Source organism: Emydura macquarii, unplaced genomic scaffold, assembly GCF_026122565.2.
Source record: "Emydura macquarii macquarii isolate MOO-44397 ecotype Brisbane River unplaced genomic scaffold, CSIRO-AGI_Emac_v2 contig_3080, whole genome shotgun sequence".
NCBI lineage: Eukaryota > Metazoa > Chordata > Testudines > Chelidae > Emydura > Emydura macquarii.
In genome coordinates, this window is record NW_027133217.1 from 765,641 (window position 1) to 1,053,998 (window position 288,358).

The 288,358-nt window shown below is 43.9% G+C and overlaps 1 protein-coding gene across 1 annotated transcript; it reads right to left on the bottom strand.

Annotated features, from left to right (window-relative positions):
• Positions 1-5,156: 5,156 nt before the first annotated feature.
• CRHR2 (corticotropin releasing hormone receptor 2) lies at positions 5,157-242,165 on the bottom strand. Its single transcript, XM_067530389.1, has 13 exons — positions 242,008-242,165; positions 222,524-222,617; positions 180,068-180,187; positions 98,686-98,771; positions 91,777-91,883; positions 68,949-69,066; positions 60,856-61,009; positions 57,890-57,950; positions 53,006-53,078; positions 32,563-32,648; positions 27,522-27,657; positions 25,491-25,532; positions 5,157-6,301 (listed from the first exon to the last, which is right to left on the bottom strand). Exons 1-13 carry the CDS (start codon positions 242,071-242,073, stop codon positions 6,161-6,163), a joined length of 1,284 nt encoding a protein of 427 aa, XP_067386490.1. The 5' UTR covers positions 242,074-242,165; the 3' UTR covers positions 5,157-6,160.
• Positions 242,166-288,358: the final 46,193 nt, after the last annotated feature.

Sequence of the window (288,358 nt, forward strand, 5' to 3'; positions counted from 1 at the left end):
TCACTGACGAAGTGAAAGAACACATCCCACTTAAAGCTACTGCCGGAATTGTCATACAGTGCAGTTATTGGTCCCCCTGGCATGTCAACATGACAGGGCATTCCCAGCCTCCGAGAACTGGCTTCTGTGCTAGATTATTACCATTAAAGAGCTGTGTTATGGCAGTGTCTGCAGACCTCAACAGGGCCTCATTGTGCTAGGTGCTGTAAGAGCTGGTCCCTGCTCCAAAAGGTATGCACTCTAAATAGGCAAGGCGGACAAAAGGTGGGGGAAAGGCAGTACTGGCTCTTTCTGAAGAAAGCTGCTCTTTTTACAGGGAACGATACAATTCTAGAGTTGATTTCTAGAAAGGAAAAAGCAAAATAAATAAAATTAGTTCTAACTAGGGTGTGGGTCAAACTCCCCATTTAACACAGCCACCTTGCTGCTTCACCCCAGCACCATCCAAGCCCTCGAGGTACCACTGTTCCAGGCAATGCACGCCAGGATTGTGGGACCAGCCTACCATGGTTCCACAGGGGGGTGGGGGAGAGTCACGTCCATACGCACCACACTGCTTCAGCTGTAGTTCATTTGGGACCCACTGAGTACGTCTACACTGCAGTTAAACACCCACGAGTGGCCGTTCCCAGCTGACTTGGCCTTGGGCTGTTTAATTGCAGTGTAGACGGTCAGGCTCGGGCTGGATCCCAGGCTGTGAGCCCCTGTGAGAGGGGAGGGTCCCAGAGCCACCACAGTTCAACAGTTTCCTAGCCCCAGCCCCGCGAGCCTGAGTCAGCGGGGGTTGAATTGCAGTGTAGACACACCCATTGCTGCCAATGGATCTTCCCGGATCCAAAGCCCATTGAAGTCAATGGAAGGAGTCTTAGTCAATTGACTTCACGGTGGGTTAACAATTGCTTTTCCTTTCTGTCTCAGCTGATGTGATGGATTCGTAGACGACGACGTATTTGCTCTGTAAAAAAGGCAGCATTTCAAATGACCCTGGCCTGCTTGTTTATCTTTCCAATCCCTTCATAGTAAAAAGGCGACAGCTATATGCACTATTTAGACCAGTTCATAACAAGGAGAGGGCAGGCCAGGACAGAAATGGCCCCATGGTCACTGGCACCAACTGAATGCCTTGGATTGCAGAGTATTATCGTTATCGATCAATGGTTTTCTGGCAAGGACGGTAAATGAAAGCTATACGGGGCCCTGGGAAGGGAACTCCTCTTGTTGAATTGCATTGCTGTGCCAGAGATTTTCATTCATTTCTAAGGATGGTTGCGACATAGATGGTCACATGGAGGAACAGCTCCCCTGACATCGTTACTTGGATTCATTTCTTCCTCCCCATGGCAACTGGTGGGGGTGGGCGGAGCCTTGGCTCCTCCACCCCACTTGTTGTCCAGAGTAGCTGAGCCAGTGCTGCAGGGAGTGACTAATAAAGGTAGCATAGGTGCATGCTGGCAGTGAGTTACTCTCTCTTCTGGGATCAAGGGGGAAGCAGGGGAGGAACTGGGCCTGAAAGGTGTGTTTCTGAGGCACGAGGCTTCTCAGTGCTACACACCACCCCTTGCTCAAGCTGTGCCTAAAGTCACCGTCTAACCCTAATTAAATAACAAGCTAAGGTGGGAATGGCTGTCTCCCTTTAACAAGTGGAGAAACTGAGGCACAGAGCAGTCAGGTGATTTGCCCACAGTCACAGGGCGAGACTGTGGCAGAGTTGGGAATAGAAGCCAGGTCTGCTAACTCCCCGTGCTCTGCATTAGCCCTAGATAATGACCCCTGACACATTACACTAGCTTTCGTTTTAGGGACAATAAATTCCTTGTTCCTACAACTACATATTGATTTAGGAGAAACCTCAATTTCAGACAGACTCAGGCACTGACAGCAACCGCACAGTCTGCAAAAGACACTCTCAGTTTGTCAACATGGCAACCAGCTCATTAAGCTAACAAATCACAGCTCAGCTACCAGGGGTCAACGCAAGTATTGTCTTGCCTCCTCCTGAACCACCTCGCTACATTCCTGTTCACTCTCTCGCCGCACAAAACACATGCGGGTTTGATTGGTATTTGTTATCTGTACACCACACCTACTAAGGCACAGAGACACACTTCCCTAGGGTCACCCAGGAAGCTGGAAACTGAACTGAGATTTGTCATGTCCCAGTCCAGCGTCTCAATCTACAAGACCATCCCTTCCTCTCCGACCACACCACCAGCCATATCGTTATCAATTATTTGTATTGCCAAAGTGCCTGGAGACCCCAGCCATGGACCAGGAGCCCACTGCGCTAGGTGCCGGACAAACAGAATAAAGAGATGGTCCCTGCCCCAAGGAGCTTACAATCTAAGCCAGACAACAGGTGGATACAGATAGACCAATGGGGGAGCACAAGGAAACAATATTAATCAGCATACTTTTCTATAGCTACTGTATCCCACTCCCTATTTCTACGTCAGCTGGGATCTTGTTAATCAAAGTGAGCCATGCTAACTGCACAGTTTATGTACTAATTGTTCTTAGTTTCTGGTGCTTGCAAGGAGTTCAGATGTTTTATCTTCTGTGATGTCAGTGATTACAAAACCATTCAGGGCCTCATCCAATGCCCATTGAACTCGATGGGAGTCTTTCTTTGCATTGACTTTAACAGGGTTTGCATCAAGCCCTTCATACCAAATATCTTTTAGCAGATGGGCCAGGTGCAGGTTCTCAGCTGATGTAAGTTCCATTGACTTCAATAGAGCTGTGCTGATTTAAATCAGCTGAGACTCTTCCTGGGATGACAGAAATCTTGCCTTTATCCGCTTTTGTCAAATTATTGGCGTTTCATGCTCATGAAGATGTTTGCAGAGCTGTGCTCCTCTGTGCCTTCAGCATACGCGACTCTCACGCCACCCACACTGGTGAAATGCCACAATCGACACTTCTCTTCCTGCTCTTTCAGGGGCTTTCCAAACTCTTGCTTTTAAAAAGGCAGCTGGCAGAGAAGCAAGATTTAGTCATGTGGCATCACTCTGGATAAATGTAACGCTGCCTTCAGGCCTCAGTGGGTGGGAATGGCTGACAGGTACAGAAATCTTTCCTGGGAAATCAAACCAATGAACGAGGTTTTTGCATTTGCATGATGAACCCAAAATAAATACGAATAAATAAACCTTCTCCCAGTTCAGATTTCCTGCATGTGCACAGCTTTGACTCGAAACAATTCTATGCTGAAGATTTGAAAATCCATGCTCTGCTCAAGTATTGGGACTAGCAATTATTTTGGTTTGCAAACACACTCCTTGCACTTCATCCCAATAAAACCTCCCTGGGTGTAACAGGCTCCCCCACCTGGCAGGCCCCTTGACGCTGTCAGTGTGGTTGAAAGGGAGCTGATGTAAATGAAAATCAAGCCCCTAATTACTAGTCTGTGGCGATGTATTTCAATCCCCCTAGATAATTACTCATGAGGCTAGGCTGTGCTGAAACACACGCTACAGTCGCTTTGCTACAGTGGGATCCCACTTAGCTAGATTAAAGCAGGTTTGGCTCTGTCTGTATGAGCTCAATCACAGCGTCTGCTTGCAACATAGGCGCACCCAGAGAGCAGAACTGGCCTTGCAGAGAGAAACCTGAAAACCCATGAACCCTTTCTCAATGGCAAGCCCATGTTCCTTCTGCTGTCACAGCACAAAGAGAAACAAATCAGCTTTGATCTTTTTGGTAGCTCCCCGTCTGCAGAAAAATAACGCAAACTATTTCCCCCCTTGAGAGGTTACCTTGAAAGGCAGCTGTGTGCTGTCATAATCTCAACCCAGGAAATCAGATCAACCAGGTAACCCTCAGAATGGGAACTGCTACAGTGCATTGGACCGGATACTGCAGCCTTTACTCCGGGTGAGTAGCAGTTATGGCTAGTAATTCGACCTGTCCCACTGGACTCTATGGGATTATTACAAAAGTATGACCAAGAGGGCCAAATATTCTGCCAGTGTAAGTGGGCAAAGCTCTGTTGAAGTCAATGGACCTGCATCCATTTGCTCCTGAAGATAATTTGGCCCAACACGAGTACGAACTGCGGAAAGGGGCATATACTGATCAAGATACAAACCCTGTATGAGAAGGGAGTATTTCTAGCGTTTTGTGTCACTGGTAACAATACACTAGAACTACTAGCAGTAACTCTGCATTAAACTCATCTAACCGAGACCAGGATTCGGCTCCCAATGTTAAAACCCTTTTGAAGGTCACATGGGTGGTTTTTGATGAATACACACTCAGAATTGTCGGGCAAACCTCTAATAGTTCAGCTCATATAAGCACCCAGGAGACTTTCAGCTCAGATTTAGAGACCCTTGAAGTTCAGAGAGTTTGGACAATCATCCATACTTCCCGGTGCTTCTCTGAGCTGAACAGTTAGAGGTTTGCCTGGTCTCAGTTCCGTGGGGAGCCAGAGTGCTTGAAATGAAACCTCTCAAAGCAGGTGAGGCTTCTTTCCAATCAGACACTCCCCGGAAGCAGCACAATTTCTTCTTGGCACACCCAGCTCATTCCCTGCAACGAATCTAAAAATCCAGGGTGGGGGCAAGTCACACAATTTGAATTGGCTAAAACAGTTCCAGCCCTTACCGTCCCCCCATGTTAGAACTTTAAAGGAGTCCTGCTCGCTCCAGAGGACATGCCAGTTTGAAGAGAGCTAGTTCGTGGCCTTAGAGACAGAATGTAGCAGGAAAGTTTTCTGAGCTGCACAAACCTGAGAAGGAAAGACACAGCTTCCCTCCATGACAGCTCCGTTGCCAGTAACTCGAATGGAACAATTCACCCATATGCTAGTGAGATTCTTTTTTCTAGGGCAAGAGAGGCTATTTTATAGCCTGCTTTCTTCTTGCGCTGTTGAAACTGAGCGTGATGAGAGATAATGTGCATGGCAACGGGGAGCCCTCTAGGCACAGCTCTGTAGGGATCTGATATAATGGGAATAGCCTGAGAACGGGGGGATTTCCTGTACTTTTGCGAAGCCCTTTTACAGTATGTTGTTTTCAAGAGGGTTTTTATTAGCAAAGATTTTTTGTTGTTTTCCATTTCCTGTGCTTAGTTATCAAACACTCACACTAACACCTAGACCCCATTTCCTCTTCCCCACAACCTAAAAAGACATCTTGATCAATAGAAACCAACCCAGAATAGTGTTTATTATTGAAAATATACAGTATTTCTGAACATCACATAAAAAGCCTACTAGATGCGTCTGCTCTAGTTCAAAATGCAAAATAGATACTCTTTGTGCAGCACTTTGCACAATCCTCGTAACTCAAATATCACCATCACCATCATCATCATCAACAGTATTATTATTTTTACAGAGTTTCCCTTTTTTTTTTTATTTTGAAACCCAAGCAATACACCTAAGAAAATCCTCAGTTGTCCTTTTCTCGCCACCAGGTAAAATAAAGATGTCTGGTGGCTGCTTACACAGTTTCAAATCTATTCGGCTAAGCAGAGATGAAACACAGTAATTTATAGAGAGATTCAGAGATACCATTGAGTTTGTCAGTTTCAAAACCTTGTAAGTGAACAGGGCTGTCCGACAGCAAGACAAATAGCCTGCTATTAAATAGCCCAGTGATTCTCTGTCCAACCCCCCCTCCAGCAGAGGAAGCAGTGGGGAAGGTACACACATCCCGATTCTCCCAAACACCAGCCAGATCCCTTTTTACATGCTGCCTTGCTCACTAGGAGAGACTTTTACCACGCGCAAAGGAGGGGACAGACAATTTACAGAGCAAAACCGTTGAAATCAGTGAGAGCTGAAGTGTGGAATGAGATGGGCAGTTTGTGAAAATAGTCTTTTTAACCACAATCCTTAAAGAAAAAAAAATTCGATGTTTCCTTCCGCCCGGTTGTTTTCCATTTTGTTGTTAGATGCTGAAACTGTCGGAATGGTGCTACCCGTTTTAAATCCTTTTCTTCCTTAAACCTGTTCCCCACCCCCACCTCCGTGCTCCCTCCTTTGTTATATTTTTGGCCGGGTGCCTCAAAGCAGCACCATATATAAATGGGCAAATGTCCACAGAGACACCTGGGGGCATCTTGCTGTAAAAAGAGCACAGTGCACAGAACAGGAGGAAAGAAAGACGAAAAGGGGAAAGGGAAAAACTCGGAAGGTGGCTGGATGGCTGCATGGTCAAACTGCCGCCGTCTGTTTGATGCTGTGAAAGCTGATTCTCGTTGGGGAGGTGGGGATCGACATGGCGCGGGCCACGCGGACGCGCAGAGCGTGGTGGTCCTGCCAACGATGCCAGCGTTTTCTTGTGGCGGAGCGGACCTGAGGGGAGAGAGGGCAGGATGTGAGTATTAGGAAGGAACCCGGCTTTTCCAGTTCAAGGGATGCTGTCAACTTGAAACTAGTCTCCTTTGCCAATGTCGGGGGCTTTACAGTCTAACGTGCATGTGTCTACAACCCCCATCCCTGAAGTACCTGAGCACCTCATAATCTCAGATGTGTTTATCCCCAGAAATCTCCCGGGCAGTGCTGTTATCCCCACTGTACCGATGGGGGCCTCAGGCCTGGAGAGGGTAAGTGGCTCGCCCCAGCTCATACAAAAAGTCTGGCTTTCCTATTTTTTAAAAATGTTTTTCTGTCTGCTGTCACTGTGTGGGAAGCTGACATGCATTACAAAGAGCAACAGAGTGACTCTCTGACTGTACAGCAGATGGGCCAGGGGGACGCGTGGCGCAGAAGGGCTCTCAAATACACAGAGCAGGAAAACATACGATAGGGATGTTTCTCCCTTCCAGACCCTCTCAGCTGTAGTCACCTCAGGTGAAGTGGAAAGATGGTCGTGTGGTTACGGCACTGGGCTGGCACTGAAGAGACCTGGGGTGAGATCCTAAGCTGTGCTTCTCTGAGACCTTGCAGTGCCGGGCAGGGGGCTTTAAAGCCAACCTTGTGCCCACCCATCCTTAGCTTCTCTGCAGCTCCTGGCGTAATTTAGATAGCCCTAGGAACCCCCCAGGGTGGCTGCCTTATGGACTGCAGTGAGAGCTGGAAAAATCGCAGCAGTGTGGCCCTTTTCCTGACACAGCCCTCCCACCACCAGCTCGGCCCCAGTGCCCCCCGCACACTCGGGCTTACGAGTGGGTGTATGGAAGGCTGTTTTTCAGCTGTCTTCCACAGCGCTTTAACTGGGGAATGCTCCTGCAGCCAGAACTGGGGCTTAGAGGTTATGTCTGCACTGCACTGCACTGCAATGACTCGTGCTGCGGGGCTGGTTCATTGCACTGTAGGGGTCCAGGCTCGGGATGGAGCCCAGGCGGTAGGACCCTGTGAGTGGGAGGGCCCGGGAGCCTGGGCTCCAGTCGAAGCCAGAACATCTCTACAGCATCGAAACAACCCCACAGGCCGAGATGGCTGGCGCAGGCCAGCTGCAGGCCTGGACATGCCCTTAGAGCCTTTTTATGCCACTCTAGTCCTTTTAGCAGGTGTAAAGCGGCTGGGGCGGCAGCGAGGGTCTCATCCTTGAGTTCAGTTCCTGACTCTACCACAGACTTCTTGTGTGACCTGGGGCAATCCCGGTGCATCTCTGAGACTCAGCTCCCCTTCTGGAAAAGGGATGATAATACTTCCCCCCTTTTCCCCACCCTTTGTCTGTCTGTCTATTTGGAGTGTGAACGCTTCACCACAAGGCCTGTCTCTTACTATGTGTGTGTACAGAGCCTAGGACAATGTGGTCCTCGATTTTTTTGGTAAGAGTTTAGGTGCCACTCTATTACTAAATAACAATACGTGTGTGTGACAAGCAACAGCCAAACATCTTCAGCCAGCCGTGTGATTGCGAAGTTGATGCGTCCCTTTCAGTTGCTGCTCACTCAGAAACTTGCACATAATATAAATTGGGTGCTATCTACAGTCCCTGGTTTCTTAGGGCAGTCTACACTACTGCTTAAGTCAATCCAACTTACATCACTCAGGGATGTGAAAAAGAGCCCCCGAGCAACTCACGTTACAGCAACCTAAACACTGCCCACACCGGCACTGTGCTGGTGGGAGACGCTCTTCCGCTGACATAGCTTCTGTTTCTCGCAGAGTAATTATGCAAGCAGGACAGCGCTCTCCTGTCGGCGTAGAACGTCCTCGCCAGACGCGCTGCAGCTGTACTGATGTAGCGCTTCCAGGGTAGACCTGCCCCTAGTCTCATTTCCATACCATCATAAAAAGGCTTGACTTATGAAATGATGATTTTTAACCAATAATAAATAGACTATTGAACCTTTCATCCGGGTGGAATGCGTCCTCTGCAGTTATGTCAGAAGCAGGCCGATAAGGCTCAGTTGTTAGGTGATTCGTCTTTTCTTTATAGTGAACATACCTCGTACAAAAAGAAACCACTGGCCAATGGGAGTGGCAGAAAGACAGATGCTGATGTGTGCAACAGAGATGCAGAATGGTGAAGTCAAGTCACAGCCTGGGGGCTTGTTATGTGCTGTATACCTCAGGCAGCCCATCGTGGTTCATTATGGAGCAGTGAAGGGATATTTCCCCCCCTTCTGTTTGTAGGTGAACACGCACAAGGATATGAGCATCCCTTTTTTTAAGAACAGGTAGGACAAACACCCGGCAGGGATGGTCTAGGTTTACTTGGTTCTGCCTCAGTGCAGGGAGCAAGACTTGATGACCCTTCCAGCTCTACATTAATATGATAAGACAAGGATGGCATACAAACATGCTCGGGGTCATGCAGACACTAAGGAGTAAAGGGGAGGGTGGAACTATCCCGTACTGAATGCGGGCTTTCTCCTGTCTTCCTTTTGCAGCACATTCTAGACCTCCCTTTGCACATTCTGTACTCACACATAAACAACATTGCACCAGATGTCGAGGTTTTGTTAGGCCAGAGTGAAATCCACCCCTGGGTACAAAACCTATGTTCCACTTAAGCCCATCCAATCAGTGAATTTCACCTTCCGTGATACAAAAGGATGCTCGTGTGGCTGTACTGTGTAGCCCAGATAATTATCTTGCAGACAGCGTGACAGTCCTGACATAACTAATGCATCTCAAGTGCTCTAGGAACAACACTCTGCTGGGGCGTGGAGATGATGAGTTATTTAATGACCCCTGTATGCTTCTGAGCAATTTGGTTTGACCAGATACTTACTTGGATAATGAAGCCAGATTAGATTTATCGATTGAGCTTCAAGCCAATCAAGTCAAACAGAATGACTTGGAGATAAAGATGGGAATCTAAACAAGCAGTTGTGTGCATGCTTTCATGAGACCGTTCTTTGCTTTAGAAGTTGGAGAAAGGGCAACATGAGCTGTGCCTGGCTATACAGATGAAGCTGTCGTTGTGGGCCGTACATGTGACAATAAGCCAGCACACACTTGGTAATGCCAAACTGCATCTGACAATGTCAAGCATGGGTTAGATTCGCAAAGAAAAACAGACGTGGTGACGCCGAGAGTCCCCAGGCTTAACCTTTAGGCATCTGGAAAATCACTGGGATTCACAACACCTGAGTTCAGCACCCTGGGCTCCCTATACGATGAATGGGGAAAGACAGGCACCTCAGCTAGCCAATGGGAGATGCCAAGAGGAGGGGTACGTGCTAAGCCACACCCCTCTCTCAGAGATAGGTGCCTGAGGTGCTGGGAAGCACCTCCCTGAGCTAGGGATTCTCAGCTGCAAACTCTTGGCATTAGGCACCTATGTCATTGTAGCAGGAGGAGATGGTGCTGCTGCCCACCTTGTCACTTTTAGCCCAGTGCTGGGATGTGGGAGACCCTAGTTCAAGTCCCCTCTCCACCGAGCGGAAACGGGGATGTGAGCTGGGATCTTCCACCTCTCAGATGAGCGCCCTCGCCATGGGGCCATGGGAAATTCTGATGTGGGGCACCCTCAGTGTCTCCTCTTGAAGCTGTTCCACCATGGATTATTAAAACAAAGTCATTGGAGCAGGGGGCATGGATCCTGGGCCCCCCACCTCCCAGGGGAAATGCTCTAACCAGCAGCATATGGAAACGCTCTCACACTCACCCCTCCTTCGTCATTTATACAGTGCTGGAGAGCTTCAGCAGGAGGGACTGAGGGGCATCCCATCTCAGAATACCCCACTGAGAGAGGTGACAGATCCCTGTTCAGACCCCTTCTCCTCAGGCAATGCTGGGACTTGTAGTGGGGACTCCTACAACCCAGGTGAGTGCTGTAACCACTGGGCTAAAAGTGGGTGCCATCATTACCTCCTCCCCCAGTTTGCATAAGTTCACCTCATAGGGGCCTGATCCAGGAAGTGAGGTCTGAGCACATTTATGGGATCAGCTCCCACAGGTGAGTGAGGAGAGGAACATCTCTCTTCCCCTAGCTTGTGCATTGTCCTGGGGCTTAGGCACCCAGATGCCTGGTGTGGGATGGCCGTGTGCACAGCCTCAGAGGTGAGACGCAGGCACCGAGGGAACTTTTACAGCAAAAAAATCTAGGTGCCACACAAGTTTAGTCACCTACGGCATTTGGGGGCAGCTGAGTGGGGGCTTTGTGAATCCCAGTGGGGCCTGATGCTGGGATTTAGGCACCTAACGTGGCAGTTAGGTGCCTAAATCCTATTGTGACTCTAGCCCCATGCTGAGAAAACAATAGAAAAAAAAATAACATTAACATTTAAAAATAATCTGCTCAAAGTCTGGGCTGATCTCTTTACGATAGATGTTGTGCCTATCCATTAAGCATTTCTGGAGTCAATCACCAGCTCCTAGCCACAGCATTAGTATATCAATGACCTGAAATTCACAACACGTGCCTGTAATAAGCACATGGAAGCATAAAGACACAGACGCCAGCATCAATTGTCGAAGCGCGCACAAACAGCCCGAGAAATGGAAATTATCACCTTTGTCTTTATAAGCGACAATCACTTGAGACAACAGAGGTTGTCCGTGCTACTGAATCACATAGTGCAGTTCTCTAAACTGCAACTGTTTGGTCAAAACAACGAGAGTTCTGTGGCACCTTTAAGACCCAGTCTGATAGTGTCAAGTTTGCATATGAGTTCCAGCGCTGCAGTTTCGTGCTGAAGTTTGTTTTTGAAGTTTTTTTGGTGAAGTATGGCAACTTTCAAGTCAGTTACTGAGTGTCCAGGGAGACTCAAGTGCTTTCCTACTGGTTTTTGGATGTTACCATTCTTGATGTCTGATTTGTGTCCATTTATTCTTTTGCACAGAGACAGTCTGGTTTGGCCAATGTACATGGCAGAGGGGCATTGCTGGCACATATTACATTAGTAGATGTACAGGTGAACGAACTCCTGATGGTGTGGCGGATGTGGTTAGGACCGATGATGGTGTCACTTGCTGAAAACAGACTAACACGGCTACCCCTCTGGGACTTGTCAACATGCTTGGACAAACTATTTGTTGAAAGCAATTTATTCATGTGATTTGACCCTTTCTTCCCTTTGCAAATTGAGAACTGATCATGCCCTTCATGAATTTGTTCATTACTTGGAATTATCAAATAGTGTTTACCAGCACATTTGGGCCTATGGGTTATCATGGATTGTTCTTTTGATTACTCCTCCTACTATTCAGTTTGTAAAATTTGGGCGGTGGGATTGGTCAGGGAAGTCACCTGGTTATGGTTTCTGATTCCTGATTGGATAACCTAACCCAGGTATTCTCAAATCTTTGCATACTATGGATCACATCTTATTAGGGAGACTCCTGTGGACAACTCCATTCTCACCATCAGCCATAGGGACCATCAAGGAAGGAAAAGAGAGAGATATAAAACTTCTGCCACTCTTCCTAGACCATTAATAGTTGGCTAATTTCTTGCACCTATAAAGAAGAAGTGTGTGCTAAGAAAGAAGTTGAAGCAGAAGAGCAAAGTGGCTTTACAGATCTGTTTTAGGAGGATGCTTCAAGTGCTGTAGGCAGAATGAAAGAAGTCTAGATATGTTTGTAACATGCTTGGTACAGTGTGGACCCAATCAGTAGGCGTCTCTAGATGCTGTAGCAATACACATACATAATAATAAAGTAGGCAAAGGGGCAGGAATGGGAAGGGCCTCAGGGTTGAAGACATGAAGCTGGAACATGAGCTGGTGGAAAAGAGGGAGCAAATGAATGCATTCAAAGAGGGAGCGACTTGGATCGAATACTGGTAAATGATGATCTTGAGAGCTGCATTTCATACGAATTGGAGGGAGGTGAGGTAGGTGTTGGATAGATGAGAGAGGTACAGGCTGTAGTAGTTAAGCGGGGATGAGCACATTAAGATCATGGTACATAACTTTATATGGTCCCGGACCGTTCAACACCCTTTTGCTTTGCTATTGTGTAGGTGGATACAGCTTCTAGACCCAGACTGCCTAGTCCAAAGGTCACTGAAATAAATGAAAAGGCTCACACTGATTATAATGGATCTGGCCAAGAGTTACCGTTATGTTTCCATAAAAACAAGTCCAAGTAGTGAATTCACTAACAAGTTCAATCTGCCTTCTGCCTGGAATGAGTTCATGCTATGTTTCAATTCCCAGCACTATGCTATTATTTGAGGTAACTGAATTTACTACTTGAATTTTAGACACCTTTGGTTACAGATGGATTTTGGGAACCACTCATGGAGAAGTTGGGTGAAAGCGCCATTACATTCACACTATAATCTAGGTGAGAGGACAAGGTGCGCAGCACCAACTCTCTGACTTTTTCCATTGCTCTCTCTATGCACCAAAAAGATTCAGAAGAGAGTCTGACAGTTATACAGGAAGATCCTTTAAGTTAGAATCAAGGCTATTAATTAAATCTTCAGTTAATGTCTCTTTCATCTCCTCAGGCACCTGACCTCCTATATTTGTAATGACTGCAGTTGCAATAGTCTGGGGTTTTTTTGCTATTACTCTGTCTATCTATCTGTCTAAGCCCCTCACCACGGTATCTGAGGACCCACAGGAATTAGAAAAACAAGCAGATCTTTGATTCTGGATTCTTAGTTTAGGCTCAACATTTAAAGTATGTCTTTAAAAAATCTATTAAAATTATAATTATTTTAAATATTCCCCTGCAGCATTAGAATCCCAAACAAGCACCATCTGCAGTAAATGAAACTCACTGTCAACTGACCAGTCATGTTCAATTGTTTCAAACCGAGTAAAGGGCAAAAAGAACACAAACAAGGAAAAGTACAATTAGATTTGAAACACTCAGTAGCTCTTGTCGATGAGCATAGACCTCCATTTCTTCCCCAGAATCAGTTGTCTGGGAGGCTACCCAAGTCTTCTGTTTGATAGTGCATGTCATCACTGTTATGATGAAAGACAATCTTACATGTCATCAAACCAAATGGGGGGGGGGGGGGCGGGTGAGCACGTTCATTCAGCGCAACTGCAGGAGCAATTAAATCCATTCATGTGGTAAAGACACTTTGCTGTAAACGATGGAGGACTAATGCCCAAGGCAATAGGTCACGGGGCAGGTCAGAGCGAAGTGGACTGCAGGGATTCATTGGTTACAAATTCTGCGGCTAGGATATTGATTTGCAGGCTGTGTGTGTGTTGGCTGAGAAAGCCAGGAGACACAGGTGTGAGCATGACCCTGAAAGGAAGCAGACACACCAAGCTCAGTGGAGTGGCAGGCTTGGGGTTTTGGAGCAAGGAAACTGTCTGCTGCTGTTTGTTTCTACTGTGTTCAGGGAAACAGGACTTTCGGTGCATTCTTCGTAAATAAGTAAGATGACACCAAGAATAGATTGGACTCATAATATTGATTTTTCACCTTATGGAAACAACCCTGCAAGACCATGGATATGGGCTAACCACTCAAGCCAATGGGAAAGTGTTATATACCATTCCAGTTGACAACAAAAGGGGAACTAAAGATGAGCCAAATATAATTATCCAGTATGGAATTAGAATGCTTGAAAAAAGCTGCCATTTGATCATTAATGACCAGAAATTACTCTAATGGAGTAGTTTTGTTTTCTACTTTTCATTTGTTTCAATGCACAGTTGCGGTAATTTGTGCTCATATTTTCAAGCATACAATACTGTGATGTTCTGACTGAAGTTCCCCACTGGTTAATCATGACTATTTGGGGAATCTGGCTGTCAAGTTTATGAATTCTGAACTCTCTGTACGTAGCTTTCCCAACCCACAAATTCCATTTTGATTGTAAGGCTGGTCTTTCCCTCCCTGCTGATTTTCCACTCCCATCTTGAATTAGAATTCCAGAGGGGGGCTAGCACAGGGCTAACAACAAAGGGGCACTAAACGTTGACAATCAGCCACCCAAATGACAAAGGGATGGCTGCTGCCCAGGGCAAAATAGTTTCTCACGTCTGCACTTAGTATGGAGGTCACCTTGGCAATGAGGTCACCTGGCAAAGAATCTGTGATCACCTGAGGAAGCTGAGCAGGATGTCACCTGACAAACAGGGCTGAAAGTTATCAGGGCAGGGACTGCTCTCCCCGGAAGACTGTTCATCTTCAGCTCAAGGTGAAGGAGAAGCAACCCAGCATGAAGAAGCCTGGTGAGGCCGGAAATCCTGCCTCGTTCCCTGAACATTGATAGTCTTCCAAGGGAAGGGGGAGCTAATGAGATTCACTTCACTTGGGATGTTTGTTTTCTGTATGATCTGTACTTCCTGTATGTTTCTCGTATTATTAATGAGCAATAAACTTTTAGACTCTGGGCAAAGTGGCTGTGTGTGCAGTTACCCTGGACCTCCCAAGATAATTAAACTGTCACCCAGAAGGCTCACACTGTCTAGGAGAGTAAAGTTTAAGATACTGGGGTGTCTTGGGGGGTCACCACTGGTCCTGGGGGGCCTGGGACAGGTGGGTGAGGAGCTCCATTTCCATGAAGGGTAACAGACAGAATTGGTGCCCAGGAAATATGCCAAGAGATGAAACAGCATTGCAGCCTGCTGAGATCCAGGGAAGTTTAAAATACCTGGGGACCCAGTCATGGGTTCCCGGAAAGGAGTCGAGTGAGTGGCCAAGATGGGGCGCTCAAATGGGCCCTGTGACAGTAATTATATTCTCAGTAATCTGAGTTCTTGTGTATTGCCATTTGGAAAGGTATTCTTCACATCCTGACCTATGCTATTGGGTAGTGCTGCTGTTATCACCTGCTGTGCTACTTTCCAGAGATGGCTGCATTGCAGCACTGGGTAAAGTGATTCTTGGCTCTGTAAAATAGGTAACATGGGTATATTTTACTCACATACCCGCTACCTACTTTACATACTAACATATATTTAGGTAGCGTTCTGATAATACATGGCAAAACTGTGTATTTGTCAGACACCTTATCTCTATAAACACACAACATAATGCGGGCATTTGCATGTAACATATGCAGCATAGGCAGCGTGTCAACATTTTTCAAATTTTGGCCAAATTATAATGCTGACATTTGAAATTTGGGGGTAGGGGACGGAGAAATGGTGCAACCAGTGAAAATTTCGTCCTGATTTTTGAGCAACTGGAGAGCTTGTCAAAATGTTTATTTCTGAAAAAATTGGGGAAAATGTTGATTTTTAAAACAATGTGTCCCTCCGTTTTTTGACCAGCTCTAAGGGTAAATGCACACACACCCATGCCTCACTTCTCTCTTCTTTCAGACAAACACGTTATAGAGTTTGGCCGCTAAATCCTGCACCATCTAACAATTCTCTACTGTGCACATGCTAACTGAGATTACTCATAGGCATATAACTGTGCCAAATTTAGGCAGATTTTCACCAAGACAGCATATGGCACATCCTTGACACCAGGGTGCTCCCTTTGTCAAATTTCAAGATCCTGTTCCAAAACATGGAGGCTCTAGAGCTTCTGAATTAGACAACAGCAAGAATTTTTTTTTAAAATAGGGGCAAAACAAATCCTTGGAAATGCCTGATCCGTTTTTGCTGAATCTTTCCTAAGAAATTCAACCTGAGGCAGACACCTAGCATGGAAAATGTTAGTCTGAATAGATAAAATTTGACAAAATTATAAGCCACTGAAAACAGGGCCTTATAATGGAAAGTGTCAGGCAAATCTAAGTATAGACAGCACTACCAATGCTGCTTATAACACATCCATACCCAACTATAACTATGTCCAGAGATGTAGGGAAATGGTGGATTCTCCATCTCTTCTTCTTCTTCACCTTCACCTCATCTCTGATTAGGGTTGGCAGGCCTGGTTCTTCATCTCCAAGCTTTCTTGGAATGTGCATCTTCCAAGTTGACAGCCAACCTCCTTTGGCATCTTGTACCGCCTTTTTCTAGGTCTTCATTGTGGTCTTTGTCCTGTGGCTACTAGGGCTATGGCTACAGTGACGGTGGCAAAGTCACCACCATCAGATCGATTTCTCTGGATTGACTGAGCGGTCAGTGAAGACCCGCTCAATCGATCCAGAAATCGACGTACTAACCACCTTCACAAGTGGCGTAGTGCTGCATCGATGGGAATGTGGTTCCCGTCGGCGCAGTGCAGTGAAGACGGTGTGCAGAAGAGGAGCAGAGAAGTCGACGGGAGTTACGCAAGTTTTTGCATAGCTTGCGTAACTCCCATCGACTGCCGCCAAATCTCGGAGGTAAGTGTAGACAGGGTCTAGCTCTTGTGCTCTGAGGCCAACTTATCTCACATCTCTTTGCCTCACGTGACCCTGGGATTTCAGTCGATACTCCTTCAGCTTTTCCATGATGGGAGCTACTTGCATCATGGCTCGTACCATTTTGTGGTGTAGCCTATCAGCTCTCGTCTTACTCTGCATCCACATGAACATGCTTGTTTCAGCAGTGTGATGTAGTTGTTCTTCTCTCTCCTTCATTGGCTAGCATTGCAACCCAGAAATCATGGCCAGCCTGATTATGATCTTATACACTTTGCTCTTCAGTCTACTTGGCTTATTCTTATTGCAGAGAATTCCTGTCAACTCAGACCACTTATAGCAAGAGCTCTCCATGTGGCTTTTAACATCTGCATCTATATTCCCATCATGACTCAATGCTGAACCTAGGTATTAAAATTGTTGCAGTTTAACGCTTCATTTCTTGAGATCTTCCTTTCTGGAAGTTATGTTTTAGTCGAACACCAGTTTTGGGTTCAACATTGGAGTAATCGGGTGAAATTCAATGGCCTGTGTTAAACAGGGGATCATACTAGATAATTTAATGGCCCTGTCTGATTTTAAAATCTATGAATCTCTATATACATATGTACACACACTCCATAAGTATGTGTTATAGTGGAAGCATGCAGCTGACAATATGCAGTCTTGCTATACATTAACACCAAATTACATAGATATATAGAAGTTGAACACATCCCTGAGAAGTACAAGATAACCCCTGGACACAGCTCCATCCATTAAAAAAATCAGAAATAATAAAGCTCTTTTAATCAAAGTACACTTAAATCTACCCAGTAAAAGTAAGCAGTTCTCTCCAGCACAACCTGCTGCTAATCCACCTACACACGCTGCACTAATTAAACAAACATGTTACATAAAATTAAATGTGCTGCTGTGACCTGTCAGTCAATTTAGAAGAGTCTTTTTGGAACATCTTGATCCATGTTGTGATTGACAAATATAAAAGTTTGCAATCAAGGTTTATTGTTGCTAAGTGGTTTGTAACAGAAGTGTAGGCATCCGTGTATGCTGTGTCATTTTCCATAAATTCATAACTTCTCAAAAAATAAATCAAATCTGCCTATCAGATTAAAAACTAATTTAAACAGGGCTGAATCCAATTCACAGTTATGCAAGTACTGTTTGCATTGAAGTCTACTGATAGAATTCAGCTCTATGCACCACTTAAAATCCTCAATAAGTCCCGTTTTCAGGATTTAAGTGGTATTTAGGCCTTGTGCCAGGGGCAAATTTGCTCGTACATATCTGAAAGCAGCCTGCTAATTGAAGGTTGAAATAGCAGGCTTGAAGTCCTACAAAAATAGGTTGTTTTAGGGGCCCCGTTCCTGTGCCATCCAATTTTGGTCAGGTTTGAAACATCACAGGGTCATCTTTTCTCATGCCCTTTCTGTCCCAGGAGAGGCCAGGATATGCAGGAAGTTACAAAAATATATGTTAAAAATACATTACCCAAACACTTGTGAACCACAACATGCTTTGGAGTCAATTGGCCTAGTATTTTGGGTAAAGGTCTGGGTCAGAGCTTGCTTTGTTTGAACTGCTTTAGCCATCCCTTAGCACCGACGCATAGACACTAAACAATCCAACTGAACCGCAATCCATGTCAAGACCATTGCAAAAGGAGGTTCTCATCTTACAAACTGTAACCAGCGGAGAATTGAAGGGTACAGGCCCACTAGGTGGGGCATGCTTCTAAGACTTAAGAGACCCAAGTTCAATTCCCAGGGCTGCCACAGATAACTTGTGCAATCTTGGGAAAGTTACTTTGTTTCTTTGGCCCAGCACTTCAGAGGTATCTAAGGGCTTAAATCCCACTGAAATGCATATGTGCGCCTCTGTAAATGAAGGGTAAGAGCTCTTCCTTATCTGCAGATACGTTATTGGGATAAGTACATTAAAGACTGTAAGGTGCTTGAGTACTACAGTAAAGGGACCCAGATAAATATAGAAGATAATTAGCTGGAACCATATTTCTTGCCCTCAAATGCGTGGGGCCATATCCTTATTAATGGAGCTATGCTAATTTACACCAGCTGGGGACCTGGCCCATGGACTCAATTCTCACTGTAGTCAATGAAGCTACACCTGCCACAACTGGCCCTATGGTTGGATGTGCAATGGTAATTTTGTCCATGGGGCACAGTCCCACGCCAAAACGTGAGGCAACAGAGAAGTAAAAATAGACTTCTTTCTTCTAACGCTATGTGCTAGTTGCAGATAGTAATTTAATAGCCTCGCTTTTCCATAGGAAGGATCTATATACACTACTGCCTACCCCAAGTACTGACAAATCATGAGTCAACCCACCCCCTCTGTGAACCATGAGTTTTTAGAAAAATAAGATAGATGGAGTTCTTTTTATAGGCTTTTCTGCTTTCTGAGCCAGTAGGCTATGCTTTCTCACATTTTCACATTTTTCTCCACAACAACAAGGGCTGGGATTTTTTTTTTTTTTTTTTTGCTTTAAAAAGAAAACTGAGAGTCTCTTGTATTCCCAAGACTCCAGAAGCTGGGGCTTTAAGAAAACCACCAAATAGTGCAAGAATGATCAACATTGCATATGAAGCTGCTGCTGTAGTGCCCTGGCTGGTGTAATGAATGTTTCTCTGTGGAGCACTACAGCGCAGTATGACGGTGACAGAAGACGACTTTAAAGGGACCAGGGAAAAAGTTATCTTCCTAGTGACATGGCTTAGCTGCTGAACCTGCACCAAACATGGGCAAAGGGGGACAAAAAAGTGCTGAAAATGGGGTGGGGGAGGATGGAAAGGGGAAGCAGTGACTGTGTGTCAAGCAGCCCCTCTCCTACCCATTCTGTGCAAACATTTGGGGGATGTGGCACGTGGGAAGGAGGGTGGAGTCAGGGAGCTTTCTCAAGAATGAAGTGATAATAAAGACAGGTCCTACTTGTGATGCTCTAAGTACTGTCCAAGAGACACTAAACTCTAAGATGTAAGGACATACTTGCTTAAACCAACTGTAACTACAAGATTTTAGCCTACCTGGTGAAGGCTGTTATCCAGGCATTAGGCTAGAGATGATTTCCTGCCAGTTGCCTTTGCTTTTGTAACTTTCAGTAGAACTCGCTTTTCTTAAGAAGCTTTTGGATTCTGGCTGTTACTTGGGCAACCCTGGCAGACTCTCCTTGGAGACAAGGGAAATTCACTTCTGGCTTCTGCCTAGAGGGAGCAGTGGGGCATAAGGTACCGGATCACTCAGTCAAGAGGCAACCTGCAATGAGCAAGGTGCACAAGAAAACCTCATGGCCTCGAGGAGTGGCCGGATGGGTCACCCCCGGCTGCATTTTATTTTCCATCAGGATTTATGGTTGGCCCACTTGTTATAGTTTGCATTGGAGCAGTGACATTGTGTTAGGTGCTGTACAGATACATAGTAAGAGACCATCAGTACTACCCCATAGAGCTGGTGGTTTAACAGACAAAGCAGACAGAGAAAGGAAGCATTATTAGTATGCATGGTTTCCCAACATTATGCCTTTTAAGTTTAATATCTATAAATATAGCAAAACAAACAGAAGGCTGAATTAAAATGTCATTTTAACCGGCCCTTTTTAAAATTAAATTTGAACAAAGACTGTGTTTGGAGAGAAGAGAGGAGCAAAACTAAATGTTAATTAAACTTCCTTTTCTAGCAAACCTTTGCTAACCTACCCACAGGATTATCAGGGCAGAAGATTGCCACAAATCGAACAAAACCCACAAAGGTTCCACTCTGAGAAACAAAGATCCCCTAATCCACCCTTGATGACACTAGTGTAAATATGCAGTAATTTGACTAAAGTCAACAGCATTGTTCCAGATTGACTACAGAATAACAAAGGCAGAATTTGTCCCCAAATGAATAAGGGCACTAAAAGATGTGCTTTTCTTTGAAAGCAGAGGGACGACAATCCTCCAAACAGGCAGGAAAGGACCCTTTTTCTCAAAACATCCCCAAACACACTCTGATTTCAGAAACATTGCAAGCCGATGTTTGAAAGGAGGGAGTGGAGTGACTGCGCTCTCTCAGCCCTTTCTCTATGATCTTTCCAGAAACAGCTGGAGGAGGTGTGCAAATGATGTGAGAAAGCCGACAGCAGGGAGAGAGGTAGATAATACAGTAATTGCATGAAGTGCTCCTGGTGAGGAAGGAGCACCTGCAAGCACTCTGGAGAGTGCTACAGGAGCAAAGCAATATACAGTGCTTGTAAAGCAGACAAGATTTGGGAGTGATTAAACTGGGGATGAAATGTTTAACTTGACACATTTTCAAGCGAAGAGTCTAAGATCCAATGCTCCATACATGAAAGAGATCAATGGACATCATCATATCCACTTCAACCTTCAACGTTGTATTCAAACACGTAACACACCTATCCTGATAATAGACCAAAAGAACAATCCCTTTTCGGCTTGCAAGTTTCACAGATGACAGATTGGCACCAAGCCAGGAACTTCAATCATTTTCATCTACAATCCCTGTTGCTTGACAATTGTTACAGACTGTCACTAGTACATCAGTGCCCAGCGGTGACAGAGGAACAGACAGAGGAGCAGAGCAGATCACACTGTTGCAAGAGCTTTAAAGCAATGATTTTTCTATGCTTGTGTCATTGCTAAAAGTGGGCTTGGCCGTCTAAGGGAAGGAATGCTTGTTGGCTACAATAAGGCTCCCAATACCATCATATCTGGGCAAGTATGGGTACATACAACCTTTTGAGATGTGGTACTGTAAATTCCTTCTGTCACAGAAAGAAAAAACAGAGCAGCCAAGTGGCTGGCAATCCAATAGGGCACAAGTGACATTGAAAAAGGCTTAGGGCTTGTCTATCCAGGGAAATTGACTGCATTAGTTATTCTGGAATACCTTTCCGCATGGATGCACAATTCTGGGGAAAAAAGTGATTTTATTCCAGAATAATTAATCCACTTTGGATATGCATTAATTATTCCAGAATTAAGTGACTTTTATTCCGGAATTGAATGTCCACATGGGGAGATATTCCAGAATAGCTATTGCAGAATAGCTTCTTTCACAATAATTATCCTGGTCATTTCCCCTATGTAAACAAGTTTAGATACAGCAATTGAGAATGAGGCTGTAAAGCAGAGGTTCCCTAAAAGAGAGGTGGGTGGAGCAACATCACAAGATTAATGAAGGATGTAATTAATATCAATCAAACGAGCAAACTGGGAGGGTATGATTTTGGTCTCATTTAACTGGTGTAACTCCATTAGTTTGAATGGAGTTCCTCTGATCTACACTTGCGTAAATATGATACACTAAATATGTGGATGATGTCAGAAGAAAGCAAATAATATTTCTGTATTTCCATGATGTCATTATTTCTGTGCGCTTTTCTATAGTAGATACGTGAAGAATGTTATTAAATTTTTGCCAATACAATATAGCACTATGTGATATTATTTTCTCTCGCTAGTTAGACATGGAAGGAGTTAATTATAAGGAAATATACACAGCCAAAAAATGCATCACAGAGGGACCAGTCTACAATATGAAAAATTAGCATACTTTTGAATAGCTGACTATCATTTAGCAATGATGAGGCCAATCTGATAAGGCATTGAGATTCAAATTGTCCCAACTGCAGTGCAGATTTTGAAAGCCTAAACCCATAAAAAAGCTTTACCAATTATGCTTTTCTTGATCTGGATTTAAATAATGGACAATACAAATTCAGAAAGCAGGTATAATAGCTATTGTTTAAAAGAAGCATTCTTAAGGAGATTTCAAAGAACTGAAGCATACGCACTATGGCAAGATGGATACTTGTTGAGTTCCAAACACGACTGGAATGAAATCTACCGGACCGGATTATGGAACAATAAATAACATGTCCGGTTTTATATTATATATTCTTTCATTCTTTCCTTTCTCTCATCCTCTTAGCTATACTTACAATATATAGGGCCAAATTATGCTCTCAGATCTATACACAAGATTCCCCTTGATCCAAAATCAACAGGAGCCTGGCTCATGTATACCCTCGGGCACATTTCTACCCATAGCAGGAGATGCTGTGGGGTGTTTTACAATTCTTAAAGGATGGATGCAGTATCCACAAGTGTCAACAAGCACCTAACATGCTTCAGTTTCCTAAAAAAGGACTGTGGTTTCCCGAAACATGGGAAGGTTGCAGGGATGCCTACTGGAGTGAAGTCTTCTCAGGATAGGGTTTGCCTGCCCTGTATTAAAACAGATACAGTATGATCTTCACTGGCTCATAGCAGACACCTGCAGGTCAGCTTTGCCTGCCCACTTTCAGAGTCACCAAGCGCCACTGAGCTCCACCCTTTCACATATTTTCCATGAGAAAAAACGGCACCTGTGATTCTTTTTCAGAGCACACGTTTTTTCAAGGACAGGCCGGAATAAACAAGGTGCAGAGAAATGCTTTTGAATTCCTTTTCAATAGGGGAGCTCTTTGCCTATCTGTGATTGTACATATTCCTCAGCTAACTTTGGAACGTGAACGTAAAACTGCATTCACTTGCCTTTGCAGTGCCTGTCGCCATATCTTTGGGCTCTTTCTCACCATTTAAAAAACCAAAAAAAACAAACTAAAATAAAGCTGAACCAATGGCTCAGAGCAGCAGCCCCTTGGGTAAGGAAAAATGATTATCTAAAAGAGGAGATAAAAAAGGATCAAGGATGAGTGGACTTGACCAGAATAAAATAATTTAATAGGATGGAAGAGAATCAGCACTGGCAGGTGGATTGAAAGTGCAGGGCATCAAGTGGATTTGCGGTCCCACCTGAAGGACAGTGGGTCCATTAAGCAATGAATAGATTTCACTCTGCCGTACGATGAATGTTATTTTTTTTTCCCATCCGTGACATTCTTTTAATAGATCAAGTGGAATTCAATTCACATTAACTGAAGCTTGAACTAGTCTTCATTTTACTGGGTAATGCCAAAGATGAGAAAGCACAAATGAAGGGAGAATGCTTACACAAACAGAAACAAGGGGTGTGAGAAGATCTGATGTGTGGCATGCCTGCCAATGCAGGGGAAGCATATCACACACTGGTTCGACAACTCAGGCACCCCACAGTCTCGCTGTCACGGCACAGCTGACAAGCTAGCTTTCTGAGAAGCCTTTCTCTTCACAGAGAGGCATGCTGCATCCCTACTGCAAAATGTTGCAACTGATCCTGCGTGCTCTAGTATTTCTGAGCAATATAATCGCAAAGAGGCTCTTGAGAACTAGTGGCAAATATGAATACTTATTGTAGTTCCTGCTCATATCAAGGTTGTTTATTCTGCCTGGAACCTTTTGTTTCAAATGAAAATTTTGCATGTGTCACATAATAATAATAATAATAATAGCAACGACAACACATAGCCCTTATGTAGCACTTTTCATCTTTAGATCTCACAGCACTTTACAGTGTGGAAGTTAGTATCATTATCTAACCTGATCTATGTTACATCTCATAAAGAAATAGCTAGGAAGTGCACTGAGGATTAGTCAGTCAAAAACAAGACACATGGTAGACATAAAAACACACAGAAACCCAGATACGGACCCCATTACTAGTATGATATAGTTGGAAGAAACACAGATCTGGAAAGCATGACAGGTCTGCCGTTACACAAATATTAAGATATACAGAGAAGTATAGGGATCTTTTCTAGGGGCCAGGTCATCTCTGGTGTAAACCCACTGAAATAAATGGAGTTATAGGAGGAGTGAATTTGGCTCATCGTCTGGAAAAAGATCTTGGAACCCTGCTATCGCAAAGATACATATTTGTCCATGTGCTTTTGCTCCCACCCCAAGAAAACTGAAATATCCCCAGAATAACCTGTTGAAACAAACTACAGCAAGGACTGCCTATCTGCTCCTGCTCAAGTCCGTAGAGGGGAAAGCTATTCGGATATGCAAAGTAATGGTAACATAGTGCACCAATCAATGAGAGTCTGGTCTGTTTAATAAAATCAGTGGGTCAGATTCCAGCCCCTGTTCATTACTGTGGTGATGAGAAAAGGCCATAGTGCCCCCCTGGAGAATTTCCCCTGTGCAGTACCAGCATAAAGTTAGCATATGTGGCCCTATAATGACAGAAGGATATACTCTTATACACAATGCATAATTAACTTGTGGAACTCATTGCCACAGGACGTCACTGAGGCCGAGAACTTAGCTGGATTCAATAAAGGACTATACATTAACATGAATAATGAGACATCCACAGTCAGAGGAAGCAGGCTAAGAAAAATGGAGAAAGAATATAAACCTTCATATTTCAGGACCTTAGTCAATCACTAACTGATAGGAGTTAGTAAGAAACTTCCTGTATAGGTAGCTTATTCCACAATTGTTTATTATGGGTTGTCCCTTTGCTCCCCATGCTACATCTCTCCCCCATCTCTCTCTGAAGCATCTGATACTGACCACTCTGAGGCAGAATACTGGATAAGAAAGACCATTAGACCAGTTCAGTAGGGCAATTCCTATGTGAAATGTATTGTCGTGTGCTGTGGATTCTTAATAAGTGCCTGGCACAAAAGATATTGAATCACAATTGAATAAACGAACAATACTGAACAAGCTTAGAAGTCATACATTGAATTAAATTCAATGAATTATTCAAGTGAAGAACAAAAATCATCATCTGTAGGTCCGTCAGCTTTGCATTAAGGTGTCAACTTCTGTTTGATAAAGGCATTGTTAGCAAAGGGTAAACATGTCATAGGCTGTAAAGTTCAGAAGCACATCAATGGAAGTGTCTTCAAGAGCACCGAAGGTGAGGTGAATGCAACACAGTGCAAATGCATTTCATTTCCCTAAAGTTAGACACTCAAGCAGCTTACACTTTAAGATAATCACACTAACAGCATAGGATGCTACTTACCTCGCCATTCAAGAAGCAGTAAAATACTGACACAAAGAAACCCTGGAAAAAAATGGAAGGGAATCATCATTAGATCATTATTGTAACAGAGCATGGTGAAGCATGCAGAAAAGTGGGTTTAGATGTGCCCAGGGTTTTACTGCCACAGCGTCCACTATAACCACACCATCCCTCCCTGTTTTCTGTTACTGTTCCTAGAGGAAGACTGCTGAGCTTCATTAGACGTCCTGGGGGTCTGCTTCAACAGCCACAGTCATGTCAAAGAGCAATTACCGGTCTAGCCCCGTTGCTACCAAATAGAGTATGGGGCCCAGAGAGTAAAAGATGTAAAGCTGCAGACTTCACCCGCCAGGGCATGTCTCTACTGCAAATAAAGATATGATTCTAGCATGGATCGGCACAAACTAGCAACCTATGGTCACAGTTGGGCTTGTACTGGGGTGGGGAGCTGTGCTGCTGCTCATGGCGCTATGTTTTCACTACTATTATTGCCCATGCTAGCTGGATGAAAGCTAGCACAGGTGTGCCTACCTGCGTTCCAATCACACCTTCATTTGCTATGTAAACATACCCACAGCCATGTTCAGTGGCACTTTACTCTGCAAGTCGACCCATTGATTTTGGCGGGATTATTCAGGGAACAATGAACTACTCTATAAAGTCAGGGTGGTAAAATATCACCCTCAATAAATCAGAATGCACTGGAGATAGCTGATCTCAATACACAGGGTGTATTTCTGGCCCAGCTGAAGTCAATGGCAAAGCTTCCATTGGCTACAGTGGGCCCCGGGTTTCACCCGTAAATTCTGTAGCTGTTGGAATGGAAACACTGAAGTTATAAATGGAAAACACCTATTAGACCCCCTGCAATTGCAGGATAAAATCCCCTGATGCAGGACACAGCAGATAATATACATTTTCTAAAGGAGTGTTTTAAATCCCTTTTACTGTCTCAGCTACTATTGTTATTATTTATTGGTATTGAGGTAGAATGTCGGAGTCCCACCCATGGTCCAGGACTCCACTTCACTAGGCACTGTACAAACACAGGACAAAAAGTCGGTTGCCAGCCCAAAGAGCCGATGATGGTTGCTCTCTTTCCGTGAGAGCTGTCACGTTGCTAAGAGTCCCATTCTAAGAGTCCCATTCTGACCACAAAGGAAATGCTATGCCCAAGTGATCGTCGGGCAGAGGGTTAACTCCCCTTGAACCCATTGCCTTCAGTGAGCAAAGAATCAGATCCTTGCTCTACAAAGTGATAGAGAGAAATAAATTGTCTATTGCAACGCTGGGGTTTTACTTTGAGCCATGGGCATTAGCAACACAGATCTACTTCCTGTTGTGATATTTTAACACAGATCTATTTCCCAGCTGCTCTCTCTTTCACATGCCCCTTATAATAAACCAAGCACTTCTTTTGCAGGCAGCGAGCATGACCAGGTAAAATATGCAATTTATTTGGCATCACGATGGCTTTATAGGGGCTGTTTTTCTTCTTTGCTTTTGTGCTTCTGTTCCTGGAGTGACGCTTTGGGTTTCTGATCCAAATATGAAATAACTATCCATATCAACCCACAGTCACAGCCCTTCAGCACAAGTTCCCAAACACTGATACACGTATCAACACTACTATTCTCGGCTCTATCCCTACTTTAAGGACTGATCTTGCTCCCTTGGAAGTTACTGGCAACACTGATCATGGTTACCAGACAGGGGGTCTCTGCCATATGTGACACGCTACATACAACCTTACGATATTCAAAATAAACTAGCATTAAAAGAAAATTATGAATTGTTTGTATTTCAATGGCACCTAGCAGCCCCAGGCATGGATCAGGACCCCAATGCGCTAGGTGCTGTACAAACACAGATGTAAAAGACATCCCCTGCACCAAAGAGCTGACAGGCTAAGCCGAGCTGTTTAAATAACTATTTTTATTAAGGTTTCTCACTGCCCCAAGCTTCACAGCCAAGAGCACTGAGGATCCCCTTAGCAGTGCCCAATACTTGCCGCTAAGCGTTATCTCCTACCTGAAAAGACTGCAGGAAGGAATTGAAGTAGATAAAGACTATCTGGGAAATGTCGTCTTCTCCGGGGTTGACAAAGAAAAGCATGTAGGTAATGCCCAGAAGAGGCAGAAGGACTAACGTAGCCTTTACTGCCTTCCTGCAGGGTGGAAGCAGAGAGGAAGAGTTACCAGGAGACAAAAACCGGGTTCTGTTATGTAACCCTCGGAGAGCCGCAGTCCCTCAGGGAATGACAATGAGAAGCTGAAGAGAGGAGGCCTGACATCAGCGTAAACCAGGTGTGACTCCACACTGCTCACTGGAGTCAGATTGGTGCTAAGCTAGTATAAAATCAGGATCGCGCCCCTTCTATCTTTTCTAAACAGACACTCCTCCCCCTCCTAGTAGTTACTCCATCTTCTCCAAACATCCCAAATTCCCCCCTCGCCCCAAAATCACTTCTCCCTGCCTCTACTCTGCCACCAGTCCACATCCATGTTTTTCTTCCTCACCCGTTCCCTCTAGGACCCGCCTTAGACACGAGCGCTAGGCTGATCTCCCATCTGGTTTCCCACCAGGGAGAACAATGGGTGAAGGTCAGTGAGGTGTTTTGGCAGCTGAGAAGTGGTTTGTGTTGGGACAATCTCCACACCTGCTTTTCCTGTGGTGGTGAGAAACCCTCATTGATACTGGTGCTTCTACTTACCTTCTCAATGCTGGAAAATAAATTGCAAGGGCCAACAGACCAGTACATGCTACTCTACAGTGTGTTTCACATCCACTACATTTACCATATACGCACTGCACTTTCAATGGGGTTCAACACTGCTAGGGAGTAAAGATGGGCCTGGATTGACAGCTGGATTGAAACTACTTCGAAGTGCAGATGAGTGGGTGGGAGGAGAGGTTTGGATCCAGTCCCAGATTTTTAGGGATGTGTAGTTTTAGGAGAGGTTCCGAAGCAGAATGGACTGGAATATACCACTGTGATATTTAAGAAAGTTGACATTGAGCTCTGAAATGATTTGGGGTGGTGTGATTTTGTGACATCATCAAATTACAGTAAATCTATTTCAGCAACTTTGCACTGTGATTAGTGTCATTTCCAATCTACTAGCTAATCAAGCAACAAGAAATCACTGATTTATAATTATAACATTAAGGGAGATTAAAGAGCGTAAATTTAACAGCCAGATTGGATTTGCACTGCTGATAGGAATTTGAAAACAATATGCGACTTTTCCTAGCAGCCATCAGGAGTAAGATGCTGTATTGGTGACTGCTGGCCATGTCTTGAAACAGGCCCTCTGATTGATTATGGGACTGCTAAACCACTCAAATAAAATGCAAGTTTCACTCTGTCGTTTGGGAGGTGCTGCTCTCATAAAGATGAAAATAACTGGCAGTCCTCACTTTATGTGGTTGGCAGCATGCACTAGGTTTGGGAAGTGTACCCTGTCCACCGCTGGAAAGGTACGACTGGAACACAAATGGCAAAGTCCAATCCTGGTATATGCAGGCACAACTTCATCACAGTCAAAAGAGCTGCACCTGGCTCCACTATCTCACACAGCTCCTGTCAGCACAGTATGCGAGCACCTCATAGTCATTAATGTATTTATCGTCAGGTGCTAAAGAACAGGGGTTATCTCCCTTACATTGGGGGACTGAGGCCCCGTGAGATTAAGTGACTTGTCCACTTGCCTAGCACAGCCAGGAAGCCCCAGTCTTGCATCTTAATTACAAGACCACTTTTCCTCTCACCTCCTCTATGCCAGGGAGGAATTTGGCCCCTATATTCCTAAAATAAGGATCAGAATCATCCTTCTCCTCTTTGATTTAAGGAACATTTGGGCTAAGATGGGAAAAGATAGATAACAATGGGTTAGAAATGTGGGTTAATGTCTAATCTTGCCTGGGGATTCCAATTAATATGGACAGATGATGGATTATTGTCTGCCAGGAGACAGGTAAAATCCTTCCGTTTGCTGCTGCAAATGAAACTGACACTTAACCAGCCTGGCATTCCTATGTGTCTGTAAGGCCCTTGTACGTGAACTGAAGAAAAACAGAAGGCAGGAGAGTAATATTGTAAGAGGAGGACAGGCAGATGAATGCTCCTTCACCTCAAAGCAATGCTGGTCCCTATGTAGAAGCAAAAAAGACTGAGAAGAAAATAAGAATAACCCATGGCCATTTCTCAGTGAAAAGGAAGAGAAACCATAGAAATCCCTGCATGTGACAGGGTGCCGAGCCCTTACTCTGATCTGGCAAGCAAGGAGTTAACTGTCTATCCCAATTTCTGGCCCTGCAGTGTGAACAGAGGTTAGCAGGGGTAGGGGGAATGGGAAACAACAGCTGCCACCTCACCAGGTTATGAAGTACCATGTGGCTTTTCTGTCTGCTGCTGCTGCTGCTGCTAAGGGATATGACTTAAACTCCTGGCAATAAACACCTGAGAGAGGCGCTTTGTGAAAGGCTTTTGATCATGTGGGCCACCCCCGGCAGCTAGCACTGCATTCTGAAACCAGCCCAGCGCTACGGTGACAGATGGGTTAGCTGGAAACATTCATTACCTCCATTGCTCTCTCTCTAGACAGTCTCTGACCCACTTTCTCATTTGCACTAGCAAGAAGCCTGAGCGTGGCTAACGCCTTGAGATTCTTTTCTGGTCTAGTGAGAGATTTCCTTCCACTCTAGCCAGCGTGTGAGCTGAACCACTACCCAGCGTACCAGTATCGTCACACTGGTGCCTTGTGGTCCTGCCTCTCTGTTGTGTCCATTTGTTGTTTGCCATCTTATACTTAGATTGTAAGCTCTTTGGGACAGAGGCAGCATCTCTGGTGTATGTTTGTACAGCGCCTAGGACAATAGGACAGGCTGGGACCACTAAGAGCTCCCACAAAACAAATAAATAATAAGAATATGGTGTATTCTCAAGCTTAAGTGATTATTAATGGGGCAATACTATTAGTTATTATATGCATTGCAGTAGGAACTCCAGTCATGTCTCAGGATCCCACTGTGCTAGGTGCTGTACAAACAGAATAAAAAGACAGTCCCTGCCCCCAAAGTTCCAAGTGTAAGAAAAGAGACAACAGGGATATATAATAATAATAGTACCTAGCTCTTACATCATCAGTAGATCTCAATGAGCTTTACAAAGGAGGTCAGTATCATTCTCTCTATTTTACAGATGGGGAAACCGAGGCACAGAGAATCAAGGTGACTTGTCTAAGGTCACCCAGCAGGCCAGTGACTGAGTCAGGGATAGCACCCAAGTCTCTTGAGTCTCAGTCCAGTTCTTTATCTACAGACAGACAGGGAGCACAAGGAAACTATACTGGTCAGCATGATAGGCGGTGGTCTCAACGTACAGCTGCCTAACCATTTAATAAGGGCAGTTTTTGACGTGACATTACCACTGTTAGGTTTAAGACGCTAGCTGAAACACGAGGGACCCCCAATGCACCGCATGAGACTTGCATGACATCTAAATGGCTTTTTATTCTCCGTGTGCAGGAGCATCTTTGTAGCTTCATGAAAACAATTTGTGACAAAAATCAGACCACCACCACTTGTCCAGGGACAAAGCCAACTACTCTTATTCAAGTTGTTTGGGAATGTTTTCAAGTGCCCCAGCATTCACCAGAGAGAGAGCAAGAAGCTGAGATCTTAATCTTTCCCCCTTTTGGTTCGAGAATCACTGCATGAGGTTTGAGAGCAGGAAGAACGGAATTCTTTTCCACCACGCAGGCTTCCTTTCTCAGTGACTGTGCAGAGGGGAATTGAAGCAGGAGCACCAGGCCCCTGCATTAATCTCACAGCTTACCCTGAAACTGTGTTCAACAGACAGAAGCACAAGGACAGCAGTGGACCGAACACCAAAGCCATGTTACTCAGGCGAAGCTCTCCCCTTGAAGCCAAGAGCAGGCCGGCTTACAGACTTCAGGGTACAGCCCACAGCTTGGAAACCTGAGATTTCACACAGTAGTGATAGATGTGTTGGTGAGTCTCAGTTGTGCCACCCCCAAAGCCCCTGCAGAGCTTGGGAGACCTGCATAGCCATAAAGGGTCTCACTCTGTACTCTAACAGCCCAGTCTTGCAAGGTGTTGAAGTCATTGGGAGTGGAGGGCACTCAGCATTTCCTGCAAGGTGCTTAGAGCCTCTCCATTTCTCCATGTATCTGGATGTACCGTAATCTGTGGGCACAAACAGTAACATTTCTGTGTCTATCTCCTTGATCTGTAGGTGCAAGAATATGATTCAATTCTGTACTATTCCTCGTTTCCCTCAAACTCTCACTGCCTTTGCTGGGAATTGAGGAATGCAGAATAGGGACTCGAAGTTGTGCCCACACATACATCAACTCTTTATTTGGAAGTTAAAGTACTATTATATGCACCCACAAAATTGTGGGCCTAGGCAGAGAGGCAATTTGGTACAGACTCTGTATTTCTACACTCATCAGCCAACTAAATTCAATAAATATTCCAGTCATCAGTGCAGTGGATTACAGAAAAATGTTATATGTATAGCTATTGTAGTATATTTTGAAAAAGATAGTTAAATGCTCTCCTCCCATGAACCAATCATATTTTACTGTAGAGGAAAAAGTTACCTTCTCGGCGTATCACATTTTACACCAGGCCAAACTAGCTAGTGACATTGGGCCAAATTCCCCCTGAAGCATATAAACAGTTAAGAGTTTCAGCAGCACGGATTTATCTGCATGTAAATCCCAACAGTCTGCATCTCATTTCATCTATGGTGCAAAAATGCATGCAAATTTCTTCAGATGTGCTTTAAAAAAACTCAACAAAGCAACCTGCCCCATGGACAGTGATACTGTGACCTAACAGGGTATCCCTAAAGAATAAGGAGGATACAGTTACCAAGACCAGGTGTACAATTCCCAAATAAAAAGGCAGAACAATGTCCGGGCAAGTGGTGGCGTATGCAGTGTGTTAGGTATCTAATTAATAAAACCCCACAGTGTGCATGCTGCATAGGGGAGGTCAGAACATTTCTGTAAACAACTGTGAAAAACGCAGTCCAACTTACCTGTATTGTATTGTTTCTGAAGTGGTTGAAGCTCTCAGTTTTGTCATTAAAATCCTAACTATGTTAAATAGAAATACAAAATTTATCTGGAAAAAGGGGAGGAAAAAGAAAGAGATCAGTGAGCTAAAATAGGAGATATACTGAGAAGAGACATCAGTAGTCATGTACAGTGATCCTGATCCCACTGAAATCAAGTAGAGTTTAGCCACTGACTTCAGTGGTGCTGGGCTTTCCCCCAGGATATCAGTGTACATCATGGAATCTAGTGACTTTTGGACAGCAGAAGAAGGTGCCATCTGAAAAGAGGTTTGCGAAACCAACTATGAGGCCATGCTGGTTTAGCCCTCCCACCCTGAGGCAAATAGAACTCTTCCAGCCAGGCGGGATGCCAAGGACTAGTAAAGAATCTGGATGAGAGGCTCCAGAACTATTTTCTAAGCCTGTAAACTCATCATTCCCTTCCCAAGCCTGCTTTCTGCTGGAGGGTCATGTCTGAGCTTGATGCAGATTTGGAAACACCTACTAATCAGCCCTGATATTCACTGTCATGAATGGAAGCATTGTAGTATTTTACTCAGAGTAAAAAAGCAAGGACAATCCTGCAGTGACATTATAAAGGATGTACCTGAAAAATAAAATATTAAACAACGAATCTTCCCAAAATATCAATGTAAATGTAAAGCATTCATAGTGATCCACTTTAGAAAGGTTTCAGCCAGACACAAAATACAGTTTGTGTCACTTACACAAGCTTTACACTGGTTCAAGACAGCAGCTTAGCTAAGGAAGCCCAAAGGAGGGAAGTCCTATCGTGAAGGTGTCTAGGCAGATGTCCCATTGGTTTCAGGTGGGTACATACTTGGCACAGCTAAGCCGTACCTCTGCTGCCACTACCTGTGCTGCCAAGGCGGCCCTGCTGTTAATGCTCTTGCTAGCTCGATGAGAGCAGGGCAAGCATTTGTATGCAGGCACGGACATTGCCCCCTTAGCGCGTAGTGAAGACATGGCCTTTGTTTCACCACAGTAGAAGCTGGGTAAAATGTCTGTAACCGAATACTATTTTGTGGAATGATGCCCGGTCCTGAGTCTGCGGTGACATTGGATCAATGGGACGAAATTTAGAAGTTATTTAATAAAGTGTTGTGCCAATAATTGTTCACTATCCAGGTGTTTGTTGAAAAATGCCAAGAGTGGTTTTCACGCACACAAAAATAAAATTGCTTTTCTGAAGGTCAAAATCCGATTCTGATGGGGCATTGCTGTGTGACATTGACCATGGCACTTGACTCTTTTCTGAGCCTCAACACTGCCATCTGTAAAACTGAGTCAATGCTTTTCCTCCCAAACTGCTAAAATCTCAAAATAGGCAGGATTTCAGATGTGCACAGACACAATATATGGATAGATAAATAGTACAGATGAGGAAACTAAAACAGATTAAGTGATTTCTGTGGATTGATATGTGACTGGGAGGTAGGAAAATTTAGTTTTAATCCCATTCTGATGCCAATTTAAAAGCCACCTTGGGCACATTCCTCAACTTTTGTGGACCTCCATTTCTCCCACTGTGAAATGTACTTGTGGCCTCAGACATACAGATACCACCCTCACCAGTGGAGATAGAACCCTGGAGTGTTAGCTCAGCCCACTGCCATTTGAACTACAGGAATAACTCCCTCAGCTCTGGGTATATAGTGGGCTTTTATCCAGCCCGTAGGAGCCTTGACAATACATTCAAAACCAACATATTACATTTGCAACTTGTCTGTCTCTTGTAACACACCGGATACCCCTATGGCCCTATGTAAATAATAATAGTGACAGAGGTTTCAACATCTCTAAGATAAAAAGTGAATTATTGTAAGATTTCTGAAGCAAAATTATTTCCCTGCAGTGCCTACATTCCAGTAACATTATAATTGCATGGGTTTCCCCCCTAGCCTCCCGTTCTTGATAGTCTACTTAGTGTAGATATCCATTCTGGTGCATTGTCATTTATTCATTTATGCCTCAAAACCCCCAAGCGCTTTTCTTTCAAGGAATAATTATTATGAATAGCTTAATTTCAAAACTGTTTTCTTGAGACCCTTTGGGGTGAAATCAATATTTGGATATTATGCACACAGTTTAATATCTGGACTTTCTTGCTTGCTTTGATAGCAGGTTCTCCAGCTGTTTCTCTGTCCCAGGAGTATTGGTGTCGTGTGTTTTAATACAAAACTTGTTTGGGGACTTGTCACCAATTTGCTGCTTTGTAATAAGTTGTATTGGCGATAAATGTATGTTTTATTTATTGTTGCAAAGTAGCAATTACCAGGCAGCACTTGGAGATTATTGAGGGGAGGCACAGTAGAAGTTTAATAAAAAATGACCATTTCTTTGCAAATGGTCTTGCCAAAAAATTTAGGGAAAAGAGAGGGAGAAGGACAGAGGAGCTTTAAAGACTTGAAGCAGATGCCATGGATCAGAGAGAAAAAAAACCCCAGTGTTTCAAGTGATGCAGAGTTGCACCCCATGGCTATGTAAGGTTCTGTTCTGCACAACATTTGCTTCTCCAAACTTTGTGGCCTGCTGCATGTGGTGCCAAACAACTAAGCAAGCTGTGTGTTAAAGCAAGTGACTGTGGAGCTCCAGGAACAGAGTGGCAGCTGAGGATCCCACTGTGGACCTGTGAAAGAGTCTAGGTATTCGGCCGTGTGTGAAATGCACGGGTTCATTAAAGTCAGATGGGTCTCCAGTACATACTCAGGTTTAGGCAGCCACAAGTCTAGGAACTTCCCCATTTTTTCATTTTAACGGAACTGACAGGAGTAAGGCCTGGGCCCTAAATTAAGGCAAGACATAGCAAAGGTTACCAGCCAATACCAGTGGTGGGGGCCATGGGGTTAGGAGGACAATGGTTAACAGTAACCTCCGGCAGTTGCTTGGGTTAATGGTGCTCAAGTGTTGCACCTGGAAAGGAAGGGAGGGTTGGGGCACCTCTTGGGATGCTGAACAGAACTTATTGCAGTAAGACTCAATCTGTATCTTACAGTAACTTCTCCGGGTCCAGCATTAACTCTGCTGCCCCGGGCTCTCCTTTCTGCACAGCATTCTTCTTATCCTTGATTTGTCCTGAACTCCCTCGGGATGGGTTTTTTTTAGACTGAGCATCAGCTGAGCCAATCAAAGGGAAGAGTCTCTCATAGTCATGCTAAATCCTTATCCTCACTAACTCCTACATCTCACTGTATTTTTTCCATGAGGGCCGGCTTTTCTGTCCACATCCACTCATATTTCCCAGGCTGATGATGTTAAATTGCCTGAGGGGACAATAGCTCCCCACTTCTGACAGCTCCCCCAGTGGTCTGGTCTGGAACTCTACCTCCCTATTCAACTTTCCCTTTTGAACAAGACAGCGTAATATTATTTTAAACATGCTTCTAGGATAGGTAGAGTAGAAAATACGGCCTCGTTTTTTCAGAGCCCTGACATCTACTGCCTGCAAATTACTCATGCGTTTTGTTTCCTTTTTTAAATTATACACAGTCAATTTGAGGAGAAGATTATGAGTCATGATCTTCTTGGAAGAATTGTTCTTTTGGGACTGACTTGAAAACACTTAAGCACACACTTAGTTTTAAGCATGTATCTAAGTCCCATTGTCTTTAAAGTGTTCCCCTGCATAAGGATGCTTTTCTTGAGTCAGGGTCTAACTCAAGAGTGGATGTCTTTCTAAAAGATATGCTTTAGTTCAACCAAAATGACAGGACTGGATGCAGGAATCACTGGCCGAAATTGTATGGCCTGTGTTATGCTGGAGGTCAGAGTAGATGATCACAATTGTCACTTCTGGCCTCAAAATTTATAGGTGAAATCCTGATCCATTGAAATCAATTTTGTTACTGACTTTAGTTGGGCTGGGATTTCCATCTGTGTTTCTGTGAAGATGGTACATCAGGTCAAGAAGGAGGGTTGAATGTCTTATGTGGAAGAATGCCCTGGGGATGAATTGGATGAGGGTTAAATGCAGAAGACCCAACAAAGTGGCATAAAAAGCAGGGGAGATGTATGCATTTGTTCAAGGCATGGCAGGGCTTGGCTTTCTTTGATTCCTTCTCACCCCTTTGTACAGTTCAGCTACTTAGACCTCATAATTTTATCTGACCTGCTGGAGAAATTAGGAATTTAAATGATCTCTGAGATCATTTTGCCTGCTCCCTGCCAAACCAGTCCTGGCAGCCGGATGGACTAAATGGCCTCAAACACATCTTTTCCCATCTATAATTTGTATAATTGTGTCTCTAATAAAAACAGCCCCATACTTGCTATCTCTTCATTTGCAGAAAATGTAAATATTAATCCATTTGCTGCTCTTTGCAGCTTTCTGAAATGCTGTAAAATCCACCCTATGATTTAGTAACCCAAACTGAATGCAAAGCAGCTATCTCATTGAAGCATTATATACTGTTATCTTGACCTAAGTGCACTAATATTCTGCCAGTTTCTTAATTCCCTTTTTAATTGCCCTGCCACGTTGCCTTGACATTAGAATCAGATGGAGCTCTTTCATTACAAAAGTCCCCCCTTTCAAAGCTTACAAGCATCACAGTAACTCCTTTTGGCTTATAGCAGGATGTGGAATAGTCTCCCATGGGAAACAATGGAAGAAGCCCCAGTGCTTAAATTATTGAAAACTGGATTAGATCAATTCCTGGAGAACAGAGAGGAAAAAGTCACCGGTATGGGCCAAGAGATAGAATAAAAGGAACAAAGAGGCATTCACCCGCCCTAACTTTTATATCTGCTTCAGCACATACACACTTGTCTCTGCCCATGAAAAATCCTGGCCTGGAATGTCCAGGATGCTTCACGTTGGGATTGAGGCGCATCTGTAGAGCTGTGCGTGGGACAGCATTCACGGTACCTGCCTGGGTCATGCTACAGCTTAGAGTGCAGGGGCTTATCAGATGCCCATGGTCAGCGTCAAAGGGTAAGAAATCTCATTCAGATCCGACTCTTCCATGATGCAACAGACACCACCACTTCCAACTATTCAGCCTAAATTCTCATCCTCTTCATTTCATTCCATAATTCACAGTTATATGGTATTTCCTATTACCACCCTCCAGCGCTGCCTTGTCTCGAGCAGCGAAAATACATCCCCAAAGAACTACTTATTTGCAGTATTTCCACCTAGAAACCCCAGAGCCATCAGTTTCATGCATCAAAATTTTTTTTTTAGTTTTTCATTTTGCCAGTCTGCCTCGTCTTCCAGTCTCAAGAAAGAAGTGGGCTGCTAATTGAGCTGAGCCCTTAATGCACAATAATAGAGAGGGAATGACTCAGAGCAATGCTATATAACACTATGGTGTTGGCTGAAATGCAGATAGTGACCTGCCTATAAAATACGTAACAGGAGACTTCAGCAGCCCTTCACAGTCCATATGTAGCAGTGACAGTCCTATACGAAGGTTAATAAAGAATTACCAATAGATAACATAATATGATTTTTACTTGCTAATGTCTTTTGTTCAAGGATTGCAGAGCCTTAGACTATATAATGCAACTGACTTCTATGCAGATGATGGGGCGGGATGAAGACCAATATTTTTGTGGGGGAGAATCAAGTGTCAAGTGGCCATTCTTTGGCAGAGAAGGAGGATAGGAACAGATTGAGCTACATTTTAACAAGCAGCATGGAGCCTCTTTCACTACAAGATCCCATGAGTCCAACCTCATAGTGGGAATGAATTTTATCTAGGTGTAATCCTCAGGAAAAAGCATTTCAAAGGTGACTGGACTATAAAAGTGAGGGGCAAACACACCCCAAGGTCTCTCTCTTTTTCCCTTTCACCCAAGATGATAAAAGAAGAAGCCATTTGACTTTGGGAGAGATCCTGACCTGAAATTTGGTTAGCCCTGTGGCTGGGAGCATCTGCTAAGGATTTTGATGTTGAGCCAAGTCTACTTTGTTAAGTTTTAGCACTAGAAAGCGTTTTATCTTTATTTCTCTTGTATTCATTTCTGACTTTAATACATTGCACTTCTACTCATTTAAAACCTCTCTATGTGTAGTTAAATAAACTTGTTTATTCTTTAATCAAACTAATCTGGTGTCGGTTTTAAACTGAAATTTTGGGTAACTCCAACTAAAGTAGCAAACTGTTGTATAGTGACCTCTTACTGGGGAAAAGGACTTGTGATATTTGAACTGTCCCGGAAAGGCTGGACAATGTAGCTTACATATTTTGGGGGGAAATTTGGACCTGAGTGTGTGTTGTGGTCACCCAGCAGGTAGAACCCAGGCTGCTGGAGTCAGTGTTGCTAGCAGGCTGTAGCTATACACAGATACTCAGGTGTGACCTGACTGATATTTGGCTGTTTGTGAGGAGCACAGGTTAGGAGGTGAGGAGGTGAGGTGAGGTGAGGAGGAGCACAGGTGGTGACGCAGCCCATCACTGGTCCAGACTGCACCCCACATTGTGACACTAAGTCAGTGGTGTCCAACCTTTGTGTCCTTCAGTAGACTAAAACTGTAAACTGTGGCCCTCAAGGGTTATTGTGTTAGCATTGTGTTTTTCTATAGCCCTTTTCATCCATAGATCTCAAACACACTTCAACGTTATTATGCACTGAAACTGTGCTTGCTAACCAGGCCCTACCATTTTAAAACTGAACTGTCTGAATCAGTCTCCTTGCTACAGAAAGCAATAGGGGGCACTGCTTCTCCACCTGCCTCGCTCTACCTCCCCAACAGCCACAGGGGAGCTCTGGTGTGAATCTGGAATATGTCAAGTCTCAGCTGTGTAGTTTTCTGCAGTAGTTGCTCTGCAGCTTCCCCAGAGGAATCTTACCAAAGTGCAAGGTTGGGAGGACAGAGCAATTCTGCATGTTTCAGCACCAGGCTGGGAGATCCCCAGAGAACAGAATATGTGCTCAACAGGCTTCCTTAAGCCTAGGAAATAATTAAAGTATTGATTATGGACCTTTGAACTTTCCTGAAATAATACTGTATGGCCCTCAGGTGAGACATTGCTCCTCTGGAAAGTTACACAAAGAGCTGGTTGGAAATTTTCAGATGTGACATTTTTCCATCAGAAAATGCCAATTTACTGAAACTGAAAGTTAGCCCCGGAAAGAGTCAGATTTGATAAATCTCCCGATTGGAAAAATGTTTGGGCAGGGGAGTTGAAATTGTCAAAATGTCCCATTTAGACATTTTCTATACAAAAAGTTTCAGCTTTTGATTGTTTTTACTTTTTTTTTCCCAGTACAAATTCATTTAAAAAGGTCAATGTAAAGGAAATATTTCAATTGACTTGATTTGAATTTTTTTTTTTTTTTTTTGAATTATCGGTTGATGACATTTTTGAAGATTTCAACTTTTCATCCTGATTTGGGATGGGAAAATTTTTTGGGAGATCAAATATTCTCATAGGATTTGAAAACCACTCCCCCTTCCACATCTCCCTACACGGTCCATTCTACCACAGTCTCTGAGTGGTTAAGGAAGAGAACTGGGTTCTATTCTACCTCATACACCATCAACAGAATTAAGTTCCAACTATGGAGCCAGTCAGCTATACCTGTCCAACCGCAATGAAATCAAAGGGGTCACTGAAGCCAGAAGACAATGGGGCTATCCAGGTGTATATTAACTGAAGCCTAACTCTGGCTAGCAGAACCTGGGCTGCTGCTGAGGGAGGCACGCAAAGGAAAGGTAACCAAACATTTTCAGTCTTCAAACTGGTTTGCTGTGAGGTTTGGCTGAAAGCTGGAGTTGGCTGGTACTAGAATTTGGGCTCCAACTCAAGCCTGAACATCTACACTGCAATTAAACAGCCCCTTAGCCCAAACCCTGCGAGCCTGAGTCAGCTGACACAGACCAGCTGCCACTGTTTAATTGCAGGGTAGACAAACCCTACGAGACCTCCATGGAACACCTACCACGGAGCAGACACTTGAGGAAGTGTTACTTATGGTCCAGTAGATGGCACTCTTCCCTTTGAGTTAGAATCAAAGCTTTGCTTGAGAGATTTAGGAACAGTCTTTGGGGGAAATTCACATGGAGGGTATGTCTTCACTGCACAGTTAACCTGAGTGATTGGTACCTGGCTCTGAGCACGCTGGATAGCCTAACCCAGTTGTGAGCATCCTCATAGCAAGGGCCCACAGTCCTCACCATTTCTGCACTTACCCATGGGTGTCCGGGGCGTATCCCAGGGTTCTTTGTGCTGAGACACGCTAGAATTCTTTCTCGATCAATTGTGTCTGATGCGTGCGAACTTGTCTGTCCTTCGGGGAGAATTGTGGGAAGGGATTGGAGGACTATCCGCACTCGAGTGATTTTTGCCTGTGTCCTTACTGCAAGTGGGTGTGCTCCCGCCTGCGTTAAACTGGCGCTCAGACGCTAACCTATTCTCCCAGCTGGGTCAGCTAGTTTAGCTGAAAGTAGCTCAGAAGGTTTTCTGTGGAGGTGCTACAGGAACTTGGGGCAAGAACCTGGCTTAGATGTGCAGTGAAGACATACCCGTAGGCTTGGCTAACTCTGCCTCTTCTTCCTATGGCGTGGCTGTGACCAGCCTTTAAAGTACAAAACTTGCCAGCTCTGACTTGCTATTCTATCTGCCTTAATGATTCCATGTGTACTTGGCATAGATGCTACATCTAAAACGGAGGGGGGCCTATAAAATGCAGGTGCTAGAACATCAAGATCTCTAGAATGGGTAGAGGATGGGGCACATCAGAATGCCAGCTGTGAGGTGTTGCGATGTTCAAAACCATCTCCAGGAGAAGCAAACAAGGTTCCCACTAAGAACTAATTTAGAAAACTGCGGTTGAGGGCTTATGTGATACAGATTCTTGTCTACATCTGAGGATCCCTTCCCTGAAGACATTTGGTTATTCCTGCCTCAGTATCTCTGGCAAGAGGAGATGGGAGAACCAGGTTTTTTTAAAACGACTCTCCCACTCCCTCCTGGAACCTTTGTCCATTTTTAGAATCAACATTGAACTAAAACTTTTGGAGGGTCTGAAATTTTTTTTTTTTTTAAATTCACTTCCTGATTCCATCCAGGATCAGACAGAAAGTACTAAAATAGCATGCTCTTTTAGCAGGAGGCTATTTGGTGAGATTTATTGATGGGGCAGAAGCTTCAGAAATTTCACAAAGAAGCTTATTTGCATGAGAAATTCGAGCTCATTGTAGCAATCTCAAAAAACAAAACAAAAAAACCCCAAACAAGTTTGGGTAAATTGCTGACCTTCTGGGATGACTATCTGAACTGAACACATATTCCAAACTTTTAAAACATGCTTTTCCCTCTTTTCTTAATTTTAACATTTTCGTTTTTAAAAATTCAATCAAACCTGCCTCTGCGGCTTCACCCAGAAATATGCATAGCATCTACTCTCAGGCTCCAACATCAAGGAAAACATCCAACCTCTCTTATCTGTTTCTGATACTTCTATGACCCATATTACACCTGACAATCTGTGAGGTAGAGAAGTGTGATTACCTCCATTTTACAGATAGGAACTGAGGCAGAGAGAAGCTAAATGACATACCAAAGATCACACAGGAAATCTGTGGCAGAACTGGGTTCTGCTTGTCAAACAATGATAACTGGTTACATGAATTCAAAACTACTTCAAATCTTTTGATGGTTCACAATTTCTTAGTGTGTAGCCAGAATTTAAAGCTTCCTTTCTGCAAGTCTGTTAATGCCACACTGATTTGTAATTTAATCCCATTAGACATATAGAAGAATATTCCTTGGTATTACAAACATCAGCCCTGCTTTGCTTACTTGGCTCTAGCTCTGTCTTCAGTCAGGATTTTTCTAACCTGATTAATCAAAGAGGTTTTGTTGTATTTTGTGGTCTCTCCTACAAACACTGGCCTGTTGGCAGTCTCCATTAAACAGTGCTGTACTAAGCCTAAAAACAAGGAGAGAAATAAGCTTATTGGATTGCTATTTTTCACAGTGATAAAATTGTATAGATTTTGTGGCCAAAAGGGACTGCTATGATCTACTCAGATCTGCATAACAGACCACAGTATTTCACTCAGTGGTTCCTGCATCAAACCCAGTAACTTCGGCTATGTCTACACTGATGGCGGCAAATTCACTGCTGTCAGATTGATTTTTCCGGTTTGACTGAGACACACTCAATCGATCCGGAAGCTGATCTAATAAAACCACCTCCGCAAAGAGCATAGCGCTGCATCGACGGGTACGCATTTCCTGTTGGCGCAGCACAGTGGAGATGGTGCGCTGAACAGAAGTTACGAAGTTGACGGGAGTTACGCAAGCTACGTGGAGCTCCTGTTAACTGCCGCCGAATTTTGCTGGCAGTGTAGACCAGGCCTTAGGGTTCAGCTACAGTCTCTCTTTTAGAAAGACATCCAGGCTCAATTTAAAGATGCCAAGTGATGGAGGATTTGCTACATCCCTTTGTCCATCTATTAAACAGCCTGCTTAATGTTGCTCTTGTCTTCTTATGTTATGATAAAGTGAAACTCCACACATAGTAATTGATAGCAGATCAGTAAGTCATTATCTCAAGCGAACCACAGAGAAAAAGGGTCAAATTCCACATTGTTGTAAGCAAACCTGCCTCCATTAATGTAATAACACTTAGCTCTTCTTAGAGCTTGACACGCACAGATCTCAAAGCCCTTTACAAAGGAAGTCCAAAGCATTAACTCCATTTTACAGATGGGGAAACTGAGGCACAGAGCAGCGCTGTAACTTGCCCGATGCCAAACAGTGGCATAGCTGGGAATAGAATCCTGGTCCCCCTACCCACTTACACCAGTGGTGAATTTATCTCTGTGAATTATTTTCATTCAGGTCCAAAATGCACAGGTCAGAAAATGGCTTATTTCTCAATCATAAAAATAACCCTCAATGACTGTTAAAGCTAAAGCAAATTTTGAACTGTCTAAATGTTATAAACCAGTCAGCAGAGGAGTCCTGAGGTCTAGTGGTTTAAATACTGAATGTTAACAAACTTTTAGCTCCCAGAAATATCGCAGAGTGATTCAGATTCAGTGCCAGGGGTTAGTTAATACCATCGGATGCTGAGCAGAGGAGGTTCAATCAACTGAATCAACTGCTCATTTACTGATGGTTGGCCATGTGTGTATTACAATATTCTCGTAACCTTCTGATGGCTTGCCTCGGAGATGGATAGCGTGGCAGGCACTATATCAAATAAAGTCTTATTACTTCTCAGGAAATTCATGTTGAAATTTAATGCGTTGGCATGGATTCTCAACTCTTCGCCTCCTGTGCCATCCCCCCAGACGGAGAGATTAAATTAAAACCAGACTATGCTAGTCTGAGCAGAGATAATGGGATTAGCATGACACATTCCAACAGAAAACATTTAACTGCACCCTATTTTGCAACACCACAAGAAATTGAATTTCAGAATATCAAACACATTTGCAAGGCTGCATCTCCTTTGGCACTTTGCCAAGACCGGAATGCATCAAGGGACAAAAAAGAAATATAAAATACTTATGAGTTACATTTTCTCTCTCATAATTTTCTAGCTAAAGAGATAGGCTATGGGGCACAGAATGTAGGATACACATTTTATATATTATATTCATGGGTTCCTTTGGCTCTGATAATAAAGAAAAAGCTGCTGACAAAAGAGTAATCTGGGCCCTATCTTCCAATTTTCAATTTATGAAAACATTTCTATTGCTTCCAAAACTACAAAGAAAGCAATTAAGCAAGCATGCTTCCTGCACCATTCAGAACGATGGTGCCTTGAGACTCAAGCATCAAACATTATGGTCTCAGGATAGATCTGGGGATGAGTAAGAAGACACTGAAACCTTTATTCTCTATTGCCCTGTAGTAAAGGTAAGTACAAAATCAGAATGGTGACAATTTGCACACCCCCTTTGCATTAATTTTGCACTGGTAGAATTGATTGCACGTGGTGCAGGGCAATGGTGGATCAGGTTCAATGGGTAAACATTTTCCAGAACGCTGAAGGGGATGTCTACACTGCAGTAAAAACACCCGGTACCAAGTCTCAAAGCCCAGGTCAATTGACTCAGGCTCACAGGGTTCAGGCTGCAAGACTAAAAAGTGCAGTGTAGATGTTCAGGCTCAGGCTGAAGCCTGGTCTGAGGCTCTGTCACTCCACAGGCTTGTTGAGCTCATGCTGCAACCCAAGCCTGAATGTCTACACTGCAATTTATAGCCCCACAGCCTGAGCCCCATGAGCCCGCATCAGCTGATCATGCTGCAGGTCTTTTATTGCAGTGTAGACGTACCCTAGGTGATGTAGGAGCCTAAATCCCCGTTGACTTTTAACAAGACCTTGGCCGAGTCTACACTTAAAAATTAGCTCAATCCAGCTCCGTCACTTGGGGCTGTGAAACGTTTCATACTGAGTGCCGCAGTTAGGTCAATCTGATCCCCAGTGGAGATGCAGCAAAGTTGCTGGAAGAATTCTTCTGTCAGCCTAGCAACAGCCTCTCAGAGATGGATTAGCTACATCAATGGAAAAGCCCCTTCCACCGCTGATGTCGGAAGCGTCCACCCTATGGCACTACAGCAGAACCCATTGCAGCTCCATAGGGTTACTGGTGTAGCGGCTGTAGTACAGATATGCCCTTAGCAGCCTATGTCTCTTGTGAAAATGGGTTTTAGGCCTTATCTACACAGGGAAATGTACCAGCAGAACTGAACCTGTATAATCATATCATTATAGTTACACCAGTGTATGCCCTACATGGACACTATTCTTTGGGAATAAGAGTGCGTTTTCCTGGTATAGCTTATGTCATTTTACACCAATACAATAATAGCAGTGTAGTTATACTGGTATAGTTCTGCTGGTAAATTCCCCCATGTAGACAAGCTCTTCAGCTTTTAAGTCACTTAGGAAAATTTTTCCCAAAGTTTTTAACTCATCATTGTTTGAAATCCACCTCCGATCAGTAGAGACTGAAAGCTGTCACACAGGTTAATGGTGGTCTATGCACAACTTGATTTCCATTCTGAGTGGCCAGGTGTCCACATCACACACAAAGACAAGACTGAATAGGCGTGGAGACTGAGGCACGCTTTCATCCCTATCTATATCAGGGCAGAGGAATACCGGCACATTGGTGAGGAAACTCGGCCTACCATTGCCTGCACTTCACCTACTTAGATAGAGGACTTCAATCTTCAGTGTGATCAAGCCAGCGCTTCTCGGCCCTTTAAAGATACAGTCATGAATGATGTTTGAGTCGTGATTCGTTTGAGGTGACGTCAATATACCTCATAGAATGAGATTATATTTAGTTGCTTTAGCACAATTTATGGCTACACTTTTAAAGGGAAACGTAAGGCTCAATTGGAAATAGAAACAAAAATCTCAGTTTTGCCATTCGAGGACTATTTTAGCAAAAATGTTCAGAAATATACTTTAAACTGGGTTCCAAGACAACACGCCCTCGTCTCCTGAGCAAACAAGAGTGCAGCTGTGCCCTCTTATGTAATTAACAAAGATGGCGCGTTTTTCTTGCCTAGTATCCTAAAATGTATCAAACTTTCTCAGCTATACAATGCAAATACTTTGTACTTCACCTGGACCTGAATTAGAACTCTAATGCAGGCTAATGAGAAAAGGCCCAATTTGCAGGTACATCTGAACTCTATTTAGGGTGTTACTCTCCAGATACATGGTCTGTATGGTGGCCAGGCTGGCATCTCCCTCATTTTAGAGCAGTCTCAGGGCTGTTCTAAATTTCAGCCAGCTGCAATGGCCACCAAGGGACTGTTATGGCAACCAAGAGTAGGCAGTCTAGCTCCCTAGCATGCTGAGGGAAGCGAGGGGCTATTCCACTGGCTCTGTGCCACGCAGGGCATTCCCCAGGCAATTTACAGCCCTTTTAAACTTAGGGTGACTGCCTTTGTTGGATGGAATTCACGGAAAACCACATGAAAAACAAGGAACAATGCTTTATTTTAAGGGACATTTTAGGGGAATACCATTTCCCTTAGCATATCATGTATTTTTCTCTGACGTGAACATTTGTACTGCCTTCAAGTATACAATGCAATTATTATAAGCTTCAATTTAATGTTTAAAATGGTCAAGGGACATCTCTGAATGTAAGGGACAAGTGGTCACCCTAAGAGAAATCAATGAGATAAGGGATAGGTGGTCACCCCATTTACACTGCCAGAGAAGTGTAAAGGGGCCGTAACAGACCCCTGATTCAGGACTCAAGGTGACGCTGTACAAAATGCAAATACTGGATAGTCTGTCAAACTTTCTAACTACTGATGTCTGAATAGGACTTGCTTGTGACTCTATAGGGATGAGTCAGCTGGAATACGGCAATTTGCTTTAGGAGCTACCAGTGCCTACTGGTAAATGGGTTACTGAGAGACCATTTACGCTGGCTCTCTCGGCGATATCTATCTGTTCTCTCGGTTTGTTTGGCTAAGAACATTTGCAAGAAAATGGGTGCAGCGTTATTGAGAGTTTATCCGCTCCTGCTGCTTTTTTACTCTCCTGCACACACAATGCTCTGTTTGTGGTATCTTCATAATTAACACAGCAATTAACTCTGCTGATTACGGGTGAGAAAGCGGTAACCGCAACAGCGGAACTCCTAGGCAATGGAGAGGATGGTTTCGTGTAAAATGAAATGAAAACCAGAAGATATACAGGGCTAGGTTCTCCACTGAGCTCGCTGTCTGCTGAGCTCCAAAGAGCTGGTTCCAGCTCATACATCCTGGGTCCGGTTCTGTGCCAGCCATGCACCATCCAGATCCCCCAACATGCCACTTACTCTTACCCCTTAGCCTGAGGGAGTGTGCAGACCGCAGTGTGTAGGACCCAGCTACGTCCATTCTACGCCAGTGGAGGCTCCCCCAAGCTAAGGGAATACTCAGATGTGGGGATCTCCTTGTTTCCTGACCCTATGTGCCACGGGGGTGTTGCAAAGGACGAAGAAGAGAACCTGCCCCCAATCCTTTGGCACCCTTCTTTCTAAAGAGAACATTTTCCTGAAGTTTCCCCATGAGGCATCAGTGGATGTCAACTAAACATGGGGCTTCTCAGCCAGCACCCTGCTATTCTGCTCTCTACTTCCCCATCCCAGGTTTCGTGTTTGCGGCAGAGTGCAGTGTATGTGGGTGAGACTTGTTAATGGTCAAATGATCATGAAAAAGCCAGGTATGTAATGTTAAATAATAAGAGCCATATCCTTAGTTTTCATGGCACTTTTCCTTGGTCAACTGCGAAGCGCTTTACGAAGGAGGGCAAGGGTCACCACAGAAGAAGAAACTGAGGCACAGAGGAAGTGACTTGCCTAAAGTCAGCAAAAGAGGTAGGAACTTGGGTCTCACTCCAGAGTCCCAGAGCAGGGTGCTAGTCACACGAACACCCCACCCCCAAACACCTACTGATTTGTTTTTATATCAAGCACGTAATTATGCCAAAAAGCGCCAGGGAGATGGTATAAAAATCCATTGTGCTGGAGGGGTTTGTACTCAATTAAGATGGAGACCGAGTCAACGTTTAAGGCCAGAAGGGACCACTAGGTCGTCTAGTCTGCCCTCCTGTATGTCACAGGCCACCAACAGCATCCAGCACCCTCACACTAACCCCAACAACCTCAATTAAACCAAACTAGACTGTGGTGTGTCACAGGCAGAGAATAGGGGACACTGGTGCATCAGTGCCCAAAGCCACCGCAATGACAGGGAAATGATTAAGTGATTAGACCTGGATAATCCTGGCAAGTGACTGGCACCGATAAGATGCAGAGGAAGGCAAAAAAGCCCAAACAAACAAAACAAAACAAAAAAAACCCACCCTAGAGTCACTGCCGATCTGACCTGGGAGAATATTCCTTCCTGAGCCCACATATGTTGATCAGTTTGATATGTGAGCAGGAACCAGACAGCCTGAGAGAGAAAATGTTCAGTATCACCTCAGAGCACCAGCCCACCTCATTCAGTATCCCACCTCCAGCTATGGCCATCCCTGATGCTTCAGAGGAAGGAGATTAAAAAACAACAACAAAAAGAATAAATGGAGCAGGAGAATTATTCCTGACCCCTGCAGGTGGCCAACTGAAACCCTGAAGCATGGGCTTTTAGGAACACAAGACATAAACCTGAAATTAACCCTTGGGCTGTTGAGCCCTGCCCCTACCACCACAAGCAACCCCATCATACAATTGCACTCACAAATTTGTCCAGCTCCCTCAAAACTAATTCAGTTGTTTGCCCACACAGCTCCTATTGGGAGGCTGTTCCAAAAGCTCCATCCTCTGATGGTTAGAAACCTTCCAGTTTCCAGCCTGACTTTGTTCATGGCCAGTTTATCCCCATTTGTTCTTCTGCCAACATTGTCTTTTAACATAAACAGCTCTTCACCCTCCCTGGTATTTAACCCATTGATGTATTTAGAGAGAGCGATCATATCTTCCCTCAGCCGTCTTGTTTGCTAGACTAAACAAGCCAAGCTCTTCCGCTCTCCTTTCATATGACAGGCCCTCCATTCCCCTGATCCTCCTTCTTGTTCTTCTCTGAACCTGTTCCACTTTGAATTCATCTGTTTTGAACATGGGTGAGCACAGTTCTACACAGTATTCCATATGAGGTCTTACCACAATGCCTTCTACAATGGCATTAATACTTCCCTATCTCTGCTTGCCTGATACATCCTAGGATTGGATTTGCCTTTTTCACAGCCTCACTACATGCATGGCTTAGCCATCTTGTGGCCAGTCCACACACCCAGGTCTGTCTCCTCCTTTGTGACTTCCAACAGATAAGCCCCCCACTTAGAAGCAGAAACTCTTATTATGACTGCACTTTGTACTACTGAATTTCATCCAGCTTCTGTCACTTCAGTCTTCAAGGTCATCCAGCCCTTCCTGTAGAACATTTATCTTCCTCTGTATTGATGATATCTCCCAACTAAGTATCATCAGCGGGATGCCTACTTTTTGTTCCAAGGTCATTAATACAAATATTGAATAACATTGGTCTCAAGACTGATCCTTAAGGAATTCACTAGTAACCTCCATCCAGTACAACAATTCATCTTTCAGCACAACCTGTTGCCTTCTCTCCTTTAGCCAGTTCCTTATCCTCCTTACAGTTCTTGTACTGCCCTGCATCTTCTCTAATTTAACTAATCATTTCCCTTGTGGTATTGTGTCAGATGTTTAACTGAAACCCAAGTATATTAGATCTGCTGTGCTCCCTTATCTAAAAAACAAACAAACAAATAACCCACTCTTGCGAGCTTTGGTTATCACTTGATTAGTCTCCTGCAAATGCAGCAGAATAACTAACGGCTTAATTACTTAATTACCAGCTGAAAACTCAATTTTAACTTCCTATTAAATTTCTGCCTTTTTATAATTATCTGCCCATGGCTATTAAACAAACAAACACAACAGCAGCAAAACAGACTGTACTTATGTAGCTGCTTTCATCAGAGGATCTCAGAGAGCTTTACAAATGGTAAGTAAGTATATTTTATATAGGGGATGGAGACAAGAGGCGTCAATCTTCCAATTGTCACAAGCCCAAGACATTGATCCTACATTTGTCTACATGTGGACAAATTTCAGAAAAGCTCTGCACAGACTCAGAGGTGCATCCACACATAGTCAGCTGCCAGATCATGACCCATCTGTAAAAGTAAAGATAATAAATAGTCATTGTCTCATTTGTTTGCGGGTTCCCAATTTAAGGCACTTTGTCCAGTGCCGTGCTTCAGCTACAAAGATTCATCAGCTTAGTCCGCATTGCCTGAATGATACTAATAAGAGCAGGTGGACATTTTTCAAACAAAACTTTTTGTTGTTGAAAAATGGACTTTTCTCTAAATGGAAATTATTTGCCAAAAAAAAAAAAAAAGAAAAGAAAAGAAAAAGTGACATTACAGAAGCTCGATTTTATGAACACCAAGCTGACAAATGAAAAAATAGTGAAAATAAAAATGACATAGTGAAAGTGAAGTTAATGAAGAACAAATTGACATTCCTTCACAGTCTGATGCCTTTGCATTGGAAATCACTTGGCAGTGGTTTGAAGGACAATAAGAAAGCAATGCAGTGTACCAGACAGCAACTTAAGCACTGTATCTACAATAACTTTGCAATGTTCAATTTTATGACTTTCTCAATGTTACAAACACCTCAATCCCCACTTAGTTTGTAAAAAGGGGCTCCAATGTATAGAAGTTTGTCAAGTTTTTGTGACTTTTTTGGTGTTATTTTTCCAGTAAAAATTTTTATCAAAATTGTTCATTAACCAAAAAGCTGTTTTTCAGTAAAGGAAAAATGTGAACATTTCGAAAAAGTTCTCAAAATTGCTCACCATCTAGCAGCTCCCATTGTGACATCTACTGCCAGATTTCGAAAATTGTGTGCTCATGGGGGAGGGGTGCTCGGGGGGGGGGGGGAGGAGAGAGGAGAGGGTGTTATGGGGTTATTTCCCATATTGGATGGGAAAATACGGTCATAAGTATTGCAGTGACAGCTCCTTGGTGCTGAGTTCTTGTAGGAAGTTCCCTGTTTTGAAATTTTCCATTCACCAAATACCAGAGCTTTTGTAACTAAAAATGTCAATAAACATTTCTATTAAAAGCAGAAAAAAGTAATGAAAAATTAAAAATGTCAGTAAATTTGGATGGGGGTGGAGGACTTTGGGTTTTTTTAAAAGGCCATTTTCCAAAAGAACTTAGCCACTTATTTTGGTCTCTCCAGGGGAGCTGAATAGATGTGTGCAGGAACTAGATTTTCACAGAAAATGCCACAATTTTGAATTTTTTCCATCCCAGAATGGAACAAAAACAAAAAAGTTTCATTATTTTACACAAAATAAAATTCTGAAAAACGTAGTTGTCGGTTAACTAAAACATTCTGTTTTGATAAAACTAAAACATTTAGTTCCTTATTTTGACTTTAAAAAACCCAACTTTTTATATAAAGACAATGAATTTTGTTTCAAAACAGAAAATCAAAAAGTTCCATACTGCAAACGTTGCAATTGGATGCTTTCACTTTATTGAAGTGCTTCATTTCCGTTTTTTAAAACAAAACTTTGTCTAAACGGACACGATTTTCAAAGTGTCGATTTCAGCAAAATGGCATCATTTTGTCAAAACCCATTTAAATGAAAAATTCCAGCCAGCTCTAAAGTGAAGCTCCTTTGAAACTCTGGTCCTGTGTGTCCTGGTGCCCCAGTTCTAACTAAATGGCAAAGATAATGAGCACAGTTTGTATAAAGAATGTGAGGAAACCTGGAAAGGACATGGACAGCCAGCTGAATTAGAGGAAGTTTCAGGGAGATAAATTGATACTTCAGTATTCTCGGGACATCCATTGATATGTTTTTATACTAGAGACAGAATTTCTGATATCCTCTGTTCCCCAGGGTCTGTCTACACTGCAATCAAGGGAGTAATAGGGGGAGGGGCGGTAACTGCAGCTCATGTACAGGTAGCAGCGAAGCCATGGCAGCATGAAGTTCAGCGTGAGTTGTGCAAGCCTGCCTGGGACCCGGGGTAATTACTCGGACAGCTAACCCATGCTGAAACCCAGATTGCTGCGGTTCACTACTATTGGAACCCGAGCTAGCTAGATCAAAGCCAGCTCAGGTATGTCTACACGAGCTGCAGTCACACTCTCTGACTGCAGCATAGACATGCCGACAATCTTAACAGCCAGATCCCGAGCTTCATCGCCTACACTGCAGTGTGGCTTCTTAAGCAGCGCACAGCTCGCACACATGACCAGTCACTTGGTTCTAAGTGCATCTTCCAGCTCAAAGGGGATAGGTCGACACACTTGCCACCAGCTTGAAACTGCAATAACTCAGCACTTAACCGATGGACACAGATGAGGGGCTAGATTCATCCTAGCTGGCACAGGCATGGAACCATCCAGGCTCAGGTGCATAAAGAGGAATTTTCTCCCCGCACAGAGCAGGTGGAATGGACACTGAGCACTCCACGCAAGCCCCAGCCAGGGATGTGATGAACCTGCACATCACTGCTGCCCTGGCTATGCCCCATTTCCAGCCAGTGCCACCTAGCCCCATGCGTATGCGGAGGAGGAGAAGAGAGATCGTTCCATTTTTGTTGCGCAAGACTCAACTCGGGTTTGCACCAGCGGCTGCATAAACCAAGGCTAACCACAGCTGAAGATTTGTGAGTGGGAAGTACTGTAAGACAGTAACAAACTGGCGTGTGGGCTTTTCAGTAACCACAGTCAGGTGCAAGCTCACAGCACGTTATCTAATGCAACTGCCTAAGGAGAGAGATCTGAAAACACTCAGATCATTTCCCTGGGTTTTGTTCACGTATTGTTTTGTTACAGTCAATTACACATGTAATACAACAGGTGCCTATATGATCATTTCGCTATTGCCGATGGCCATCGTCTTAATCCCACACACAGTCTTACCAGAAGAACGAGAATCACTGGGCCTTGATATATGTAATCTATGTACTTCCCTGGCTCCTTTCCAAACCAGCATCTGTAAGAGAAAACTATTGTTTACAAATATTAATGCATATCCCACATTCAGATTATGTACACCTCGGGGAGTTACGCACTTGTACCCCTGAAATGTTTTTCTGTTTAATTACATCTGCAACATACAATTGAGCCACTTTTCTCCTCTCAAAGCTTTTTTGTACACAGATCCGAGCCCCAATTTTTGCTGAATGCAGCCAAGTCATGTTCCCACTCAACCCTAGAAACATTTCCTGGAAACATGAGAAGGTTGCATGAGATCAGCGATAAAGGAGGGACCATCCTTACTGCAGATGCAGAACTTATGCTGCAAATTGTAACCCACTGTGTCAGAAAGAGGGCTCTTCCTTTGAATGAACCCTCCTCCCCATGTCCTCTCCCCATGTCCATGTCAGAGAGGACAAGCCATTGAAGTAGATCTCGTTAGGATGAAAGAAATATGAACACCTGCCCTCTGAATAATGCTAGTTAATATTCTCCCATGCATCCCTGATAGGACTTTACATAACTCAGATATCACTATTCTTTCATCATTGTTAATGAGACTTTTATTACTGCTCTTATCCTTACAGGCTGTCCATCACTGAAATTGCTATAGAAGTAGTTCTTCTCTTGTGGGTTGTTTCCACATGGTGCGTATAGTTCATCTCTTCTGGAAAGTAGCCAGATTCTACCACAGAGCTAACCACTGGATAAGATGTTTTCAATAATCCTAAATTAGATTTTTCCCTATATTGATCAAAGGCTTTAATGCAGGTGAAATAAGGAGCTTTTAATTTGGTTTTATGGAGTCATTCATTTTTTAAGCCTATCCATTCTTCCGTGCGGACTGCACAAATATCGATTTTATTATCTTTAGAGCTACACTGTTTCAACCACAAAAGTACTTCCAATCTGCCTTGGTTACATTTCAGATTGCTTCCCCAAACCAACACTGATGTGCTGACATTTTGTCCTTGACTATGAACAGTCCATAGGAACTTTTGGAGATATTTCCCCCTAGTTATCTGAATATTTTTGGAGGCTGCTGTTTGTTGGGTATTTCACATTCTGAATTTGGTTTGTTAGATTAGATCCTATAAGAGAAGTCCCATGTTATTTCTCCAGGTCTGGATAGGCTGAGAATATCTCATGTGATTGTAAGAGTTTGTCTGTCTTGGCAGAGCTGATTCCATTTAATTTCTCAGAAACAAGAATCAAGGTTTACTTTGACCCTTACATTTGCACAGATTTATATAGTTCAAATTTCAGCCATTATTTCTGTATGTTTTCAGCATATGGAAAGACTTTCTGGAACAGTCACGGACAGAATTTAGTCTGAACATTTGGGCTGACTCATTCAGAAGGAGTTAGAGTTAAGCAGACTTTTGATTTAAAAATGTTTTGATCTGTGCTTAAATTTTTCCATTTAGTAGGCGGTATTAGATGTACCATCTGATTAAACAAATTTAATGTCCTAGAAAATTCTTTCATATTTATAGCAATCAGCAAAGCACTGACAAACCATTCATCTCTTGCTTTTCTTTCAGTTCATTAAATTATGCTAAGTCTCACCCTGTATATAACATGAATATAAATGTACAGAACATATTTCATTTAACAGCTTTATTCCTTTATCAGCTATTCATTTATATGCATTTTATTGTGTCTGTATGATTGTATGGGTAAGATCTCCTGGATAACAGCACCCTTGGTGCACCCAATGTCTCAGTCACTGATAGAATGCACAAGTACACACATCTTCAGCTTCTCTGATAAGTGACAGCTCTGAAGAGCTGACATTACAAAAGTTTCATGCTGCAGCTCATAGGCATTTCTGGATACTAGTAACGTGGGCAGATGACTGGATGCTTTGTGGTCTTGTCCAATATAAAATCATTTGAAGTAATGGCATTGATCTCAAAAGTCTGTTCATGGGGCATAGCAGTGTGCGCAAAGTTGTTGTACTGCAGTGCAAATGTGATTGGAGGCCAGGTACATAGGGGTGCAAGAAAGGCTAAGCACTAGACTTCATCCTCCATATCAAGTGATCCCCTGTGTGTAATCCCCTAATGTAATCCCCTGTGTGGCCACTGCCTTATTTGCAAGCATATAAACTTATAAAGTTTGCAGATCATACCAAACTGGGAGAGGTTGCACATGCTTTGGAAGATTGGATTAAAATTTGAAATGATCTGGACAAACTGAAGAAATGGTCTGAAATAAATAGGATGAAATTCAATAAGGACAAATGCAAAGTACTCCACTTAGGAAGGAACGGTCAGTTGTACACACACAAAATGGGAAATGATTGCCTAGGAAAGAGTACTGCAGAAAGGGATCTGGGGGTCATAGTGGATCACAAGCTAAATATGAGTCAACAGTGTAACACTGTTGCTAAAAAGGCAAACATCATTCTGGGATGTATTGGCAGAAGTATTGTAAGAAAGACACGAGAAGTAATTCTTCCGCTGTACTCTACACTGATAAGGCCTCAACTGGAGTACTGCGTCCAGTTTAGAGCGCTACATTTCAGGAAAGATGTGGACAAACTGGAGAAAGTCCAAAGAGCAACAAAAACGATGAAAAGTCTAGAAAACATGACCTATGGGGGAAGATGGAAAAAACTGAGTACGTTCAGTCTGGAGAAGACAAGACTGAGAGGGGACACGAAAACAGTTTTCAAGTACATAAAAGGTTGTTACAAGGAGGAGGGAGAAAAATTGTTCTCATTAACCTCTGAGGACAGGACAAGAGGCAATGCTCTTAAACTGCAGCAAAAGTGGTTTAGGTTGAACATCAGGAAAAGTTTCCTAACTATCATGGTAGTTAAGAACTGGAATAAATTTCCTGAAGATATAGGCCCCAGCACGATGATATAGGCCTGAACCAGAGCAGGCTTGGACCCTGGACACATATTTGAAGCTTAAGGGTTAATCCTCACACTGAGAAAGAATAAAATTAGGCATTATAGATAGGAATGTTCCGGACACATTGATTGTTTGTTTATGCCACCCCAGGCTCCACTATCATAACTGACTGCTTGAACATATGAGTGAGAACATCCTGCCTAAACATTTTGTGATTTAACATTTATGACACATTAGGGCCCTGTTTCTGAAAATCTACGTATGAATGTTTGGGAACATCCTGAAATCTAATTGTGATAATTTACAAGTGAAGTAAAGGGCCCAATGAGTATCAGGAATGTGGTTGATGTGTAAATCATGGGGCAATGAGACGGCAAATAAGATTTCTTTTATTTCCTTTTAGTAAAATTGGTATTAATAGAATTGGTGTAGATATAAGGATTTTATTATGTTAGTAAGTAAGTAGAAGATAATGTACCAATGTAATGGGACAAGACTGTAATGATTTTTAGTAAGCATGAATGAGGAGTGAATGCAGTTTGAGTCTGCTGAGATAAGACGGCAAGGAAGTAATTGCTGAGGTAATGGTTCTCAGCCTCCAAGGGCAGGAGGGAGAGAAGATGCTTTTGTTTAAGGAACTTTTACAACCCGGATGGCCGAAGATCAAGATAACCCCGGAAAACTGGGGAGTTAACACTCAAGGACAGGAACAAGACAAAGTGTGAAACAGGAATGAAAGAATAATGGGAAAGCTGTCACTTGCGATATCAAACGTAATTGACAATTACTACAAACAAGGAGATGATCTGACATGACAAAATCCGTAGACCCGAATGGGGATGGATAAGTATAAAAATGGGGTGAAGAAACCTGGACTTTGGGTTCGTTCTGCAAACCCCAAGGAGCATTGTGTCGCGACCGACAGAGCTTGGCTCCGTCCTCGTGTCTGATTCACCTGGCCAGTGATTCAGCTCGAGCAACACAGAGGCTGGTAATTATATCCCTCCTGCAGAACTGTGTGTGTGTGTGTGTGTGTGTGTGTGTTTTAGGCAATTGCTTTTTCAAATATTTTCTGTATTCTGTATAATAAACATGGCATACTGCGTTGTCCCCTGAATAAGATCCTGCTGTTTATTTCATAAGTGTAACAGAAAGAGATTGTGGAATCTCCATCATCGGAGATTTTTAAGAGAGGTTGGACAGACACCTGTCAGGGATGGTCTAGATAATGTTTGGTCCAGCCTTGAGTGCAGCTGATGGACTAGAAGACCTCTCAAGGTCCCTTCCAGTTCTACTATACTCTGATTCTATATGGGGCAAAAAGGAATGGAGCATGGGCAAAGAATGGGCGTGTCTGTGAGGAGAAGGAGCTTAAGCATGACCCCTATTTGTTCATGCAGCAGAATTATTACTGTTACTAGGCAGGGAGAACTTGGCAGCCCTGTACAATTGCTCTCAGTGTAAGATCAGATTGCCTTGTACTTCCTGCCCTGCCAGTCACATTTTACCTTGTCCTTATATGTATAGCACCTGCACTGCCCAGGATTCTGGCCAGTATGTGGGCACTATGTTTAATATGATTAAGTTGTAATCCATCGAAGACTGATCTTGGAAGCTTTACTACCCAGTTATGTGAATTCAAGAAGCCAAACCCTTAACACAGTAGTTTTTAACCCAGTCACACTGAAGGAGTTTTGACTGTTCAGGAAGGATTTCTGGATTTGGCCCAGGAGTTTTAGACAAGCCTCTAAACTTCTGGGCGTTCATTCAAATTGAGCACTGAACTTTTTGAAGCTCTGAGTTCTGCAGATCAATGGGAATGAGACAGCCCCAAATCTGTTCACTTTCATCTCCATAGTCTATGCCACTTTTAGCACAATTTGTTCTGGCACTGGGTATGTTTAAGCTGTCTGGTAACTTATTTATGTAGAACCACATAAATACAACCGTTAGCATCACTTACTGTTCATTTTCATAATACAGCTTGCCAATGGCCCAGGCAATAATGATTGGGCAAGGAATACCTAAAAAAAGAAAAAAGAGTAAATCATAATCCACACACATATAGAGATCTATCAGTATGTATGTGTGTAGGGGGGAGGAGAGACGGGGGGAGGGGGGGGGGCATAAGGAGTGATATTGACACCTGCCTTTGGTCATGGACTATAGCAACTGCAGATGAATCAGGTCTCACTAGTCTTATGTAAAAGAAATAGAAATCCTAACAAGACAAGAGCTTTACATAGCTTTAGTGCCATTGTTCTAGAAAAGGCAGATTATTAAAACTACAACAACAACAAAAAAGGCTATTTAAGAAATAACAGGAGATTCTGGATGAATCATAAAATGTTTTCTTCATTCCGCAAAATACCTTAAAGGCAGGTTCAGTTTGCTGGGGGATTTATTATCTCAGTTGTATTACCAGGCTGCAACCTGCTTATGGTTCTACTGCACCTTGTGGATTGTGTGGGAATCTCTGAAATTAGCCTTCCCGAGGTAGAGGGCAGCGTGGAGGAATTCTCTCGAGGTTTAGATCTTGCCCCATTTGGATGTTATTCTGGCAGTCTCTGAAGAATGCAATTTCTCCCAGCTGCACTGGTATGTTCCATGATCTCCAACACACCATGTGTCCTGTCGTTGACTTTTTTAAAATAAATGATTCGGAAATCTCATTATGCCCATGTGTTTGCTTTATATGTCTTTCTCCCACTAACCTGGAATGCACTAAGGCAGATGCACCATTGCTCACTGGGAATTTAATCTCCTTGCATGTGACTGAGTACATCTGTAAGTTTCCTGTCCCTGTGCCGCTGTTGCCTCTGCTTTCACTCCTGCTGCTTTATCTTGTACTTCATGCCCAGATTTAGTGGGCCAGACCCTCGCCCCCATTATGTTTAGTTTGTGCCAGTCCCTTGGCATGAAGCTGATGTGAAGTTGACTGATGGAGAATTCCCATCACACAGAGGGAATCCCAAGGTGGCATAGAGTCAGTGTAGTCAGCTCTGTGCCACTCCAGTGACCCCTGGTCCGTGGAGGAGCTGGCACAGTTTACAGCAGTACTACAACTCCTCTGACTTATGTGAAACAGGGAGGGAACAAAACCAGCTGCAGTATCAGAGGAGCAAACAGCTTATTTGTGATCCTGCTTCTCCTTAGCTGAACTGAGCAGTTAGTTGGAGCAGCTGAGAACGTGGCCCAGTAAAATGGTTGGAACACAGTAAAGTCATCCTGGGACTAACCTCTCACTCACACCTGAGTCTTTGCCCCCCTGGAATTCCAGAGGGTGAACTCTGGATTCACACCCATGTAAGTGAGAGAAGAATCAGGAGACTTTTCCAACCTTATTCATACAGTGCTTTCAAATCGGCCTCTTCAGTGTTGTCAAACATCCCTCATAAATCAGGCAAAAAGGCATCTCCAGGGCCGCCCAGTGTGCTGGCTACCAGGTCAGCATTGCATTGCACGTCAGCCGCTCCAACGTTTGTGCCCAGGCATAGTCCCCAATGCAGTGAGCCACATAAGCATGTCCTTAATTCCCATTCAAGTCAATGGGATTCAGGTACATGCTTATGTGCGTTGCTGAATGCTGGTCTAGAGCTGCGCATTAACCTGCAAAATGCTGACATTTCCGTAGAATGTGGCCAAGTTACAGAGACAGCGTGGCCCAGAACTGCAGTGGAAGCCATCAGGCATGGGGGTAAGGTGCACATTTTTCAACTTAACGCTCAGGTGTGATTGGGACAGTGATTCTGATCTGACCTACCCCCCTGAGAAGACGGATTCTCCTTGTTCAGTGACTCAAGAAGGCAGTGCGCTTTCCGTTCTCACAGGCCATTGCTAGGGGTTGGGAACGGCTGAGGAAGCGTCCATGCCCTTGTTGCTAGATAAGAACGTTTTGCTCTTCCTGGCCAAAGCCTTGGTGGAGTGGAGATCAGAGACCTGGGTGGGGGCTTCGCAAGAGGTGAAGCAGAAAGCAGGGCAGAGTGAGTGAATCGGGAAATGATCTAAAAGGGCAAGAGGAAGCGTGTGCTCAATATGTGGCACTGGTGCAGGGGCAATCAGAGACCTGTATGTCTCAGGACTAGTGTCAAGGACTAGGCAAGCTATCTGGACCTTGGATGGGGCCACATAGGTTCGGGGCACTGCTTACTCAGAGATGGGGGTGGGGTAGGAATATTGGCAACGGCGAGGTCCCCTCACACTTTGCCCAGTACAGCTGATCTGCGGGTCGTAATTTAAATAGGACACCAGTGGATTATTAATTCCTGGGAAGCAGTTTTCCCAGGGACCTACAGTTCCCTTCCTGTGCATCTCCTGAGGTTGCACAGCCACGTGCTACCTTTTATTAAAGACTGTGTCTTCGGAAGACACTGGCCCCTACTGACCTCACAGGCAGCTGCAATGTTCTGTCTGCACAGAAAGAGGCCCAATTAATGCCATCCTGAAATGTTTTCCCTTCTGTCTGATTTGTTTTGTCTGTCTCGAGGCTGTAAGAGCCTGTAAGGTCAGAGACAACGTCTTCTGTTTCCTGCTGTGCTGAGTGCATGATGATGTTAAACAAATGCATAACAAAGGGACAACGTAGGCGCTGTTGATCACCCTGAAGTAACGGCACCTTGAAATGGCTGAACCTTGCACACAACCCCGATGCTCCCACCTTATCCCCAGCTATGGTTGGGAATAAAATCAAAGTGATCTGAGAGAATGATGCAGACCTTAGTCATAATCTTTCACTCATTGGCCCGTGTTGAGCTGTGTCATTAAAGTATATTTAAATATCAACATTTAACTCAATTTACTAAATGGGGTGGGATTTGAATGACAACAATATCACCTCTCTTTGATTTCTTTTTTGTCTGTCTTGGTTATATTGCTTCTTTAACACAGACAGCCAAATAATACAGTAGCGGTAAAGCACGCAGCACTTACACCATCCTATGAAGAGGAAGACCCATTTCCTCAGCTTATCTGTGGAGTAAGTCATCACTATTGCGGTGTGTAAGTAGCAGCCTTCCACAAACATCCAGAAGAAGTTGGTCACCACAAAATAATTGTAGATCATTGTGATACACCGACACCAGGGCTGGAACAGAAATATCCAAGAGCATGTTAAATCACAGGTGGGTTGTTTTTTTTTAATTGCGCAGCATTGGACTAACACTACTCCTATGAAAGTCAATGGCAAAACTCAGATTCCAAGGTCACAAAGGTCCATTGTGATCACCTAGTCTGACCTCCTGTATAACACAAGCCGGAGAATAATTCCTAGGAAAATAATAATTCCTAGGAAAATAATAATAAAATAAAAAATAAAATAAAAAATAAAAAAAAATAAAAATAATAATTCCTAGGAAAACATCCAATCTTGATTGAAAAATTGTCAGTGATAGTTTCCACCACGACTGTTGGTAAGTTGTTCCAATGGTTAATTACTCTCACTTAAAATGTTACGCCTTAGTTCTAACCTGAATTTGTCTAGCTTTAACTTCCAGACATTGGTTTGTATTATACCTTTCTCTGCTAGATTGAAGAGTTTATTATTAAATATTTGTTTCCCATGTAGGTACTTACAGACTGAAATCAACTCACCCTTTAATCCTTTGTTAAACTAAATAGATTGTACTCCTTGAGTCCATCACTACAAGGCAGGTTTTCTAATCCTTAATCATTCTTGTGACTCTTCTTTGAATGCTGTCCAATTTTATCAACATCCTTCTTGAATTGTGGGCCCCAAAATTGGACACAGTATTCCACCAGCAGACCCACCTCTTTATGAATCCAGGGATTGCATCAGGCTTTTGGCCACACCATTGCACTGGGAACTCATATTCAGCTGATTATTCACCACTGCCCCCAAATCTTTTTCACTGTCACTGTTTCCAAGGATAGAGTCCCTCATCCAATAAGTACAGCCTACATTCTTTCTTCCTACGTGTATACATTTACCCATATTAAAACACATTGTTTGTTTGAGCCCATCTTATCAAGCAATCCAGATTGATCTCTATCAGTGACCTTCATTATTTACCATTCTCCCAATTTTTATGTCAAATGCAAACTTTATTTTACGTTTTATTCCAGATCATTCAAAAAAATTTTAAATAGCAAAGAGCCAAGAACTGATCCCTGCAGCATGACATTAGAAACACACCTGTTTGGTGATGATTCCCCATTTACAATTACGTTTTGAGGCCTATCATTTAGCCAGTTTTTAATCCATTTAATGTGTGCCATGTTAAATTGTATATCTTTCTAGTTTTTTAATCAAAATGTCAGAAGTATCAAGTCAAATGCCTTACAGCAGTGTAAGTATAGTACACGAACACAGTTGTGTTTATTAATCAGACTTAAAGTCTCATCAGACGTTGTTGACATTAATAATATTACACTCCTTTAATTCTATATTAATTGAGTCCCGTATCAGCTACTCCATTATCTTGTCCGTGATCACCATCAGATTGACAGGCCTATAATTACCTTGCTCATCCTATTTATTCTTTTAAAATATTGGTGCATTAGCTTTCTTCCAGGCTTCTGGAAATTCCTCAGTGTTCAAAAACTTATTGAAAATTAACATTAACAGTCCAGCAAGCACCTCAGCCAGCTCTTTTAAAACTCTTGGATGCAAGTTATCTGGACCTACTGATTTAAAAATGTAACTTTAGTAGCTGCTGTTTAACATCCTCCTAAGATACTAGTGGAATGGAAAGAGTGTTTTCATATGATATGACGGCATCATCCATTTTTCTCCCAGAGGACTTCAAAGGGAGTAAAGTTAGGAGTAAAGTGCTGAGTGCTTTCGAATAGCTCACTCAATATATATATATATATATATATAGAAAATGGGCATTCTGCGTGCATACTGGTCTGGGACTCCCAGCACCAGATTCAAAGGTGATGTGGCAGGGCGACTGATTTAAGTCTTAGATGGTGTAACCTACAAACTAAAAGCTGGAAGAAAGTGTAAAAAAGGCAGGAGTTAATTTCTAATGCTTACTTTATTTACACTGAAGGCAGGGAACTCCACTAGCACGTAATAAGAGATGGTCTATTTTAATTTCCACCTTTTATCCTCTCCTGTTAGTTGCTTTTCTTATTATAGCCCTGACACTGGCTCCTCAGCCAGTCAGTCACATCACTTCTGAATTCAGACTCTGAACTGATCATACCATGGGTCCCTGGAAAGACAGTTTCCCCCCCAGATTTGCAGTAAAGTCACAGCTAGAGGAACAAAGGATTTGCCACATTCAAGGTAGTGGTTAGTCAGTCATTCCCAGCCTCCTGCAATGCTCGTTCAAGCTCTCATCATCTTGTGTCTCAGTTACTGCAGCATCCGTTTCTGTCATTTGACAAATGCAATGTTGCTCCACTCATCTGCGTTCCAAATGCTGCTGCAGAGATCATTTACCTAGCCTGTCACTTCAACCATGTCACCCCCCTCGCTCTATCCCTCCATTGCTCCCCCTTCTCCATTGCATCAGACATAAGCTATTTGGTTTCATTAAGGCCCTTCATGGCCCGTCGCCACCTGACCTATCATCTCTCTCTCACTATCAAGAGGTTGACTCTAGCCTGTGGTCAGCCAGTCATACCAGCCTCCATCACCCACTCATTACATTTTCAATCACGTATCTTTGTGCTTTCTCCCATGTGGCCCCTCACACCTGGCCAGAGTGCTCCATCAACCTGCATAAAGACACCTCATTGCTCTCCCTCAAATCCTGCCTTAAATCTCTCCTCTGCCGTGATGCCTACAAAAAAGCTTGACGGTGGCTAGGAGACCATTGCCTAGCAAGCGGGCCAATGTCTCTCTCATTGTTTCCTTGTACACCCACCTGCCTGTATCTGTTGTCTCTTGTCTTATACTTAGACTGTCAGCTCTTTGGGTCAGTGTTTTTGTTCTGTGTTGGTACAGCACCTAGCACGATGGGGTCCGGGTCCCGAACTAGGGCTTCTAAGTGCTGCTGCTGCAAGAAGATGACAATGATGCTTCAGAGGAAGATAACCCTTCCTCACGCATAGAATATCATGATGGTGGCTGTTTCGGCAGTGCTATATATGTAGGGCTGGGAGAATTCCTTCCTGCCCCAGTAGACAATCGGCATATCCCCAGAAGCATGAGATTTGATTACCTATATCTAGTATTCTGCGTTTTCAGTTTTTATCGATTTTGACTGATCAATTACTGCTTTTTTTTTTAATTAAAGGAGTACCGTTTTTATTGGTTTATGCCTGTTTGTCAATCCACACGGTATTTTTGGGGTACTTATTTTTGCTAAATGCTAATTGTTGTGTCCTGCAGCTCTGAGACTGAAGCAGTTCCACAGTGTAAAACACAGAACACACGCGCGGTGGAGGTTGGAAAATCAAGCAACGTTAATATCACGCTGTGATTGACTGCTTGTCTATTTCTTTGTGTCCATTTAGCGTGGTGCTGAATTTAAACAAATCAGTCCTCTACAGATAAAGATATGTAATGCCCCCTATCCACCTGGTTACCTCCTTTAGCACCAATCTCCTTATGGGTTTGGATGGATAAGCCTGGGTTCCTCTGGATACCCACACAACCAATCCTGCCCTTTCCCCTCCCTCCCCCGCCCCAGGACTCCCAGGCATCTGACCGCCTTTTGGTCAGACTAGCTCGTCTTCCTGGGCTTTGCCTTGTTAATAATTTGACTCTGCCCCTTCCTCTGAGCAGGCATGCCTGCAATCCTTCCCGAAACCCACAGGGGCCCCTGCTGTTCTACTTAATGTTTTTCCTCTTTCCCTCTGGGTTGCCTAGCAGACTGAGTCTGCCCTTGGTTTCTCCTTCCTACTAGAGACAATGTGCCTCTCCCTGAATTATCAGCACACACAGTCTCAGGAACCTAGGTCTGCTCCTTGGGGGTTACAGATAGATAAGATAGAAAGGTAAACACAGGGCGAAGATGCAAATGTATGCTTGAATACCAACAAGAAAATCACGGCTCAGAAATTTTCCAGAAAAAGTAAAAACAGGAGTGAAGAGGATGCACTGCACTGCAAGTACTGCAACATTAAACAAAGGAGCACGCTGAAAGCAAGAGACACAAGAAGTTTCAAGAAGAAAGTGAGCTTCAGGATAAACCGTCAATATCAGGCACTTTCCCCAGGGCTCTTATGAAGGAGAGGACACAGCATGATTGAGTCAATGTATTTGTGCTTGCTCTTTTTTTGCTGGATAGCTGTTGTTAATAGCAGAGGGGCCTACTGGTGACATTGTGTAATGATACTGGCCTGCAGCAAAAACCCTTCCTAAAGCAGCCAACCTCACTTGTAAGTATCTGAAAGAAGATGGTGATGCTTTAGTTTCTAAACTGATGGAACAAACTGATGGAAATGTGGTGTCTAGTCTGATTTTTGACGAGTCTCTTGATGCTTTGGACTGTCTGATTTCGTTTTCATTTTATGATTTCAAAGCGAATAAACCCATGCTGATTCATTCCCTCTGCTGACAGAAGTTTTGTCAATGCAGCAATAACTGACATATTTGAGATATACCAACAAACTTGGGAAAATGTGGCCATAACTAACACAGATTCTGCTTCCTACATGGCTAAATTTACACAGATTAAACTCAAGCAGAAACCGAAACTGCTAGATATTACCTGTCCCGCACGTCTGATTAACATTGCACTGTCAGCAGCTACTGCTACAGAAATGAAAGACGTGAAATCTTGTATCATTGGATTCAGGGCCGTTTTCAAGCACTCAAACAAGTTGAAGGTTGAACAAGTTGAACAGTGCGAGATGAATGTTGAACTAACTGCTGATTCCCTACCCGTTCTGCACATCTGTGGATGAGCTTGTATTTCACTGCCTGTCATGTAAATAACGTGTGGACTCTGCTAATGAGTCTCCTAGAGCATCTTTATTTGTTGGTTCTAAAATAGAAATGCTGAAGAGATGGGCAAATAACCAAAATGACCGCCAGCTTCTGCGCACCAACATAAAGTTCATTGTTGAAAATTTGGAATCACTCTGTGACACACAGAAAACACTGGAGTTTTCTCCAACTCCTGCCAACACCTTTACCAAAACAGTCATGTATGGGATCCTGACCATCAAAATCTCAGCTCAACTGAGCACAAAAGCTGCGAGAGAAACATACAGCGAGAAAACCCAGCTGTTTCTGGAAATCCTTCCCACCCTGGAACAGAAGAAAAGCAAAAAAGCGTTCAAAACCTTCAACACAATGATCATTGAGAAATGGGAGATGACCACAGTCCGTAATCTGAACCCCGAAGTGTTTGGCGCTGAAGATTCTTTTTGGAATGTCTTCCAGGTTTTGCACCCCTTCCTCAAGGTGAATTTTGCAGCAAATTATGACCGTTATGCCTGAGTGTTTCAAACATTGGCCACTAAAGATGAAATTTCAAATCTGAAATGGGAATTTGCAATTTACAGGAATTTCCCTAAACTTGACAATGCAAAACTGGATGTGCTGGCTTTTTGGAACAGTCATCAAGACACACTTCCCAACTTCAGGAAAGTGGCACAATTAACTTTGAGTGTACCCCCAGGATCTATTAATGCAGAGTGCATAGTTTCAAAGTTGGATTATATCCAAGACAGTAAGAGGCTCAACATGAATGAGGATACTCTGAAGAAATTTATGTGAGCGTAGGCAAACCAGGATTTCTGGAAAAACTACTAGCTCTGAGAGAGACAAAACATACCTTTGTACATTTAAAAGTTTCAATTATACTGTAGTAAAATGTGTATATGACAAAAGCTTTTTGTTTCTCTTTTCCCCCATGATTTTTCAATTTTTAACCTGATTTCATCCCAGTTTTTATGTTTGGAAAATAAATATTGAAAAAAAAACAGATTTTTTTTTTTATGAATAAAAAATGAAAATGTGGAACACTACTTATATCTTAGCAGGCATCATTACAGTTATTACTGGTCATAAAATTATTACACAGTTAAAGTATTTGATTGATTGCTTAACGACTTTGATTCTTGATTTCATTTTCATGAAATATTGATGTTTGCCATACGGGTAACACACAAGCAAAACAGACTGATGTTACCTTGTGAAATGGCGTTTCTTCAGTAGATTTCAAAGTGCTCTACAGAGGAAGTCAAAATCACTCTCCCTATTTTACAGATGGGAAAACTGAGGCAGTGGAAGATCTGACCTTAGGTTTTCAGGTTTATACTTTCTTAAGTACTGTGTTTTACCGTATAATCGCTAGAGGAAATAAAGTGGTATATATATCTTTAGTAATAGAGATTATGCACTTAAAGCATGGGTCTGCACTCTCTCTAAAAAAGCAGAAATATAGCTAAAGTTATCAACATTTTTATTGCAGCAATACAAGAATTATCCATAGGTTTAATTTCATCCTGTGTTGTTTTTTTAAACATAGCTCCATAGATCTTTTCCTTTCTAAAAGCCAGAGGTCTTTTTTTTTTGTTTGACCAGAATAGATTAAACTACCAAAATAGGCTGACATTTGAAAAGTTCCCTAGGCAATGTAGATGCCCAATTCATATTAGAATTGATGAATAATGAGTGTCCAAATCCTATGCAGATTTGAAAATCTAAGGCATAAGGCCCAGATACTCAGCAGGCATATATTGGCATATATTGGAGCTACACTCATTTATACCAGCGGAGGATTCAGATTATATTTTATGGGTATTTTATGTCATCTTCTTCCCTACAACACGGGGGGTGGAATCTATTGAATATTTCTTGGGTTTTATTGCACAGGTGGCTTTGTTCAGTTCAAGACCCCCAGTAGTAGAATGATCATTGCTATTATTTAATATTGCATTGGGATGAAAGCGATTGACATGAAAGGCATCCCTTTCCAAAAGGATTACTGAACTGATTTCTTTCTTCCCGAGGCAGCAGAGAGACCTGGCAAAGAATGGCACTGTAAATTCTTGCAGAGTTCTTGCATAACTATGGCTGTCAGGTGAGTGGAGATGGAATGCCTTATGAGAGAAGCAATTACGAATACACATATGAGGCCTGATCCAGCAATTCTTACTCAATCTAGTAGCTGAATTCAGTGGGACTACTTGGGCAAGTGAAACGCCATGCAATCGCAGCCATGTACTGCATATCTCAATAACAGCACCTTGAGGAAAGAATTAGGGTGGAATTTTCTAAAAGTGCTTAAGGGAATTTAGGAGCATGAATCCTACTAAAGGCTTTTGCAACTCCCATTTTCTGACTCAGGAGACCTGGATTATATTCCTGGCTCTGCCATTGGCCTACTGTGTGACCTTGGACAGGTAACTTCACCTCTCTGTGTCTCAGTTTCCTCATCTGTAAAATGGGGATATGATACTGACCTTGTTTACAAAGTACTTTGATATCTGCCATGAAAATCCCCATATAAGAGCTAGGCATTATTATTATTCAAGGGGCCCAATAATCCTACTCTTTTACACATTGAATAACTCCTTCCTCTGCAACTGTCCCATTGATTCCAATGGGAAAAGTCCTTCTCATCTTCAATCATGATAGGAGAATCATTCCTTGAATGACAAAGTTGATAAATGACATGACAATGTCTGAATTTAATGCAGTTTTTGCATGAGCCAGAATATCAGATAATTTGCTAAAGACACAGGAGTAAATACAAAACCACTTTACTTATTAGCCGCATCAATGCTTTGATATAATGGGATAGACAGATGGACAGGAAATACTGCTTTCCTTAATCCGTTTTCAATGCATTAGATGCATTTACATTCCTTTAGACCATAATGAAGTATATGAAATTACTGAACATGCAAGGGAATCTTTTTTGTTTTATATATATATATACACACACACACCTCATTTTATGAATATTCAGTGGAGTGGAAAGATATGAATATTTATCTAATCAACACACATTTGATTATGCACTCAATCTTTTTAAAGTTATGTGCAGCAAGCATATGGATAATGCCCTTTGTAGCATTTTTATACATCTAAATAAATAATTCAGGGTCCACCCCAACACAAGACAAGTGGATCCCGTAGCCACATCACATACCTCATTGCTCTCATGTATGTTATGATCAATCATCTGAAGCAGGAACCACATTACATTCCTCAGAATGAACGTGGTGATCAGGTTCCAGTGGATAATATTTCGCAGACATCTGATGCTCCTAATGGGAGGAAAATATGAATCATTAAACAATGCCGCCCACTAATCTTCCCTGTTTGAGGCATGTATCAGTAACACGTTGTACCTTGGTGAGAGGGGGCAGACTAGATGACCTCTCGAGATCCTCTCCAGCCCAACATTTCTAGGATTCTATAGGAAAACGACTGAGGGGAGTACAGAATGCAAAGCCATTTGAATAGCTGGCCAACAGAAATAATTTAAACAAATGAAAGAATTAACTGGACAAACACAAGCTGCTTGCCTTTATTTTCATGGATCTCCACATCATACCCCAAGCTACCTAACACTTCTGACATGCCACTGAAATGTTGATTCCTCTTCTGACCAGCCATCAATGCCAGCCATCAATTATTAAACTTCCAAAGAAGCACCTTTGTGCTTTCTCCCACGCTGTGCCCAGTGGTTGGGAGGAGCTCCCCATAACTATCCGCAAAGCCACCTCATTGTCTGCCTTCAAATCCTCCTTAAAACCCCATTCCCATGATGCCAACAACAAAATACTTGACAACGATTAGACAGCTGGAATGCTCACCAGTATCATCTTGGTTTCCTTGTGGTCCTCTGTGTGCCTGCCTGTATCCCCCTGTTGACTGTCTGGTCTACACTGGAACTTACATTAGCAAAACTACGTGTCTCAGGGATGTGAAAAAAATCCACACCGGTGAGAGACGCAACTATGTTGACCTAACCCTCCGAGTAAACAGTGCTAGGTCGACGGAAGAATTCTTCCACTGACCAATCCACCACCTCTCAGGGATGTGGATTACCTACCTTGATAGGAGAACCCCTCCCAGCCGCGCAGGTAGTGTCTCCACCGAATTGCTACAGTTGCGCGGTGGAGCTGTTGTAGCATTTTAAGCGTAGACATACACTTATAGTTAGATGGTAAGCTCTTCTGGTCAGGGAATGTCTTTTTGTTCTGTTTATACAGCGCCTCACATAGTGGGGCCCTGGCCCACGACTGGGCTGTTAAGTGCTACCACAAAAACATAAAATAAGGAGGCTTCTCCCCTCTCCATTTTCAAAACTCATCCTATTAAGCATGGCTGCGTACCGAATGAGAGGTTGGTGTGGGGATGTGTAGAGAGAGAAAGCATGAGTGGGCATGCCTGGAATTGTGGCAGGGTGGGGAGGGTGGAAAAAGAGAGAAAGAAAGACAGCACCGGCGTGAGCACAAGATAAAGGCTGTGACAAGACTTCCATATGTCTGGTAAACCCTTCACCGTTACCTCATCCACCCCACCTGCCTGTCTGCTCTGTCCACCTGCTGCCTCCTGTCGGACTCTCAGACCGTAAAGGCTCTGGGGCAAAGACTGTCCTGGGGCATCGCACATTGAAGCCTTGATCCTTCCCTGGGGCTCCCGGGGTGCTAGCCCAGGGCAAAATCGGAATGAACTAACTGAACAACATCAGAGCGAGAGCGAGAGCGCATGGGTGGGACTGAGGCCCTGAGCCTGCAAACGCTCACTCCCATTCTTAACTTTAACCATGCTGAGTAGCTCCACTAGCATCAAAGGCGCCGCTCACATGCTTTAAGTTAGAGGTCTTTGAAATGTGGGGCACGCCCCCCGGGGGGGCATGGAGGAACATTGAGGGGGGCGCGGGAGCCCCTGCTGTCCCGAGCTCCCCAGGGCTGAGAGCCGGGAAGCCCCCCCTCAGCCTCAGGGCTGAGAGCCGGGAGGCCCTGTCATCTAAGGGCTTCCAGTGGAGAACCCCAGGGCTGAGAGAGGGGAGGCCCCCGCTGCTCTGGGGGTCCAAGCAGGAACCCCTGGCTGAGAGCAGAGAAGCCCTGCGGCCGGGATCTCAGCAGGAGCCCCTGCCATCCCTGGGCTGAGACTGGGAAGCCATGCCATCCCACGCTCAGAGCTGGAGCCCCTTCCCTCAGCAGGGCTCACAGCGGGTGCCTCTTCATTAACAGCTAACTGTGGGGCTGAGAGCAGCAAGCCCCACAGTCAGCTGCCTGGGGCTGACAGGGGAAGCGCCACCACCAGGGGCTGACAAAGGGAGTGCTCTCCGCCAGCCAATCCTTTCTCCAGCAACAACCACCTTTCCCTCTCCTGTTCAGTGTCACGTGCTGCCCTTACGACAAGCGGTTGTGCAGTGCTTATTCCGCTGGTGAGTCTGATATTTTTTCCCACCATCGTGTGGTGAACCAGGGATCGGCGCTCATTGCCAAAAGATGGCAGTGTTCCAAAACGAAAGCCAGCAGCTGAAATGGCTAACGTTGGCACAGAGGAAAAAATCTACAAAAACAAGGAAATAGGATGACGCACATTTGGATTTTGGTTTCGCTTCCGTTGCGGTTAATGGAGAAATTAGGCCTCAATGCGTAGTGCGTGCAGTAACTTGAGCAAACGATAGCCTGATGCCAATAAAATGAAGCCGCCATTTAGAAACAAAACATGGCGACCTGGTAGGAAAGAACAGAGGTTTTTCGCGTGAAAGCAACAAGAAATTATTAAAGAAAAAAACACCATGAAAAATGTGGTATTCACCTCTGCCAGTGCTTTAAAAGCATCCTATGAAGTTGCGTACCGCATTGCCAAGAATAAAACACAACTGGGGAAAAATGATTCTCCCAGCTGCAATTGACATTTGCAGGACAATGTCAGAAAAGTTAAAAATGATCCCGGTGTCAGATACCACAGTCGGCCGCCAAATCTCTGACATGTCAGAAAATATCAAGGCCCAGCTGATCTCTCAATTGCAATCCAATTTATTTGCAATCCAGTTGGATGAAAAAACAGATATATCAAAAGAAGCTCATTTAATTACTTATGTTCGGTACTGTCAGGAAACATCAATATTGAAGATTTCTTGTTCTGCAAGCCAATTAAGATGTGCGTAACTGGATCTGAACTGATTAACATTTTAAACGACTTCCTAACTTCTCATGAGTTGAAATGGGAAGCCTGAGGCAGAATCTGCATGGATGGAGCTACTTCTGTGTCTGGAGGTAGGGCAGGCTTGAAAGCCAAAGTGTTTGAAATTGCTCCACATATACTGTGGACTCGTATGATACACTGCGAAGCCCTTGCAACTGGAAACATGGATCGGGAACTTACAAATGTTCTGAGTTCTGCTATTAAAATCATGAATTTTATCAAGACACAGCTCACGAAAGCATGTCTCTCTGCAATGCTTTGTGCAGAAATGGGAGCAGAGCACGATTCTTTATTATTTCACATGGAAGTCAGGTGGCTATCCAGGGGGAAAGTGTTGCAACATGTTTATGAACTGAGAAATGAAGTTTGACTTTTTCTATTGGATTTTGTTTTCAGCAATGCATACACACTGTGTGATCTCTGCTGGCTTGTGCTTTTGGTTTACCTTGCTGATATTTTTGACAAGCTGAATTCTCTAAATGTCTCATTGCAAGGAGCGGAAAGTACTATTTTTGACCTGCACAACAAGATATCAGCATTCAAGAGAAAGCTAGGTCTTTGGAAAACAAAGCATTTCATTCCCGTTGTTAACTGGCGCTATTAAGGAAACAGAATCTGAACTATTGAGTGTTGTGGAGCCAATCAAGAATCACTTAACTTCTCTCAGAGCCTGTTTGGATCAATATTTTCCCAAGGGAAATGCACCCCTGAATGACTGGACTATCCAATCTTTTGTAGCTGTGGCAGTGACCTTGTCTCACCTCTCAAATGACATGCAGGGAAACTGATTGAACTTCAGAGTGATGGCACATTAGAAATTCAATTTAAAAAAAAATCTTTGGGGAATTTTTGGTTGAAAGTTGGCTCAGAATATTCAGCTTTGTCAAAGTGTGCAATCGAAGCTTTTTTACAGCTTGGTTCATCTTATTTGTGTGAGATCAGATTCTTTGTGCTGGCTGTGCTAAAGACAAAGTACAGTTCAAGACTGGAAGTGGAGGACAACCTCAGAGTGTCTGTTTCAAAAATCTCCTCACAAATTGATAAACTATTTGCAGAGAAACAGCCACATTTACAGGTGTAGGCAATTTAATTAAAGTTATAAGGTCTCTCTTAGGTTTCTGAGTAGGCTATCAACCATACTTTTGCATGTGTCTATTTCTTTCTGGGGGGGGGGGGGGAGGGGAGGGTGCAACAAAAATTGTAACTCAAAGGGGGGGCTCAGTTCAAAAGGTTTGAAAGCCACGGCTTTAAGCTGAGCCTGTGCGCAAGCTGAGCCTTAACAAGACTGAGACTGCAGTTCAGGAAGTGAGGTTTTGGCAGGAGATGTTGCAGAGTTGCATACTGCTGGAGTACATCATGTTTACGATCTTTACGGAGCCCACTGTGTCTTTAGAGAGAGAAACATTTTTAAAGGCAGAGCAGACTTTTCAAATATATTTTATGGCGAGACATGACCTTGGGCATGGAATATTTTTATTCCAGTTATTTTAATAAAATGCTTTTCCTGGAGGCGTGATGTTTGTGCCCCCAGAGATTCAGAAGCACTGGCATTTTTAAAAATCTAAATACTGCTCAGTTGAAAGTCACAGGAGTGGTAACGTGCATAGCCAGGGGCAGAAAATGATGAGAAAAGACAGAGACAAATTAGTATGAGATAGAGAGAAACAGAGGAATAAATATATTGTTTAGAGACAGCAGGGCAGAACAATGGAAAATTAATGAAGTAAAGTCAAACACAGGAATGCAGAGGGAATTCTGTTCCCAGATACATGCAACGGGCCTTCTTGTTTACTGCAATTGCATCTGAATATGATTGTTATTGATAGTACAGTAGCACTTGGAGGGCCCAAATGAGAGCAGGGCCACAGTATGCTAGGTGCGGTACACAGACATGACAGAAAAACCCTGCCCTGCCGAACTGTCTATGGAGACAAGACTGCCAAAGGAAGAATTATCATCACCATTTTATAGATGGGGGACTAAGGCTTACAGAGATTAAACAACCTGCTCAAGAAATCTTTGGCACAGCCAGGAATTGAATCTAGATTTCCTGAGTCTCAGTCCACAAGAATGACCAGGCTTGATCAGACCCCTGCTCCATCTAGTCCAACACTCTGTCGCGAGCAATGGCCGGCAACAGATGCTTTTAGGGTTGCCAACATTGTATTTCAAAAATAAGGGACTGTTTTCTTAGCACCACCGCCCCATCCCTCCTCCTGATGTTATCATCATCATCGTCAAGGATAAGATTTTGTCAGGGTTATTTTTAGTAAAAGTCACAGACTGGTCATGGGCAACAAACCAAAATTCACAGGAGAACCGTGACTGATCTGTGACTTTTCCTAAAAATAACCAAGGGAGTAGAGGGAGAAGACAGCTGGAGCCCTGCCATGGGGGGGCCCTGCCAGTCAGAACCTCACCGCCAAAGAGGGGCGCGCAGTCCCAGCTCCAGCCTCATCTCAAGCCAAAAGCACATGCGGGGGAGGGACACACATGGTCCTGGCCGAAGCTGCAGGGGGTGCACTGCTCTGGCCCCAGCTGCAGCCGCTGGCGGGGGAGCATCGCCCCAGCTCCAGCTGCTAACAGCTAAAGCCAAAGAAGTCACGGAAATTGGGTGAAATCATGGAATCCTTGACTTCCCTGGACTCCAAGACTAAATCAAATCCTTAATCATCGTCATCATCAATAATAAAATAATAATAATAATAAGCAGCATTCACTTATATTCACCAAGGTCCTTTCTTGCTGCTTTTTGCAGCACTCAGCAATTCCCAACGTTGTCGTATAGAGATGAAAAAATAAGGGACATCCCTTGTAAAGAGGGACTGTTGGCAACCCTAGATGCTTCAGAGGAAGGTGCAACATAACTCACAGTAATGGGATTTGGGATAATCTGACCCCATGGAAGTCTTAACCACACAACCATCTTTCCCCTCCCTGTTCCTATGAGAAAGGGGTGAGAACATTCTGGACCTGCTCCTGTGGCAATGAGTTCCACAGTTCCTCTGGCCCTGCTCTGCCCAACCATCGTCTCCCCATTCAGATATCCTCTTCTGTTGGGCCCAAAGGTAAAGAAGGCTGGGCCAGGCAGATATTCCTCCTCATCCCACAGGGTGTTCCTGCACAGAGGATCCCCTGAGATCTGTACACGGAGGACAGCATCTGCAGTCCGGCCCAAAATAGTAAAGTTAAATTAAAAAAAAAAAAGAAGAAGCATGGAGTCAAAATGGGTTGAGCCAGCAAGAGGCGGTAGATCACAAAACCCTGTGCATAAATGACATGAAAATATACCTCGCACAGAAGTGGCATGGCAAGCTAAGCCTCCCTGTGTCAATAGGAAGCCCGGCAAGTTGAGCAGCCAATAGCAGTTGTGCAGGATTTAGCTAAACTTGCAGATATGTGGGAAAACAGGATAGAAGCACAGGGGAAATACCGTCTCAGGATGACAATGGATGTGTCAAAAGGAGGCGTAAGAAGAAAAGGGAGATCAGGGGCTCGTAGCTGAAATGCCCTCTCAGCTACAACTGCAGCATCACTAGCTCGACGCTATGATTTGCTGATGCATAATTAATCCACGGAGCCTAACATAAGGATTAAGAGGAAAGCTGCTTCTGTTACGTCACGGTGGAATCTCCTGTTCCAAGCGCTAATGTCGTGGCTGTTCTCTCCACTCCTGTTACCAGCCGGGATATGTATCCACAGGCCAGTGTCTGGAATAGGAGCTGTAAGACCTTGTCACTGACATGGAAAGGAACTGAAGCACAATTTTAAAACCAGAGAAGCCTGAAATGTGATTACATCTCACCTTCCTCTTCACTAGGGGCAACCCAGTGATCTAAGTGACTGCTTTCTTCTGTCTAAATCTGCTCTTATATCCTTGTGCTTTACTGATCCTTCTCAACCAAGGAAAGTTAAGTCAAAGGTTTAGATGGACTCTTCTCCCTTGATGTTTCCCGGCTCCTAAGAACAGGAGGAATCAGAAAGGAGGTGTTTGTTTCACAGATTTCACGAGATGTTTCAGGAGGTTTCAGCAGAACAGACTATTGAGGCGCTAGAGAAAAAGTCTATTGTCACAACAGACGATGTGCGCGGACCAGACCAGGTGATCCAGTCGTCCTTCTGGCCTCAGAACCTGATCAGGTTGGTATCTCGGAGACAAGTGACTTTGCAGAAGCACTTCAGAACAGTCCACGGTGGTCAGCGGAATGGTGGGAGGGGCAGGAGCCCCCCAAGAAATCGCTCCCAGGGCAGGCGTCCTCCACCCGGCAGAGACACCACCACAGCAGCTGCTGGACCCAGCACCTCCCCTGCCGCCTCCATACCCTGCTCAGCCCTGGCCTTCCCACCCGGCCTTCCCAGGTGTGGTCACTCCCCATCCGTGAGAGGGGACACGAGCTGCAGGAAGTGGTGCGAAGCTGGGTAGGTCCCAGGTGCACAGCCTAGTTTGCCCACTAAGATTTGGCCTGGCAGCCCCTCCGTTGTGCTGGGGAGGGGGAGGCATGCAAATTGAGTGAGTGGCATCACAACCTGGTGCATAGAGGCACGGGGCCGCTCTGGAGCAGCACAGCCCTGACGCCCTCCTTAACAAGGTCGTGACACCACTCACTCAGTTTTGGCCCTGTTGTCCCCCCGGTCATGACAGAGAGCTGGCCTGGCGAAACCTGAGCAGGAAAGCGGTGACTCCTCAGCAGAGCCAATTGTACACACCATATATTGAGAGCACTCAGCTGCAAGCACCAGTAGGGCTGGGAAGAGAACCCAGGACCAAAAGCACAAGCTTCTACAACTTGTGTTATTGGAAGAACCCTGTTAGCGGGTGGCAGTGCTCGTCTTACCCTATAGGAGCAAGAGCCACTTGAGAGACGCAGACCAGCAGCAAGTCACTAACACTTGGATCCAGGAGGAAGCGGGGGAGGAATTGCAACTCAGAGATGCCTTGCTAGCTACACTGCCTGCTGGGGCTACTTGTGGCGTGTGGCAATTTATGCCTCCACCCTTGCTCAGAGCTGTGCCGAAAGGCATAATCCAGCCCTGGGCTACCCCAGGAAACACAAATATTTGGCAGGGCACTCAACAATCGCAGGTGAGCACGGTTAGGTAGCATACAAATGGATAACGCAGGGCCCTCAATCGGTGACTACAAACAAGTCAGAGAGATGGCAGTTCCAGGCAATGTTATGCTGAGAAGAAATCTTAAGAGAAGGGAGGAAAAAAGTTCCCTAACGTTAGCCACCAAGTGTGTCTGGCTAGCAGAGAGCGACACCCCCCTCACTGCAGCACAGAGACACCGGCATCTCTTTTAGAACTATTATTTAAGCATCACTTATGTCTCATGGGCATCAATGGCCTTGATTATGGAGCAACATGCAGAGTGCACTAGGGGAGGGTATCCTGGGATCGCTTTCTAGTGATGAATACCTGAGTGGTGTCCTCTCTAGTAGCAGAAGGGTCTCCTTGTGTTTACTGGAACTTGGGGTGAAATTCACCCTTTTGTAAATGGCTAGCACTATGCTTATTTGGGACTTAGGGGATTTATAGACCTTGTGTTGGACCTCTGCACATGCAAAAATTTCTGATGTAGCGATCAAGTTAACAAGACTAAGTCTGTCTTGCTAAGGTTCTGGCTTATGTGCTAATGAAGCTCTAGTGATAATGGGCCCAATTCTTCTCTTCCTTACACAGACTAATACAATTATGCAGAGAAAAGGATCACGTTAATCAACCAAAGGCCTGGAAAATCAGAGATTTTCCCCCTCATATGACTTGGAGAAAAGTGGTGGGCTCGAATCTTGGGGCATCATTCTGATAATTTATATTTCAGTAGTGGCAAAAGACCCCAATGAGGGGGAGCAGCCCTTGATGCTTGGAGCTGTACGAACACACAGGAACGTGTGGTCCCTGCCCCCAAAAAGGTCCCCAATCCTGCAACTGGATCTGAGCAGGCAGACCCATGTGTCTACGCAGAAATCAGCTGATGTCAATGTGTCTACATGCACGAACGGGAACTAAATAGACAAGACAGGGAAGAGAAGGATACTACATACAGGCAAAGTATGGTGAAAGCAGGCATATATAGGAACTGATGGACAGGATCCTACCCAAGGTCCATCTAGCCCAGTATCCTGTCTCACAGTGGCCAGGGCCTGATTTTTCAAAAGAAAGGTCAAAGAAACCCTAGAGTAGGCAGATGTGGGATACTCTGTCCCCCCATGTTGGGGCTCTGCGTGGTCTAGAGATTGACTTAAGCATTGAAGCAGGAGATGTACCTCAGGGAATGTCTGTACAGCAAGAGCTGTGCACCAGCTTACCTAGCTAGCTTGTACCCAGCGAGAGCAGGTGACAATAGCAGTGATGACAGAGCAAAGCGGGTGACACAAGGCCAGCACGGAGCATGAATCGTATTCAGCTCACTAGTTTGCGCTGACGCTCACGCGGCCTATTGTTACCCACTTTCGCTGGATTCAGGCTAGCTCAAACAGGCTGGCCCGGTACACACACCCGTAAAGGCAAAATGATTGAGGTGAAGGCAGGCTCGTGTCTAATGCTAGTCCCAGTAATTATATATTATTTCCCTCTTTGTTAAAATACTAATGACTGTTTTTATTCCATTCAAAATTTCCTGCTTATTTTTTGTGCTCCCACCCAGCTCCTGTCTTTTCAATCTGTACCATACATATTATATTCTGGGTACTGAGCGCTTTGACTAGAATCCCGTTTTCAGGGCCCGCAAAACTCTGGCTGCAAATAAACGCAAGCATAACGCACCCACAATTATTCCAGTCCGCCTTCAAGGCAGGTAGGTGGCAGAATATCTGACTGGGTGATGCAAAGCCAGTCAGGCACTTAAGACATCGGTTTGATCTAAATTTTATGGGCAAAAAGTGAAGCCGGGGTTGACAAACCCGCTGTTTTTTGGCACACCCTATGGGGTGGGCATGAATGGGGGCAAAATGACAATGTTACTTCTGTACAGGTGGGGGGTGGGGGTTTATCCTGCAGCTGTTGAAGTCACTGGCAAAGCTCCCATTAAGTTCAGTGGCTCAGCAGACCCCTTAAAAGGATTTATATAATAATATTCGTATCACAAAAGTCCCCTTTTAATTCATTCCCTGTTCCTTCCATCACTGCACCCATACATTTGTGGGTTTAATATGGAGCCCACAAAACCCTTGTTTTCAAATGAGTCCGATTCAGTGAGCAGACACACAATTAAAATTAGCAATCATACTAATGTGCCAGTGATGTAGAAAGCTAGTTGAATTAGTAGAATCATCTGCATGGAATTAATTGAAAACCATGACTTTACTGAAGGCGCCCGGTGGCCTCCTTTTAATTCATGTACCATTCCATTAATAATGATGTCCAATTAAAGCATCTGTTGAAATGCCTGCCATGAAAAATTTGGCAGGAGAAACCGAACAGAGCTTTGCTGGACTTTCTCGTTCACTGACTGTTACGAGCTGCTGGTGGGAGTCTTAGACAATATTTAAAAAGCCACTTTGCAGATGGTACTCTGGTCTCTTTTGCTTTTTCTAGGATATGCAAAGCTAATGGGCAAACCATAAATGGCTCAGATTGGAAGGCTGCCTTTAATCTATTCCTTTCCCAGGCTCAGCACCTGCTTTGGTCCGCTACTTTCTTTAGCCTACGTCCAGGCATCCTAGAGAACACTGTGGCTTCCCCAGGCTACATACGTTCTGATCAGTCTGTTTATTCTGGTACTCCTAATGGCTCACAGATGGGGAAAACATCTGGGTGGTTTGACAGGAAAATAGTCACCGTGGTGGCAGTTGTGTAGGAGAACAGAAATATTCCCAAATATAGGGTTAGGGGAGACAAGGGGGAAGCACTGCGGACGCTCAATCTGGACTGTTTATCTATTCCAGAAGAATAATGGTCCAGTTACTGAGGTTAATTTGCAGGAGGAAGGGAGAGGGAGCCAGTTAAATCAAGGGTTAATATGTAAATAGAGCCTAATAATAAACAAGGCTCAGGTTTAGTCCTGACGGACTCACAGGCCAGGGTTTAACATACTTCCTATGTACAGTATTTTAAACCACTCCTCGTGAACAATCAGACCACGGCAGGCAGCTGAGCTGTACCGCCTCTTCAGACGCTTCTTGCTTCTGCATTCCAGCTGACCCTTAATGGCCACAGGCAGCGCTCGTGCTCTGGTTTGCAGTTCTCACGCTAAGACAGAAACGCTGTGAGTACCAGTTTGGAAAGGTCAGTGTAAACAATGCAACACAAAGGACAACTGTAGCCCTGGATGGCTGTAAGTGCTCATTATTAGCAATAGTATGGAGCATTGTAGGGCTGGGGAGCACTGCACATAGCAGTACCACCCAGAGCAAGGGATGACATGTGAAATGGGTCCACCCCAGGAGTAGCCCGAGGAGTTAGCTAGTTTCTTCCTTGCCTTCTCCTTGCCCTGGAGGGTAAGGGGGGAGCATGTGTATATAGGAGAAGAGTAATATACCATCATTAAATTATGCCATCCCCTGCACCAGTTCAGCTATGGTGTCTGGAATATTGGGAAGGGGAAAGGGGGCAACTGTTCACTCATTTTCCCATCCCGGTTGGCCACCTGCTGTTGGAAGAAGGAGCACAATGCGTCAAGAAGCAAGGTGCTGATGCCTGGAAACGGGTAAAGAAGTACTTACTTTCTGGAGAAGTGTGAGCCTCACTCACAATCCAGCATACAACAAATCAAGACGCGGTCCCTGTTTTAGAGATCTGATCATCTGAAGTGATCACGACAAGGACACTGGAGGAGAAAGGCGAAGAAGGAGGAATACACAGGAGAAGACTATAGAGTTGCCAGTAGGCTAGTGCAACATTTGTTTGAGGATTGGGAAGGCAGTGTTGCATAATGGATCAGTCCCAAAGTAGGCTGACAGGGACCTGGGTTCTATGCCTGGCTCTGCTGTTGGATGAGTGTGTGGAAGACACATCATCCCTTCAGTTTCCCCATTCATACAATGGGGATAATGATCCCTATCATGCTTTGAGATGTACTGAGGAAAAGCGCTACGTAAGAGCTTGGTATTATGCTGTTCGTTCTTTCATTCTGCTTTAGTTTTGTTTGGTTATTTAATCATGAGTTTAAGTCTTACCCTTTCAAGATTGTTACCTTTATTGGGAGATCCCTCCCCCCGCCCTGTATATTTGTGAGAAAAGAATTAGCGTTTTGGATTTTAGCAAATGCAGGAAACAGAACAAGAAAATTAACTTACAAAATAGCTGGAATGCTCAGTAAAGTATAAAATGAATCTGAAGAAAGGGAGGGAAGAAAGCACAGAATTTTAGAAAGGGAAGGATCCAGGGATTTGAAAAAAATATATAGGCTCCAGTCCTCAGTACATGATGGGAAATGTCTTCATGTGCAATTGCTCCATGGTATAGTATCTTGGAGTTTACGAAATTCTCACATAAAGCTGGCTCGCTTCATGGTCTGATCCACGGATCAGTTTCTGGTGTTTCTGATTCCCAGTGTCTCAAAGTGTGGCTCTGGGATGATCAGGCTTGCACTTATTCAGATGAACCCTTTCATTTTTTCTTTTCTTTTCCAGGCCTAAGGTAGGGAGGCCTTCACTAGCAGGAGAAGTGGAGGAAAGAAGGAACAGGAGCAGCTGGCTGGGGGAAAGGAGGTAGAGAACTGGCACACTGAAGCGTGTGCGGAGGAATGGGTCGGGTGCTAAGAAGGGACGCAAGGAGACTCAGGAGAGCTGGGGGTTCACCAAGCCAGTCAGTGTATGCAGTAGGACAGTGGTTCCCAACTTGTGGCCTGGGCTTTCAAAGTGGCCCGTGGCTCCCCTCCCGCTGGCTGCAGAAGGGAGTCGCTGACCAAGGACCCAGGCAGAGTGCGTTTCCGCGGGGCTAAAAGACTGGTCCAGGCTCCTTGTGCAGCCGAGGGGACGGGAGATCAGTGCTTCTCTTCCGCTGGCTGTAGCAGGGAGCACGGCAAAGTGCTCTTCCTGGGTCCCAAAGTGCTGGGGTCCCTGCTGGAGCCAGAGGGATGGAAGATCAGCGCTCCCTTCCCCCGGCTTCAGTATAGAGCAAAGTGCTCTGCCTGGGTCCCAAAGTGCTGGGGTCCCTGCTGGAGCCAGAGGGAGGGGAGCACTGATCTCCTGTCCCCCTGGCTGTGACTTGGGGACCTGGTGGAGCGCATGGGGCTACAGGATGCATGTGATTACCCTGCTGCAGCCAAGGGGATGGGAGATCAGCAAAGAGGCAGCCTCCTCGCTGAACTCCTTCCATCTGGCTGCAGGTGGGGTGGGGCTGCTGGTGGAGACTGGTGGCCCTTCAGGGTTGTAAAAATGATATCTGTGGTCCTCAAGCCAAAAAGGTTGGAAAGCACTGCAATAGGAAGAAGGTGTGCGCCAACAGCCAGGAGGACAATGAAGGATGGTGAATAATGAAGAAGTCAGCAGGCCAGAGAGCTGGGGATGGCTATACATTGGGGGTTTTCTCTCTCTGGAAACTAAAGAGTTAAATTGCCATTAAATTATCCCCAGAGTTCAGGCACATTGTGCAATAGTCCAACAGAGGAATACGGCTCCAGTAGCAATTCCCAAACAGATGGCTTTTTATGATGTGAAATTCTAAAAATAACCAAGCCACATTTACAGTCTCCATCTGAGCAACCAGAGTGGGAACCTAGTTCCTGCCTCAACAAAGCACGTTAGCGTGTGCCTGAGTGGTTTGCTGAGAAAGACTCAAGCAGCTGCTTATGTGCATTGCTGAACCAGGGTTGTAATCTATTCAAAGAAAAGCAACACTATTGACATGGAGACCAGCAGAGTCTATGTAACTACAAATAACCCAGCCCACACCCCTGGCCTCGGATTTTATGGTCACGAAGCATGTAAGGAGTTTTAACATTGCTGGGTCAGATAAACAGCATTAATGGATGTACCCCAACAGATTTACCTAAACACAAACTCAGAGAATCATAGAAGATGAGGATTGGAAGGGACCTCAGGAGGTCATCTAATCCAACCCCCTTGCTCAAAGCAGGACTAACCCCAACTACATCATCCCAGCCAGGGCTTTGTCAACAGAGCCCTGTGGGGATACAAATATGTGGATCTGCATCAGATCTGCATCCACTGGAATAAACTTTTACCGACCACAATCTGCCCTCCCTCTTTGAGATTGAACCATGAGCACCCGCACATCAGCTGTTTTGGAGACAGCCGCCTCCCATCAGCTGTTGAGCCCCTGCCATCCCAAACAGCTGATGAGCCCCGCCCACCTAACAGCTGATGAACTGTTGAGCCCTGTCAACAGCCTAAACAGCTGATCAGTTATTCCACCTGCACCCCTGGCTGGCAGCTGCTCCAGCCCTACCCCAGAAGTCACAGAAGTCCTGACCTCCGTGACCGTCCCATCTGGGATCCGCAAGAAATGGTCCACGGATATAAAGTGGATTGCAGGGCTCTATTTGTCAAGCCGGGCCTTAAAAACCTCTAAGAATGGAGATTCCCCCACCTCCCTCGGTAACCCATTCCAGTGCTTCACCACCCTCCTGGTGAAAACATTTTTCTAATATCCAACCTAGACCGCCCCCACTGCTACTTGAGACCATTGCTCCTAGTTCTGTCATCTGCCACCACTGAGAACAGCCTAGCTCCATCCTCCCTGGAACCCCCCTTCAGGTAGCTCAAGGCTGCTATCAAATCCCCCCTCATTCTTCTTTTTGCAGACTAAAGAAGCCTAGTTCCCTCAGCCTCTCCTCATAAGTCATGTGCTCCAGCCCCCTAATCATTTTTGTTGTCCTCCAATTGACTCTCCTCAAATTGTCCACATCCTTTCTATAGTGGGGGGCCCAAAACTGGACACCGTTCTCCAGATGTGTGTGGGCGCGGGCACAAAGGATGTCAGCACTGGGCCACATTCCTGGGGGGCCGGGAATTGGGCCCAGACTTTGGGCACGAATTGTTCTCCACGGGACCTCTGGCTTGGGCTAAAAAGGCCATGTACTACACAAGCAATAGTCATGCGCTGCTCTCACAGCAGCTTCCTGGCTTGGAGTTAGGGAGGGGTACCATGGTAATGGGGTTATACTGCCCCCCTTCTATTCCTCCCCTCACCATCTGGAGAAAGAAGGTGATAAGAAGTGCTGTCTCAGACAGCATGCCTGGTAGAGAAAGCTTGGGATAGCTTCCCCCTTGTTCTTCCCTTGCAGTTGGTTCGTTAAGAAGATTTACGGTCATTCCTGCTGCCAAGATAGCCAAATTCATGGCGAAACCTGCGTGGCATGTGCATTTTAAGTGGTAAATAACAAACGGGCAGGTATAATTATATGCCTCCCATAGGCATTATTATTCATTTTACAACCATTTATATCACCAAATAGGGGTTTTATGGGGCGCTGTAGACATGTGTGTATTTACATATTATTTTAAATACAAAGTTGTAGTTAACTCGGGGCTCACTTTGTTGGTCTCGTGGCAAAGGGGAACGAGTGGTTTAGAGGCTGTAACCAAATAAACGCTCCTTACCACTCCACCCCGCTCAGTCTTTCTTCAATCGACCCTGCAACACTGTGGCCTCACCAGTACCGAATAGAGGGGGATAATGCATTACACTGTTGCTGTACACGGTAGTCACCAGTCCAAATAGCTACCATTACCATACCTCTTTAGAAAGTATGATGTATAAAGACAGACCAGATAAACTGTAGAGCTGGGAATTCAGAACCACACACTGTACGCTAACACTGAGGCTGGTTTGTCCCCAGGCTAACTTAACGCGCAGCATTTGAGTGCACAACATGGCACTGCTTCATTATCCTTTCATCGTGCTATGCAGAAGTGGATCAGAATAATTTAATTTCATACTCAAGAAATGATTGCAGAGATTACAGTTTTGCTCTCAATAAGTACATCATTATATCATCTCATATTTTTATATACACACACATCAGAAAATTCTTGCATGTGTCATCATCCGTCTTATGATTTCTACTAAAAATATAGCACGATTTTAAGTGATGGCAGAAGAAAATTGTATAAGGTAATTCTTCACATTGATATCCCCAGCTACCCAAACACCCCCTGCAAAATAAAATTTAAAGAATTTAAACATGCTAACACAAATAAATCAGCCAAATAAAACAAGCAATTAATACCCGAAGTAGATTTTCTTTTTACCCCGTTAAGGGAGAAGTTCTAGAGATGCTACAGAGTCCACCAAGGACTTTGCAATTGCTCTTGATTTCATGTGGAAGGCATCCAGATACCATGGTGATGGGCGGCAGGATAAACTCTTAAGATTAGATTAGATAAAATAAAACACTGTGCGTGCGCGTACACTGAACATCTACATTTACACCGAAATCAATGAGAGTGGCAAGTGCTTAACCTCTCTGGAAAAAAAAATCATGACTTTTCTTCTTACGTGTCTAATGTTAGGGACTCGGGTTTGAAAATATTCACTCTGGTTCCTCTTTTGAGAAATGCCTTATGTCAGTGGCTTCTGTAAAGTAAACTATGCTCTGGTCTTGATTTACACTTACCACCATCATGGGTAAAAACTGAAATTTCGACTTTGTCTATGATAAGGAAATATTGCAGAAACTTTCCTAGCATTCCCAAGACTAGTTTAGCTCTACAGGTATCAGCAGCAGAGGGTGGACTGGTGTAGATGGGCCTCTAGCATTTTAAGTAATGTGTCATCTAATCCTGCGCAGAGCAGACCTATTCAATATGGTGCTTAAAGGCTGGTACCCCTGTCTAGACTCCCAGTGTTGCTAACATCAGTAAAGCTGAACCAGTATTAACAATAATGGGGAACTTTAGAAAAATCTCATTGTTTGAGACTTGGCTTATAAGACCTTGTAGTCCATTAACGCAGCCCTGCTATACATACGCTATTAATGATTTGTGTTACGGTAGGACCTAGATGCCCCAAATCTGATTGGAACTTCACTGTGCTAAGTGCTATACATGATAAGAGACAGCTTCTGCCTGGAGGAACTTAACAGTCTAGCAAGAGAAACAGTGAATGGAAGGGGAAAGAGGAAGACAAAGTGACTTGCCCAAGGTCACAGAGTAGGTATGTGGCAGAGCAAGTACTAACACTCAGGTTTTCCAGACCACTGCCCTTTCTACTACACCACACTGCATCTTACATACTCTGGGAACTTCAGCCCTTTTGTTCCCTAACAAAAAAGTGTATCACAACACCTCTCTAGTATCTAATTAGGTAGTGTTTCTTTGAAGAGATCCATTAATCTTTCCTTCAGTCTTGTAGCAGGAGAGGAACCTTCAACATAAAACACATAATGGACTGTGCAGAACTCCGCATTCCTAAGCCTACAGTCTGGGTGCTCTGCCTCAGTCTGTCCCAGAGCATCTTTTTAATGTTTGTCTTGGCACTGCCAGCTTTTGCAACAAGAGTCTCAGATATGCCACTTGTTTAAGTTACCATTAAAAAGCATCTCCATTTTTCATACCCTGCTGTGATAACTGGCAGCCAGAAGTGAACTAAATGAGATTAGAGAGAGAGTGAAATAATGCACACACCTGCTACTTCGCATCCATTACAGGGAATTGCTCTTTTTCCTTGCTACCGAACGGAAAGATACATGCAGATGTATAAAATGTCTGAGCCTATATTGCTAGGATCTCATCAAATGGGGTGTTCTTTTAAGTCTCAGTTGATGCTAATTGTGCAACGTCTCCACGCGTTTGGAAAATTCCTCAGTGTTCAGCATTTGCTACTGCAATATCCTAGTACTCAATGTTATTAAGCCATCTTTGCAAGGATGCTCTCCCTCTCCCTTGACTGGTTTCTGTATGCCATTTAATCATCCTCTTTCATGCTTTCCAGCGAAACTGCAGCAGCTGTCACAGTTTTCTCAGCAGCCTATGGATCCAGAGACAGTCAAAGGGACTCATGTCACTTGGGGGCATGGAGATCAGGACCTTCTGATCCAAAAAGTTTGAAAGATAGAAAAAAAATGAGACCAGCTCATTAAAGCTGATCATTGCAGCTACGAGACAACCTTGCTGAACTTGCACCGGCCTTGGAAAATTCTCCTTGCCCAGGTCAGTAACTTTTTTGTCAGACAAGCAAACCTGCCCCCTCACCACAGGTCTGCCTCTCATCTCCACAACATTAAAGGTGATCTCAAGGGTGGAGCTAGGCTGTTGTCAGTGGTGGCAGATGACAGAACTAGGAGCAACGGTCTCAAGTTGCAGGGCAGGAGGTCTAGGTTGGATATTAGAAAAATCTTTTTCTCTAGGAGGATGGTTAAGCACTGGAATGGGTTATCTAGGGAGGTGGTGGAATCTCCATCCTTAGAGGTTTTTAAGGTGCAGCTTGACAAAGCCCTGGCTGGGATGATTTAGTTGGGGTTGGTCCTGCTTTGAGCAGGGGGTTGGACTAGATGACCTGGTGAGGTCCCATCCAACCCTAATCTTCTATGACTCAAGATTTTTGTGCCTGGGCTGATAACTGTTCATGATAATGTTGCACGGCTGCACTTATTCAGCAATGGGTGCACTAAGCCTTTCCTCACTTTCATGTGCCAATCTGTAGCCTGACTCATTCAAACACGAGCTCACCTTTTCCCTTTTCCACGCAGAGTTCTTAGAATTCACAGATTTTTGCCATCCAAGCTTGGCACAGCAACAATTCGGGCTTTCCCCGGAGCAAAAGTTATAGCAACGTTGGTTTCTTGCCTTTGGGAGCCTGTGACTTTATTTTAATGACGGGGGGGAAAACACAAGGTCTGATTATGGGAATGGCTTCCATCAGTGCTATGAATTGCCACTGACAGCTGTCTAGCTACAAGCTTTCACAGCACCCTTGCATTACAGGAAGGCATGCGTTTTACAAGAGCATTAAACTCCTTCGTAATGATTGCCAAACGAGTGTGTCAGCAGTGTCCCAGGCGTACCACCACTTGAAGACAAAGTAGGTGCTCACCCTGCTGGGTCCCCAAAATCACTCAGACACCTGGCTAAGGGAAAGGGCATTTTACCAGGGCTGCTAGGAAAGGGAAGGTTGCAAATACACTGGTACGGAGGCGTAAACAGTTACAGCTCCAGGTGAGCCATAGCAGCTCTGGTTTGGGCCCTGGGGGCAGTCCGGTGGAGAGTCAGGACTCTCCAGGACTAGTGCCTGGGGTGCCCTCTCCAGCCCAGTCTCTATTCAATCAAATAGGAGTTAGCAGGTTTCCCAGCCAGGCTCGGTTAGCGCCTCTCATTGGGAGCCCTGGCTCCCTGCCCAGCCACTGCTGCTCTCCCACCAGTCCCATGCAGGCCTGCACCCGGCTGCAGCGTCTGGCAGTCAGAGGCTGCTCTCCGCACGGCTCTGCATATGGTTCCTGGCTGAGGATTCTGCTCAGAATTCAGCTTTTCTCCAGCTGGCCACATGGCTGCTGTTTCTCTGCAGCTCCTGGCTACGCCGGCAGCTACTGCTGTTCTCAGGACCTGGCCACTTCCTGGTTCAGGATCTTTCCCCTTACCTAGCCAGGAGGAAAGGGAGGTGCAGTGGGGTGCTGATGGCAGTTGTAGTCTCCCTGCCCAGCACAGCCATCACACCATGGTTCAGGGTACTATTAACCACATATTAATAAGTGGAAATTAGGGGATTTTCCCATCTGATCAACAATAAAGGGATATGCACGAACCAATTCTATTTCTTTTTGCACAAATGGTGTATTCTAAAAGGATTCCTCTCGTGGAAAAATTCTGCCTTAATGGCTTCTAAACTTGGTCGTGCATGGGCAGAAACTGTGTCAGCAGAGGGGTGACTTAGGCCTTTAATATTCGTGTACAGAATATGCAGCCTTTGAGCTGAAAAGGGAGCGAGACACCATGCAATCGGCAGTGAATAAGACTCCAAAGAACTCTGCCAAAGACGAGCATCAGGGAGCAAACACACCTGGCCTCTGCAGTGAGAGCCCATAGCTTCTTTTAAATGGCTACTATTCCTCGTGGAAAGGAGTCAGGCCGGCAGCGCCAGAGAATTAGGTCCTCTGCTCCGTCCAAAAAGCTTGGCGCTGCCTCAACCTGGACCTTGAGGGATGAGACAGTAGTTTAGCATCTTTGCTAATTAGAGCATTGGCTTCTCTGATAGGGGCATCTGGTTCATTAGGTACTCAAATGACAACCCACAGGCCTATTTCACACAGGCCAGTCAAGAGTCATTAGGTGGTAATGACTAGGAATCACGACTAGCTTTGGTCCTGGCGCTCCCTTCTACCTGCCCTGCCAGAGCAAAGGAAAAGCTGACAGACCAGGGGTGAGAAGCAGAGAAGATGGAGCAGCAGATCCACAATACACTCTCCATCCTTGGGAGCCTCCCTTCCATGACAGCTGTGGCTTGGGAGCAGGCATGCCAGGGTAAGGAGGGTCACAGAGCCAAGGACATGGTTACTTTATCCTTGGGGGAGATGGGGAGAAGAGGAAAATAGTTAGAAATTATCAGGTCTGGTTCCGGCAGTGGGTTCTACTGCTGTTTGTTGTGTTTAGTCCTGCTTATTTTATGAAAGAATATTCTGAATCCCCTTATTTTTCCTACCTAATCAGTGCCCTTGTACATCCAGAATAAAAACCAAAATAAAAAGAAAATAGGAAAAAAGCCACCGCTGTTTTACTCGTAGAATAATTTTTCAGGGAAAAGATGCAAAATGTTCTGGGGGAAAAAAAGAATCTGGATCATGGACAATGGATCAGATCCTCAGGTGCTGTAAGTGAGTGAGTGCAGCTCCACTGAGATCAATGGCACTTACGCTGATTTACACCGGCTGAGGATCTGGTGCAATGTTCTTAGGTACTTTCAATACTCAAGTGACCCAGATTTGTACTGTCTGGTAAATGGATGATCATTTTAAATCACTTTAGTATTTGGTAATATATTAATTTATGGCAACCGTAAGGTAGCAGATACTATGGTGATGAGCATAGTATAAGAGCCCATGTAGAATAGAAACCACTAAAATACTGCAGTCATTTTTAATGCAAAACTCTGAAGTTGACTGCTGGGTTTAAGGCTTGAATTCAAGGTTTACAAGGCAGAAAACTAATTTAGAGGAGAGTGGCTAGGTTACTTCTATTTTAGAAGCTGGGCACATTATACATTTATAAAGAATGATCTAATTGCTGCTTCCTTATTTACTTAGGCGTTTATAAAAGATTCAGATTCAGAGAGGGAAATGTAGTTAAAATGAATTATTTGCATCTTTTATTAGATATAAATTAACCAAGGTGCCCAGACATGGGTGATTAGTGATGTATAAACAGTAAAGAGAGTCTGGAAAGTTGAAATGTCAGATCCTTTCTGGAGAGCTCTCAGATGTCTGAGAGGTTAAAGAGCTCCCTTGGCATGGATGTTTAATTAAAGAACTTTGGGGGGAAGATGATGGATCAGATGTTGATAAATTCATGACTTTTTGTAGGATGGCCCAAGAGCGAAGCCCCATGCATGATGGACCAAATTCTGCAGTAATGCTAATTCATGCCATCTCCACGAAAAACACCCTTCATTCCCATCAGGTAGTCCCTACAAAAAACACACACGCAACTATGGCTCACAGTTGAAAATAGCCATTACTGTAAAATTAGTGGTAATTTTCAACCATTTCTCCCCCTGCACCCATGTTCTCCCAGCAGCCCTGTATCCTCTCCACAGGCCTTGCTCTCACAATGCTATCCTCTCCTGCTCCCACCGTAGAGGTGAGCTTGTATCTAGTTTCAGTGACTCACCTCCCCTTAGTCCTGGGCTCTGGCTGCCCGGGTGCTTAGATACCCCAGTGATGATGGTGGTATATGAACCTATACAGAATAGAAATCCTTAGGTCCTTATGAAGTTTCCATGCAGTCCCTCTTTAGGTGAACTCCTAAGGATTTCAATGGGAGGAGGATAATTTGTGAGCACCATAGTTGCCAAGATGGAAACAATGGACATGATCCACTGAAGTCAATGGAAAAGCTCCCACTGAGTTCATTGGCTCACGCCCAGTTCGCACATGCATCTCCTGGGCTGCATCCAGATGATTATGCGTGCACACAGTCAGAGAGCTGGCTAGACTGGTGGGGGGACTTTGACGAAAACCCTTGCTGGCATCATCTGTGTTAATTTCTGCTAAGGACAATGCGTGTAACCAAAACAGAGATTTAGCCCAGTTCCTGGACTCTGAGTGGGAGGCCCTCTTCCTTCCCACGGGTAGGCTCCTGCATCTCTCTCTCAAGCATCCATGTATAGTGCTTCCTCTGACAGCCAGTACAAGAGCAGGGAAAGCTGCAATTAGGATCAAGGTTTATTCTTTGCAGGCTGCCTCTGGGGGTGATATACTCACAAACACTTTGTGAGTTTCATCCCAGCTAACAGGGGGCAAGGGAACAGTTCATTCCTGTTCCAAAACCCAATGGAGTCAATGGAATCACTCCCACCAACCCCAGGGGGCTTTGGATCAGGCCCTTACTCATCAGCTGGCTTGTAACACGTCTCATTCCCATGCGCATGCATAACAATTTGCAAGCTGACCCATTCAAATACCAGCTCATGTATCAAATGTTCTTTTCATTCACAGGTTCTCTGCCGTAGCATTAAATCATTCAGTTTCACTTCTGAACAAATAGGGATCTTAGCCCTCAGAGCAGTAGCACATCATTGATGTACTGTATGTACACTAAATCAGTGGAAACCGTATACACAGTGAGAAGAATTAGATTCATATGGTTTTTCAAGACCATACACAATCCGAAGACTGTGATCATGGGGACTGAGTAACGTGATATGAAGTCTCATACCCCCAAAAAGTAACAGAACATGAATAGATTACTCACCTCAAGCACAAGAAAAGCACGAAGGCAACAATAAGAGCTCCTATAGATATGCAGTGTCCCAGGTAGTTTATGATGAGAGCAATCTTGTAATGGAGTGCATACTTCCTCTGGAGGTAGAGAGATAACACGATTAGATCAGCACCAATCTCGGAGCACTGGCATTAAGGAGCAGTTAATCAGTTTAGGAAACTGTAATTACTTTTCCTGATTTTAAGATGATGTTATTATAATAACCCAAGGGCTACAGATTATAGATTAGCCAAGCATATTGTCCGGACAGAAAAATGCAGTTCTTCTAATCACAAAGGTACGTTTCAGTTTAGAATTATTTCCATACAGATCTGGCCAAAGAGTATTTTTCTGTGGAATTTCAATAGGATTCAGTATTACCTGGCTTAAAGCCAACCACATTGCCAAAGGCATAGGACACTCTAGAAAGACAAACTTCTCACAATTCCAACAGGAAATGAGATGGCAAAATTAATTTTCTTTGTTAGATGTCCAGATATTTTTTGTTTAGTAGCCAGTGTTAAGATCAGGTGGGTTTCCCTTATATTAACCCTTCTGGTTAAGTTTTCTCATGAAAATAAATAATAAATAATATTCTGTATCATTGAAGCACAGTGCAAACTAAGGACGTGACCCTTCAAACTCGTATTTGAATTGATAAAGATTTGAACGACCTGGAATCTGGTGATTTTAGCACAGGACTGGGAGACCCCAAATTCTAAGCACAGTTTTGATAGTGACTTGCTCTGTGTCGACCTTTAATGTACATTTCTCTCTGTCACATGATATTGTCAAAATAAATCAGTTAGGCCCTGATCTTGCAGACACGGGCCAAGTTTTAAGCACATGAAAATACCCATGGAAATCAGTGGGATTAGTTTTGTGTTTAACTGCTTAAGTCTCACAACAAATACATAAAAGATTGCCTATCTGTGAGCTGCAGTCAGAAAGAAGGCGAAGCCGCACACTTCATGCTAGTGGGTGCTGGGAATGCAGTATTAAAATGAACACTAGTGCTGGTAGAAAGCCAGCAAGGATTTTCCATTGAAAATCTCAAATGCAGAGAAAAATTTTCCTTTTGTCTCATTTTTCATTGAATTTTTAAGTTTTTTTACTAAAATGGAAAAAATTCAGTTTGGAATATTTCTCCCCCTTTTCTGTAATGTTTTTCCTCCCCACACTTATTCTCCCTGGAAGGCATAAATAAATAAATATATAAATAAAAAGGAAAGGGAGGAGGAGCTTCAGAAAATGAAAACCAATTTTTTTTTTTTCAGTTATCGAAACCCAACAGTTTCAGTTTTCCACCAAAAAATCCCTTTGGCCAAAATGAAAATTCTTACCAAAAATCCTCATTTCAGTTGAAAATCATTTGTCGTTGCATAAGAGGTTTCGATGAAGGATTTTCCCACCAGCTGAAGTAAATCACTTCGTCCATGCAAGTGACACCCTCTAGCATCTCTGTAGCAAGCCAGCCCTGCTGGCATAATTTTTATTACCATATTCTACCCAAGTCTTCGGCAAACAGCCTAATATGCGGCCCTTTGAAACAACTAAGTTATAGGGATTTTTTTTTAAAGTGTATTCTGAAATCCCCTAGACTCTCACCTTCACCTGCCCATTTCGGAATAGCCCTTGAGGAGGAAGAGAAACAAACGTAACATGACCTTTATTATACCTATGTCACTAGATAACTGACCCTAACTCGTCAAATATCAGTTTACATGAGTCATGTAAAATATATTGACCTGATGCATTACAATGTTTATTTTTTGCTTAAATGCCATTTGAGTGCTAGGCACTACATGGCTGTTTTTTTCCCCTAAAATGCCATTTTAGAATACTGGGCAATTTCTGGAAATAATATAATAATATTTCCTCCTGTCCAGAAGAGCTTACATTGTAAATGAGATATTACTCATCTCATTTGCGTCACGACTGTTATTTTAACTTTGCACATATTGTACAGTGTTACAGTTTTGAAGACAAACTTTAAAAAAAAAGTGAACTTCCTTTTCAAACACTGGCACTAGCGTGTAATAAGGAGCACTTTTGCTGTCGCTAATACTAGACTGAGGTTTTTCCCAGGAAAAACTTAGACTCCATGGAGAAGCATGGTATTAGCGCCTGTACAATGCTGGGATGATATGGCGGTAAAGCCACCCACCTTCAGCCTGTGCTAGCATTCACATCACATATATAACTGGATCAACAGCCCCTATGCTGCAAAACACTTACATTTTTTCCTACTGCCAACATACCCCCACGGTTAATGGTTTTGGATGTGGCCAAAGTTCTGCTAATGTAACACATTTGAAATCTGTGTGTTGCAGCCCTCACCCTTCTTTCCCAATGTCTTGTTCACACAGAGAATAACAACCTACTGCTGCTGCCAGATAGAGTTATTCCTTTAGTTCAAGTAGTTGAGGTCAGTTTTGCGCTGCTGAAGGTATTGGGGTCAAATCCGGCTGATGGTTCATGAGGCAGCTCCTAACACTACCAAGTGGATAAAGGCAGTCACATGCTATGCAGAATAACTCGGTCATGTCATTTCGGCCATGTCTTCCAGACAGGCACAACTCATGCCACACGCACTAGAATGGGACCTACTGGCTGATGACAATCACACTCATTACTGATAATGTAGCCACGCTGCACATACAGCAACATCCTTCTGAGTCAGCTCTCTATCAGTTAAACTGGGCCAAGTGCAGGAAAACTGACCCAAGGGCTGGTCCAAATGGTCTCTTTACATCCAGAGTTCAAACAAATACAAGATGCCTTTCTTCCTTCAGGTGACTCTCCAGGTCCCAACTGGGGTTGGATTCCCTAGTCTCTCCGAGCCATTACCGTCAATGACTCAACATCTGAGTGTAGTCATAGCTCCTCTTAACCAAGCAAATCTCCCCAGCGTGAGTTGGATTTCATTTTCTGCTGACCGAGTCCCTGGACAGTTCCTGCAGAAAGGGCAGGTATCTATAGCAGCAGGCTTTGCAGTGTCTGGTCAGTCTAGATTTCATCCCATACACTGTACTGAACGATAATGTCTAGGAGCCCTGACAATTAGTGCTGGCCCTGTTAACCACCTTGGTCTTACAGCACATAAGAGACAAGTTCTCTAGAGCCCCTTGAAGGGTTGGTTTGAATTGACCTGTGAAATAAAGGAAAACCATTTTACTTGCTAGGAGCCCAGTTGTCTGTGCTAACCCAAGCCTTCTGTATTTTCTCCTCTAAGCTTCTGGGTTTGACATCTGATGTACCATTTTGATACACAACCGCATTTGTTGGCTCCTGCTATTTCTCCTCATGCAACTGATTTCCGTCCTTTCTCTCTTAGCAGTGTCAAAACATGGACCGCAACTGAGCTTACAAAGAGCAGAACTAGACTAGCCCCGTGCTAAGGTGCTGCTGTGCCATGCCCAGCTTTTCAGCTCCTTATGCGCTCCCACACCGCCGGCTAACGAGAGTGTTACTTTGTGCCAGCTCTGGGGAAAGTTTCCATGAGGTGGAAACCTGCTGAGCTGAAACCATAAATTCATTTCCCAGGTTGCTACCAAAACAGTCATCCGAGCATAATGACCCTTGGTCACCCGAAAGTGCCGGGGAAGGGACACTACCCATCACCTAGTGGGAATTTGGAAGTTGAGTAGCCAGAGTTTGGTGATGTGCTAGCCATCCCGCTTTACATAAGGCGCCCCACTTCAGTGCGCCCATTCGTGAGAGTACAGTTAAGCATGGGTGTTTGTGGAACCCCTTTGTGAGTGTGTGTTAAAGGCCCCACTTCTGCCCCTGCTCTGTAAAGGATGTGAGTCTCTTACAGCGCCAGGTAGGGAGCTCGCTTTAGCAAAAGCTTTAGTGGCTTGTGCTTTTAGCTCTGCAGGTTTCCAGTTCTGCTCCGCTTGCGGCAGCCACGTTTGAAGAATCAGGGCCTTGCCTGCTTTGAAGATAAGGATTTAGGAGCTTATTTAGGCCCCTGAGCATAAGCTGCCATGCCCGAAAATGGCACCTTTTTATATGAAAAACAGATTGATGGATGTGGTCACTCAGCACCAGCTTGCTGATCTGTGGCATCTGTTAAGATTATTCAGTGACAATAGCACATGCATGTGGGTGCATCTTACTTTTAATCCAAGAAGGGACTACAAGGAATCTTTGGGGAACCTGTTTGATCACAAATCAACCCAAGTTTCATTTGGACATCTATCTGACCACTGGCCAGGCATTTCAGGAATATTCATAAACCTTAATACTTGTAGAGTTTGTCATAACCCATGCAGGATCTACTAAATGAGTTTTTAAGCCTTTGCAAACACAGGAGGATCTGGGAGGAGGGGAGGAATCACAGCTTTCATATGCTTAAGGAATAGGTGGTTTAAGAAGTTTTATGGTATTATCATAGCTGCAAGATAGTAAAGCAAATAGAGCCAAGGGGAAAATCCTCTACTGTAGTGGCAACAACTATCCAAGCCCTGCAAACAAAACTCATCTGCATTTGCCTTTACAGTGATGTTAACTGTTCAAAGTCATGTAAGAAAAAGAAGTGGCTTTCGAATGCAATCGTATTTTCCTCGACAGGAAAAGCAAATGATATAATTTGGCCTTGAGTCCTGCACTCCTGCCTGACCTAAGTTAAAGGAAATGTATGTCTTGCACTAACCCTCATCACCTTCAAGGCTTTGCACACCACTGCTCCCACCTCCAGCTGAACATTTGTTCCCACCTTCCCTCTCTCTCTCTGTGCACTAGGCTCTACTAACTCCTTCCATCTTAACAAGTCCCTTGTCTCCTCTCACTGTTGACAGATTTTTCCTCATCCCGCCCACTGGGCCTCTAACGGTCTCCCACTCCAGTGTGCCAGTCAATCTCAGGAGAGGTCTACAGAGTCATGGGTTGTGAATGAAGCTTAGACATCCCCAAGGTAGATTTAATTTAGCTAGCCTGGGTACCAGAGCCGTGAAGCTGGGACAGCACAGACTTCGGTGCAGACTAACCACATGAGTAATTACACAGAGTTCTGGGTGGGCTTGTGCCGCCTGTCCTGACACCTGTACTGCCACAGAGTGCTCTGGTACCTGGGCTAGCTAGGTCATGTCTACATGCATTGCAATCACTTCCCATGAGAGCACTCTAGACCTACTCTCTTGCGCCATCTCCAGTTTCTCCCTTAAATCTCACCTCTTTTGACTACCTCACCATCGCTAACCACCTCTGCTGCTGTGCAGTCTCACAATATTTGATGCTTTTCTTCAGGCCCCAACTCCTGGAGTCATGTGAATGTGACGGAATCTCAGGTTCATTTTTAAAACAAATGTACATTTCTAGCCCTCATGGTTGCAGGGAAGAGCTTGAAAACATGACCTGAGTGCACCTTAAGGGCTCGGAAACCAAAAGGCAAATAAAAATAGCCCAGTATTTTATTTATTTATTTTTTAATTCATGATTTTTAAAGGCAAGCTCAGGATTTTGGGGATTCTGACTCATGACTGGTGAATATGTGGGGTTGTCAATATGGCTCCTGTGCCATCTATTCCTGATTTCAACCCTGCCCTTATCAACCTTACAATGTTACTCACATTAAACTAAAGTGAAAAGTTGGAATGAACAAGATGAATTCTGAACACGAACCAGCAATTTTTGCTGCATCCCTCCCCTTCCCCTCTTCTTTGCTAGTATGAGGGCTTATTTAGATTATAAACTCCTCTGGGAAGGTGGGACTTCATCTTCACATAAGGTTGTAAAGTGCCTAGCACTTCTCTAGCAAAGGAGAGAAAAAAGAAATAAATATCAATAAATCCCTGTGTTTCTAGAGTGAAATTCTCCCCTGGACAGAGAGCTAGCATAAAGCCTAGGTACCACTTTCAAACTATAAATAGGAGATAAAGAGGAAGGATTAAACCGGCACAGGGACATTGAACCTGCACTCTGTGCAAGGGTGAATTTTCCTTACATCTACAAGTCTAGACTGCCAAGCTGAGAAGACAGGATTTCACACAAAGCTTTGAGCCTTTTTGAAAGAATCTGTAGAATTTAACAAAGAGAAATAACCTTTCCATAAGGCCTTGTGTATTACAGGGTGCTCTGGCTCTTCTAAAGGCTGGCACGGTCCAACTCTTCTGTGACTACATTTCTATGTTGTTGCCAGTTCTCCCTGTGTCTGCTGAAGATAAAGCGAGGTTGAGGATTGGGAATGCTTTGGACCGAAAGCTGCCATGTACCTTGCAGGACCAGGTGATAAGAACATGAAAGGCAGCAATGAATATATTATTATTAGTAGTAATAGTAATATGGTAGCAGGTATTGGCCACAAACTACATTGAGTCCTCATTGTGCTAGGTACTGTACAAACACATAGTAAGAGGCAGTCCCTGCCCCAAAGAGCTTCCAGTCTAAATAGACCAGACAGACTGAGGCTATGTCTTTGCCACAATCTGAGGTGCGACTGTAGCATATGCAGACATACATCCGAGCTAATTTTGGTGTAGTTGTCTTGGGCAACAACAGCTGGGACGCCACGGCAGCACAGGCTGTACAAACCCACCCAGGACTCAGATATGTCCTCTTGTGGCAAAGTCTGTGGCTTCAGTGCTGTTATTCCAGCGAGCGAGATCAAAGCTGGCGTGGGTACGCCCACATGTGCTGCAGTTACACTTCTGAATGCAGTGTGGACATAACCAAAGAATGTGAGTGTGACTATCCCCAATTTTTCTTCATGGACGCATAGTATAAGCGACTTGCCCGAGATCCCACGGGGACCTGTGGAAGAGCAAGAAACAGAATCCCAATTTCCTAAGACCCAAACCAGCACCTCAACCCCAAGACCCTCCTTCCTCTCCAGTATGCTGAGAAAAATTGACATCTATAAAAATGGAGAGAGAGAAAGAGAGAGAGAGAGATACAGACCTTGTCATCCAGAATAGGTTCGCACTGAGAGTAGTTGATCTTGGAAGCCCATGTCCCATTTCCCATGCATTCTCTGTAGGCGTTTCCTAATAGGGACCAAAATAAATAAATAAATAAATGCCCAAGTTAACAAAAAACAAAACAAACAAACCAGAAAAATTCCAGCGTGGCAGCTTCAAAGGCCTACACCTTAAATGAGAGCTTCTACTCTGGGTGAATAATGAATCCTGCCTCTGTGGGCTTTGCAGAATAGATAACCTTCCGGGGAAGGAAGGAGAGGAGAAATAAAAGGCATCCATAAATACTAAGACAGCATGTTTTTAAGATGCTTGCTGACTGTGATTAAGGTACAGCACAACCAGAGACGTACTCAGTAAGACAGGACAGGACTGTGAAGAGCACAGGAAGAAGCTTGATAATAAGGTGCATTTTTGCATGTGCCAGTATCTCCCATCTGCGGTCCCTCGAGGGCACCCACCCTAGGCTTCTGGCTCTGAAGCTGTCATCTCTTTTGAGCAGAGAGCCCTGTCTCTCTCCCTCCTGACTGGGATTTCTCCAGGCTGCACAATTCCCTGCCTACACTGCGATAATCCCAGTAAGCCAGACAGCATAAACAGGGCAGCGTTTGTGCTTTGCTTTCTCTCCCATGAGCACGGACAGCTGTAATTGCCAGCAGTGACAAGTTACCACACAGTTCTTCCTAAGCAAGCACATTTATTCTTGGGGTGAAAGCATTAGAGAACACATTAAAAACAATAAAAGACCCTACATGCACACTAACAAGCTTATCAGAGATCACCCCCCAGCTCCAACAAGGGAGGGAGCAGTCCTCCAAATGCCACCGACAGGTTTTTCTGTGGTTACAAGCTCATAAACTGCCTTAGCTCAGAATTATCACCTCTGCAAAGGTTCGTCTGTCCTTCATACAACTTGGGCCTTTGCTATTGAGACTCTGGGAACAGACAATGGTCCCCTCCCTCCCCAGGGCATAGCTTCAAAAGGTTTGCATAATTGGGAGGTGAGGAATTTGCGTTCACCTCTCCCCAGAGACTCCCTAGGCAAATGGGTCGATGCTGTTTGTCCCCAGAGTCCATTCCCATCTGGTGCATTGTACAGAACAGTCCTTTGAAGTTCATAACACTCCCCAAGGTTCACATCACATCTCCGCTCTGCAGACTTTACATGCAATCCCACCTATCAGAATACGCAAGCCGTTCATTTAGTACAACGGATCCCAAACATACTTAACCTTAATTCAGTAGGGTCTCCCCAGGATATTGCAGGGAACTGCCGTATCTGTCACAGCCTTACGAAAAGCAGGTTAAATAAATTGTGCAAAAAGGTGAGTGAAGGTTCGGGTCCCTTAATGCCACAACTTGGAGTGTGTTACATAGTTTACAAAATTATTACTGTACTTACTAGGGCCTGATCCCCTCTCCCTTTACAGTGGTGGAAAATAGGGGTGAGGCCAGGTCTACACTGCAAAGTTTTGATGGCATAGCTGTGTCACTCAGGAGTGTGAAAAAAACAAACAAATCACAACTCCTAGCTGACACAGCTGGGTTGACAAAACTCCCGGCATAGATGCAGCTATTCTGACCGAAGAGCGCTTCTGTCAACATGGCTAACGTCATTCAGGGACGTGTAGTTCCTACGTCGGCTGAAAAACTCCTTCTGTTGGTGTAAGTCCTGTTTGCAGTATGGAGCACTGCCGGCTTAGCTATACCAGCAAAGCACATGCAGGGTAGACAAGGCTTATCTCCCTGGGAGCCACTCACTCTTTATATGTATTGCCTTCCTGTACTGTAGCATTTATGGTAAACTACTTGACAATTCAGGATTTGAATGAAGCTTTGTAGTCTTTCTAACAAACCAATCAAAACAGCCATACAGGCTGAATTCAGGCCAGCTGGCATTTCCATTGGCTATTAAGATTCTCACAGTTAGCTGCATGAGATGCCACAAGCGGGGACAAGTCAGCATTTCAGTGAGGCTGGGAAAGCAACACAAGAACTTTGTCTGAATTGATTTCAGTTTGAATTGGGGTGCAGCCATCCGTCCTTTAAAGAAAAGCCCAACCACACAAAGGGTCTGATTCTCCTCCTTTGCACCAAGAGGAGTAACTGCACGGAAGTCAGTGGAGTTACGCCAGCACAAAACTGGCCTGATAGAGATCAGAATGAGGCCCAAGCTGCTTCTGCCTTTTTGCCCAAACGTTCTGTGCATCTCAAAGGCCGTCATTTGGTTAATGAGATTTAACACAATGCAGACTCCAGTCACTCCGTTTTCTCTTCCCGCCGCTGATATAATTGCTTTTCCCTCACTGATTTCTCTGAAAGCAGGTTAATAATATCATCTAGCCCCTTTCAGAGATCCACTGAATTACTTGCCAATTCTTCCTGTCTCCTTATTTTAAAAACATCATATCACCAACAGAAACTACAGCGCCCACTCAGCACGTCATCGGACTGGAAACCATTTTGTGCTGTGAAAGTTAACACTCGCTCTCTCTCTCTCTTTCACACATGCACCCCTCTGCTCCCAAAGGGGTACTCGTAACCTAAATGTTTGAAGTCCTTCCAGAGAAATGAGTTCCTAAATTCAATTTCATGTTCATTTGAAATGTACCCTTGAGGCATGCATGGGCAGTGCAAAGCAGTGTATGTCTATTCCATCTTTGGGAAACTCTCTAGATAATTCTGCGGTATCTCGAGAGGAAACTGCGGGGCTTTGAAGTACAAATTACTTTATTTTATATAAAGTCAACCATCTCCCCACCCCACACAAAAGTTTTGTGCGACTACATCAATGTTTTTTTCCTTTGTCTGTTGCAGGCTATATCCTATTTGAGGGACACTGACAATTAAATAGAGTAGAACCCCAGAGTTACAAACACCTTGGGAATGGAGGTTGTTGGTAACTCTGAACAAAATATTATGGTTGTTCTTTCAAAACTTTTACAGCTGAACATTGACTTAATACAACTTTGAAACTTGACTATGCTTATTGTTTTCGTAGTTTACATTTAACACAGTACTGTACTGTATTGGCTTTTTTTTTTTTTTTTTTGCCTCTGCTGCTGCCTGATTGCGTACTTCCAGTTCCAAATGAGGTGCGTGGCTGACTGGTCACAGAGTTCGTAATTCTGGTGATCGTAACTCTGAGGTTCTACTGTAAACATAAAATAAAGAATAGAAAAGTCATTAATATGCACCCAGGACAAATCTAAGCAACTGCATCATCTCCTCATGTTACATTCATCCTCCCTTTAACCCACCCTTCCTTTTGTCCATTTGCCCTCACCACCTGCCAAGAGCAATAAGGGTGACGTCGTGGTGGGTGTCTGTTATAGACCACCAGACCAGGAGAACGAGGTAGATGAGGCTTTCTTCAGTCAACTAGGTAAAGTTTCCAGTTCACAGGACCTGGTTCTCATGGGGAACTTCAATCACCCTGACATCTGCTGAAAGAGCAATACAGCAGAGCTCAAACAATCCAGGGAGGTTTTGGAGAGTGTTGTGGACAACTTCCTGGTGCAAGTGCTGGAGCAAAAAACTAGGGGTCGTGCTCCTCTTGACATGCTGCTCACAAACAGAGAAGATTTGGTAGGGGAAGTGGAAGTAGGTGGCAACCTACGCAGCAGTGACCATGAGATGGTCGAATTCAGGATCCTGACAAAAGAAAGAAAGGAGAACAGCAGGATACGGACCATGGACTTCAGAAAAGCAGACTTTGACTCCCTCAGGGAGCTGATGGGCATATCCCCTGAGAGGCTAATATGAGGGGGAAAGGAATCCAAGAGAGCTGGCTGTATTTTAAAGAAACCTATTGAGGGCACAGGAACAAACCATCCCAATGTGCAGAAAGAATAGCAAATATGGTAGGCGTCCAGCTTGGCTTAACAAAGAAGTCTTTGGTGAACTTAAACATAAAAAAAAAGCTTACAAGAAGTGGAAGCCTTGTCAGATGACTAGGGAGGAGTATAAAAATACTGCTTGAACATGCAGGAATGAAATCAGGAAGGCCAAAGCACAATTAGAGTTGCAACTAGCAAGGGACGTGAAGGGGAACAAGAAGGGTTTCTACAGGTATTTTACCAACAAGTGGAAGATTAGGGAAAGTGTGGGCCGCTTAGAGAATGATGGAGGCAACCTAGTGATAGAAGATGTGGAGAAAGTTGAGGTACTCAATGCCTTTTTTGCCTCTGTCTTCACAGACAAGGTCAGCTCTCAGACTACTGCACTGGGCAGCACAGAATGGGGAGGAGGTAAACATCCCTCAGTGCTGAAGGAACAGGTCCAAGACTATTTAGAAAGATTGGACATACACAAGTCCATGGGGCCGGATGCAATGCACCCGAGGGTGCTGAGGGAGTTGGCTGATGTGATTTCAGAGCCATTGGCTATTATCTTTGAAAGCTCATGGCAATTGGGGGAGGTCCCTGAGGACTGGAAAAAGGCAAATCTAGTGCCCATCTTCAAAAAAGGGAAGAAAGAGGATCCAGGGAACTACAGACCAGTCAGCCTAACCTCAATCTCCGGAAAAATCATAGAGCAGGTCCTCAAGGAATTTTGAGGCACTTGGAAGAAAGGAAGGTGATCAGGAACAGTTAACATGGATTCACCAAGGGTAAGTCATGCCTGACCAACCTGATTGCCTTCTATGAAGAGGTGACTGGCTCTGTGGATGTGGGGAAAGCTGTGGACGTGATATACCTTGACTTTAGCAAAGCTTTTGATGCAGTCTCTCTCAGTATTCTTATCAGCAAGTTAAAGAAGTATGAGTTGGATGAATGGACTATAAAAATGGATAGAGAACTGTCTAGAGCATCAGGCTCAACGTGTAGTGATCAATGGCTTGATGTCTAGCTGGCATCTGGTGACAAGCGGAGTGCCCCAGGGGTTGGTCCTGAGGTCGGTTTTGTTCAACAACTTCATTAATGATCTGGAGGATGGGGTAGACTGCACCCTCAGCACGTTTGCAGATGACACTCATCTAGGGGAGTGGTAGATACCCTGAAAGATAGGAATAGGATACAGAGTGACCTAGACAAATTGGAGGATTGGGTCAAAAGAAATGTGATGAGGTTCAACAAGGAAAAGTGCAGAGCCCTGCACTTAGGACGGAAGAATCCCATGCACAGCTACATACTGGGGACTGATGGGGTAGGCAGCAGTTCTGCAGAAAAGGACCTGGGGCTAACAGTGGATAAGAAGCTGGATGTGAGTCAGCAGTGTGCCCTGGTTGTCAAGAAGGCTAATGGCATATTGGGCTGCATTAGTAGGAGCATTGCCAGCAGATCGAGGGAAGTGATTATTCCCCTCTATTCAGCATTGGTGAGGCCACATTTGGAGTACTGTGTCCAGTTTTGGGCCCCCCACTACAAAAAAGATGTGGAGAAGTTGGAGACAGTCCAGCAGAGGGCAACAAAAATGATCCAGGGGCCGAAGCACAAAACCTATGAGGAGAGGCTGAGGGAACTAGGCTTGTTTAGTCTGCAAAAGAGAATAATGAGGAGAGATTTGATAGTAGCCTTTAACTACCTGAAAGGGGGTTCCAGGGAGGATGGAGCTAGGCTGTTCTCAATGGTGGTAGATGATAGAACAAGGAGCAATGGTCTCAAGTTGCAGTGGGGAGGTCTAGGTTGGATATTAGGAAACACTTTGTCACTAGGAGGGTGGTGAAGCACTGGAATGGGTTATCTAGGGAGGTGGAGGAATCTCCATCTTTAGAGGTTTTTAAGGCCTGGCTTGACAAAGCCCTGGCTGGGATGGTTTAGCTGAGGTTTGTCCTGCCTGAGGTTCCTTCCAACTCTAATAGTCTATGATTCTATGATTGGGTCAGTCCAGCCATTACACAGCCGTGCAGTGTGGATGAGGGGGAGTATGGAGCAAACGAAGAGCCCAGATGCTTACATGCTGCTTTGAATGCTTAACTATTATTTTGTTAATCACTGAAGAAGTTCCAGAGAGGTAGCCATGTTAATCTGTATACAGCAAAAACAACGAGAGTTCTGTAGCACTTTAAAGAGTAACAAATTTAATTTCAGCAGGCATAAGCTTTCGTGGGTTGCACCCCACTTCCTCAGATGCAGTTGGTAGAAATAATATAGCAAATATAGGTAACATATGTATGGTAGGCAACATATACATATCCAAAGGCATAGACAACAATGGGGTAGGTGGATGAAAGCCGGGTACTTGAGGCCTAATTACAACCATTGAGTAGGAGGTTGCAACCCACGAAAGCTTATGCCTACTGAAATTAAATTTGTTAGTCTTTAAAGTGCTACAGAACTCTCGTTGTTTTTACTGAAGGGGTTGCTAGCGTTGGGTCCTTTTGGTATTTTTAAATGATGGAAGTTTATGCCACAAGAGTCTCTTTAAACATACCAGTGCGTAAGTTAACAAGAGGATAGTTCACAAAAGGCAACACACGTGACTTAGAATCCCCATGTATTCGTTAGAAGACATTTATGATCAGCTGAAATGTGATGCAGGAGGAATCTCAGTGAGGGCTACTGACATCTACTGCTGGCCCTGCCAACTTTCATGGTGTTCGACAGAGCTGGAAGAAATGAGACCGAGAGACAAAAGAGTTACAAATCTTCAGCAAAAGCTGGCTGTGACGTGGCAAACCATGGATCACCTTGTTGCTGGTAGCACATGCTACGTCTGCAGGAGAACGTTCGATTGCACACAGTGTGGTTTGCAGCTGAAACTTGGCTCCCGACTTGTGCTGATTCACTGCTTTCTCCCATAGCAGCAGGGCTGGATACAGTGGGAACGCAACATTGCTTGTGCATTGAGCCAATGAGCCAGGATGATTCGATAGCTCGCGTCTCAACTCTCAGCATAAATGTTGTGTTATCATTCTCCATTCCAGGATGCACGTACTCCACGAAGTGGCCTTACTATACAAGTCAATGGGCGTTAATTTAATCCTTCTGTTAGCTGTATCTGACTCTGGCTGGGAACCCCTGAGGGATTGAGCCATCACTATAGCAGGCAGTGGTAGAGAAGACACCTACCCACTGTTTTCACACACCCAAGTACTGAAAACATTCACTTTGAGGGCTGAAATTTTCCATGCTTATTTTCTGACCAAAGGAGTTTGGCCTTTGTTGAAATCTATGTTAAAACGTACGAGCTATCACATTAAGTGTAAGGGGTTTACAGGTCCTGCTTGCAATCTAGGCTTGCAATCTAGGGCTTTAGGCAATCAGTCTGCAAAGATCCCGCCTAGAGCAAGGTGGATTGAGGCCTGACCCCCTGCCTCGGGGAGCAGCTGGTTTTGTGTGTCGAGGGTGGGGAATTGTGTGTTATTGTAATGTGAAGGGAAAACAAGATGGGGTTTCTGTTTTTGCTGAGAACTGATTTTAGAATTCACTGTAAAAAGTTTGAGATAGAAAATGTTTTGTTAGCAGTTGTTTAATTTTAAAATGTTTTGTTGTAATAATATAGTTAAGAGGTCTAGACACAAGTAGAGAAGGAATGCAGAGAAAGACCTTGTAAATTAGATAAGGAAAGTTGTTAGTATTTAGTTAGAAAATTCCTAGATAATATTTTTTAGTATGTATGACCATGGAAACTGTGACGTGTTAAAACTTGTTTATACCATTCTATAAATACGGTCTGTTTTTTGGAAGCAGGGTCATTCCTTATATTTGAAGGGATCACCTTCTTTACGTAAAGAATAAACTTTGATTTTGCTAATCTGTTGTTGGCTAATTCTGAACCCCTGCCTAGGCAACGGACATATCAGTAAGGACCCCCGAGTTTGGGTTCTTCCACAAATTGGCGACCCAGATGGGACAGGCCCAGAGCGCATCCTCCTCGTCTCGGCTCCACTGAACCTACCCAGCCGGCACCAGGTGAATTCACCTATTGGGATAACTTCTGGGGAGCTGAGGCGGTGGGGAGGCGATAAGGTAAAGTCCCTTGTTTATTTTATTAGCAAAGTCTACGGGTATAATTCCAATCTGTAATTCCCTGTGTGGGTGAGAGTTGGTGAGGAATTCTATAATTCCAATCTGTAATGCCCTGTGTGGGTGAGAGTTGGTGAGCAATTTTATAATTTCATTCTGTAATGCCCTGGTGTGGGTGAGAGTTGGTGTGTAATGTTATAATTTCATTCTGTAATGCCCTGGTGTGGGTGAGAGTTGGTGAGCAATTTCTGATCAGAAAACCCAGTTATGGGTGCGGGGCAATTTTCTCCCATCCCTGGGAGTCCTTTGGACTATATGGTTAAAAATTTTAAGTCTATTCCAGGTTCTAAGGGTTTGTCTGTAAAGTGTTTAATTTTGTTATGTAAAATGATATGGCCAGGTTGTTTTTCTGGAGATTCCAGTAAACAATGGCCAGAGGAAGGTACCTTTGATCAAGATAAATTGCAATGTTTGAAGGGGTTAATAGAAGATTCACACCCTAAGCAAATGGAATATTGGTATTTATGGGATAATGTAGCCTTTAAACGCCGTACGGAGAGTCAGCTAGCTAGCTATAAATCAACTGTGAAGAATTTAGAAAGGAAATTGGCAACTGTTGCGCCGTCATCTGCACCGCCGATTTCTAACACTGGTGAATTTATTTAAAAAATTTACCCTTCTCTTACTAATCCTCTGCCTTACAATGAAAAGAATTTACAAGCAGGGAAAGCAGAGGAGGAGGATTGGCCACCCCTCCTTGCTGTGTGTTTGAGGGAGAGGGAGAGTATAGGACTGGACAGGAATCTTCATTTTCCCCTACCGCACCCCCTGCTACTACTTCCAGACTGTCAGATAAGCCTGTCAGTAAGGGAACTAGAGCTCAGGTTCGTCGTAGACTAAATGAAGAGCCTTCCTCTTCTGATTTATATCCTAATTCTTCTATTCCTATTGTTCAAGCTCCATTAAGAATTTATCCTGTCCCTATTGGAGATGGAAGTATTCAGGAATCTTTTGTTCACATTCCCTTTGCTCCACATGATCTGCTTTTATGGCAACAGAGTATGCCACGTTTACGTGATGATCCAGAGACAGTGTATAAAAAGTTTAAAATTATTTTTTCTATATATAATCCATCATGGGCAGATGTTACTCAGTTATTAGATGCTCTTTTGACAGAGGAGGAAAAATTGAAAATTATTCAGGAAACTACTAAGCAAGAGGGAGGACAGGTTACTCGCCCATGGCCTATGGAAGATCCCTTATGGAATTATAATAGTGATGCAGGAAGGAATAATTTAATCAATCATCGTTTGGCTTTATTGGAAGCAATTAGAAGAGCAGCAAAAACCGGAGTTAATTGGACTAAGGTAGAATTCTGTACACAGGGTCCTGATGAACATCCAGGAGATTTTTTTGAGCGATTGAAGAAAGTCCTCAGACAGCATGGAGGATTAAATCCTGATTTACAGGAAAATCAATCTATGGTTGCAGGTTTTTTTGTGAGACAATCAGCTGGGGATATTAGATCATATTTTTATCGCAATGCTCCAGGTTGGCAAGGGAAATCATTGTCTGAGGTTATTTCCATTGCTACATATGTGTTTAATGGGAGGGAAAAGAAAAAGCAGAAAGAAACTGCCAGCTTACTAGCTCTTTCTCGGTATCCTAATAGGGGAGCCCCCCCTCAAGAACGCCGCCTGCAAGGTATAAGACAGACTGACCGGAGACAGCCTAATGTAATTTATCAAAGGCAAGGGAGAAAAAATGTAGATACTTGTAATTATTGTGGGGAATTTGGTCACTGGAAACGTGAATGTCCAGTAAGATTTAGAGGGTTTCAACCGCGTTTAAATCAACGACCCCAAAGTGAAAATGTTCCAGCCATTCGAAGGGAGAATGATTTAGAAGATATAGACTAGGATGAAGAAGGAGACTTTACTCTGTTAGCTTCGCTTGCTGTTTCATTTCATTTAGATTCTTCTGATCCACAATTAAAAATTCAAGTAGGAGAACAAATTTATAGTTGTTTAGTTGATTCTGGAGCGGAATCAAGTTTACTAAAAAATTCTGAGGTCCCTCTCGACCCTAAGCATTCTATTCCAGTTGTGGGAGTGTCAGGAAAAATACACCGTGTTTCCCAGACTAAACCTACACTTGTTCGTTATCTTACAGAACAACATGCTTTTTTGATTTCTCCAGATTGTCCTCATCATTTGTTTGGGAGAGACTTGTTATGTAAATTGAATGCCATTATGATTTTTACACCAGAAGGAATTTCTTTATCTTTTCCTGGTTCACTGGTTCCTTTATTTCAATAATTACTGAAGATGTAGTTGAACCTTCTCTTCCTCATCCTGCATTAAGTGAAGTACCTGAAGGGTTGTGGGCTCATACTTCTACTGAAGTGGGATTATTAAAATCTGTAGACCCAGTTAAAATTACTGTTCGTCCAGGTTTGCCTCAGTATCCTTTATCTCAGGAAGCAATAGAAGGAATTCGCCCAGTGATTCAAGAGGTATTTTAGTATCTTGTCAATCTCCTTGTAATACTCCTATATTACTTGTTAAGAAACCTAGACCAGGTCCAGATGGAAAACCTGTGTATAGATTTGTACAAGATCTTCGTATTATTAATTCTTATGTGGCGACATTCAGTGGTTCCAAACCCAGCAACTATTCTAACTTCAATTCCACCTTTTTCCACTTATTTTACATGTATTGATCTTTGTGCTGCGTTTTTTTTACCTATTCATAAAGATTCTCAATATTTGTTTAGTTTTACATGGGAAGGGGCCCAATTCTGTTGGAAACGTTTGCCACAAGGTTTTGTGGACAGCGCTACGATTTTTTCTCAAGCTCTTACTAAAGATTTACAGTCTATAACATTTTCTGAAGGTTCTGTTTTGATTCAATATATTGATGATTTGCTTTTGTGTTCTTATTCTGAAAAAGCATGCATTGCTGATTCTGTGTTTCTGTTGAAAGCACTATATGAGAAAGGGGTGTTTCTTTGATCAAATTGCAGTTTTGTAAATTCAATAAGGGTATCTTATTTCTTATCAAACAGCTTACTTTCACCAGAGCGTATAGAAGCTGTTTTTTGTCATTTTTGGGAATGGTTGGTTATTGCAGGCAGTGGATTCCTAATTTTGCTGCTATGGCTAAGCCTCTGGTTGCACTTACTAAAATTTCTGAGACTAATCCACCTCTTTGGTCAGAAGAAGCTGAGGCTTCTTTTAAAAGCAAGCCTTGTCAATAGCCCCAGCATTAGGGCTCCCAGATTATAAGAAACAGTTTAATCTTTTTTGTCATGAGTATAAAGGTACTGCATCTGGAGTGCCAATGGGAGGTTCTCAAAGGCCAATTGCTTATTTTTCATGTCAGCTTGATTCTGTGATATAGGGTTATCCAGCCTGTCTTAGAGCTGTGGCAGCAGCTGCTTTAGTAGTTCAAAAGGTACAAGATTTGGTGCTTGGACATTCTTTAACTCTTTATGTGCCACATGCTGTAGAAGCCCTGTTAATTAAAGGAAAAACTCAGCATATTTCAGCACAACGCCTTACTCAATATGAAATTGTGCTTTTAGCAGCTGATAATATTATTATTAAATGTTGTGCATCTTTAAACCCAGCTACATTGTTACCGATTCCCACTGAAGGGGAACCTCATAATTGTGATTATGTTATTTCACAGAGCACTACACCTCGCCCTGATCTTCAAGATACTCCTTTGATTAATCCAGATTATATTCTGTATATTGATGGTTCTTGCTTTGTTGATGAGACAGGAATGCGTAGAGCAGGGTATGCGGTGTGTACATCACATGAGGTTTGGGAAGCTCATTCTTTACCTAATGTATATTCTGCTCAATTGGCTGAATTGATTGCTCTTACACGTGCTTGTTGTTTAAGTGTAAATTGTTCTGTTAATATTTATACTGATTCTCGCTATGCATTTGGAGTTTGTCATGCTTCAGGACAAATTTGGAAACAAAGGGGTTTTCTTACTTCTTCAGGACAGCCCATAGCACATGCTCAGGCTGTGAATAATTTGCTTGTTTCTATTATGTTACCTTCTTCTATTGCTGTTATTTTTTGTAAAGCTCATACTTCTGCTTTGGATGAAGTCTCCCGTGGAAATGCATTTGCAGATAAAGCTGCAAGGGCTGCAGCCAGGAATGCCTTTCCTCCTCCGGATGTACAGGCAGTCTGTGCTTCCTGGCCAGCTCAATTTTCTGTCTCTCCTTCGGAGATTTATGATTCAGTTCCATCTTCGGAGTTGGACAATTGGAAGACAATTGGGGCAAATTTTTCTGACAATATATGGTGGTCACCTGATGGCCGCCCAATGGCTCCGAAAAATCTTTTGTTTAAACTTGCCCGCTATGTTCATCAAGGTGGCCATGCGTGCAAAGGGGGGATAGCTGATCAGGTTTTGCGATTTTGGTGTGCTCCAGGCATTCATCAAGTGGCTAAACAAGTATCTCAAGGTTGTGTTATTTGTCAAAAGTATAACGTGGGACGTCATCAGCCACAACAACTGGGGGCACCAGAATGGGTTTATGGCCCATTCCAGCGTTTGCAGATAGATTATATGGACTTGCCTCCTTGTAAGGGTTTTAAACATGTGCTAGTAATAGTATGTGTGTTTTCAAAATGGATTGAAGCTTTTCCAACTAGAAAAGCTGACACAGAAGCTGTTGTTAAGGCATTAGTGAAAGAAGTAATTCCAAGATTTGGCTGCCCTTTAGTGATAGAATCTGATAGAGGAAGTCATTTTGCTAATCAAGTTATGCAGTCTTTAATGAAAGCATTGGGTATAATTCAAAAATTACACACTCCATATAGACCTCAGTCATCAGGAATAGTTGAAAGATCAAATGCAAAATTGAAGAATCAACTATCTAAAGTTATGGATGATACCGGATTACATTGGGTGGATGCGTTACCATTAGCTTTAATGCATCTAAGAACTATGCCTATTAGAAAGACGAATTTATCTCCCTATGAAGTTCTTTTTGGGAGACCATTTCAACTGGGGGAAGCCTGACACCTGCACATGCCAGTCTTATGGGTGGAGATGAGGAGTTGGTTGCATACGTTATAAAATTACAAAAGACACTTACTGCTATTTTTAAGTTTTCCAGAGACGCTCAGAGAATTCCTTTAGATGTGGCCGTGCATGACATCCAGCCGGGAGATTGGGTACTGCTAAAGAAGTTTTCACGCAAGAATTGCTTAGAACCAAGGTGGGATGGTCCTTACCAGGTGTTGTTAACAACATACACTGCTGCAAAGCTACAGGGAAAAGAAGCTTGGTACCACTGCACCCATCTAAAGAAAGTACGATCACCTGATGCTGATTCTTAGAAGGAGAAGATTTCTAAGTGCAACGAGGGAGCTTCGCTGGACCGAGGTCCCAGAAGCAGACGTGGAAGGTGAAGAACTACGGGCAATCCCCTTGTGGTTGCTCTGAAGTAGACGTGGAAGGTGAAGAACTACGGGCAATCCCCTTGTGATTGCTCTGAAGTAGACGTAGAAAGGTGAAGAACCACAGGCAATCCCCTTGTGGTTGCTTTGAAGTAGACGATCAACGGAGTCAAAAGTGCAGCAGGAAAGAAAAGATTAATGGACTATATTATTTATTTATTATTTGGTGTGTTTGTTATATTAAGGGGATAAATTGTTTTAGAATTAGTGTGGAAGATGGATATATTGTTTTTGATGATGTTTTTAATTAATTTAAATATAGATAATGCAGATTTTAAAGCCAATTCATTTTATACATTGATAAAGAATTTAACTGCATCTTGGGAGGTAAAAGATTGTTGGGTGTGCTCTTTTATGGCAACCCATCATCGGGAAGGAATACCTCTAATACCTATTCCTGTGCCAGTTAATGAATGGGAAAGTTTGGCCTGGACTAATCCCATGGGAACAGTAATAGGGAAAGAACATCGGTTGGGAATGAGAGTTGATCCTAGAGACTTAATTCTCTCTGGAAGGAAGCCAGCTGCACCATTATGTGTGCAACAGACACATTCTGTACCGGTAACAGATTCAGATAAACCCTGGTTAAATGTTTCTTGTGAGGTAAAGAATGTAGGGAAATATTCAAAATGCAAATACATTGTCTATCTACCTACAAAGGAAGGAAAAAAAATCAGTAAAACTTTGATACAGAAACGAGGATCCAATGCTACTAATTTGAACCAGAAGAGAGTTTATAATTGTACGTTAGATGCTACCCGAGGAATTAAGTGTAACAATACCCATAAATGGTGGAAGAAGTTAGAGAATATGAATTTATATAAAAATAACCAGTTTAGAGAAGAGGTTTGGAAAATTCACAAGACTACTACCATTAATCAATATGTAAATGATACCTGGTTTGAAATGGGCTAACATCATGTTACATGTGCTATACCAAGCCCATTCCAATAGTTGCAGAGGAGTTACTTCAATCGAAGAAGGTGTGTGGTGGGCATGTGGAAATTGGGCAGGAAAAACTTTACCACCAAGGTGGAAAGGAAGATGTACCTTAGTATATCTCTGGCCTGGAGGTGTGCATCCAGTTCCTTTACATGACGTTGTGTATAATCACCGACCAAAAAGAAGTTTTATGCCCACCCTGGATGCTCACCATTATAACCCATTAACTGAACACTCTTCAGCATTCTGGAGAGGATGGAGAATGTTTTTGCCCTGGCAAGGAGTGGGTGATTTGGAGTATGCACTAAGAAATTTTTCAGCAGAATTTGAGATATTTGCCAATGTCACTGGAGATGCTATTTTAAAATTACAGGCTGAAATTGAATCGTTGGCACAAATGAGTATTCAAAATAGATTAGCCCTAGACCAATTGTTAGCTCAGCAAGGAGGAGTTTGTGTAATGTTGAATCAAACCTGTTGTTTTTATAAAAATGAATCAGGTCAAATTGAGATGGATGTACACAAAATTTGGAATGTCAGTAGATTTTTCCATGAATTTGCTAACCCTCCAATGCCACCGTTTGGCATTGATATTTCATGGTCATCCATCTGGAATGCTTTGACTTTTTGGTTACCAGACTTATTGTGGCTTAAAAAATTGTTTGTGATTATAATAGTATTTATGATAATATTACTGTTAATAATTTGTTTTAGACAGTGTTGTTGTTCATTTTTCCAGCAAAAAAGGTTTAAGCCCCCTAAGAAACAGATGGTGGAAAGGTCAATACGGTATTGGTATAATGGCAACGAAAATGAATGAATATATCATAATTGTGATTCTAGTAGTAAATCTATTAGAATCAAAGGGGGAACTGTGAAGGGAAAACAAGATGGGGTTTCTGTTTTTGCTGAGAACTGATTTTAGAATTCACTGTAAAAAGTTTGAGATAGAAAATGTTTTGTTAGCAGTTGTTTAATTTTAAAATGTTTTGTTGTAATAATATAGTTAAGAGGTCTAGACACTAGTAGAGAAGGAATGCAGAGAAAGACCTTGTAACTTAGATAAGGAAAGTTGTTAGTATTTAGTTAGAAAATTCCTAGATAATATTTTTTAGTATGTATCACCATGGAAACTGTGACGTGTTAAAACTTGTTTATACGATTCTATAAATACGGTCTGTTTTTTGGAAGCAAGGGGGATTCCTTATGTTTGAAGGGATCACCTTCTTTACGTAAAGAATAAACTTTGATTTTGCTAATCTGTTGTTGGCTAATTCTGAACCCCTGCCTAGGCAACGGACATATCAGTAAGGACCCCCGAGTTTGGGTTCTTCCACAGTAAATAATTCCAACCACACCTCTTGAACAGGGCTACAGCAAAAGACTACTTGAGCTTGGAATCTGAAACTTGGGATGTTCATATCCTCACTGAGGACTTCTACTTTGCGCAGTGTGAAGAAAAAAAAACTGGCTTTGGATTTAATAATTATATGTCGTTTGGACAATTGTGTCCTGAACATAGTGCAGTTGGCCATATTCTTAAGTCTTCTGGGAAGCACTTAAATGGTTTGAATTTCAATTCCAGGGTTCTGCTTGTGAATACACAGAATTGCACATGCCCAGGTCTGCGCCTGCACGTTGTAGATGCAAGGACTTAACAGTTCTCATACCGGTGCATATGCAACTGAGAGACTTTCCAACTACAAAACCCACTTTGCCCAATGGGCTTGATAAGTGCAAATTCTCATCTTTGCTTGTGTTCGGGTGTTGGAATATTTAAAACGCAGATGGCAGGTGTCCATATCTGCAACAAGCAAGTGCATGCACATTCTGGGTACGAACAATGAAGTCTACATAGAAGCTCAGTTGAAAGTCTGGCCTCAAGTGCCATATCCATCTTGCACTGCTGCAGGGAGAGAGAGTCAAAGAGGAGCATTTGCCCCTGAGGACAGTGAACTCCCACGCATGGCAACTTTAAGTTGTCCATGGGATCCATAAGAATTCTGCCAGCAGAGGCTGCACCAGGGATATGGTGCAGCATTTCCCAGCTGCCGTAGGCCTGCTCCCCTCCAGCCAGCACCACAGCACCGCTCGTTTTTTGGTTGCCCATGTTAAAGTTTCACAAAACTCCAGGAGCAATTTTAACTCGGCCTCATGGCACAGATGTACCATTAAACATAGAGCCGAATAGGTTTGTTTGTACCATATAGGACGGGCAGTGCAGCCAAGTTAACTTTCCTTATGGAATCCGAACTTCCCACCATCAGCCCACAGAGATGAAGCCTGAAGCCACTGCTGCAGTGGCCCTATATATCACCCTGCTGTAAAGTACTTCTGGGAAACCCTTTAGGATTGCACGTCTACCACTGGCTTCAAGGGTTGCCATGCCCATGCATCCAAGAGGCAAAATGTTACATTTCAGCAGATTATCAAGAGAGCGTCACCCTTGAGATCTCACCCCTTCATCCTTATATCTTGGAAGGCCAACTCACTCACAGGTGTCAGGTGCGGGGATCAAACCTGGAACTTCAATGCATGAGTTTCTACTACAAGCGCTAAAAGACACACTGCACTTGGCTGGCTCATCATTTTCCAGGGGGTCTAGCCACCACTCAAAGGGGACAAAGTGCCATGCCAACCAAGCGGGGGTTAGATATCTATTGCTCCATTACCACAGTATCTCCAAAGTAGCCAATATATCTATTGGGGAAAAAGCAATAATTTGTAAAAAAATGCAGAGACAGCAGGCATGAAATCATGGCTCCACTGACAGCGGTGGGAGTTTCACCACTGATTTCAAGGGAGGTAGGATGGCCCAGTGGTTAGAGTGCTGGACTGGGAGAGACTCAATTCAATTCCCTGCTCTATCAGAATGACCTTGGGCAAGACGCTTTGCTTTTCCTCCAGTCCCCAACTGTAAAACTGGAGATAATGGCACTGCTCTGCCTCACAGGGGATGAATCCAGCAAAGACTGCAAAGCACTCAAACACTATGGTAATTGGGGCCATATTAGTATTCAAAAGAGAAGTGGACTAGGAGTTACACACTCGTTCAAAGGCCTGATTGAACAATCACTACTCACACATCTTCCTCCGTCACATACAAACTTCCAGTTAATGCTCACAAAAATACTTCAGCTATTTGACCCTCAGTGTGAATCCACTTGTATCTATCAGCCACAAGACCCATTCACAGGGTTTCTTGCCCGTTGGCGGGTAGCTCCAGAGGAGACTGGCGTGTGGGGTGAAGGCTATTTCAAAGATTTGAACCTCCCCCTAGGAGACGTCATTTCATTTCGCACATGCAGTTCTCAGAGAGAGAGAGAGAAATTTATTTTATTTAAGTCAGCGGGTCAAAGCTCAGCTAACAAAGCTGAAAATCAGTCTTGGCTCAACAAGTAACGAACCTTGTAATCAAGGCCCTTAAAGTGGGAAATGATCCTTTAAGAAACAAGTGATTTTTTTCATCTTCTTCACAGAGGGGTTCCTGTGATGAGGATAAATAAAACTCTTTTAGGAAACGGAAGTGATCCCCCTCTGCAAGTGGGATAAGCAGTAACAAGTGAAAGCACTCCAAAAGCCACAGTAATGGAACAGCTGCTTCGTTGTACAACACCTTCCATTTTGAAGGACCTCAAAACCCAAGCCGGTCCAAGCATTTTTTACTGACCTGTTTCAGGGCAACATTCCAGATCTGGGGTGACAATTCGTAGGGGGGTTAGGCACCTGCAACCCATGCAATTGCAGGAGGCCCCCAAGGCACTGAGAAGTAGATCCGGTCCGCGAGGCCCATCCAGGTGTCAGCTGCTCCATCCCGGTTCCCACCTGGGCTCCTGGCAACTCTAGCATCTGTGCTCCCCTGCCCGGCCCTTGCTGCAGCGTTTCCATGCTGACCTGCCTGAGTGCCCCCCCCCCGCCCCGCCCCGCTCCGCTCCTGCCAGCTCCAATGATACTCTGCAGCTGGGAGGGAAGGGAGCGACCTGGCATCCACAGAGTGCAAGGGTCAGACCTACAAGGAGCCTGGGTAGGGGGGCTGCCTTTACAGTAGAGCCCCTCATGGGGACCAGGAAGGAACAGGCTCCTGTTTATCTTGCCAGGCACTCCCTTTCACTCCTCCGCAGAGCACCCTCCAAGCTGGCCGGTGCCGGTCTGGGAGAAGGGGGCGCTCAGAGGCAAGTCGGGACAGGAACGCTGCAAAACCCAGGACCCGGCCGGAGCGTGCAGGGGACAGAGCAGCTGAAAGCCCAGAGTGGACCCAGAGCGGAGTGATGGCAGAATTACTTTTTGCAGAGGCTGGATTGAGGCATTCTGTACCTGAGAAACACTGACCCACATCTCTGAAAGATTATACAGTATCATAGTGATTGAATGCATTTTTGTTTATTGTATTAGTTGCAATTTGAAATGCATTACAAATGATAATTGTTGGTTTTGTAAGTTGTGTAGTAAACACTTAAGAGGGGTGAAATGTTATGTGTACAATAAACCAGCCCCTGGAGGAGTGGGTAGATAATTAAACAAGGAAATGCTTGGCTGTCTTGATTTAGGTTTATTCAGTGAGGGCAACTGCAGGAAGTGAGTAAGCTGCAGAACCTTACAGACATGTGTGTGTTGCCTGAATAAAGACTGCTAATACCCAAGAAGCTGCCATCCATGTGGATTTACAATACAACACTTCCATTGTGTGTTCCCATGTTATCCTTGATCTAACTCATGGCCTCTTGCCCTGGGGTTTCCAGTCCAACCCCTGCTTTACTATTATGTTTTTCGGGTCTTTCCTCCACGTACGTCCTAGGCATCTCCCTTTTTGTGCCATAGCTTCCTGTCCTATCAGCTGGTTTCGTTCTCCTTCAGAGGACTTTGTGATTTTTTTCTGGCCATCTGATATTGAAGATTTGTCTAACGAGGCTGTTTATGAACACTTGGAGTTGACATATTAAGGTCTTAATTCTCCAAGTTTCAGCAACATACATTAAGCTGGATTTTACAATGGGGGTTAATGATTCAAAGTTTAGCTTGGAGGGCAAGATTTCCTTCCTCAAAGACTACGCCTTGACATGGTGGGAAAGCTTGTGTGCTCCCATGACTCCGAGAGCTACGTTGGCAGGCGTATAATTCCTGGTTCAGTCACCCGTGACCGACAGGTCACAGGGTAGGAGTCAGACTAAACACAGTCCACCAGTTCTCCTGGCAGGGAGTTGGGATCCGGCTAATGGCTCTCGCTCCTGTAAAAAACAAAGTCCTTACTGAAACCTACGCCTCTGCTCAGCTCGTCAAACTGTCGTTTTTTATACATATAATAAAAGTAAAAAGTAGATCCCATTCAAACAAGAATTTTGGAAAGTCCCTGGAAAAAAACAATCCTTTCATTATGGAAAGAAGAAGAAAGCCCTGGGGAAAAACATTTTTTTTTTTTGGACGTTACATAGAACTCAAAAATTGCTAAAAATAAACCCTGAAAAATGAAGTTAATAAATCCGCCAAAACAGAAGCCCTTAGGTCAGTTCCTCAATCCTGGAGCAACATACAACCACAGTCTCAGAGGTGCCCTAAAGTTTCACCCAGTTGCCTATGACCGAAATGGACTGCTTTAGCATCTTGGGATTGCTGATAAAGGAGTGAGAACAGTTAGTGATAACAGGCAGGGAATGTGAGAAAGAGCAAAGGAGAACAGGAAGGGGGGAGGGAAAGGAGATGGATGTAGGAGAAAGGGATTTGAGCAGGACTGAGAGCCAGGGAAGGCCAAAAGAAGACAGAAGATGACGAGAAGAGTCATTGGTCACCAAAGCTCCCTTAAAAATGTATTTGATTTGATTTGAATTAGCCCCTATCTGTACTCAGGCTCCCAGCTCAGGGCCCAGCCCTTCCAGGCTTCTCTCAGCCTAAGGGAGAAAACTCCCAGATACCTCTTGTCTGGTTCTCTTCCCTGGACCCTCCTTTAGACTCTGGGGTAGCTGCCCTTTGCAAGCCCTTCTTTGCAATGCTTCTGCTCCATTATTCAGGATCTCCCAAGATAGGCCTCTCCTCCAGACAATTCAATACGGAATGGAAGTCTTCTTTCTGTTGTCTTCCCCTCTGTGCTGCTGCTTCTACTTCTGCAGTCTTCTCATGGCCCCAAGTGTTTCTATCTTGCCTGCATCTCTCCTTTATTTCTCTGTCCCTCTACATATTCCTCGAAGAGCTCCGCCTGTGTCTTCCACGGTTCTTTTTTTCCCCCTTCAGAGCTCTCCACTCAATCCCTGTCTGAATTCCAGGTTTAATTTATGCCTCTTTCTTCCACCCTCTTTGGTGGTCCACTACTTCATCTGCTGCCTAGACTGCTGTCCTCTTCCAGTTGGACCATCAGCCTGGTCCTGTAAAACACTGGAACAATTGCTACGTGCAATCTGATCTTCGTTTCTTGGTCACTGAACTTCTTTGTTGCTGTAACACTCGTGTTTTCAGTCTTCATGATCTGTTTGAGTTTAAGCTGTAACTTGGCCACTAAAAGATAATGATCTGATCCAACATCTGCTCCTCTGCTGACTCTGACCTCCCTCAAAGAAGATGCACATATCTTAGATACACACACGATCTACCTGGTCAACAGTCACGTTGGCAATATCCAGGCCAGCTTGTGAATCCTCCTGTGCTGGAAGAAACTGCCTCCTTTGAACTGGTGATTTGGCTAAACCAGAGATTCTCAACCTATTTACAATAGTTATGTGGGTTGCATCCCATACTCCCTGTATGGCCCTGAGGATGTCACATGGGCAACAGAGGCCCAATCAGCATGCAGGTTGAGAACCATTGGGCTAAACCCTTTTGATGGGCTAGGAATGCATGACTCTCTGTGGAGACCTGCAAAGAAATGCCCATATGGAAGTCGCCCCAGGCAGTTATGTGGGGAGTTATGAAAAGGAAATTATATATGCAAGGCTGGAATTTTAAGACAGTGGAACGGGGCACCATTAATGAGCCAGAGGTGTGTGGTCTAGTAGTTAAAACACAGGGCAGGGGTCTATCTCTAGCTCTACAATCATGGACAAGTCACACTCCCTTGCATGTTGAGTTGGAATCCTCCTCTGAGATAGCCTGGGTGTGGGCTGTGGTGGAAAAGACTCCCTAAATTCACATCCCCCTTAAGAGTAACTTGGCAGCACAGTAGAATCTGGCTTTTCGCTCTGACAGCAACAGGTCCCAGAAGAGACTGAATTAAATGTGCATGTTCCTGAAGGATTTTCATATTAAAAAAAGCAGGTGCAAGGGAGAACTCCATCATGAAAAAGAGAGAGTGTTTGGAAAGGTAAGAGTAGATGTATGTGTTCTCTAGGGCGGTGATAGCTACCGGCAGCTATTAATGTGGTTTCCTTCCAGTGAAAGAGACTCCTAGTAATTTTCATTTACTTACAGTGTTGAAGTACAAGATACATTACTTCTGTAATATATTTTCCTTCCTGTATGCCTTTCCTTTGTGGCTTGCTTTATACTAAGGGATAGATACAGATTTTTTTTTTTCAAAAGAGATTGGTGGTGTACATTGAAACATGCATGTACCTACATTTGTGCACATATAGTTATTGCAGCTGATCATGCACTTCTGTCCCTTGTGAGTTGAGGACTTAAGTAACTCAGCCAGAGCTGAGGAGTCTATTACAGGAATGGGTGGGTGAGGTTCTGAGGCCTGCGTTGTGCAGGAGGTTCGACTAGATGATCATGATGGTCCTTTCTGACCTTAAAGGCTATGAATAAATGGATATTTGGATGTCTAAGCTCTTGGACAGACAATTGCTCAACTCTACATGCAACTGCAACAATTATGCACACAAATGCAGACAAGCAACCACACGTGCATTTCCTTCTATGGCCTTTAATTTCGTAAGTCTGGCCCTACATGTCTCTTTTTGTCAATCAACAGAGGTGAGGCAGAAATGATCAAATGCTGCAAACATCACTCAGGCAGGTAGCAGTGAGGTGCAAGTGACCCCCGACACTATTAATATTAATAAATTGTGAATACAAGTCCATTTTCAGTAACATCCAAACTCCAACTGAAGGTTGTTCATTAGCTTTCCATAGAAGAAGGGTTTTTCTCCTCTCCAGGCTGGCTACTAGAGCATGCGTATCACCATAGTCACTCTAAGGGCGATCACTCATGCTGAGCAGTGCCCTATTCCATTAGTAGTCTTACTGGCTGCAATGGGATTACACCCAGGGTAAAGTTATTAGCATGAATAAAGGTGACCAGTACATTACAATATCCCACTCTCAGTTATACCTAGAGCCAGAGTATTCACAGGAGTTCCATTTCCGGCAGCTGGGCACAAAGCCATGATGCTATATATATTTACATACACACTGGAAAAAGTTTCAAACCCAGCTGTCTAAACTTAGGTTTCTAAATGTATATTTAGGCACCTATAAAAAGGTAGCAAGAAGGGCTGAGCTTTTCAAGTCCCCACTGGGATCTGTAGGCGTTAAGAAGTTCTGAACAGAGAGCTGAGACCACTCATACTTAGGTACCCAGATCTGAACATGGTAGTGATGAGTCTTCATCAGGGACAGAACCTAGAACCTCATGATCTCTACGACAGGCCACCTAGACTTGAACTAAAGCAAATCTCTATTAGGTGCAGCAGTATTAGGAGTGATCCTTGCTGGACCAGCTTCTCAAGGGTGACATGATCACACACACCAAACCAGTCCATTAACCTATCACTCTTAGGGAGGTGTCTCAAGTGGCTCCTATTTTAAGGGCCAAAAGATGCATTTCCATTCAGTTTCCTCTTCTGTGAAGTGTGGGTCCATGCCGTGGAGGAGGAAGAACTAACCGATCAAATGCTTCAGGAGCGTCATGTGGAGCTTGCTGTCATTAAGCTTCCAGAGATAAATAATGAGAGGAGCATAATGCAGGAAATAGGAAAGCTCCAGTCCGTTTGCAGTTTTAGTATTTATGAGGATGCTCTGGCCAACACAAGACAGTGTTTTATGGCTCTTCCGTGAATTAAGTTAGCGAAACAACCAGGTAATAATAGAACTTGCCTCATAAAAAATTATACAACTGTACAAAACCTTCCAGTTTGTTCGATGGAACATAGTCATTTAAGGTGCAGCAAGATATTTCAAAAGATAGATCAAAGACATCTTGAATGGCAAAAATCTTTTATTTGAATTGTGCTTGTTATGTACAGTGTGGTCATATGATCCTCAATCATATATATGGCAACAGAAAACTAAAGGGTTTTCAATTGATTTTTTTTTTAAATAGACCAAGGCTATTAGTTCTTGAAATACAGAGAAGTTGGTTAACCCTGAAATAAGAAAGCTATGCAAATAGTGTCCTGGTATCCAAAGTAGACAGCTTGCCATGCAATTCTGATCTGATGTAGAAGGATATCTGAAAAGGGCTTGACACCTTCTTTTTCCAGTTGCTCTGCAAAACCTGGAAAGCTTGCAATCAAGGTACTGGAGTAGAGATCTGGATTCAAGGAAGACTTACTGAATGACCTTGGTCTAAAGTTCCCACTATGATGTGGGCCATATAAGTAATTGAACAAATAGTGGAGTTTCTGTCTATGAGGTCTCACACCGTAGTTACCAACTGCCACACAAGCAAAACTGGATGAAAAATGACTCACTTCCTGGCAACACAGCAAATCCTAAACTGATCTTCAAGGACCCCTGTGTCTTCTCCTACGGGCAAATGGGGAAAAAAATTTGCAACTCTTCTAGCTTCTGCTAGTCTAGGATGTGATAGGTTAAGTCTTATGGTCAGTCCTACTCTCAAAATGTGTCCTCCTTATGGCTGGTGATTTATGTAAAGACCGTCCACTGTATGTAATAGCAGATTGAGAAGATGCATCAGCGTAATTGCACTGTGTTTTGCAACAGTTACCAGATGGAAAACATTGGTATCCACCCAACGGAAGCTCAATAGCCACTGGAAATGATTTTTAAGTCTGGCAAATTTACATCAACTTTACAGGCAGAGACTTTTAATCTTTATTTTGTTGGCTGCAACTGGAATATACAAGGAATAATATTTGATGAGCATTCTTTACATTTGGCTGCACCTTAAAAGAGCAATAAGCCTTTTAGCTAGAAATAATCCAGTATGTATTCATTGGTGGGTTTTTTGCTTACATTTATTCAGTGAAACCCCATCAAAGTCATGAAACCAACACAAAACTGGCTCAAGGCCATTATTTGTATGTATGTAAATTCTTGACGTTCAGGTATGCACATTTTTCCAATCATTAGCAAGAGATAGAGAAGTCAAGACAATGTGCACTAGTGTTACCGCCATAGATCTTATATTGTTGACAAGTGGGACAAAGCTGATTTCAAAAAGAGTTTAGTCATCTTGCTATGTTTTACACAGATGATTTCCTGACAGGGTTTCTACTGCAGGTCATCATAATTAAAATGAAAAACATCTTTCCCCGACCATACACATCCTTTATCGTGGATTCCACACACATGGAGACCAGTACTCTGCAAATACTGGGGCAGATTCATCCCAGCGTAATCAGCAGTTTCTCCAGGCATAAAATGTAGTGTATTAAATAAGAGCTTTGCACGTATAAAAAGACAACCATATGGTTTGACATCTGGATGACAATGGGATTAGGAAAGCTGAAGATAAAAAAAAAATCCAGCTATTGAAAATGGAAAGTTTTGGACAGTAGAGTTAACTGTGGCTATGGCAATCTCAGAGAGTCAGATGTTACAGATGGAAGAGACGGCACTGGGTTATTTAATCGACTCTCCTGACAACCTGATCTGTTCAGTCCAGATTCCCTTGGCTTTCAGAATTTCACCTTCCAACAGTACCTTTGTGAGATCATTTCAGAATCTAATGGCTTTCACTGTCAGGAAGATTTCCTGTATAGTCCAAATGAGTTCTTCCTTTTAAAACAAATATTCTACCTCAGACCAGGCTAAATAATTCATCTTTCTTCTTGGCGGTTACTCCGTTTGTAGAGAGTTATCAAGTTCCACTCAACCAAGTTAATCTCTCCTCATAAATCAACCCCTGCCACCTATAACTTTGAAAGTCAATGACAATTTTTACAATGGGACCTAGGTTCTTTTGCAAATTTTACCCCCTTGTCAAAAAAAAATGTTCACAACCTTGATTACCTTTGTAAACCCAAATATAATATGGGACAGTCCGATGAATTCCATTAGTTTAATCCATGCTAATCCTGACATATTCTGTTGCCACTATGGGCCTGATCCAAAGCCCACTGATGACAATGGGAGTCCGGATCAGACTCTACATGAACCAATTTCTTATTGGAAGAACAGGATATTGATGTCACCTGATGCAAAGATTTGAGTGGAGAATTTTGCCCTGCAAGAAGCAGCCCTAAGATATTGCAGAACTAAAACTGAAAAAGGGTCCAATCTAGACTGAAGCATCCAGTGTCAATGCTACACATGAATCACCAACCCAGGAAAACTAGACTGAGACCAGCTTACTTATAAACCCATAATAGGGGAAATTAAAGCAGAACAGAAAAGATGGGGCAATTAATTCACTTTCTTTTGGCATGCTCAGTGTGATATGAGAATCTTCTCTCTCAAACTGGGTCTGCGTTTGCAGTGTCAGGGCATCAGTCCATCTCTGGCAGCTTGAATGTGATGAAGCAGAAAAGCAAAAAATCAGAATACAGCTGGGACGAGTTTTCGATTTGGAAAACTGACAGATCAGCTCCCTCCCCTTGGCTTTAATGTTTCCGACTGAAGATAAAGGAATCATTCTGTGTTGAAATTTCTGTCACATGAACAACCACAGGTGTGCCTGGTTTTCATTAACACTAAGGCTCCTTTAAGTCTCTCAGCTAGCGTTATTGGGCTTTAAAATCAGGTATAAATTCATTTTACTGCCCAAGTGGTGTAAAGAGACTGTAATGTAAATGAGAATCAAGCCTCATAGGCCTAGAGTAGCAGCACTCTGCATTTACACAGCACTTTTCACCCAAGTTTCACAAAATACTTTACAACCATTAATTAATTCATTCGTTTAATATCATCATCCAGAAGGGTTAATGTTATTTTACAGATGGGGATGCGGAGACAAAGAGGTTAAAGTTCCTCTAGTCCTAGTTTTGAAAGCATTGAACAGGTTGGGATCAAGCTACTTCAAAGACCACCCATCCCATCACAACCTTCCAAGACAGCTATTATCCACAGGCACCGTTTCCCTGCAGCAGCTAAGATAAGATGCTCAAGGTATGTCTACACTGCATTGGAAACCTGAGTCTATGGGACCCAGGCTTGTGGACATGGTGTTTCCAAGCCCGCATTTGAGTGTGCACACTGCATTGTAAGCCCAGGTTTATAACTGCTGGACCCAGGTCTCACTACTGGGCTAACACACCCACACTCAGTACTCAGACCTTCTGACTTGGGTTGGTGGCTTGAGTTGCATCCACATTAAAGAGAGACAGGGCTTGGACCTGACTCTCATGGAACCTGAGCTCTGACCCCCCTCTCTCCTACCTCCCCAGCAGGGTAGGAGAACCTGGGTCCTGAGTGCTTGTTGATCCAAGTCAGACTGATTTGTACGTGGACAGAAGGAGGGCCTGGGCTCAAACCTGCATCAGAGCCTTGGCTTAGTGAGCAGTGTGGACAGACCCTCAGGTGCAAAGGGCATTTTTAATGGCAGGATCTCAGATGACTCCCTTCCAGACTCTCAATAAATCAGGCAGAGTTTGAACCCGACCAGAGGAACATAGGACTGAAAGGGACACTCTGCATCACCGAGTCCAATGCCCTGCTACCACAGGCGCCCCTGTCATACAATCCCAGTCACAAAACTTACCGAGTTCATCAAACTACATCTGCATCTTATTACCATGTTCATGTCTAAATGCAAAACATCTGCCCCATCTTCGGTGAGGCCTTCAAACCGTAATGGCATCTTCCCAAGACCAATGCACAATTGGTCCCTGGAGTTCTCGGCTCCAGCCGCCTTACAATGTCAGATCTTTAACCTGCTACTACTTCTATTCAGCACACATTTCTATGTTGCCAGAGCGCGCCAACTTACTGCAGCACATGGGGGGCCGAATACACCAATCTATTACCTCTGCTTCCCCCCCATATTACTGAAGTGGATTGAGTTGTTGCACCACTATAAACCTGTTGTAACTGAATAGAAAGTCAGTCCCATGATATAGAACACTGTTCACTTCTCTTCTGCCTAGCAAGGGGCAGTGAGACCAGATAAGGACGCAAGAGAAGATTCAGGGGTCTAGTCTCCTGTGAATGCTGTCATAACTCTCATTTGTGACAAAGGGCCCAATCTTGCAAAATGCTCAGCAAACTCTAATTCCAAATGAAGGCGATGGGGCTTGAGGGTTACATGCACCTCACAAGGTGCACCTTAGACGGATCAGGCCCCACGGGAGACTGAAATAGGAAATTGCATCCCAGAGAGGATGCAATGTACTCCCCACTGTATACTATTTTTGGCAGGTTTTTAGAAGCCTTGGAAAAACTCTAAAAATAGGAACCAAATCACATTCTTTCAATGGTTTACACAGGTGCCATCAGCCTCCGCATGATGTATTCAGTTGGGTTCTTTTTATTTTTGGAACAATTGTGAATATTCAAATAGTATCCATGGCTCCAGTCTCTGACTTGCCGTTCCAGGAGACAGAAGGTGAGGGCAGCAGCATCTTGCCATAATTGGAACAGCCGGAAGAACTGTTTTGAGATTTGATTAGTTCTTACAAGAGGTGAGGGGTCTGGACTTAAAGGACCTTTTGAAAAAAATGTTATGGGGGGAAAAAACCCCAGCAGTTCTGCAAAGTAATCATATCAACAATGCACATTAACAGCTTTTAAGCTGCTGCTACCCAGAACCCAGGTTCCGCGCAAAGGAAGGGATGTATTAAATATATTATTATTTTATTTTACAATGAAGTTAAAAGGAAGTAATCAGCTTGCAGAAAAGAACCATTTAGACGGCAAAGAAATAATGTAAGCAACACATGATCCCCTGGAATAATATTTCCAACCACAACATTGCTTTATGCTTTCAAACATGTACACACATGCAGATTTTCTAAAAATCCAAGAAAAAAATAAATACTTGATCTTTCTTTAGTGCTCTTCCTCTGTGGATCCCAAATTCTTTACCAAAGGTAGAGCAGCATCCTTATTCCCATTTTAGAGATTAGGAACTGAGGCACAAAGAGTTAATTCACGCCACATCACACGACACATCAGTAGCAAAGTTAAGAATAGAACCCAATTCTTCTGGTTCTCAGCCCTACGCTTATTCTTTGAAGTAAATTACTGAAAAACCTGATCTTGCAAACACTTATGCACATACTTCCTTGTGGTCACTTGAGCAGTCCTATTGAACTCAATGGGACTACCCTCACCAGTAAAGTTTAGCAGGTGCATAAGTGTTTGCAGGATCAGTGCCAAAGATCATGGAAGCCAAATTTCCAAAGGACTATAAAAATGGACCCACAGTATTTGCAATCCTTACATTCTGCACAGAAAAACCTCCCACCCAAAACAAGTGCTCTACTGCAAGAATGCTCATAACAACACTCAGAACTATTGTAGGTGCATTTTTAAGGGTCCTTCAAAAACACGGCCTTTAAATAGGTCACAGAAATCAGAAGAGCTGGTCAAAATGTTTTGAGTTTAGATTTTTCAACTAATTTTCATAAAAATTTCAAGTTTTAGCTACCCCTCCTCCAAAGAAAATGAAACAAAACCAAACAAACCATTTTAATGAAAATTACCCAAATAGTTTTGGGTTTTTGATCGGCTCTAATAACCTGGGGCTTCTACAGTCATGTGGCAAAGGTAAAGAATCAAAGAAAGAGTTGCTTTCTTCTACCACTGAACCAGTCAGTGGTGGCTGGGGAACTTTGGGGCAAGTGGGGCATAGCAGAAACTCCTGGGGTTCCCCCATACCAGAACTCTCCACTTAGCCCCAGACCTCCGCAACCTCTTCCCCCTAATTCCTAGACAACTTAGCCCTGGCCCTGAGGTCTCCATCCTCCCTTCACCCTAATTCCTCCCTTCTCCCAGACCCTGGGGTTTATTCCCTGCCCCTCCCCACCCCCCAAAGGCTTCTTCACCCCCCAGGTCCCTAGGGTTCCTCCTGCCCTCCTCTGGACCAGGAGTGACCGATTTACCAGCACAGCTGGGTGGCTTTTCTCCTGTCCGTCTGGCCTTTCTTCTTGCTTCCCAGGGTACCCCGCAGCACCTCGTCAACTTGTCCTCCAGCTTTTTCTCCCTCACAGACTCTGCTGCCAAGGTCTGATGGGAGGCAAACTGCAGGGATGTAGAGTGGAGTCTGGGGCACTCCACTACAGTGTTACAGTCTAACTACTTTGAGAAGCTGGAGAATCTATTCTGTGTTCACAGTTCATATCCTTCCCCCCCACACACACACAAACACTCATGTGTGCTTTTGCAGGTTTTGGTGGGGATGGAGCCCTGACATTCTCCACACAAGAACTACCACTGCACGGAACAAGGGACATTTGAACAAGGAAAACAGATTTATCACTAAAGCGATTCTGTCTCTCTCCTCTCTATACAGCTTCCTCCGAGAACCTTTTCCCAGCCCCATTCTGTCTAGCTTTCTGTTACAGATTTAAAGACACCATATTCCTATCTTTACACACTCTCAGTTGCCTTGAGAGACTATTCCATGGCATGGTCAAGAAGGCTCTAATGCTTAAAATTTCAGAGCCGCTGTTTCAATGGATAAACGCCCTTTGGGTGACACCCATATAGGCAAAGTCACAGTAATGCCATCAAAATTAGGTAAATGCACACATCTGTACTAGTTAGATATGCTGTTAAACTACCTGATCACAGCAGCCATGCAAACACGCCCCATTTTTTGTGTGTGTTCGGATCCATAAAGCGAAGATGTCTGAAGCATTAAGGAGATGTTTAAATAGTATTTCAGACAAATGCTTCCTCATTCTGGCAGAAAACTGCCATCATTTAAGATGCTGGAGTGCTCTCCTGAAAAATATAGTCAACAATGCCTTGCAAGACTCATCTTCCGTTAATGAATGAACATTGCCTGTCTTGCTATTGTGCTAAAGATACAAATATACAGAGGAACCATGCCACTTACTCTAGTTATTACCACACCTCACAATAATTCATATCTTCCCATTGCATTAGCGCCTCTTCAGCACACACAAGTGCATCCTATTATTTTTGTTAGAAACAGACTCCAGAGCTTTCAAATCAAACCCACAGTTATTTTAAACTGAAAACAGGGAAAAGGAAAGTAGTCAGCAACTTGCTTTGGCAGGTATATTCCTCATGCAATTACCTTTTCCCATTGCCTTACGGTAAACAGCTGAAAGTCAAAGAACCATTCCCTGCACTGTTTGCTTTAACTGAAGATCTCTCCGAATCCATTTAATGCCCCAACAGAGCTCTAACCCAACAGTAGGTTTGATCGTCAAGACTCCCACACATGCCTGCTCAAATCAAGTCCACTTTCTTTGTCAATACAGGTCAGGCACAAAGAGAGCCAGCTATTTGGCCGCTGCCATAAGGCATTGGCAACATTTCCTGAATTCTTTTGGTTTTGTTGTTGTTCCATGATTATTAGGCAAGGTGACAGTTTTGAAGTAGGAAGGTCTGCTGTGGGAACGTGCTGAATTAATCTGCTCCCTAGTCACTCTGGCTCTGCTGCTTCCCCAGTCAGCTCTGCCCTCAGATACCCGTATAGGAGGGCTAAGTGGCCTTCTGCTGCCAAAATCTCCCTCCCCCTATCATGGGCTTTTGCTGCTAGAGATCCTCCACTCCCACCAAACTGCTATCCCATCTTGACCCCATCTATGCAGGTCCACACGGACGTTCCCAAGATTCATTCTGACTAAAGTTCATTTGACTTATTTCAATTTGAACAAAAAACCTCCAACATCCCACCTTTCTTGGCTTCATTAATGTAGAGAAAAATTCCTTCCCCCAGGAGCTGGACTCCCCCACAAACAGTCAAATTCCTGAGCCCCCCCAAAAAAAGATTCTGACAGACATATGTGTAGAACGATATCGAGCCTTGATTTAACCATGCCATCGCTTGAAGACGGGATGGCTGTCTAAAAAGATATGCTGTAGCTCAAACAGAAGTTATGGGTTTGATGCAGAAGTTACCAGTCATGGGAGCTCCTTCACTGGAGGTTTTCAAAAGGAGGCTGGGTAGCCATCTGTCTTGGATGGTTTAGACACAACAAATCCTGCACCTTGGCAGAGGGTTAGACCAGACGATCCCATGTGGTCCCTTCTAACCCTATGGTTCTATGATTACTGGGTGAGGTTTTCTGGTCTGTGTTGTGAGAGAGGTCAGGCTAGATAATCACAATGACCCCTGCTGGCCTTAACAATCGACAAGTTTCTGTCTCACAACTTTTCAAATCTTAATCCTGGGAAGACCGTTGTACCCCAGCTAGCTGCACAAAGGTCCTCCCTCTTCAATTATACTGATCAATGGGCATTTCCTCCAGGTTAATATACTGTAGGTGCCACTGACATAGCAATGTGGTTATAGGCTGACAGTTGAGGTCCTGAGGTCCACCATGACTGTAAGTTGCAGACAGCTCCCCTTTCCTTTCCATGAACAAGGTACACATCAAAACGAAAACTGGAAAGATTAAAACCAAAGTAAACAGTTTTCCCATTGGCCCAGTATCTCATTAACCTTCAAAATCTTCAATGAATGGGGTTGGGCAACTACGAGCATTAAAGCGGGGAGAGAAAAATTCATTCCCCAGGTTTGGAGTGCAGTTCAGAATCCCAGTTCTTGCTCCGAAAGCACACAAGAGCCACGGAGATGTCTACTTTAGTGACTAAGCCCCTGCCTGGTAATGATGCTGGATCCTGATAGGATTTGCCTCTTCACTGAAATTCAGAATTCAATTAGTCGTCTGCTGCAATTGCTGAATGCAGAGAGATGAGTGGGAACAACGGCAGGCGTAGCTGTTCTTTATTGCCTGGAGATGAAGTATACAGAGGTCAGGCACTGCGCACTGGTTCACACAGCAGCAGGGAGAAAGGGGTGTGTGCTGGAATTCTAGGAAGGGAGCTTGAAAACATTCACACTGTCAAGCCTGAAGGGAATGGGTCAGATACTGAAGCCTCTACTCAGAGAAACTTCTACTGAGGTCACTAGCAACATGACCATGTCGGGACTTGAGCAAAGCACGGGTGGCTCAGTGGAAATAAACCCTCTAGGCTCAGCGGGCAGCTGTGCAAAACTCGGCTGTATCGAAAGGAATAAACAGAGGCAAGAGATGAGAGAATAACTTAGGCCGGGCTCTGGGCTGACTTTTTCTCTGGTATTGCTCAGTAGGTGGCACATGCAAGGAGAAAGCCATGGCTGGGGATTAGACAGTGAAGGGAAAGAGAGAAGCAAAGGACCCAAGTGTGGGATTTTCAAAAGCACCTGAAGCCTAGATCCTCAAAGCTATTTAAGCATCTAACTTGGGGAATTAAGCACCTAAATACTTATCAGGAGATGGGCCTGAGTGACTTAAGAACCCAAGAGCGCATTTACCAAGTCACAAAGAGCAGCTCGGGGCTAAACCCAGTGAAAGCCAAGGCAAGCTCGGTGCTGCTGCAATATTTGTACCTTTCAGCATCTCCCACCGAAGTCCCATGAACTTTCCTTGGTTTGTGTTTTCCTGACTCACACAGATGCTCTTTGAAATTCCCATTCCAAAAGCAGGAGAGAGGGAAGGGCTGAAAGGTGCAAACCCATTGTCTGAAATGAAATGGAGTTAGTCCCGATTTACATAAAGGCAAGATCACCACTGGGTCCTGGGCATTGGCTGCAAGAAGCAAAAAAGAAGAATAAAGATTCTGATCTGAGCTACACCGGTGTGACTCCAGAGCAGCTTAACTGAGATCAACGGCATTAGCCATTTGCACTGGATGTGTTGAAATCAAAACCTTGCCTGTGACACTTTCCAGAAGCCCCTGAAAGCTGCTGCCTTTTAGAAATGTATGTCCTTCCTGGGTGTCATTCACATCACAAACAGTTCCTGCAGCCTAAACTCTCCTGTCATGTTTACAAACACTGGGATGTCAGCTTCGGGACAAAACTGGGCATGCATTTCAGTCAATCCAGTGCTGAATTTAGCAGGCAAACGTCATCATGGGTACAGTTTTGCCATCCAGACGTCTGCCTGACCCAATTTGTGAGTTCAGCCAGGTAGCTTGCTGTCTAAATGACAAAACTGCAGGCACAAAACAGAGTCACTTGTCAAAAATCATGCCTCCAGAGTGAAGAGTTAAACATTCAGGGCTCTTCTTCTCCTACACCTGCTTTAAACCAGTCTGATATCCTGATTCACACTTCTGTTTTCAAAATATAAGCTTAAAGAAGGTTTTAGGTAAGGAAAGGGGTATTCTTCCTTCCACCACTCCCAGTTTCTGTCAAGTCAAGTCTATTTTCCTATTATAAAATCCCCCATGTTATTATACCATAGGCTGAACAAAATATTCAATAACTGTGCAAGAGCACAGGGTATTATATATCTGCTGATTCAAAGATGGATGGAGTGATCTTGGATATAAGCAACTACTTTAAATGGTCACAGAGGATACTCATGGTTTGTAGAGAGAAAAAAGAAAAAAACCTACGGATACAGGGAAATGCAGTAATGTAATTCTAAACCTTAAATCCTATTAAGCATAATACAATACAAAACTTTCTGTGGATAGTTTCTATTTTTAAATACCGTTTAACTCCATTACGTGCTTTCAAGAATTATAGAAAGCCAGATCAGTTTTTATTTACAAGGACAAGATATGGCAACACAGACTGGCGGCTTGAATGGTTTTTTGTTTTTTATAAAAGCCACGTAGGTGGATGGTGAGCAAGTCCTTAAATGTACCTTTTTAGGAATGACTCTGCATTGAGGCAGTGCAGCTGGGCCCGACCTCTCGTGTGGGGTCCTTGGAGACTGTACCCCACTATCGGTCTGGAATGGTGCTATACCCCCACCACTTCCACATCCCCATCACTTCCATCCCGCCTCCTCACAGAGACAATTGCGCGAAGTGTGCAAGTGGAGAGAAAAAGAGGAAGTGTGTGTGTGTTGGGGGGGGGGGGGAGGGAGTCTCCCTTAGCTTATATTTGTTCCTACACACCCACAAAGAGGAACAGGAAAGAACACATCTACTCTTACAGATGGACAGACCAACAAAAAGGCCTTGATATGGTACAAAACTTGAATTCCAGCTTTGTCTCCCTTCTTTACCAAGGATCACGCCCTGCCTCTGCAGCACATAATGGCCTCAGGTGGATACATAATATACTGCAAGGAAATAAAGCATCACAACCAGGGACAATCTACCCCAACTGTTCTAACACCAAAATGGGGTGTATATTATAGCTACATCTATAAAATCATACTGCAAATAAGTCATTCTCTCTCTTTGTGCCCCATGGAGTGGTTATTTTTTAAGATATATATTTCTTGGCTTTATTAAAATTCATAGCAAATATAGATCGTATGAGGGGGTTGTTTGTATTTTTCCATTGGTAGGTGCTTTCTTATAACTTGGCCATAAATAGTGTCTGTTTTGTGGGTTGTGAAGCACTGAAGGGCTGCGAAGATTTTAAGTTCTTCCAAATTAGAGGTCTAATTGTACAGGACAAAAGGGAGGTTGTCAGCACATTTCCTGTCAGGCTTAGAAAAGCCGTTAACCGGCTTCATTTCTGAGCTGAGTTTTGTCGTGTACATTGTTCAAGTGAATGAGCAAATTCCGGCAAAAAAGTATTCCTTTGATGGGCCGGGGCATCTGTAAATCCAAGTTCCAAGGCTTCAGTTTTACTGTGGTAATGGCTCTGATGACTTGCTTCCCAAAGAGCAGGTTTTCTTTCCAAGGATTGGCTTGTTTCTGACCCTAGCACGGATATGGGGAAAATGCACAGAGAAAAAGCATCCTTCCTTTTGCACACTCCATGCATAAGGTTGAAACAACAGTAAAGCCTGCTCTCCTCCAATCATACCTTAGCAACCCACCTCAAAAGGGGCAAGAAGGGAGGTGCGGACCATGGCACCCTCACCACCCCACAGACCTAATCAGGTACCCTGAAGGAAATGAGCTGCAGCATGCTAAGAGATAGGCATATGCAGACTGCATTCACTCTCTCCCTTCTCCCCTGCCCATGCACCAATGTAACTTAGAGCTGCCTCCTAGCAGGGGCGCCATTTCAGATTTTGGTGGAGGGACAGGGGGACAACTTTAATTGTGATTCCAGGGGCTAGTAGGCACCTGAAAGCTCTACTTTTTTTTTTTTTTTTTTTTTGCGCTCTGCAGATAACAACTTAGACATTCGCTGCCAGGAGCGCCGTACCTAATTCCTATATAAAGAAAGAAAAATATATATACAATCACCAATTAAAGCCCTATTTTCAAGTTTACATGTACATTTAGAACAATCAGGAGATAATACAGCAAGATACTGTATTCCCAATTCCGACCCTTGAAGTATCAGTTCTGGAGCCTTAACACAGATATCAGAAACACAAGTTTGATACTTTGCACACGATCTTACTTTGCAAAGTATCAAACTTGTGTAAGATCTTACTTTGCAGTAGAGATAAATAAAAAATAAATAAAATCTGCTTACTTTCTCTAACAGACACACTTCTGTGCTACTGCCATTATCTACTCTATTTTTGTCAATTATTTTTCACTCCCCTAAAAACATATTTACTTAATTTTAACGTATGTGATCAAGCTTTTTTCTTTTTTATTGAGAATGGGAATTTTTCTAATTATTTTGACATTTATGTTTACCAATCACAGTCATGTACATGACCCACTAACATGTAGCTCCATCATTACTATTCGTATCAGACCTGGAACCCCACTTATTTGTGTACCAATTTGAAGTTATTTTACAGATATAATTAAAAATACAATTTGAAAAAAAGTGACCTTCATCTGCACATTAGCTAAACTTATGTATTTAGCTAATTTTTTTTCAGCTAAATTAGCTAAATTTACAGTCTAAAAGGATTCTTTGATTGTACCACTTTAAATAACGCATGACAAGGCACGATATGGTAATGACAATAATGATGATATTTACTCCAGTCAGGATAGGTTAGGCATTTTAGAAGTCACTACCCAAAGAATTAAATTTACGCATCAGAGAAATAAAATTATGAAATGCACAGAGCAGTCAAAAAAAGCTAAAGTAACAGTACTGTAATCCTTAACAAACTCGGAAAGAATACAATTACAGAGAATGTTTGGGCGTTTCGACAGGAAGTACCAAGTCGTAACAACAGCAACAATCATAATACTACAAGTGTGTGAGAGTGTGTGTTGGAGGGAGTCTGCGTGTGGGAGACTGTGTGTGTTTGAGTGAGTGTGTCAGTGCACGGTCTCTTTAAGGCGAGACTTCTGGCGCCTGAATGCTTGTTCAGTACAACAGCAGCTGCAGCTCTCACTCCTAAGCCAGTGGCACCAGCCCAGACAGGCTCCCTGTTCCCTCAGCCCAGCTCCGCGGAAGCCCACTTGGGCATGGCCAGCTCTAGCATCAGGCAAGCTCCCCTAGTGCCCCGCCAGCCATGGATCAGCTTCCCGAAGAAGGGCAGACTGCCATGACAGCGGCCAGAGAGCAGCAGCTGCTGGCTGGGCACCCAGCTCTGGGAGGGGTGGCTATAGGAGGAGGACTAAGGAAATTTTTGGGGTATAGCCCACCCCCCTAGCACCGCCTCTGTTCATTACATTATAATGTGGTATGAAACTCGGGGGAGGCTCCCTAAATGGCATCCTTGCCTCCTAGTGTAATCCCAGTCCAAGAAAGCACTGGGATCCACCTGTGTCCTGCAGAGGGGTGAATCTCTCCTCCAGTGCAATGGGCCTAGTTGGTGCTGACAGGTGCCTGTCTTACCCCTCCCTTTGCCAGTGTTAAATCTGATCCAGCGCTGGCAGAGTGGTCAGAGAAATGAGAGAGACATGAGAGCACATTTACTCATTATTATTTAGCTTGTAAGCCCTTTGGGGCAGGGACTGGCTACTTCTTTGTGTTTGTACAGCTCCTAGCATAGTTGGGCCCCATTCTTGGCTGGCCCTTAGGCCTAGCGTGACCATATTTCCCTAAACAGAAAATGGGACATGTGCAGCTGGACTGAGATTCACCCTGCTCACATGTTCCTCTCCCCCCATGGAGTCAAGCAGCAGAGAGAGCGAAGAGGAATAGGGCTGGGCTGGGATGTGGGCAGCAAAGCAGGGGGTGAGTATTTTTGATCCCGGCGCCAGGAGGTGAGGCTCTTGGACTATTGGCAATGCAGCCCAGGGTCCCATGGTAGGAGCACCACAATCCCTCTGACACTGCAAGCCAGGGGGCAGAGAGGCAGCAGGGGTATTAGCTTCTCCATCCATTGCTCTCACTGGAGGGTTTTTGCCTCAAATCAGGGCCTCAAAAAAGGAGGAAATCCTTCCCTAATTCACTTTATTTCACAATCCTTGTCACTTTCTGTTGCCAGGGAGGGGGCAGGAAACTGACAGACTCCAGCTCTGAACCCTCAATTACTGAGGGGCTTTGGAAGAAGGATCCCCTTTCTCCCCCCTGTAATAGAGGCATCGGAAAGCTGAGAAACCACAAAAACCATCCCACACCCAGCCTCCTTTTCCCCTCACTAATAATATGACCCACAGCCTCAGCAAGGCAACCCCAAGCTGAAGAGATGCTGGAGGCTGAATTCCCCTCTCCCCCAAGAGCTCCTGGGTGTCTCTTGCTCCCATTAGCAGGAGCTGAGACAGCTACAGAAAAAATGCCGCCCTGGGAATGGGTAGATTTGGGAGCTGGGAATCTCTCTCCCCAGTTATTTCCCCTGCTGGCCTTTTTCGGTGTGTCTCGCTCCTCCTTCCCGGTCTAAGCCCTTCTCCCCTTGCTGGGAGACTTGATCCCTGTCCCATTCCCAGGGCAGCATTGTTTCTGTAGCTGTATCGCCTCCTGCTAATAGGAGCGAGAGCATGCATGTGCCAGTGAGGGCAGGATCCCTGGGAGTCACAGACGCAGGGGGAGCAGAGATGGGCTGAGGAGGGGTCGTTTGTGCAGAGTCACTTTCCTTCCCATCTGCAGCACTTTCCCCAAGCTCTCTCTCGATTACTGGGAGTCCCTGGCCCAGCAGATGGTGTCAGCAGAACCCACGGCCGCCCTGGCAGAGCCGATCCTCTGGGCAGCAGCAGCTGCTGCTCTCCGCTCTGCCTGCCAGCAGGGGTCAGTTCTGCTAGGGCAGCAAATTTCTCCACTGCTACTTTTTATTTCCCCCCCCTTCTCAACAGAACTTTATTGAATAAAGAAACTGATGGCTGATGTACACCGCTCTCTCCTCCCCCTGCCCACCCCCCAAAACGAGTCTGGGGTGAAAACAACACACCCACCTGAAAGGCTGCAACAATAATCCAACAGGAAACATCCCCATTTACGCCGTGGTGACAAACTCTTAAGACAAAAGGCAGCCTCCACTGAAGTACAGCAAGAGCCTCCCAAAGCCACTTTGGATAAAGGCATAAAGTTTTGGCCAATTCCCAGCCAGCAGCTTTCCGTTAGCCAGCTGGGTTCTCTGCAGCCAGCAGCAGGCTAAATACACTTGGCCCGCACTTTTCCTTTACGCAGCACAGGAGACAAGAGGAGGCAGAGATTTGCATAGCGCACGGCCCTGGCTTATCTCTGCTCCTGTCATCTTCTAGGGAGAAAGCAACGGTCAATACAGAGTGCTCTAGAAACCGGCAGGCAGCATGACCTGCACAAGTCAGGGACAAATGCCCAGTTTTGGCAAAAAAGTCAAAGTCATAATATAATATTAATAGTATAATTATTATTATTCCAATTAATATAGTGTAATAATATTTTGGCAAAAAGTCATAATATAATACTATGTACGTCATATTGCTGGGAGAACGCTAGCAGTAAGTAGAACCTCAGAAGTTATGAGCACCAGAGTTACAAACTGATCGGTCAACCACACAGCTTATTTGGAATCAGAAGCATGCAATCAGGCAGCAGCACAGACCAAAAAGAAAGAGCAAATACAGTACAGTAGTGGTTTAAACCTAACCTACTAAAAAATAAAGGGAAAGCAGCATTTTGCTTCTGCATAGTAAAGTTTCAAAGCTGTATTAAGTCAATATTCAGCTGTAAACTTTAGAAAGAATCATAATATTTTGTCCCGAGGTGTTCGTAACTCTGAAGTTCTACTGTATCATTGTTTAAACGGGACTGATAAAGCAAAAAGAGAGAGCACTAGCAAAGAGCCCGCTTAGGACAGTTTCCCCTATACCAGCCCCCCCAAGTGTTCCTCAACCTTGAACAGGAAGGAGTACGTGCTGGGATGAGAACGTTGTTCGTTCTCCATGCCAAAATCTTTCTGCTGCTGAGGATGGCAACACGATCCAGTGAGTGTGGTGCTTTCTGTCATATGGCTTCTTATTCTCTGGAAACTAGATTGAAACCACTAACTCATTTTGCCCTAGACAGAGAGGACTGCACAGCTTTTGCTTTACCCACAATTTCATTTCTCAATCTCTTTCTGTAAGAGGCTGTACCCAGATCTATAAATACAGGGCTTGATTTTGATGCCAGGTAAATGGTGAATAGATTTGAAGACCAGAAGGAACCACCGCGATGATCTTGTAGTCTGACCTCCTGCATAACATAGGCCACAGAACCTCCCCGAAATAATTCCTCTGAACTGCAGCATAACTCCACTCAAACACCACTAGTGAAATAAGAAGAGAATCAGCCTCAACATCCTATTGGCTTCTTGAAATGTTCTGGGTCTGTTTCAATCACTTCACTTCTGTTCAGGTTTCCCACTGCTCACCACTTCAGTTCAAAGCACGTTCCCTCCCCCCCACACACTTGATTTTCAATTAGAAGCTTTTGTTAGGTTCTGCCTTCAGATCATTTTATTATGATTGGTAATTCTGCATCTGGCTTAGCTTTAACTTTTCCTTTTAATCTTACTTCTGGTTGCAGAAATTCACTGTAGTTTTCCCATGCTAGCAAACAAGGAAAATATGGAGGTTATTTCAAAACCTTTCAAGTTGAATGATCATTTTTAGCTGTCTTCATGTCCCAAATGGCTAATGCAGACCTTTCCCTTAATTTCTGGGAGAAAGATTTTTAGTCAGAAGGGAACATCCATTTTTAGAAATTATTTGTCCCATACACAGCTTAGAAATTTGGCATTTTTCCTCAGGGACCTGACTCCAGAACTTTAGGTTTTTGGGGGTTTTTTGTTTTTCTTTCCTGAATTGGTGTTTTTCACTCAAATTTTCTGGTTATTTAATTTTAATGGTTCCAAAAAAGTGCCAGGCATTTCAAAATCAGTAAAATGACAGTGTCCATGCCCCGATGAGATATCTACCCATGAAAGACAGAGGATAGGACACAATAGAAAGGCAAAGTAACTAAGGCCAGGTCTACATTACAAACTTATATTGGTATAACTGCATCACTCAGGGGTGTGAAAAATCTAGTTATGCCAACCTAACCCCAATGTAGACAGTGCTATGTCAAGAAGAGGGTTTCCACTTTCAACAGAGCTACCACCTCTCGCAGAGATGGATTAACTACACCAATGGGAGAAGCTCTCCTGTTGGCATAGTAGCATCTTCACTGAAGTGCGACAGTACCACTGGTGTAGCTGTGCCTCTCCAGCACTGTAGGTGTATACCAGTCTTAACAGTTTAACATGTATCTGTTTAAGTAACTGCAGACTGTCTGCCACATTTCACTGTAACAAAACAAGGATGAGCACAAAGGGAGCGCCTGTTTATGTTGAGGTTGCAAAAAGAGATGGGCTTTACAGAAGAAATAAAAAAAAAAACAGTTATGCAGATTTACATTTTCCTGTGACAAAAAGACAGAGGATTTCTGTGCATAAGATGAATCAAGATGCACCTCACAGTATCTCTAAGTAATATAGGTAGTCAGTTCTGAATGCGGTGTTCACAGTTTTGGGGACAGTATTAAAAGCTTGGCATTCACTCCCAGTCAGCCTAGAGCCTACAGTTCAGACACTTCTCACCCTGATTGATAGCAGGTGGTGTCTTAGAAATATTCAGTGACTTTTTTTCTTACAAGTCTCATGTGTTACATTGGGCCAGATTCATCCACTCCTGGTATCACTCCAAATCCATCCCTCAGATAAATCCAATGAAGCCAGTTGAGTTGCACTAAGGATGACTTTGGAGTGCAGTATTGAACTGATGAATGTACAAATTAAGACCATTCAATACGCGTGCAGTTTGATACAGAACAAAATTGTAAAGACAAAGCGCCCATAACTACTATGCAGTAAAAGAGAAAAATCAAAGTGTGCACTGCCAGATTAACTGCATTGAAGAGAAGTGTATCTAAAATAAAAAGGGATCATTGGTTGGTGAGATTTCTCAAGGAACACACCTGTGATTTAAATCTGCTGTACAAGACCAAGCAGCTAGGATAAACTAAAAATGCTGAAATGAGCCGATCAGCCTCATTTTCTTTGACATGTGCACAGAAGTGATCTTCTTGGGTATCGGGTCAACAGCAGCCTTACACCTAGGGTGTCCCACTCCTGCCTGGATGCAATGCTGCAGGGACCTTGCCTCTCACACGCCTCTGGTAGCCACTTTCTCAGCTGCGATAACCAGTCCTTCTTCTCCGGACTCTCTCACTGGGTCTTCCGTGGTTGCGGCTCAGCCCTCTGGCCAAGTCACTCAACAGTTCAGTCGCTTACGGGGCTCAACTCTAAATCAAAGGCTCTTTGGCCCTCCTGGGTTCCCCTTCAATTCCTCTCCAGTGGCCCTTTCTTGCTGGGAGCACAAGTCCCACTTAGACTAGCCTTCAGCCCCTCTGGTGCTTCTGTCTCATTGCCTGGTCTTCATGGACCTTAGCTAAGGGCTTCATCACAGGAATGAACCTGCTTCTGCAGCTCTGCTTTCGGGCCACAGCCAGTCCCAACTACTAGCCCTTCCTCCAAGCCCTTCCCAGGGAGAGGGAAACTCTCTCTAGCTCCTCCCTCCTGGGTGTCTGCACCCTCTACTGAGCCCTTCAGCTCCATATACAGCCTAACTCCACCTTTTCTGGCCAGGAAGCCATTAATCCCCCCCTAGTACAGAGCTTAACTGACTAGGTCCTTCCTGAGGTTAAAGTTCCATCACATACTGGGTTTCGAGAGTGTTACAGGGTGGTACCCTGCGGGTTCTTTCCAGCCTCAGTCACTCACCACAACAACTGCAGGTCTTCTTAGTCACCATCATGCTTTATTATAGTCTTGCAGTCCCTACCCAGCTTTCCCCACTTACCTCTGGGGCGGGGCGGGGCGGGACGGGACGGGACGGGACAGGACAGGGCACCAGATAGTGCTAGCAGTAGCAGTAGCAGCAGCAAGCCCTGTCTACGTGTTTTCCTTTAGATTCCCTGTGCTTCCCAATCTGTTTATAACCCAGCTGCTGTGGTGGCTTCCCCCCGCCACACACAATTAGTCTCTGAGCTGTAGCTCTGCTTAGTCAATTGGTCTCCTCTACCAGCTGCCTGTCTTTTAATCAGCGCCCAGTTGATATAAACTGGTGGGAAGTTAGTTCCTGAGTCCACACACCCAGTGACGGGGAGGTAGCTCTGATTGGTTTTATAAAGCAGTAGAACATTTTTATGGTAACACAACCCTACGGCCTGTGAGACAATCAGGGCTGTATGAAAATCACATTTTTGTGAAACATTGTGGCTGCTGCCACAGTCACATGGAGTTTTGTTCTTCTCCAGTTGATTTATACAGGGAGGAAGATTAGTTCTTCTCTGCAAATTCACCCTCTTGCCCACAGACACCCCATTTTACATTACAGATACAGTGACAGCCACATCCAAACAAACGACCAGATCTTGAAGCCTTCGCTTAGCCCACACTCCTGTGTAAGGACAGTGTGCAGGACTTGACCTCACCCAATGGGAAGCAGTCACTGCTTCTCCACATCTCGATCTGTTTTCATCAGAAGTGCGCATACAAGCCCTGATCTTTAGCTGAGGTGAAGCGCTGCAGCTCCACCGAGGATAAGGCAGTTCAGATCTCCTCACGGAAATGTTTAATGTTCTCAAGGGTCAGACTTCCCTTATGGAAAAGTCTTATAGAATTAACAGAGAACAGCAGCTTCTCAGATTAGCCAGGGTGTAGGCGCTGGGCTGGGATGCAGCTGTTCTCAGTTTTGTTCCCAGCTCTACCACTGACCTGCTGTATGACCTGGGACAAGTCATTTCCCCTCTCCATGACTTTGTGTCATCCCATATTTAGTAAATCTTGTCTACTTGGATTGTAAACACTTCAGGGCAGAGTCTGTCTCTTACTGTGCTTTTATATAGTATCTAAAAGAAGGGGGTTGTGATCTCAGATGGGGCCTGGACACATCACTGCAATAAAAATAATAAATCATAATACCACAGACAGAGGAAAAAACCCTACCTTTAAATAGTGTTAAGGTCGCAAAGTCAAGCTCTCAAAAGTTAGGATATCCCAGTGTTAAAGTTGTGTGTGCATCCTTAATTCAGCCCTCTTCTGCATGCACGTTATGATAAAGGCTAAGTAAATGATCACACTATTTTTTCTTTAGGGCCCGCACCTCATTCAGTGCAGTAACTGTGTTGCTTCTAATAGAACATTTGTATCATGCTATAGAATTTAAGTTTTATATCCTTTCTATGTAATTCTAAAGGTAGTTAAAGAAAATTGCCTTTTTCTAGGTTAACTCCCTGTTAAATTCTATAGGCTTTTAGAAAATCATCTTCACACTAATGGTCCCATCACTTAAAATTCTATAGGATTTTTCCAGATGGCTATAGTAAAACCCAGCTCACTTTAACATGGCTTTGGTTTTCGGTGCAAATATTGTGCACATCCCTCAATAAAACTCCCTCCAAAAATGCTGATGGCAGCTCTCTGCTTTTCTATCCTATATAGGCTTTTATACTGCGTTCATTGCCATAATATCCAAGTGCCTTCCAGTAGCGCATTAAGCAACATGACTACACATCTGTCACAACTACAGATCTGTTCTTTGCTCAAAAGATCTATTATGGAGACTACAGTTGACGTGAAATAGAAAGAAAATGCTAACAGAAAAGGACCAGTGAAACAGGTTTGTTTTGTCTCAGCTCCTGTTGCGAGTTACCTGCCCTACAGAAGTTTGTAAGCAGACAAAGAGAAAGGCCGTTAATGGGGAGTCCAGGCAATGTGTTTCAAGATAATTATGTCTTGCTCTGTTGATACCTGACAGCCTTTTTTTACTCAGCAGCACTTGGTGGGGGCTGGTGTTCTATTTATTGCAGCTCTCATTGTTTAGCTGTATGCAGAAGCTGGGGACCATTATCTTGGCGAGCCATAGATAACCTTCTCTTTCATGCTCCTTGTGGAAATTGTGGTGACTGTTTTCATTACTGCCCGTCTCCTCCCTCTGCTTTAGACCTGCTATTGGCAGCAGGGAGGCTCTTGGCTTTAAGACTGACTATTCAGCATGTTCCTATTAGTCTCATCCAAGTGGAGTGTGTTTTGGATAAAACTAACGACAACACTGAGCACTGCTGGCCAATGTCAAATGCTGTCTAGGAGAGATGTTATGCAGATAAATGGATTAGGAGGGAGCCAATGGTTTGGTACAGGTACCACTACAAGTCAAGTTAAGAGCACGCAAAGCAAAGGGTCCAATCCCATAAGGGGTCGAGCACCTATGTGGTACTTCACCCTGAAGAATTTACACAGAAGCCAGTACTCCTGTAAGCATGACTCAGAGGAGAATCTGGCTCTTGGTTCCCAAAGCATGCAAAGTTTTTCAAGACCCTCTGCTGAAAGGTGCTATACAGGTGCCAGCTGTTACTAAAGGGCATGTGACTCCAGTAAGTGACATTCATTGATTGCGGAATCAGGTGCTAATTAAGCCTCCCACTACCCCTGCTGAGTAGATAAATAATAATATACCAATTTTACAGTTGAGCAAATGGAGTCATTATGGCTGGTATGTAATTTGCCAGAAAGTGAGAGAGCTGGGAATAGAACCAACTTTTAAATATTAGATCATAATTTCTTCTCACCAGCATAATAGTTTATGGAGAAAGATGGGTTTTATTAAGGTATTGGACTAGAACTCAGGAGATCTAGATTCAATGTCTGGCTCTGCCGCAGACATTTTGTGTGACCTTGGGCAGGTCCCCTCATCTCCCTATGCACCAGATCCCCATCTTCTACTTTCACATTGTATTCCTTTCTCTCAACTTTTGCTGTTTAAAGTGTAAGTTCGTTAGGGCACAGAGTGTCATTACTATGAGTTTATACAGTGCGTAGCACACGGGGCCCTGATCACAATCAGGGCCTGTAGACATGAACAAAATGCTATTGTTATTAAAAGCTACAAATGTCTCTAAGGCACAGAGCTGGAGACCTATAAAAATTTGAGTTAATGTAACCCTTCTGTCAGGTGGAGCTGGCAGCAACAAGGACCGGGTTCAATATCTAGGGGTTCCTCTTAACAGTACAAAACAGACCCGGCTTGAGCCCCCACCCAATAATCTAGGAAAATTTAACACCACCCCGAGGCACCTCTAACAGGCAATTCTTCCCCACTCACAAACCCTGAGTTTGTATATAACAAAAGTGTGTGTATAACAAAAGAGTTCTGCACTTAGGACGGAAGAATCCCATGCACAGCTACAGACTGGGAACTGACTGGCTAAGCAGCAGTTCTGCAGAAAAGGACCTGGGGGTTACAGTGGATAAGAAGCTGGACGTGAGTCAATAGTGTGCCCTTATTGCCAAGAAGGCTAATGGCATATTGGGCTGCATTAGTAGGAGCATTGCCAGCAGATTGAGGGAGGTGATTATTCCCCTCTATTCAGCATTGGTGAGGTCCCATTTGGAGTATTGTGTCCAGTTTTGGGCCCCCCCAATACAGGAAGGATGTGGACAAATTGGAGAGAGTCCAGCAGAGGAGTCCATCCAGGGGGCTGGAGCCCATGACTTCAGGAGAGGCTGAGGGAACTAGTCTTGTTTAGTCTGCAGAAGAGAAGAGTGAGGGAGGATTGGATAGCAGCCTTTAACTACATGAAGGGGGGGTTCCAGGGAGGATGTAGCTAGGATGTTGTCAGTGGTGGCACATGACAGAACAAGGAGCAATGGTCTCAAGTTGCAGTGGGGGAGGTCTAGTTTGGATATTAGGAAACACTTTGTCACTAGTGAAGCACTAGAAGGGGTTACCTAGGGAGGTGGTGGAATCTCCATCCTTAGAGGTTTTTAAGGCCCAGCTTGACAAAGCCCTGGCTGGGATGATTTAGTTGGGGTTGGTCCTGCTTTGAGCAGGGGGTTTGGACTAGATACCTCCTGAGGTCCCTTCCAGCCCTCATCTTCTATGATTCTATGAAAAGACAACTTTTAATGAAAAGGGTAAAGGAACCTGGCATTAAATTGGGAAAATGCCACAACCGCAATTCCAAAGCATGTGACCATGAGCACACCTCCCCTCCACCCAATACGACATGCAGCGTTCTGTGCCAGCTTCCACCCTGAGGTGTGAAAGTCCAACAAATATTCCTTTAACCTGCCATTGCCCTCTCCCTCCACCGCAGCCCACTCACAGCTGGCTGCCTTTGGCCAGCGAAGGCCCAGACTTCAGAGGCGTGTTCACATGAGTTCATTGATCATCTGGGGGCAGGGGGCAGGGCATTGATCAGTGCTTCATCTGCTGCCGCTACCTCTGCAACAGACTCACAATCGCTGCCATTCACTCTGCCGCTGCTGGCTCACTGCTGCTGTCGCGCACTTTGGTGACACCGGCTGCGACCGCTGCTCTTTGCGCGGTCACATTCTGAGGTTCCACCATTTAAGCCAGCTCTCAGTGATTTCAGCAGGTCATGGGGAACCTCACTGCAGGCAGGGAAGTTTCTTTCATGGCAACACTGTGAACCCACATCAGGTCTACAGCCCAGCAGCTAGGCCTGCTTAGCAGTCATTTCCCCTCTAGTGATCACTTAACAAAACAAAGAGTCTCAATTCAGTCTAATCAGCTCTGTCATTAAGCAGTGGAGAGGGGAGAGTCAAATGCTGTTTAGTTCTCTTCAGGCAACACCTACACCACTAGGTACAAATGTCTATCTCCACTCTTTGTCTCCTTCACTAGGATTTGGCATCCCTATGCCCTGCTTAGTGAAGGAGGTTCAACTGAGAGTGACCCTCAATCAGCGATGGCTAAATACAGTTCTGCTGCCCTTAACTCAGACAATCAGAATAACAACACTTCATTACCCCTACATTCAAATACGAGAGTGACTTGTAACTCAACACCAGCCAAAATCGATCATTTTGGCACAGCAACTCAATCTGCAGCTCACCTAGGCAGAGAGGGCGTGTCTATGCAAATACAGTCTGCTCCTGAAGTCTTTTCTCTAGATGTCAGGGGAGAGCTCATTCAGAGTTACATTAACAAAGTGCTAAGAACCTTTTAGTAAATGGTTGTGACTGAAAAGCAAAGATCCAGCGTACAAAAGAGTAACAGTTTGAGAAGTGCTGACGCGTTTTCATACATGGATAAAACAGTTAAACCAAGAATGGGTCATTATGTAAAATCACAGAGCTTACAACTGTGAGAGATTGAACACAAGTGACCTGGGGTGGTCTTTACACACCAGAAGCTTCCTGGACAAACGTTATCGATGGTATGGTATTTTCGGAGAAAGTTGATGGGGCTACAATAACTAAGCATTGGCAATCAAGACAGATGATATTTTCTGCAGGATTAATGACTGCTTGGAAGGAACTGATGGGGAGAGGCTTAGGAAAAGGGGCCGTTAACCATCAGCTATCTATTAATCCCTCAGAAATGCTTTTCACTGAGGTCACTACTGCTGTAATAAAAAGAAAGATATCAGAAGTATTAATATTTCCCCCTGCCCCCCAATAGATGATATCACTTCAGAATTGATACCCAGAGGATATTTCTTTGTAACCAATACCCATAACATTAGCCAGCAATCATATTTCTTGTTGTCTCAGCATTCCATCCAGCTTAGCATTATGTTTAGACTGGAAGTTGCTACTTTTTATGTGTCTACAAACCACAGAAAGAAAGCAGCTTGCATACACTATCAGCTTGCATACACTTGCATACACTATACCTGGCAGTGTGTTGAACTGGGGGCTCCACTAAAATAAGGACATGTACTAGGTGATGTTTAGTTGGAGTCTGAGCCTCCAAGATGCAGAGAATCTCCTGCATGTGGTATCTACGGTATTCCTTGGTGTCCAAAGGCTGGACTCAAACTTCACTGAAGTCAATGAAGAGGTTTCCACTGACTTGGACAGCCTTTGAATAAGCCTTTAAATACAGAACTGGGCAGAATTTCAGAGAACTAAACCCAACTCTGACGTGCTCCAGGAAATGGACCTTGTGAAAATTCTACTGGGGCATGCATGACTAGCAACAAATCTTGCCTCCAGGATAAAAGGTGGGCAAGAACACTTACCAATCAAGTCACTGATCCCTTGCTAACTTTGGCAAGAGTTGTGGGGGCTCAATAGCTGAAAGGGAACAATCTGCATCTTTCAGGATCAGATCCTTTCCTCTAAGCAATTATTTGGAGATGCTAAGTGGCACTGACTGTATCTATTATAACTATTAACAGTTTATTTGTATGATAGTAGCTCCTAGAGTCCCCATTCAGAGATCCTGGATCTGTTGTGCTAGGCACTGTACATACACATAATTTAAAAGAAGTCGCTTATAATTTATATCTGTAATGGGAGACAACACATAGAAATAACTGAGCAATTTATTTTTTGTGGGGAGGGATTCACACAAGCTAACAGTGAGAGAATCCATAGTAAGCTGGAGCCACTGAATATTGCTAGTAAAGATCCCTGAAATTCCAGGATAGATGTCACTAATGTATTTCTCATTAATTGCTATCAAACTCGGCACATCATCAATGTATTCTCCAAAAGAATGTCAACTCAGAAAAGAAGTTCTGCAGCCACAAACTGCCTACTTTGGAACACTGTCCATCTTCGTTATAGTATTGCACATAGCAACAACAACAACAAACTTAGTGGGGTCAGGATTGCTATAATAAGCTCCTATTTTCATGGCATTTTAACTTCAGCGTAAAAATTCTCCCCAGGCTGACGTGCCATATCACAGGTCTTTACTCATGGGGATTTTTTTCTTTCATGTGGATGACAATGGTTGTTGGGATTTTGATTTACATACAGTAATATTGCATGGGATTTTCAAATGGGTCAAAAAAAGCTGGGTGACTAACTCTCTAAATCCCATCCAGTGCCTTGAAAATATATAGCATCTTCACCTCAGCTTCACTCCACACCTCTCTTTTACACCCCTGTCCCCTGCCCTGTCTTCCTCATCCTCTTGAATTCCCTTCTCCACCCCCTATTTAAGTGATGTCTGTCTAACTAAACCCTCTACCCACTCCCCAAAATCGTGGTTACACTAACATGCTGTTTGCTGCCACTGTGTTGTACACTCTGTTTCAGTGTTAAATCCCTTTCCCCACCCTGTGCCTGGCTGGTCTATTTAGATTAAGCTATTGGGGGCAAGCTCTGCCATTTTGCTCTGTGTTTGTCATCACCTAGCATGATGGGATCCTGCTTCATGACTAGGGCTTTTGGGTGCTTGATAATACAAACAATATATAGTAATAATAATAACCTCCTAACCCAAAGAATTTTTTCATACAGACTATGGGCTCCATTCTCCTCTATGCAGGAACAGACCATCCTGGTCATAGGAAACTCTAAAACATTTAAACAACAGGATGATCTGAAACATTTCTTGTGTGCAAGATCAGCAGATTCAACAACATGCTGCCCCTCTGCTTCAACAGATCAAGTTTGCATTCAGTGGCACATTGGGTCTTTGAAGAAAGCAAAGAAATTTTCTGCACTGTCTAAGATGACCACAGGGCCTTCACCCAGAACACACCATCGGGTCCTTGCATGTGCCCCTTCAACCTCTTTAAGAACAAACCTCAGTCTGGCCCTACATAAAGATAAGAGATTTCAGAGTTTATAGCTGAACCTGAATTTCATCTGCTGAAGGTGAAAGGACTGCAAATTCCACATCACTTTCCAGATAATTGGATAAGAGACACACCTTTATGATCATTTACACAGGTACAATATTCTTGAGTGGTTCCCATTAAAGATTTTTTTCTTGAAAAAAAAAAAAGAAAATCATTGCCAAGAATTTTGGCCTTCCTACCTGTCTGGTCTTAACTGTTTCAAGTACAGCTAAATCATTTGAGTTGACAGCCCTTTTAGTTTGCTCTTTTTAAAAATAAAGATGTGAAATCAATGCAGCTAAACTGTTTTTCTTCTAATTACACGTGAAACATTATGGATCAGATATTGTTTTCCTTTTCACTTCAGAGAAGAATTAATCTTTGAATCAAATCAACAGAAAAAGGGTAACGGAATTTTTAATAAAAATACAAATAGGATTTGAAGTCAATATTTTTAAAAAACAAAGCGGACATCACATACATTAGTTAACACAGTCTTTCGTTAGCATCCATGGAATTCAGAAATATTGCATTAAATTCTTCTTTTGGATGCCTCTTGTAAACCCAGAATGTCATAATGGCTTCATCGGAGTTACTCTGGATTTACACTGCTCTAACCAAGGGTAGAATTTGGCTCATTATAACGATGTAGGATTTTATAATATCACAACCCAGCAGAATGTTGTTTAGGGATGCTTAAATTTTCAATCCACTGAATAATGAAACTCCATTATAAAAATTACATACTTTATATTATTGTTTGCAGACAATCGATCAGACATGATCAGAAATGCTAACATGTCAGTTCACAAATTTCCCAGTTAAAAACAAAAAATTCCCAATTTCTCAGTTTTACCATTTACATCTAAAGCAAAAATAGTCTAAATCATATTTTTAATTTAGATACTGTCTCCATGTATTCTGTATAATTGCTCCCTTCTCCCCTTAAAATATGATTGTATTCATATGGTAGATCCAGGGACCTGCAGTAGGAATGCATTGGAAATTAGAATTATATTACGTTCAGAAAATTAGGTTTTACAGATCTGGGTAAGGATATGTTCTTTTTATTATTTTGTGAGTCACATAATAGCACCAATACATGTAGCTCCTTAATGTATCTTTATTTGTTGTAATGTATTATTATGATGTATGTAACCCATGCTCACACAGTATGGCTCTGTCCCCCTCTAGTGGTGGATTCATGAGTCTGTTGCTGGCTTTGAGCTAACAGAGGAGGGTCTTTTAGCTTAAACAATAAAGGGCCCAGTCTCAGGTTCAATTCCCATGTCTGCCAGCCTACTCAGGGGTGCAATGTTACAATTATGTAGCACAACAGTTGTGCAAGGTGCATTAAAACCTAATTAAAAATAGCTACACAGTATCCCTTTCTCAAGAAGGGTACAATTGTGGGGCCAGATCTTATCAGGATAAGCCAAAGTCTCCAACCATTTCACTCTGTAAGAGAGAAATCCCAACATGAACCATATTTCTTCCAACCGACAATTCTCCAGTCTCAACATTTTTCATCCTAGAAATCAGCAGGAAGGGTCTGCATGACCTCAGTTTGAGAACTACTGCTGAAGCACATCCTGTGCGTAGCTCCATTGACTTCAACTGGTGGCAGCTCAGGATCAGGGCCATAATGGGAGTGGATCATCAGAGAAGAGAAGAGTCCTCATACTAGAAGGTGAAACATGCATTGCAGTCTTATGCCATCCAAATAACACTTTTACTTTCATATTACTGCCTCATTTCCAGATTCAGCAACTGCTCACTCAGCCTATAGCCAGCTGAAACATCTAGATCAAGTGAGGAATGATAAGTGGTCTATGCATTTCTATGTCAGTGTTACTTCCTTCTGTGAAATTCAGAATGCCTGCAGAAGAGTCACAGCTGATTAAAACAAGTATCTGCAAGAGTTTGCCCACCAGCCCTTTCCAAAGACCTGTGAAACTTCAGTACTAAGGACAGTTTATGTGGAGATAAATGCAACAGGAGCTGATTCATAAATGCTGCTGAAACAGAAAGCTGAAGTTCATCAAGAACAGTCAATGAAACAGAAGCACTGAATCAAAGGCTAAATGTATCTTAGTGCAATTGCCTTAATAACCAGCTTATGGTTATTCATTAGGAAGGTGGTGAAGCACTGGAATGGGTTACCTAGAGAGATGGTGGAATCTCCATTCTTAGAAGTTTTTAAGGTGTGGCTTGACAAAGCCCTGGCTGGGATGTTTTAGCTGAGGTTAGTCCTGCTTTGAGCAGGGGGTTGGACTAGATGACCTCCTGAGGTCCCTTCCAACCCTAATCTATGATTCGATGATTCCATGACCACTCACTATGAAAACAGAGTATCTTATTTTTGGAATAGGGTCAGACAAAGCAATAGAGCATGTTAAGATTGCACAGCTCCAGGAATTTTAGGGATCAAGCTATGTTTATTAGGAACACCAGTAAAGTTTGGAAGCCCACTGTAGAGAACAATGGTGTTCCTTGTCTGATGCAGAAGCATGGGCGATAAAGAGACAGCAGGTTCATCATCTACAGGTGTTTAATGTGACGTGTGTTCATGCCATTATAGTTACATAAAGAGACAGATTTTGAAATGAAAGTATTAGGATGGAAATCAAAGTCCCTGATGTGGCTGACAAAATCCAGGTAGCCCAACTTTGCTATTTCAGTAGAGGATGAATGAAGGGGACCTGGTGAAGATAGCATGGCAGGAGAGGGTGATATGAAAGAGACGTCAAGGAAAGCCAAGGAAGTGATGGATGGATTGCATCAGAGAAGATGGTAAACAGGTGGACCTTAGTGTTGCCTTGGACAGATGAAGATGGCAGATGCTTGCACAATGACCTGACCCCAGGGGATGGGATACAGGGAAAAAGAAGTAGTTTAAAAGTACTTCTAGGAAATGGTGGTAATTAAGGATAGGTGGACTGGTTTCAAAGAAGTAAGAATTGACTCCAACCTTTGGATTTCAAGAACCAAAGCTGAACTCTGAATCTGTACATAAAAAGCAAGTGAATTTAGTTTAGTTTCTCCATTTTGAGAAAGAAAATGAGTGCTACAGAGGCAAGGGGCACTTCCACATGTGTCCTCACTGACCTGCCCATTGATGGAAGTGCTATTCGGTCCCCCCACTCTTTTGAGACTCGGTCTCTCTGCTAAGTCTGGCCATTGCAGAGGTAGTTCAGAGCCAGTTGTGACAATAGGTGTGTGATGCTGACGCCAGTCCAGTGAACAATGGGAGAGGCCACAAATGATTTCACGTGAGCCACCAAAGACCCATGCGATGGTAATGACTTTTGGTCATGTCCCACATTACTTGTATTTCAGCCTTGGAAGGCTGTGTTCTGTAACCAACACATGGGACCGCGCAGTGCCCTAGAATTTATTTTTAAGATTTAAAAAAAATAAAAAAAGAACTAGATTTACTTCTTTTAAAATTAATTTTCCTTTCCTTTTCCTCCCCCCTCAATCTCCTCACTATTCCTTCATTTTCTGGGTTTGACCAGAAGTGACAACAGAGGCAATTAAGTACTGACAGAGAGGCCATACTAGTGGGTCTTTCTAGCAGGGTCTGTCTTTTTTGTTGTTTTTGTCCAGGGCTTATCACATGGGGGCCCTGGTCCATGATGGGGGAGCTTAGGCACTACTGCAGTGCAAATAAATTCATTAAATAATAATAAATATCAACAATAATTATTTCCAGCATGGACAAAAATGGGAAATCTTTCCTGATGATATGACATTGGCAGTCTGAGCCCCAAGCCAAAGATGATCACACATTTGGATACATTTTTAGAGACTCATCCAATGTTTTGGAGACTTGCTGGAGTCACAGCTGAACACTTGGGAGTTTGCCCATGATTTATGATGATTTGACATTTCTGTGCATATATCACCACTTATTTGTTTGAAAAGTGCATGGAAATGTCTGCAAATCCTTTTCTTCATTGCCGACTTAAGTTTAATTTATTTTCTTCATATAAAATTACTCACGGAAAGCTTTCTGCCAGAACCTTCCTTTTACAATCACCAAAAGTGTGTGTGTAACATTATTTCTAATATTGCATGTCTGGGTCCAGTTCTCCCCTCTGCCTTGTATATATCCCAGCTGTCACATACATAGATAGATGAGAGTGTATGCAGAGATCTGGCCAATTTCAGTTTCTCTAAAGAGGGAGGTGCCTGTTAATATGTGGTGTAATCCTGCAATCTGTAGCCTTGCAAACACTTCTCACTCATGCATCTAGTGGTTCCACTGGACAACAGCTTGCGGAGTGCCTTCAAGTCTCATGGAAGAATTGTGCCCTTGAAGACTATACCCAGGTCTCAAGGATGTACATAACTACAAAAAAACCCAAAAAAACAAAAACCTAGTCTCGTAGTATTTTCTTCGTGTTTGTGGCATTAAAACCAAAAAAATATTGTTTGGGCAAAGAGAAGAGCAGCCCTGATCCTCCTCTGCCTTGCAACTTGTGCAGTCATTTATATGATGCAAAAGTAGGTAGAGGACACTACCTTTCTGATTGGGTAGCATTTTACACCCTCTCTGCACAGGTGAGAATGATTAGGCAATGTATGTAGCAGACAAAGCACTGGCCTGGGATGCCAAAGACTGAAGTTTTAGTCCTGGATCTGCCACCAGCCTGGGTGATCTTAGGCAAGTCATTTCATATCTTTGTGCTTCACTTTGTTCTGCCCTATCTGTAAAATGGGGATAATGATCCTGCCTTACTTTGCTAAGCACTTTGAGATCTACTGATGAAAAGTGCCATATAAAACCTGGGTATTATTATTACACAAGGTGCAAGACAAAGGATAATCAGTCAGAGAGTCTTTTAAAGACATTATTCAGATTTGACTTACTCTATCGTATTTAATGTGGCTCATCAATGTTTTTGCAACCTTCACAAATACCTTGGATGCTCCAGAGTTGGCGCCATGATCAACATAATTGAAAAATTAGCAGTTGGAAAAATTTAATCCAGGTTTGAATAAATCCAAAAGGTCAGACACCTAAACCCTGAATTCCAAGCAAGACTTTAATGGTAATAACTATTCCACGGTTTAGAATTACTAGGAACCCTTTTACATTGAAATAGCAAACCACTAACTCTGTATCCGCAGGTGTGATTCAAAAAATGTGAGATCTGACCTGGTTAGCTGATCATAGTGGTCAGCGGTGACAGGACTAGTTGAGAACGTTGAAGAGAAGGTATGTCTGCCTATGATGCACAGTAAAGAAAAACTTGAAACCACACTTCTCTCTCATATTCCCTTCCCTCACAACCCATCTTTATCCTGAACACACCTCAAACCAAAGTCTATTCTTCCACTAATTGCATGAGCATAAATGTGCCCTTTATTCTATCTGTATTCACCCCTCTCCATTTCTATTCCTCTTAATTCTTCTGCCTTTCAGCATCCCTGGTCTTTGATGCATTACATCACTTGTCTGCACTGCTCAGAGACAGACACGCAGCAGCTACATTAAACACACCAGATACTTCAACGAGGCATTGATCTTTAGAAGGGTCAACATGCTAGGACTAAAGTGCCAATGTAAAGAAAAAAGATAATATCCTCAGTAAATTCCTAACATCATAATTCTTACATGCATATCTGGGTTTCAGAATTTATGTTTATTGCTAGCATGCTGCAGTGTTGCTATATCTGAAAAATCATTTTCATACTGCAATGTTACTATATTAGTATTTACAAAACCAACCTCTGTTCAACCAAAATACACCTCCATTCCCAGTGAGGGTAGTTTAAAGGTTCACCTCTATTTCACCATGGAAAGAGGGAGAAGCCCCACGGTGTGAGATACTTGAAATCAGACTATACACAGCACTAGAAAAATCTAACATAGGAACCAGTCCTACTCTGCAGGGAGATAGACTGGATAACCTGAAAAAGCAGATTTTTTTATAATTGTGCATGCACTTTTGCACATACACAAATTTGCATGCAATTGCCTCATGAATTTGCAGCTGGTAAGGCATGCAAATTCATGGTGTTATAGCTAAGTGATCATTTGTATATGTAACCATGCTAGTTACGTGTGCAGATTAGACTTCCGAGTCTGTGCATATTTTTGTATATGCAGCTATGAATATCTGTCTCACATCAATAGCTATTTTCCAAACCCACCTCTCACTTCAATAACTGTTACTAGACCATAACAGGAATGTTTATTTTAATTCACCTTGCATTGACATTCGGGGAGCAAAGGTATCTTTTACTGTTGAAAGGTTTTAACCTTGGCTTCTTACACACCCAATGTTGGCAATAGATTAAAAACAAATTCTATATATCATAGTATTTTGCACTTCTCTAGCAACTTTCAAAATAATGTTATAGGGCATTATAAACATTAAGAGACAAATTATGTCCTCTGAAGTATCTTATCTAGCCCCTACTGAAATCAGAACAACCTAGGGAACGTTAGGGTACAATTTCACCCTAGATAACAAGGCGTATTCCACAGTGCCCTTTGAGGTAGGTGACTATCGAATACAGATGGGCCTCAGCTACAAAATTTGAGGAGTTTGGTTTAAGTTCTGATTCAGGCTCAGCTCTAATTATTGTTATGCCCATTTACAGAGGTCTATGTTGAAGGACAGAAGACTTAAGTGACTTGCCCAAGGTCACTAAGCAGGTCAGTAGCAGAGTTGGAAATAGATGTAGCTGGTTCTAGCAGTCAGTCACCTGATCCAAGCACCAGTAAAGGCACTCATGAAGTCAAAAGAATTCTTTGGAAACAAGATGAATGCGGGCTAGTGAAGATCAAAGAGGAAGTGTCAGACATAAGTGGCTTTTCTTCACTTTCAAGGGCCTTCACAGTCAATCCCCACTTCACATATTAGCTCATTTTCTGCTAAGCTACTGAGACTTGCCTCTGATTACCTATAGTGCTGGCCTCCACTGCCTACGTATTAAATTTTGAAATAAACACCTTGGTGCTTTTCCCCGCTCGCTTAGGAGGCCCTCCCTTTAAACATCCACCTGCAGATCCCTCCTCAGAACTCTCCTTTGACATAATGCCTACAAAAAACTTGACAGCGGTTAGGCTGCTGGTGAACGGATGCTGCGGCCCATCACGCTGACCAATATTATTTCATTGTTACATTGTATTCTTAAAATCATAGAAGACGAGGGTTGGAAGGGACTTCAGGAGGTCATCTAGTCCAACCCCCTTCCATCGGTCTATACCCATCTGTCTCTTGATGTATACTTAGATGGTAAAGCTCTTGAGTCATGGACTGTGCTTTTGTTCTGTGTTTGTACCGTGCCTAGACAGAGGGGTCCTGGTTCCTGGATGAGGCTTGTTGGTGCTGTGCTAATACAAATAATAAATCATAACCATTATAATACTGTAAATTGAAATGACTCTTGCCCTACCTCACAGAACAGAAGGAGAAAGCATTATGTTTGAGTAGTAAGTGGGGTCTCTGTCACTTGTACAAGTGCAATGTGATCAAACAAAATCACACGCCTCCCATAGCTTCTCACAGAACCACATTTGCTTCAACGTGGAATATTTCATTAATTGTGTAAGCCGGGTCTGAATGAGCCCTCCCCCACCATGCTGGCTGGCAGGGAGGGAAACAGGTGTCAGGGCCAGACTGTATTTGCATGAGCACACCTACCCTGCTTAGGTGTTCAGCATAGAATCATAGAATATTAGGGTTGGAAGGGACCTCAGGAGGTCATTTAGTCCAACGCCCTGCTCAAAGCAGGACCAACCCCATCTAAATCATCCCAGCCAGGGCTTTGTCAAGCTGCACCTTAAAAACCTCTAAGGATGGAGATTCCACCACCTCCCTAGATAACCCATTCCAGTGCTTCACCACCCTCCTAGAGAAAAAGATTTCTCTAATATCCAACCTAGACCTCCCCCACTGCAACTTGAGACCATTGCTCCTAGTTCTGTCATCTGCCACCACTGAGAACAGACTAGCTCCATCCTCCAGGGAACCCCCTTCAGGTAGTTGAAGGCTGCTATAGAATCCCTCCTCATTCTTCTCTTCTGCAGACTAAACAAGCCTAGTTCCCTCAGCCTCTCGTCATAATTCATGTGCTCCAGCTCTGTAATCATTTTTGTTGCCCTCCGCTAGACTCTCTCCAATTCCTAGTACTGAGGTGAGGCTGATGGATCTGTAGTTCCCCGGATCCTCCTCCTCCCCTTTTTTGAAGATGGGCTCTATATTTACCTTTTTCCAATCATCTGGGACCTCCCCCAATGTCCGAGAGTTTTCAAAGATAATGGCCAATGGCTCTGCAATCACATCAGCCAACTCCCTCAGCACCCTCGGGTGCATTGCATCTGGTCCCACGGACTTGCGCATGTCCAGTTTTTCTAAATAGCCCTAAACCTGTTCTTTTAGCACTAAAGGCTGCTCACCTCCTCCCCATTCTGTGCTGCCCAGTGCAGGAGTCTGGGAGCTGATCTTCTCTATGAAGACAGAGGCAAAAAAAAGCATTGATTGCGTCAGCTTCTTCCACATCATTTTTCACTAGGTTGTCTCCCCCATTCGGTAAGGGGCCCACACTTTCCCTGACTTCTTTCTTGTTGCATGATGGCACTGCTTTGCCCAAATGACCCCTTTGGCTGGTGCTGGGTTACAAATCACTCCAGCATTAAATGCAGGGGTAATGAGATGTTGTTCTCATCATTGTATGAGCAGAGGGCAGTAGAACTGTGCTGAGCCTGCTCTGATGGTGGGTCGCTATGATCGGAACTGAAATGGCTAAGCAAGGGGCTAAGCAAGAGGCCTGAAGTTATATAGGGGGTGGGGAAAGGTATTCCTGCCTTCAAGGGGGGGCTTTGCCACAGAGCCCGAGGCCTGGTTTAACCTTCCCCCTGCCCCTGTTCAAAGATAGAGCTCATTAAAATTCCATTAGGAGTCTTTTGTTTTGTTACGTGCACGCTAGAGCTGAAATCATGGCCCCTGGGACAGTGCTTTGCCCAGCTTCAGCACTGAGGGTCAGCCCCTGAGAGCTGACAGACACTAAGAACTGGGTGGAACCTCAAGAAACTGCCCCGCAGAGGTCCTAGGGGAGAAGCAGGTGGTAGCGGAAGGTGATGGTGTGTGGCGGAGTGTCTGGCAAAAGGTGGCCAGCCGAGTGGCCGGCAGCGCAGCTAGAGGGCGAATGGCAAAGTGGCCAGCCAGGTGGCTTCTTTCCTTCTCCCCCCAGTCACGGTGGGAGGTGAACTCTGCAGCTGTGCCTCTAGACTCTGGGTCGGCCCTGACTAAGGACAACACCTGTGAGTGGGGGGCTGTGACAGGAGAGGCACATTGAAGGAACTTCTTGTTGCTGGACTTAAGAACCTGCAGCAAAAGGAAACTGCCCCACGTACTCTGGGGCGGGTGTTTTGTTCATGGTTTTATGCGTGTGAATCCTGCCTGCAGCCTTTTCCCCAGCTAAAGCTGGGTTACTTTTCCCCTTTTATTAAAGGTCTCTTTGCTACACTCAGTCTCGGTGCTTGCGAGAGGGGAGTCTTGTCTCTAGAGGTGCCCCAGGGGTGGTGTGTAATTGTCCCACATTACTGGGACAAGCCAGTTTGGGGTTGTATTGTTGAAAGGACCCCTTAGATATTGAACCCTGCCCTGGATGCTGCCAGCTCCAACTGGCAGAAGGGTTACAATGGCTTGGAGAGGTCCGCTGAGCTGTGATTGCTAATTGTGGCTTTTATCCCAGCCTGTGCGCCTTAACTGTAGTAAAGCATTTACTGCCTTCCTTCTTTGTATCTGGAGCTTAACTAACAGTTCCCCCTTCCCATCTGCTGTTCTTCTGAGACTGCAGTTCAGATGATTGTGCCTTCATTGTCTCATTCACAGCTGACAGCTTGCTTGCCTGACCCTATGTACTTTTCCCACTGTTTTGCTCCTGCTTTCCAACCTTGCTCTCACTTCTCTCATTCAGCACCCACACACCCTTCCACCACACATCTGGCTCCCCCGCCCCAATGCTTTTCTCCAGCCTACGCCTCCCCCTAATTACAGCCTCTTCACCTTGCTCTGCCTACAACTTGTTAATCGCTCCTTCTCTTTTCTCCTCTAGCCTTTTCCCGGCCCTGTGCAACCCATGACACTCCTCCCTATTACTCTGCTTTCCCTATCCCTATATCTACCCTTTCATCCTCCAAGTCAGCCATGCTCGGAGCCCATAGAACTGTTTCCAGATCCTACCCTAAGATGGCCATTTTCTACTCCTAAAATATTCTATAGCAGTCCTACCTTCCCTCAGCCCCCATCTACGAGCCGTTGCAAGTCCTATCCTATATTTTCCTCTCTGCAACTGCTTTCCACCAGCTACCTTGCTTTCTCCCCAGGTCCCATTTTCCCCCCTCCTCCTCCTCCAGATCTCCCCATTCACATTCTTTCCACTGAAGTCCTCCTGCATCTCTTGTCTTTCTTCTGCATCCCCTTCCACCATCACCACTCCACTTCTCTTTGCTAATCCCTACTTTTTTGCAGGGAAATTAGCTTTGGAGACCAGACAAGTTTGATTCATCCCAATTAGCTGAAAATGTTTGGTCTCTGCACTTAGCTTTGGGCAACTGAAAAACTAAAAAGTCAGACGTTACAATTCCCAAATGCCCTTCATCTTCCAGGTAAATTACTACTATTATTATTATTTTTACACCACTCTAAAGTATGTGAGGAGCTCTTCAATACAAATAGAAAGACAAGGTCTCTGCTCTGAAGTACTGACAAAGTAATAATTAAAACAAGTGAAACTTTTCTTACGAATCAATATGTCTGTGTGGATCTAAAGAACGATTATAAAAACCAAGCTTATAAGCTGTCTTGGTCTGATGTGATATGTTACACTGGAACACAGTCGTTCTTAGGTATGAAGGCCAGGAATCCCAAAAGTGACCAGTGATTCTGGATACTCAACTGAAGACATTTTAAAAGGGCTGAATTTTCAAAGAGAGTATTCATTTTCAAAATGAGTTAGGAGCCTAAATCTCAGTAAAGAAACGGAAAAAGAATCACTTTTGATAAATAATACGTAGACATTTAAAATATATATATATATACCACCAACGTCCTAAAAATTATACCCCACAAAGGCATCTCAAGTTGAGTTCCCAAAAATGGAGGTACTAAAATAACTATTATCTTTTTAAAATCTTGGCCCAAAACTTTTTTCACATTCATGTTACGATAGAATCAGAAAGGTACCCGTATAATGGCAAGAGAGTGTTTGTCCATTTGCTGGGCTTGCAAGTGGAAATATTTTTATCGTCATTATTATTGCTAAACTAAGTTTTACGAGACACAATAAACATGTATGGAAAATGAAAAGGAAATGGTGAAGCTTAGAACTGGCCAGTCTGAACATCTAAGGGCCATGCTGAGCCTATGACTTTTTTTCTTTTTTAAATTAAATGATCTCTTTACGTCCCCAAGCATGAATGTGTTGGACTCTCCGGCCCTCCTAGAGAAGGGACTGAAACTCACAATGGCTCCCAGCTTTAAACTTTCAACACATGGCCTCCTTTGGCAAACTGAGCAGAAGGCTTTCGGGAAAAGGACTGTGCAGGGAGACACGGTCACGCATGTAGGCACTGTAGCTGCATTTGGATCAGCTGTTCCTGGGACTGAGGCTTGGGCGGCATGATACACAACCAAGCAGTTTATACATTCTCTCTTCTTATTCAGTGCTTAAAATAAGGCTCCAACAGCTGCCACCTGCCAAATCCAGTGCCCGTGTAACTCCACTGCTGCAGTGGAATTGTATCCGCATGCATAGGGACCAAATACAATGTCTGACTTAGTCAAACACAGGGATAACAGGGTGAGATTTAATGGCTGGGCTGGTTCTGTAACTTAGCCAAATTAAGAGTTAGCCCCAAGCATGTGTCAATTGGCCAGCAGCACAGAGCCCTGTGGTACAGGGCCGTGCTCTGTCAGCACCCCAGCTAGCTCATACCCAAGATTGGGCCTTCTGTGGCCTCCTCACTTTGAAACAAGACCTTCAGGGCCCAGCCCTGCTGTGACCCAGGCCTCCATATCCTTCTGTCCCGAGGTGTAAACATCCTCTGCAGAGCTGCAGGAACCAGGGTGCAGAAACCCTACGCAGGTGACAAACCTCTCCTGAGGATGGGCCCTTCCCAACAGCTGCCACCTGCCAAATCCAGTGCCAGCGCCAATCATATAAAATTAAGAGAAAAACCATCAATTTTACCCAGTCAGACTGCCAGCCAGGCGAGACATGGACAAAACAGATCCAAGTAAGTTTAACTCCAGGAACCCTAACCATGAATACTCTCAATTACTTTTGCTTTCCTCATCTCATCATTGTCACCCCAGTTTCCCTGCCTACCTCACTCCCCTCAGGAAGTATTTACAGATGCAGTTCTTCTATGGAGCATAAAGCCTCATCTTCCCTGCCATCTGGTCGCTCTCTCTCTCTGCCTCTTATGGGTTGTGTACCAGGAAGCCCCCGTTGTTTCAGAGCCACCCCCTACCTATGACCCTGATAGGGGAAGAGCAGCCACGTCGGAACGGGAAGCAGGAAGCAGCAGACCACAGAGGATCATCATTCAAAATGAAGAGGTTGTCGTCTAGTAGTTACAGCGTGGGCCTGAGAATTTTTTAGTGGTGAGAGTAATTAATCACTGGAACAATTGACCCAGATTCGTGGTGGAGTCTCCGTCACTGGAAATTTTAAAATCAAGATTGGATGTTTTTCCAAAAAAAAAAAAAAAAAAATCTGCTTTGGGAATTATTGTAGGGAAGTTCTCTGGCCTGTGTTACACAGGAGATCAGAGTAGATGGTCACAGTAGTCCCTGCTGGCCTGGGAATCTATGTATCAGCACTCTGGGTTCTGTCTCAGGTCTGCATACTCTTGGTGAGTTTCTTAGGTCAACGTTGAGAAGCGTCTACTAATTCTGGGCACCTCTATTTTTGAGGTGTCTCATCTTGACAGACTCACGACCCAATTTTCCGCGGCACTGATCACCCACCACTCCCAATGACTTCAGACAGGAACTGCGGGTGCTCAGCACCTCTGAACAACACGTTTCTAGGTGTCCTCAAGTTAGTCACCCAAAAACCAAAGCACTCAAAAAACCAGCAGACAGGTTGAAAAACATACTCTCTGTGCATCAGTGATTCCACCTGTAAAATGCTGATCCCGCTTTTAGAGCTTGCAGATATGTGAGAATAAATGAATGTTGCCTTTGCTCTTTCAGATCTGCAAACAAATGGGGCTACGTAAAAGTGGGTACATACAAATGGGACTACAACAAAAGTGCTGCGTACCTTTATTGTGCCCGTAGTCACACTTCTACAACTAGAAGCAGATTAGTAGTAAATTCCCAGTTGTTTTTTACATCTGAGATTGGATAGAAAAATCAATTATTAATCTCTCACTAACACACTTGCTTCCATGATATCTAGACTCTGTAGTGGTGTTTCAGTTTCCCAAGCCTCTCTTCATTCCTTGTCTGACACTGACAGATAAGGTATTTCAATTATTCTATTCCATTCAGGTTCTTATACTGTTTCTGTGGTACTAAAGCCTCAGTGGTACACTGGGCAATGTGACTAGCATCTGTCATGGGCAGTTCCTTCTCCATTCCTCAATCCAGGGAGAAAAATTGAAGGTTTTTTCTAAATGTTGTGCTAGGTTCTGTTATTTACCTTTGCACTTGGACAGGAACCTGGAGAGAATTCAGCTAATTCTTAGTTTCTGTGGCAGTGAATGCCAGAGACTTGGGTTCTGGATAAGAACTAGGATAGAGCAGAACTGAAGGTTCAAGCCAGCATGTGAGTGCAAGTCACTTCAGTGGAGTTACTAGGATATGCAAGTGTATTGTTGGTAGTCATTTGATGTTGTTTACATGTGTCTTGTTAAGAGGTTAGCAGTGTAGATAAACTGCTTTCCTGTCTGTCACTGTTCTATTGATTAAGAGTTCGAAAGGAACATATGAACATTTAGATGGAACTTTGGATGTAACAATGCGATTGTATTTCTCTTTGAAGTTTAAGTAATAAATACCTGTGAATGGTTGTAAATGGACAATTGCCTTGTGCTAATGTAACTAGTCATGGGTGTGCTCAGGACCTGGGAGATGATACTTCAGAGCCACAAGCAATAATCTGTTAATTGTTCAAGGAGGCACCTGCTGTCAAGAAAATATCAGTCAGCCTGCATGGATCTGTAAAAGACTCTAGTGGACTGATCCTTTTTATCTCAAATCTGTCCAAGTTCATCAGGGAAAGTTTGGATCACAAGATTGGGATCCCAGCACCAGCCTGGAATCACCCTGCTAAATCTCATGGGAGAATTTGAATAAACTCTGCGCATGGACTATTTAGTCTTCATTTCTCTGGACTGGGTTTCTAACAAAGAAGCTCTAAACAAGGACTCAATCCCCAAGCTGTTTGGGTAATTTCAGAGACTTTGCAATTTAAGAACTTTGCAATTCAGTTATAATCTCTAGCTTTATTTTCATCGGTGTATGTATACTGACCTTTTAACTGTTACTCTTTCCTTTTTTAAAAAAAATAAATATTAGTTTAGTTAAGAAGCCTTGGCTTTAAGCCTGTATTTGGGTAAGATCTGAACTATTCATTGACCTGTTTGGTAATGTGTCTGATCATTTGGGATTGGTAGGATTTTTTTACATGTGATGGATAAAGATTTCAGTAATCCTCATCATATTTATCTTGACTGTCTGGGTGCTAGCCCAAGGGCTGGATAGTTTTAAGGAAACTGTGTTTTATCTACTGAATGACCAGAGAGGTCATCAGAACCTGTTTGTTGCTGGCTTGGTATATCTTATGAAAGAAAAACCACCAATATTTAGGGCTTTGCCTGCCCCATTCTTTGCAGATTGCCCTGTTTAAACTATCTCAGGCAAACATCACACTGATAATTAGGTGTATTTTGTATCAGTGAAATATATTGTCACATCATCAAGCTCAAAAATAAATCACATCCTAATTCCTACATTTTTATGTTTCCCTCCATTGTCTCTCCTCCTCCTTCCCCCCCCCCCCCCCCCAACAAAATCCCTGGGCTTGCAAGAACAATCCAATGCCTTTCAGAAAGAGTAGTACCTCTCTCTAAGCAACTTTATCATCTTCTCACCAGAATATTTAGTCTCTTATATGAGAAATTATGCTGCTTTGCTCCCTTTTATCCCTGATGCTGTGTGCAATTGCAAAAATTGATCCAGCTCAGTGTCTAAAAGCCATTTTCCAATCCAGCATGATAATGCGGCAGCAGTATACAGCACTGATTCAGAAGCAGAAAGAAACTCACGCCCTGGACTCCTAGCACCAGATTTGGAGCTCATTTGTACTGGTCTAAATCCAGAGTAACCTCCACTGTTGTCAGTGGAGCTGTTCCATATTTACACCAGTGTAAACTGAGATCAGGGTATGACCCGCTCTTTAATTTTCATTGCTGCACAGAAAGGAATATGATTTTAGTGGATTTTGGGAATTTGACCCAAGAAACTCAAACTCAGACTATAAGGTCAGAAGGGACCATTATGATCATCTAGTCTGACCTCCTGCACAGCGCAGGCCACAGAACTTCACCCGCCCACTCCTGTAATAGACCCCTAACCTATGGCTGAGTTATTGAAGTCCTCAAATAATGATTTAAAGATTTCAAGGTACAGAGAATCCACCAGCAAGAGACCTGTGCCCCATACTACAGAGGAAGGCGAAAAAGCAAGAGACAAGGGTTAAAGAATGTATATTTTATAGTCTATGGGAATTAAAATGGAGTTGAACGGCAAAAACATTCTGTGTACTAAAAATAAATCCCTCTGCAGTTTCCATTGGGTACTGCGTTTCTCACTGCCTACCCCAAAGTATCATGAAGAACCGAACTGCTTCACTCCCAAAGAGGCTGCATTTCAGTGGTGAGTTCAGTAAGCTGGATCTCAGCTTGGAAGCAAGGCTGAGACTCCTGAATGAGCTGGCTGGAATACTTGTGTATGGTTCAGTAAGAGGACTCATGGGAGCTACCGGGGTTTACATAAACTAAGGCAAACCCACTAATATTTGTGAAGCTGACGGAACCACTGGGAGAGGCCCTGAAAACCTGGCTTTCTTCTGGTCAGGGACACTTGGTCACCCTAAGTTCTCTGCATCTCTCCGGCTTGGGCCCTTCGGAATCAGACGAGCCAGTCATAAAGTTTTGGCAGCGAGGAGCAAGAATGAGGTATGCACAAAAAACCCCGCAAAACAAAACTCCTCCCCCCCCCACCGCGTAAGACACTCAGAGTCTCTCAAAGGCAATACACATGTTTTGAGGCAATTGCCACAGATGGAGGGGGAGGAAGGCAGCAGAGAGACAGAGAGAGGAGTGATCCCCGTAAAAAAAAAAAAATGCGGAGGAGCAGAGCTGAAGGGAAATATGACGGCTACATGGCACTCAGTGAGCCTGTTTTTACCCACCAGAAAGACAAGAGAAGAGAGAGGGTTAATTTTCAAGAACAACCGTCTCTATTCTAATCCATGCCGCAGGTGGCTCAGACGCATTCCCTTCCAAACAGGGGGATCAAGAGAGGTGCTAACTAATGTTAAATGACGATACAGGGTGGGCAGCAGGGAAGATGGCTCAACTTTCTGCTCTCATTACATGCCATTTGAATCAAGACTGTTTGCAGGGACTATCCCCTTCTTTGCCTAAATTTGGGAGGGGAGGAAAGGGAGGCCCTCATACCCACAGGGTGATATGTAGAAGCTCTCCCAACTCCTCCCACGAGAAGGAACTCCTCAGAGATAGGTGAGCACAACACTGGAGATTCTTCCATCTCTTTTTGCAGGTGCTCACTTCCCCCATTTTTCTACCCATTTTAGATCGTGATCTGGTTTCACCATCCACCTCAGCATCACTTTGAATGCCCATCTTCCGTGGTGGATACGACAGTGGCAGAACAGTGGAGTTACTTAGCGCCGTGCTGTCAGTCGGGGCAGAACTGATTTTTTGGCAGGGCCTGTGGTTGACATGGGTGGGTCGGCCGAAAAACAAGCGCTTCCCGAACTTCCGGTCACGTGACTGGAAGCAGGCAGTTTGGGAAACGACCAGCCGAGAAACTAAGCTGCCCGATGCTCCAGTTGCCAAGGCAGCTTAAGCAGAGCATCGGCAACAGAACTTCTACAAGAGATTGGGTGCGCCTGCTTTCAAAGTGGATGTGCCATGGCTCACCCGGGCCCACCCATAGCTACACCACTGGCTGACACGGTTTTTTATATTAGCAGCTGTGTTCCACTGTGCACAGACAGGAAGCAATAAAAGGCAATCCAGTGGGGGTTGGAGAGTCTGCCTCAGAGAGTCCAACAAAGGGAGACTGTGGCATTGAGAAGCTTGACTTCCCACCCCAGGAAAGAGGAAAAATGAACTTCCTCTTCCCCCTGCTCAAGTAAGGTCTCCAGGATATGGCACGTGTAGCATTTGCACAGTGACTGGTGATCAGAGTCGTGGAGCCTTGAAATTAATTTGCATTTCCTGCCCTGCAAGGTGAATTCCATTGACCAATACTGAGTTCCTGTTAATAAATAACTAAATAGAAATAACCCTGCCTCCCACAGGAGAGGTAGAACTTTAAGGCTCCAGAGATTATTTTAAAAGGTTCAACCAAACAAAATTTGGATAAAACACTTGGGGCTAGTTGAATCCCGCATAACAGGTTTCTTTTCATTCCCATTCCCAGAAGTCCTGCTGAAGGACAGACTAAGGGTGGAACTCTTAGGCCCCGATTCTGTACTGTCCGGTACCCTGGTACGTTTTATTTCCAGTCTGCACAATGCCATGGAGAACCAGGCCGTTGGAGTTTCATTGTTGAAATGAACAGGAGCAGCTCCTGCAGCTTGTTAGAGGAAAATGCCAAGCCTGACACGGCTGGAACTGATCTTATTCCATGATTAGCTGACTTTCTAACATGGACAAATCTGAAAGGAAGAGGAAAATGAAACATACTAGAAGAGGATTGTAAAGGGAACAAGAATCTCTTACTATTTAGATCAATAATTTAGACACATAATGACAAGGGATGAGTGCCTCTGTGGGCTCTTGGCGTGACCAGCAACTTCCCAAAACCTGGAGTGAATCACTTTTTGATCCATTTTGATCCACCGATGTCAGATCAAGACGACTAAGCTATGTTCTGACATGGCCCCATCACTGTTGGGCACAAATGCTGGCCCTTATCATGGGCATTTCCACCTCTCCAATAACCTGGCTAAAAAAAGACCTTCCAGCATCCCTGGAAAGTCAGCAGATTACGGTTCATTATGTTCGTTTAGGGATCTCCCCTTACTGGGATGTTGCTAAACGGACTCAATTAGGTTTTCCCACAATGCCAAGTGCTCCGGTAGAACTCATTCCTTCTTGGTGCCCAAGAAGTTTCTCCTTATCCATCCTGTGTGCCTAAGATGAACTGCCGTTTTCCAATAGCCTACAGGTTAACAGCCCTTCTGGGGACTTGGGGTATGTCTGCAGTGCTTAGCCCAACTAGCTCACATACTGATAGCAGTAAAGTCATGGCAGCACGTGCTCCTGCATAAGCTAGCTGCCAAAGCTTCACTGTCATTGGGTCTCGCAGTAGCTCAATGAAAGCTAGCCCAGGTACGTTTACAAGAGCAGCATTGTGGACAATACCCTCCGGGCGATCTGTGAAAGCTCTCCCTGCTCCTCCCAGGAGCTCCTAAAGACTGGAGTGCCTTCCATTTCTTTTTCCAGGTGCTCTCTTTCCCCATTTTAGCCCTTGATTTGGTTTCACCATCCACCTCCACATCACTTTTGCCCATCTTCTGTGATGGACACTTTAGTGGCAAAGGCAGCATGGTCTATTAATTAGAACAGAGGACAAAAATCAGAACAACAACTCAACACCAGTGTTCCGACCCACTTTTACACCACATGTCATGTACAACACACTTGAAATCACCAATAAATTTGGTGCTAGGTGCATTTACCTGCATGCTAAGTGACATCTAGTGACCAAAGGAAAAATTGCAGGTGTATATTCATCCTGAATGTACTTGTCTTTAACATGGCTCCTTTTTTGGTACCTGAGAGGCCGAGCCTGGAACGCAAGCACTATAAACCAACGGCTCTCAGTTGATCTCCCGCGGCTGACCATTTCTTAGGAGAGAAATGGTCTCATGGCCGGCTCCCCTCTTCTTCCCAGTTCCAAAGCTTCCCTCAGGCAGGAGCTGGATTACATGAAAAAGGAATTGTAGGGGAGGATAATGAAGGAAATAAACGTCACACTGGACCTCATCTAAAGCTCATTAAAGTCAATGGGAGATTTGGTATCAAGAGCTTAACATGCTGGGTGCAGCTGTTTGGGAAGGTCCACTCATTCTGTTCTTTGTAGCTTCTTATCCTGCCCTCATCACTGTAGTAGGAGTATCTTCCGCTAGTGCATTAGAGGTATATCTACACTGTGATAAAAACCCCACAGCACTGTGCCTCAGAGCTCAGGTCAGCTGATTCATGCTTGTAGGGCTAGGCTGCAGGGCTAAAATAGCAGTGTAGACATCCTGGCTCATCTGGAGCCTGGACTCTGGGACCATCCCCCCTTGCAGGGTCTAAGAGCCCAGGCTCCAGTCCAAGCTTGAATGTCCACACTGCTATTTTATAACCCCACAGCCCAATCCAGCTGTCCTGGGCCAGCCACAGGTCTTTTAATGCAGTGTAGACTTTCCCAAAATGAAAGGACTAGTAGACACATGTCATTCATTCTCTCTCTCATTCTCTCCCTAGGGAGAGTTGTGTGTGCAGTGTTTGCTTTTGCTTTGATAGTGTTTTGGTTTTGATCCTCCTCCTCCCACACTCTTTTTGTATCTGTGCTGCTCGTTTCCTATCCCTGTGGGTAAGGACTTACCTTAATACCGTATTAGACCTCAGCATGCAATCACCCTTACCTCTCTGCTTCCCCTATTTCCTGGTGGCCTTGCACTTTGAGTCTACATATTTGCTGCTCCTCCAGTATCGATCAAAAAGTCAAGCACAGTTCTATTTGCACCAAAGAAACACCTGTCAAAGGAAGATATGAAGCAGCCACGGAGCATGCAGGGAGGCATATGGGATTGTTTCCTACCTCTACTGAGCTGGTCAGAAGAGCATCTGAAAACCAGAAGAGTGCCCTGAACTAGTTTAATCTATGACTAGCAGCAAGTATTGCAGCTTGAAGACGGACAGATGTCCCACCAATGTGACACAGACGCCTTCCATGGGGCTCATGGGAAGTGAGCCCTGAGACACAAATTGAGAATCATTTCTCTAAAATATTTGGATGCCTGAGTCGGACTGGCCAAGGGCATGTCTCTCAGTGAAATCCTGGAACCAGTTTCCCAGCTGGTATCAATCAGTGCTGCTCCATTGAAGTCGATCCTGATTTACATCAGCCAGGCTCTGGCCCAGTGGGAGTTTGCTTAAATCCATGCTACCAGATCAGACCCTGACTTTGGAAGATTTGCAGAGTCTGCACAACATCAACGGAAACCTAATCAAGCATGATCTGATTAGCGCACAGAAAAGCCACCTAAATAACCCAACACAGAAACACACTAATTAACGTTTGATTATCTGGAGAAAAATCAGAAAAGTGACTGAAATAGTATTAATAATCTCCTTATTGTACTACATGCTATTAGTGTAGTTTGATACTTGATGGAGAGATTACACGTTTCAAAGGGTAACGACTGAACAAGGGTGAAAGATTGGTTGTTTCAATTCACTTTTTAAACGTTGCTTCCAACATGCCCTTCCCAAACTGCGGCATCATCAGAACAATCTCTTCACAAAAATTAGGCTTAATAAATAAGTAAAGGGAAACCTGGAGGAGAAAAAATGACACCCAACAGCCGTGCATGGATTCAAACACATAGCCTCAAACTATTAGACCCAGGGTACAACCTGATCTAAACTATGCAGGGCTGGTGAGCGAAGGGAATATCTGCATGATAGGTCAAATCCTCTGTTGTGCATAGCTCCACTGAGGTTAAGCTGACTGACACCACCCGAAGATCTGGCCTCAGATCTTCACCCATAAATCTCATTTGATCTGCCTAAGGATCTCCATTCCCTCTCTCCATATCTTTGCAGACTGTCTTCTCTTCTCTGCCCCATTCTCTTTTCTACTTCTCATCCATCTCCTTTATTCCTCCTATTCCCTCACTTAACATTAAGGTACCTACTTAATTTACTCCCCAAACTGCAGTGACAGTTACATAGGGCTGAACCCTGGTTGCTGTAGTGTGGATGCATTGCCCAGGGCAGGAGCCCCATTCTCCATCCCTAATGCAATCCATGGAGAAGGCCGCCATCGTTTGGATTGGATGCACAGTGGTAGGCAGGCTGGGCAGCAATGCCAACAGGGCATCCTGCCCTGAGGGAGTATGTCTGAAAAGGGCCTGGCAATGATCCTGCTGTTCCCATCCCCACACACCAGCCAGCAGCTGGAGAGCTCTTATGAGTGCAGCACGGTTCAGCCCTCCAGAGCAGATGTCACATAGGCAGCACCCCTGCAACGAACTTGGAAATGAGACACTATGGCCTGATTCGCCTCTCACACCGGCTTGACACGGATTCCACTTCACTGGAATTTCTCCTGATTCATACCGCTGTAAATGAAAGAGGAACCTGACTCCATATCTGCACCTGGCACTTTTGGCTCCTGTTCCCAACACCATTCATCCATAGGGCACAATCCCTTCAGCTACGCACAGGAGGGTCTTATCCTTCCAGTACAAGGAGGGCAGTCTTTAGCATGGGTTCAAAGCCAACTTCTCCTATTGCACCTCTGCTCATTTTCTTTTTCTAAAATCCAATGAAAAACACATTGGGATGCCCAGAAGAGTGACAGGAAGGGCAGAGGGACAAAGGGGATAGTGTTGGGTCCCTGTAGAAATGTCTTAAGACATTGACTTTGCAGGGTAAAGAGAGGGACAGGTGCATTTTGCTGCAAAACCAAATGGTATCTCCAGCTCTTTGCAAAGCCCTACTCTTAAAAATATACTTTAAACAAATAAAAGGGCTTTGCTATATTGCCATTTTTATTTAATTTCAGGTTGGCTTTGAGGCACTGTTGAGAACTCTCGCCTCCCTCCTCTGCCTCCAATCCACACATCTTCTGTATTTCTGCATTGCACCCAATCATATTTAAATGGCATCAGAATAACCCTAATCTGTCAAGCTGCATTGACGGGTATTTCATTTCTCTTCCTGATACAGACTGAGGCTATCAGAACATAAGACGCAAAATCTCTTACTAAGGTGCTCAGTTTTCAAAGAAAACTCTTCATTAACCAATGGAAGAGCCTCTTACAAAAGGAGACCATGTAAAATTGAACTCTGAATAGAAGGGCTCATAGTAGCAACATCTGGGCTAAAGGTAGCTGGTGGGAACATAAGTAGAAATACCAGTACAGAATTCAAGTCAGCCACTTAAAAAATGAACAGTTCTATAATGACCTGAACAGGTACTGTGCTATACAGTATGAACATGGCTCAGAGACTGCTGATTTCCTAGAAAGATTTCTGGTTTTATGCATAGAATTACAATCTACTTTTCAGAAACATTTTCAACAATTCCTAATGCAAAAGAAAAGCAGCAGAGATTTGTTCCCATTAAATGTGCAGTCGCTTAACTGATGAAAATTATCCTGGTACGTTTCTTTCGCCTAGTTAAACAATACATTCTCTGCATTTTTCCATTTTAAATGGGGGGGCGGGGAAGAGCCCTTAATTCCTCCCATAAACACACACACACACACGATTATTCATCTATGGTCAAGGCTAAAGTGAAGCAACAAAGCGCCATGGGAAATTCTCTGTGGAACATGAAATAGGTGATGGCTTTAATGGCTGAACTGATTACTGAAAAGAAACCAATAACCATCTGGAAACACCTGGTTTTGTGGGTGTGCATGACAGACATTCTCTAGAGTCCCTTGAAAGGCTGGTTTGAACTGACCTGTCAGACAAAGGAAAACAATTTGACTTACTGAGACCTCGATTGTCTGTGCTAACTCAAGGCTTCTGTATTTTCTCCCACAAAATTCCTCTAGGCTTCTGGGGGCTTTGACCTCACCATTTTGATACACAATCGCATTTGTGGGTGCCCGCTATTTCTCCTAACACAGCTATTTCTCCTCCTTTCTCTCTTAGTAATATCAAAGCAGGGACGTCCACTAAGCTTATGAAGAGCAAAACCAGACTTCCCCTATGCTAATGTACTGCTGCACCATGTCCTACTTTTACAGTTCCTCATGTACTCTTGCACCGCTGGCTCACAAGAGAGTTCCTTCATGCCAGTTCGGGGGGAAGGTTTCCAGGAGGTGGAAACCTGCTGAAGGGAAACCATGAATCAGCTTCCCAGTGTGCTACCAAACAATCAGATCATAATGACTCTAGGGCTATGTGTACATTTACAGTGGAGGGTAGAGTACAAGCATTACATGTGTAGCTACATGCTGTAGAGAACGGCATTGGCAGGGGAGGAGATAGCAGGATTCTAGCAGTGTTGGTTTGAAGGCACTTCTTGGATGTGTAGAGAGCCTATGTAGGGTGCATACCTTGGGGGTTGTGTAGGGCACTCTGTTTCACTTGCCTAATTGCCTATATTGTTATTCATACCCGTGCTAGCTAGCCGTGCATGTCTGTACTCTAAAAGCCACCGCAAGTATAGACGTATCCTTAGAAAGGTGTCTTGATGCAATCCAGAATGTTGCCAGTGCACCCCAACCCCCTGCACCCCCTGCTTTGCCACTGAACCCCACCCCCTGCACCCCCTGCTTTGCCACTGCACCCAACCCCCTGCACCCCAACCCCCCTGCATCGCTCAATGTCTTGGAGGAAAAAATAAGACATGGGAATGCTTCCTGGGAGAGGAGGGCTAATTAGGGGGTGGCAAGTGGGGAAAGAGGGGTTCAGGGCTGCAGTGAGAGAAGAGGAGCTATGCAGAGGGAGATAAATGGGGAGGGAGGTAGAAAAGGGGAGCGAGGTTGGAGGCTCAGGGGATGGAGCCTTGGGGGTTAGAAGGAGTGGGATAGTGGGGGTGAATGGTGGGGGACTAGGGAAAAATAGGGGCAGGGACACCTATCAGCCCCACAGTCTCCTCTCCTGTTTGTGTGCCCAGATCTGGGGGCCTCTTACGCCCACACAGGCCCTATCTACCGCTCTCATATGATTTTCATTTTAACGTGGCTTTTGACACAATTCCACGAGACGTTCCTCCTAAGCAAACTAGGGAAATGCGGCCTCCGTGAAATTATTAGAAGGTGGGTGAACAACTGGTTGAAAGACTGTACTCAAAGAGGAGTTATCAATGGTTCACTGTCAAACTGGGAGGGCACATCCAGTTCGGTCCCACAGGAGTCTATCTTGGGTCCGATCACATTCAATATTTCCATTAACGACTTGAATAATGGAATGGAGAGTTCGCTTATAAAATTTGCAGATGACACCAAGGCTGTGGGGTTGCTAGCACTTTGGAAGACAGGATTAGAATTCAAAATGACCTTGAGAAACTGGAGAATTGGTCTGAAATCAACCAGATGAAATTCAGCAAAGATGAGGGCAAAGTACTCCACTTAGGAAGGAAAAATCAAATGCTCAATTACAACATGGGGAATAACTGGCTAGGTGGTAGCACTTCTGGAAAGGATCTGAAGGTTAAAGCAGATTACAAATTGAATATGACTGCACAACCTGATGCAGCTGTGAAAAAGGCTAATATTCTGGGGTGTCTTACCAGGAGGACCGTATGTAAGACACAGAAGGTAATTGTGCTACTCTACTTGGCACTGGTGAGGCTTCAGCTGGAGAGCTATGTCCAATTCTGGGCACCAACTTAGGAAAGATGAGGACAAATTGAAAAGAGTCCAGAGGAGAGCAACAAAAAGTGATAAAAAATGAAGACAACCTGACCTCTGAGGAAAGGTTAAAAAATGGGCCTGTTTACTTCAGAAAAGAAGACTGAGGGGGAACCTGGAAACATTCGTCAGATATCTTAAGGACTCTTATAAAGAGGAAGGTGATTAGTTGTTCTCCATGTCCACTGAAGTTCGGATAAGAAGTAATGGGCTTATTCTGCAGCAAGGGAGATTTAGGTTAGATATTAGGGAAAACTTTCTAATGATAAAGGTAGATAAGCTCTGCAATAGGCTTCCAATGCAATGTGGAATCCTGTCATGGGAGGCTTTTAGGAACAGAGCTGTTATTTCAGGTTGCATGCCTCTAGAGCCATGGGGGTTCTCATTCAGCTGAGAATATCCACTGAGATGAATGGGCTGTCTCACCTTTCAGAGTTTCCTCTGCTGCAGAGAAATGTGCAGAGGAGCACTTTCCCTCCAGGGGCCTGCGGTCCTGCTATTCTTCCCCAACACTTCTCAGTGCTCTAAAAGCCACATGCATGCATGGATTTTCTTGATATTTCATATTCTTGTGGGAGTGCAAAGTTAGTGATCCACCTTGGGGGGTCATTGGAGCCAGGGCTCCAGCGAGACAAGTCCTGAAAAAAACCAGCTGTTTTTCAAAGCATTTCTGAGGGATGGGGGGAGTTCACCACCCCCGCCCACACCCCAGCCTGAGAGGTAGAGATCAAACTACTGCTGTGATGCAGGTTAAAATGTTCCTAGTCTGAATCTTTGTACTCCAGTGCAATATGTTCCTTGCTACAAGTTGTCTCTGTTACAATCTAATGTGGTTTTATGTGACAGGGAGGTGTACAGTGAACATAGCAGAATAGTCAGCAGCCGATCTAACCAAAACTTTTGTTATGTTGGATGGGGAGGCGCCTAAGACAGAGGACTGGCTGGGGTAGGGGCCACAGAGAGAGCGGTTATGTGGGGAGGGGAGGGGAGGCAATGAGCACGGGTGGTAGCCAAATCTTGGACTGCTTGTTTGAGGAAAATCTGTATTTTGAGGAAAATCTGTTTCAGGAAAATCTGCTCCGGGGAGGGGGAGGGGGAGTGTGTAGCAAGTGGCAACTGATTCAGGTGGTGTTTCTAAAGAGACACAGTGCAGAGGTTTGGGACTACGAGCACAGTACTGCTGTGGGAAAAGAAAGCCATGCAATCCAGGGTTGCCAGCGTGTGGGTTCTGGGCAATTCCTGGATCACAAAGCTGCAGAAGTTTGTGGGAGAGCACAGGGTATTCATGCCTAAGGATGGGTCACCACAGGCTGATTTGGCTTCATATCCAAATTGCAGGACATGATACGTACTTCTACCAACAACCCCTCTTTTCCTGTTAAAAGCACCCCCCAGGAAATTCAATGACAAAAAAACCTCTGTGTTCATTCAGAGTTAAGGTGGCCTGGTGTCATGTTGTTCCCTTGGAGAACACTGAGCTGAGCAAAACTCTAACATCTGAAAACCAGGAAATGCCCAGTCAAAGTTGCCTGTGCAAGCTTACCTCTGCGCTTGTTCAGCAATGCGCCAATATGCCCCATTCACGCATATCCCCACAGTTTGCCTCCTTTTACAGCCCCTTCGCTCTCGCTGATAGGATTCCATCTAGCACTGATAAAGGACAAAAACTCGTGCACTCACAGTTAGCCATGTCCTTAGATAAATACAATCTACGTACAATTGGAGAACCACTTCACAACCTCTTATAACCCCCTCGGATTTCTTCACAGGATACCCTCTCAGACCTACTCTTTCACTTAACTATCATTGACGCATCAGAATCCTGTCATGTTCCACCTCACTGCTGACCATATCCATTCTAATAAAAGCCCCGGACCATGCTACTGACAGGACCTGCCCGATTCTCCATGGAAATGGTGCATGCTGCATTCTCAAAGTAATCATTTCTTCTCTCTCCCTGCACACATTAGAGGGTGGAAAACATCCATCTCATCTCACAAGCCCAGCTCTGTCACACACTTCAAATTAATCCTCACATCTCTCAAATACACGACTACTAACCAGAGCTAACTACAGCCTCCACCACTCAGTACAGCTACACCCAACACCAACCACATTCACTTTACCTGCCATTTATGGTGATAATAAATCCGTAGACTGTCCTCACATCCCTGCTTGCTACTGACAGTACCCCTCAATGTTCTGCAAGGGGATGACACACCACCAAGCTCCCGTAACTCCACATTAACGTAGTTTTTTGGCCATTGAATATATACACATCCACACCTATATATATTGGTAGGGTTTTTATTTTTATTTTTGGGGGGTCTTATTTCTTTGTAAATTCTATGGCAGCATAAGTATAGGGAAAGCAAATTGACGACTGAGCATTATCATTTGCAGAACCCTGACCAGAGAACACACGCTTGTTTGTACTTCTTGGCGAGTCAGACTCAAGGATGAGCAGAGCTGTATTTGTTAACACGTCTTTGCCTCATGAAAACACACCAGAAAAAAGAATTCACCGCAGTCATGGAGCACACATGATAAAGAAAGCAGACCTGGACCTGTGGCTTTACTAACCCATCGGAAAGTTTGCAGTATCACTTTACAGTTCTTAGACAAAAATCACAGGGAAACTTAAAAGATAGGATTTTAGTTATACTCACAAGCTACTCTCTCTGTATCATAGCTGAATGGGAGTGTCTGTGCATTGACTCGGGGTAATTTTCATCTTGTTTTTAGTTCCTTTTGGATCAATTCTGCTGGATCATTTGAGAGTTTCCTTTGTTATTGCATCTGCCTGTCTGAGTGTATGTGGTTTTGTAAGAGCACAGCTGGAAATGAGGCATTAGGGTTAGGGAATATGGATTAAATATTGGAGTTCCCAATGTTTCCTGCATGATCCTTCTTTTGGTGGTAAGTGGGAGGTCATATTCACCCTGGGATAACTCCATTGCATTCAGATCAATTTGGCTCAGAGGATCAGATGCTCAGCTGGTGTTAAGTCATACTCCCCTGAAGTCAATGGTGCTACACCGATTTGAACCAGCCAAGGATCTAGCCCACTCTGTTTAGAAGATCAAGATCCATTACTTCATCATTTGATTCCCAAGTCTTTATTTACAGAGATTAAATGTGCAACTCACAAAAATATGTAATGGTTCCTAAAGGGTAACTGCCATCAAGCCAATAACTATCTTCCTTCTTCATGTCAACAACAGGATAATAGCTAAGACAAACATTTGATGTAGCAAGTTTTTGCCTACCGTCCAAGGAATCAGATAAGAGTATGGTGCCAACACTTACTGGGAAATAACATCAAACTATTTCTTACCTGTACCCCTTGGTTCTGACTATTTAAAATTGATTGTGGTGTTGTGCCACAAGCAGAAAAGAATTGAACTAAGCGTTCTAGGGTAGAAATCTCTTGTGTCAACTCTAAGTAATTTCCAAAACAATACTTCACGTTATAGTCGGGTTATTTGCCCTTATCATTCTTGAGATCAAGTTACTGTTTATATTCAGTTGACTGTGCTTATTTTACTATTTGCATTATGTATACAATCTACTTCCAAACAGACTGGGATCTGCTGCATAGGGCGTCCTGGTAAATTTAATAAACTATCTAAGCGAAACATCTCAAGTAGAAGTACCCAAAGTGTGGGAAGCAGATGGGCCTCCAGGAATATTAGATATGCCCGGACTGTATTAATTGACATCTCTTTCAAATTACAGAAGTAATTGCATCTCTGCATTAAAATCTTAATTGGAGCAGACTGGATAACAATTAACAGTCCTGCTGTTAAAATATATTTAAGAAAGTCTACAAGTTGGTAATTAAGCCATTGATTTTACAAGCAGTCTTAAATCCAGGCTTCATCCTGCAAACACTCTTTGCTCATGTGAGCAAGGAGTTGAAGGATCAGGTCCATAGCTAAATACACTGAAGAGCAGAATTTCCCTAGACATCTACCACAGGCTATCATTGATGCAGAACTCTGACATCTCAATGCAGCATTGAAAACATATCCTAATTTACTAAGGTGTATATTAATGCAGACATATCCTAATTTACTATATGTGTATATACATCGTTTTCTACTTTAGACCCAAGTTTGAAAGGAAAAAAATAACGATCCATTTCATATGACTGGAATAGATTTCCCGGCGCGGTATCTGAATATTGTTTATTTAGGAGCATATTATCCTGGAAACAGCATGTAACTAATGTTGAGCTGTAATAACTGTGCCATAGATCTTAGAGCAGGGTATTTAGAGAACGTTTCCTGCTAATGCAATGTAAATGATCACCACTGAGAAACAATATTCAGAAAAGATGGAACTTCCAATTAAATTAAGCCTGCTATGAAATACTGAAAATGCCAGTAATGAAGAATGAAAAAGAAAGGAGGGGAGAGGGGATTTTTAGGTTTTTCTGGGCACAGGAAATCTCTTTAACATCTCTCCTGTTTGTCTGGAAGGATGCAGATAGTTAGTAACCAGACCATGCTGTTTTCATCAAACCCTTTGGGAAGTATGAACTCAGAAAATCAATTAAACCAACTTCCTATATAGAAAGGGAAGTTGGAAGATTAATATTCCCCATTCTTCTTTTATGTACACTTATACAGAAGGCACATCAGTAGCTCTTTTAGGGCCATATTCCAATACCCTTACTCCTGTGGAGTTGTACCTGGCTCCTTGAATAGTCCTACTGATTCCACTGGTACGGCTTGCAAAGTAACAGAGTATTCCTTAGGAGGAAGGATGGCAGGGTCTGGCCCTTAGAAAGGCATTGCACATTTCATCAGAAAGAGCACAACTCACAGAAGGCCAATCCTGCAGCCCTTACCCAGGCAAACCTGTTGCTCACTTCAGTGGGTGGTTTGCCCAAGGAAGGATTGCAGAATGAGGATCCGACACTGATTTTCAGGAGTCCTCAGTCTCCAGCAGCTGCCTTTGTTCGCAATGGGAGATACTGGGAACTGCTACCTTTTGCAAATATGGCCATAAGCGGGGGGCGGGAGGAGGAAGGAAGAGGAATCCACTACCAACTAGTTAAAATCAAGTTCTAAGAGAGACGCAAGGTTCCCTGAGATCCTGCTTCTTCAGACTGACAGAAATCCAAGTGAATTTGGACCCTAAGAAAACACTCGAAACTTATTAACCTGAATTAATTCCCCACAAGAGCCAAGGACAAGAATAGAATGAAACTTCCCGAGATGCAGAAACACACATTAAAAATACGCTGAAGAAGGATGTTAACCAAAGGACCATGTATATATGAAGCTAGTATTTGGGGGCACTTAATCAGCTGAAAGCTCCTCAAAGGATGTATCAATATTGATCAGAATGATGGGAAATGAATGCCTGACTCCACAGCCTGAAAATAAACCCCTCTAAAACACGTGCTAATGACTCACTATTGTTTAGTTCTGAAAATATTTATAGCCAACTGCAAACAATTTGTAAGGAACACATCAGACTGCACTTTACTGTGCTGGCAGATACGAACCGGAGCTCCTAACGCAACCGGCTTAAAGCACTGCATCCATTCCTGATTAATAAGTGAAGATAAGTAGATTTGGCACCCCAGCCTCTACTATTAGATCAGGACTTCAGGGTTTTCCAGTGCACTCTAACCCCTATTCAGACATACTTTGCTCCCTCCAGAGGATTGGTTCTTCCTGAGCATATCTGCAATTTATTAAGCTTGAGGATTGAGCAAGCTAGCTAGATAATTAATTTAATTAAAACACACGTGCACAAATCCACAAACCAGGAGCACACTTATAAATATACCAAAAATTCAGTTGGCATGTTTAATTTCCTTGTCTCCTTAAAATGCACAGCGTGTGTTCTTCACCAGATCTGCCTAAAGAAACATCTTTAAGTGTTCAAAAGGCCAAGTTTATGTTAAATCTCAAGACAGGAATTTGCATGCATCACTCAAAAGGTGGAGGATGTGTCAATTCCCAGCCAAACACTTAAGAAACTGCTTTTTATGAGGATGCATCAAGCGGCTTCATAAGAGCAGTTTTTTTCTCGGCACAAGCTACAGACAGAGAAGAGGGTAGTTTGTACTTACGGGTGGTGTTGTATTTGATCCCATTGAAAAACTCCGGGCAGGGTCTCTCCACCAATTCCCCAGCAGTGGCCCTCGGCCAGCAGGTCCCTATCTGATCAGTGGTGGCATTGCAATATGGACCTTCACATTAAAAAGATAAACGAAAGAGAAGCGATTGAGAATGCACGGAAGCAACATGTTCACATCACAAAAACAAAGCGTAACTCTAAGAAATGTAACCCGAGGCTTTTCCAAGCCCTGTTATAGGCGAACGCCTCCTACCATCAAAGCCAAGGAAGGGAACTGAAGAATTCTCCAAAAAAGTATCTTGCAAAGCAACTAGCAGGCTGCAGTTGGCATCAAATTCATCTATGATGATTTGAAATATGGTCGCATCCATTATTCGCCCCCCCCAGTGGGCTGTGGAATCTGATCAGCTTTTCTTCTTTTCTGGGATCTTTCCCTCCCCTCTTTCCTCTTTCAAAGAGAAATCAAAATCTGAACTCTCTGCAATCTCTTGTGTGCACCCCTCTCCCTCTCGGTGCACTGAACGGTGGGCTGCAATCCTGTGTCTGGCTGTGCAGCTAAATTGTCCAAGCGCTTCTGCTTTGAACAGCAGCTGGGTAACCAATAGAATTCCAGCAAGTGCCGGGTAAGGGACATACCTCTAGCATGTAGCCCCCTCGTTTGGCAGCTTTCCAATTCCTGCTTGCATTGTCCGCCCCACTCTTCTGCTTCTTCTCCCCCCCCCCCGCCCCCCCCCCACACACACAGTTTTATCGCCAGCTGCTATTGGCCTGATTATTATCCCTTAGCAAGAATGTTTCATGCAAATTAGATCAGCAAGGAAATCTCAAGGGAAAGTGACACGAAGAAATTAACCTCTTGTCCATCTGCAAGTGAAATGTCTTTCCTGTGTGGATGGGTGATAGATAGTATAGACAAAGGCATGGGGGTGCGGGAGAGACAATTTGGGGAGGGAGAATAATATCTACAAAGGGGCAAGACCTTGAGGAAAAGTGACAAGAACTGCGGGTCCCAGTAGAGCAGAGGGACTTCGGAGGAAGGTGTTGGGGAAGAGAGGTACTGAAATCAAAGGGGATTCATGGATTCCAAGGCCAGAAGGGGCTATTGTGACCATACAGTCTGACCTGCTGTATAACACAGGTCAAGAACTTCCCCCAAATAATTCCTAGATCGGATTTTAGAAAAAGATTGAATCTTGATTTTAAAATGGTCAGTAATGGAGAATCCACCCCAAACCCTTGGTAAATTGTTCCAATGGTTAATTACCCTCATTGTTAGAGATCTACACCTTATTTCCAGTCTGAATTTGCCTAGCATGGATCCAGCCCTTGGATCGTGTTAGACCTTTCTCCATTAGACTAAAGAGCCCATTATTTAAATATCTGTTCTCCATGTAGGTAATTATAGACCATTATCAAGTCACTCCTTCACCTGCTGTTCATTAGGCTAAAGAGATTGAGCTCTTTGAATCAATCCCTATAAGAAGGCAGGATTTTTTTAATCCTTTAATCATTCTCATGGCTCTTCTCTGAATCCTCTCCAATTTATCAACACCCTGCTTGAATTGCAGGCACAAGAATGAGACAGTATTCCTTCCTCTTTCTACTATGTCCTGCTTCCCCACCTCCCTGCACGAATGAAGCAGCCAAGTACAAGAGGAATCTGACCATCATCAATGCATTTGTATGTTTCAAAAGGGTTTTCAGGACTAAATCCTACTGGACACTCCTAAGCTGAACTGGGTGGGAGATGGCTTTCCCATCCTACAAAAGTTTTAGATTTCCCATTCCACATTCAGCAGAAGCCAAGCCCTTTTTAAATTTTTTTTGTGAAACCCTGGGGGAGGGACCCCACATACATGGGATGCAGGAGACTTGGGTTCAAGTCCCTGCTCCAAATCAGGCAGAGCTGTGATCTGAAGCTGGGTATCCCACATCCCAGGGAGTGCCTTGACCACCAGTTTATTGGCTATTCTGCTGGGAATCTCTCTCTTTCATATCCTGGAACTGAGAAACATTTCTGAGAAAAGCACCATCAAAACCAAACCTTTCCCGTAAAGAGGTTTGGTTTCTAGAAATTGGCATTTTCCAAAGAAAAAACCTGTCAGAACGCTCCCAACCTGCAGTACTCCTGGGTCCTCAGAGGTGATCTGAGCGCAGACTGAAGAATGTTGTAACTTAACTGAGCCTCTGCAGTATTCCATCATCTTCAAATAGCCTTGACTGCATATTGGTATCTCTAGAATGCCACCCTCTGCAATTCTCTCGGGTGGGGTGGTTTGCCCCCTAACTCCTTCAAAAAGGAGGGCATTTCATGGAAAATGTTGGACATCACTAATCTGTGGTTAGCTTTTTATAGGCCGTGCACCCTCAGAGGAGCATGTCTGCATGTTTTTATTTGCGAGAGGTAGGCTTCTAATTGTTTGAGGCAATGTAGTCTAATGCATACGGCCTTGCGCTGGGATTCATGAGATGTGGATTCCTTTCATGCTTCTGCCACAGGCCTGCTGTGTGACCTTGAGCAATTCACTGTAACCGTGCCATAGTTTCCCTGCCCATCCTTGCCCTGTCATCTCTTTAAATTGCAAATTCTCAGAATCTGTACAGCGCCTAGCACCCTGGAGCCCCAAACTTGGTTGGGATCTCTAGGCATACAGCAGTACAAATAAAACAATAAGTGATAAAGAAGTAGGTAAATAAATGGCAAATTAATTAACCACAAGTAAGTATGTATGAAAAAGGTAACAGTGATGCTTCTGAAAGCATATTAGCATCAGCATTTGAAAATTTATAATTTAAGCTCTAAGTTGGTCTCTTATCTACAAAACTGCCCTCAGATACTATCCTCATATAAGACAGGACATATGTTTGCCTCTGCTGGGTCTAGTCTAATCCTGATCATTTCATTCTGACTCTGTCAGCAGCAAAATGTTGCTATAAAAGAATTTACAAAAAATAAAAATAAAAAATCAAATTCTGGGATCAATGGAGTTGGTTTAAATGTTGACACCAATTCAGAGGAAGCAAGAGAAGCTGTGGATATAGCACCATTCTGTGGTGCTCCTGACATCCTCAAAAAGGTTATTCGGATCTCACTACTTGCCAGGGGACAGCATCCCGCCCTCAGAATTGCCGATCAGTCAATGCAAGTTTGTACTGGTTATCAGACCACAGCCAGAAAAGACTTTGTACACTTAACGTTGATGCTCTGTGTGCCTATAACAGTTTAGTAAAACAAAACATGAGAGTTGGAAGTGAACAGTTAAGGGCAGATAAATATCCAGATACACTCATCACAGTTCACAGCTTCCTAAATATGAGGTACCCATGTAGAACATCACAGGGCATATCCCCCAAAACAACCTTAATTCCACCCCATGCCACTCCCAGCAACAGCCTATAGACCAGAAACCTGTTTATGCCCTCCCACCACTATGTGCATTTCCATGGTCAGAACACAAGACATAGGACTGGAATATGAGCTACAATATTGTGGAACCTCCCCTCTGTGGAAGAACCCAAACTCAGGGGTCCTTACTGACACGTCCGTTGCCCAGCGGATAGTCCAAAGTAAGTCAGACAGCAGATTAGCAAAATCAAAAGTTTATTCTTTACGTAAAGAAGGTGGTCCCTATATGCTGGGGCGACTTTAAACATTCATTTCTAAAAGCTTTTATAGCCTTACACAAACAAGTCTTTTTACGTCACAGTTTCCATGGCAATACATACTAGAAAAAACTGCTTATGAAGGAATTTTTGGCCCAGTATTTTTCAACTTGCCTTATCTAAGTTGCAAGGTCTTCCTCCGCATTCCATCCCTGCCGGCGCCTAGGCCCCATAACTATTTTATTTCTTCTGAACATTCGAAGATTAAATAACTGCTAGAAAGACATTTTCCATCTCAGGCTTTTGCAGCCATTTCTAATAGATCAGTTCTCATAAGAAACAGAGACTCCATCTTCTTTTCCCTCCACACCTCCCAACTCCCGGTCACCTATAGTCCATAAACTTTGATCAGCCTTCAATGCACCCACCCCCGTTCTTAGACAGACATGCCAACATCTTGCCCTCAAAAAGTTTGCTTTCTCCAACCATGGTCAAGAAACCACAAATATCATACATTATTCTCTCTATACACTCAAGAAACAACTCCCTCCATTAGACATTCCTTCTCTACCCCACCCCACTAATAAGGAAAGCCCAATTCAACCCATCTAACCTCCTATATAGACTCGCACATACCATTACATTTTCCCCATTCCCCTTCCCAATGTAAATCAACAATTTTATCTTCCATATACGCACACCAATCTTCTTCCAATCTGTTCTTCCCATACAGCATAGGCTACAAGCCAGAAAGTGCATCACTCATCAAAAAAGACGAACTTTATTGATCAAAGGGTAACATGCATGTACTATATTTTCATCTGTTCTCAGTGGGTTTTCCAAACTAATATCATCATATCCCTGTTAGATAGTTGATGGGCAGCTGTCCAAGGCTGACGTTGGAAGTGCAATGTCAGGCTGAACTGCATGTCTATTTGGATCTTTATCTACCTGTGCCTGATTGTTCTCTTTCAAACTTTTAAATATTTTGATTTCTTTAAATGTAATAAGGGAGTTTTTCAAAGGGAACTTAAGTCCCCAACTTCTCCTTTGTGCCTTTTTAAGTTTAACTCAGCATTCCTTGTTCAGCTGGTAGAATTTAGAGCTCCAGGGGCCTGATCCGGAAGGCAGTGCTGTTCACCTGAGTAAGGATTGCAGGATCAGACCCTTAATAAAAGCTATTACTTTACTGACTTGCCTCTGGACACAGTAACTGTTGTGGTTGCACCTCAGTGAGGATTTCAGGAGTGGCCCTATTACACTGAACTCAAACACAAGAGCCACCTAATGCTAGCTGGCGAAGGGCCTGTCCCTCTATTGTTACTTCCGACGAGCCAACAATGAGCAGAAAGGGATATAAAAGCTCTAGAAGAGATATTTAGCTGAGGTTAGTCCTGCTCTGAGCAGGGGTTGGACTAGATGACCTCCTGAGGTCCCTTCCAACTCTATGATTCTATAAGACAAGATTCCTCAACTTGAAGGCAAACGGGGCATGCACAGATGGCACAGTGCAAGGCACTCAGAGATCCCAGTGACAGGCACCATATTTGAACCTTGATAGGCCATACACACATCTAGAATAGAAGCATACCTGATGATGCTAACTTAGGGCCACATTTTGATACTCTTACTCACACTGAACAGTACCATCCTCCAAGAGTGCACTCTTGGAACTAAACGACTAAAGTGCTGCTCCTTTTATCAGAATCTGGTCCTTACATTCGTTCACTTGTGTGGGATCGATGCCACACACTATCCAGATTGGCAAATTTTGTTCTAGACAGATGGGGATTAAACGTAGATAAATACAGATCTCCGTTTCAGCTGATAGGATCATTTTTAAACAGAAGACAATTTCCTTATTAGTGGAAATGAAATATGACTGTAGCGAGCAAGAAACAAAAAAGAAAAAATCAATATGCAGATTTACAGTGATGAGTCTGCAACTTCAGTGAAGCCGGAAATATTTACTGCAGGTGTTAAAAGATTCTAACAGCATTAATAATAAGTGGCTCCTAACTATATGCTGGTATATTTCATCCAGAACATTAATACCCTTGTCATTCTCTATAGCTATAAAAGCTGTACAAGTGAATCATATGACATGAGGAAAATGATGAAACATTACAAGAGGATTAGAAGAACACTATAAAAACAAAAAGGCAGCCGAAGCACAGTTGTATGTTGTCAAGATGTTTTTAAAAAGGTGATTTGAATCAACGTGCAAAAAAAACCCCCCACAAACACACTGTAAGAGACCACAGACACACTCGTTTCAACAGTATTATTTATTCATACAGTGCCAACAGCAAGGTAGGGGCTTTGCAGATAAATATGAAAACAAGGGGTCAGCTCTTCAGCTAGTGTAAGTACATTGATTTACACCAGATATAGATCTAGCACAAAAGGTTAAAATTTAAACAATGTACAGAGAGAAAGAAATAGAGAATGGGTGGTCACAGAACGAGGGAATGAGCCCCAATGATTGTCACGGCTCTGGTTAGTCCCACTGTTTTTCTGGTCATTGAGTGCAATGGGGGTGTTGTCTGATAAAAAGTGCTGAATCAGTTTGTCTTTCCCCGTGTACAGTGCAAGTGCAAATGTTGTTTTGTTACCAGGTTGTACGACACCCATCAGAACACATGCAGATGAACTGTGTGCACACCACAGCTGGTTGTATAAGAAACCCGTATGTCAACTGCATCTCTGTGGTCTACACCTGCCACCCAATCCGTTTGTATCAATGCAGTCTGGCCAGCTATCCCATGAGGCACTCTGTCCCCTGCTTGGGCATTGAGGACACAGACAAAGACACCCCCAGCAGGATGTGAGGCAAGGTACTCTAGAACGCCACAGCAGCCAGAAACCTGCCAGTCAGAAAGGAGCTGACAAAATGGTAGGAACATAGGACTTGCCAGGTTGGATCAGACCCATGTATTCTGTCTCCAGCAGATACTTCAGAGGAAGGCACAAGAGGCAGTTAGGGCATCCTGACTACACATGTCACGACCTGGTTACAGGCCGAGAACTCCGCAGCACAGAGCAAGACACTGTCAGCTGCTAGGATTACGGAGAATCAGCTATACTGCGGGTGGACAAAAACCTGGCCACTCATGGGTTACCAACTCAGAAGTCACAGGGTGCGCAATGCTTCTGCTGTAAACCTGCTATCACAGCCAGCTCAAATGAGGAGGCCCATTTGCCATCTCATTCATAAATCTAACGGCCAGAACAGACCTGTCTGAGCTCCTCTTGGCTAAACAGGGACACAGACTGCCCTACAGGTGGGAGTTCCAGAATAGGGTTGGGATGCTTTGGCAGAGCACTGGGGAAACTTTGCCTTGCAATTGCCCAGGCTGTTCTTTGCCTCGAGGATTTGGGTCTCATTGGACTACAAATCTGAACGCAAGACCAGCACTAAAATTCTTGTTTAAAACATCCCCATTTTCTAACATAATAATACTACTACTAACTCAATAAGCAATATTTGAAGCAAGCCGCACATTTGCCAACAGGAATAATTAAAATGGACACTAGGAAGTGGCAAAGCAAACAGAAGAGTGGTAGTGCATAAGGACCAGGAGTTAGGAATGCAGGGTTCTGCTCTTGGTTCTGCCAGAAACTTCCTGCATGACCGTGGGTCAGTTCATTGGCACCCACAGTTCACAGCAGGTTTTTTCTGTGAGTCTTGAAACAGTGCGGTCTGTGCTTAGCCTCTGTCTACTTGCAACAAAACAGTGTTCAGACCTAGTTCAGCTGGACACATGGTCAGCATTGGCTAATTTCTACAGTGTAAACAAACCCTGAATCTGGCTGTGCTTCAGTTTCCTCATCTATAAAACAGAGCTCATCATATTTAACAGCCTCACCAGGGTACGCTGAGGTTAGTTTAGATGACATTTATAGACCTTATCAATTGCAAATTATTATATCCTACTTTAGATGCACTGTTGTATCGCACTGCTCCATGAACATGATTTGTATCGTAGCCGTGCCAAACGGACCCAACCAATGTCGTGGTCCCATTCCTTTAGGCACTGTATAAACATATAGTGAGATATTGTAGAGTCTCTAGGGCAGAGACTATCTAAAAAGATAAGACAGACATAGGATAGGAGGGAAAAACAGAGACTTGTCCAATAACCCACTGCAATACAGTAGCAGAGCTAGGAAGAGATCTTGTGTGTCCCAAATCCCAGGCCAAGACCCTATCCATTGACCTAAATTGTCTTCCAGCCCTCTCTCTCGCAGAGCTATCTTGCAATGAGATTAACATGGACTGGAAACTAGAGATGTACCAACCTCAAGCCTATCACGTAATGCAGCTATTTAAACAAAACAGATTGACCATTATGTTGAAAAGGCCCCGTTGAGCTAGGAATGTTAAAATACCAGCAACACATTATCATGTGCTTAGTGATTTTGCTTTGTAAGTTTCCCTATAATTAAATGTTTAAAAAAAAAAGTCAACAAATAAAAGGCGAATGCCAGATAACAGTCAGATCTATTTCCCTGTTGATAACCAGCTGCTTATTATAGGAACTCTGTGGCAGTTAGATACCACAGGAAACTCCTGGAAATTAAATAAGAGGAAAATATCAGCCATCATGCCAATTTCTGGAAATGTGTTCGTGGTTCTCAAGTACATCTTCTCTACAATTGGGAAGAAAAGCTAGAGGACCGCATACGATTAGATTAGGCTTGAGGGAAGCCGGGTTAATTAAATATGTATTTTGCAAACATAACATTTTGGTTGGTCTTTGTAACACAGGGACTGATTGGGCCCCATCATTGTGGCCCTTCCTCAGGCCCAAGCTCGGAGGAAGGCCACTACACCTTCCAAAAAGGGGAACGTTAGCGTCTGGATACGTTGCAGTCCGGGCCCTCAAGCAGGGCGGGCGAGCAAGCAGCAGTGTCCTCTAGTCAAGAGAATAGGGGACGGTAATCACTCCCTGTGTGGCGAGGACAAGGGGGAGAGGAGGGAGACACAGGCCCACCCGACTCCACTGCGTCCTAGCCCAGGGCCCTAACAGTGGCAAAGACGTTGCCACTGAGGCGGTGGGGCTCCTGCCGCAACACACCGACGGGGTCTCGCCCCTGTCTCAGCCACGGGCTATGGCTGTCCCTGGGCCACTTCCTCCCCAGGTACCTGTATCGGTGGGATCCTCGGTGTCACTGGGGTACACAGCCTGCGGCAGGCTCGTCAGTCCCTCTGCATCCACAGGTGGCAAGATGGGAAGCGCCTCTGCGAGGGGCAGCTCCTCCAGGTCACAGGGCTCAGGGGATGGCTCGGCCTCAGGCAGCTCCTCCAGATCCTGTACCGTCTCGGGGGATGGCTCGGCCTCAAGCAGCTCCTCCAGGTCAGGTCCGGCCTTGGGTGGTATCTCCCAGCCCTCAGGCTCAGGGGACTCAGTCCAGTTACTAGGGCCCAGGCCCAGTCCTTGGGGCTGGTAGGCTTAGGCCAGTCTAGGGGGCCCAGAGGCCCTATCCAACCCTTGGGGCTTGGGCCATCCCCGGGTCCTAGGCTTCGGGAGGCACTCACTTGGGGTAGCAGCCTGGCTGGGTTCAGGCCTTGGATGCAGCTAGCAACACAGCACATCTGCCTCAGGTGGCAGCCTAGCCCTCACTGAGCTGCGGGGCCTGCTTCTTATACTCTCAGCCCTGGCTGAGGATCCGCCCCTCTGTTGCTGGATTGGCTGGCTGGCGGGACCTATCGCTGGCCAGCTCTCCGGTTGCTGGGCAGACTGGACGGCCGGCCCTTTTTCTGCCTGCTCTGGACGTTGTGGCCCTCAGGCCCAGGCTCGGAGGAAGGCCACTGCACCTTCCTACAGTCTTCCTGCCAGAGCTCACAAACTCTGGGAAACCTCTAAGGAACTCAAAGAATTAGCAGTAGGTGGTGAGACAGTAGATGTCACTTTCCCTCTGTCAGTACTAACCAATGCCCTTACTGCTATCCTGGGGCAACACATTGCCATCATCACTGAAGAATCAGATCTGCTGGGGATGTGGTTTTACAGGTGTCATCCAGGATACCTGGAGATACTAAGAGGTCCTGTCCCTCTTAAAGATGCAATGACACTTTTTGTAAAACTAGAGGTGTGAAAGCCGGTGTCCTGGCCAAATTCCAATTTGGTTGAGCCCATTCTCTGTGCCTAAATTTCCTCCCTCTTCCCGCTCTCCAAGAGTTTTTGACTTGAGAGAAAGCACTGTATTCTCCATTTCCTGCCTTACTCTGTTGCAGTGTTGCAACTCAGTGACTCTCAATTATATAGTTTGTATGTCCGTTTACAAAGGACTTTGACGAAACAGGCTAGATGTTGAAGTATGGTCATCATCTTGCCTGCCAACATTCTGCCTACAGAACTGGAATTGGAGATTAAGGCTGTGGGTACATATTAGAAATGAGCTGAGGATCCAACCCTGATGAGACCATTCAACAGCTGATGAAATGAGGCCATTCAGCAGCCGGTACAGCTCATTCTGGATCCATACTGAACCACTTCCTTGGTCAGTCCCTTCCACGGATGGAAGAATTTGGAAAATTTAGTTTTGCTGCTCACCTCAGGAGGAGGTCCTCTCAGAGAGTGGAGAATCTGGGTGTGAGTGATTAGCAAAAAGGTGATAAGGTCTTTATAGGGAACTCAGAGGTTTCAAAACTCCGCGCCATTTGCAGGACTGCTAATCCCAAGCATTCAAAAATCAAGAGTCAGGCCTTAAAAAAAATTTTTTTTTTGGAACAGTAAATGTTGGGGTTTTTTTGCTTTTGTGCATTTGGGGCACACTGGGGTCATTGTATCAGGCTTCTCAGTAACCATGAGGGCTAGAAGTTTACTTTTTTCAAAAATAAAAGCTGATAGTCTCCTGAGATCTCTTGACTCCATAAGCTGGTGATTTAAGAAAAACACTATTGCAAGAGTCATGATAAAAACAACAAGAGTTTGCATCAAATCAAGCACTGGTGCCATCTAGTGTCTTCCAAAGCAGCAGCAACGACAAATAAGAGGCCACTCTAAAATATCTTCGAGCCAAATTTAAAATGTATCTGTCATAAAGCTGGCTTAATGGTATCCAGAGTGGGAATGAATTGTATTAAAAGCAGAGAAATCCCTCCTCTCTATTTGAAGGCTGTCTATTTACTAATTGTTATGGTGATGTTTACTCCGATATTTCCTCAGACATGCACACAGATGCTCACTCAAGCATACACAGATGTATAGAGTAACACAGCGGATTCTGACGAGCTAGCTGGTGTGATCTCATTTGCTTTCCATACTCCTCATGGCAGAGAAAGACATTATAAATCTTTAATTACCCAAAGGGACTCAGCTTAAAAATCATATGCTGTAAACACACATTTCTTTGCTTATGTTACTAGTAACATGTTAGATTATTAAGAGTGAATATATTTTAAAAATCCACTTTACTGATCACTATTTATATCTTTTATTTACAGTTTGCATTTCTCTCAGACTGGACAATGAAAACCAAGAGTCCCCTTTCTCTTTTATTTATAATCAGTTCCACTTTCAGGTTCTTAGATGCCAGTTCAGCAAAGCACTTACACTCCTGCTTGATTTGAGGCATGTACTTAAGTTCCATTAACTTCAAGGCTAAGCAAGTGATTCAGAGCTTTGATGAATAGCTATGTACTGCTGAATTGGGGCCTTAACGCTGAAGTGTTTGGGTCGAAAATGCATGCATATTTACTTGCAAACTGAGGACTTTCACTGGATTTTTGTTTTTTTAGATTCGGTCTTGCAGTAAGTTTGAAAGAAACTTGTTATTCCAAAATGTACGGTTTGAGCCAAATGTAAGTTGACTGTGTCCATTTAACTAAGATGTAACTTTTCCAGTTTTATGTGGCTCAGATTTAGTTTCTGTAACTTAAGAGACATTATTAACAACTTTAGTGCTAGCTTTCTGTCTAGTGCTTAGACGCGAAGGGCCAGATTCCTAGCTTCTATCGATCAGTGTAGATCAACCGGTTTCAATGGAACTAAGATGATTTCATCCTCAGGCCTGACAATTCAAAGGCAGGACAGCTCGGAGAAAAGTGATTTAAAATCCAACGTTAATTAGGCAGATATTAGAAAAAATTAAATGAAAATATAAAATGAAAAATAGACAATGGCGTGCTGGAGTTTTTAATAACAGGTGCTGCAAACAGTTATCTAATCCCAGGGACTGGCAATTTCAATACATTTGACTGACTATCTCATGCTGGCTTTTATTATGATGAATGGGCTAGTTTTGCATTTGATAAGCTGTTTGCCTCTCTCCAATGAATATTTTTTTTTAAAAAATCAGTTTTACTTAAATGTGTGGCACAGTGATTCAAATGTTTCACCATACAACCTGTTCCTACACTTGATTACAAACAGAAGACTTATAATTGCATTGCTAGAAGAGTATTGCTGTTTTTAGAGATTCTTCAGCTGCCAGCATCTTCATTAACATTTTCCGACTCTTCTGCAGATTTACCTGCAACCACACTAGCCTTTGGGATTCAGCTAACTTGAAATTGCCATGAGCAGATGACTCAATGGGTGGATTGATGCCCTGAAAACGTCATTTTTCAGCACTTCTTCCCTTCCAATGGCTAATAAAGTTATCCAGATCAGCATTTACAGCACTGTTTATATGCAGCAACCATTTGCCATGAAGTATTTTGTAGTCACAGCTTTACTCTTTTCCATAGTCCGTTTAAAGAAGAATTAACTACTGTTTGTGAATTGATTTATCTGAAGCTATTAAAGTCGGTACACTCAGCATTACTTAACTCTAGCAAGTAGCAAGTCCTCATCACTTATATCCCTTGTACAAAAACCTTAAATATAACCCACTCTGGTTTAGCACACTGCTCCTTCCTATAAATAACCCATCCCTAGAAAGGATGAAGAAATATATACCACAATATTCATCCAGTGATATAGATACAGTTTGAAATCTGCTGGATTAAAGGCACTGCTATACACAGGAAATAAGTCTCTCTTACCAGCATTGGCAATGGTTACCTTTGAAATATTAAGTACATACTTTTCCCACTAGACTACACAGTCGTTTGGCTCGCTTCCATGGAAATGACTGGAAAAAATTGTTCCCTGCATAAGACTACAATATTCAAAGTAAGAATTCCTTATTAGATCTAGATATATGCAATGGAGATTTTACTGCACTGTCTGATTCTACTGCAAAAACAGTGCAAAAAGAAGAGGAAGAATTTTAACTGAACAGCACATTTCTTCTTAAGCACAAGATTGTTACTTGCCCAATACCATTAGGTTATGGAGTCAGGAAGGGTTAATGATCTCCCTTGGCCACAAAATGCACCGTCCTCTCAGTCACAAATCACTCTGTCATTCTAGTCATCCTGGTTTTTTTAGCTAAGTGTCCTTCCGGATCTTTGGCCTCTATTTTCCACTGTATTCCCCCACCCAACATCCCACCTCTGTCTGATCCATTTTTGGTTACATGGCAATGGGTCGGGCTCCATCTTTCTTATTAATGCTGCTCTTGGAACATCTTGCAACAGGATGAAATAATATAAAAGTTTCCTTCAGGGGCTGAGAAAATTCACAGTGCTCCTAGCACGTGAAAATCCAGGAAATTCAAGATGGACCCAGCCAGTGCTCTGCGTACAGCACCATTAGCTGTGGATTTGTAATTGCAGAGGGGGCCCAATTCTGTTGTTACAGGAGTGTAACCCCACAGAGTTCAACTGAGTCACTTCCAATTTACTCCAATCAGAGTGTGATTTAAGATGGTGCCTGTTGGGTCATGTTTAGCTGATGAAGTTTTCTTCTGACTGAATTCGGACGGATAGCTCTGAAGAGACAGTCCTGAGCAGGAGAGCTCTCTCCCAGTATGTCCTTGCATAGGTGATGGGAAAAACCAGCAACCCTGGGTTTGTGTGTTCTCTGACATCTGCTTCCACCCCTGAATAGCAGATGAGCTATAACTGAGTGTGGGTGCATGCAGGGCGGTGCTAATTACATGTTAATAAGTTTTTTTAAAAATTACATGGGAATATTAGCTTGCCAGGTAACTGAGGAATGTGCTTGAGATAAGGGGAATTAAAAAGGTATCGTTCAAGACCTTGACTGGGAATTTACATCAATTATCTTAGATTTCCTAGATCACTGTGCTATGCTACATCAATGTAATGAGAAGCAACTAGCCTTAAATTTCAGCTGCTTAATCTATTGGCATTTCATTGAAGTACGGGAGTTAATAATAGTTATTTACTGTTTGTATTGTGGTAGTGCCACCACACCACAGGTGTGCCATTGTGCCAGGTGCTGTACAGACAGTCCCTGCCCCAGAGATCTCACAATCCACTCCTTGTACATTCTGCAGACCAGCAGGTATGTTCTTCCTTGATGTACCTGGAAGGCTTTAGTTGCACTCCCAGCAGTTCAAGGCCACACTGAAATCCATAGCAAAACTCCCATTGATGCCACTAGAGCAGGATTTCTTTCTTGATATTATGGTGTGAGAAGATTTGACCCCTTTTGCTCAGCCTAACCTTTTCCCCTATGTAAAAATTAACCTCCTTATAGGAGACGCCTGAGGATAAGAGGAGATCTGTATTTCTGGGCAACCAGCTGCATTCCACTGGCAAGAGATATTGCTCTTCAGAAGTGGTTTTTATTGCCTCTAAACTGTGCTAATTTCTGTAGATCCTGTTCTCTACAAATCTTTGCCATAGACCAAAAATAGGAGAAAACGTAAGCAGCCTTGTTCACTAGGGAGTGGACAGACACATATCCTGTAACGCTTGGGCCAAAGTCTGCCCTCAATTACACATAGGTAAAGTTGAAGAAAAAACGTAATGCATAAGATTTTTGATCTAAAAATAGTCTCTTTTCTAAAAGAGCTTCCCATGAACCACTGTCAACCATTACCTTTTTTTGCTCTTTGTGAAATTTGTCATGCCAATTTTTATTGACATTTCCATCATGATTTTTTTTTTTTTTACAGTCCGTGTTTTGTTTACCAAAAACCTGGTTTTCGGTAAACAAACAATAAAAAAGTGGAAACTGAGTCAATCAAGAGCCCTGAGAAAAGAAACAGCTTCAGCATTTTTCATGAAATTTGTTTTCCAGCAATGCCACCAGTCCTACACATACATAACTCCAGCCAGGACCCACTGGCCGTACAGCCCCAAAGCCTATTTTGTTCAGCAACTCCCAAACCTCCCATACCAACCAATACAGAGATTGCCTTAGAAGCAGTTACCCAATAGGTGAGCTGTCACTTTATTAATGACCGTACTCATTTTCTTATATAACCGGTACAGTCAGTCCAGACTAAACTCGGTAAATTTGAACATTACTATTTTAAGAATAAATGAAACCTGTGAACCGTAAGAGACTTATGGAGATGAGCATGCATATTACAGAAGGGTCAGTTTCTTTATTCCCTAGGAGTTTATAGAAGCCAAATTGTGACCCTCCCCGCCACCCTTGTCTCTCTCTGAGGAATGCTTGGGTGAAATAACTTGTGTGTTATGTCTTTACATCAGACGGAGGTTGTTTGGCACATGGGCCATCTCGACCATATGCTTCTCCCACAGGCACAGGCAAGAGACATGGAGCCACTACAGCAGATATAGACGACTAGGAGATCTTCCTTTGGAGGCCTTTTGGCCTAAGATTGAACAGACATGGAAAACAGAGCTACTGTACCTCATTCTACACTGTGGCCTACGAGTTCAGGGTCAGGGACCAAAAGCAAGGTAACGTGAGGAAGCTTGTATGACGGCCACCATCTCGGCTAAGCTGGGGACTGCCAGGAGCTAAAAGGACAAGTCTTTGTAGCCAGGCTCTATAGCAGGGGGTTGCAACAGGCTCATCCTCTGTGATCAGGCCTGCGGAGGAATGTAACATGCACTGACCAGTGGCCTACAGCTGCATGGACAGGTCAAGAGATTTGGTTGGGTGGAGGTGCAGGAGAACTTTGCTCTGCAGGGTTGGGAATCCAGAGCCGTATGAAACAGCGCTACGTTCAGACAGAGCCATAGACAATGCCAAAACGACATAGCACTAAGTCACGCTTTACGCTGACTAGACTGGCCTGGACAGAGATACCATCTGTGAACTCTCAGGGCTTAAACACCCACCAATAATATATTACACTGGACTGGGACCAGCACATTTTTAAAGGGAGCCAAGGAAAGTGTTACCTAACAACATCAAATCTTCAATAACTCTAAGCTTTTATGAATAAACACATAGGCGGCACACGGTTCAGGAAGTTACCAATTGTTGTTAGCTAACAATTGGTAACTGTGTGTTTCACTATAGATTAATACAGCACCTAGCACAATGGGTTGCTGATCTGGAAATGCAAGACAAAGGCTACACAACAATTTCTAATGTCATAATAATGCTTAGCTGCTATATAGTGCTTTTTACTGGTACATCTTAAAGCACTTTACTGTGGAGACAAGTATTATTATGCCAATTTTTTTTTTACAGATGGGGAAACTGAGGCACAAAGGGGCAGCAACTTGCCCAAGTCACGCAGCAGTCCAGGAATGGAACCCAGTTCTTCAGAGTCCCAGTTCAGTGGTCTGCCCATTAGGTCACAGTGCACCCCCATATGCAGCTTACTCTTCTGTCTGCAATGACATGATTGGGCCGTCCTTATGTTTATCACGTGGCTCACAATTAGCGTGAAACATGCCCTTTTCTCTCTAATGAATGTATATATTTTAAAATTATTTAGGCCAATCTATTTGCAGGCTAATAACTATTACATTCAGAGGAAAATTGTTTGGGTGATCACTGGGTTTCCAGATGATGTTTCTGCCCATGAGCTGAGTGAGATAAATGTTTTTGTACCATATAATCTACGCATTCAATGTATTGATAAGATATTTTCAAGCCTTAACGTTGCCTGCTTCATGACAAGTCACTGGGAGCAATCCTCAGCTGGCACAGAAAGGGTGAAATGTTTGGACAGAGCAGGTAGCAATAACAGACAACAAGTAAACTCATTCCTAGCACTGTGTCTGCAGCTTCACTACCAAGTCACACAGTTCTTCCAAACAAGAGTTTCCTTGGGTAATTATGAACAAATGTGTGAAACACACAAAGAGCCACACCCAAGAGGACATAAACACAATATTTATGCTGGTCCAATACCAGTGAAATGAATGTCTCTGAGAGGACGCAAGCTCAGATCCCAAGACATCCAGAGTAAGTCTACACTGCAAGCGAAGGTAGGATAGTAGCACAGTTGGTCATATCCCTGCTACAATCACACCTTCACTTGCAGTGCGGACGTAGTCTCGGACGGGAGTAGTCATGGAGCAAGTGAGTGAAGATGAATAGGGAGTAAACTCACAGAGTGTGGAGTAACCATGGAACTACTTTCACCCCTTTCAATGGCCATCTGCACCACAGCCAGACGACAAGTAGCCGCATATTGGGATCTTTGAAGCTGTGGTCTAGCCAGCCAATCATTATTATCTATGACTGAAGCCTGGTCTACATGGGGATTTTTCTAGTAATCTCTCTGAGCACAGATACAAAGGCAAACATGCTCTGGCAGCCAGTGCAGATCAGGAAATATCTCAGGCACCGCATCGTGTCAGCAAACAGCAAATAAACCGTGGGGCAGGGGACTTGAATTGTATTGACAAATGTGTGGGAAGCTGGTGCTGTCATCGCCCAGCTGCACCTCTTGTGGAGGAATGGATGGTCTCTAGGGGAAAAAATGTGAACCTTTCACCAGTGTTAACACTTGCTTAAAAAGTTAAGATCTAAATATGTTAAAATGGAGTTGGCAAAACCATTTAGAACTTAAAAATATGAAATCCCCCTAAAAGATAGCATTTCTTTCCTTCTGTGTTAGTAAATCGATTAGTAATTAAAGGAATTGTTAAGGTTGGTTTTGGGGTTTTTTAAACCTATAGGGGGGTTTATTTCCAGTTTGGTTAGATGCTTTTGAGCAGACAGAAATAGCAGGTAAATTGATGGCAGATGCACACTGTTGTTGAGAAATATTGTATATGATATTGAAAAGAGGCAGTTAGAGACAAAAAGACATCTTCTAAAAATTGGAAGTCAAATCTTACTGAGGAAAATAGAAAGGAGCGTGAATTCTGGCAAGTCAAGTATAATTAGGCAAGCCAAAAAAAGAATTTGAAGAGCAACTAACACAAAGGAGTGCTCACAGAAGACAAAGCCATTGCGGAGAAGCTAAATTTATTTTTTGCATCGGTCTTCACTGCAGAGGATATAAGGGAGATTCCCACACCTGAGCTATTCTTTTAAGGTGACAAATCTCAGGAACTGTCCCAGATTGAGGTGCCAATAGAGGAAGTCTTTGACGATATTGATAAATTAAAGTAGTAAGTCAGCAGGACTAGATGGTATTCACCCAAGAGTTCTGATGGACCTCAATAATGAAATTGCAGAACTACTAACTGTGGTATATAACCTGCTGTTTGAATAAGCCTCTGCATCAAATGACTGGAAGATAGCTACTGTAATGCCAATTTTAAAAAAGACTCCAAAGCTGATCCAGGCAATCACAGGTCAGTAAGCTTCATTTCAGTTCCAGGCAAATTGGCTGAAACTGTAGTAAAGAACAGAATTATCAAACACATAGATGAACATGGTACGTTGAGGAAAAGTAAAAGCTTTTGGAAAGGGAATTCTATTAGAATTCTTTGAGGGGTCAACAAGCATGTGGACAAGGGTGAGCCAGTGGATATAGTGTACTTAGATTTTCAGAAAGCCTTTGACAAGGTCCCTTGCTAAAGGCTCTTAAGCCAATAAACGATAAAGAAATAGTAGCTAGATACTCCTGGGTACAATATGAGGCTTTAAGCAACCTCACAAAGAAGAGTTAGTTCAGAGAGTGGACAATGAGCAAGGACTGTTCTACCGGTATTAATGGAGTACATTCAGGTATTTGGCTCACATATGTGAATATTTATGCAAATAGGATGCTGGCCATCACAGTTGGTGCCGGATTATAAAATGGAGAGGGGAGAACAAGCCAAACCCTGAGGACAGCCCTCTCTTATTTAGAGGGTGGCCCTTGGAGTGTATTAAAGGTGCCAGAATTGACCAAATTTTGCCAGGAATATACTGCATGAGGGGCACCTACTAAGTCTTTTTTTAAAAGGAAATCTAAGATTCTACAGCACAATTCTGCAACAAGGTTTATGACTGCAGAACTGTGAGGAACGCGGTGCCCTGACTCCGGACAAGTTCTATTGGAGACGGTTCAAAGAAGAGTCACGAGAATGATTAGAAAACATGCCTGATAGTGATTGAGCTTCTCGAGTCTCTCTCTTTAGCTGAATGAAGAGAAAGTTAAGGTGTGACTGATTACAGTCTGTAAGTACCTACGGTCTTTGTCATACAGGAAGTCAGACTAGAAAAGGTAACACTGCAACCGTGACCCAACCCCTCGACAAATAGGGCACTTATTCTTCCTGGAATCTTGCAGAGTTTCCATCATAAGTATTTAATGTGCTTCCTTCTTAAGCTTCCTCATTAACTCCCCTCCTAACGATGCAATTTGATTCATGTTTTCATTCACCTCCTACGCTCTGGTTCTGGTAGCTTGCCTGTTATTGTGCCATGTGCATTTTCCAAACATAGGGGGCTGAATTCTGTTCTGTTACATCTGCATGAAATCTGCAGTAAACCCCGCTGCCTTTGTCAGAGTTACTCTGCATTTTTATGCCATTGTATCCGACAGCAGAATCCAGCCCAGAGCTTTATGGCCTCTGACTCCATGCTGGTGGAATTTCTCTCCACATGTTGATTTTCTTCTGTGCTCTCTTTATTATTTTCAAGGTTAAACCAAAAAAATGTTTTCTTGTTCCGTAGTTTTATTTTTTTATTTGCTGTCATATGTATTGTTGTAGCTGATGTTTGGCTTGTGCAGTATCCTGACAGATTAAAAAAAAAAGTGCTTTGTAAATCAGTCCTTAGCTACTAATGTGACATAAGCAGAAAAAAAGGCCCCTTCATTACAAAGATGTATTTTTTTTAGAAGATCCTTTATTGCATTACATTGTTAAAAATACTCATCGCCCTTGACATAATGGGCTTCCTCTCCCCCTGCTAGGGGATGGAAGAATGTATCCATGGGTGTGGTGCTTCCTATAGTATGTCTAGGGTCAAAGGCGCTTCTGCTGGAGGCCGCTAGCTACATTAATTATGTAAGAGTTAGAGTCAATGTAGTTTTGCTTCGATCAGTTGGATAACCTCTAGTGTTACAACTTTTTGCATTGAGAAACAGCAAATACTGTAGGTCATAAATTCCAGGGCCAGAAGGGGCTATTGTGATTATCTAGTCTGACCTCCTGTATAACACGGGTCATAGAAATTCCCCAGAATAATTCCAGATCTTTTAGAAAAACATCCAATCTTGATTTGAAAATTGTCAGTGATGGAGAATCTACCACAACCCTCATTAAATTGTTCCTATGGATAAATACTCTCACTGTTAAAAATTTAAACCTTATTTCCAGTCTGAATTCATCTACTACAACTTCCAGCCATGGGATCATGTTATACCTTCTCTGCTAGATTGAAGAGCCCATTATTAAATATTTGTTCCCCATGTAGATACTTATAGACTGTAAGCAAGTCACCCCTTTACCTTCTCTTTGTTTAGCTAAAGAGATTGAGTTCCTTAGATCTATCACTAGAAGGCATGTTTTCTAATCCTTTAAAAATTCTCGTGGCTCTTCTCTGAACCCTCTTCAATTTATCAACATCCTTCTTGAATTGTGGACATCAGAACTGGACACAGTATTCCAGCAGTGGTCACACAATTGCCAAATACAGAGGTAAGGACCTCTAGTCCTACTCAAGATTCCCCTCTTTAGGCATCCAAGCATTAGCTCTTTGGGCCACAGTATCACACTGGGAACTCATGTTTGGCTGATTAACCACCATGACCCCAAAGTCTTTTTCAGAGCCAGAGTCACTGCTTCCCATGATAGAGTTCTGCATCCTGTAATTATGGCCTATATTCTTTATTTCTAGATATATATTTTTAGCTGTATTAAAACACATACTTGTTTGCTTGCGCTCAGTTTACCAAGTGATCCAGATTTCTCTGAGTCACTGACCTGTCATCTTCCTTATTTACCACTCCTCCAATTTGTGTGTCCTCTGCAAACATTATCAGTGAGGATTTTATGTTTTCTTCCACGTCATTAATAAAGGTGTTAAATAGCATAGGGCCAAGAAGCATTCCTTGTGGGACCCCACTAGGAACACTCTCATTCGATGATTATTCCCCATTTACAATTACATTTTGAGACCTATCAGTTAGTCAGTTTTTAATCCATTTAATGTGTGCCATGTTAATTTTATATTTTTCTAGTTTTTTTAATCATAATATTGGCTCTACCAAATCAAATGCCTTACTGAAGTCTAGGTATATTCTGTCAGATCTATTACCTTTATGAATCAAACCTGTAATCTGATCAAAAAAGATGTAAATTAGTTTGACAGGATCTATTTTCCGTAATCCCATGTTGACTGGCATTAATTACATTACCTTCCTCTAATTCTATATTAATTGAGTCTTGTATCACCCACTCCATTAATCTTGCCTGGAAACTTACCAGGGTCATCCTGTTAACCCTTTTTAACAAATGGCACAACACAAACTTTCTTCCGGTCACCTAGAACTTCTCCGTACTACAAAATATACTAAATATCAACATTTATGGTCCAGTGAGTTCCTCAGCCAGTTCTTTTAAGGTTCTTGCGTGCGAGTTATCTGGATCTGCTGATTTTAAAATGTCCAATTTTAGTAGCTTCTGTTTAACATCCTCGACAGATACAGCTGCACTTCATGCCTTTACCTCTCTCAGAGTGGAGTCCTGCAATTCCTCCACTCTTGGGACCTGGGCTGCAGTACTCCATCTATCTACTGTGCTTATCCTGCAGGTCTGAGTGAATTTCAGGCACCTGTGGTTCTTCACTTTGGGACTCTGACCAATGGCATCCAATGATCAAACAGTCTTATTGAAACTAAAGTGTTCTTTACATTGCAGTAAGGACAAAGCTTTTAGAGAGAAAGATTGGTTGTTGTGTTAAAATCCTACATACCATCTTACTCAAAGCCCTACGATCCCCTGATGGTGACTTAAGCAGGCCTAACTTCTCCAGGAACCCTGGCAGGGTTCTGTGTCTCTGTCTGGGTCCCTTGAACAACAACTGCATCTTTCTTGAGAAAGAGTCTCCCTTTTAATCCTGCCAGAGTTCTTTTGTCCCTCAGTGCTCACCATTCTCTTCCTATCCTGTTCAAAACCCGGCTGGCTGGAGACAAAGGCAAATCCAACAAAGCTAGTATTTCTGTCATTGTTCCTTAGCCACCTCTCAGCAAATTCTTAAACCATTCTTCTCCTTCCTGCCTGTTTTTCCAGACAACGCCCTCCTGGGCTACACAAATGTAGTCAGTAAACATCCCAATAACCAAATCAACATACCATATTCATAAATCACCACGGGACAGCACCAAATCCATGACAGACTGTACAAATACACATATGGAGAGGAACGCAAGATGCACAATTTGGATAAGGGGAAGGAAACACCTGTTGCCGAGCATAAAAGGCCTCGATACATGCTCAATATCTGTGAGACGCAGTAAGCCATAGTTGGATCAGTCTAGTAATTAGAATACAGCATTCTGTTGCTTTATCCCAGAGCTTCAATAATAAACAAAATGGCAGGATGTCACCAGGAAACTGCAGCCACGCGCGCGCACGTCCTCCTGCTCTCTCCTAAGCCATGGCAAGTAATGTGACTGTTTTACAAACTACTAAGACCCTGGGTAAGTAACCTCACTTTTCTCTGCTTGCTTCTCCATCTGGAGGAGAATAATTACATGGTATTGTCACTTTCAAGTTTTCCTGAGTCAGGCCCCCAATAATCACGATTGGCTTAAAAGTCATGAGATATTTAGAAGAATCAATTCTGGATTCTTTCTATCTGCTTTTGGGTTTTAATCCTTTAGGATTCATCATTTCACTTCATCATACAGCTTTTCTCTGCAATCACCAGAACAAGACCCCCTTTTGTTTTTTAAATGAAAGCAGAGATTCTGATGTATTCACCTGACTCCTGGTGTTGGGACTTTAAGAAAAGAACCAAATATCATGAGACTTGTGATAAAACTGCAAGCGTTAACAACATAATCTAGTCTAGATCTCTGTTGTGAGGCTTGATCAGTTGGGATCCAGGGAAGACTTTTAGAGGCACAAATGGGAGTTAGGCATCTAATTTGTCAACCTCCTTCCTATTTTCAAAACCTGAGAAGCCCAGCACCATTCAAGTGCATTTTAAATTGCATTCATACAGTAGTTTGGGTATTTGCAACAGCAAACAGCCGCTGGGATTGCGAAACAGCCATTTGAATTTGCAAATAGCCAATTTACTTACACATTTTTGCATGGAGTCATGAGCTTCCATTTACTATCTGCAATATGAGCTTCAAATGGAATTGCTCATCTAGAAGAGCCCTCATTAAAAGCAACAGCAATTAAATCAGCCAGTTAAAAGTTGTTGTTAAACTGTATATGAACTTTGGTGACCATACCATAGGCTAGTTTATCTATTTCAATGTGAAAGGTGTTATACATTTACTCATGGCTGCCATTCTTATGGCACTGACTCTGTGAGCATTCTGGTCTGGAGATATGCGTGTCAGACTGGGAATTAGTACAACTCAAAATCTAATCCTGGCTCTGCTGCTGGTTTGCTCGGTGGCCTTGAGCAAGTCACCTTGGCCTTTCGGTTGCATTTTCTTCATGTACAAAATGGGGCTAATACTCGCCCACTTACTTCACAGGGATATTGGGAGCACTAATTAGCTAATGGCTACATGGCACTTTGAGTATGCAGAGAGCTATGTACAGCTACTCAAATTATCTCAGTTACATCAGTGTAAAGAAGGAGTAGCTCAAAGTGAATGGCGTTAGAGTAACTGATATCGGAATCAGGGCCTATGCAGCTGGGGATTATAAAATAAAAAAGCCAGGTGAAGAATAAAAGTTTGCATTGCAGATCTGAAATCCAGTATTCTGTTTTACTTCGTAGAAAGATCAGAACAGCGAAGGCTATACATGCAATGTAACACAGCAACTGCTTAGGATAAAATTATTCTTCTCAAATAATGGCATACATTTCTTTTCCAACACTACTGATGTCAGTGAAATTCTAGTATTGACAATAGGAAACTAGAAGACAGCACTATTTTTGTCCTTCACTATTGACTTCCTGTGTGATCTTTGCCTATGTAAAATAGCAGTGACACAGTTGGCTTAGGGAAACAGTAAGATTTAATTGGCTGGATTGTGTTATAGCTGCAAAGAATTTTTTTAAAAACCCATCGGTATGTTGGTTGCCATGTTATCAGACAGCTTATTTTTAAAATGTCTGAACAATGCAGAATTTTTACGTTGCATGTCTCAGAGACTCCAGTTAACACTAGCAAACTTTAACATATTTTTTATAACAACCAGAAAATTTGCATCTTTTTGTAAACAGCTGCTGCCAGAAATCTTATGTTGAATAAAAGATTCACTGACGGAACCTGACAAGTGAATATGTGGAAAATCAACTAAACAGCCACAGAATTAAGGTCTTAGCAACCATCAGAGGTTGCTTCATTGCACTGAAGTGTACATTATGTTACAAGACAAGCACATTAAGAAGCTACTGTAATACTTGATATAATTTTCCCTTCTGGAAGTTGAGATATTTTAAAAAACTACAAGAGGAAAAAGAGTGACAAGATTTCTGCATACATTATTTGCAGGGTTTTGTTTGCTTTTGTTGTTTGCTTTTAGAGCAATGCCTTAAAAATAGAGACTTCAATGTGAATTTTTAATGCAGTTCAAAGTAGGAGGATATTACATGTTTTCTGGAGGAATTAAAAAACAGACCAAAATAAAACAAAGCACTTCCCCCACCCCGCAAATGCCAGTATTTAAAGCCGTCAAAGCCAAATGAGTGATGATTATGAGACGTTAAGCTTCAGTAGTATAGTGAGGAGTTTTCATTGCCAATAAAGATGTAAAAAAATCCCCAAACAATCTTCACGTTAATAATTGTATACTTAAAAGAAAAAAAGGAGTAAGCTGTTCAGGTGTGAAGACAACCATGCTTGGCGTGCAGCACACACAGGAAATGGGCCGTAGCTCATGAAGTTTAAAGAGTCTTAAATTCAATAGAAGAGTCAGTGTGTCAAATTCTCATCTAGTAAGAGAACTATCTGGAAGTCTCGTGCCTAGAGTCATGGTGGCAGAATCACAGTGGCTTGGATGGATTTAAGACTTGATCTCACTGTAATGTTAGTTTGAGCTACCACTCTAATGCTGCCCATAACCCAACTCTTGTCCACACCCAAGGAAGTTACTAGCTCAAGGTAAGTGATGCTTTACGCTCAAGCTAATTGCCCCAGGTGAAGGGGGGGCAGCTGGAGGTCGAGTGCCCCTGAAGCTGGAGCGAATAATGTAGTGGAGATGCAGCAGCCTGAATGGCTACAACTCATCAGCTGTTAAGCCATTCGGTCTGTGGAGCTGGAGAGTTATTTTGCAACGTGGTTGCGTTCACTCAAGGGAGGCTGGCTGAAGTGGAGTAACTCGAACCTACGAACTCAAGCGACCTGTCACAGGGTATGTATACACTTGGAGCTGGGGGCTGTGATTCGAGGCGCCAGACCCATGCGAGCTCTGACTGAGCCAGCAGGCTAAAAAACCAAGGCAGCTGCTGGGGCACAAGCGGCTGGAGGGGCCAGCTGCCCTGAGTGCACCAATCCTGTACAAGACTCAGCGCGGGTACTCGTGGCAGCTAGCGCCTCCCGCCGCTGTCGCTAGAGTTTATTGTTAGCGCGCAAGTGTCTCTCCTCAAGCTGGGAATCTCCTCCCCCCCCAGCTTGAAGTGCAGATGTACCGCAGAGAAGACAAGCCTTCAGAGATAAACAGGTACCCATGGACCCCATCACCCTAACACCTCAGCGCCTTGACTAAAAATAGCAACACCCTGCCCCTTCCTAGCCTAGGTGGTAGAACACGGAAGCAGGCTTCCACACCCTTCTTGATGACAGCGGCGAAGACTTTCAACACACACAAAGGGTAGTTCGGAGCCCAACCCCTATTCACTCTCAGTGGAAATTAGGGGCCTAACTGCCATTTGTGCCTTTGACAAGTCCCCTCCTCCCCCTGCCACATATTTTCTTGCTTTTTAGTGCCTTTTTAAAGACCCAATTTCTGCTGTGATCTTAAATTCAGTGGTTCACATGGCTGAGGAAGGACCACATGTTTACTATAAACCAAGCAGCGTACATTAATAATACGTAGCTCCTACCAGCTCTTGTCAGCGGTAGATTTCAAAGCACTTTACAAAGCAGGTCAACACCCCCTTTTTATAGATGGGGAAACTGAGGCACGGAGCAGTGAAGGGACTTGCATAAGCTCACCCCACAGGTCAATGGGAGAGCTGGGAATAGGACTCAGGAGTCTCAGTTCGGTGCTCTGTTCAATAAGCTGCACTGTCTCACTACTGGATATTAAGAGTATTCCCATAACATCTGGACAGAGCCCCTAACTAAAATCAGAGCCCCTTTGTCCTAATGGCACCATACTAATACCAAGCAAGAGGAAGGCCTGGTCCCAACGGGCTCATAGTCTGAAAAGACAAGACACAGCAAAGATGGGGCAAAGGAATTATTATCAAACCCATTTTACAGCTGTGGAACTGAAGCCCGGAGAGCTAGAGTGATTTACCAGAGGTCACCAAAGAGGCCAGGGGTAGAGAAAGGACTTAACCCCACATCTGCCAAGTCCCAGTGCAGGGCATTAACTACCCAAACCTCCTTCCCGCCATCCGGCTGTCAGAGCGCAGCTGTGGTTTCCAACAGCAAGAATGACAAAGACAAAAATGGCTGAAGAGATTTAACAGTAAAAGCCATTGTCGATTCCATGTGGAGGAAGCCAGACTCCTGCATTTCTACCCCATGTAACAGCATCTGTTGTTGAGAGCACGCAGCCAAGTTTAGATTCCAACCCCGCCACAGCAGAGAGGTTGGACATGCCGTTGAATAAAGCCTTCCTCATCTCCGGGGGTGGGCTGTGTTTATTTTAGGAGCACAATGGAACAAAACAGTCCAAAAAACAGAAGACCCCCCACAGAACTCTCCGCCTCTGCTCCCAAGGTCCCTGCTTCACTGCCTTCCCTCTCAGCACAGCACCAGTTACAAGGAATGGTAGCTAATAATGTTCACTTTACCATGGAAGAGTTACGCCCCGCCCAGCTGCCACATTGCAAGTGGGTAGGCTTGTGCTCTCGGGGAAGATCGGCAAGTTCCAGGTTCCCTGTTAGATTCATCGAGAAGGTAACTAGGCCACCTGCCACGCATTCAAACCCTACAGTGGTTAGAGGGGTAGTGGTGGGTGGTGTTTGTTTTGTTTCCTTTCCTTTCCCCGGCAGGCCAGCCAAACGTGGTTCTGCCTGCCCAGAAATGTTTTTCCCCTAGGCCAAAAGCAGCAGGCCTACCGCAGCCAGTGGTGGGCAGCGAGCTTTTCCAAGTCGTCGTGGGGGCGAGAAAGAGGCACCAGGCATCTATTACAGTCGATGCTTGTTTGCAGCAACACCCTGTAAGAGCAACCACCGCTTACGAGCAACATTTCCCCTGAGAATGCTTTCCCGACCATCGGTTCTCCACTGAGTAACAGCAACACACCTGCTGCATGAGTGGTGACATCACATCCAGAGGCGGAGATTGGGGGGCACCATGCAGGGGCATTGCCCAGCCCCCAGTTTCATCTTTCCACTCCTCTCCCGACCCTGGCCCTTCGGCACAGCTCCCAGGCACACAGCCCCATCTACTTACCTTGCCTGACAGAGCCTGCGTGCAGAGCACGGGTAGGGGGGAGTCTGGGTGGGGGTCTAGACAAGAGGGATATTTCAGGGTGGAAGCTGGGGCCAGGAGAGTGGCAGAGGTGCAGCTGGAAGGTTTCCTCCTCCCTTCCTCAGCATCTGGCTTGCAGGTGGGGGTGTGGAGGGAGTTTGTTATTTTGCAGTGGGGAGTCTCAGGGACCCCACCATGCCCTGAGCTGACCCCTCCATCTCGGTTGCTGGTGGGGGTGTGTGTGGATGTGCTGTTTTGCAGTGAGGGATTGGGGGGCAGTCCCTCACCTGTCCTCCTTCCATCTCGTCTGTCCATGCTAGGAGCCACCCCCTCCATAGCAGGCTGCGCATGGCTGGGGAGGGCACCATCTATTCAGCAGGGTAAAGCATGAAGTTGCCAGCGGGAGCATCTTCACCCTGTCCCCAGCATCCGGGCTTGCTCGGCTGTTTTGCCCACTCGGGATTCCCCTGCCCCATTCCCCCCAAACTTGGGGTTCCCACACACTCCAAATCCCCTCCCCCCCCACCAATTTGGCTTCTGAAACACCCTTAACTCTTCATATGCTTTTGGTCTCACGACACTCCCCATACCAGCAACATAGCAAAAGCGCACTGATATGTCGTACTAACGAGCATCCACTGTAGTTGCCGTTGTCCCATATAAGCTCGGTACATGTTAAAACACCTATAGGTCCCACACCAGTTGAGGGATTTCACTGCCCACAGTAAGTTAAGGCTATTCAGGGCGGCAAAATCTGAATATCAGTTTTCTCTAGTAATTCATACTGTTTTTTCCAGGATATGATGTGGTCCTGCAGCTCTGCCCTGGCCCCTTCCACGTTCTTCAAGCCACACCCCTTTTTGGAGTTTGCCAGGTTCCTGAATGTGATGCTGTAAGCTGCTAAGGCAGAGAAGGCTCTCTCTTGTGCATGGAATTCGTAAGCAGGTATTGTAAGATGTTGCTATGTTTTTCAGTGCATGAGCCATGGGACATGTGCCCCCAAAGGACTTAGAGCTAAATCATCTACATTTGACTTCATCCATTCATGTAATAAGCTTCCCTGAAATATTTCCTAAAACTCTAAAACAAAAGCCCTTTAGGCAGTCTCAGAGAGAACGAATGCCTCAAAGGATGGGTTGCTTGGCTCTTTTAGAGGATATGTCTATACAGCAGCTCGGAGGGTACTTCCCGGCTTGGATAGATGTACATGCACTAGTCCTGATCAACCTAGCACTCTAAAAGTAGCAGACTGTGTTGAGATAGCTGCCCCCCCAAAAACACACACAACTCCCCAGGTAGCTACTTGGGCATCTATCCTGAACCAGTGCCCAGGCTGCCGTGACAATACTATTTGTAGTGCACTAGCTGAGCCAGTGCTAGCACAAGGATGTCTACCCGAGCTGGGAAACAATCTCTCAGCTGCAGTGTAGACGGTCTCTATATGTATAGACTGAAAATCTTCCCGCTGACAGCATTCCAAATGCACAAATGGGAGTGAGGGGAAAGTCAAGAGGGAATGGCTGTCTGCCTGGCATTTGTGTCTTTGAACATCTCCTCTCAGTCTTTAAGAACATATACCAATGTTTATTTCTCCTGCCAGTTATAATTAATCAGTGTACTTATCAACAGTATTTACACTCCTAAAACATTGAGCATGCAAACCCTTACACACGCGTGACTGTACTCAGTGGAGTAAATCACTGCATTCAGTGGGATTGCTCACTTGAGTAAAATGAAGAACAAAAGTTAAGTGTGTGCAGGATGGGGCCCTTAGTGTCTGGCAAAAGATCCGTATTACGAATTCTGTGAGTCTCTCCGTAGAGATCAGCTGGGGTCTAGGCAGACTGCGTGGTACAGTAGCTGATGGGAAAGATACAAGCCTGGAGGAAAAATTCATAGATCTTTTTATTTTTAATAGAAGATAAGATCTCAGAGGTTTATAGCAGGCACTTTGGGAATCAACTCTGTGTTTTTGTTAACTTTAGGGCTTTGATATTTTATCATGAATTTGACTTTAAAATATGGAGTTTGCATTTTAGGTTTATAGGAGTCTGAAAAATCACCCTTAAGCAAAAAGGGGTTGACTTAGAAAATGAGGGTCAGAACCCAAGGTGCACATGCTCTATTAAAGAATTGAGCAGGGATGGAATAACCACCTGTGACAATTCTGGTGACTTTGAACTTCCCCCATTGACACCAGCTAAGTATTTACGCATTATGTCCAAAGCTGGAGGCAAGAGAGCCACCAATTCTGTATTGGCACTGTATCTCTGTGGACAACACCATGCAGCATGTAGAGTGGTGTGGCAGTCGGTGAGATGCAATCCCAAGGGGGTCACAAAAGGCAATTGGGGGGAAAAGAGGTGTTGAAAATTTCATTACAGTTAAATGCAAACAAAATATCACTCCCTCTCGCTCTGCACACCCTTACCCTTTAACTTCAACTCTTCTTTGTCAAACTCCCGAAACACGCACACACGCGCCCCACCTGCCCAACCAAAGGCTTATCATTGAAACATTTTTCACTCTTACATTTACGATAAAAGTGAGGCAGTCATGAAAATTTTTGACTTCAAAGAAGGGGTCACCAATCTGAAAAGGTTCAGAAACACTAATCTTGGGGAAAAGGCCAGTACATGTTTTGATCCTAGACTATGATTTCCTTGAAATGAAAAACACATCCCATCTGTTTAGCAGAACTCTCCAGAATAAATTGTTTCACAGAGTATATTTTTATCCAGAGACAGTACAACAGCATCTAATTTATAAGACACACTCAGGAAATGGCTTATATTATGCCAAACACATTACAATCTTTTGAATTCATTTATTTGCACGTTGTGCTACATGATGTGTGGCATCATAATACTTTTATTGCCAGGAGCTTGGGGAGAACACAACAATCATAAGTGGCAGAGACAGAATTATATGATACAAGTCTTCCTATATAAGAGGCAATAAAAATTCAATAGCATTTCCCCAACTATTGTGTATTTTGTTAGTGACATGTGCCCACCTTTATTTTCCTTTTCCTGTGCCATTTTTGTCACCCTCTTCTTATTATCTTGAGAGTCCCAGGGAGGTTCAGGCAGGCAGTGTGGGATCACCCATGTGGGAAATGTTGCCTGGACACAGTAGTTAATGCTGCCATCTTCCAAAAAAGCTCCTGGAGTCTTTAATGGCCACAAGCAGTCAGCGGTGCTGTTCTACATCTCTTCCAAAAGCCAGCCCGCTCCACGTCTCAGCACTCCTGGCTATCGCTGTACAGGCAGGGGTGTGTTACAGACTTGCTCTTGCAAACAGCAACAAACTGGCAGATGTCTGTGCTCATGTGAAGCCCCGCTGACAGGCTCTGAACACGCAGAGCTGTTTGCAGCATTGTCATCTTCCAAGGAGGCAAAAACAAAGGGTGAAATGGCGACCCCATTCAATGGGAGTTTTGCCATTGACTTCCATGCAGCCAGTAATTCAGGGTGAAATCCTATCGTGATGTCCTGTGGATGGAGGTCTCATCTGTCCCTAGGCCAGTTCATTTGATTATTTCTTGAGGTTTATAAACCAAAGCACTTAACACTGGCTTTAGGCACTTTTTACTTAAACATACACACTGCAAATACACACTCAAGACAGAGATCTTGGCATCCTTGTGTATAATTCTCTGAAAACATCCACTCCATGTGCAGCGGCAGTCAAAAAAGCTAACACAATGCTGGGAATTATTAGGAAAGGGATAGATGATAAGACAGAAAATATCATATTGCCTCTTTATAAATCTATATTACACCCACATCTTGAATACTGCGTGCAGATCTGGTCGCCTCATCTCAAAAAAAGATATTAGAATTGGAAAAGGTACAGAAAAGGGCAACAAAAATGATTAGGGGTATGAGGAGAGATTAATAAGATTGAGAGTTTTCAGCTTGGAAAAGAGATGACTAAGGAATGGATATGATAGAGGTCTATAAAATCACGAGTGTGGAGAAAGTAAATAAGGAAGTGTTGTTTACTCCTTCTCGTAACACAAGAACTAGGGGTCAGCAAATGAAATTAGTAGGCAGCAGGTTTAAAACGAACAAAAGGAAGTGTTTCTTCACACAACGCACAGTCTACCTGTGGATTTCTTTTCCAGAGGATGTTGTGAAGGCCAAGACTATAACGGGATTCCAAAAAGAGCTAGATAAATTCATGGAGGATAGGTCAATCAATGGCTATTAGCCAGGATGGGCAGGGATGCAAAACCATGCTCTGAAGTGTCCTTCACCTCTGTTTGCCAGAAGCTGGGAATGGGCGACAGGATGGATCACTTGATGGTTTATTCTGTTCTGTTTATTCTCTCTGAAGCACCTGGCATTGGCCACTGTCGGAAGACAGGATATTGAGCTTGATGGACCATTGGTCTGACCCAGTATGGCTATTCTTATGTTCAAATATATAATTAAAATAACAAACCAGCCCCCAAATCATACCAGTCCATATAACAAAATCACCACTCTCTCAATGATATTTAGGTGGTCCTCATCCCTATAGCACACCCACAATCTTTCATATATTTATCTTCATACTTCCACTGTGAGGCAGGGCAGGTTTATTATCCTCATTTTATAGGTGGGGAACTGAGGCATAGTGAGGCTGAATGATTCACCCAAGGTCACAAAGGAAGTCTGTAGCAGAGTCAGGACTTGAACCCAGATCTTCTAAGGTCTCGGTTACTATCCTAACCATTGGACCCTTCTTCCTCTCTGGAATTAGCCACATACATAATAAATAAAACAAATACCCCATCCTCTCTAAGAATCCTATATGATATATATGGCCATTTCCTAGACAATCCTTACTGAATTAAGCTAAACCTTACTGAATTAACTTTAAATACCTTAGGAGTTCGTTGTATTAAAAATGGAAATATTTATGTATTATGGTGAGATTGTCTGTAACATCCCTGAGGAGGTGGCCTGACTAATGTAAACCCTGGCCACCGTTACAAGTTGCAAAGGACTAGTTGAAATGAAGTGAGCTTTTTAAAGTTAAATTGGCTTCCCAGGAAGCCGCTAGCGGAAGATATACACAAATTTAAACTCCTCTGAGGAGGGAACCTTTGACTGCTGATCGCCTGGATCATGAGGACAGAACAAAAAGGTCCAAACAGGTTAAGCAAGTGACTCACAGATTCATGGGTCTACTTGTGCTGAGCCAAGGCAGTTGTGAACTTGTAGCCACAGAAGAACCACCAGGTGGGGTTCGAAGGACTGACTCCTACCAGAGGCCTTGTTGGAATGAATGAGCCAACGTGTAGGTTCTCTTATTGTTTTAATATGTTTTCTCTGTGATGTTTTCACGTTAAGAATAAATGTGGTCACTTAGGAAAAGCTGTGTGGTAACTTATAACTGTGGGAAGTTAGGCTGTTTATAGCATCTGAGGAGAAAGGAAAACAGGCCTGCTGAGGCAATCTGACCTGCTGAGGAATTCATAGTGAAGGCAGGGAACCGTGCAGCCTGGAAAACGCTGGTCAAGAGGGAGTGAGACGTGTCTCTGCCCAAGAGAGGTGATAGCTGGGGATCTGGAAACCTAACTTTGGTGCCTTTGCTGGACCATGGAAGAGGAATACAGGTGCAGTTGCCCTGAACTGTAACGCTGTAACCACCCAAGAAGCTCCTAACACAGCCAAATGTCAAAACTGAATGGCGATTGCTGCATGCCCTGAAGATCAATAAATGGGCTATTTCAAACCAATCTGGCAAAAAGGTGGGAGGAGAGAAGCAAAGACTTCCAAGTTCGAGAGTACATCATAGAAAGCACCCTGCCATTTTAAAAAACATGGGAGAGTACAACTGGAGCACCCCAGCTGATCACAGCTGAGGTGGGCACACATGAAGAGAAACGGCGGAGGGGGGGTATATCTCAAGGAGGCAGATCCCAACTTAACTTTTGCAGTTGGCGGTTAAATCTATGAGGTTTCCATCCTTTGTTTCCAATTGTTTTTAAATCAGGGGAGGCCAAACTGTGGCTTGTATGTCATCCTAGATGACAACAAATGTCAAATCAAAAATTCGCAAATTTATTACGGTTACTATTAATCTAAATAAATTAATGTAACTTGGAGGAGAGTTTGTGGTTTCTAATAACAAAAAACAGATTTAAAATAACTTCGTCTTTGATTTTTTGTCCAGAAACTTCAGAGAGGCTCCTAAAAATATTAGATATGTTTATTTCCCAGGAATACATCGCTTGCAAAATAAGCAGCAAATGGTTTAGAGAGAGATGCTCCAAAATGTAAATCACTTCCTGTCAAACAACATTCTGGGGAGTAAAATGAACCCTGCCAGAACTGTCAATGTTGATTTTCAATCTATCACATAGTTTAAACAGGAGCACTCACTTTCCTCAGTATGTTTTTCTGAAAAATGTCACTATTTTTGAACTGCCCCAGGCTTACGTACAGTGGGGCTTTTTCCTTTCCTGAAGTCGTCAGAAACAAGATTAAAAAAAAAAAGAAGTGGACATTGACATACTACGCACACAGATTATAAACACACTTCAGAATCAACTTTATCTTAGGAAGTGCAAACCACCACAACCTATCTGAGACAAACGGTCTGGTAGATAGTTTGAGGCAATGAGAAAATAATCCACTGAAATTGTTTAATTTTTAAATAGTGCTACCATGGCATCGGAAATTGGGACAGGCCATAGGTGGCTGTCTCTCACCTTATGCCCTGATCCTCCAGATGCTTACACCCAGGGTTTATTTTATGCACGTGAGCAATAGCTTAATTTTATAAATGTGAGCAAGCCACATGCCTCAATGTTTGCTGGTTAAGAGCCTTTGGCTGCACACAAAACTTCCAGTTAATTCGCCTTGACATACGGGTATTGTGAAAAAAAAAAAAAATGACTGTCATAGGACATTGTAGAGGCCCATCTTTATTCTCTTTCCACAGCATCTAGATTAAATTGGCTGCAATTCCAAGTCAAAGCTTGATTTTTCTACATGCCAGGACTGCAAGCTCACCCAGGGCAGACTATGCTCAGTCCCTTCCATCATAACTGATAAAGATTGTACAGCTGGAACTTAGCTGTCATTTTTTGTTGATGATGAACAAGGCATGGTAAAAGCCGGCTCATTCATCCAGAGGTACAGGAGTTCCTTACTCATTTTTGTCAGTAAATGAAGCACATGTGACTGACAGACAGCGGTTAGGATGCTCACCTGGGACGTGGAAGATGTGGATTCAAGTCGCTGCTCCATCACAGACTCCCTCTGTGATCTCCGGCAAGTCACTCAGCTGCCTCAATACCATTTGAAAACCTGGCCCCAAGAGCCTTTGAAAATTTGGCTCTAACGATGGAACATGCAAAAGGAGTTAAGCTCCTCACTTCCATTCCAGTTAGTGTGACAAGGTGAGTGGGATAATCTCTGTTATTAGACTATCTCCTGTGGGTGGAAGAGAAGTCCTCAAGTCACACAGAGCTGAAGAAGAGCGACTGAGGAGGGTGTGACAAGCAAAGAGTGAGGCAAGTGTGCAGCAGAGACTATGACATTCAAACCAGCGAGGCCTTGTTTCTGAAACCACTGCTCTAACCCTCGTTCTACAGAGCTGGACTCCAGTTCCTCACAGCACAGGGAGGAGGTAGGTGAGAAGAAGAGCGCCATGTACATTGAGGACTTCTCTTTCACCAACAGAAGTTGCTCCAATAAGAGCAATTACCTCACCCACCTTGTCTCTCTAATATCCTGGGACCGACATGGCTACAACAACGCTGCAGACTGAGTCAGCAGTGTGCCCTTGTTGCCAAGAAGGCTAATGGCCTATTGGGCTGCATTAGTAGGAGCATTGCCAGCAGGTCACGGGAAGTGATTATTCCCCTTTATTCGGCACTGATGAGGCCACATTTGGAGTATTATGTCCAGTTTTGGGTCCCCCACTACAGGATGTTTACAAATTAGAGAGAGTGCAGCGGAGGGCAACAAAAATGATGAGGGGGCTGGAGCACAAGACTTATGAGGAGAGGCTGAGGGAACTGGGCTTGTTCAGTCTACAGAAGAGAAGAATGAGGGGGGATTTGACAGCAGCCTTTAACTACCTGAAAGGGGAGTTTCAGGGAGGATGGAGCTAGGCTGTTCTCAGTGGTGGCAGATGACAGAACAAGGAGCAGTGGTCTCAAGTTGCAGTGGGGGAGGGTAGGTTGGATATTAGGAAAAAGTTTTTCACTAGGAGGGTGGTGAAGCACTGGAATGGGTTACCTAGGGAGGTGGTGGAATCTCCATCCTTGGAGGTTTTGAAGGCCTGGCTTGACAAATCCCTGGCTGGGATGGTTTAGTTGGGGTTGGTCCTGCTTTGAGCAGGGGGTTGGACTAGATGACCTGCTGAGGTCCCTTCCCACCCTCATCTTCTATGATTCTATGAAATCAATGGAAGTTAGGAGCCTCTCTCCTTTTGAGCCTTCAAATCAGACTGTGCCTGCATTCCCCATTTGTAACACAGATAACAGCACTTCCTCACCCTCACATGGGAGTTGTGAGGATAACTGCAAAGATTATCAGGTGTTCAGATACTACAGAACTGAGGGTCACATAAACACCTTAGATGGATAGATACTGTCACTGCTCAGGGCAAAGGCACCTGTATTTCCCCCTTCCATGGTCCTTCGAGGGCCCCCGTTCTAGGCTCCTGGCTCCTCAGCCATCACCTCATTTCTCTTCCTGCTGACCAGGGTTTTTTCAGGCTGCACCATTCCCTGCTTACACTCTGATATTCCCAGCAAGCCAGACTGCCTAACCGGGCCAGCATCTGTGCTTCACTTTCTCTCCAAAGGCGATGAACAGCTGTAATTGCCGGCGGTTACAAGTTACTACACAGTTCTTCCTCAGCAAATGCATTTACTCTTAAGGTGAACGCACTACAGAGAAAACATTAAAGCAATAAAAGAATTTGCATGCAGGCTAACAAGCTTACCAGAGAGCACCCGCAACTCCAACAAGGGCTCTGGTAAAAGTCAGTCCCTCCCATTCCACCCAGGGCTGTCCTGTGGTTACACATTCATAACAACAGTAGCTCATAACTATCACCCCCCTGAGTAGGTTAGTCTTTCCTTTATAAGGCTCGGGCCTTTGATATTGAAATGCCAGGAACAGGTGATCAGTCGATAATGGCCCCGTCCCAGACCTAGCTTCAAAAGGCTGGGTGTTTGCATAAGTAGGAGGTGCGAAATTTACATTCAATTTCTGCTAGAAGTTCCCCTGGCAAATCACGTGACTCTGTCTGTCTGAAAAGTCTGTTCTTGTATGGCACGCTGTTCAGTACAGTCCTTTGAAGTTCATAACACTTCCCAAGATTCACATCTCCCTTCTAGAGAGGGTACATATAATCCCAGCCCACGACACCGCGTAACTTTTGGATTTAATGCAATGAACTCCAAAGATGCTTGGACTTTGCAGGACATTGCCGTGTCTGTCACAGGCACCGGGCCTGGTTTTTGAAGGTATTGAGCACCTGTAGCAGCTCTTTGAATTGGAGCGGAGGAGATGTACCTCCGAAAAATCAGCCCCACAAAAGGCAGATGGGTTGAGTAAGAAAGTGCTGTATTTTTGCAGGTAACTTTCCAATTACAGCCACCCTAATTTCCCCATTTTTAAAGAGGCAATGAGGCACAGTGAGGCTGAGACAACAGCATTCTTGCAAGCAATAGTCTTACTATCTAAATTCCTTTCCCGTCCTTTACCTTTGTACCTCTCTTCCCCCACCCCCCATATACTGTACATAAATATAACAAGATAAATCGTTGGAATGTGTTAGTTACTATTCTGCAGTGCAGACGTACATGCACAGAATTCTTATTAATTGGGAAAAGTGGAGCCCTCTCCCCCCAGGACATCTTCAGGCACCTGCGAGATGCGGCTGCCACTGGCACCAGCCTAGAAGCACCAGCTGAGGTAAATGACAGTGTAAAATGTTTGTCTGACAATGCTGACCAGCTGCGGCTTCAGAATGAAGGATTGCCCCAAGAACGCACCACCCCCTCCTGTCAGCCTACACCTGGGTGTCGGACACACACAGCTTGTGGGGACCAGGTCAGGGAAGTGGAGAAAGTCACTCTCAGGATCCTGACGCAGCTACACGCTAAGGTAAATAATAGCACTGTCAGGATAAGCCTCCACACGGCTGGGACTGCCCAAATACCTCCACTAAGCCAGGACAAGCGCAGTAGTCAGAGGAAAGGAGTTGGCTGCAGTGGGAGTTATGAGCCTAAAAAACTTGTAGGATCCGGGCCTCAGCTTCCAGCAGGAGGAGACACGCATGTGGGTTCAGCTAGCAGGCAGAAAGCAAGAGACTTCTCTGCCCTCAGTATATGGCTAGCTTGTCCACGGGCCATTCTCAATTGCCACGTTGTTGGAAATGTTCACCCCTTGCGGCATGCAGCAGCTCCTGATCGGTCAGAAGGGACATAGTTATAATCCGGGCGGTGCCACTGGAATGCATGGTGCTTTTCAGACATGTGAGAAAGCAAGTTCCCTGCCCCAAATAGCTGATATCATGCAATGTACCAGAATAATTAATAGAGTTCCTTTGACGGTCTTTCCTCAGTGTTTATAAATATATAGCAAGTTACACAGGCCTAGGAATCATAGAGTTGGAGAGAACAGGTGGCTAATACAGCCCCAGGCAGGGTGCCCTAGCTCAAACAATAGCTATTCTCGCTTTTAGCTCTAGAGGTTCCTGGTTCAATCCCCCGAGTGTTAGCCAAGACTGGGGGCTACCACCGGTGGCAGAATTGCGTAAAGGAAGCCAGCACAGTAAATTGGAGCAAAAATCTGCATGGTGCCATGCTGATCTGGGACACAACGCCACACCAAGCTATTTGCTTACACAGGTTGTTCTTACATAACTGTTGATATTTGCTGTTTCTGGAGACTGCAAACAAATTTGTAGAATGACTGATTCAGCATGATACACACCAATCAAATTAGTGGCATATTAGCCAAGTGTTGGACTGAGCAATACAATTTGAAATATTTTTGGTGTGCGCAAACAGACCATTAGCTGGATAATTGCTATTGCAAAGGGACCATTGTCTCAGAAGGACCATAAGAAAGAACACAAAAGTAAAAGTATACACGAGTGTTAAAAAATACTCAGACGAAAGAATAAAGTCCTTTGTGTTGTGGGTGAAAGATTCTCAGCCAGTGATGGTGGCTCCGTAAATTAAACTGGCATGGATGGATACGCAGGAAACAAAGCCCAGGAAAGCTCAACTATTATTTGGATAGAACTGCACGTCACTGGGAATCCCTTAAAAATGGAACTGGACGCAGTTCAGGTGTACAGTGTCCGTTTATCTCCTGGAGGGATTATGAAAGGTTATTTAGATCATCCGCAGCTGTGCACAACTACGTCTGCCTTGGGACATATTCAAAACAAGACACCAGGCCGATGTGAGTCCTCTACATTGAGGCTGAATAAAAAAGTCTGAAATCCAAGTCTATTTGTTGTAGAGCCACAGGCACATCCACTTTTGGCTCGACCTTCTTAAATTAAATCAAAGCCGGGTTGCAAACATTCACTTGGAATAATACCCAGCTCTAATGCAGCATTTTTCATCAGTAGATCTCAAAGCCCTCCTCAAAAGGTCAATACTGTTGTCTACCTTTTACAGATTGGGGAAACTGAGGCACAGAGCATGGAAGTGACTTGCCCCAGCTTACCCAGCAAGCCAGTGACAAAGCCAGGAATAAAAATGAGGTCTTCTAAGTCTGGTGAGCCACCCACTATTTCACAGTACCTCCGCTCAGCTATGGAAGTGATTATCTCTTAGAGTAGGCTCATCAAGGTACTATGAAAGGTTAGAGGGGTGATGACATGCTTTCCCTTTCCATTCCATAGGCCACAGAAGGAACTGGCCATTCACAGTGGCTATCTAACACACCTTTGAGTAGTTTTCCCTGGGAAGCTGCGACAGCTGGTGCAGGAAGAGCTGTGCTCAAGGCCATCTAGAATGAAGGAGCTGTGTTAAACAGCGAAACCTGGGTAATTAAATTGAAAAAATTGCCCAAAGGACGGCCAATGTGTCAATAGCTACAGAATGCACCCATCCACCGTTGAGAATGGCCAGAGATTTAACGGGACCAGCACAGAGCCAAATGTACCTCGTTTTGATCAGTGCCCAAGCAGAATGACCAGCGGTATTTTTCACGTCACCTACAACATGAGCATCTTGAAGTGTGATAAAGTTTGAGTGAGATTCTGTGCTGTACCTCTCGCAGGTGCAGCATACGCCGTGCAGCCCAGAGGAAAAAGGAGCGAACGTTGCTTTAAGTTACCTTTTTGCACCCTTCCAAACCTGGGCTGGAGCTGTTCCTGATGTAACTCAGAAAATTGCAGCACTGGGCAGAATCTCTGCAGCATTGCATACTGCCCTGGGCACAACCCCTCCCACGCAGACCCAGCCCTGGCATGCATCTCTCTCCTGGGATTGCAAGAGGGGTCTCGGGAGACAGCCTTACAGATGTCTTCTGTAGCATCTGCAGCAAGGGAATCCTTCCCCCACCCCAGGAGTGGGCTTTCAGAGTGCCTTTACTCTGCTCCAGGCCTTTTACCTAGCATAAAGGAGACGGAGCAGGGGTGAGGCCTGCAAGAAGTGACATACCAGAGCAGTTCACCAGTGAGAACGACTCAGTTTACTCAGCAAAATTTCAGCAATTCGTTGAGTTAAATGGAATGACACATCCAACCACAACCCCATATTCTTGGTCCTCCAGAGGCTTGGAAGAACAGTGTGTTCAACCACTACACACAAATGACAGCCAAAAGTGAAAAAGACTGGGTGGGAAAAAGAAGTTGGCCACCCCATATGCCCACAGAAACATTCCAGGCAGCAGCACTGGCCAGCCACCATCTGTTTTATTTTGTGGACAACACTTATTTTCAACTGGATCTCCTCACACCAGACCTCTGAGGATTCATTTATAAGAAGAAAGTCAAAGAAATTTCCAGAAACAACATGCCATATTGCACAAATTGCACACAGGCCAAGATGTGCCAACAAGAGACTTCCCTGGAGACCAAATATGCATCAGAAGTACCACCTGGCCACAGTTAAGTCCGTTGATGTATACAGTGAGGGCCAAAGATGACAAAATCGGGTGCAAACACACAGGGTGGGATTTTCAAAGGTGGGTACCCATCTCCCATTGAATTTCAATGTGATCTGGGTGCCTATCTCCCAGGGGTTCTTTTGAAAATCCTGGGGTGTGTGACATGAACATACTTGCAGCCAGCTTATTACAGAGATTTCTTTCTTACCAGTGGCTGAATCAGCTGAGTTACAACAGAAAGCAAGCTACTTTGAACAGTGTTCCCTCTGCATACAGAAGCAGAGCAAGAACTACCTACAACCCACCTTGAGCTGATACAGGCCTGGCCTACGCATAAAGCTTATACTGGCATAGATATGTCAGCTATACCTGTCGGGACACAGCTCCATCAACCTCAGTGTAGACACAATTAGGCCTACAGAAGAATGCTTCTGTCAGCATAGCTAAAATTGTTCAGGGAGGAAGTGTTCCTACAGCAGAAGGCATGGAATGTTACCTAAAAGTAATAAGTTGGATGGTTTCATTATTGATTGAAAGTCTTAGTTCTGAGGCTGGTGCTTTGCTGGTACCTTACAATGAGGATGCACAGTCAACAAGACTCTCTGGTTTTACTTTCTCTGTCTTCTGTTGTCCCCTCTTTAAAACACTGTTTTCCTAGTCGAAATCTGCTTTGTAAGTTTTGCTATATTCATGCATTGCATAAAGAGCCCAGAACATTATTTATGCCAGCAATTAAGAAGTAACTTGTTTGCCAACATCTCAGACTGGCTGATGTGAAATTTAATTTGCGCAATTAAATCCACGGATGGGGAAGCGTGAAATGCACATTATGAATTAATGTCAAGTTTTATCAAAATATTTAAAATAATAGTCAAAAGGCAAAGGACACCTGAATGAAGAGTTCAAAATTATGAAAGATATCAAGAAAACTGATCAGTTTTCCCTTTATACTTTGCCTCATACTATGGAACAGTGGGGTCATTTGATGAAAAACTGACTGGTAAATTGAAACCAATAAAAGCAATACATTGCATAAAGCATGGAAGATAACGCCACAAAGTGCAGAATTCAAATGTAGCTGCTGTATACAGGTCATTGCACACATTTATATGCAAACTAGGGTACAGCTAAGGCAATAACAATCTCATTCTTCAGTCTATAAGTGGATCACCTGTTACTGTCAGGAGGGAATTGTTGCAGGTGCTGGGCATGCCCAGTGAAGCATGACTGGCTGAGTGTATCGTGGAAGGGATTTTACCTTCCTCTTGAGCACCAGGTGTTGGTCATTTCCTGAGGCAGGAGACCTGATTAAATGGTAACTTCTATGTCCCTCCCCATTAAAAAAGAGTCTCATGTAATTTCAGACTTCTCCATTATACGGCATCTTGGTGCATATCTCATTTTGGTCCTTTGTCACACGCCGAAAACCTAGAATTAGAGCCTAAGGGTTGAGAACTGGCTCACCACATTTAAGTTCGGAACTTAAAAAAGAGTCAGCCCCAAGTCTGTGCAACAGTCTGGTGTCCAAGAATAAGTGTGGACACAGTTTACAGCGTTTCAGTGTCTAACTGCTTGATTTGGTACAGTCAGACTGATAGATGTTTAAGGACCATGGAATCCCCCTGGATTGATTGGTACCTTCCAAATCACGCCTGCAATTGTTTCCAGGAGCAGAAAAAGCAAACCCTGTCAGACTGTTGTCACTAAGCGGACCCAGGTGGTCCGGCTAGGTTTATCTCAGTGGGGATATATAATAATGGATCGAGGGCACTTTGAGGATGTGTTCTGACCTCAATGATAGGCAGCAGTGTAAAAAACTGACTGTTGATAGAAGTGAACGGAGTATATACCTGTGACATTGTAGAGAGCTGACAAGGCTTCACAATACCTTTCCAGCAGAACAGACAAGGGCAGGTTCATCGAGGATTCACAGTGCAGAACTAACTGGATGAACAGAAGGAAAAGAAAAACAAAACAAAGCACACAATAAATATTTATACTTAACAAGCAGCCGAGCAGGACAGCATTCTCTCTCCTGGGAGTGTGATAATGATACCTGGCACTTTCATAGCAGTTTCCACCCACAACTGATCAGTTAAGTCACATACACTCCTGGGAGATAGCAAAGAAATAGAGGGATCCCTTCAGCCCCTCAGTAAAATGCAGTCACCCCTGAAGTGTAAAACAGTGCAGGATGGAACATGAAGAATGTTGTATCCCACTGAACCAACAGGGGGAATGTAATGACTGCAGAATTTACGTACGATAGTTTTTATCAGGGAGTCTTTAATGTCGACATGTGGTCAGAGCTTCATCTCAGCAAGCAGTCCCTGACATTATCACCCTCCATACAGCTAATCTTCTCTTTGAAAAAAAGGAATATCTGCCTCTTTTCCCCCCCTTAGAGTGATAAACCTGTCTCCCCAATACTTAGAAATCCACAAGGACAAAGTCAGTATTACTGCACGCTCATTTTTCTCCTACATCATAACTCAGGCAGTGATACTGTCAGAGCACTTTCAGGAAAAGTCACAGGTTTGTTATGGAGAAAAGAATAAGCATCACATTTACTGGGAGGACGCTAGGGTAACCAGATGTCCCAGTTGTATAGGGACAGTCCCGATATTCAGGGCTTTTTCTTATATCGGCTCTTATTACCCTCCATCCCGATTTTTCACGCTTGTTATCTGGTCACCCTAGAGCGTGCCAGTCTTCATAGCCATTCATCTATCTTCACTTGAACAAACAAAACCGGAATAAGTTACAGTTCAGGAAGAGCTTGGCGTACCACACAAGCGGCCTATAAAGCTGAGATATACTGTAGAGAGTAATTTCGTTGTAAGTCTTCTTGCAGCAAGAGGCACTGGATTGTAATTAATTATCTTCTCTATCTCACTATCCCCATGTAAACTAAAGCAACATAGCTCTCTCTTCTCTAATGGGTCACCTATGACTTAAGTAGTAGCTAGATGGTGTGAAAAGGTAATGACAATGGATCTCTTGTGCTGATAAATTTAACAAGCTGCTTATGCTAGCATCCATTGGTAGATATTAGCTGAAGTGATTTAACTTCAAATTGTTCATCAAAGACATACAACATGGGATAAAACTTTGCTTATCCTCCCAACAAGACAATATTTCTTTAGACATCTGACAAAAACAGGATTTTAAGGGATACACTTCATACTGGGGCCAAAGAATTGGATCTCATTTTCACCCACAAAGAGAAATGAATTACTTACTGCACATTGCAGGTTCCACAGAGGTAGCTCACAAAACAGTACATCTAAATGATCAGTAGATGGCAGCCAGTATTTAATACTTCAGGGAGTAATAGCAATGCTACTGAATGTCATAACAGAAAGGGAGAACTAAAATATCCACAGGTTACAAATTTACTGACAGATATCTCCATTGCTGGGCCATGAAATCAAACCTTTCTGACTCTTTCTGAGGATATATAATTCCTTGATAACTCACAAAATGTCGTCAATCTTCTGTTGAACCTGAGTGCCACTAAGATAAAACACACAGCTCTGACCCAGAGAAGCAACATATCCCCGGATTGTTTACATTACATGTATGAGCCTCAAAATGTGTTAAGTGATTGCAAAAGCCCATCTTTATTACTGAGTTCTTTGTTGCTTAATCAGGAGAAATGGAATAAATGATGATGAAAATATAAACTCTTCAGGAACATTGAGACATAAAAAAAAATTAAAAAATAAAAATACAACAGCATTATGTTTTTATTGGTATTTTTCAAAATGGAAATTCTTTAAACAAACAAACAAACAAAGACCTTCCAACTTTTTCATTCCCATTGGGAGAAATAAGTATAGTCTGATTCTGACACCACTAAAAACAAAATTATTCTGCATCAACAATAATAATAAATACTTTACACAGTGCTTTCCACCAGTAAATCTCTAAATGCTTTATAAAAGAGGTCAGTATCATTATGTCCATTTTATGGATGGGGAAACGGAGGAACAGAGCAGTGAAGTGATTTACCTAATATCATCAGGAGCCAGTAAAAGAGCCAGGAATCAAAGCCAGGTCTCCTGAGTCTCCATTAAATAGGCCACACTGCCTCCCAACAGTGGTATTGGAAGCACTGAAGCTACACAGGAGAGTTATGTTTTAATTCAAGTGCTTGGGTTAGATAATGTGCTATAAATACGCTATGTGCAGCTGTCCAATTCTTGTGAGGCAACGAGAGAGTCCAGACAGTATTAAGTATTTCACAATATGTGTAGGAACAAAAAGGTTGAATGTCATGTTTATTTTAGGATCAGCTTTTGGTTCACTTGGCTAGTGGGGAAGAATTCTTGCACAGATGTTATATTACTTTTGCTTTCATTTTGAGGCCAGTTAGCCTAATAAATGGGTTTCTTGTGTGTGACTTTGATTTAGCAAAATAAAATAATAATAATAATAATAATAAAAGGAAAAGTACAAAGTCTGCAAAGGAACACATAGAAAAGTACAGATGGGGAAGCCGGTAAAATAACTCAGAAATAACTTCAGAGGAAAAAGACTTTAGAGCATGTAGTGTTTTAAAGATACAGGGGGTGGGAGTGATTGTGTGAACATCCAAATATTAAATACTTTCAATAATTAAAATATTAATTTATTCTAGCCCCATTTTAAGACCGAAAGCAAATATTGCAAATCCTTTCTCCAGAAAATCATTGCTGAAGCCTCTTGCATATCTTCTTGGAAATCCACTCCAAAGAAATTGGAAATTCCTGCCTTAATAGTTCTCAGAGTCACAGTGGACACTTGTGAGGAAATGTACGCTTGACAAGAAGTCCAGTATTTTCTGAACCATGTTGTTAATTAATCGATTTCGTACTAATCCGTAAAACAGGGTTTTAAAGTTTTAGGTCCTGACCTTACCACTGGATCTGTGCAGATGGACACTTGTTCCCATGCGAAGTCCATTTAAGTCATTGGAACTCCCTGAAGGCACCAGGATTTAACATGTGCATGTTATCTCAGGATTTGCCCCTTATATAACATTTTTGTACTCCCTTACCTGTCCTGTCCAGGCAGTCTACAAATAGTGATGTAGCTCCTAGAGCCATCAGATTCACCATCCCAATCCTGCATTGCCACATCTCTAGCTATTACTACCAGATGTGCGTCCATAAAAAGCCTGGTTTCCATTCAGATGTGGGGCCACTCACTCACCGACATTTTTACAGAAACTAACAGCCGGATCACAATCAGGCCTGGCTGGCGGCGAGGGTTATTCTAAGAGGCAGTGACATGTTCCCTGTGAAGTGGAAAGGCATGTGTAGGGGCAAATCCTGCCACCCTGACAATGCACACTAAGGCCCCAATCCTGCAAAGACTTAGGTCTGGTCTATACTTAAAAATTAGGTCAACAGAGCTACCTAGGTCAGGAGTATGGAAAATCCTCACCCCTGATAAACATAGCCATGGTGACATGACCCCCAGCATAGATACAGCTAGGTCGAGACAGTGTTGCTACAGCAATGGAAAAAATCCCTTCTGACAGCATAGGCTGTATGGACACAAAGGTGCTGTGGGAGCACAGCCATAGCACCAGAGCTGTGCCGGTATAGTCCCCATTGCGTAGACAGACCCTTATTTATGCGGCTCAGAGACGATGGGTGACTGCTGATCGGAAAGCACATCTTGTCATTCTGGATCGCACCGTCGGAAAAGAACTGTGCTCTGGCAACGTTCCTCCTCTTTTCTTATTACAACCCACCTGGCACAGACTCGTGCCAAGCCAGAGTGTCTACGGGGCCGGCTCACTTTAGTTTTACAGAAAGTAAATTAACATGAAAAAAACCCAGCCCCCCTGGGTATTAAAGACCATAAGATAAAAGAACATTCCTTCCCGGAGCCAACCAAAATATTGTCCGAATGAAGCCCCTGCCTAAGCTAATTTCTTAGGTTTGGGACAGCGACAATCTTCCTTCCTTGTCTGGCTTCTGAAAAAGAAGCAGCCGGCCCTTTTCCAGCTGGCCTGCTGGGCCCTGGCTGGCGTCTGCCTGTTCCCAACCCCTGTAGCCTTTGGAGGACCAAGTCTGGCTGGTTCCATCAGCAGCTGATCCTAGGAAGCCTCTTTAGGCAACCCTTGGAGATCCAAACTCACTGCTTGTCTCTTCCAAAAGGACAGCGTCATGGGGCAGGGTGCACCCCAGCAGCGAGGCCACTGGTCAGGAGCAGCAAATGCCTGGTATCCCCCATCACCCCACCCTACTTCACCACAAAACCAGCCCCCTCTCAACTCACCTTCTCCCAGCACCTGCCCCTGCATTTGCCTATTAGTATCTTACACCTAATGTAAGTAGCTTATCTGAATAATTACAACTGCTGTGTATCTGGGGTGGCAGAACATGGCCACTGATGCATCTCCATGGGGTAGGTGAGAGATGCAGGGAGTATGGAGAACAAGCATCTTCATTGACAAGCTCGTTTGTTTCTGACTATTAGGGTATTGCCTTTCTCACCCAAACTTTAGCTGCTCCTGAGTTTTCAGAAACAGGCTCCTCCTTCGCCAAGAGACATATATGACAAAATAAACAAAAAATCCCTGCACCGAAAGGCTCCTAGACCTATTTTCTCTGTCCTTTGGAAAACAATCCTTCCTGGGATTCGTTGGTAGATACAGTATTTTCTGTCCAACAAGACAGAACATTCATGCAGCCAGTCCAAGCAGAGGGTTAGTTTCCAACTTTCAGACTTTTCCTGGGAGTATAGATTGAGTTTCTTTGTTTTTGAAAGGTTTAAACTTGAGCTGTCTTGGTTCTACAGCTACAATTGCTCCACAGAGGACATCTGAATGCTAGAGCGGAAGGTCGAGTTTAATAGGCTAAATTCATTGTTTGGTGCAGTGCCGCTGAATTTGACCACTTATGTTTCAAGATATATGGCTGTGCAGCCTCAGTCGGAGGGTGAACAGCCATATATGGGGCCAGATCCAGGCCAGTGAGAGTCTTTGAGTTGCCCACCTTTTCATTTTGATTTTTTTGTTTACCCTATTGAAATTCTCCTCTTTGAAGACACAGTCCCCAATTTTGAATTCCTCCCTTGTATTGCCACAGGAATATCTTTGTGCCTTCCTTGTTCTGGGACCAACAAGAGCTTCCTTTTCCACCCATTTAAGCTTCAAATATTAGGGTATAGGATTAGGTGCCGATTCTGAAACTGGATCTATTTAGGCAGACCCCAGGGACCATGTGGAAATTCACTGAAGGCAAAGGAACTCTGTGCAACTCCTGACGCAAGACTGGAGCTTTCAATGATCCAAGCTACTGTACAGTAGGCATCCAACCAGCAGTACCCTCCCATTTGTTACAAATAAGATACTTATACACCGCACTATGGAAAAAATATAGGTCATTATTAGAACTGTGGAAATAACTTGTTTTTTGGATCAGCCTGAAACAAAAAGAAATTCAAATTTTTCAACAAACTGTAAAAATGAAAAAAAAAAATTTCCATTTAAGGTTCAACAAATATAAGAATGGTCATACTAGAACAGACCAATGGTTCATCTAGGCCAGTATCCTGTCTCCAATAGTGGCAGTTCCCGAACTTCAGGGAGAATGTACAGACCAGGGCAGTTTGAGTGATCCACCTGGTCTTCCCCTTCCAGCTTTTGGCAGTCAGAGGTTTAGGGTCACCCCAAACATGGGATTGCATCCCTGATCATCTTAGTTGATAGCCCTTAATGGACCTATCCTCCGTGAAATGATCTAGTTCTCCTTTGAACCCCATTTTACTTTTGTCCATCACAGCATCCCATAGCAAGGAGTTCCACAGGTTGACTGTGCCTTGTGTGAAGAGGTGCTTCCTTTTTTTTTTTTTTTTGTATTAAACTTGCTGTCTATTAATGTCATTGGATGACCCCTGGTTTTGTGGCAAAGGGTAAATAACTCATCTCTATTTGCTTTTCCATACCATTCATGATTTTATAGAAGTCTATTATATCCCCCCTCAGTCGTCTTTTTTCTAAGATGAAGTTCCTTAGTCTTTAGTCTTTCCCCATATGGAAACCGTTTCACACCTTTAATCATTTTTGTTGCCCTTCTCTGAACATTTCCTAGTTCCACTATATCCTTTTTGAGATGGGGCAACCAGATTTGGACACAATATCCAAGCTGTGGGAATACCACAGATTTAAATTGTGGCATTATGATATTTTCTGTCTTATTTTCTATCACTTTCCCAATAATTCCTGACATACTGCTGCACATTGAGCTGAAGTGTTCAGAGAACTATCCCCTAACAAAACATTTTGTTTGAGTCAAAATGAAACATTTCATTTTATTTGAGGCTTTTTACCTTCAAAAAATGGAAGTAAAATTCTAAACAAAAAGACAATTTGCACTGAAAAGTCAAAACATTTTGTTTAAAAAATGTCAAAACAAAACATTTAAACTTTTTCCAAATTTTTTGTTTGTTTCCGACTGAAACAATTTGATGAATTCAACATGAATTTGAAAAATGTTTCAGCATTTTTCACCAAATTTGCATTTCGTGGTGAAAAAGGTTTTGTCCAAAATGTTTGCCTCTTTCTAGTCTAATAGTTCTTTGGGATTAGGTGGGTATAAGAAAGAAAGAGATCACCATTTTATACAGCACTCTAGACCTCTGCAGTTAATTTCTTTGGCAAAACAAGATAAACTAACCCTCTGTCCAAAGCAATATTTTTGTATGGTTTTAGCTCACAAAATATGCAATAATCATAGCTGACGTGTCAACTTTCCTGAAAATCCCTCACTCTTAGAAAGAGAAAAGAGGCTTTCTTACAAACGCTTTACCAGGTCTGTAAATTGAAAGTTGTTTATCAAGCTCTCATTCAGCTTTTCAGGTCCACTTACTTCCTGACAGCAAAACCTAGTGTTATAATTCAGAGAGAGAATCCCCTTAGAGAGAATGGGATTGGAAGATGTTTTAATTGAGAAATGTTATCAAAAGGTTGAGCTCTGTGCATCTGTAATGGATTGTGAAAAAGGACGTTTCTTATCTTTCACAAGCTGGAGATTCCTCTTTCTCTTCTACATTGCTATATTTGGGTTCCATGCTTCCCATTGGAACAGGCCAAAAGGCAGGCCCTGAAACTTTGCAGATGCCAAAGTCAGCCAGACAAAAGCCCTGTGCTTCTACACCAGCCCTGTGTCCCTGGAGACCCACCTCCCCCAACTCCCGGGTAGTCCTGCAACATTAGAATAGGGATCTCCAGCCAGTGGCTACCTTTAGGATCCACCCATAGGATCAAACCCTATAGCACAGGAAAGGAGAGGCATGGAAATGTAACATAGCATCTGGCTGTCTTACCTCTTGGAGAAAATCTCTCCTGACTGTATGCATGGGCATGATGGAGAACGACGTGAAATTCCCTTAGTCTTGGCTGCTCACTCCTGCAGACCACCCACAACCTGCCTTTCTCTGTTCCCTCATTGCAAAGTCCCTAAACACCTTCTCCAAGATTATGCCATAAAGGTGGTGGAGGTCCTTTTCAACACCGGCAGTAGAGTGCAATGCATGCAGGACCCACCCCTCTGTGGTGGGCAGACCTCAGTGATGATGCAAAAATGATATTAATAAAATTATTATAAATTTTTTAATAGTAGGTTGTTACAAATTTATTTGCACCTTTACTGAATATTAAGGTATCACCACAATTACGTAATAGCCAGGATGCTTGGAAATATAACTATACCTGTGTATGTTTTAGTTAGTTATGTTATAAAATGTTCAGGCTGGTTAAAGAAGTTGCAGGATGTTTCTGCTTTCTGTTACTCAAAACCAAGCCAAATGTCAGGGCAATCACCCTCCTTAGGCATAAAACCAAGTTTATTACTGCTAATAGTTTCTTATCTCGAACAGGATATTTACTTCTTGTATAAAATGCCAGTTTGGCACCACTAGTATAAAGAAAACAAACCATGAAAAGCATTCATGTTCTAGGAAAAGACCTGATTATGAAAAAAAGTGTAGGGTTGTGTTGTCAGAGCAATAAGTCTAGATGAAAGGTGGGCTTTTTCACCCTCCCAAGGAAAATTAAGTAAACCCACACAAAGAATTCTAGAAATATACTTGTTGAAATACATTTTATAGTTACTGTAAAATTTTCATTCAGAATAGCCTCTAGGAAAAACATATGTTGCTGGAAATGAGTTAAACCTTTGTTCATTTCTTCAATGGCGAATCATTTTGAATGGCATATTTGCACGTATTTTAGCTAAATGGAAAGCATCTAATGTAATTTCCTAATATCATTGTTAAGTAAATGGTAAAATGCTTCCTAATGATCTTGCTAAACAAATTACTAATGTAAGAAGCCATTTAAGTATAGAATATTTGTATTAATGAATACTTAATTCATTACTGGTAATGCTCAAGCCACCCCCTCACTCATATCTGGATGACAAGAAGAATCATCTTTCCAAAAATTCTCATGCAGACTGAACAAATTCTTTAATAACTATTTAAGCTAAAGTCTTTCTTTAAGAATTATTTGATTTTAAAGGATTGTTTTGAGAACTGTTAAACTCTAATAAAACTGAAGGAATATCTCAGAAAATGGACTGAATAAAAATAAAGTTAATCTCTAAATTTAAGGATGTTCCGTGAATCTCCTGCCACAAAGACAAAGGAAATATAACTGTCAAGAAAGAATTACAATCCTAATGTACAAATACATTAACAAATGACATAGTCATATGATGAAGAGGCTCCTAAGACAACCCATGAAGGTACTGAGCCAAAAAAAGAAGAGCCGCAACCAACGTTGAATGTAAACATGCCTGAAAGAGGTGTGTTTTCCTATACTTTCATGTAAGTAGGAAAAAGGATATAAAAGCTCATCTCTACAAGCAAGCTACCACAGACAGCTAAGAAAAACAGACTCAAGGAGAAATCAACCCAAGGAAAACTTCTGCAGGACTTCAACATGGATTGGTGGTTAACCAAGACACTGCCAAGGGATTAGATTTAAAACGCTCGTAAAGATTTTATTAGGATAAGGAAATATTGTTGTAACTTAAATTACTAACAAACAGTTTCTCCTATTCATTAACAAATGGTTAGACCGCATATTCTTGGAGAGGAGACGGGGATAAACATTGGTAAACAGAGAAACAGTGGAATTTAATTAAAGATTCTCAATATTTATAATTGGCCTGTCTCAAGGCAGCTTCTTAAATAGCTTTTTCTAAGTCACCAGTTGAAATATTTCCTTCGGTAGCATAGGATTTAGTTAAGATGACTTACTTTGCCCAATTATAAACTGTTTAGATGATCAATGATACACCAAAACAGACCCACCTGCCCTTTAACAAATTTTTTTGCCCAATTATAAATAGCGTAGGCATCTATAAAATACTAAGTGGGGCTCACAATAAATTTAGGAAACAATATATTTTGATCTTAACTTCCCAAACAAAGAACGCCCTCAGAAGCAGTTCATTCTCAAAGGTGTAACGTTTGTTAAAACTCTCCAGAGAGACATACGGAAGAGATTGTAATGGAAGTAACTAGCTCATCATTTGCGTTCTGTCCTTTGTACCAGTTTAATAGGGTTTTTTTTTCTTTTTCTTCCTTTGGTTAATAATGAAATAGCCATGGTTAAAAATTGTGGTTATTTTTCTTTGTTTTATCTATGGTGTCTCCTAAGGCAGGATCTCAACCTTTTTCTTTCTGAGGCCCCCCAACATGCTATAATAACTCCATGGCCCACCTGTGCCACCGCTGTTTATCTGTATATAAAAGCCAGGGTCATCATTAGGCGGTAGCAAGTAAGGCAATTTCCCGTGGCCCCATGCCACAGGGGTGTACAGGAAGATTTTGATAGACCAGTAAAAGTGCCAAGGACCACGTGATGGCTGGCCGGTGAGTGTTGCCCACATGCTCAGGGTTTAGCTGATTGCCATATTTGAAGCTGGAAGGAATTTTCCCACAGGGCAGATTGGCAAAGGATCTGGGGTTTTTTCGCTTTCCTCTGTAGCATGGGGCACGGCTCACTTGCTGATGGATTCTCTGTACCTTAAAGTCTTTAAACCATGATTTGAGGACTTCAGTAGCTCAGTCATAGGTCAGGGCTCTATTACAGGAGTGGGTGGTGAGGTTCTGTGGCCTGCGTCATGCAGGAGGTCAGATTAGATGATCATATGGGTCCCTTCTGACCTCAGAGTCCATGAGTCTATGAGTGATAGTGTAATCTGATTATCAGACTTCTTGCTAACAGCAGCCAAAATTGGTAGGCCTTTCTGCAGGCCCGTGCAGCCTTGGCATGACTAAGCCAGGAGGGGAGGGGAGCCCCTTTCTCAATCTTCGCCTGACCCTGTGCCCCTCCCTGTTGCTCTGGTGGACGTGCTGGGATCTGTGTTTCAGGAAAAGACCAATAAGCTTATTTATGCATGCCCTCTGGGAGCTGTTTGTCCAGGCCTCAAGATATGTAGATTCTGTCAGAACACACCTAGTTAATTAAGTACTCTGGCAAGCTTTTGAAACTCTTTTCTTCTCTTTCTTGACCTGTTATTGTCTACTAACACAGATAAATGGGGGGGAGGGGAGGCTGAACTTTTTTGTCTCTCTTCTTGGACACAGCTTCGGGATCCTACAATGACAGCTGGAAGATCAAGCCAATCGGAAAGCCGTCGCTGTTTCCACTCGAAAGCCACCCCAGACGTTGGTAATTATTGAGGGTTGGGGTGTTTTACTAACCTGTGGTGGATGTGTGTAAGTGCTTGAGCCTAAGTAAAAGAATAGCTTTAAAGTGAGAACACTCTTGTGTTGTGTTTGAGCCTATGTGAAGTACGGTTTTGTAGCAAGAGCACTTTGATGTTACACTGTTTCTACCAGTCCATCTATCGGCTGGATGGTCGTTTCTCCATTTGGCTTCTTTCCTGACACCACCTCACACAAAGTAAAGTTACCCCAAACACTGGGTTGGCAGAACTCAGCCGCTCAGGCTTCAACTTCAGCCCTGGCGGCAGGGCCTTGGGGCTCCGGCCCCAGATAGCGGGGCTGTGGGGCTCCAGTCAGGGCGGTGGGGCTCCAGCCCCAGACCCCAGCAAGTCTGATGCCAGCCCTGCTGGGCAACACCCTGAAACCTGTTCATGGCCCCTCTGGAGGCCAGGGTCCCTCAGCTGAGAACCGCTGCCCTAAGGCATGTAAAAAACTAAAATACACATCCCTGAAAGTCACATCCCTGAATTGACAATAAGAGAAACAATCACTAAGAGCTGGCCTCCCGTTTCTTGCTACTTGATAATTTTAAAAATAAAATTACTTGATTCTCAACAATTTAAAATGACCCCTTTCTATCCCACGCTTTGGTCAGATCAAGAGGGGAAAACTGGAACAATTGTTAAGCGCATGCAACCTATGTTTTAATCAATCAGCTAATGCTATGTCATTTTCAAGGCCCTTGGCCACAGCTATCCCATATGCAGAAATCCCATTGGCTGTAATAATACTTCCAGAGGTGGCATGGCTTCTAAACTGAGCCCTTTATTTATATTTAAGCTCCAGTGAAGTCTCGCTTTAGTGGAGAGCAATGTGTTGTCTTGTAGGTTTGATCTGTAGAACTCAAATTGGGAAGGACTTTCTTTATTTTTCAATAAACCAATTAAAAAGAAATTAATTCAAGAAATTCCCCGAACTCAGAGGCAGCTTTTTAACCTCATTGCTGCTAAACACTCCAGTCACACCATTTTGACAAGGAGATCAAGTGTGCACTTGAATAAAAGTCACTGCTGTTTTCCGAAACATGCAGAGGTGAAAAAAAAAACCTAAAGGACCGGCTCAGAGCAACTGCCCAATTAACTATAAAAATTGCTAGTTTATGTCCAGAGAAGCACAGTGCAGGGGGACAGGTATGTCTTACTTCCCTCTGAAAACACAATTAGTTAAAGAGTATGGGGCAGCAAGAGCAAATTCTGATTAAACTGTTACTCTTCCTTCGTGACAGAAGAGCTGCGGTGGTTCATCTGGATTTTTAGCAAAAGTCTAATGAGGTTTATACCACTCCTGTTTCCATTCGACACTTGTGTTTTCTTTTATTGAACACCTGGGTGTGAATCTGTGGCTCATTAAAGTGCAAGACTCACACCAGTAGCACAGAATAGGAAGGTCTTTCTCACAATGCTGATGTACCTCAGTCCTGTTTCCAAGAATCCCTGATGCTTCTCAACCTACTCACCCACGTTTGTCAATATAGCCCCATTTTGCGGGATGTAGTTGTTTGATTCTATAAACCAATGTCTTGCTCGACCGCAAAACTCATTTCGACTTGTGGCCCAAGACTCAAACCCAGCTTCCCAGAGAGGAGAAAGCTAGTGAATTAGCTTTCTGTGCCACTCGGCCTTCAAAACATACACTTAAGGAAGAAAGAAAGAAAGAAAGAAAGAAAGAAAGAAAGAAAGAAAGAAATGCCACTACAGTTCTCTTAAGAAAAAAATTCTCCATCATCTCTTACCTAAGGTCCATCAACTCATGCAACTTCTTAGGAAGGGAAGGATAGTCCAGTGGTTAGTGCATAGGCTTAGGACACAGGAGAACCTGATTCAATTGTCTGCTCTGCCATGGACTTCCTGTGTGCCCTTGGGCAAGTCAATTGGCCTCTCTGAGTCTTTGTTCCCCATGTTTAGAATAAGGACCATAATGCTTCATGGGGGCGAAAATATCGTGAAGCACTTTGAAATCTACTGATAAAAAGCCCTCTATAAGAAATAGGCATTATTATCTTTTCCAATTGTGCCTCTGCTCAGGCAGCTCCCTCTCATTTACATGCAACTAGGTGGCCAGGAAAACCACTGGCTAACGGGCATCGTCCGTTCTTACCGTCAAGCCAGCATTCTGCAATTCTTACACAGAGTAAGAAAATACAAACCTGCCTGGAACGGAAAGTATGGTCGCCATACAGCCAAGCAAGCACGTGTTGAATTGTAAGCACATTCTTTAGATCCCATTAAAGTCTGTGGAACTTACCACGGGGACTTACGTTAAGCATCTGCTGAAGAGGGATGGGCTACCTAATGTGCTTAAAATTAATCATGCGCTTAAGGGCTTTCCTGAATTAAAGCCTCTATAGGGGAACTGTTATGTCTGATCCATATATTGGACTCATCCAATCAAGTCTCCTTCCCCCCCAAAAATGTCATGATATATTAATGGCCTATTGGGGGGTAAAGCATCTATGATCTTTTCCTTCAACTCATGGGCTGCAGCTGTCTTCAAATGCCAACAATCTAGTAGGAACAGGTTGTGCTGTCACACCCTTTAGGGTCCTCGTCCTTCACTCTGGGCTGGCCGGGGTCACGTTCAGCACCTGGAAAGGGAGGGAGTCCTTCACAACTTCCCGGAGCGATTTCCACTGCCGGCTCTTTGAGTTATGTTCCCAGGTTGAAGAGCAGACCCTGACCAGCTACTAGCAATGCTCATTTCTTTAATTATTCGTAGCAGTGCGTTGTGCTTTATTCAAACAAGGCAGAGAATGTCATTTGGTGCTAACGGGAAAAGAAAATACCATGTCCCCATGTTTTAAAGAGACTGGCCCTGACTCTCTCTGGCTACAGCCCTGCCAGTGTAAAGAGGTGATAGGAAGGGGAGAACAGTTCCCTAGGGACTGTGCTTGGTAGCATGGGACAGCGTGGGTGGCCCTGCACCACCCACATTCCCAGCTCCAGCAGAGGGACATGGTGGAGGCATGGAGCTGCTCCAAGTTGCTCCAGCGACTGGAATTCAGAAAAGCCGCACCCTTGCTGCCCACTCTGCAAAGCACGGCACTGGATCTGGGTCACGGGGTATAACTGTTCATCTGCTGGTGTGACCCACATTAAACCAGCATGGCTCTTTGCGCCTCTATAGTGGCTGGACTATGGAAGAGCTTTTTAAGTCTGCCACTGCCCCTGGGCTGATGAACCCGATGTTTTAATTGAAGCAGCAAGACTCACGCTTTTCGAGCCTGGGATCAACCCCCACAGCCTGTCCAGGGTGTTGTAACTGGCGTCCATGTGCATTTTAACACAGATTAGGAAAGCAGGTGGCTCTGCAATACGCCCGGTTATGGATTCAACTATTCTTCAGCCACTCCACTTGCCTTGCCATCTGAAAAGACGTCCCAACACGAGGCAGCCTCCACACTGCACAGTGCAGAAATACACCACTCAGAACACCTCCATCATCCCCAGCACTCAGGTAATAGTAAGAGAAATTACAATACAGCCCTTGAGGGAAGATGGCCGCACTCCAACCCCAGCCTATTAAGCTAGTCGTACCAGGGCAAGAGTTTAATATTGCAGTGGGCAAACACATGTATTTTAAACTCCAGCTGCACTGTTCACTATTTATTTTCCCTGCAAACTCAACCAAGAGGGTTGTTAATAATTCTGTCAGGATTACACTGAACTTTACAGAGTTTTAATTAGTTTTGTTTTCTTATACCATTTAAATAGCACGGTCCAAGAAGTACATTTCAGCACACAAAATGCCAAGAGGATTTTTTTTTATATATTTGGTGCAAACACACAGAATTATGTCCCAAACATTGGTTGTAATTAGATCATTCCCCAACGATGACAGATTCCAAGTTTTCTATATTGTTAGTTCTACAGTGGGGCTGCCTATATTAAGAATGAGGCTTGTGTGAATGGGAGACAGAATTAGCTCAGCAATTGACTCACAAATCTGGAACTCTTTCCCAGATCAGGACTAACACAAGCCTCAGCCCTTTGGGACAGAATGCAAAACCCACCTCTTCAGACTAGCATCACACATGTCCAAAGTGACATGGATTCTGTCCCTGCACACGGAGCAGACAGGACCTCTATTTGTAAGGTCTGATCCAAACTCCCCCACACTCAGAATCCTATTGAATTTACCCACCTTTGAAGCAGGATGTACTAAGACACCCCTTTTCAATAAACAGAAAGAACACTGCAAGAAGTGTCGATCAGCCACCCCTACCTCCCCCGCTCCTGAAACTGAAAATACAATCTACGTAAATTTATTTGATGATATTAACATGCAATTTTTGCAGCCAATGACTTGAAAGAGAAAATCTCTTACTCAGTGATAGTCACGGTGTTAAATGACCAGCTTCTGTTTATTCACCTATACATACTTACTTTCTCCTCAGTAACAATGTCTAAGGCTAAGTTTATCAGACTCTCCTGGGAAAGTTGTTTATCCAAATCTAGCCTGAATAAAAAATAATCCAGCTATTTTCAAATCTACCACGATACAAAGGACCTATCAATAAATACACTCGTATTTTTATAGGTAGGTTGGTAAAGAAACTTAGCTGAAAATGTGTAACTTCCAAAACTAGGTTTGCAGCACTTGTAAAAAAGCAAAAGGGTGATGTTAATATTCATGCAATGCTTTGACAATATAAAGCACCATATACCAGGAAGTGCTAAGGATTATAAAGTTGTCCTGTACTCAGTTGGACAGCTCCAACCCCTTAGATACAAGAATCAAGTTAGCCTTTAAAGTGCAATCTGCAGCATACACGTATGATCAAATTTATGTGGATTATTAATGAAAGAGGGTAGAAAAAGATGTGTGTAACAGGGCAAGACCCACTTAATTCAGTTTATAGGTACTGAGAGGAAGAATAAGCTTTTGCAAAAACTTAACCCATTGGAAGAGCTGTCTTTTTTTTTTTTTTTTTATCTAGAGGAAACAGTTTATTTCCCCCCAACAAAAATCCCCTGCTATGTTTGCAATCCAGCACAGCAGCATTATGCTAGCATATGGCAGCCAAAAAGGGTATATCTACACTGCAACGGAGCGTGAGCCTTCCAACCCAGGTAGACAGAGGCTTGAGTTAGCCTGGTAAAAGTACCAGCATGGGTGTTGCGGCTTGGGCTGGAGCCACTTGAAAGCCCAAGTCAACCTTGAGCCACAGTGTACAGACTGATATTTTGAGTGTACTAACTAGAGCCCCAGTATTGTGAGTCTGTCTAGGGGGAGGGGGGTAAAGGGGAGCAGTCTCACTTCCAGCTGCAGTGTAGACAAACCCAAAGTGACCTTAATTAGAAACTGACTAGATTCAAAAGTGAAACTAACTAGTCTATGTATGCCACTGAGCTCAGAAAAAAAAATTTTTTTTCAGAAAGTGAACACATTTCTTACAGAGTGAAAAGTTCATTTCTATTATTATATTTCTAAAATTCTTTCAGGTTTCAGAAACTAGGGGGCCAAAAATGTGATTTTTTTTTAAGTTGACAGTTTCCCATTAACTTGGGAATGGCTGGTTCTCATTCATTCACTAAAACATTTCAAACAAAGCCACCGATTGAATTATGTAAAAAAAAAAAAAATCCTGCTTAAAGCTGTTTTCTGTGAATGCACTGTAATTGCTATGCTATAGCTACAGAGGAAACCCTTGCCAAAAATTTACAGCAATGCTGGTTAAGTAGTTGCCAACATGTTCATTATAAAACACTTATTTTACATTAATTCATACCCTGGACTGAAGTTTGGCAAAGTCTTTATCTAAGAACGGTTTTAAACTATCATCATCACTACCAGATATTGTTCAAATTGTCCTGTTTTTCAGTTAAAGGGGGTATATCAGTTATAAGTTTAACAAACCATGTTTTCTCTTCTGATTCAAAAATTGCTTTGTTGGGTTATTTTAAAATGAAAACTCTCCCAAAAACCATGTGTGCTAAGCATGGGCTTTACATCAGACAGTTCACAAGGATTTATTCACCATTTTAATTCCCCTTTTCTTTGCCTTTGAGTATAAACGATTTCTAGTACATCATATGTAAGAGTTTGTTAGAAAACATAAGCATAGAGTTGCACGCCCAACCTCTGACTTGCTATGTGACCTTGGATAAGTCACTTGAACCATCACTTCACTGGGTACCCACATCTATACCAAAAGTGGCCTCATTTCGGGAGCGCTGAGAACCCCAACTCCTGTGGATTGAGTCAATCCTCTGTAAATCAAACCACTTTTATTTAGGTGCATAAGGCACTGATCTGGCAAACAATTACACATATTTAATTCCCCAAATGTAAATATTCCCTTTAACTTCAAGGGGATGACTCAAGTATTTAAAGTTAAGTATATACTTATGTGCTTTGCTGGATTGGGGCCAAAGTTTAAAAATATTGGCCATAACCTCTCTGTGTTACAGCTTGTCCTTGTAAAACAGGGATAGTGATTCACACTTTTGTGAAGCACTTTGAGATCCATGGATTTAAAAAACAAAAACACCTGTAAGTGCCATGTGTCAATTATTATGTTGGGGCAGCTGTAGTCATTCCATAGTTAAGGTTGAAGCTAGCTTTCCATTAAAAACTCAGTTTTTCACCCATACGCCTCAACTTCCCCCAAAAGAAATTGATCAGGAACACAAACTCACTAAGACCCCTCAGCTTCCCCCAAAAGAAACTGATCTTCCTGAAATTTTGCATTCTGCTCCTCATCCTAGATTACATTTTTGTTTTATTTATTTACTTACTTTCTTATGGGAAGTAAAATAAAACTAAAGTTACGGTATTCTCAAAATGTGGCTACCGATTGCTTTTGGGGGACAAAAAACTAACCTTTTTTTGGCTCCTCATCTCTCTAAAATGTCTTAGTCTAAAAACTTCAGATTTGTTTTGTTCTGTTAGCCTTGCTGAAAAGAAGTGCTTTTCAGTGTCTGGGGGGCGGGGGGTGGGTTCGTGGGACCATTAAAAAAAGGAAATAGTTGTTATTTAAACATATAAAAAGCAACATTGACAAGATATAAATTGACCTTCTGACTCCAGGTGCTTGGCTGGGCTAGTGTTTGGGAGGTGGAAGATGAGGGGGAAAGGTAACACAGCAGAAGCCTGGAAATGGATAGGGAATGGGAGGCAAAGGTCAGGAAAGATGACATGAAGCCATGCTACCTGGACTCAGAAAGGAGGGGATGGGGCAGAGACTTAGGTAATAGTTTTGTACCTTCCCCTATTTGTATTCCAATATCAATAAATGGTTTTCAGTGCACTTTACAAGCATCAATCGTGATTCTGTTGTACTCTTTTGCTTCATATGTACATAGTGTTTTTTTTCCTGGGGGAGGCTGAATATGTAAATAAAAATAGAAGAAGAAGCAAGACCACCAATATATATCTTAAAGGAATGTTAAAGATGAGCCTAGAGTAGTAGGAGATGGAGTGAGCATCTGCTTTTTCACACCATGGGGACCCCAATACAGAGAGACACAGAGGGGCCAATGCATTTTAGGTTTAATCTGCAAAATTTGCTTTGCTGAATTTACAGCTCCCAGTTCAATGAGCTTTGAGAGTGGAGAAGGGAGTTGGCTGGGAAAATTTAAACACAGGATGAGCTATGACAATCCAATTCCCTCATCTGTCCAGCAAAACGTTTGCAGTCTGGGGTGCTTATTATTAAGGGGGAAAAAAATCCCTATAAATATTGCCCAGGAGAAAACTCTGGGCAAACATTTAGAAGGATTTACTGAATTAGCCCTTCGGGTTGCAAATGTTATTTCTGATTCCTGCTGTGAGCAAGGGACTGGCATTACACAGCGAGGAATTAGCGAAGCAGAGAGTGATTTTTTATTATCTGGACCAGCTCTCCCGGCTTTAGCCTATAACTCAAGATACTGCAGTGAAACCAGCGTGTTAGGGCACTGTGACTACACTGAAAAGTGATGTGAGGATTATTTGAGGGGCGAGCCGCTGCCACACTGGCCAGCTTGCCGCTTCTCTGCTCACTTATTTCAGGAGAAAGTTCCTAGGTGACTATCTCCATCCTGAGGGAGGATGGAGGGGGCAAATGCTGAGCTCTTTGGTCCGAGGGGAATTGAGGGGAGAGTGGCTGAGATCAAATTGTGGCCCGGGGCGGGGGGGGGGGGGTTGGCTTTTTTCGTGGGGGGAGATGAGCTGCAATCCCAGTGGGTTGTGATCCCTCCGTCATCAGGGTCTGTGGCGGGATCTGGGTCTGATTTTCGGGGGGGGGGGGGGGATTATTTGAGGTGCAGGAGGGTCTCCTTGGCCGCTAGCCGGTGAATTGGGATCCCCGCGGGTCCTGCTCGCTCAGTGCAAGGCTGCGCCGGCTGATCAGAGGGTGACTTTGCCCGGGGGGGGGGGGGGGGGCGGTCTGGGGGGGTGCAGAGGCGCTGTCGGGCAGCTAGAAGGGGGTGAATCGGAGTCCCGGGGCTGCCACACCCGCTGCCTGGGCTCTGCGGGGGGCTCGGGGGCTGCGGGGCTGCCACCCCGCCCGCCCGCCCGCCCGCCCGGCGGCTCCGGAGCGGGGCCAGGCGCGTCTCCCGGGGAAGCGGCTCTGTCCCCGGATCCCCCGCCGCCCCCAGCCCGCCCCGGCACTTACTGGGAGGAGCAGGAGCGCGGTGGCCGCTGCCGCAGGCAGGCTGCGCTGCGGTGCCGGCCCCCCCATCGGACTGGGGAGGGAGGGGGGGTCCCGAGGCGGCCGCGCCCCCTCCCCCTTCACCGTTCCCACGGGAGGCGCATCCCGCCCGCCCCCGGGAGCCAGCCCGACTTCCCACGCCGGTGCCCTGGGAGCTAGCGGTGGCTGCCGCGGGGGGGGGGGGGGGGGGGCAGGCCTCCGCCTCCTGCCGCCGCCCTGGGACCGGGACAGCCCCTCCCCGCCGGGCCGCCGGGGGCACCCTCAGCTCGGGGACGGCGCGGCCGGGGGGGACGCCCCCCACTTCGCACCCAGCCCGGAGGGACCCCCCAGCACCCAGCCCGGCGATGCGCACCCCAGCCTCCCGCTGGGAGGAAAGCTGGGGCAGGGGGACCTGAGCGCTGGGCTGGCGGGGGGGGGGGGGGGGGCGGGGGACACCGGACCCCCAAGGTCTGGAGACACGAGCTTCTCCTAGGCGGGTTCCCCGAGCCTGCCCCGGGCAGCGGGGCTGGAATGAGAGAGGCTCCCCGCCGCGGCAGGGCTGCATATACATCCGTGAATGCCGGTACTGAGGCCCCTCCGCCGGCCCCCATCTCCCACGAGGTCACTCCTTTTCACCGCCCCAGACACCAGCCTGCCGCACCGTGGTGTCCCCCCTGCACCGGGGGAAATGCTCGAGCTCAGAACTCCAGGCTCCCCGAAGGGAGGCAGTAGAGGCATTGCCATTCGAGTCAATGACTCCCCCCGGATTTGCACTGCCCAGCCTGAAAAGTTGGAGTGTGTGCTCCGCTCTTTGGGTCTGGGTTAAAGGTTGTGCCTCAGTTTTGGCCCTTGGCCGGACAGAGCAATGGCTCACCAGGTTGTGTACCCTCTACCAGCTCATCTTAGATCATCTAATGAATGGTCCCTGGTGGCCTGAAACTCTCATCAAACTCGATCCCCTTGCTCATGCTCTCCAGGGCTCTCATAAGGAACATTTTCCACAAAGCAACTCTGCTTCCTCACTCTGCTCCCCCTTTATTTATTCAGCTGCTATTTTCTATTTAAATTTGTCTGCTTTGCCCCCGAGGAAAAGCCTGTGTTAAAGGAGCCCTGTCAGGTTAAACTCAGTATTTGTTTTGGTTTAAAAAACAAAAAATTGCACACTCACTATGAATAGAAAAGTTTTCATGGAAATGGACAAAGAAATAAAGGGGAACCAAGTGTTTTATTTGGACGTAAACATGCACTTGCAGGGCTGGTGGCCCAAACTCAGCAGGAATGCACTGGTGCGTGAGAACTTGAGGGTGAACCTAAAGCAGCCTACGGCCTTTAATTGGATTGTGTTCTGTATTGGTTTTTGTACTGTGCTCGTGGCTGCCGTATCCAAAAGGATGTTGATAAATTGGACAGGATTCAGAGAAGAGGCACGAGAATGATTAGAAAACATGCCTTATAGTGATAAACTCAAGGAGTTCAATCTAGTTAGTTTAAGAGAAGGTTGGGGTTAATGTCATCACAGTCGATCAGTACCTACCCGGGGAACAACTATCTGACAAAGGGCTCGTCAGCCTAGCAGACACAGATATAATAGGACCCAATGGCTGGAAGTTGAAACTAGACAAATTCTGATGGGAAATAAGGCACACATTTTTAACAGCGAGAGTAATAATTCACTTGAACAATTTATCAAGGGTTGTGGCGGATACTCCATCACTGGCTATTTTTAAAGCAAGACTGGATTTTTTAAAAAAAGTTATGCACTAGCTCAAAAAGGAATGATGCCGGAGAGTTCTATGGCCTGTGTTATACAGAAAGTCAGACTAGATTATCTCACTGGTCCCTTCTGACTTTGGAATCTATGCATCTGAGCACCTTCCACAGAGATGGGATGGGGGGCCAGAAGGAAAGGATGAGACAATACTGATCAGCATGGTGGGCACCAATCTCCATGTAAGATCAGAGGGGGATACATGTGAGTGTGGCCATAGTGATCTCCGGTATTACTTGTAATAATGACAGGTAAAACATTTTCAGACAGAAGCATGATTATTGTAAGGCCCCAATCCTGAAAAGATTTATACTTTTGTTTCACTTTGAGACATTCCCTTGACTTCCGTGTCCAAACTGCGTGAAATGCACACTTTTGTTGTAAACTCCTTGGGGCAGGGGCCTGTCTTTTTGCTCCATGTTGTACAGCACCTAGCACAGTGGGGTCCTGTTCTATGCCCGGTGCTCATAGGCATTACCGCAATACAAATAAATAATAATAGTAAACACACAGCACAAACAGGGACAAGTAAGTTAGACTGTTTACAAATCACTTGGGTCTTATTAATCTGATAACTAAATTATTTTTAGAGATAATTGGTAACTTAACAGTATCCCTTTAAGTAGCTTAATCACATAGTTATGGTTTAAGAACTCTTTTGCACTGCCTGAAATGCTGCACAAAGGGAACTGCATTTTTCTTCCACGCTTTCACCTCCTTCGTTTCAAAGGTGCCTAACTGACCAAGCAAAGCTGCTTACACTAGGTCTGAAAATTGCAGTTCCAGGAAGGAGACGTGCACACATCTGCCGTGCAGTGAGAGAGCTCAATGGAAAAGGCGCACAATGACATTTGAAACCAAGAACATAATAATAAGGCCTGTAAGGAAAGCTAGCTCGAGGGCTCCCATTAATAATGAATGTAATGATTTCCAGAAATAATGGAGGGTCAGGGTCAATAACTTGTGCCTCTTTAGATATTTTCCCCACTCTGACAATAGACAGGCACCATGCATTTTTTTCCCCATCAATAAGCAAGCACTTGCAATTACACTTCAGCAGTGACTTTAAGTGGAAAGGAGGAGAAAAATGACTGCCCTTAAAGAATCCTCCATAGCTTGAAATAATTCTTAACCATGGAGACTATTAGCCTGAATTTAGGAAAATAGTAAAAGCAACAACACTATGTATTAAAAAATGCTCCCTTCACGGAGCTTCCTTGCCACTGTTCCTATGTGGAGTAGACCAGGGGTTCTGCCTCAGAACTAGGCAATGCTCTGAGATCTGTACAGATCCTGTGCCCAAAACTGTGCCCCTCTCCTGGCTCCCTGGCAGTGCAACTTCAGAGCCAGGCCAGCCAGGGACCTCTGTCCAGCAAGCATTCATAGGGACTCCTTAAAGGAGAGTTCCACAGTGCCGAGGTGGAAAATCTAGTTAATACGGCTTGGGGTGTGGTTAAGCTGGAGTGATCTCAAGAATGGTGATAGAGGCCTCAATTAAGGAAAGCATTTGTAGCACATACTTCAGTTCATCCCTACTCAGGAAAGCACTGAGAACCATAGAAGAAGGTGGAAGGGACCTCACGAGGTCATCTAGTCCAACCCCCTGCTCAAAGCAGGACTAACCTCAGCTAAATCATCCCAGCCAGGGCTTTGTTATGCCGGGCCTTCAAAATCTCTAAGGATGGAGATTCCACCACCTCCCTAGGTAACCCATTCCAGTGCTTTACCACCCTCCTACTGAAAAAGATTTTCCTAATATTCAACCTAGACCTCCCCGACTGCAACTTGAGACCTTTGCTCCTTGTTCTGTCATCTGCCACCACTGAGAACAGCCTAGCCCCATCCTCCCTGGAACCCCTTTCAAATCCTCCCCTCACTCTTCTCTTCTCTTCTGCAGACTAAATAAGCCCATTTCCTCAGCCTCTCCTCAAAAGTCATGTGCTCCAGCCCCCGATCATTTTCCTTGCTCTCCACTTGGTCCTCTCCAACTTGTCCACAATTGGACATATCTTTAAGCACATGCTTAAGTCCTAAGTTTACTTCACTGGGATTTAAGCAGATGTTTAACATTAAACGTGTGCTCAAATGCTTTTCATAGGAGTGCTTTCCTGAACGAGGTGCAGTAGGATGGGTGGATGAAGAAGTGCTGTTTCTTTGAAAGTTTTATGCTTTGTGACTCCCAAGGGTGTGGTGGATCTAAGTGTAGAAAGGGCTTCGGAGGCGCATCCTTGGGTGTGGAGTTTGTTTTAGGCTGAAATCTAAAAAATATGTGCAATTACTATTATGTCATTCTGACAAACTAGGTGTTTGGCTTGGTCATTGGAATTTAAGCCACCTCGATACCTCATCAGTGGAGCTGGTATTATGATGTACCACCAACAGTTTTTGTCTGAAGGAAGAAATATGATCCTGGGTCGGATCCTGATCAGTCAGTGTCAGTTTTGCCCTCGACTCAATGGGATCAGAATTAGGCCCTTTAATTAGCCTCCCTCTTCCTCTCCCTAATAAGTGTTTTACACTTGCATTGTGTTTCTTATGCTAATTAGCCTCAGTTTCACCACAGTGACATTGAAAAGACCTTGATAATAGTGGGCTAGATTCATACTGTAAAAATCAAGCTCTGCATCTTCTATATCCTGTTTTAAAGTCCATTTGATTAGTCTCCGGTCTGGGATCAGTCCTTTTCCACGCCGCTGTTTTTGCAGGCTGTGGTTTCTAAGACTGCTTCCCGGATTCTGTGCCCATTCACCAATCCCACATGAAATCTGTTCAGATAATATTCTTTTTCCAACGGTGCTATTGTGGAACTAAGGGGTTTTAAAAAAGCCTGATAGCCAAAATGTCAGCAAATATACCTCTGAGGAAAATATACAGCTTAAAGGTCAATTGCAAAGCTTAAAAAGAAAGGGCTGAATTGTAGCGTTTCCTGCACAAGTTTGTTTAAGTGGCAGAGACGGTATAAACACCGTACCCCTATAGTCCTGCCTACCCTAGCCCCTACCTTTACCCCCACAGTGTTTTGCAAGCAATTCACCCAGCCAATCTCTTACTCCTTTCCCATTTGATTTCTCTATGCTTCACTTGGGTTGGAACTTCATTTTCTGAAGGAGACTAATTTGACTCAAATAACTGCTCGAACCTGCTGGTTTATTCTTGCCTTCCTGCTTCCTCTTTTGTTTAAGGGTGTACATGCATACTCTGTGCTTAGGTAGCTTCAATGCTGAGTCAGCGGAGTTTGATTTTCTCTCTTTTGACTTTCAGGCCTTTTTGGACAAACTTCTTTTGTTTTTCAATCCTGCTTTCTGAAGTGTTGTGTCAGGAGGCTATTTTTTGGCTGGATCTCTCCCTGGAGGGTACAGAATAGAATTATATTATGGTCTTACTTACCCAGTGGCTCCGTTACAGTTACTTCTTGATAAAAAATTATTGATGTGTGTTACCTTAGCTTTTCCTCATGTGCGCTCTCGCTGTTCTAAGAAGCACTTGTTTAAGGTGTAGAGAAACTGACTCTCTAAAGCTCCAGCCAATATGACATCCATTACTTTTATTAGCCTCTTTGATCTGACATTACAGTTATGAATTTATGTTTTAAAACAAAGTTTTTGAATATTTCATCTTCATTTCTCATTCAAGATTTGCCTTCAGCTCTTAAAGCACTCAATATCACTGCAAACACATGAAATAGCCCACCTGGTACTACCACACACAGTTGTAAGATGCTTACAGATTTAGCAAATGAGCCACAGACATTTTACACAGTAGTTGGCGGGTAAATGCAGGAGGAACAGTTTTACAACTATTTATATACTGCCAATGCTCCTGGGTAGTTCCTGAAAGACCAATTAAACCTGGTACTCTGGATCTTACTATCTGAGCTAAAAGACTCAGCTATTTTAACTATGACTGTAGCAGGCTGATCCATCGCTAGTGGGCCTAGAGTCCCATGGTGAATAGGTATAGCTTGCATTCTCTGGGGAACGGAGAAGGCCAGGGAAAATCGATCCCACTTCAATTCACCATATGAGCTACCACTTGTAATACTCATGGCTGTGGTGAGATTGTCAGCAGCAGGGCTCAAAGCTGGTACTCCTTGATCTTAATGCATGAGCCTCTACTGCTTGAGCTGAAAAACCTGCCTCTTTTAGCCACAGCTCAAGCTCTAGTTGAGGTAGCCACCACTAGAGGGGGACAGGGAGCTAAACCAAGTAATTATAGTTTCCGTTTTGCTTTACAATGTCAATCAAGGTTATGGTGTTCCAGCCATATGTCAGTGGAGTTACACCAGCCAAAAAGTAACACATTGGTGAAGCAGGCCTGTAAAATGTAAAGAAATGAATGCTGAACTGCCCTACTCTGAGAGACAAAATGATGCTAAAAGCATCATCTCTCTCTTCTCATTCTATGTCCTAACAAGAATCAGTGGGGAAACAGATTTGCTGACCTGTGGACAATTTCAAGATTTCTGGTAAAAAAATCCTCCCAAATCAGGAAAACCTCCCCAATTTTTTTTTTTTTTTTTTTTTTTGCATAATACAATTCTCCCTCAAAAAGTAGTGTCAGGTCCATCAAAAGTTATGTCTCAAGGTCGCCCCCTTGGGGTGAAGGTGGGCATCTCACTTATCTAATACACCATTTCATGGGTAATGGCAGACCTCTAGTCTGGTCCTGGAGTATAGGATGTAGCCCTCCACCTATATCTCTTAGCAAATCCACTTCCTTCCAGGGGGTGTAAAACAGTCCAAACAAAAAGGACTATTGTTCCAACGCCCACAAGGGGCCAGGCATCCTCCCTCACGCAAAGACAGGGAAGCAGTCTTTCAGGCTCCCAGGAAGTCTCAGCTCTTACTTTTCTGTGCGACTAAAGGCCAAGAGTTAGTCCTGGGGATTTCAACAAAAGAAACACACCAGCCCATCTTCTTTTCTTAGAGGGTGCAGGCTGACCAGACGCCCAGGCTGTTCCTCAGCAAATAACCCAGTGTCCTGGTCTGGGAGCTCTGGCTCTCTTTGTTTCAGAGTGCATTCCAACTAGGCTGAGCTCCTGTCTTTCAAGTCTCACCCTCAGGTCTGACACGCCACACAGGTATGGTTGGGTTAGGGCTGATAGTGGTCACAGGAGTTCTTTAACTCTTTTTTCACTGGTGTGGGGAGGAGGGTGGATCCTGCCCCACCACAGGTCACTGGAAATGTTTCATTTTGATTTCGACCCCTTTCATTTTTTTTATTTTAATATAAAATACATTTCAACATGAAAAGTCATTTCGAAACAAAACACTGGAACTTTTTTCAATTTTTTTTTTTCCAATAAAATTTTGTCAACATCCAGACGGCTTTGCAGAACATTTCGCTTTCATCCAAACGGCATTTTCCGATGGAAAACTGTTTTGTCCCAACACCCTTACCCCATCCCCACAGGTGGGCAAGGCTCTTCTCCTAATAATAATTACACTGTATTTTTTGTTTACACTGGCTACATTTTTCCAATTTGGGTGCCTAAAACTGACATCAAAATCCATTACAGGCACCTGAATATGTGTCCTTACTTTCGAATGACTTCAGTGAGCTTTGCAATGAGGCAAAAAGTGTAGAATTGAATACATTTTTGAGGTACAGTTGGCCTTGGATGAGACATAAGGTTAAGAAAAGCTATCTGTGCTGTTTGATATTGTGAGTGCATACCTGAGATTTGAAATGTTCTTCGTAATATATAGTAACTTGGGAAAACGTTACAATATTGCCAAGAAACTGACAAAGCTTTTGTTAGGAAAGCAAGACAAGCAGCATTTTTTTCCCCCTTCCACTAGACTCTCCATCAATTTTGTGTTGCCAGCCGCGGGGGATCAACGCTACATAGTTACGCCAGTAATAGCTTCAAAAGTCTTGCCCAGGAATAAATACATACATAAATAAATAAATATGCATATATATATATATATATGGTGCCTTACTTAACTGCTCTTAATATTTCAGGAACTGTGTCCTCTAGAGGACAAGCATCTCAGAATCTGGTGCAGTTTGTTTGCTTAAGGTCCAGGTTTAATGTGAAGCTGGTGCCTGAGAAAGCTGCTGGACTGACAGCTCTGCAAACTGAAATCCTCTGCCCACAGAGGAGGCACAGTTAGGGCACCAACAATGTTTAACTGGCGATGAAAGAAGTGCCAGGACTCAAACAATTAGGTGCCGGGGCTCAAGCAATTTTTTTTTTTACTTTCATAACTGATGCAACAAGCCCAGAGGTGTAGTACGACGCCTACAGGTGCTGGGGCTCAGCCCTGGCACAAAGCAAGCCCTGGGCAGCAGCATTGCAAGCCTCGAGTCCCAGTGTCCCAAACAATGTAAATCAGTGAAAGTGCAATGCTGATTTACACCCGCTGAGGATCGGGCCCAAAATGCCCAGCTGGAAATATGTGCTTTTCATTTGCCATAGCTATTTTGTTCTTGACCATTCTGTTGGGCTCATGGGTGCCAATTAATACTACTTCCAGTGGGTTTCTTTTACATGAATATCTGTCCTCCAGGCAGATCACCAAGTGAACCAAGACCACCAGTGTTACTTTTATTTTCCACAAGAGCTCGCACTGGTTAGAGAGCAGCAAGCACTTTCAGTCGCTCCTGTTACAGACCACGCCTTTATAAATGCTGCCGCTATCAGTTACAATGCTTTCAAACATAGAATCATAGAAGATTAGAGTTGGAAAGGACCTCAGGAGGTCATCTAGTCCAATCCCCTGCTCAGAGCAGGACTAACCTCAGCTAAATCATCCCAGCCAGGGCTTTGTTAAGCTGGGCCTTAAAAACTTCTCAGAATGGAGATTCCACCACGTCCCTAGGTAACCCATTCCAGTGCTTCACCACCCTCCTAGTGAAAAACTTTTTCCTAATATCCAACCTAGACCTCCCCCATGGCAACTTGAGACCATTGCTCCTTGTTCTGTCATCTGCCACCACTGAGAACAGCCTAGCTCCATCCTCACTGGAACGCTCTTTCAGGTAGTTCAAGATTGCTATCAAATCCCCCCTCGTTCTTCTTTTTTGCAGACTAAACAAGCCTAGTTCCCTCAGCCTCTCCTCATAAGTCTTGTGCTCCAGCCCCCTAATCATTTTTGTTGCCCTCCGCTGGACTCTCTCCAACTTCTCCACATCCTTTTTATAGTGGGGGCCCCAAAACTGGACACAATACTCCAAATGCGGCCTCACCAATGCCAAATAGAGGGGAATAATCACTTTCCTCGATCTGCTGGCAATGCTCCTACTAATGCACCCTAATATGCCATTAGCCTTCTTGGCAACCAGGGCACACTGCTGACTCATATCCAGCTTCTTATCCATTGTAACCCCCAGGTCCTTTTCTGCAGAACTGCTGCCCAGCTCATCGGTCCCCAGTCTGTAGCAAAGCCTGGGATTCTTTTGTCCTAAGTGCAGGATTTTGCACTTGTCCTTGTTGAACCGCATCAGTTTTCTTTTGGCCCAATCCTCCAATTTGTCTAGGTCACGCTGTAACCTATCCCTACCCTATGAAGATATTGAACAGATCCAGATGGAGAACGAATCCCTGCGGGACCCCACTTGACTGCCTGTGAATATGAAATTTTACAATGTATTGTTGCATGCACTCTAGCCAGTATCTAATTCAAATACATGCTGGCATCCCTATTTAATCCCTGCCCTTCCAACTTGACTGCCTGTGAATATGAAATTTTACAATGTATTGTTGCATGCACTCTAGCCAGTATCTAATTCAAATACATGCTGGCATCCCTATTTAACTTCAAACAGGAATCAGGACGGGCAATCCTTATAGTCTTTCTGTGCAACACACACATTCCTTGTTGATTTCAATAGCAATTCCGTGCACCAGGTTGGCACAGCTCTAGCAAGTCCTAGCTCCTTTCAAAGGTCACTGTTAAAATTATTTATTTAGAAAGAACAAATGTCCTTACCCAGGTTACCTTAGATTATTAAACCCGAGTGAAATTTAAACATCTACTGAACTTTTCATTATTTATTTTATTTATTTAGATTTAAAATAATAAAAAGATGCTTATCTAAGGCTCTAGGCACCCGAACGCGTCACTTATGATACAATAAAATCTCATCCGTAATCATTAAAGTAATAATTTCAACAGGAATCCAGCCAACCAGACAGGTACAGAAACTCCTTTCTATGCTTTCATTGTTGTGGGAAGCATATTTATGTTGGTTGTTTCCATTTTGCTTTTCCCTATCTGTCTATCCAGCCAAACATCCATTTCCGTCACCTTTATCTTTCACCCACGTCTGTGGTACTTAGGGGGATCAAGATATTGTCTCAGCTTGGCCTAGTCAGTTTCTCTTTTATTTACACCTTCAGTTTTTAGTTAGTTTCACATGTCAGCATATCCAGGCAAGGGAGCAAGCCATCTAAACTCGTGTAGCCCAGCCCAGTCATGATCCCCCAGCACCCTGAGTTGTGCAGATAATGCTGTGGAGTTACCATGGAGGAGTGTGAGGAAACAGCGAACACACCACTGAATTGTTCTTTTCCTTTTTCTGACTTTGCTGTACCTTTTGTAAAATAATAATCCTTACTTTGAATCCAAAACCATCAGCATCACAACACAGACCTCTATCACTGGAGCTAAAGGACTCCATTGGTTGATAGCAGTAGAAGGCTGTTATAGTGGACTAACCACTGGGGCAGAGAACACAGCACACACTTTGCTGTTGTGGTTGCTTCCCTTGCGTCTCACAGTGGAAGGAAACTTAGGGCTTAATAGTAACAGGGTCAGAATCATAATTCTATTTAAAAGACTGTATTGAAGTTAATTTGTACCGAACCGTAGAGCATTTCCCTCATGTATGTTCCTCCACCTTCCTCTTTTGAAGAACAGCCTGAATAATTAACAAAACTTTTAGCCAGAGACCAGGAGTGAAATCTTGGCCCTACTGGAGGCAATGGGAGATTTGCCATTGACTTCAATGGAGCCAGGATTTCACCCCAGGGCTTCAGCATCCTATAAAATTGTCATGAAGATGAAGGATCAAGCTCTGCTAGTGAAATTCACCTTCTTGGACCCAGAGTTCTTCACAATGCTTTACTCCTGAGTAGAGTCTGAGGTGGGAGGTAGTCATTACAGACATGCTGAGACATTAGAGAACATAGCCAATTCTGTTATTCCTTATCAGTAAAAGTGATGAAAGAATAAGTTTTGGTAGCTAGACTGGGGGAGCTCATGCCTATTTATCAGATCATTTGTATTTATCAATTTCCTGTCTATGCAGACAGTTAAAGTGGTATTGGCTTAAAGAAAATTGCCATTTGCAAACAAGGACTCTGTCTACATAGTGGGGTTGTGCTGAAGGCATCTGGACTTCAAATGCCTTAAGATGACTCATTCATATCAGTGGTTTGTCTCTTTTATTATATAACAAAAAACAAAGAAAGAACAGAAAAAAAGACAACACCCCTCCCAAATAAAGAAAAATGCAGGGAAAGAAATGAAAAGAGGAAGGGGGGACATAGAGGGAAAAAGAGAGCAATATCTTTGTTTCTATCCACTAGGAATTAAACAAAGCCAGACCAAATCTTTTAAAATTTGTGTGAGGTCCATCTTCTCCAAAATGTTACCTGTTCTTCAGCTGCCAGGTGAGCCAAATCTCTATGCCAAGTCTCTGTCTTGGAGGCCATCTATTCATCCATCGATCAAATAGGAGTTGTTTGACTACAAGCTTTGCTCTAGAGAACCAAGTTTTCCATGAACTCAAGAGTTTCCAAGATGATTGGATCTATCCCAAAACACAGTTCTAAGAAGTCATTTTTAAGGAAGTATCCATTATCTTATTAATCCTCCTGCCCACTTCTAGCCAAAAGGCTGGAAAGAAAACATGCACCAGATTCTGCTCTCAGTTAAACTGGTGATAAATCAATGACAGATCAGAAAGAAATTGTTGGAACCATGGACATCTTCCTGGAAAATCAAGGACCGAGTTGTTACTGATCACGATTCAAATCTAGTAAAAGGGTGTCTCTCCCTTTGGACTCAGACAAGAAGGGAGAGGACATTTGATATATTTAAGCAAAGTTTTTCCAGTTCTGCCCTGAAATCTTTTTGAACCACTGGCTGAGGAATATAAGTTTACAAACAAAATTGATATGTCCCCAAGCACCTGCAACTAAGATGCTGTTCGGTGTCTTGGATTGTTTGTGAAACTGTTGATAATTACTGTGAGATTGCCATCTGTCCAAAGTTTGTTTGTAAGACCACTAATAGTTATTTGTGAAAGCATCCTCTATTCATGCCTAAAGACAGTGGGACAGAAAGGTCTATTGTTGAACGTAACTGCCTGTACCCACGTAGTTGTTAAGAAATGTTTTTAGATAAGAAGGATGTGAAGAAATATTTTTGTCTTTGGAAGGATGTCTGAATCTTTTAAATGTTAAGTAATTAGTGTGTGAATGGTGAATGAGTAGTATGTGAGACTAGGGAGTGACGGAAGAAGAAGTCAAGGACAATTTAATTCAGGATGAGTGGATGACCAAATCACAGTCCTTATCTTGCTTGAACTCCCAACTGAATAAGTCAGGGATACAGGCAGAACCGAGAAGTCTGTATTCCTCTAAGGGATAAAGAAATTGACAAGCTATCACACCTAAACAAACAGTGGGAAGCAGAAATTAATAAAACCATGAGTGACATATCTTGGCCTGACATTGCTTTAGAGATTGACACCACCTCTTCCCATCCACTGTGGAAGACACTCCAGTAGAGTCCACTCATGACGAAGAAAATGGATCCAAATAGTTTTGACCAGAATTGTGGGGGAAATAACTTAGTATTGTCATACTTAATTGTCATGCCTCCTTCTGCTAGGGACAGTTGTTTTGCATTGGGGAGGAAGGGGGTGTATCTTAGTAGGAGGCAGGAACAGGGCCAGCAGCAACTTGGCCACCTACAAAAATTCATTGTTGATGCCAGATGGATCCCTTCCAGGTTAAGTGATCTATTGAGTTCCTGCAGGGTCCTGGTGCCACCCAGATAAAATCAGGAGTGTCCTGATCTTAACCTGCCTCAGACCCTGCCCCCAAATATTGATACACAGAGATGTTTGGAACCTGGCTTTCCGCATAACATGCTGAGTGTCAGATCATCCACACAGAGCCAGGATGGAGTGGGGTGTCTTTCTCTCATCCCTCATGGCTTCAATCCTCATTCTCATCCCTCATCTCATCATCACTGCTCCTTCTTTGTCCCCCATTCTCTGTTTCCAGCCCCACTGACCACAAGAGGCTCCTGAGTGAGTGGATTAGGCTAAACAGGTACAAGGAACTCATATTCTAGAACTGGAGCATCTGGAGTTAGTCAGGAATAGTTATTCTGGAATAGCTATTCCTGAATAATTCCACGTGTAGACAAGAAGTGACACTGGTTTGCCCTAGCTCGTTTGGCTCTGAAATATTATAGAGCTGTTAGCCAACAACTGGGAGCAAGCTGTTGCCATCACAGCTTTCTTGTGCTATCACTGTGATGAGGTATGTCAAGAATGTGGGCTGGATCTAATTAGAGTTGGTTGAAATTTTTTTGCCAAAACATTATTTTGATGAAAAATGTCTTTAAAAAATTCAAATGGGAAAAGTGGGAGGTGGTGGAGGGGAGGGAATAAAAATGTAGAAAAAGTAATTTTTTGTTTTTCCTTTTTCTCTTTTTAAATTTTTTTCACTGAAGGCGGTGAGGAGAAGGAAAGTAAAAACATGCGTGAAAGGGGACTGGTGGTTGTTGGGTTTGCTTGTTTGGAAAAAGTAAAAATTTCATCAAAAGCGTGATCAAAACGAAACATATTTTGCACCTTTCAAAAACATTTTCACAAAATACGCTCCCTTTAAAAAAAAAAAGAAACCCAACAAATTTACTTCTAATCTGTTGACCAAACCCCCAGTTGCATTCCCAGTTACTTCACTGATTATTGGTTTGAGAACAAGAATGCAAGAATCAAGCCAGGCAAGGTTGTCAAGTGAGGGTCTGTGAGTCAGGACTGGTGGTGAAGCACTGGAATGGGTTACGTAGGGAGGGGGTGGGATCTCCATCCTTAGAGGTTTTTAAGGTGCAGCTTGACAAAGCCCTGGCTGGAATGATTTAGTTGTGGTTGGTCCTGCTTTGAGCAGGGGGTTGGACTAGATGACCTGTTGAGGTCCCTTCCAACACTAGTCTTCTATGATTCTATGACTCTTGAGTTCTATCTGACTCTGCTTCTGACTTGCTGTGCAGCTGTGGACAGGTCACTTCTCTCCGTTTTGGTTTTCTCAACTGTAAAATGTACAGCACCTAACACACTGTGGACACTACCACAACATAAGTGATAGATACACAATAAACATTAACCCACAGAACCTGTGTTCTGTGCATGCCTTTTGCAGATTTACACTACACAAAGCATTTTGTTTCGGATGGAAGGGTAATATATATTGGCTGAAAGCAGAATGCCCATTGCAGTGGCAAGAAGCTGATTAGTAGGCTTCACGAAGAGTGGACAAAAGGTGACTATGGTATCCCTATGTAACAAGGCGCTGTGGCCTTCTTTGGAGCCTGGGCCAGAGGAAGGGTCATGACACTCCTACTGGGCAGGACCAGGCCCGGCAGGCCAAACCACGCAGAAGTAAGGGGGCAGAGCCAGGGCAGGGAAGGGAAGTATAAAAGGCCAGCCCAGCAGCCTAGTCAGGGGGAAGCTGCTGCTGGAGGCAGACGTGTCTTCCCAGAGGCTGCGGTCAAGGCCCAACCCAGGCCTTGCGACTGTTTGGAGTATCCGCCCCACCGAGCGGAGCCTCCAAAGCCTGCCCGGATTGCCGGGCCCGAGTGACTGGAAAGGGCTGCTGAGCCCGAGTGACCGGGTAGGGCAGCCAGGCCCTAGCAGCTGGGAGCAGTTACCCGAGCCTGCTGGGTGGGAGAAACCCCCTGAGGCTGGCCCTGACCCGGAGGAGCTGCCCGACGTCAGGGACCCACAAGAGCGGAGTGAGCCTGGTCTACCCTGGGACTCTGGGACTTGGAGGAGCTGCCCTCCTCTGATGACCCTGAGGAGTTTCCGGACCTGCGGCCGGTCAGTGGTGAGGGACTCGTAGGACTCCCACTCGCCATCTACCACAGCGAACCTAAGGATGACAACTGGCCACAGGTACCCAGGGACAAGATGGGAGGAAGTAGCCCAGGGACAGCCGACGCTAGAGTGGCTGAGTTTGGGGTTGGACCAGTCGGCGTGTTGCGGCTGGATCCCTGTTGACTCAGTGGCAAACGCCTTTGCCACTGCTACGGCCCTGGGCTGGGACGCAGTGGAGTCGGGTGGGCCTGCGTCCCCCTCCCCGCTTCCCTAACTACCCCGGCAGTGCTTGGCCTCCTCTGTACAGCCGGCCAGAGGAGATCGAGATTTGCCAGCCCTGCCTGCCTGTAAGGCCGGGGGCTATAGACCACTGTACCTGCCCCGCCTGCTTGAGGGCCGGGGGCTATTGATTGCCTCACCAGCCCTGCCTGGCTTGAGGGCCGGGGGCAATAGACTGCTCACCCGCTCCGCCTGTTGGAAGGCTGGGAGTCGTGGGCGCCGTACCAGCCCTGCCCTACTTGAAGGCCAGGAGGCTATTGACTACAAGGAAAGCCTGCCCTGCTTGGGGTAAGGGCTAAGAGACTCATAAGCCAGGAGCTTTTTCCTTTAGACAAAGGCGCTGCAGCCTTCCTCGGAGCCTGGGCCTGGGGAAGGGTCACAACGCCCCGGCTGGAGCGTGCCACCAGCCTACACCCTATTAACTAGTTAATAGGTCAAGGGTGTATAAAGGATACAGTAAGTGGATTTAATATGACCAAATAATGGCAGCTTAATGAGATTTTAAAAAGATCTTGCAAACCGTTAGAAGGAAGTTATTAGGTTTATGGTTTCTTTGGAATCATTGAGGCATGCAAATAATGTTCTGAATAAGCCTGTGTTCAGCTCTTTGACTTAGATTCATGCAGTGCCAGGGAATGGTATTTTAAGTGAGCAGCAACCTGCAGACCTTTCAATCACAAAGATGATATTAATCAACTGTCCAAAAGCCACAAGAGGAGTTGGGAGAATAGCTACAGACAGATAAATAGAATAATAATTTTGATCTCACTTACACTGGTTTTACTGTTTTCCTAGGCCACTTATTCAAGTGCCTAAATACAGCCTTAGAAGCCGACTTGTAGGCATCCATTTTTAAAAATCTTGGCCACAGTTTACACGTGCAGTGGACACCACTGAAATCTGGACATTTAGACGGTGAGTCTGATGGCTGTAAATCTGGTGTAAATTAGGAGTATCACCAATGAAGTCACAATGGAGTTACAACAGTGTAACAATAGCCAAAGCAAGATCAGAATCAGGCTTTAAGTGTCTTCATTTGTTAAACTTACCATAACTTTTGGAGTATTTTCAATTGGAAATCTAGGGAATACGGTAGTGAATGTAAATATATCAGAGCAATATATGCCCAGATTTTAATTATGTTCACAACCTGTATGTGGAAAACCTTGGCCAAGTGTAGCTATGTCCCCCTCTGGTGGGTGGAACATGTTTAGCAGTTTGGGTGTCTGCTACCACTTCCAGCTAAGGCTTTGTGGCCTAAAACAGAAGCTCGTGCTTTCAGATCACAGGTTCTCAGGTTCAGTCCCTGCAGATGACCCAATCAGGTCCGCCCTTACAAGCGGTGGCATATGCAAGCAGAGGTCTCGCTAGAGGTGAAAGGAAGTGTACATAACATAATGAAACATATAATAAAACCAGTGCATGATTTTATGGGGGAAAATGATGCATGTCAAACCAACTGGAAAGTGATAATGGACCTCACTCTGCTTACAGTTATGCTGGTGTCAAACTGGAGTAACTCATTTGCCTTCATTAGAGCTATTCTGGCTTTACACCTTTGTCAGTGAGAGAAAAATTTGTCTCAATATCGGGTCAGGTTGTACCATCAATTTTTAAGCAGAAATTCCCATTGATCTCAATGGAGATCTCTGTTTAAAAACCAATGACCCAATCTCATTCAATACACTTAAAGAAATACGTTTCTGTCCTTCCTTTAACGCACAGTGCCACTCAGCAAAGGAATGATTCAATTTGCTGAAGTTCTGCGCAGTTATTTAAAACTGAAGATTAAACAGATTAACAGGGAAGGGTTGTTTAGAGTCAAGAAGCTAGTGTCTCCCCAAGGACGTTCAATAGTGCTTCATTCCTGCATGGAGGAGTATTAGGTCACCCACTTCGTTAAGCCCCAACATCTGCTGATTTGATTCATTAGGCAGAATGCAAAATGCCAAAGTGCTGCAGCTCCTTCTGAAAATCATCATGGAACACCACCACCCTCCAGTGTGTACCGGGCTTTGAAAGAGACGCATGGCACCTGAACTATGTGATTGCCAATTACCTTAAGATAAGTGGGATGGGCAAGATTCATGTGGCATTTTGCAAACTTACTGGGAGAAAGTCATGGAGAGAGGAGAAGACTGTGGAGGGAGGGAAGAACATGTGGAGAAAAAGGGGATGGGGGAAGGAGAGAAAATTCATCTACACACATAGTGCCAGGCCCTGCTATTGGATCCTCCCCTGACCCATTTATGTTGCCCACTAGGGACCTATCATTAAATCAACTCTTGTGCATTGCTTAGTATTTGGTACTGTGACAGGGTCAGAATAGATGGCTACTGGAGAGTGCTACCCAGGCTCAGCAAGTCCCTTTTCCCCTGGTCGCTGGCAGGGGTTACTCCAGGATAATTAACACATCTGGAGCCAATCAAGGCCCCGCCTAGGACTTGTTAAAAGCCTCCCCTCCAGAGAAAGGGTGTGGCTGGAGTTGTGAGAGTGAGGTGAGCTACCAGAGTGTGTGAGCAGGCAAGACGTGGTCAAGAGCCTAGAGGGTTTAGGAGAAGGAGCAAAATGCTGGCAGGAGAGAACCCTGCAGGTACAAAGACTGCGGGAGAGAAAATCCCTGCCTGGAGAGGGCAAAGGACCTTTCCCAGGCCTGGTGGCCTGAGGGAAGAGACCCTGCCAGAAGGGAAAGATTGAACTGGACATTTGGTTTGGGCACTACCACGCCCAGTGAGGTTGTCAGGGGTCAAGAACCTTCCCTGACAAGGAGGCCAGGAAGGACCCCTGTCTGAGCAGGGCACGGACATTAAGTCAAGGGGCACGGGGAAGTAACCCAGGGCAGCTAGCAGCTTTCCTGAAGCCACAGCGTGAGGCTGCTACTTGTAAGGTCCCTGGGTTGTGGCCCAGAGTCAAGGGTGGGACCAGGCCCTCCCCACCCTGTATTGGCAGGGCAAGAGCCCCAGCGAAGAGGCAAGGGCTTGTGAGAACCAGAGACAGGACAGGGAGCGGCCATCTTAGAGAGGCTGTATTACCCTCCCCCGCCACTAGAGGGTGGAAGAACACTAAGAGGTGAAGCAGTTCCCTGACCTACCACTAGAAGGAAACACCAGACCCACCGAGATAGAGGAAGAGCTTTGTCACAGTATTCATCTACATCTCTCTCTTCTAGATATGTACATGTGTGTGTTTGTTTGAGGCTCCTTAGTTACATTTTCCAGCTGTCATTCTGTTAGATCCCCTTTTAACTAACAGAACCTCTCCTTGCAGCCTCAGCATCCTCCCACTCAGTCTCCTGCCAGAGGGGAATATTTACAAGACATTTAGAGCAATTGCCCTGGCTGGGCTGGAGTCATAGGGCAATGAGAGTTTAATCTGGTTCCAGTTCCAGCAGGACATGGCTTTTTTTTCTTTTATGTTCATTTGTGATTTCAAGAGTGCAGACTTCTCATACTTTGCTCTTCCTTAAGAACAAAGCCACAAGCTTCAAATGTGGGTGCCAAAAGTTAGGCACCTAACTAAATGACCCAATGTTCAGAAGTGCTGAGTGCGCGCAGCTCTCATTGACTTCAGCTGAGTGTGGCAGACGCTCTGAAAATGAGGCCATTTATTGGAGATGTCGAAGTATGGACAGGGCCGGCCCGAGACATTCTTGTGCCCCGAGCAGACATTATAATTGTGCCCTTATTCTTCATTATCATGCCCGCTCAATAGCGTCAGGTTCAGGACGTGGCAGCCATTTTGGAGAGGGATCATGGGAGCCGTTTTGCCGCCCTGTCATGCGGCCGCCTCTGGAGCGGGGCGGTTGGTTATAAGGGGATCCCTAGCCCGGTGTTGAGATGCGGCCACCTCTGGGGTGGATCATCCCCCTCCTGTTTCTCTGATAAGCCATCCACCGAGCTCCGAGTCACTCCAGAGACAGCTATGACCGGGTGTATTTCTGTCTCTTCCGCCTCGGACCGTGGAGATAGAGCTCCCGGGGTGTGGCCCCACAGACAGACCCGGCCTTCGGGGCATCATGGCGCCCATCTGGATCCTTCTTCTCCTTCTCCAGCTGCAACTCACCGCAGAGGAAGGTAAAAACATTTTGGCACCCCATATAATCAGGCGCCCCAGGCTGTTGCCCAGTCAGACCGTAGCTTGGGCCGGTCCTGAGTATGGATTTAGGAGCCTAGCTTTAGAAATCCAAATTTGAAAAATTTGGCCCTCCTGGATAGCATAGTTTTGAACAAGGTTTCTTGGAAAACACACATAGGGCCAGATTGTCATGTGATGTAAAATGGAGGAACTCCATTGGCTGTGCTGATAAGGGCCCCCACATGGGGGGAAAAAGGTATACTTTATCAGGGCCAGCCCAGGCTGCAACCCCCCATAAAAATGGTAGAATTTGACTTTTCTAATCCTTTTTGATAGCTTTCGAAATGTAAATCGACTGCTAAGGTTGAAATTTGTCAGGGTTTCAGCAGTCCTGGGTAAGTCATAGTTCCATGCCCAGCTGCTCACAACCAACAAATGCACATTCCACCTTCATCCCACCAGGCCCCAGAATTCCTGCCTGTTCCTACCAGGACTTGGCAGTGGACTCTTTATCTTCACCGACCCTGCCCACTCACTCCAGTAGGTCTTTGATCTTCACTTCAGCAGCATCCCTAGGAGAAGCTCTGACATCCCCATCACCACCAGGATCTGAGACTCCATCTCTTTTCCCGTTCCTCCTGAAGAAGATGGTGAGAGTCTAGTGTGCACCTACTCCACAGTGAGAGATCTTTGCATATACAGAAGGGGGCAGACATCATGAGAACCTTCATTCCCCCCCTGTTCAGGGAAGACGCAGTGGAGGCATCTTTCCCCTATTCCTCTCCTTGAGTCCTTCAAGTTAAAGACAAAGGGGAAAGGATAGGGCAAAAGGTAAAACATGGAGGAAGAAATCACAGAATCTGTGACATTGGTAAGAACATAAGAACAGTCCTACTGGGTCAAACTCATGGTCCATTTACCCCAGTAGCCTGTATTCCAACTATGGCTAATGCCAGATGTGTCAAATAGAATTAACAGAACAGGGCAGTTATCAAGTGATCTATCCCATGTCATCCAGCCCCAGCATCTGGCAGTCAGAGCTTTAGGGACCCCCCCAGAGCATGGGCTTTCATCCCTGAACATCTTGGCTAATACCCATCCTCTACTTATCTCATTCTGTTTTGAACCCAGTTATACTTTTGACCTTCACAACATCCTCTGGCAATGAGTTCCACAGTTGACTGTGCATTGTGTGAAGAAGTACTTCTTTTTGTTTGTTTTAAATCTCCTGCCTATAAATTTCATTGGATGACCCATGGTTCTTGGAAAGGGGAAAATAACACTTATTAACTTTCTCCACACCATACATGCTTTTATAGACCTCTTATAGACCTTTCCAAATAGAAAAGTCCTAGTGTTTTTAATCTCTCCTTATATGGAAGCTGTTCCATACACTATCATTTTTGTTGCCCTTCTCTGTACTTTTTCCATTTCTAATATATCTTTTTGGAGATGGGGTGATCAGCATTGCATGCAGTATTCGAGGTATGGGCATACCATATATTTATATTGTGGCATTAAGATACTTACTGTCTGATTATCTATCCCTTTTATAATGGTTCCTAACAATCTGTGGACTTTTTTGACTGTTGCTGTGTAGGCCTGAGCCATGTATCTGAAACACAAGGGTTAATTTTTACTTTAAGAAAGAAAAGTAGTTTGTTCTATAGATAAGGGTATTCAGGACACATTGATTGTTTGTTTATGCCACCCCAGGCTCCACTATGATAATTGGCTGCTTGAACATATGAGTGAGAACATCCTGCCTAAACATTTTGTGATTTAACATTTATGACACATTGGGGCCCTGTTTGTGAAAATTTACATATGAATGTTTGGGAACATCCTGAAATCTAATTGTGATAATTTACAAGTGAAGTAAAGGGCCCAATGCGGATCAGGAATGTGGTTGATGTGTAAATCATGGGGCAATGAAAGGGCAAATAAGATTTCTTTTATTTCCTTTTAGTAAAATTGGTATTAATAGAATTGGTGTAGGTATAAGGATTTTATTATGTTAGTAAGTAAGTAGAAGATAATGTACCAATGTAATGGGATAAGAATGTAATGATTTTTAGTAAGTATGAATGAGGAGTGAATGCAGTTTGAGTCTGCTGAGATAAGACGGCGAGGAAGTAATTGGTGAGGTAATGGTTCTTAGTCTCCAAGGGCAGGAGGGAGAAAAGATGCTTTTGTTTAAAGAACTTTTACAACCCAGATGGCCGAAGATCAAGATAACCCCGGAAAACAGGGGAGTTAACAGCCAAGGACAGGAACAAGACAAAGTGTGAAACAGGAATGAAAGAAGAATGGGAAAGCTGTCACACTTGCGATATCAAGCGTAATTGACAATTACATCAAACAAACAGATTGACATGACAAAACCCATAGTTCCGAATGAGGATGGATAAGTATAAAAATGGGGTGAAGAAACCTGGACTTTGGGCTCGTTCTGCCAACCCCAAAGAGCATCATGTTGCGACTGACAGAGCCTGGCTCCGTCCTCGTGTCTGAGTCACTTGGCCAGTGATTCAGCTCGAGCAACACTGAGACTGGTAATTATATCCCTCTGTGTGTGTTTGTGTGTGTGAAAGTGTGTTTTAGCCAATTGCTTTTTCAAATATTTTCTGTATTCATAATAAACATGGCATACTGTCTTATCTCCTGAATAAGATCCTGCTGTTTATTTCATAAGTGTAACAACTGCACACTGAGTGGATGTTTTCAGAGATTTTGCAGTCTGCTTTGGTGCTAACTATTTTGAGTGATTTTGTGTCATCTGCAAACTTTGCCATCTCACTATTTACCTCTATTTCCAGATCATTTATGAACATGTTGAACAGTACTGGTCCCAGTACAGACCTCTGGAGGACATCACTATTTACTTCTCTCCATTCTGAAAACTGACCATTTATTCCTACCCTTTGTTTCCTATCTTTTAACCATTAGTTGATTCATGAAAGGACCTTCCCTCTTATTCCATGGTTGCTTACTTTGCTTATAAGTCTTGGTGAGGAACCTTGTCAGAGGCTTTCTGAAAAGTGAAGTTTCCATTGCCATGACCTCCCTGACTCTGGTGGATGGGGGCTTCTACCAACGTTCATGCCAGCAGATGCCAGGGCAGACTCTGCCAGAAAGGAAGAGACCAAGAATAATCTCTGTATCTAAACATTCTGGCACATTAACTGATTTTAACCTTGCAAAAAAAAAATGTTAGTAATTGCATTTTTAAACCTATGCCCTCTTCATGTACTCAGTGAGAAAAACAATGGCAGCACCATACAGCGGTGAAAATAATCAGCACTCTACACCGGAACATAAGCAATCCTTGCTGTTGGAGTGGATCACTGCCATGATGACTCACTGTGTGATGCAGCACACTGTTCTTAAGCTAGGGGCAATGAAAAATTGACTCACAGTGGGTCACGAAAGAGTTTATAAACGGACAAGACTCTTGGGAATACAGGCATGTATCTATCTTATGTACTTATATGGCCCACATTGCTATAGGAGCTGAGCACCTCACACCCTTTTTGCTGAGAGTGACAAGTACTTTTGGGCAGGGATAGAAAGAAAATGATGGCAAAGAAGTGCTTTCTGGCAGGGATAGAAGGTAAATAAATCCTCACCAGCTATCATTACGGGATGCATTGTGAAGATTCTTCAGATGTGAAGTCAGTGGGTGACAGGAGGCAAACATGAAGCCACTACCAAGCCACATTGCCCTAGGTCATTATTTAATTTCACTGAAAAACGAGCGTGTTTCTACATCAAGATCGCTAACGCATCCTACTGGAGATGAGTCACTGGAGTTTTTACCCGGATGGAGCTAGTCAAGGCCAACCTCCGGTAGGGTTGATCTCAGCTAGCTCCACTGAGGTAAACATTGGACGTGCCTTGTCTGTATCAGGCTGTCTGGAGGCGCCGATGGTGGGGTGTGGATGTGCTGTTTTGCAGTGAAGGGGAGCCCTTCCCCAGGGCACAGACCTGTCCCCTTTCCCCCTCCCATCTCCATTGTCCATGCTAGGAGCTACCCCCTTTTCCACCCACACACCCCCCATTGCAGGCTGCGTATGGTGCCCTTGCCAGACTTGCTCAGTCATTTTGCCTATTGGGGGCTCCCTTGCCAACAAAGTTCACCTGCCCCATTCCCCCCAAACTTGGGGTTCCCACATCCCCCAACTACCCCACCCAGTGTGGCTGCCCCATCCCTTCCGAAACACTCTTAACTCTTCATACGCCTTTGGTCAGACAACACTGCCCATAATAGCAACAGCCGCTTAGGAGCAACACAGCAAAAGGGTACTAATATGTTGCTACTAACAAGCGTCTACAGCAGAGCTTTTTGGATTATGATGCATGGGGTGTGGGGGGGAATTGCTGGTATGAGATGTGAGTATCAGCCTGAGGCTACTTGGAGTGCTGCCAGTTTTCAGGGCATACAAATTAAAACCGTTACATAAGGGTTCCCTTAGCAATCTCCTTGGCTTGTACCGCTCAATGCTTGATGCATGATTTTACCTGCATATTGTATATTGGACACATTTAATCCGATTTGATGTGACTCGTGAGTGGTTGGTGTTTGGTTTGCTTTTTCTTCCCCTCTTAAATAAAGGATTTTTTGTTTCTTTGCTACAAAACAGGGAGGGCCTGGCTGGACGAGTCATTTGTTACAGTCTGCTACAGTCTCAGGGCATTGGCCACTAAGACTTACATGCTGAGAGACTAAATAATTATCTTTAAGCTTCTAAAATGCTGATGTCCATTGCAAAACATTGCCCAGAGTCTGGGCTGGCCCGAGATTTTGCAGACTCCATGCACAGTAAGGCTGTCTTTACTGCATAAAATGGTGTATATTTTTACATCAAGATTGCCATCTCAATGTAAAATGTTAGTGCAGATCGGCACTGGAAAACCAGGAGCCAGGTCGTGCCAAGGCCCCTACGCCTTACTGAACATTGACAAATGCAGAACTAGTAACCAGCCTGGCTCACCTGTGTGTTAGCATTGTTCAAATAGATGTTAAGTTTATAAGAATGTGTTTAGTTTTTGACATGCTCATGAGTTGCTGCTTGCACTAATCTCACCTATAATAGCTGTAGCCTGTGTTCGAAGGTAATATTTAAGTGTTTGTTTTGTTGCTATGAAACTGAAAACCCACCCAGTTAGAAGAGAAGCATTACGTGGTGGGAAATACTAATTTACCACAAGAATTGTCAACACCTGCCCAACAAAGGAAGGCCCACAGACACCAGACAAACCATTGTGGGACATCAGTGGACAAAATAATTTGTCCCACACCCCACACCCAATGAAGAGAGGAGGTGCCATCACCCTTTGAATTCTGGAGGAAGGGAATAAAAATCTCTGCCTCAAAGGAACTTTATCACTATGATGCTTGGAATTTGAGGGGAGCAAAATTTCTAAGCATAAGTAAGAGATCACCAAGCGGCTTAGCTTGGGTTAGCCCTAAGGACATATACAGCTTGCATATACAGTTATCTTTTGAAACTTAAGGCTGGAACTCATTTGTGTGTCTGTTTGCCTGCCTTACCTTTGTAAATAACTCTCATTTCTTTTCCCTTGTTAATAAATCTTTAGTAAATTTATTACAGGATTGGCTAAAAGGATTCAAGAAGGCTAATGGCATATTGGGCTGGTTGTCAAGAAGGCTAATGGCATATTGGGCTGCATTAGGAGGGGCATTGCCAGCAGGTCACGGGAAGTGATTATTCCCCTCTATTCGGCATTGGTGAGGCCGCATTTAGAATACTGTGTCCAGTTTTGGGCCCCCCACTACAAAAAAGATGTGGACAATTTGGAGAGAGTGCAGCGGAGGGCAACCAAAATGATTAGAGCACAGGACTTATGAGGAGAGGCTGAGGGAACTGGGCTTGTTTAGTCTGCAAAAGAGAAGAGTGAGGGGGGATTTGATAGCAGCTTTTAACTACCTGAAAGGGGGTTCCAGGGAGGATGGGGCTAGGCTGTTCTCGGTGGTGGCAGATGACAGAACAAGGAGCAACGGTCTCAAGTTGCAGGGCGGGAGGTCTAGGTTGGACATTAGGAAAAAGTTTTTCACTAGGAGGGTGGTGAAGCACTGGAATGGGTTACCTAGGGAGGTGGTGGAATCTCCATCCTTAGAGGTTTTTAAGCTGAGGCTTGACAAAGCCCTGGTTGGGATGATTTAGCTGAGGTTAGTCCTGCTTTGAGCAGGGGGTTGGGCTAGATGACCTCCTGAGGTCCCTTCCAACTCTAATATTCTATGATTCTATGATTCTATTCTATGATTCTATGATTCTTTGTTGAGAAATCTAATTCTAATGTACAATTCACCTAGGGTTTGGGACTGGAAGTAACCTGAATATTGTGATTTTTAGTGTAAGGGACCATCTATCGCAAAGGCAGGCTTGCCAGGATGGCAAGATAGCCAAGAGGGGACATCTCAGTGCATGGGGGGCGGGGTTCCTGATTCTCCCCACTGCAAAATAACACACTCTCTCCCCACCCCCGCTTGCAAGCCAGATGCTGAGGAAGGGAGGAGGAAACCTTCCAGTCGTGCCTCTGCTGCTCCCCTGACCCCAGCTTCCCCCCTGAAATATCCGTCTTCCAGCCCCTCCCCCCAAACTCTCCCCAAATGTGCTTTCCCCGCAGGCTCTCTCAGGCAGAACAAGTACACGGGGCTGGAGCTGCGCCAGGTTTGGGAAGGGAGTGGAAAGATGCAGTTTGGGGGGGGGAGCAATGCCCCGACATGTCCCTCCCCCCAATCTCCACCCCGGATGTGATGTCACAACATCACAAATATTGCTCATATGCTCGGGCTGTGTTGCTGCTTCTAAGTGGACAATTCACAGTAGGGAAAGCGTTCCCAGGGGAAATGTTGCTCGTAAGCGGCAGTTGCTCTTACAGGGTGTTGCTGCAAACAAGATTCTACTGTACTGATAAAATGGCCATAGACAAGGACCTGATCTTGCAAGGTGCTGAGTGCCTTTTGGGAGGAGCTTATTCCTAGATTCTGAGGCCAGACGGGACCATTGTGATTTATGACACAAGCCAGAGAACTTCCCTGAACGAATTCCTGTTTGAAGTAGAGCAGATCTTCTAGAAAACCATGCAGTTTGACTGAAAAATTCCCATGGATCGAGTATCCACCATGACCCTTGGTAAGTTGTTCCAATGGTTAATTACCTTCATTATTAAAAACTGACACCTTATTTCTGAATTTGTCTAGCTTCACCTGCCAGCCATTGGATCATGTTATAAATTTGTCTCCTTGACTGAAGAGTCCATTATCAAATATTTGCTCCCCCCAGTAGATACCTATAGACTGTAATCAAGTCACCCCTGAACCTTCTCTTTGTAAGCTAAACAGGATAAGCTCCTTGAGCTTACCTCTATAATGCATGTTTTTCCTCAACTTCGCTGCCACTGAATGAACCGAGCCATAGCCCAAGCACCCTGTAATGCAAAGGTGAGCAAATGGATCTCAAATAAATACTGCCCAATGCAAATATTCTATTCTACAACTCTGAAAGCTATATTTTTATTTAAAGGAAACAAACAAATCCTAAAATGTCTAAGTCCCAATTTTCAAAAATGGCCTCAAATTTGGGGTCTCTCTATTTTTCGGGTGCCCAGCTTGAGTCACCCAGAACCTGATTTTTGAAGATGCTAAATATCCACAACTCCAGCTGACGTCAAGGGCAGCCGCAGGTGCTCAGCTGCCTAAGATGGGTGCTAAAATATGGAAGCGCCCAAAACCAGAGGCTGAATATATGGCCCTTGTTGTAATTTTAGTGCTAGTTTGACAGCCCTGAAGGCAGAATTCCTTGATATATCCAGGCAATGGAAGTGCAAGCTACTTCACACCATCCTAGCCGTGTCTTGGCCCTAACCTGAAGGAACCAGTTTTCTGCCTGGGAGGGTGATTAAGGGCATGTTTATATGTACAGCACTGCAGCGGCACAGCTGTACCGATGCAGCTGTGTCACTGCAGCACATCTGGTGACGACACTGTGTGCCAACGGGAGAGCTCTGCTGTCGGCATAATAAAACCATCTCCGCAAATGGCAGAAGCGACGTCCACGGGAGAAACTCTCCCGCCAGCATAGCACTGTTTACACAAGCGCTCATGTCAGCATAATAGGCTGGATTATTTACGCCCCTGAATGACACAAATAATGACAACGTAAGCTGTAGTGTAGCCATAGGCCTGTCTACACTACAGCATTCTGTTGATCAAAGTCAGCTTTTTGCGCCAGAACAGTGGTGGTGGTCACACTACAATGCTCCCCTCCCCCACCGACAAAACAAAACCACCTCGATGCGAGGTATACAGCTTTTTATAGCAAAGTTTTGGTGACAAAGCATCAGTGTAGACACTGCTCTTGGTTATATTGCAGTAAATAGCCTCCAGGAAGTGTCCCACAATGCCCATTGTGACTGCTCTGGTCAGTGATTTGAACTCCACAGACCTGCAGCCGGCTTCCGCCTTTAAAGGCCTGGGAATTTTTGAAATTCCACTTTCTGTTCGATCGTCGTGGAGAGCTCACATTGCATCTTCCCAGCTGACCATGGCAGCTCCACGCACCAAATGCTTTCCTGCCTGGAGCACACTGAAGCTGTTGGATCTGCTGAGCGTATGCGGGAGAAGGTAGAGTGACAAAATAGCAAGTGTGAAAAATCGGGACGGGGTGAGGTGTGAAAGGTACCTATGTTTTGTTCCTTCCCCTATTGTAGGAAACTTTCCCACACCAATGGACAATCACTAGTGGCACACAGGCAAGCAGTGTATGGAGCTGGTCTGGACCTGTTTGCATGGAGGAGATGCACTCTAGCATCCCTGCTTACTCTCAGGAATGAGATATTGGCTTCTATGACTCCCATCTGTGGAAAATGGTGGCAGAATTTACAGTTGTGTCTGTAGCTACCTGAAGTGATCCCCTTAACAACCAGCAAGACCTTTTCCCCATCTTAAGCATCCCACCCCCACCCTTCAGGGTGGAACTCACAATGTTCAGGACGTTCACCGAGCTGTGGCTTGCCTAGGGACAGCAAGAAAGAGGTGTATTTTAATGTACTGAATCAATGCTCTTAATGCACTAACAATCATGCTTCTGTTCACTGTTTCTTGTGCTTCTACAGATGTGGCCTTGAGGAGTACCCGCTACACACCAGTGGAGCGCCTCTGCCTGATAAGAAAATGACTGCAGAGGAGCAAAGAGGAGATGTTTCATGAAGTGCTCTAAACCGCCGAGGCAGAAAAACAAGAACACAGGGCATGGTGGATCGCCTGTCTGAGTTTGAACAATTTGATATCTGGTTGCTCAAACTCAGACGCCAGGTGATCAACCTCAGTGCGCCACCTAGTGGGAAACTTTTCACCCTTAGCCTCACAAATATTATGGAGCACACAGCAGGCAGTTATAACCATGGGAATATTTTCCTCATTTAGATATAACCTGCCATAAAAGCAGTGCCAGCGTGCTTTTAATCTACCAAATGCACATTCTACGGTCATTCAACACCTGCTTAGCCTGTTATTGAAGTGCCCCTTGCTGCTGATCAGGTTGCCCATGCAAGGGCCATGGGAGTAAGGGAGCCATGGGAGTACGGGGTAGGCTGGGTCTCCCGGGATCACTATGGGCATTTCAACATGCCCTGTTGAAATCTTTTGGTTTGGAAAGAAAGTCCCTGCTTGCAGCTTTCTGTATAGGCCAGTGTTCTTGAAGATGCATGCGTCATGCACCTTCCCCGACCACCCAGCAAAACACCCAAGGTGATCCTTAAATGCCTGGAGTACCATAGAGAAATACACCTTTCTACTGATGGACTCTGTCACAAGGTAGTCCAGGGCCAAAATTGGGAGATGCCTGCCATTTCTCGCCCTGTCACAGTTAGGGAATCCCATTGCTGCAAAGCCATCCACTATTTCATGCACATTTCCAAGAGTCCCAGTCCGTTGTAGCAGAATGTGATTAATGGCCCGGCATACTTGTGATAACACAGCCCCAACGGTGGATTTTCTGACTCTGAACTGATTCGCAACTGACCGGTAGCAGTCTGGACTTGCCAGCTTCCACATGGCGATCACCATGCGCTTCTCCACCGAGAAAGCAGCTCTCATTTTGGTGTCCTTGCACCGCAGGGCAGGGGCGAGCTCCACACAGAGTTCCATGAAGGTGGCTTTGTGCATTCGAAAGTTCTGCAGCCACTGCTCACCATCCCAGATCTGCATAACGATGTGATCCCACCACTCAGTGCCTGTTTTGCATGCCGAGAAGCGATGATCCGCGGCGTGTAGCTGCTCCGTGAAGGCAAACAGTAATCCGGTGTTGTTTCTTTCCATGGCACACAGCAGGTCAGGAGCCTCAGATTCCTGTTCAGATTGGGAGCTCATGATATACTGCATGGCCAGCCGTGATATGTCCACAACACTGACCACAACAGTGAGAGCTGACCATCCTTTCAGACAGAGATAGTGGGCACACAGTAAACAGGGGCCATTGAAAAATGCTGTGAAACAAAAAACACTGCATCATGGGACATTGAGCCCTCACCCACGGTGCGCTGCAATCCTCCTCACTGTCCCATATCTCCTAGCTGCAGAAGGTGGCGAGCTGCACAGTAGAATAGCTACCCACAGTGCACTGCTGTCCCTGTCAATGCCAGAGCACCAATTGTGGATGTGCTCCGCCAACAGAAGTAGTGTGGTGTGAACAGGCTCGAGGGTTGTAATTATAGAGCTTTTTGATCATCAGTATAACTTGCATGTAGACCAGGCCGTAGTCTCAGTCTGTGTAATCATCCAAGCCCTGGCACTGATAAGGCTGATAACTATAGTGGTGATTCTGCTACCTAGACAATTGTCCATTACAAAGTGGATCAATACCGACTCGTCACAGAGGCTGCCAAACAGCTGTAAGAAGGTAGCGATTTTTGTTCACCTGAGATCCAGGCTAGTTTCAAACTAGTGACCACATGTAGAAAGGCTTAGTACAGCCACCCCCTGAACCATCAGCCTCCTTCTATGACTAATGCTTAATGTGATGGGATAGAAACATGTTCAGATACTGATTAATGTAAATGAAGGGAACAAAAGTTGGCTTGTGGAACTCACCACCACAAGATACCACTGAGACCTAGAACTTGGTTATATCCAATAAAGTCTAGACATTTATATGGATAATAAGAACATCCACAATTACATTAAATAGGATACATTTTTATAAGGGACATAAACCTTCATGCTTCAGGACACAAACCAACTGCTAACTACCAGTGGGTCAAAAAGAAAGTTCCTCCTTGGGCAGATTATTCCATAATTATCTACTACAGTGTTTCTTGCACCTTCCTCTGACACAGCTGGTACTGGCCAGTGCCAGAGACTGTAGACAATGACTAGATAGATGGACCCCTGCTCTAATCTGGTATGGGATTTCCTATGCAACAGCAAACACAACAGGTGAAATCCTGCCTCCATTGAAGTCAATGGCAAAACTCCCATTGATTTCACCCTGTAGCCTTTATCGTACTCTGCAAGACATAGAAGGCAGAATTCACTGCTCCTCTCACGCTTTGCTGGATGCCTATAATCTCCTGATGATCACTCCACAGTAAAGGCACCGTTGGCTTGACATGCACTTTAATAAATGAACATCATTTTACAGCATCTGCATATCAATTGGTGTGGGTTACAGAGTTTTCCACTGTTGGCAAAGTCTTTATTTCTTTATTAAAGAATCAATGCCTGAGTTTAATTTTTAAATCAAAAGCCTTTTACAATGAAGATGGAGGACACTTGCCAAACTGTCCTGAGCAGAAGCTGTTTCGTCCCGCAGGCTCCTTAAGTGGTACAGAACCTAGCATATGGAATAGTATTTGTATGACCCTAAGGGAGGACCAGGCACATCCAGTGATGATTTTGGTATGCATGCTAAAGGGCTTGGGGGGGGGGAGGTGATTAATAGGTACTAATTACAATAGTAATTGAAAAGCCTTTTCAAATACTGGAACTACCGTGGCAGATTTTTTTAATGCCCCTGGGAAACTGACTAAAAGCACTATGTGTAAATGATTGTCTGAAAAATCTCAGCCTCCCCACAATTCAAAGTTAAGGTGCTGTAGCAGTTCTGTCTTCCAGCTTTCTCATTCAAAACCAGATATTTGGAAATGTTCTATCCATGTGTATATGTCAGTTGATCTGGAGGCCCAACGTCCATATACCCACTGAGAGTCCAATATCTTAATCTTTCCTTAGCCCTAGTCTTCAGAAAATGCTGTCCTATTAAGTATGGTTACTCCTTTAAATATATACAAATCAGGGGCTATGGAGCACCATTTTAAGTGTGGGGAAGGTCATAGATTTACCCCCTGACCCTCCTCTTCACCACTCAGATGCCCCTTCACCCTGCCATGAGCAGCCTGACCCTCACGGGCCATCAGCCCTGTGCCCACCCCCTCCAAATTTAAGTGAGTGATATTATGACCTGGTGCACGTGATCACAGTGCTGCTTAGGTTTGACCAGGCCAGAAAGCGGATGCCCCTCCCTTGCCTCTACGACCTATCGAATGACTATGGAATGACCATGATGTGTGCTAAACTTCACTACTCAATCCCACTGCTTGTCTCTTCTTATCACACACTTGTTCCAGGGTTTATTCAGTGCCTGATTATATTGTCCATTGAGATCACAAATTCTTCAAGGCAGGGACCATGGATGAAATTTTCAAAAGTGTCCAAGTGATTTATGAGCCTTGGTCCCATTTTCAAAAGTGACTTGGGCACACAGGAGCCTACATCTCACTGGATTTCAGGGAGACTTAGGATCCTAAAGGCCAGATTTTCAAAGGCATTTAAGCACCTGAAGAGGCAGGTACGTGCCTAGTGTAATATACAAAAGCACCTAGGCAGGTTAAGGGCTGAGCTCCCATTGATTTCAATAGGAGTTAGATGCCTAGGCACTTTTGGAAATCCCACGAGGTGCCTATCTGCATCTTTAGGTTCCTTAATAGCTTGTATATCTAGCCCTTAGGCTTCTCAGTGCCTAAACTGCTTTTCAAAATTATACCCTATCTCTTTACACCTGCTGAGAGCATTATTGGCACGGCACTAATAATGAATAATGCACTGCTATATCCAAGATATTCCCTTGGTTCATGATTTACAGTGAAGCCTGCCTTAAATGACCAATAAACTGACAGCTAAAACGCTTGCTGCTTAATGGAAGTGGTTTTCTAATAACACACTGTATGGATCCATGAAAGACTTTTTCAAAAAATGAATATACTGTATCACTCCTAAAAGGTGCTCAGAATGTTATGAATATCTAGATAGCTAGAAAGGTGTCAGATTGATGGAACGAGATAAAAAGATCCTTCATTGTTACACTGTCACCCCGGGCACAGGGGCAGATAAAGCATCCCCAGTGCCTCCTCACCAATGTGATTCATCTCTTGATCCGATGAGACATCTTCTCACCTGTAGTTCAGTCCCCATGCTCATTCGAGCTTTACATCATCTTCTGAAAGTGACAGAAAGCTGCCATATGGTAGGAACTGTAATTCTGGATTGTGCAATGTGGACAATTAGTCACTAGGGAGTGGGCTGGGAATCCTGGCATAATTCACACAGGGCACCAGACAGTCCATCCGATGATGACATCTTCCAGGCACTGTTGGCTTGGGTTGGATTCAGATCAGTGATCTGAAAGCTTTAAGGTTCTGCAGCCCACTACCAACCCCCTGAGCTCTCCAGACTCCTCCTCATCCCTTCATGATAGAATTTCTTTACTGAACTCTTGATGGCGTATCCTGCAGGTTTTGAACAACAAGAACAGGGTTTGATTAACAACACAGACCTGAAAATTAAACTTTCCTGGTTGAAAACTTTGCATCTAAGTTGTTCATATGATACAAAGCCGGCAGACGAGTTTGCATTGTTTCCACAAATGGCATCCACCCAATGCCTAAATGTTCGCAGTAGTTGGTTGCCAGTTTGCATTTTACCTCTCTGAAATGTGATTCCATCGGTTTGGAAAATACAAACCCCTGTGAAATTCCTAGTTTAAAAGGTAAAACAATAATTAAAATATAAGCAAAGCTATGTGAAACCCAGCAGTTTTACCTTGGCAGGGGCTTGTGGGAAAAAAAGGAATCCAAACATGTCTGAACTTCAGGAACATTTGGATCCAAACTGATATAGCTGATCATCTTTAGTGAAGTAGTTTCTTTGGTTTTCGTCCAGGGGAGTTCACTTCCTCTGAGGTTTGCTACGTGTTTTAGATAGGAATAAATTTTCAAACTTGGGTGCCTAAAATTTAGGCTCCTAAATCCAATCTCATCCAACCTCTCTTCAGCTTGCATCTCGATTACTGCAATATCCTTCTCTTTGGCCTGGAGAAATGCAGTCTTGCCCTGCTCATATCGTTCAGAATGCTGCTGGCCAGGTGGTCCCTCACACATCCCCGGAGCACCGGACTTTCCAGCACCTCTGGGAATGGCATGACCCTGCCCCTGTGCACAGGGTGTGTCATTTTAATAGTGTACCGCTCCGCCTTCAGTGACCTGACCTCACGCACATGCTGCATGCAAAGTCACACGGGCAGGGGCAGAGCTGTGCACTCTTCAAAATGCTGTTCCCCTGTCCAATAACAGACACAACAGCTGGTTTTGTCCCAGGCCTGGATGGGGGAAAAAATCAACCCAAAAGAGGACTGCCTACTATAAAACCAGACGAATGGCTTCTGTAGCTGCTGTAAAAATAATTTTCCTAGCCCCTCGCTTTCACCATGTTGCTCTTCTCTCTGAATCCCTTTACTGGCTCCCCATTCTCTGTGGCACCAAACATCAGCTGCTTGTCTTCACTTTCAAGGCCCCTCACAATCATCCTACCTATCATCTCGCATTCACTGTTGAACTGCCAATGCTCCCCTCCAATCGGCCCATGACACTAGCTTCCACTGCCCCCTTGTTAAATTTTCAAACAAGCAGCTTCAGGCTTTCTCCCATGGCGCCCCACGGGCTTAGGAGGAGCTTCCCGTCACCATCTGCAAAACTACCTCATTATCCCCCTGCAAATTCCTCTTCCAAACTCTCCTTCCCTGTGAGGCCTTCAAAAAACCTGACACCAGTTAGGCGGCTGGTATGCTGAGGTCACGGCCTGCCATGGGCACCAATATTGTTTCACTGTTCTCCCCAAGCCATCTGTTGTCTTTGTCTTATACTGAGACTGTAAGTTGCTTGGGGCAGGGACTGTATTTTTGTTCTGTGTTTGTGCACTGCTTAGCACAGTGACGTCCTGGTCCACGGCTGGGCCTCCCAGGTGCTACATTAATACAAATAAATAAAATAAATGTTGAGCCTTGAGGATACTCTTGTTGTCGTCTTTTAAAGCTTTCTCTGTGACCGCTGGGGCTAGGGACTTTATTTTTCAAGGAAGCGGAGATTCTGCATGATGACTGGACGACAGGAGCTGGAGAAAAACACCAAATATCATGAGACCCACAATAAAAATGTGAGAGGTGGCAACAGGGAATCACCAAACAGAACACATCTATGTGCTCTTTTGTAACCTTAACTTTGTCGCCCATCAATGCACGTGACATGCCACACTTTGGGACAGTGGGCTGCTTCACTTCAGAAGGTAGATGGTTGATAGAGGTGGGTCTTATTATCAGCCAGGCTGGTCCCACTGCTCTATGAGGACAAAATTGTCCATGCTGGAGATTTGCCTGGGGCTGAATTCTTTTGGAATCTTTCAGAAAAAACCAATTTCTCTGTTTCTGAGAATGAGGCTGGGGGGGAAATATGATGTTTTGCCCCCGTTAAAAAATTCTGACAACATTTTCTTTGAGAAGATCTGGCATGCTCATGCTTTGGATCAGGGATTTGCATTTTAGCAAGGTGGGGTGGCCTTCAGCCATCCCCAGGAAAAGCTGCCTCCATTTAGCCAATTTATAAGCCTATAAAAAAAAATCACAGCTCACACATGCCCAGATCAGACTTAGCAGCTAAATTCCCTGATGATTCTGTCTGCACTGAGCATGTTCCTGCCTGGGACTGAGCAGGATGTTCCTGTAATCGTGGCTCTGGGTTGCTGCAAGCCGGTCTGGGTCTGGGTACCTGAAGTAAGAGCAGGGAACCTGCCGCTCCTGTGCTCTCAATGCCTCCCCTGCTGGGTCCATGAGAAAGGAAACTGCCCAATTTGAATGCAGAAGGAACACCAGCCCAAAGTGGACAGGAGGAGGAGATGGGGACAAGGAGCAGTGTGGTGAGGGAGAGAGGCTCAGGCTGGTGGGTGGGGAGGGAAACAGACTGGGAGCCAGTGGGCTGGGAGGAGACTAGGAGTGGCTGGGCAAGAAGACTGGGACTGGGAGCCAGTGGGGTGAGGGGAGGAGATTAAAGACAAGGGGAGAGATCTGATGTGGGCCCAGGGTGCAGGGGGAAGAACAGGGGCTGGCCGGGTAAAGAGGATGAGACAAGGAGCTGGGGAAGAAGACACTCAGACTGGATGAGGAGCCTGGGGAGGGAGATGGGGAACATGGGCAAGGATAGGGTGGGCTGGCTGGAGGCCAGAGTGGGGGAGAGAGACGGCTCAGGTGAGGAGTTGGTATGCTGGGGACTGGGACTTGCTGTGCAAGGAGACGGGGGTAAGGAGCTGGCATGTGAGGGGGGATCAACTGGGAATGGCTGGGCAGGGAGATTGTGACTGGGGGAGACTGGGTCTGGGATCAGGGTGGGGAGACTGGGATGAGACGCCTGAGAAGTGGAGACTGGATCTGTACTGGGAAGGAGAATGGGGCTGGGACAAAGAACCAGAGATCACAGAACCATAGGGTTAGAAGGGACCACAAGGGCCATCTAGTCTAACCCCCTGTCAAGGTGCAGGATTTGTTGTGTCTAAACCATCCAAAACAAATGGGAAGATGAGGAAGAGACAGGACTGGGACAGGCTGGAAGGGATGGGGCAGAAGAGCTCACACTTGTGGGGAATGGGTGGAAGAATCTGTGTCCACTAAAGCACACTCTCCAAGTTCCAATGGAACCCAAGTTCTCTGAATCTCACCATTACTGAAATCTAGTGACAAAGTGTCCATCCCCTTCTACTGTGGGTCCGCATAGCAGGTAACAACCTACTACTGCTATCAGTTAAGCCATTAGCTCAAGTGATAGAGGTCTGTGGGGTAGATCTGAAGTTTCCAACGCTGATGCTAAGCAATGTGGGGGTTAACATGATGCCACATGCTGGAATTTCAGTTTTGTCAGTTTGGTTTTTTTTTAAACCTAGGAAATTACACTTCAAAAAAAAAAAAAAAAAAAAAAAAAAAAAACCTTGTAAAATGTAGGTTGCAAAATCAAGCATTAATTACGCAAAGTCCGCAGAAATTAGCAAATGCCAGAATTAATGTTACTGGGGAAGCCTTATGCATATGCATTATGATAGTCTTTAATTACACAATCACATTTCCCACCCCCTCCCCCAGTGGCAGCCTCATTGAGTGCGCAGGATGGACCTGCTCTGCCCCACACAGCAAAGGAGACTGTTGTCTGAAGTGTCTCTGCCTCATTTGTTACAGAAGTTGGATGGTGCACCGTTAACGAGGCAGGGGCTTGCAGGAAAAGAAAGGCGGATCTTCTGGTTAAGTCAGCTGAATGCTGCCCCAGAGAAATGGATTCTATCCCTGCCTCTGCCACAGAATTCTTGTGCGCTGCTTGTAAAGTAATTTAAACCAAATTTTTCTCAGGTGGCCATTAATTGTGTGTCCTCATTTTCTAAGTGCCTATCCTGAGACCCTGGGGTCTGATTTGCAGAAGTGCTGAGCGTGCACAGCTGCAGCTGAAGTGAATGAAAGCACTGCCAAGAAACATAAATTGCTATTCAATGCAAAGGACTCTGAAAACATCAGGTCCTAGATTCCTCCAGTCAGTCACCCAAAATTAGTTGAAACTTTTGACCTTAATCTCTCTGTGCCTCAGTTTCCCATCTGTAAAATGGAGATAACAGAACCTCATCCTGCCTTGCATACACATACAAGGGTGTTGAGGAGATAAATTCATTAATATTTGTGACACACTCAGATACTATAGTGTGAGTGCTATGGAAAATCCCACAAGGAAATTAATAAGTCTGTCTTTAGAGCAGGGTTTGAGTAGTGTGCAATAAATAAGGCCTGGGGGGGGCCACACACTGAACAATGAGGAGAAAACAAAATATTGAACAGCTGCTCATTACATGAGCATTGTCCAGCCTGCGCATTGAATGAGACACAGGTTCAGTGGGAAAAAAATAGTATGTGATCATGTGATTAAAGACTGCATCATGGCTAGGTGGTAGTACTGCTGAAAAGGATCTAGGGGTTACAGTGGCTCATACATTGAATACCAGTTGACAATGTAATACGGCTCTGAAAGAGGCTAATATCATTCTGGGGATATATTAACAGGACTGTTGTATGTATGACACAGGAGGTAATTGTCCCACTCTGCTCGGCCCTAGTGAGGCCTCATCTGGAGTACTGTGTCCAGTTCTGGGTGTCACACTTTAGGAAAGATGTGGACCAATTGGAAAGTGTTCAGAGGAGCACAACAAAAATGATCAATGGATTAGAAAACTTGACCTATGAGGAAAGGTTAAAAAAACTGGGCTTGCTTAGTCTTGAGAAAAGAAGAAGGATATGATATGTTAAGGGCTGTTATAAAGAGGAAGGTGATCAATTGTTCTCATAGAATCATCTAGTCCAACCCCCTGCTCAAAACAGGACCAACCCCAACTAAATCATCCCAGCCAGAGCTTTGTCAAGTCGGGCCTTAAAAACCTCTAAGGATGGAGATTCCACCACCTCTCCATGTCCACTGAAAGTAGGACAAGATGTAATGGGTTTAATCTGCAGCAAGCGAGATTTAGGATAGAAAGTAGGAAAATCTTTCTAATGATAAGGGTAGTTAAGCTCTGGAATAGGCTTCCGGGGAAGGTTGTGTAATTGCTGTCATTGCAGGTTTTAAGAACAGGCTGGACAAACACTGGTCCGGGGTGGTCTAGGTTTACATGGTCGTGCCACAGTGCAGGAGGCTGGACTTGATGACTTCTCAACATCCCTTCCAGTCTTACATTTCTATGATTCTATAATGCATACACACAACAGGGCAAATGAATTCTGGCATTAACAAATTTTTGAGTGTTTCACTCTGCAACCTTAATAACGTTCTTTTAACGTAGTTGGTTTGTGTGTGAAAATATTAAGATCACCAGATTGCTCCAAATGTGCGAGGCTCCTTCCAAAGACAGAGACGCCAGACTGGGGTCTCTAGGAAATAATAATCAGAGGACACCGTCCCTGCCTCACAGTGTATATATTCTAAATGACAAAGATAGATGGAGAGTGAGGGAAAATAGCTACAACATCTAGCCAAAATGATCAGGATGATGATAGACACCCACCTCATTATTATTTATCATTATTATTATGACAGCACTTAAAATATATAGATTACAAGCTCTTTAATGCAGGGGCTCTGTCTTTCTATGGCTTCGGTGAAGCATCTCAAACACTTTGAGGCAATATAAAATAATAAATGAATAGTCATAGATATGAGTAATAACAGTTGTTCTCCCTCAGCATGTGGCCCAGTATTGATGCTATTTGGGTCAGTGGACCAAATACAGAGGTGGCATGTAAGGTGGTGTAAATCAGATTCTACCAGCACTATGCCATGCTCTGTTTAAATAGACTAAGATTTGTTTTAAAATATGTTATTTGTAATCCCACAGGTTAAAAGCCATATACTGTCTTCAGTGTCCACTGTCTTTCACGATCACAAATTCACTATTATCTATCCACCAGAAATAACTGTCGTTTAAGCTTGTATAATGAATTACACTTACTAGCCTCAGGAATCTATGTTAAGTCAGAAAGTATTGTTTGCAAGCCTAACATTTCCACAAAACAGTTCATATGGAATTCTTGGAAAGATGTTCTTCCCTCTGATGGATTAATGAATTAACTGACAAAGGTATAGTAAATGAAATCTACTGTCTCAGAAGAGTATCCATGGAACGGAAAGCAAAACAACTCACTGATTTGGCATTGAGACAACAGCCAGGGAATATTAATGACACCAAATCCTCTAAGGGATTAGTCAGTCAAATAAAAATAGAAACAAAGTCAGTGCTTTATATGAAAAGACAAAGAAGGTTAACAACTTGGCTAGGGCAATTCAGGGAGAGAGAGAAAGAGAGAAGGAAATTAAAGCATGTTCAGTAGAAATGGGTGAATAATCCTAAAAAAACTAATTAGTTCTCCTGTTTCTGTTTGCAAGCTGACTGTCACCAGGTTGGGATTGTTCAAAGTAACTCATCAAAAACCTTTCTGGAATTTTGCTTGATGTATAGATTGTTCATGAGAAAATTATTGCAATCCTGGGCTCCTAGGCAATACAAATAAATAATAATAATAATATTGTAAATTCCAAATTCAAGCCATTTGATGGGCCACACAGATCACATGGTATGTTTCTGTTCCTTGACTGGAGAAGGCTACCTCTTAGAATGAATCAGGTTTCTGGTGCAAATAGGCTCCTGTACAAATCTAAAATCAGAGGTTACTAGTGACTTCCTTTCTATGAATATTTACAAGACTGTTCTGCAATATTTATGCAAAATGTGTTATTTCTGCAGCCGTTCCTGCCAGTGAATTCATCTGAGCTTACAATGACTCTTTCCAGTCCCCCCCTCCCGCCCGGCCCATTTACTGTGACATATTTCACTGGTAACCAGTGACTTGGTGGATCCCAGTGGTTGCCACACAGAGGCATGTTTGGTGATGGTTTTGCAATGGATGTAGCCTGCAGCCATAGATGGGTGTGGTGCATTCTGCTTGACTCTGCCCCGCCCTTGCTTTGCACCTCCCTTTAGTTACACTTTGCAGGAGGATGAATGTTTGCCACTCCACTCATTTTCACATGTGCAGTTTTCCTCCCAATGTGCTTGGGAACGACAGAAAGAAAGTACAAGCTATTGGGCCACAATTTTTCGCCCCTGTAGCAGTGGCAGACTTCGCTGGCAATCAAACCAGAGCTTAAAAGTCAGCTTGTGGTTAAATACAGTCACAGATTCGTGTGTTATTATAATGTCTCGTCTAACATTTTCCCCCCAAGGGAATTTCAGCTTATTGTCAATGCCACAGCATGATATAATATCCCATGACAAGCTGAATGTGTGTGTGGTCCCAGGGAACCTTTTTTACATGCAATATTCTTCTGTAGCTTATCCCCCCATGAAATTGTGATGCCATTGTCTTTTGTGGACGGCACCTTTGTGTTTCTGAGAACTCTGCCTGATAGGAGAGAGAGCAGTCATCTTGGTCTCCGAGTTACTGGAGCCTGCTTGAGTAAGAGACATATACTGTGCTCTATCATAGGTATTATATTTGGGTTTTTTCTTGTGGCTGTGTGTGTTTGGCTAATATAAGAGGCTGGTGGTGGGAAATCAACAAAAAGCCAACACTGCTTGGTGTCTAGGCAGAAAGGTCTCGAGAAGCGTGAACGAACAGGGGAAAGGACATTGGGCAATTTGTTCTTTTTAAAAGCTTTTAAAGGATGTTGGCTAGTGGCTAATTGAGGCCAAATTCTGCCCTCAATTACATGATGTAAATCCAGAGTATTGCCATTGACTTCAGTGGAGTTAGACCAGATTTACACCAGTTATCTGACTTCATCCGGTATGTGTGCAGAGAACTCAGAACATCACCAGGCACTTTTCATTTTGGTATATTTGTTTCTAGATCTATTTTATTTGCTGCTGTTAGTTAACAAATGCCCAGGGCTCTGTTAAGATTCTGCTCCAGATATTGTCACTGGGGAGAACGTAGCACAAATAACAAAGAGTTCTGCCAGCAAACCTGTAAATGCAACAGGAGTTAGCTCTGTCCTCATGCAGCCAAAGATGGAATTTACATATCCAATCCACCCCAGTCCTGTCCCGTGAACTCTGTATTGGCCATTCAGGGAAATTTCTGGACACCGTGAAAGCTAGGCTAAGGGTAACCAGATGGCTTCTTTAAGACAGATTCACAGAGGCACTACGTTATCTGGGATGGCATCAGGATCGCGTGTCGCCCAATGACACGGGACTGCAATGATTCTGAAAGCACATAGTACACAAGGTCTTCAGAGCCCACTGATCAGAGAGTGAACCTACAGTCATCACTTGAGTAGCCAATGAAACAACACAGTATGAAAGGAAATAGGGTTGGTGATCTAGTGCAGGTCCTCTTGATGCTGATGGACTTGCACTTTGTCAGGCAAAACAAAAAACCCTGCTGATTGAGGCCTACACCTGTTCTCTTGACACCAAGAACATCATGCTCACTTGTCTGGCTGGGTCTTAATAACAGTGCCGGGGCTTGTTGTGTTACCAGTTGCCCTGTTCCTTTGGATGACTAAGCAGCTATGCCAAGAATGTGCATTCTGAAGATCAATCAGGCTCCTAATAATGGGGTGAGTCCACTGCCTTCTTGCTAAGAGTTCACCTTGGGCCAGATGTTCAAAGTTATTTATACCCCTAACATACTGATATTCACCTAAGTAGGCACCTAACTCCCATTGACGTCAATTGGTTTGAATGGTTGTTAGGTGTATAACCCTGCTTAGGAGCTTTTGAGAACACCATGAGGCACCGATCTGCATCTTTAAGTGCGTAATGACCTTTGAAAATCTGGCCACTTGAGCATTTCAAAGTGATTTCAAAGGCATGGTATTTTGATAATCCAGTGCCATTTTGAGAAACATGGACACAAAGTACCAGTAGATCAGGATATTGGTCCAATACCCTAGTGACTAACATCTGTTTTAGTCACTTACCCCTATGGAAAGTGGATGTAGAACGTTATCAGATCATACCAGCGGTAGCATTTAATTTTCGCATTACACTGGTGTCAATGACTGGATACTCTAACACATAATCTGAAAGATACTTCAAGAATACCTAAGAAGTTGAGGCCATGGTAGTGCAAAAACACTTTTTTTTTTTTAGGGCACTGGAAGATCAGTGTTCCACCAAGATGGAGAGAATGGTTACATTTCATGGCAGGTATGATTACATATAGGACTAACGGTAGTATTTGAGAGACATGTTTCAAGCAATATCAAATCCTTATTTAAAGCATTTACATGAAAAGTAAAATGCAAGCCTTTGAATTAAACACAAAAAAAGTGAACTTTGCTGCCGTGAAACTTTTTGATTGTCTAAATTAAACTATGAATATGGTTTTCTACAAATATTCATTCCAATTGCTAAATAAACTTGGGCTCACAGTCACACCTCTGTGACGTTTGCTTTGAACAAATATTCCAGTGAGTTTATCGGCTGGAATGTTTGTGAAAACTAAACATTTTAAGTAAATATTAAAGAATACTTGCAGAAAGCTCAGTTGAATTTGCAAACACAAGTCTTGACATCAGAAACCTACTTCCACTGGTTATGTTCATCTATTGAAAGAACAGAAATATATCATGTGACCTATGTGTCCAATGAAAACCATCCAACACATCTTGAACTTTGAATTTCAAATAAATATCATAACAAACAGAAAGTACAGACCAAGAATCACACTCAGATGTTATTCAACAAAAAAAAAAAAAAAAAAAAATGAAGTTATCAAATTCATTTGAAAAAAATCGTGGACAAATTGTGCAAAACAGAGAGGAATTTTGTTAAGTTATTTGTTATGAATTATTTGCTAGCTTTATAAATATAACAATTCATACCATAAGGATAATAAATACAATGAAATATCCAACAGGCAACCTTGTCTGTTGAACAATCATTTTAAAGTTTCCCATGTTTTCTAGTATAATTTAGTTTTATTTCACCTTCTATTGATGTTATCTATCTAACCAAAATAGTGCAGAGTGCTGGGGTGCTATTGGATTAATTACTGCTGAAGTACATCCTCATTGGTACAGTGGTTAGAAATGTCTTTCTTCTTCAGCTAGTCAGAAGACTGCAGCTCTTCTTCTCTGTTACAGGCCTGCCCATGGTGATCCATGCCTTTTTCACTTCTAATCTAAATCACTCCAAGGCATTCTATCAGGGAATGATCATAGAAGCTGGCAGTGATTTATCACCCTACAAGTGTGATAAATGAGAGAAAGCACATCATGTCGGTGTTCCAAATTATTCACTGGCTCCCAATCCAAGAGTCTGATTTGATTTCCAGTAAAGCCAATCGAAAGACTTGCATTGACTTCAATGGGAACTTGATCAGGCCATAATGCTGGATCTGGTTCAAGGAGTTTCTCCTCACCTTCAAAGCACTTAGTGGCTTCAGACATGCTCTCTCAATAGTCACATTTTCCTAAGTCCCCACCACAGCTACGACCAATGGGACATTTTGGTCAGGTCCTCAAAGTGGAGGTTAGTCCTGCTTTGAGCAGGGAGTTGGACTAGATGACCTCCTGAGGTCCCTTCCAACTCTAATATTCTATGATGCTATGATTCTATGAAAATAGCTGGGGCTGGGTGAAAAGGTTTCCTGGTGGGAGGGCTGCAGGCTGTGTTCAGATAGTAAGGTGACACTCACTTTTAGAACACATTGCAAGGCCTCTTTGTGCAGGCCTTTTTCAGTGGCAGAATGACTAGGAACATCCTCCTAGGAAGACACCCATTGTACATTCAACATGCTGAGGATATCAGATAAATCCAGAGAGGAATGGAGAGTTTTTTCCCTTTGGGGACAGAACTGATGTGAAACTCACTTTTCTACATGGCAGCTAGCCACTACGTTGCTAGATTAGATGCCTGCTTTTCTCAGGGTGGACTCTAGTGTTGTTCTGCTTAGATGTTGCTTTGCGGAGATTTCATCCTTAGGAGGCTGAGCCCTTAGCAACAGCTGCAGCTGTGATAAAAGTTCTCTTGCGTGATCCCATTTTTTCACAGAAGTAGAAGCTTCATGAAAATAGGCAGAGGAGAGAAAGCTGATTGAGCTGTTTGGCACATTGCATTGGTTGCACTTAAGTTTATTCGGCTTTGGGAGATGTGACCAACTCCACCAATGTCCCCTGTGTTAAGAATCAAGAATCTTTTTGAAACCAGTAATCTTTCACATCAGAAAAACTTTGTTAAAGTTGTATGCTTAAAGTGTAAGTATAAGATAATCCTCATAGCCCTCCATGGGAGATCCATGGTGCAAACGATGCTAAAGACTCGTAGATTCATAGACTATAAGGTCAGAAGGGACCATTATGATCATCTAGTCTGACCTCCTGCACAAAGCAGGTTACAGAACTTCACCCACCCACTCATGTAATAGACCCCTAACCTAAAATTGAGTTATTGAAGTCCTCAGATAATGATTTAAAAACTTCAAGGTAGATAGAATACACCAGCAAGTGACCCATGTCCCATGCTGCTGAATGTGCTACTATATCTATCTCAGAGAGAGAGAAAGAAAGAAAGAAAGAAAAGGGACATTTCCAATAGTCCTGACACAGGTAAAAATCCCTTTCTCCTCAATAGGATATCTGTCTGTGAAAGAACTACAAAACTAGGCCCATAGCCAGCAAAGAAAACTATACTATTGCAGTACACTATAATATATACAGCGAAATCTCTCCAGCTGGGATTTCTGCTGGATAAACAAATTCAACCTTTCTCCAAAAATAATAATTATTCATGATATAGTAAAAATATGAATATGAATACGGCATACATGGACCATCTCCCTCAACTGCAGCTCTGTTGATTCCGATGGAGCTAAGACAGTTTGCACAAGCTGTGGATCTGACCTAATGACTGAATCTGTCATCACTGCAGCATGTGAGTAACATAGGGGGGGGGAGTGAAAGGAAAAGTTCTTGACCAGAAAATACCCTGTACGAGCAGAAAGAATAAACTAACAGACACAATTCTGTATACAGTAAGCTTTCATTTACAGGGGGATCCTGCTTCTCCGTACTGCTGGAGGACAGCAAATATGTTTGGCTAATTGGGTATTTAGATAACTGGGAATCAATGGAACAGCGAAACACGCTGATGGTTCCTTAGACAAGGAGGTTTATATTGTGCTAGTTCAGATAACTGAAATTAGACTTGATCTCTATGTCAAAAGGAGTTTGCAGGAGCTGCTGTTGAAGACTGCAGCTCCATAGTTTAAATAACAGAGTCTCACAAGCAGTCAATTCTGATTTCATTTGCTGCAGATTTAGTCTCCTGAGTATCCCCGCTCGCATACTAGGTGTCTCAGATCACCTCCTTATGTTTTGAGCAAGGGTAAGATTTAGGTCAGGGGTAGTGAATTATTTTTTGTCAATCTCTAAATGTCTTGGTCAAGGTATAGTCAAGGTCCAGACTGCAGAGAAAATAATAAAATAATAAGAACAATAACGATAATAAGTAAATAAAAAGATTTCAGGATCCATTCAAAAGCCACTGGCGTTCCAGATTTGGCCTGCTGTCTGCCTATTGACTGCCCCTGGTTTAGGCTTTATAACAATATTTAGAACAAAATTTACAGATCCGGGAGGGAAAACGGCAAAAGGCCATTTGTATTCAGTACCAAATCACCCAGGCAAATAGGTTCCTAGAGTGCAAACAGCTACAAGCAAGGTGCATCACTGCCACACTTGGATATTCCAGGGGAAACACAGAAACAAATGAAAGCAATGAGCCATCCAGTCCCTTGGGGGCAGAACACTTTAAAGTCTTGCAGCCAGCTCTCTGCAAGCTGCTAAACAACTAGGATAAAATCTCAAATGCTTGGCTGCGCCGCCAGCACCTAGATAACTAATGGGATGACACAGACTTGGACGCTGAGAATATACACCCATGCTGGCACATAGCATTCATTGGTTTGCTCTGTGGCAGCCTTTGTCGCGGGTCTGTCTGCTTACCCCACAAGCACCTTCACTCACACCTTCTTCTTCTACGCAGCCCATTACGCATTGAATAGCCCCATCAAAGCAATCTGTAAAGCCCCCACCCTCTTTTCCTTTGTGTTGTTCCCCAGTGTCAGAAACATGTGTGCATGGTTTTTTGAGAATCTCTCGCTTCAAGGTCGGTGGATCTATTATGTGCTTCTTTTCTCGGGCTCTCTGAACACTGGTAGTCTAAAAATAACAGATGGCTGATAAACAAGACAGGTTAAACAGAGCTGGGGAACT

Coding starts and splice junctions, on each gene's coding strand:
- CRHR2 (XM_067530389.1), bottom strand. CDS start 242,073: ATGGGGGGGCCGGCACCGCAGCGCAGCCTGCCTGCGGCAGCGGCCACC. Junction 69,067..91,776: donor GTGCTTTTCTTGTGCTTGAG/GTGAGTAATCTA, acceptor TCCTCCCATTAG/GAGCATCAGATGTCTGCGAA. Junction 6,302..25,490: donor ACTGCTTCTTGAATGGCGAG/GTAAGTAGCATC, acceptor CTCTCCCCTCAG/GTCCGCTCCGCCACAAGAAA.